Genomic DNA, 250,118 nt, shown 5'->3' on the forward strand with positions numbered 1-250,118 from the left:
TAACATTCAATATTATTTTATATTGGTTTCAGGTGTACAGCATAGTGGTTAGACATTTATATAATTTATGAAGTGACCCCCTCCGTAAGTCTAGTACCTACCCACCTGACACCATCCATAGGTATTACAATATTATTGACTATATTCCCTCTATTTCACATCCCCATGACTGTTTTGTGATTACCAATTTGTATTTAATCCCTTCACCTTTTTCACCCAGCCCTCCCAACCCCCCTCCCATCAAGCATCCATCAGTTTGTTCTATGTATCTATGAGTCTGTTTCTGTTTTGTTTATTTTGTTCTTTAGATTCCACACATAAATGAATTTATATGTTATTTGTCTTTCTCTGTCTGACTTATTTCACTTAGCCTAATACCATATAGGTCCATCCATGTTATTGCAAATGGTAAGATTTCATTATTTTTTATGGCTGAGTAATATTTCATTTATGTACCACCTCTTCTTTATCCAGTCATTTATTGATGGGCACTGAGGTTGCTTCCATATCTTGGCTATTGTAAATAATGCTGCAGTGAACATAATGGTGCATATATCTTTTTAAATTTCTTTGGATAAATACCCAGAAGTGGAATTGCTGGGTTATAAGGTAGTTCCATTTTTAACTTTTTGAGGAACCTCCACACTGTTTTCCATAATGGCTACACCAATTTGCAATCCCACCAACAGTGCACAAGAGTTCCTTTTTCTCTGCATCCTCACCAACACTTGTTTGTTGATTTATTGATGATAGCCATTGAGGTGATATCTCATTGTAGTTTTAATTTGCATTTCTCTGATGGTTAGTGATGTTGAGCATCTTTTCGTGTCTATTGGCCAGCTACATGTCCTATTTGGAGCGATGTCTATTCAGGTCCTCTGCCCATTTTTAAATTGGATTGCTTGTGTTTTGGGTGTTAAGTTGTATGAATTCTTTATACATTTTGCATATTAACCCCTTACCAGATGTATCATTGGCAAATATCTTCTCCCATTCCATAGGTTTCTTTTTGTTTTATTGGTGGTTTCCTTTGCTGTGCAAAAACTTTTTTTTAATTTAGTCCCGTTTATTTATTTTTTCTTTTTTCCCTTGCCTGAAGAGATATATCAGGGAAAAATACTACTAAGCAATGTCAGAGAGTTTACTGCCTATGTTTTCTTCTAGTATTATGGTTTTGCATGCTACAGTTACATCTTTAATCCATTTTGAATTTATTCTTTTATATGGTGTAAGATGGTGGTCCAGTTTCATTTTTTTGCACTTATCTGTCCAGTTTTCCCAACACCATTTATTGAAGAGACTGTCTTTATCCCACTGTATGTTCTTACCTCCTTTGTCATAGATTAATTGACCATGTAGGTATCGGTTTATTTCTGGGCTCTCTATTTTGTTCCATTGATCAACGTGTCTGTTTTTAAAGGTATTTGCTTTTTGACTACTTTCTTGTATAATTTCCAAGATACATCCAGCTTTTGACTACTTTCAGCACGCCAGGAATTGAGCTCCCTAATTAGCCTATGAATTCTTCAGAAGTGGGTCTCTTCCGTCCTTGAGTTTCCTGAAAGTCCTGCATAGTATTGGGTACACTGCAGGTACACCTCATAGCTCTATACAATTATTATATCCTTGAAAAATGAATAAAATAAACTTTTTGGGGGGGCAAATTTTCCATTTGGTTGTTGAACTGGCTATTGAGTGAAGTCTATTATAAATCGCTTTGTAAAGTGCAGAATTATTTTGCAAAGCGAAGGATCTCTCCCTTCTTGATGTATGGCATGACTGAAAAGTGAATTTATTAGATGGCGTTAGCTCACTATCCCTACACTCGTTTTCGTTTTCTGACGTCACAGTTTGGCGACCTTTCAGTGAGCCAGTCTCACGCTAGAGGGCGCGCGACTGCCCATGTGGCTGCCACCTGCACCGCGCAGCCTCCGTTCAGGGGTAGGCGGGAATCGCCGTGCAGACGCGCGTGACGTCACCAGAGGGCGCGGCCCGTGGGCGGGGCGGCCCGTGGGCGGGGCAACCCGGAGCAGCGCTCCCACGGCTAAAATAGGCTGCGAAAGGGAGGCGGCGGCTGCTCCTCCGCTGTGTTGGGGAAGATGGCGCCGCCGGTGACGGAAAGGGGGCTGAAGAGCGTCGTGTGGCAGAGTGAGTGCGGTGGGGCAGGGGCTGAGAGAGAGAAGGCCTGGCGGCCGCCGCGCCGGGCCTTGCTTTCCTGCCCCAGACCAGCGGTCTCTCGGGGAGACGCCGCGGGCACTTGTCGCTTCGGGACCCACGTCCCACTTAGGACTTCTTCCTTCCCTTCCCAGCCCTGTTTCTTGCCAGCGCCAGGGATGGGCGGGGTCGGGAGCACTCGGCCTTCTCGCTCCCGTCTACTCCTGCGCCTGGGCCCGCTCCGGCCCGAACCCCCGCCCTGGGTGAGCGGCACCCCCTGCCGGCGTTTCCCGGCCGCTGCGCGTATCCTCGGTCGGGCTCCCCACGCTCCTCCGCGGCCGCACCGGTCGGTGATGTCTCCACCCGAGACAATCTGAGCACTGTTTCTATATCCCGCGCCTCTCCTTCTCCCCCCACTTGTTTCCGAAGACTGCTTATTCTGCTTATTTGTGTTAGTACCAAGGACGATTTTACAACCATACTTTTCAATGTCTGTCCTTAAAAAAAACAAAAGCAAACCTCGCTGTTAAAAACATCCTCTTCCTCTATTCCTAGAGGAGCCTACTTTCTAAAGAGTTCTTGAGACGGGACCACTGGAATGATTAAATCTCGGGAGCGACCTGCATCTTTCCCTCTCCCTTTACACTCCCCGGGCCACTTCCCGCTGTTAGGACTCTTACTTACTGGTTACTGATGTTCTGCCATTCTGTTATTTCATCTGACTTTCATAAAAGTCTCTCCAAACTTAGATCTGCCAGGTTAGAGAAGGAATGAAATCACCAAACAGGAAGAACCATCATTGTTTGGCATTGCTCGCTTCAAAGTAATTATGGTCTAGTAGTGGAAAAGGGAGTAACATCTAATTAGTATTTCTGACTCCAGTATGTTGAGCAAAGAACAGAAGTGACTTGAGTTAAAATTCTGCGAGTTACAGAGCTCCTTGTGTAAAATTAAAACTCCAGATCAGTAACTGGCATATTGCTTAACATACCAGGTACTAAAAACAAGTGTATAAATAGAAGGGAAAAGAAAAAATTGCAAAAACATCTTTTAAAAAATTGACTAATTATAAGGTTGGCATTTTGTTTTTCAAGATTTACATGGGTGACTTCTAAGACATGGTAATGTTTTAAAATCACAATGGCATTTAAATACATTTATATGAAAATGGGTAACGAATTATATTTATAATTTCGAAGATACATATATATACGTATACGTATATATACATATACGTATATGTATACATATATATATATATATATATACACACACACACACATGGCATAAGCATTTATCAGAAAAAAAGGTTAATAGTAATGTCAGTCTTGATAGCATGGAAACTAGGCAACAGAGGGAGAGTTTAGTGATAACAAAATTTCCATTTTGTGCTGTTAACTTGAGGTAGCACCAGGATATCCAGTAAGATAAAGAAGACAGGAGACTGAACGGAAGGAAAGAGATATAAGGGTTAAAAAATAGTTCTTTGAATCTTTGTGTAAATAGAAACATAACCAAAAGACAAGATGATATTCATTCAACATTTAGTGAGTAAAGTGGAGAGGGAGAGAGAGTGGGAGGAGCCTCTGAGATCTGTTAGCAAAAGATGACAGTGAAAGAAATGATGAAGCAATCTCCTGAGAGGTAGGAAAATCATACATTTAACTGGGAAAAGGTTTTGCTAGGTTGAAGATGGTATAGTTCGGTCACGGTAGAAAACTAAATAACCTTCAATTTCCCCACAGAGTAGGGAGAAGGGAACTAATATTTTTTGAACATTTACTCTGTGCCAGGCACTCTTTACATATATTAAAACTTAATGAGAATTATCTCTATTTCACAGATATTAAAAGTGATACAGCTATTATCATAGCTGCATTATTCAAAATATCAAAAAGTCAAAACAACCCAATGACCATGAAAAAATAACATGTGGTGTGTCCACACAATGGAATATTATTAGGCAACGAAAAGGAATGGTATACTGATACATGCTATAAAATTGATGAAGCTTGAGGAAATTATGCCAAATGAAAGAAGCCAGTTAGAAAGAACCACATATTATGTGACTCCATTTATATTAAATATCCAGAATGGACAAATCTATAGAGACAGAAATAAACTAGTGATTACCTACATGGCAAGGGCAGGGTGAGATGGGGAGATTTGGGGATGTTGGCTAAAGGGAACAGTTTCCTTTTGGAGTAATGAAAATGTTCTAAAGTTGATTATGTTGATGGATGTACAACTCTGAATATACTGAAAGCCATTTAATTGTGCACAATTGGGTCAATTACAATTAACCCTTGAACAACATGAGTTTGAACTGCCTGGGTCTACTTATACATGGATTTTTTTCAATAAATACCTGTACTTTTTTTAAAGGAGGACACAGCTCACAGTGCCCCATACAGGGATCGAACAAGCAACCTTGGTGTTATTAGCACCACGCTCTAACCAACTGAGCTAACCAGCACCCCAGTACCTGTACTGTTTTTGATCTGGGGTTGAGAATCTGTGGATACAGAAAGCTGACTGTATCCATTTATCTACCCCATTTTATATACGGGACCTGAACTCTGGCTTTTGGTATCCATATGTGGGGTGGGGTCATCCTGGAACCAATCCCCCACGGGTACTGGGGACAACTGTAGTAGTTTAGTTTTGGGAGAGTCAAAAGTTAATGTAGCTTTTCGACTGAGTGGAGTGGTGACCCTAACCCCCCCACGTTTTTCAAGGGTCAACTGTATATGGTATGCAAATTATATCTTAAGCTATTTTTAAAAAACCTGATACAGTTATTAAATATGGACTTAGTATTCAGACCCAGGTCTTTTGGCTGCAGAGTTAATGTGTGACTTATCTGTGACTCTATAATGTTTAAACCTTAACTCAGAACCTTATTTTATGCCCAGTCTGTTGCAGTAGCCTCCTAATAACTGAGCCTCCAAGCCATTGTTTTTTCTCCAGTCCACCTGGCCAATAACTGCTAGAATAATTTTCCTGTAACAGTACTGTGCTATGATCGGGCTGATCTGCTTGAAGACTTGCAGAGACCCCCCCCCCCCCCCCCCCGCCCAGTTGCCTGAAGACCATTTCAAACAGTCTGCTTTTGAAGATTTATATGCTGGCCCCAACCTACCTTGTTATCTCCTATTCCCTCATGTAATCTTAATGTTCAGCTAGTCTGTACTGTTCTCGAAATCTTCTGTCTCCCATTTGGATGCCAATTCCTCCATCTGAAATGCTCTCCTTACCCCTGTTCTTCATCTATTCAAAGGTTAGCCAGCCTTCACGTCTCTGCTCAAATGGGGCTACTACCTCCATAGTGGCCTCTCATTTTAACCCAGCCTCTTGTATTTCTGTAGCATTTAGTTTATCCTTCTCAAATGGCACTTCTCACTACTGCCTAATGTGAGTCTCTGGGTAAGCTTCTTGAACGTAGGTCCACTATTGTGTCTTCTGGAGCTTTAAATTCAGAACAGGCCCTAGCAGAATGCAGTGGATAGCAATCTTGTTAAAAGTGAACAGATCAGTTTTATAATTTTCTCCCATGTTTTGCTACCTAAAGTTCCCCATTTATTCAATAAATATTATTGAATTTCCTATAGGAATACAGCTATAGAAGGCAGACAAGTTTCCAGCCTTTGGAATCTTGCATTCAGTGTGGAAAAATAACAAATATGGAAACAAAGAATAAGCATAATTTCAGTTTATGATGTGTGTATATAGAGAGGGGCTACTCTGGGTGCATTTGAGCTGAAACCTAAAACATGAGAAAGAGACAGCTTTTAGGGACTACCTTAAAACTCTTTTTAAAACAAATTTAATATTTTGAGTGCAAAAGGCTACATTTATTTACAAAACTAATACCCATACTTAAAATCAGTGAAAATTTCTAGTGCTTGGTATTGCTCATTGGCCACTTTTTACTACAGGGATGTAGTAGCAAAAAATATCATTGATAAAATGTTTTAAATAAACATTTGATGACATTTATTTAAAAAATAAACACAACGAAACAACAGTACTTAAATCAACCACAAAGCAAGTTTAACCCAACATGCTTTTTTCCCCTTACTCAGTCTATTTTCTTTCTTGTCTATTGTCTGTAATTCATAGCATATATTTTAGAGGAAGTTAGGGGAAATGAACATAGAAAAATTGCGAATAAAAGTAATCATAATATATTTATTTGAGCCAATTCTTTGCTTATTAAATCATAAGCTTTTACCCTTTTTCACATTTTCCTCTAGTCCTTACATAACTCCAGATAATTTTTATTTTGTCATTCCATGACTTCTTTTTTTTAAAACACCTAACATTGACATATTTTCCATGCTCCTTCATAATCTTTGTAGTTAACATTTTTAATCATTATTAAATACCCATGTGGAAAAAATTTTTGAAAGCATAAAAGATTGTAAAATAAAATTACTCTTGCTCTCAACCCAGACCCCCAGCCTCCCTCTCCACAGCAACCACTCTGAGGTTTTTTTTTAATCAATTCTTCCAGTTTTCTATGCAAATATACGCATGTATAAAATACATTTTTGTTTTTGTTTTAATCAGTTATTTTTCTTTTATGTCTTTTTTCATTCTGGTCACTTGTTTTAAGTTTATTTTGTTGAGCAAAATTTTCTTTTAATGTCTGGATATTTGCACAGTCATGTATTCATTTAAAATCAATATTTATTGATTATGTACTCGTACCTTGTGCTGCACACTATTCTAGGTGCATATTTTTTGACCTAGAATTCACAGACAGTGGGAGAAGAACTACACAAGTACCAAGTACTGTGTTATGAAAAAGTTTTATGGGAGGAGAGAAGAAAAAGGAATTATTTTCGCTCTGGGAGTGAATCAGAGAAGACGCCAAAGAGGTGACATTGACAGGTGGTAGGATTTTGCAGAAATCTGTGTACAGAAATCTGAGCCAAGGCCCAAAGCTGAGAAACTGCGTGGTTATTTATGAGAGGGGGTACAATTCCTTTTGTTTGAGTACAAGAAATAGGGAGACGAAGACTAAAAGGGGTAGGTTGGAGCTACGTGGTTTAGACGTTCTCTAGGCAGTGGGGAACCATTAATGATGAAAGTTTTTCCCTTCTGGGCAAAAAGCAGACACAAGCGTTTTGGGGACTCTTATTAAAACAATGCTGAAAGGAAGTCATTTTCTTGTTTTGAAGGGAAACGACTCTTAAGATTTCATTAAGTAATGGTAGTGTAAACTGCACTAACGCTAAGTGTACATACAGCTTGATGAATTTTGATCCATGTAACTACCACCTAGATCAAGATAGAGAACGTTTCCAAGCGCTCCAATACCATTCACAGTCCAAATCCCACCCTTTCCCCCAGAGTATTCTGACTTACACTGCCATCAAATAATTTTATAATGGTGTCTTTTTACCTTCAGACCCTTAAGTTTAAGAGAGAAACCCTCTAGACCTTTTATTGTATTTTCTTTAAGAATAAATATAGGGTTTACTAAATTTCTACCTAGAAAAAACTTCTTTAATATTTGCCTTTGTGTATATGTGATTAGTCCTATAGTAGTCCTCAGTTTTCATGTTCTACTTTCATACTTTTTTTTGTAATCAGTGCCTATCACATGCTTTGTAATTAACATAATCAAACATTCTTTATTATAGTGAGAATATGGTGATTTCAAAATGTTACCTGAGCTATACTCAAACAATTTTTAAACAGTGTACGTACCTGAAAGCCCTAAATCGTCTTTCCCACAAACTATTCAGTCTGTTTTTACTCAACTGACTGAGTATTGCTTTTGTGTCTGCCCCCCAGCCCTGGGTTTATGTTTCTTACCTGTTCAGTAAACAACTTGGACCCCAGGTAGGCAGAATCTGTTTAACTCATAATCAGGAATGTTTTAGTTTTCTGAGAATGTAAATTTCTTTATGACCTACAAGTCTGTCTTTTTTTTTTTCTTCACTTTTGGCTATTTGATTTTCAAACACATTGTCATTATATATTACTTATAAAAACCAGGTTTATTATTTTTCCTCATTTGACTAAGAGTTGGAAGACTGGGTTTGCAGTCCACTCATACGTCTCTTTCCTAACCTAAACAATGAGTTTTCTTTAAGTTTTTCTAGCTTGAATTCTCCATGATTCCATTTTTTGGGTCTTCATTTTGTTATATTTTCTTTATTTCTGCTTTCATTCCTGGTAGTTCTCTCTTATGCAATAGTTTTATGTTTTATTTAGGCCATAAATATTTAATATTACGTTTTCATTGTTTAATGACATTATACAGTTTTTTTTCTGTCTCAAGGCTTTTCCCCCCGTTTTCCAGACAAATTAGTTTCTCTTGCATTTTATTACCAGGTTTGTTAATTGTTTCTCTGTGATTTAAGGTAGTTGTGCAAGTCTCCCGTCAGCATTGCTGATACCGGGCTGGACTTTGCAGTTCTGCTCTCATTTTCCCTTCAGTGTTTTCACCTAGTCTTTGGCGGTACAGTTTTAGATACATTTCCTTTTCCTTTTGCCTTTAGGAGAAACAATGAGGTCGTTAGTATTAACTGGTCATAATTTGGGTGACATCTGGATTGGTGGAAGATCAGTTTACAGATTAGATCGAGGCCAGTTGGTGGAGGATGTTGGATAGTAGGGTCTAGGTTTTATTCTGTAGGCAAGAGGGAGCATTTGAGGGAATTCTGAGGTGGGTGTTGATATAAACAAAGGGTTGTGTTTCAGGAAGATAACTGACAGCAGTGTGAAAAATGGATTGAAAAGGCAAAGGGGTTGGAGGTGGAAAGCAGGAAATTCAGATAGGAGACTGTGTCCTGCAGGAGTTCAGTGAGAGACAGTGAGAATCAAGGCAGTGCTGGTGGTAACAAGTCACCAGCAAGAACAACCAATCCTGCCTGATGACTGGATGTGGGGGAAGGAGGAAATAGCCTGACTGTGACTAAGAAAATGACAGTAACTCATAAACGGAGAAGTCTAGAGCAGTTTTTAGGGAACTGTAATCTCAGTTTGAGGCATGGAGCTGCTTAAACCTGCATTGTGTAACTGTGTAATTGAATGAAGTCCAAGGAGAGTTGGGTTGTAAGATTTGTGGAAAATTGAAAGACTGTTGGGGGTTAGGGAAATGGGGAGAAGTTGGTCGAACTTCCAGTCAGAAGGTGAGTAAGTTCTAGGGATCTAATGCACAGCATTGTGATGGTAGATAATAGTACTGTACTATGTGTTAAAGACTTGAAAGTTGCTAAGAGAGTAGCTCGGCAATGCTGTCACCTCCCGCCCCAAATGGTAATTATGTGTGGTGATGGAGGTGTTAACTAACACTACAGTGGTCATTATATTGCAATATATGTGTATCATATCTACACACTGTGAACTTTAAAGTGACACAATTCAATTATATCTTAATAAAGTTGGGGAAAAGAAATTGAAGGACTGATGCCATAGATGAAACTCGGATGATGAATATGGTCTCCGAGGAAGCGTGTAGAGCAAGCAGAGCAAAACTAAGAGAATTGAGTCTTGGGATATATCCATATTTAGGATGATAGAGAAATGACTATAAGGTCAAATATTTTCATTAGTATTTAGAGGAAATACCTTTTTTGCTCTGTAATGTTAGTTGATGTAGTTTTCTTTGACTCCTCTCCAAACATACCTGTGACCATATCACTTTTCATGGATGCTCCTAATCTCTGTCCACAAAACAGTTTACTTCTTTATCGTTTATTTTTAAGATGCTTACACTGACTGTCCAGATAGCCTCACATTCTAAGGCAGCACTATCCAGTAGGACTATAAGGCAAGCCACATATGTAATATAAACTTTTTAAAAAGTAAAAAGAAACAGGTGAAATTAGTTTTAATAATGTATTTTATTTAACCTAATATATTCAAAATTATCATTTGAACATGTAATCAATAGAAAAAATATTTTACCTTCCTTTTTTTGTACGAAGTCATTGTCATCTGGTGTGTATTTTGTACTTGCCGGACATCCCAGTCAGGCTGGCCACATTTCAAGTGCTCATTAGCCACCTGTGACTAGTTTCTCCTGTACAGGACAGTGCAGTTTCTAGGGTTTTAAAGACTAAGGAGATGGGCTCTGCCCAGGGAACGCTTCAGTCTACTCCATCATGAATTCCATGAGCATTCATTTCTTAAGAGAAGGACACAAATCCAGTAAAAACAAGCAAAATGCTTTTGATTTTCGGCTTGTTTGAGGTGTACAGGACTAAAGAAAACTTAAGAAAGGAAGGTAGCATCATATTTCAGTGTCTGAGCTCTGCCTGAGAAAATGAGTCATCTTTTCCTGCCAGTACCAGTGCTTTAGGCTTAAATTATGGTTAAATACTTCAGGCTTTTGCCATAATTCTTGTATAACATTATAATCTTCCTAGCAAACATATATAAGCACCTTAATTAATATTTATTAAAAATTTCAAACCTTCCCAGTCATAATTCTTTTTTTTCCCTTTCTCCCACCTCTCCCCCTCCCCACGGTTCAAGCCGTTGTTTCTCAGTCTAGTTGTGCAGGACACAGCTCCCTGGCCCATGCTGGTGTTATGAGCCTTGCGCTCCCCCGGCTGAGGCAGTTGGTCACCGGTCGTTGGTCGGCCACTCACAGCAGCTCATGGCAGCTCTTGCCGGCTGCCGGCCACTCAATGTTTGCCACCGGCCGTTCATGGCAGCACATTGTAGTCCATGGCAGCACTCAGCAGCTCATGCCAACCTTCAGCTACTCACGGCAGCCCAGCTCCAGGGAGAGCTGTTGCTCTCAATCTTAGCTGTGGAGGGTACAGCTCACTAATCCATGTGGAAATCGAACCAGCGACCTCAGCGTTAGGAGCATGGCACTCCAACCACCTGAGCCACTGGGCTGGCCCCCAGTCATAATTCTTACGATAAGTGTTAGTAACCCTTATTAAATATACCCCCTGCTTAAACATGTCATTCTTTAGTATGATGCCAAAAAACTTGATAGTAAATTCCAAAAGCACTAACTCAAAGCAGTTATAAAATAAGAAATAGAAAATTTTAAATGAATTATATACACATTTCATTACCAAGAATTAAAGACAGTTACTATAATTTGCATTTGAATTCTATTTATTTATTACATATGCACAGTACTACAGTTTTCAAAATAAACTGAAAATTAATAAAACCTAGTAAGCGGAGAAAGTTATTACAAAGGAGAATAGCTATTTGTGTGATTTGCCTATGTGTATTTTTTTTATTTAATACAGAAGAAAAAAAGCTTTTGCAAATCAGCGAACTTATTTAAATTTAGATTTAGATTAGTTCTGAAAAGCATTGCAAGGAACATATTATTATTACAAATCAAGAATGACTTGTATATTTGCATCGTAGTGCTGTAATATGTATTGTTGACAATTATAATGTAGTAAATCAGGAAGAAAAGTACTTAGCCAGTTTTGATTGTCAGGTATAATTTGGCTATGGGCTAGTTAGGGATTTTCCTATGGGTTTTTGTTTTCATCATCTTTACTTGGGATTTAAGTAGAATAGGGAGAAACAAATCAGATAATACTTTCAGAAACATTTCCAGATATGTTTATGTACTTAAATATACTAGCCTTTTTTATTATACTTATTCTCAAAAGTTTAAAAATATTACAGTTTAAATGTACCATGTAGGTTAGATAATAAAGAGAACTAGATTTTTATGTAGAGTTTTACAAGTAGCTTAGCAGAACTTCAAATTGGATATTTCTCCAGCCATCTTGGGTCTTTTGAGTAGTTACCCTATTACTGTATTTCTAACTATTGATTAAGTTCCTAAATCTTTTTTTTTTTTCAGAGATAAAATCAACAGTGTTTGATGACTGCAAGAAAGAAGATGAATGGAAGGTAAAGTTTGCATATTTTGCCATTGTATTGAGAACTTTAATATATTATCCTTATTATACAAAGTATGATAAAAAAAAACACAGTGAATGTTTAAATTTAAAAAAATTTATTACAGTAAAAGACACATTGCCATTAATCCCCCTCAAAATACTCCCCCTCGCTTCAGACACACTTATCCCATCATTCTTGCAACTTTCTGAAGCAGTTCTGGAAGTCCTCTTTCGTGAGTGTCTTTACTTCATCCTTCATCATGACAACGCTCCGTGTCACACATGGCTTCTGGTACGGCAATTTCTGTCAAGTAAAAACATTGCAGTGTGTCCTCATCTACCTTAGTCACTGGATCTGGCACCCTGCCAGATCCCCAAAGATTCTTCCCTAATGTGAAAATGACCATGAAAGGAAAACGTTTTGAATTGATTCAGGACATCGAGGCAGCCACAATAGCACAACTAAAGACACTCATGAAAGAGGACTTCTAGACTGCTTCAGAAAGTGGCAAGAATCGTGGGAATAAGTGTGTTTGAAGCGAGGGGGAGTATTTTGAGCAAATTAATGGCAATGTGTCTTTTACTGTAATAATTTTTTTTAATTTAGACATTCACCATATTTTTTTATCACACCTTTTACTTCTGTAACAGTATAGGATCTGGAATCATACTGCTTATGTTCAAGTCCTAGCCTCACCACTTAATAGCTGTGGCTTCTTAGCTAAATTATGTGACCTCTGTGTCTCTGTTTCCTTGTCTATAAAATGGGGGTAGTTGTAAATATTAAATGAATTATTAATTCATGTAAAATGCTTAAAACAGTGCCTGGAACACTTTTTATTCTACAAGTGACACTACAATTTTAAGAAAATTTGATGTTAAGCATAACATACATTTACAATGAATAGTTCTCAGCTTCAGAATGGAAATAGTTCTATTTGCTCACTTATGTATAGTAATTATGTACATATATTGAAAAAATAAATCTCTAGGTCATGCAAGTTAAAAGAAGAATTGAGATGATTTTGCCTACTGTCCAGATATTTTAATTTTATGTTATAAAAGGTTCATAAGTTTGGTAGGTTTAATGGATTAAATTGTCTTTTGTGAATTCTTAGCAGTCAAATGCTTATACTATTTCTTAATTTATGTTTATTTTAAGATAATGCTTTTAGATGAATTTACCACTAAGCTTTTGGCATCGTGTTGCAAAATGACAGATCTGCTAGCAGAGGGTATAACTGGTAAGTGTTATTACCAATATTCATCATTAAAACATTTACTGTGATGGGGAAAGTTTGAAGTATTAATTAATTTTAGTTCGTAATTGTGTTTCTGAGGGGGTTATGTTTTTTGTTTTTTGTTTTCTAACTCTAGCCATAATAATTATACTGGACATTCTTCTTTTCTTTGTGAGTCTTCAGAATAACCTCTGTAACTCAGGTTTTCTTTTTTTTTTCTCAGCTGAGACATATAATTAAGTTTCCCTAACCAAGATTAATTCAGCTGCCTTGTTGAGTTTGTTCTCCAAATATTTTATATACTTGTTACGATTTTGTGTGTTGATGCACAAGGTTTATGTTAGCACTTTAATTAATATTCATGATTTACATGTATTGCTTTTAAATGGATAGTAAGATTTATGTCATAAAGTCAACTTTTATACGTATTTACAAGTGTATAATATTGACTTTGTAAATGTTTCTTTATTACTTAGACATGAGGCAGTGAATTATAAGTTTAAATCAGCTTTATGGAATTACGAAAAAAATCATGCTGCTACAAGTTATCTTCTACTAGGCAGGATTGTGTTAATGAGATTTTCATCTCCTTTTTGGGGAAAATGCCAATATCATAACATTCATAATCATGTTATCATCCTTAACTCCTCATTCTTTAACTCATTTATTTAAATTTGATCTTCATAACAACCCTTGAAAGACAGATACTAAATATCCCATTCGTAATGAGGAAACTGGTACTCAGTCAAACATAATTCTTTTGTATTTTGGATCCTAATGTAGTATATGTACCTTCTATCACTCCTAACTTGTGAAGTTCAAAAGTACACCCAGTATTTTCAAGAAAGCCTGAGCAATGTATACAATGAGAGGATTACCATGTTTCCCTGAATATAAGACCTAGCCGGACCATCAGCTCTAATGTGTCTTTTGGAGCAAAAATTATATAAGACCTGGTCTTATTTTACTATAATATAAGACCGGGTGTAATGTAATGTAATGTAATATAATGTAATATAATGTAATATAACGTAATATAATATACTATAATATACTATAATATGATATAATGTGATACCAGGTCTTACTTTAAGTTTTGCTCCAAAAGACGCATTAGAGCTGATTGTCCAGCTAGGTCTTATTTTCAGGGAAACGGCATCTAAAAAAAAATTTTAAGTAATATTTACTTTTTGATATTTACATGTAAAATAATTTTTTATTGTTAATTACATATTCAATTTGTGGTGTTTATGACCTTCAGTGGAAAAAGCTCTAAACTAGAAATTGGAGGATTAAAGCTTTGGTTTTTCTATTGGATAAGTGGAATACTGGTTAAGGCACTTAAATTTTTTAAGTTCCCAGAGGTCATTCTGATGTGCAGCTAGAGTAAGAGCCATTTGATAGCATGTGTGAAAGTACTATGAAACTACAGAACCATTTGCACTGTAAGGAGATTTACTGAATTTTTGTAGACCATTGTTTCTTACGTGTCTTCCGTGTTCACAGATATTTTTCAAGGAAAGGATTCTGTGGCCAACTAAGCTTGAGCAACAGCATTAAATAAAGCTAAACATGTTTCTTTAGGACTTTTCAGAGTTTTTTTATATGTCAGCATATATGTGGATCCCCTGGGGATAGGGATAGTATTCAGTTTTCTAAACTTATTTGACCACAGAAAGCTTTTTTGAGAGGCATGTCATAGGACTGTATATTGTGGAATACATTGCTGTGGATTATTCGCAATATCTCCCAGAGTCACCTAGGTTTGCTGTGGTTTAATCATAATCATATCTACTAATTTGAACTTGTCACAGTCTTCTTGAGTTCCACATGAGTTCTCCTGAGAACCCCTTTATTAGACTTGGCATTGGCAGGTTGCGTGATCAGACTTTCTATTGTCATTCAGGTCATTTGTGAAAATATTCAGTAGTGTCTTGGATTTTTAAACAGTAGATAAGAAAAAATGCACATATGATGCTACTTCAATAGAATAAAATCAGGTCAAAACCTTTAAAAACTAGACTGGGAATTAAATGATTTCTTTGTCATTATTATAGGAATAATCATGAAAACCTTTCTTTTTTACATCATTTAATAGATGTCCACTTTTCAGTGAATTGAAGGGTTGGCACTTTCTGCTATTGCTTACCAGACATTTCAGAATATTTTCAATGTCTATGTTCTAAATCATTATCACAGTATTTTCACAATTTAACATTATTTACCAAACATAATAATATATGTAGCATAAGATGACTGTAAGACACTTCATTTTGAATATTAAGCAATAAAAGAAAGTTAACACAGACTTAACCTTAGTTTTTTAAAGGTAAAATTACAATTGTTGGGAATGGAGATAAAATATTTCCTTGGAAATCTTATTTGATATTCTATCTAATAGAAATTATGATAAACCTATACTGTACTAATATAAATTTAGGAATGAGAAAATGTATCATCATATTTAAAAGAAAAGTCCAACAGTGTCTTCTCTTACTCATCAGATTAAAGTTTTTAATTCTATCGAGGCCCTTTGCCAACATGAGTTTTAAAAGATGGCTCTGGGGTCATTATGAGGTTTAACAGATAATTCCTGTAAAGTGCTTAGCCTTGTATCTGTTCTGTGTTTGCTATTATAGTAGGATATTTTTAAAAAGAAATACATATTTTAATTTTTAATGCATTTTTTTGGTTTATTCATTGCATGTCGATTGCTTATGCATGCAATGAATATAGACCTAACTATGAAATAACTGCTTTATCTTTTTTTTCATGATGAGCACTTCGCCCAGAGTTTAGCGTTAGGGAAGACACATTTTCAGTTTTTTTTAATTTATCATATGAAGGCAAAGAAAATGTTAAACCCAAGATATGTAAATGTGTTTTCCTATTATTATAAATAAGTACAGTAGTTTATTTAAAATGATTTCAAGTGTATAAACATTTGGTTATATAAAATGACTTTTTTTTGTAGTTGTGGAGAATATTTATAAGAATCGAGAACCTGTCAGACAAATGAAAGCTCTTTATTTTATCTCTCCAACATCAAAGGTGAGTATTTTGAATCTTTAAAAAAGTATGTTCTCCAACATTTTCACTATTGATACGATTTTCTCACAGAAAACTAAAAGCAATAGAATAACCTTTATTAGAAAAATAGTGCCATACACTAGTTTGCTTAGGAAAGTTTTCTGTGTTAGAAGATTGTTTGATTTGCACACTTTAAGAAAAATAGTGTGTTTAATTGTATAAAATGTTAAAGTTTGAATAATTTGTTACTCATGCAGTTCCTATTCAACCATGATTTTTGAAACGATGGAAATGTACTTAAATAGTCTTGGGTTAATCCTTTATTTAGCCCTATAACATACATATGTGTATGTGTGTATACATGTATATACGTATATATGCATACATGTATATATGTATTTTATATCAAATGAATTTTTTTAGTTTATAATCTAACTATGATTTAACTCATACTTAAAGCCAAACACGTTTAGAGCCAAATAAAGTATAAAATTCCTTTATTCTGTACAATATTTGAAAATGCATTTTCCAGCACATTCTTTGGCTTATTCTCACCTGGAATGTTAATTTGGAAATCCCAGTTTCATTTTTTTCTAACTTTGGCAGACAGTAGGAAAGAACCCAGATATTCACTAGTTAGTCTCTACATGTTGGCTGTGGGTGGGTTTTTTTGTATCTTATTCATGATATCATTTCATAAGATAAAATTCATGATTGGAAAAAATGTGAGCTAAAAACACCATTTTTTAGCTACTAAATTGGCAGAAGGATTTTTATAAAAAATATATACCGTGTGTTTCCCTGAAAATAAGACCTAGCTGGGCAATCAGCTCTAATGCGTCTTTTGGAGCAAAAATTAATATAAGACCCGGGCTTATGTTATATTATATAATACAATATAAGACTGGGTCTAATATAATATAATGTAATGTAATATAATACCGGGTCTAATATATTATAATATAATACCGGGTCTTATATTAATTTTTGCTCCAAAAGATGCATTAGAGCTGATGGTCCTCTAGGTCTTATTTACAGGGAAAACACAGTATGTGTATATATAGATACAGATATATATAGCTATATCTTATCTATCATTTTCATATTCTAGCTATCAATGGGTAATGGAGCAGAAACTATACTGCTAGTGGGAGTATAGATTGATACTGCCTTTTTGAAAAATTATTTGCCATTCTTTATCAAGAACTTTAAAATGGTCTGTATCTTCAAGTTTATTGTAAAGAAATAATCAAATAAATGGTTGAATTAAATCCCTAGCAATAAATAAATGCTAAATTTTTAACATTAACAAATAATGGTATGAAAGACCATGTGGCTATTGAAAATGAGGTTTCTAGGAAATTTTAATGGTCTAGGTAAAAGTTTCTTTTTAATGATTAGTGACAAAAGCAGGCTACAAAATTGTATATTCAATAAAGGAGCAAAGAATTCAGAGAAAATGGCACCTGAATGTGATGCCTTTTTCTGCCACAACCAAATACAGTTTCTCTTCCTTTCCTTAACAATTACCTATTTAGTCCTACATGCCTTAGGGTATAAGTGAGGCCTTGGGCTCCTTGGGCACTGGGAGAGAATCCTGGTGTGAGACTTCCTTCCTAGGGCTGGGCTGGCACCTGGAGACCAGGTCAGATAATTCCGAGGCAAGAACCACAAAATTACAGATTTCAGGATGAGTTGGGCTCCAAGAGATCTGTGAATCCCAGGGGAAAGGTCAGTTGGGTGTCTCAGGAAAGCCCTGGGAGTTTGTTTGCTTTTATTACCTATAGCCCTCCAGAGGAGCAACCACTTTGCTTTCCTCCTCTTGTGGAACTGCCTCTACTTAGGATACTCCCAACAACTAAACCTAAGCCTCAATTGAGCTAACAAAGAAAAGCAGCCACACTTCTAAGTGGGTCAAGCTGCTTGGAGAGCAAGTTCAATAAGAATAAAGAAAAGACACATCTAGCAAAACATAGCTGCTTGGAGAAAAGGATGACAACCTGAACAGAAAAATAGTACACATAAGGAGCGTCTAGGACAGCATAAAAAAAACTCTCTGAAGCTCAAAAGTGTTATTTCTCAGTTAACTAAAGAAGAGGATAATCCCTGTTGAGATTTGAATTGGTAGCCTAGAATAACAAAATGGAGTACCTCAAAGCAAAAAAAAAAAAAGTCCTGGAAATCATGGGGGGAAAAGAGACTTGAGGATAAATCCATGAGATCTAACAGACATACAGTTCTAGGAGTTCGAGAAGGAAAAAAAGGAACAGACGAAGGAGAGATAATTCTTTGTTCTCATTTTTTGCTTCTAGATCATTGTGTCTTTAAAACTGGCAGCATTGAGTCATATACTATCAGACTGTATTACCTGTTGTTCCTCCTCTTGCAGTCATCTACCATCCTCTGGGTGTTTCATTGTAATCCCCTGACAGTTTCACCTCCCAGCTCACTGTCACTCTATGCAACACTTCTCCAGTCACAGTCTTGCTGGTTTCACTATCTGTGTACATAATACTTCCAGTATGTTCAGTGACTTGTCAGTTCCTTGATCTGTTGTCTTCCAATAGTCTTGTCTTCTCTTTTGCTGCAGCTTCCCAGTTCCTTTATCATTTCTACATTTCCTCATTGCCAAAACAGCACTCTGTTCATATTACCTTACTATTTATTATGTTTCTAGCTATCACTGGCTAGACTACATAGCATCTTAAAAAACAAATTTTTATAAACTTTGAGACAGATTTTATTTCATCATCAAAGTAAAATAATCTGTTATTTCAAAAGCTAGCATTTTTAAATTAATATTTGATAAAATGTATATTAACATCTACCCTTTTTTAAGTCTGTAGATTGTTTTTTACGTGATTTTGGGAGTAAATCGGAGAACAAATATAAAGCAGCATATATATACTTCACTGACTGTAAGTAGCTTTGTAAAAGTCATTGCTTCATCGTTTAAAATACTATTAATCATAAAGTATTTATTTCTTGTAATACTATTTCAATACTACTGACTTTCTATCCTGATTAGGTTAGAAAGAATCTAAAAATATAAGATCACATGTTTCCTAATTCACGTTAATGTGATAGAAAATTAAAAGAAATCATTCCAAGCCAGTTTCAAGACAGTCATTTTTTTCTGAGATTCCGGGGTGTGTTGGTGGAGAGGGCTATCGCTCAAATTCGGTGCTGATAACAGGAAGAATTCTTTTTTAAATCAGTTTCAACTGGGGATTTGATTATATAATAAAAAATAAGACCCTTGGAGGGCACTGAAGAAACTGCCATTTGTTTGGCAAATATTAAGGGAGAAAATCATTTCTCTTACTGTGGCATATGTTCAAATAGAAATCAGCTACACAAAAGAATCATAGAGGAGTCCAGACACACATATAATTTAGTTTTATGTTATAACTTACATAATTATACTGCAAAATAAAAATGCCTTTGATCTAAGTTAGGTCTTGGTCTCTGCTGTTAGAGATTCATCATTTTAAGTAGTGTATTATTTTTCTTGTTAATATTTATGTCATGCCTAGTAGTATGCATTTTTTAAAATGTCATATCGTAAGTATTTGTCATTCAGGTAACCTTATTATACAGAAATTTATGTCTATGGAATTGATAGAATTTAATTAATGTGAAGCCTTTTTTAACTTAAGGAATCTTGAGGCTAAAGAATTTCATGTTAAAAGACACTAGAGCCAATTGTTGATATTCTAACTTATATTTAATGGAATTATAAACAGGTAATGGGGGAAAGAAAAAAAAAGGGCTCTAAGGTCCACAACTTACTAGTTTAGAATCTTAGAATTTCCTGACATTAGAGAAAAATTAACAATATGTGTGGTATGATTGCACTTAATGGCCGAATTAGAAAAGTAGTATAAATTCCTAAGGCGTTCTGAAAGTCCTACAAAATGTTATTAAGTCATGAGTTTGTACCTGATTTTCCTTTGTAACAATTTTAGTTTGCTGTGTTAGCAGCTCTCTAAGGAAATATATCTTAGATTATTGTAGCTAAGAATGGGGGAAATGGAATTTCTAATACAGCGCTCTTAGCTAGAATACATATATGCTCTATAAAGTAAGGAACAATATTTATACATTATCTTTGTCCTCATAGTAAATTACTTTGTGAAAATCAGTAATTATATATAAAAAGTAAATATTCTTGGATGTTGAAATGATTTATCCAAAAGTACAAAAATTTAGATGGAGTTATATGCCTTTTTTCCTTTTTGTCTTTTCAGTTTGCCCTGATAGTCTCTTTAACAAAATTAAGGCTTGCTCCAAGTCAGTAAGAAGATGTAAAGAAATAAATATTTCCTTTATTCCACTTGAATCTCAGGTACTTTCTATTTTAATTTTTAATTTTAGTTCATAATGGATTTTAATTTTTGGTTTTATGAGCTTATTTGTTAATAAGGTATATCCTAAAGATGTTTTATATATTATGTATTTGGTGAATTTTGAGTAATCCACAAATAAACATTTCCTATGATGAAGGGAAGAACATGAGCACTTAGTTGGAATACAACATTAATAATGAAAGTGGAGCTTAAATTTCACATCTGCCACTAAGTCCTATGTATGTCAAGTTTTACGGTACTATTAGATTATAAAATTAAATGATTTGGCGAACAATCTCTGTTAGATGATTCCACAAAAAAATATTTTTAGCTTCTCTAATTTGTGATACTAAAATAAGTGTTCTTTGATAAACTTTTTATATAACATTATATAAATTATCATTTTATAAAATTTATAAAACAAAAGGTTTTTGTTGATTTGTTTTGCCTTTGGAATAGTTAATGAGCCTTCAATTAATAATAATAATAACAGTGCTCTGTTCTTTGTTTGGATTCTAGTATTTTATAGAATTGAAATTATTATTGTTTGGAACTGTAAGATCAATATTTTAAGAAATAGGAAGGTCCTAGATAACGAATTTCTCTTTTAAGCTATTGCTGTTCTTGACAAAGAAAGATTATAATCCAAATTATAAAATTTTAAGATTATCTGTTTGACATTAAACTGTTTTCCAAATGTTAACCTTTAGACCTGTTCCTTTTAGTATGATACGTAAGTTTAGTTTAGAGTGAAAATGGGCTTCCTAACATCCCATGGGATATGAACAATAGTGTGATAAATATTGCAAACATATCCAAAGCATCTTGTTGCACAAAAGATATAGTTTAACCCTCAGAATTTATTGAAATTGTGGAATTGCTATATTGTAAGGAGAGGTTTGTGTAGATATCTGGCCAATTTGATGGCTGAGGGAAATAACTTGTCTTTGTATGTGTAGAGAAATCTCATAAAAACCTTCTACTTACCAGTCTTTTCAAAATGTTCTTATTTTAGGTCCTTTCTGTCTGCTATGTTTCTCCCTTGTTTTTCCTTTTAATTTACTTCCTTGGTAAACATCTTAAGAGGGTTTACTTAATAAACTTAACTGTTAGGGAGAAATTACAGTGAAAATTTTTGAGCTTTTGTTTGTTTGCAAGTGAAGATATAAATTAAATACTACTGTTTTAAGCTATGAACAAAGATCATGTGCAATGCACATTGTCTGCAAGATGCAAAACAGTCTGCTGTGAAAAGATGAACATCAAGATGTATGTCCTACCGTCATCTGAATACTGTAAAAAAAAAAGTGTTACACATCTTCAAAATGTTATCAGTTAAGGTTAGGTTCAACTGCACATAACAAAAATTTAAACTTTCAGTGGCTTCAACAAGATGGAAACTTACTTCTTGCTAATATAAAATAAGTCAGGAAATAGGTGATGTAAGTTTGGTATGCTGGCTCTACAAAATTGTCAGGGGCCTGGTATCCGGGACATGGCCTGCATGATCTCAGATCACTGTCGATTTATTACATCCTCATTTGAGGAAGCAGGATGAAGGAGAGAAAGAAAGAAGTACATGGTTTTCATTTATATCTTATTACCTAAAATTTAGTCACACGGTTATACCTAAGTGCATGGGAAACAGAAATGTAGTGTTTTAGCTGGGCATATGGCTGCTTCCTCCCAAAGAATTGGTATGTTACTCAAAAGTAAGGGAAGAATGGTTTGGTGAGAGGCAGCTCGCAGTCTGCCACAAGAGGAGAGAGATTATTCCTTACTAGGAGAATGGGAAAACATTGGAAGAAAGAATAGAATTTCATAAGGTAGTAGAAGACGAGGGAAAGAATATTCTAGAAAATAAGAATAGCCTGGTTGCTAAGATACAGAAGCAGTAAAGTGCAGGGGAGCATCAGGAAAAGTGGATTATGAGGGGTGAAGTTATGATAGATAAGGCTGTCTCTATAGGTAGGTTGGGACCATGTTGTAGGAGGCTCCCGGTCCCACCAAGAATGATCGCAGAAAATGGGAAGGTACAGAAAACTGTGGGACTGGTCCTAAAGTCTTTAAGGAAAAGTAGAAGTCAGGAGATCATTGCTGAGACTGGTAAAGTCAGATATCACTGTGTTCCCAAGAAGGAAAGTTGGACATTCAACATTAGACGTTGCATGGGGAGGAAGGAATTTGACTCACTCCTCCTAAATCCCTTTCAGAGGGCTTAAGGTAGTAAAGGCAATTAGATAGAAAGCACTCAAGAGTGTAGAGGAGTTTGTTTACAGTGGGCCTGAGGGAGTACAAAGAGCCTGGTATAGTTAGTGGAGAGGGTGCTAGACAGAGTCTAGGTAGAAATTGAGCAGTTAGCTAGAGATTAGCAAAAAAAGAAGTTGCAAGGATCTCTAAGGAGTGATTGTGAGGCATAAAGATGAATAAAACATTTGGTTATAGTCTAAAGGAACATGTAATGGAGGTAATGGGGAAAGTGGGGCAGAGGGGGAGAAGGAGGGAAAGGGAAGAGATGTGAGTATAGAATGAAAATCTGCTCCAAAATTCTGTTTGGTTCATTGGAGTATTATTATAGATAGCTTAGAGTAATTTCAACTGTGTGGTAGGAATTCCCCAAATCTCAGTGCATTACAACCACGGTGTATTTCTCGTTCATGTTACTGTGGTTTGCCCAGGGCTTTCCTCCTTATTCTCTTCATTTTGCGACTGAGGCCGAAGGAGTAGCCCCTGTCTGGGATGTAGCCGAGGGAAAAAGAGAAATGGTGGAGCCACAGAGGCTTTTAAAGCTTCTGTGGGGAAGTGGCATGTGTCACTTCTAGTCAGATTCCAATGACCAGAGACAAGCCCAACATCAGTGAGTGGGACTATTCTCCTATAGAAAGAGGCCCCATAGGGAGGGGCAGTACATATTTTTGAACAGATAATACTATCTACTGCAGTAGGATAGTATATTATCAGAAAACCACCATCAAGCTGTAGGATGCTTGTTGGCAGGTAATACAGCAACCAAGACTTTGAGCAGCACGGACGTAAGTGGATTCGCTACAGCCAAATCTCAGTCCATGTTCAAGCTGTTGCTCTTGGTGATGGATTATGTTCAAAGAAATGAATGGCTTTGTGTGAAAGGAAATGCAGGGAAGTTTATTCATAATTCATTAGTTAACCTATAATGTTTATTACATGCCTGCTTTTACACTCAGTACATTATCCTAGGCTAAGAGGGATTACTATCATTGTTTAAAAAAACAAACATTACATAGTTTAATGGGGGAACACTCAACTCCAATTAGAGAGCTTCTTCATTTGTATTATTCATATGACAATAATATTAAATCTCTAATCCGATTCTTTGCACATACAAGTAAGTAAATGCTTTTGTTAGTTGAATAAATGTGTCTGTGAGGTTTTACTATATATGTGGTAAGACCAGTACCGTGTCTGGCACAATACTGTGCCTTAGGAAGTATATCTTTATTTTAAGGACACGAAGAGTATAAGCTGAAAAATTGAAGCTATGTATCAACTATGGAAAATTTTTAGGTTATTCTCTAGAAGGTTTTTAGTGGATGTCAAATATATAGACCTGTTTTGGCTTTGTTGTATTTCTGTGTGGTTGGCATTAGAGTTGTATTTTGGTTTGACTACTTCAGATTCCTCCATCTGTTGCAAACAGTACTATCTGTATATGAAACAAGAACTGAAGGAGAGAGGTAGGCTAAGCAGGAAAGGAGAGTGAGGAAAAAAAGGATGAAATCAAGATGACAGAGAAAATGAAATTTGATTAAGGTAAAGACACAGTTGTTTCAGAAAACAGCATGGTTACTACAAGTATTTTTTTAATGTCCCAAACAATAGCCTCATTTTTCTTGATGTGTATTTTTAACAAGTCTACACAATTGACAGTATAACTCTTTTTTGGCCTGCCTTAGGTATATACTCTTGATGTACCAGATGCATTCTATTACTGTTACAGTCCAGACCCCAGTAATGCCAGCGGAAAAGACGCCGTCATGGAAGCGATGGCTGAGCAGATAGTTACGGTCTGTGCTACTCTGGATGAAAATCCCGGAGTAAGATATAAAAGGTGAGACACTCGGTAGTGTCTATGGTATGCTTTCTATTTGCTGTCCAGTGTAGAGGTAAGAAATGTCTCTGTGCTTATGTGTATTGGTTTGCAAAATTTATTTTCCTTGTAAAAAATATGCTGTATATACAGGAGATTTAAAGTGTAAGGTTTAAATTTCAGAGTAACTAATAGCCTGTTACTGAGTGTCAGAGCTTAAATTTGTATGATTTATTGGCACATTTTTTCATGAGGTTAGGAATGTTTAGAGTAAATGTCTTTGTTGTCATATAGGGGCTACTACAGTCTTACATTTAATCTTTTATTAAGTTTCCACCAAATTTAAGCGGCCATATTATCTAGATACAGGTTAGAGTGTCTAAGTGTCTATAGTATCTAATCCCAATGGCCATTTAAAATAGACTTTTGGGATTTTTTAAGAGGTAAAGTTTGACTTTAGTAGTATGTATCGTTATTTATTTGCCTCTTTTTAAAAATGAAGTTTACTGTTAAGTGCTTAAATTATATATATATGTATAGCTTGATACATCATTCCAAAGTGGACATACCCATCTAACCCCCAAGGTCAAGAAAGGGAGCATTAACAGCATCTCAGAGGCCCCCCTCCTGATCCCTTCGAGTTACTGTCCTCTTTCTCCTCCCCAAGGTAACTACTCTCCTGATTTTTAACACATATTTTAGGGTTGCCTGATTTTGAACTTGGTATAAATGGAATCATACGATATGCTGTGTTTCTGGCTTCTTTGTTCAACATTATGTTCTGCGAGTCACCCATGTTGTTGTGTGTAGCCAGACAGCTTGGACTTTAATCTTTACTAGCTCTGTGACCCTTCTTTTCTTAGTTTCCTTATCTATGACATCGGAACGACAATAGAACTCACCTTATAAGGTGTTGTTAAATGAGTTTAATACCTGTAAAGCACTAAGAGTGTACGGCACTAATAAAATGGTAGTAGTGAATATACTATACTACTACTACTAAAGATTATTACTCATTTTTCTTTAAAAAGGTTCTTTAAATATTAACATTTTTCAGGTTGGTTGAATTGTTTAATTTGAAATTTCGTGTAGTGCTTTATATTTAAGTTACATTACTCTTAAACCATTTTTAAAAATCTGTTAGTTACTTAGAAAAAAATATAGTAAATCTCCTTAATTCGGGTGTTACCAAACAAGCTCTGTACTCATAGCTTAGGTGTTGGAAACATTCTTTTTCTTATAGGTGATGTTCTGATTACGTTCTGAACCCAGTGGGGCAGAGAGCTAATTGGCTTATCTTCTGCCAGAGTTCAATCTCCATTCAAGCTTCTGCTCTTGGTGATTGGCTCTGTTCAAGGACATGAGTAAATATAACCAATTTATAATTTAATATCTCACCTATGGACCTGTTTTGAGTTACTGTGATAGTTAAATAATCCAGGCTTTCAGAATCCTACTTGTTCTTTTACAAAGTATTCTTTTATGCCTTATGGACTTTTAAAGTGTAATTCTAACATGAAATTGTTACCTTTTGAAATAGTTTAAAACCAAATGTGTAATAAATTATTCTTTATAGTTGCTGCTTTATTTTTAATGTATAAAACCTAAAGATTCTTTAAAACTTTGAAGCCCTCACAATGAGACCATTTTTGACGTCGGTGTGCTAATTGAAGAACCTTTTCCAACATCTTTCTTGTAAATTTGGAAGTTATACTCATGCCACTGATCATGAAGATACAATTTAGAGTATGATTTTTATCATTTTAGAAGACAGTGATATATTAGATTTTATGCAAAAGACTATATTGGAAAGTGACTAAATGTTAGAGAGCATGTGAGGAAATCTCACACTTCTAGTGGGTGGGATAATTGGTCAGCTGATTTGGAGAATATATGGTAATATCTAGAAAAATTGAAAACATACATACTCTATGACCCAGCCATTATACTTCTAGATGTAATATATGTAGAGAAACATGTGTATGGAGATGTATGTACAAAAATATTTGTTTCAACGTTGTTTGCAATAGGGTAAAATTGAGAATGACTTAAATGTCCATCTTGAGGGGAATTAATACATAGAATCTGGTATAATCATGATGGAATACTGTATCAAACTAAAATGAATAAATTTGATATATGTGTCAATATATATAGATCTCAAATATATATATAAAGCAGTAAAAAACATACACTGTTAAAACATATAAAACAGTGTATACATATATAGAGTATATATATGCATATATATGTGTGTGTGTGTGTATATATACACACACATAACAGTAATGGTACGAAACATACAAACTATATTCATGATAGTGGTTGTCTTGGGGATGGGGGAGTAGAAGAAGGGAAGAAGACCAGGAATTGGGGGGGAATAAAGGGAACCAAAATTTTATTTATCATATTTTATTCCCTTTATATTAAAAATATCTGAAGCGTATATGATAATGTTTACATTGATAAAATCCAGATAAATTAGTATAATATATTTATATAAAATCTTTCAATAAATTACATGGTTTAATTTTAGAATTCAACCTTATGATATTGTAAAGTATGTTGTGAAAGAAAGATAATTGAACATTTTTTCTGTTTCTAGTAAACCTCTAGATAATGCCAATAAGCTTGCCCAGCTTGTTGAAAAAAAACTTGAAAACTACTACAAGACTGATGAAAAGAGCCTAATAAAGGTAAAGTATAAAAGGCAAATAGTGGTTATGCATAGTCTGACTTATTTCTTTATAAACCAAAAAACTATTGTTCATTCATTTTCCAGTACTGATTTGGGAATCATTAGCATAGATTCCCAATACTGATTTGGGAATTATTAATATAGATGGTAGTGGAAACCTCAGTAGACAGGGTGGTTTAGCGGGGAAGGTATGTGTTTTGAAATTAAGCACTGTGTCCAAATCCTGGCTCTGTCATTTAATTTATAGATATGTTAATTTAGGCAAATTGTGTAACTTCCCCTGTGCCTAAGTTTTCTTATCTATAAAATGGGGGTAATGAGAGAATACCTATTTTATAAAGCAGTGGAAGTATTGAAAGAGTTAATGCATGTAAAAGTTCTTAGAATAATGCTTGCCACTGAGCAAACATTTAGTAAATACAATTATTCCTATTATTACTAACTCTGTGACCTTGGATAAATTATTTACTCTGAGTTGTATTTTCTTCTATAAAATGGATGAGATAACATACCTTGCTTGGTTGATAAGAAGATTAGGTGAATTAACATGTGTTTGGCACATACAAGATTTTAATAAATGGCAGCTGTTACTGTCTTATGAAGATAGTCTAAAGTAACCAAAGACTAAGGTTGGAACCTGAGGAATTACCAGAATTTAGACTTGGGCTGGGGAATGAAGAACGTGAGGAGACTGACAGGTGTGTCAGAGGGCTAGGAAGCCATATTACAGTAGCTAAAGAATGAAGGGAAGAAACTGTTGATTGTTTAAAAGGAGATGGGCAAAGAAACCACCAGTTACAGTGCTAAGTGATAAGTGGAATGAGAGAAAACATAGAATGTAATGGGAATGTAGGCTGGGGCTTAATTGTATTCTAACTGGAGTCCTAGGAGCCGTCCTAGAGGAACAGGCCCTTGAGCTTGAAGAATGAGTATGACATGATAGAAGAGGGATTTTATTGCTTGGATAACAGTATTTTGGGGGTAGATGTACAGAGAAAAAGGCCCAGTCCACAACCAAACAACTTGGCTAGAATGGAGGGTATAAGCTTAGTTACAATATTAGTTTAGAGCTTTATTACTGGTTTTTGGTTTGGATGCCTAGTGAAAGCTGCTGATAGTAGTTATGAGGACAGTGGCTCAGTACACAGAGCAGGGTAGATAGTCAATAAATGTCAAATAAGGGGAGAGATAGACAATGAGTATATTAGTAAATATCCCTTTAGTCCTTCATGATTTCTGTGAAAAAAAGGCAAAATCCACAGAAATAAAACATCCTTTCCATTCTTTCTGCCTGGGAAATTATACATTCTTTCAAATGGTTGATACCTTTCTTTCATTCAAGGACCTGATAAAATGTCACCTCCTTTTTGAAGCCTTTCCTTCAGGTCAAGTGATACTTCCTCCCACATATTGTCAGAATCCCAAGCCCTGATCTAGTATTACGTATATTGTACTTTTTCCTATTCAAATTTCTGAAGACTCATAACTTACATGTATTGAGGGCTTACTAAGTGCCACACTGTGCTAAGTATTTCCCTGTATTATTATGTTTAAGCTTTACAATAGTCTTATAAGCAGAGGTTTTGATTATATTCTGTTTTATAAAGGAGAACGCAGAGATATTAACAAGTTAAGCAATTTGTCCAAAATTGTACAGCAAGGAAGTGGTCAAGGCTGGACTCAAACCCAGATCTGTCTGATTCCAAAGGCTGTGCTCTTAACCATATTGTCTCAAGATTTATTTAAATGAATGAATGGTTAATTTAAAAATATTTCAAAGATCTATCCTATGTAGTTTACCTCTACTGTATGTAAGTAAATAGGAAATGTTTGTCTAATGAGTTGTAGTTATCTCTTACTGCTTTGAATAAAAATCCAAAGAATTTATTACTTTTAAAAATGAAATATGAAAGATTGATATTAACAATTATTTTTCCCAGCAGTATTATTCACTGTTTAATAATTAGTACTGTTTGTGAATTAATGATAGCAAGGCTTTCATTGTGATTTATCACCTAGCTGGCAACAATATAATGTTTTTTTGTTTATTTATTTTTAGCAATATAATATTTTTAAATAGTATAATGGTTAAGAGCACAGGCCATGGAGTGAAGCTGACCTGAATTTGAGTCTCTTACTACCTATGTGATTTGGGCAAGTTAACTTTTTAAAATTTTTCAATTATAGTTGACATTCCGATATTATATTCACTTCAGGTATATAGCATAGTGCTTAGACATTTATATGACTTATGAAGTGATCCTCCCTGATTTGGACAAGTTACTTTTAAGGCTTAATGCCCTCATTGTCAAATGGAGAGAAGAATACCTGTCTCAGAGGGTTGCTGTAAGAATTAACTAATATATGTACTTCTTGCTTAGCACAATGTGTAGTAGCATCAGGTTATAATTTATATCGGTTTTAGTGTTTATGGAGCTGAATTCCTAAGAAAATAGATTTAGTGCAAACCAAATGTTACTTTTTAAAAGGAATTTTCACAATACTGTATTATTGAATATAGATATTCTTAATCTAATTATGAAAGCTTTTGCTTTTGTAGTCTTGTTTTTCCCATTGTGCCACTCAGATTTTTCTGTCTTAATATAACTTCACAATCTTAAGAATGTGATAAAACTTAGGAAAAGTCTGTTTTTGTTTTCTAAGATATTGAATATGTGTTCAAACAAGGAAATTGAAGTTTAAGATAATTTTGTCTTATCATTCCAGGGTAAAACTCACTCCCAGCTCATAATAATTGATCGTGGTTTTGATCCTGTGTCCACTGTCCTGCATGAACTGACGTTTCAGGCAATGGCATATGATCTACTGCCGATTGAGAATGACACATACAAGCAAGTATAATTTGAAGGGCATGTAAAGGGCATATAGAAACGGGAGAGGATCTGAGCATTTAGTAATTTGTGCAGGCACCAGAGAGCTAACTCTGACCTTTTTTATTTTTTATTCAGAGACTATATCCTTCTCTTTTCCCAATAACCATAATCTATTACACATATCTTGACCTTGTAAGTTAATGGGTATGTTGACTGCTTTGAAGCCTTTTTTGGTATATTTGCTTCTTTAACTGTCTACAACAAAGCTACATTTAAACCAGTGGAATTTGGACTTTTCACTTAGGTTAAGAGTAAATGCCATACCTACTACTATATTTATTGAAGTAGTAACCATATTCAAACTGGTCATTCTGTAATTATTTTGAAATACACACCCAGAAGTCTCTGTATGTGTGTCTTGTCAGTGTAACGTATTTAAAGAGATTAGAAGACTGGAAAACTAAATAGGATGGCAATTGGGATAGACAGTTTTACCAGTTTGGCACCTAGTATTGACTTAACCCTGATATAAGCATATTTACTTCAAAAGTAATGTGAAATAGAAAGCTACATGAAAAATAAAATAGATTTTCTATCAAGGACCCATTTTATTCTTTGTGTATCATTTATGTGTGTATAGATGCATGTGCATATATATATAACATGTTATTTGATATAATCTCTAAATCCAAATAGGCATTTTTCAGTTGAGATTTACTGTTTGAGCATCGTAGTAAAAATGAAAATTAGTTTTCTGAAATTTCATAATTAATTTAGTAATTTTAATAGATTAAAAAGATTGAAATACTTGTGATAATTACAATACTTAATATTTTTCTTAAACCAAATATTGTTAAACTAATTTAGTATTTTCTGTTGTTTTTTAATTTGAATTCTGGTCAAATCCTGGTTTCTTGAGTTTATGTTGTTTGTGTTAATGTTAGATGACATAGAGAAATCAACATAGCTTTCTTCTAGTATAAAAGTAGTTTCAAGCAGTTTATTCAGAATTTTCAGAAGGCATATTATTACCTCTCTTATACTTTAGGTCTCTAAACCTGCATTGCACAAAAAAATTGAACTGATGGACTCTAAAGGATTTGTTTTCAATTTAGACCTTCATTTCAGACATTTCTAACCTAGTATTTAAAATATTTACCGCTCTAGGTTTGCTAGCAAGCAAAGCAAGTTTTAATTTTTAAGAGTAAGGGAGCAACTTTCTTTTTTTTTTAAAGCCATCCATACTTTTTTTTTTTTTTTTTTTAACGAATCAAAGCACTCCAGGGATAAGACTAGATAGATGAACTCCCTGCGGTTTGTGCTTCATCACAATTTTTAATGGAAGTAGAATACAAAGCAGGAAATTGTTACAAAGCAGGAAATTGTTAAGTACCCAGAATCTATTTTTCATCTTGGTGACTTCTTTAAATGTACTCTCGAAGTGGAATTGTCATCTTTTAGTATTGTCAGGATTGTTATCTTAATCTTTGTTTATAAATCAAAGATTAAAGACATTGTATGAGTACAAAGTGACATTTTAAATGACAAAAGGGCCTCTATCCTTAGTGCAGTCTTGTAATTAAGCACAGTCTTTCTACCCTTGGGCATCTGTAATTAAGACCACATATAGGTAGATGGTTTTATAGGTGGGACCGGTAATTTTGGGGGCTAATACAAATTCATACAGCAGAAATCTACATTTATTGTCTGCAGTCCAGAGCTAGGAAAGCTCAGTGCCATTCTTCCTAATCTTGGCTCATGAAATTGACAGTCCCCTGAATGATTGAATCTCCTTAGTTTCCCAAATGGAAGGAGGCTATCTGCATAAAAAAGAGATGAGAGAAATTAATTTGGGCAAGCAGTCAGGAAGTCCATTTTAAGTTTTTTTCATGAACCCCTTGAATTGCTGCTTAACTTCATTAGGACTCATTAAAGCAATCACAATTTTTTTTATGGCTACATTAGTTTTTCTCTCATTTTCTTTCTCATTCTTAAAGGAGATGTGCTTATAGGGTTAGGGAAGAATGTGGAAACAGATGATATATGCTTGTGAATTTTGTACTAATTCCGAACATCTTCGATATTTAATAGGCTACATTGGGGCTGATGTTTCTCGTTTTTACTTAATAGAAGTTTGGTAGTTGTGCTGATGGTTACTAGTACATTAAAAGCGTGTTTTTAAGCAATTAACACAAATTGTTAGTATACTTGGTCTTGTTCTTAAAGTTGATTGTGGAATGTTGAATTTTTGTTTCATAAAATACCATTTTGTTAACCTAAAACTATAATAATGACAACTAAATCTAACATTTGAAAGTAAGAATGTCTTGGTAGGCATAGTACTTTGATTTTTAATGTAAGGATAGCAATATGCCTTAGTTTTGAGTAGGTCTTCATTATCCTCCTAAAATAGTGGATATGTACTCTTCAGTTCTTGAGCTTTGTTTTACAATTTTTGTTTGTAAAAGTGTTTCTTCCACTTTTTTTGGGGAAAAAATAATCCAAAAGTTTTATACTTATGTCTACTTGTAGATATAAAACAGATGGGAAAGAAAAGGAGGCAATCCTTGAAGAAGACGATGACCTCTGGGTCAGAATTCGACATCGGCATATTGCGGTTGTATTAGAGTATGTGAACCCATTTTAATTTTTATTCCATATTTTTTGGATCCTGAATACATGATAATACATTTTGTAATCTTAAAATGTTTCTATAAAGAAGTACACCTTAGGAATTTAAAAAATTCTCTCAATTTGACAGGGAAATTCCAAAGCTTATGAAGGAAATTTCGTCAACAAAGAAAGCAACAGAAGGAAAGGTAAGAAGAGTCTTATTTAACTTTCAAAGTAATAATGAAGGTGAATTTTAAAATTTGTTTAAAATTTTTATTTAACTTTTCATTTTGGGAAATTTCCAACACACAAAAGTAGAGAAAATGAATTCCCACGTACCTATAACCTAGCCTCAACAGTTAGCAACATTTTGCTAACTGTCTTGCTTCATTAAAGTTCATTTTTAAAAGCCTATTTAGCTAATTTCACCAGTGCATTCTTGCTAAGTTTTTAATATTGAGGTATAATTTACACACACATCAGAACCACAACCTAAATCAAGATATAGAATATTTCCATCATTCCAGAAGGTTACACAATGATACCATCTATGAATAAAGAAAGTTTAGCTTGATCCTTTTCAATCTTATTTTAAGTTAGTTTTATTAGTAGTTAATACCTCATAGCTATATAATGTAGAAAAGAACTGGTGATAGAGGCTATTATTGTCTTAGTCCTAACCTTAGGAGAAACATGTTTGATATTTTATCATTGAGTATTATGTTAGTTTTAGGTTGTTTAGGTGTACCCTTTTTCAGATTAAGGAAGTTCCCCTCTATTCTTAATTTGCCAAAAGGTTGTTTTTAAATCAAGAATGAGTATTGGACTTCATCAGATACTTTCTCAGCATCTATTGAAATTATTCTTTTCTCCTTTATTCTGTTAATGTGATAAATTACATTCATTGATTCTCTAACATTAAACCAACCATGCATTCCTGGAATAAGCTCACTTGGTCATGATACATTATTCTTTTCCTCTATCACTGGGTTCTATTTGCTAACATTTTGCTTAGCATGTTTGCTTCAAGGTTTATGAGAAATATTTCCCTGTATTATTCCTTTTTTTGTAATGTTCTTGTCAGGTTTTGGTAGCAAGATTATATTGGTCTTTAAATGAGTTGTAATGCTTTCCACTCATTTTATTCTCTGAAGCTGTTTGTATAAGATTGTTATTAGTCCAATTATTGCTTGAAAGAATTCACCAATTAAGTAGTCTGGGCATGGAGTTTTCTTTGTGGGAAAGTCTTTAATTACAAGTTCTTTACTAGATATAAAGCTGTTCAGATTTTTAAGTTTTTCTTGTATCAGTTTTGAGATCTTGCATTTTTCAAGGAATTTGTCTATTACACCTATGTTTTCAAATATCCTCTTATCCTTGTAGGGTCTGTAGAATTGGTAGTTGTGTTCTATTAATTTAATCCTAATATTGTTAATTTGTGTTTTATCCCCTATACTATTACTATCCCCTATATATATTAGTAATATTTGAAAGAATCCACTTTTGGCTTTGTTGATTTCTTTTTTCGTATGTTACTATTGTATTTAATTGATTTCTACTTTTTTATTTCCTTCCTTTAACTTTCTTTGGCTTAATTTGTTTTTCTAGCTTATTGAATTGGATGTCTAGAGCATTGATTTTTCAACCTTTTCTCTTTCCTTCTCAACATTGCTGTCGCTGTATCCCACAAATTTTGGAATAACTTACTTTAATTCAGCTCAAATATTTTCTAACTTTCATTGTGATTTCTTCTTTGACTCGTGTTACATAGGAATATGTTTTTTAATTTCGAAGAGTTTGGGAATTTTCTACTTATCTTTCTGTTGCTGAGTTGAAATGTAGTTATAATAGTGGCCAGAGCATGTGCACTGTATGATTTCACTCCTTTGCAATTTGTTCAGACTTGATTTGTGACCCACTATATGAACCAGTGTGGTCAGTGCCCTATGTGTACTTAAAAAGAATATAAATTCTATGTGTCAATTAAATTAAGTTGGTTTATCATGTTATTCAAATCTATTTACTGATTTTTTTTGTCTTTTTCTGTCAGTTACTGAGAGTAGTATATTAAAATCTTTGATTATGAATTAATCTGATTTTCTTTATAATCATGTCAACTTTTGAAGCTGTATCAACTGATAAGTCCACGTTAATGAGAATCATTATAAATTTAAGATAGTTATCTTTGTTGAATTTATTCTTTTATCATCATAAAATGTCATTTTCTTATCATTTGCAATATTTCTTGCCTTGAAGCCTACTTCACCTGATATTAGTAATATAGTCATTCCTGCTTTATTTTGGTTAGTGTTTACATAGTATATCTTTTTCCCATCCTTTGCTTAGAACTGTCTGTGTTGATATTTAAAATGTGCTTATTATAAAGAACTGTAGTTGGTTTTTGTTTGTTTGTTCAATCTGACAATCTTTGTATTTTAATTGGAATGTTCAGTCTGTATATATTTCATATAATTATTGATGTAGTTGAATTTTTTATCCATTACCTGAAAGCTGTTGTCTTAATTTTGTCAGTTTTTTTTTTGTTTATGGAGGGAGAGTAATCTTGATATCATCTATACTATCGTGGCTGAAACTAGAAATTTCTTGAATTTGTTGTCTTAAAATTTGTCAAATATTTAATAAATTAACGAATATTTAAAACTACAGGATTTTAAAGTTGGTACATAGAATAACTGAATCATAAGTTTGATTTTAAAATGTTTGATTTTTCCTAGACATCGCTTAGTGCTCTTGCCCAACTGATGAAAAAGATGCCCCATTTCCGTAAACAGATTACTAAGGTAAGCATGTGACATACCTTATCATTTTTCATTTATTTGTCCATCTAGTTCTATAGTCAATCTTAGCAGTGGATGTCATGGAACTTGGTGTTAGCTGTCCTCTAAAACCTTACGGTAGGCCTGAGAAATATCCCAAGTATTTAAGCTTTCCAATAGTATTCTATTTAGAATCTAGGTTTAGCCATATCCGACTTAAACTTTGTCTTTGTCTTGAACAGCCAAACAGAGAAAGTTTAGCATATATCAACTTACTAAGAAAATTCAACATTGGATTAACTAGTGGTTGTTTTTCCTTACTCGTAAACCCAATACAAATTCAACCCTTTCATTGTATTTTTTGCTGTCTGTTGATTGTCCCCTGTAGGTCATGTTAGTTCTCACTTTTTTCCTTTTCTTGCTTTACATGGTACCTCCTTTCCACCCAAGCCCATACTTACCTTCAGGCCAATCTCAAAAGTTTAATATCGGTTGCACAAAAAGAAATTAAAATGCTTTAAATGACTTATTTTGCTTTAAATGATTTCTAAATGCTTTAAAAATTTTTAAATGATTTCTTCTGCTTTTCAGCAAGTTGTTCATCTTAACTTAGCAGAAGACTGCATGAATAAATTCAAGCTTAATATAGAAAAGCTCTGCAAAACTGAACAGGTATGTGCAGAGTCAGAAATACCTATGTTCATAATGGATTTCTTGAGTGAACTTTCTAAGGTAAAACATAACTTTGCTCAATCAATGCAGTGCAGAGAGTCACAGAGTCTCTGTTAGAAGAGGACTCACCTAGGCCGTATTTACTACATCTTTCCCCACTGACATTAACAAGTAGATAAAAAGTATCATAGTAAGCAAGTCCCTCCTGACCTGTGATTATGCATTTTTGGTTGAATGGGATGATTTAAGTGCTCGGAGCATTATTTCAGGGTACCATTGTTGGCAGGCTTTTCTCAGTGGCTGCAGCATTTAATGTAGCATCCTGCAGAGTACTGCATAGGCACTTTTAACTTGTTTTAAGAGGCTCCTCTATAATGCAAAACGGTTTAGATCAGTGCTCTCTAATAGAAATAGAATGCAAGTCATGTGTAATTTTAAATATTCTTAAAAAGGTAAGAAACAAGGGTAGTTAATTTTTTTTTTTTTTAATTGAACTGGCAACCTTGTGGTTGAGAGCCTGCGCTCCAACCAACTGAGCCATCTAAGAGGCAGCTCAGCTCAAGGTACTGTGTTCAATCTTAGTTGCAGGGGGCACTGCCCACCATCCCTTGCGGGACTCGAGGAGTTGAACTGGCAACCTTGTGGTTGAGAGCCCACTGGCCCATGTGGGAATCGAACCGGCAGCCTTTGGAGTTAGGAGCACGGAGCTCCAACCACCTGAGCCACCGGGCTGGCCCCGGTAGTTAATTTTAATAGTATATTTGACTTAACCCAATATATCCAAAATATTATTTCAACATGTAGTCAATACCAAAAAATTATTAGTCAAATATTTTATATATTTTTATACCAAGTCTTCAAAATCTGGTGTTTTCATTTATAGCACATCTTAATTTAGCCAAGCCACATTTCATGTGCTCAGTAGCCACATGTGGCCCATGTCTACCATATCAGTACAGGTTTAGGTTAATGATTCTCTTCTCTAAATTATTTTTTGACTTTTTACATTTTCTTCAATCAGTAGTTCACAAGTGATGCCCACTTTTTCCTGTGAAATGTCATCAGTATTCCATTAAAACTTGGCAAGATTTAATAATAGGTATTTTTAACTGAAGATGAATTTGGGTTATAGACCACTGACTATTTCATTTTCAATAAGGATCTGGCACTTGGAACTGATGCAGAAGGACAGAAGGTGAAAGATTCTATGCGAGTGCTCCTTCCAGTTCTACTCAACAAAAGTCATGATAATTATGATAAAATAAGAGCAATCCTGCTCTATATCTTCAGTATTAATGGTAATGGAGACTTTGTTCATTTTCATGAATGTATTAGAATACCCAGCTCTAAAATCACTTTATAATAAGTGATTTAACTAAAGATCTTAAGAGAATCTTAGAAAATTCAAAGGTAATAGCTGAAGTTGGTTCAGATACAGTGGTACCTTGGTTTTCGAACGTAATCCATTCCGGCAGACCGTTCAAGTTATGAAACATTCGAAAACAGGCACGGTTTCCCCATAGAAAGTAATGCAAAATGGATTAATCCATTCCAGACCTTTAAAATCAACCCCTAAAACTGAAAATTTAGCGTGAATTTTGCTATCTGATGATACCATAGATCCATAAAATTTACGGCGTTCATAAACCGAACTGTTGATCAATGGAGACATTCGAAAACTGAGGTACTATTGTAAATAAAAGGAAAAATATGAAATTGGGAGAAGACTGGAGGGTATGTAATTTAAATGTTTACTTTTTATTTAAAAACCTTTATCCATGGGTATACCTATAACCTAGAAATGATTGTGGTAGCAATTTTGTGACTCATATTTTTACTTATCTAAGGAACTACAGAAGAAAATTTGGACAGGTTGATCCAGAATGTAAAGATAGAAAATGAGAGTGACATGATTCGTAACTGGAGTTACCTTGGTGTTCCCATTGTCCCTCCGGTAAGAAATCTTACATTTTGTATATACTGACATATATATATGCATGTGTAGTTGTTTGCATTAAATATGTTGTGTTATGTGGGAATCCATGTGAGCAGTCTTCTTAATTTCACTCAATAGATTTGGTAACTAAAAAATTAAAATTTTGTTTTCTTTTCCATATATGAGTAATTTGGAAAGATACATCTTTCTAGTGAATTTATGTCTTAATGGCTTCATTTATAATTTGCTATTCATGCTTTTCTCTTTATGATTCATTTATAGCAAATTTTGAAAGAACTATTTAGGATCTCACTCTTTCCCATCAAGTTTTATAGCACTTTTGAGTAAACATACATTCTGATGGTATTTTATCATTAAAGCACAAAATACTGTGAAGTTACGTAATCACACTTATTCAGGTTATTTGAGTAGGCATTTCTTAGTTTTAAGTCAAATACAACATAGTATTTGCTGTAAATTAAATATCTTTGTTAGAAAACTCAGTAAGAGAATATCACTAAATAAATTACTGGTTTTAAATTTTTTTCTCTAATTATATTAGTCTCAACAAAGCAAACCATTAAGAAAGGATCGGTCTGCAGAAGAAACTTTTCAACTCTCTCGATGGACACCTTTTATCAAAGATATTTTGGAGGTAAAAGTCATTAAATTTTACTTATACCCTAAGTGCCCTTCTGTATTCTTTACTCTTTGTATGTTTATCTGTCACTCTGAACATATCCATGGGTCAGGAATTTTCTGCAGTACTGGGAGGGTTCACAAAAGAAGACTGTGTCTGGGATCAAGGGAGGAGCGGAAACTCTTGGAAGATTCTTTCCTAAAGACCTCATACAAACTCACACCACTGACTGCCTCAAAATAAAAAAGTAAAGCACACACGTTTTATGGAAAAGCTGCTGTTTTTTAAATAACTATATGTAGCAGAAATATAAATAATTTATTTGAATGAAGGTTCAAAACAAAATAACATTTGTATATGACCACTATTAGGAAATGTTAGAATCCAGTATTCTTGGAAATATATTTGTGATTAAAATGTGAACCTCACTATAGTTTGCTGTTATATCCAACAGATAGTTGATGCCTCTAGTACTATCTGCTTTTAGAAAATAATATTCTAAATCTATAATAATACTATGAGAAATTATAAAATGGACTAATAAAAATTGCATTATAAGCTCAATAAAATAACATCGATTTTTCAGTCATAATCATTTATTCCAATTTTCCTTTGACTTAAACCCCAGTTTCTACTTTCCTTTGGAATCTAATTGGATACAATATATTACTAGGATTTTTCTGTTTTGCTTGGCTAATTTTGTCATTCACACATATTTAATCATATATGAAAAATTTAAAGAATTTAGACTTTATTTTCTGCAACATAAGATTTTCTTTCTCTGACCCATAACAAGGATGTAGATCTAAGTAGTTTTTCTTGGCTGGTATTTTTAGAATAAGAATTGACTTTCTCAGACCCTTCCACAAAGATTTGCATGTTAAATTCAGAAAATCCACTTTGAGCTCAATGGCAATCTAAGACCTTCAGAATTTCTCCTGAAACTCCATTTCTTTGTTTCCTGCAGTCTTATTGAAATATTCTTGGATACTGAGTACCTGGTGCCCACTCCTGTGTCCACTTATTAATACCATTTGTACTACCATGCTGTAAAGCAGTGGTCCCAACCTTTTTTGATCATTCACACTTAACCATAAAAAATGTGAACATGAGCGTATAGCATAAGATTATTTATAAACTATATTACTATACTAACAAAACATAATCTATGTATACAATATATCCATACACATAAGTATATCCAATGTAACCCTTAAAAAAGGAAAATTTTTTAAATGAAATGGAAAGGAGAATTTCCCCCATCCCCATGTATTGTCTTGTGTAGCGCTAGCCAGGGGTCACATCCTGTTTTAGAGCCACTGCTGAAGGGCAGGGCTTGGACACTGGTAGCCTAAGAGACATGTCAGGACCAGGATGGTATTTAGAATTCCCTAGCACTCTAGACATAAAGGTCCTGATAAGATACCTGGAGTCTTCACACCAATGTGGGGACCCTCCAAATGAAGAAATACAGGTATGCAATAAATACTGGTTTAATAAGTAAGTGATTGCATTAATATTTGAAGCGAGTAAGTTTTGTGAGTTTCAAAGAAAGGACTAACCTTATTTTATTGAATATTTATATATCCTAAAAATATATATATAAAATATATATGTATATATAGTGTGTATATATATATATATATATATATATATATATATATATATATATATATATCCTTATGGTCCTTAATTATAAATACAAGTTATGAGTTTTATGCAAAACAAACAAAAATATCCTAGAGTTTACAACATTTTCTTGATGGTGTTAACTCTTTTCTTCCCTAGGATGCCACTGATAATAGATTAGATTCAAAGGAATGGCCATATTGTTCCCAGTGTCCAGCAGTGTGGAATGGCTCAGGAGCTGTAAGGTAAAACCTGTAAATGAGAGTCAGTGACATTTTCAGTGTGATATTACAGACTAACAATTGAAATGGTACACAGTACTCTTACATTGGCAACTCTCCTAGAACTCTAATCTGTTTTAAATGAGTCCAGGTAAACTGTGTGAAAATTTACTTTATTACGAAAAATATTTTCATGAAATTAAAACAGAGTTTTTCCTCTCTTTTTTTTTTTCTTCACATAGCAGAGGACATACCTGTTTTGATAATTTTTTTGGTGGTGAGATATTTGAAACATTCAGAAAGCTCTAGAGAAGATTATAACTCAGTGTCCAACTTAACAAATGAATCATAAATACAGTTCAATCATAAATACAAATCACTCTGATTTTGTTATTCTCCCTTTCTTCCCTATCCAGAATTTGGTGTTTATCATTCACCTATATATCTTTTACACATTTTCTACATATATTTGTATTATAAACAATGTATAGAGTTGTGTTTTGCAGGATATTTCTTTTGGTCTTTGGCTTTTAGCTATTTAACTGTGATGTGTCTAGGTGGAGTTCTCTGTGTTTATTCTACCTGCAGTTCTTTGAGTTTCTTGAATCTACAAGTTAATACTTTTCATCAGATTTGGGAAACTTGCAGTCATTATTTCTTCAAATTTTTTTCTGCCCGTTTCTCTTTCCCTCTTCTCTTTTTGAAACTCCATTGCACGTATGTTGGAAGGTTGACATTGTGTCTTGGGTCACTGAGGCTGTGTTTACTTTTCTTTCATCTTTTTTCTTTCTGTTCTTCAAATACAGTATCTATTGATCCATCTTCAAGTTCTCCGATTCTTTCTTTTGATATCTCAAATGTGCTGTTGAGCCACCTAGTTATTGTTTTTTTTTCATTTCAGTTTTGTACTTCTCACATTTAGAATTTCCTTTTGGTTCTTTTTTAGTTTCCATTTCTCTTTTGAGATTTTCTATGGTTAAGTTGTTAGCGTAATTTTGTTTAATTCATTTATCATATTTATAATACCTGCTTTGAAATTTGCTATATCTAACCACTCAGGTTTCTGTTGACTGCATTTTTCCAAAGTGTGGGTCATAGTTTACTGTTTCTTTACATACAAGGTCGGACAGTTAAGTTCGCGAACTCATCCTAGAAAAACTGCTACATACCTCATTGCTGAATATCACTACCTTCACCTTCAAAGTACTTCCCTTGGGAAGCTATGCACTGACTCTAGCTCCTAGTCCACCCTGCAAAGCAATTTTGGAACTCTTTTTCTGGAATGGCTATCAGAGCTGTCCTTGTATTACCCTTGATGTCCTGAATGTCATCAAAATGTCTTTCTTTCAATATTTCCTTTATCTTTGGGTAAAGAAAGAAGTCGTTGAGGCCAGATCAGGTGAGTAGGGAGGGTGTTCCAATACAGTTACTCGTTTACTGGCTAAAAACTCCCTCACAGACAGTGCCGTGTGAGCTGGTGCGTTGTTGTGATGCAAGAGCCATGAATTGTTGGCGAAAAGTTCAGGTCATCTAACTTTTCCATGCAGCCTTTTCAGCACTTCCAAATAGTAACCTTGGTTAACTGTCCAGTTGGTACAAATTCATAATGAATATTCCCTCTGATATCGAAAAAGGTTTGCAACATCATTGCAACAAATTCGCAAACTTAATTGTCAGACCTTGTATCTACTAATTTTTGGTTGAAAACTAGACCTTTTAGATAATGTATTGTGGCAACTCTAAATTATGTTTTGTCTATACCTGTTTTCTTGGAGGGGAATCTCCTGACCACCTATTCTACCATGACCACAAGTTTTCTCTATAGTTGTGTTTTTAAACAGTGTAAATGGTGTCATATTGTATGTGTCCTCCTGCATCTAGCTTTTTTTGTTTCCCTCAATATTCTGTTTGTGAAGTTTATCCCACACTGATACATGTATAAATGTTCACTCCTGGTTGGCATATGCTTATATGAGTATCACAGTTTATTCATCTGTTTTCCACACAGTGGAAATTTAGGCTGCGTCAAAACTGGCGCCACATGCAGTGAGCACTCTTGTACATTTACATGTATTTGAGTGTTTCTCTAGGACTGAGGACTTTTTCTTTAGTTTTATTTTTTCCTTTTCTACTGGTTTGGAAGTTACATATTCTATTTGTATATTTGTAGCAGTTATCCTTAGAATTTTTGTACACTTTGACTCAACAAAGTTGAGATTACTTAATATCTCTGCCCTCCTCTTGAACAATACAAGAACCTCAGAACAATTTAGTTCAAGCCACACCTTTTTAAATGTTACCTTAACGCTTTATTTTTGCTCACCTTACATCTTTTTTACTTCTCAAATTAATGATCAGCATTAATATCTTTTTTTAGTTGTCTGTTATGTTAACCACCACTCATTGCTCACCACTCCTTCTTACATCCCCTTTTTGGAGCTCAGTTACCTTCTTTTTTTATTTCAGGTGTACAAAACAATGTAATACACATTTATACCCCTCACAAGGTGATAACCCCTGTCCCCCATTCTACTAACCTCTGATATCGTATATCGCTGTTACAGTTTCACTGACTCTATTCCTTATGCTGTACTCCTTCCTGTGAATACACACACACACACACACACACACACACACACACACACACACACAGTTGACATTCAGTATTATTCAGCTTCAGCTTCAGGTGTACAGTGCAGTGGTCTTGCACCTACACCGTCCATGAAGTGGTCTCCCTAATGAGACAAGTGTCCATCGGACACCCTACAAAATCTTTACAACATTATTGATTATGTTCCCCAAACTGTATTTTATATCCCCGTGGCAATCTTGTGGTTCCCAATTGTGCCTTCTAATCCCCTCACCTTCCCCCTCATCCCCACCCCCCTCCCAACTAGCAACCCTCAGTTTTTTTTCTATATCTCTGAGATTGTTTCTGATTAGTTTGTTCATGTATTCTGTTCTTTAGATTCCACATATAGGTGAGATCATATGGTATTTGTCTTTCTCCTCTGACTTATTTCACTTAGCATAATATTCTCTAGGTCCATCCATATTGTTAAGATATCATTCTTCTTTATGGCTCAGTAATACTCCATTGTATTACAATGTATCACATTGTATATACATCTGGTCATCTACCACTGGGCATTTCGGTTATTTCCAGTTCTTGGCTATTGTGAATAGCTCTGCAATAAGCGTGAACTTTTTCAAATTAGCGTTTTGGATTTCTCTGGATACAGTTACGTTCTTTTCTGAAGCATACCCTTTAGAAATTTCTTTCGTGTGGGTCTGTTGGTGGTAAAGACTTTATGGTTTTCTCTGTCTGAAAATATCTTCATTTTTCTTACATGATATTCTTATATGATGGCTATAAATTTCTAGGTTCACGGTAATTTTCACTCAACACTTTGAGATGTTATTCTGCTGTTTCTTGGTTTCTATTTTAAACTTTTGGGAGGGTATGTGTATGGGTGCAGGTTGTTTCTGTCAGTTTTGTCATGGGTATTTTTCCTTTTCTTTTTGGTTGCTTTTTGTCTTTAGTATTCTGTACTCCCTATGTTATGTCTACCTGAGGATTTATTTTTATGTCTTTCCTTGGGAAATACACTGAATCTGAGGTTTCATATCTTTCACAAATTCTTCAAATATTGCCACTTTGGCAGTCTTGGTTTTGTTCAGATACCTCATTCTATCTTCATGTCTTGTAATTTCTCAGCTTTAACATTTCTTTTACTTTTTGTGTTTCATTCTGGAAATTTTTCTTCAGATTTGGTTTTCAATTCTTTAGCTCTCTCTTAAGTTTGTGTCCAACCTGCTGAGTGAGCTATTTTTTAAATGTCTGTGTTCAGTGACTATTTTGAAATTTTAAAAGTTCTGTTTCTTTTTCAAATATGCTTGGAATTTTTTGTTATTATTTTATCATATTTTCTGTATTTTTTCATTTTTCCATTTGTCATTTATATTAAACAAAAATTTTAACTTCCACAGCTGAAAGCCTGTTTTGCTAGCAAAAGAGGCCGGTCTTGGGGCATGAGTCTAAACCAGCCTCAGCGTGGCTAGGTAGGATAGACAGCCATGTCCATTGTCTTGGAGTTTTGCAAGCTCCGAGGAGTTTTTATACATCAAGTAGGGGGCAGAAAGATGTAAGCCATTCCGGAAGGATTCTGGGATGGGCTCAGCAGAGTCCACAGCGGAGTCCCTGAAGCTCATGTGTCAACAAGAAGCAGAGGCTCCCAGGGTTCAACTGCTCCTGACTAGTCTCTCTTTTAGGATAATCTTGGAAATGGCCACTTGGCAGTTAATGTAATAATTTAACATACACAAAGGAGTGTGGGCAGTCTTTTGTTGGTTTTGTGCTGCAGATGTTAACTGACTCCTTTGTGTCTCTTCCTTTCAGCCTCTGGCCTGCTGTAATTTAATTTAGGACATCTCAGAATTTTCTCCTTGTTATTTGTCATTTTAAACACACTTAATTTTAGTCTTATTTTTAATAATTTTAATATGTGGCATTCTTTGGAGTCTAATTCTGCTGCTTTTTATTTCTGCAGACACTTAAGGTTGCATTTTTCCTCATGGGTTTAATAATTGTGGATTCTGATTTATTTCAGTAGCTGGGGTTGAAAGTGGGTGTCTTCAGAGAGGTTTTGCATTTACTTCTGCCAGGATTAGAGACATTTTTATGTGTTAATTTCTCAGTTGGGCTTCTCCAGGCCCTGAAGGTAGTGGAAATTAGAACTTGCGAGAGAAAGGCCTGGGTTGGAATTATCATCTTCTTGGTCATCTCCCCTTGCTTTTGAGGGTGTCCTGCGCTTATGGAGGGCTGTCAACTCCCAGTCGCTACTTTGCACAGCACCTCAGGTATTGTCTCCTTTGTTCATTAAACAGATAAGCACCCAAGCCCCTTGTTTGCTAAGATTAGACTAACATTCCACAAGGCAGACCAAGCCTCCCGACAGTTTACCACTCTAGTTTTTAGCTCCCTTTTTACTGCTGACTCCTGGAGGTTTCTTTTACTTGTTTACTTTCAGCTGTGCTTTCAAAAGATGTTTGCTCTTATTTTAACCAACACATCTGGGTGCTTTTTTAGAGTGAGATGTTCAGGATCTAGCATTTTAACTATTAGTGTTGTATCTATCATAGTGTAAAATACTAGCAGAGTTTTTACACGTGTGTGTGAAACAAGTAGAATCACATTGTCCTAAAATTGCTATTCAGAAGTTTAAAAATTGCTAGAATCACATAATTGTTTTGAGCAGTATATCTCCTTTACTTTTGTTTTCTCACTCTGTTTCTTTCTCTTTTGAAAAAGTTTTTAAACCTAAGTTGTACTTTTAGTATATCCTTGATTTATTTCCTGTGGGAACCAAGACTGTATCTTGTTCCTGTTCCATATTTCAAAACTAGCAGTTAATTCCCTTTTCCTGTTATACCTCATCATTCCTTAAGATGGCAGATGGAAGTTGTCATCTCAAAGGCTAGACTAAGAACATTTACTGTGGGGTCCTACATGGCAGGGTCTTAGGGGTCATCTAGAACATGGTTTCCGAAGTAGGTAGCAAGATGATCTATTGAGTACTTATTTTTACTTTAAAAAGGGAGAAATTAAGCTTTATTGATAATAATATATTACCAGTATATACATACTAGTACACATATATAATTTATAAACTAATGTACATTTTAACATGTACATAAATGTTAATTTTGAAATATTTATTTACTTTTCAAATAAAAGTTCAAAATTTTTACCCGTGGTTAGGGGAACAATAAAGGTGACCCTTATGCTCTATATCAGTGCCACCCAATAGAATTTTCTTGCAGTGATGGAATGTCTTGTATCTGCAGTGTCTGTTATGATAGCCACCAGCCACATGTAGCTACTGAGCACTTGATATGTGGCTGGTGTGACTGAGGAACTGAATCTTAAATTTCATTTAATTTCAATTAATTTAAATTTAAGTAGCCTCATGTGGCTAGTGGCTACTGTATTGGACAGTGCGGATATAGAGCAATCAGGGAGGAAATCGCAGAAATAATGGCTACTATTTATTGAGTGCTTTGCTGGTACGAGATTCCATACTTAATGTTTTCCATACATTATGTCATCTAATCTTGAAAACAACCCTTGAAGTTTAGAGAGAGGTTAAGTAACTTGCTGGAAGTCATATTGAACTAGAAAGACGCAGAATCAGAGTTGAAACCCAGGTCTAACTCTTTTTAACAGCTTTACTGAGGTATAATTGACTTAATAACATTGCATGTGTGTAAGGTATACAACTTGATATTTTGATATGTATGCATTATGAAATGATCACCACAAGCTAATTAATATATCCTTCATTCCTCACAGTTAATTTTTTGTGGGTTTTTTTTTCTGGTGAAAAGACTGAATTTAAGATCTACCCTTTGTTAACTACAGTCACCGCGCTGTACATTAGATCTCTAGAACTTACTCATCTTGCAGAACCGAAACTGTGCCCTTAACCAACGTCACCTCATTTCCCTGTAGCTGCTGGCAGCTAACATTCTGTTCTCTGCACCTATGAGTTTGACTGTTTTCGATTCCACATATAGATGAGATCATGCAGTATTCGTCTTTGTAAGTCTGGCTTATTTCACTTAGCACAATGTCTTCCAGGTCCATCCACGTTGTTGCAAGTGGCAGAATTTCCTTTTTTTAAAAAAAGCTGAATAATATTCCATTGTATATACACACATCACATTTTCTTTATCCGTTTGTCCATCAAAGGACGTTTAGTTGTTTCCATATCTTGGCTATTGTGACTGATGCTGCAGTGAACACGGGGTGCAGAGATGTCTTCAATATCCAGTGTCTTCTGCCATGATACATTACTGAGGTCCAGCAATGGACATCCCAATACCACATCAGCTCCAAACCAGTCCTGTGACCGCCACCGCCTCCCCATGTCTTTAAAACCCTATTGTTTCTATGCTACTCCCCCCATTTTTTATTTTTATTTTTTTTTACTTCAAGAAGTCACATACTTTTCAGGTATATTATTTCTTTTAAGTAAGAGAAGGTATTAGTTCTGTTTTATAGGTAAAAATGCTGAGCTAGATTTTGAGTGATTTGTCTACTCTATCAGATCGAAATTAAACTTGAAGTGGGGCTGTCCTGCCTAATTCTTGATACTGTAGTTAAGTTGTTTCCTTAAAATCAGTATAATTGGTGCCAAATTTGAGTTGGCTTGAGTTAGGCTTTTTTAAAAGTCTATATGCAGCATGGCTTTGGAAATTTTTTTTAACGTTTGTGTTTTTTTTATTTTTTAGTGCTCGCCAGAAACCCAGAGCTAATTATTTAGAGGACCGAAAAAATGGGTCAAAGCTGATTGTTTTTGTAATTGGAGGAATTACATACTCTGAAATGCGTTGTGCTTACGAAGTTTCTCAGGCACATAAATCCTGTGAAGTTATTATTGGTAAGACTTGTTTTCCTCTTTTCTGTTTGTTTAAACAAACTCTAAATTACAAAATATATATGTAAAATTTTATCTTGTATTTTACTTTTAGAACTAAATTGTTGAATGCATTAAAACTGTTTAATCATAGTATGTTTTAGCTCTGTTCTAAATAGAGCTTTTTCCTGATTGACCTTCTTGATAATTTTCTTTTTTAAAACTGCCTGCCTTTGAGGGAATGAGCTTCAAAATACTATATTCTTTAAATATTATTGAATATGTCCTTTAAAATATTATGTTCTATACTTTTCTTGCTTTCATCATTAAATAATTTTTGAGACATTTCTACTACAGAAACATTTTCAATTATTTTGTGGGTGTGAACTGATATTGGCAAGGCCTGTATGGAATTGGCCTTAAAACTCCTATATGGAGTTTTAAGAATTTCAGTCAAAACCACTGATACATAAACTCTCCTGAGCCAAGCCTCTATCTGCAATATTGCTTAATGGTTCTCTGTGATTAAACAGTGACGGTTCTGTCATGAGGGTAGAGTAACTTCCAATTTTGCTTTTCAGTATATCAATATATAGCACAAAGTAGACAAAGCACTAGTAGGGAGCGGTATTTCTAAAGGTTTACTGAGCATGCTCACAAAGGAGGAGGACTGAAATACTATATAGTATATAGTATAGGCAGATTTCAGGAAGGTGTCTTACAGAAATTTTGTTGTATTACCCCAAGCTACTGCACTTTGCATATTTGAAGGATGTGATGATATAATTAGCCAAGGAAAATCGATTTAACTGCTGGCCTCTGAAAATTTATCTTTTCCCCTACCAGGTTCCACGCATATTTTAACACCCAGAAAGCTGTTGGATGATGTAAAGATGCTGAATAAATCCAAGGATAAAGTCTCCCTTATTAAGGATGAATAGTTTTTTTTGAGGGGAGGGAGTTGGAGATTCTTGTTAATATGTTCAACTAAAGTAGATTAAGACAACGTTGCTCTCATGTAATTTAAACAATGTAAATATTTTATAGAATAATGACTTTTCAAATCTATTTCTTAAAGGACTGTTTATGATTACATATAATTGAATTTGACACTTAATAATTTAAGTATTGTTGATGCTTCATAGATGATGAGAAAAAATGTTAAAATGCTTTCTAAAAGGAAATTTTTTCACCTTTGGAACAGAATATATTAGAGTTATGCGTAATTTTTCACAGCTACCTCTGTACATACTTACTACTTGTTAGATAATTAACCTGTCTTATGATGAAGTATAGTTTTTTGGGAAAGAATGACTTTAAATGGAAAGGTTATAAATGTAAAAACTGTAAATGTGTACGTGTGATAGAATTATTTCCTACGAGTGCAGTTTTTCTTTCAGCTGCAATTCATAATTTCTTTCATGTGTAAAATAATTCAGTCATTACAGAATGATTTCACAGTGTATACTGTCTTATTAGATACTTCTAAAGAACACAATTTTATATAACTTTGAAATTATGTATGTTTAAATTGGAAAACCAAAAAGAATCATGAACATTCTAAGAGAAAATAAATATATAGTTACAAAAATTATCTTGGTTTTTTTGGGGGGAAGTCAGGGAAGTTAGGAAGTTTAAAAGTTCTAAGTCAGGGAGTTACAAAGAAGAAAAAGAATGGACCAGCAATCTTCCCACCAAGATAACCCCTGTTGGCTCTTAAAAAAAATAACATAAGGTTGGACAATACTTAACAACAGTGATATGTTCTGAGAAATGTGTCGTTAGGTGATTTTGTCCTTGTGCAGACATCAAGTGCACTTACACACACCTAGATGGTACAGCCTCCTGCACACCCAGGCTGTGGGGTACAGCCCATTGCTCCTAGGCTACAAACCTGTACAACATGTTACTGCATGAAACAACATGAGACTAAATCAGTCACAAGAGAAAATGATGCAATCAAGAGACATAATAAACACGATGTATGAGGCTGCTGCTTGTGTAACATTGTATACTGTTTTACAGCAAACTTTTTTATAAGTAGTATGCTCTAAAATAATAATAAAAAGCATAGTATAGTAAATACATAAACCAGTAACAGTCATTTATTACCATTACCAAGCATTACATACTGTACATAATTACATGTGCTGTACTTTGTATGACTGGCAGTGCAGTAGGTTTGTTTACACCAGCATGACCACAAACATGTGAGTAATGCCTTCTGCTATGACATTGTGACAGCTGTGATGTCACTAGGTGAGGGAATTTTTCAGCTCCAGTATAATCTTATGGGACCACTGTCATGTATGTGGTCCATTGTTGACCGAAACGCTGTTATGCAATTCATGACTATATAAGGATGTCTGCACACACGTTACACAAAGGGAGCATGTGTTACACAAGGGGGACATCATTTCAAACCTGTCCTTTTACCTGCCCTTAGTGTACTGTCATATGATAGGCCATAATTTTAAATATCACTCGTCTTCAGAGTTTTGCTCTTGCAAATAATGCTGCATTGTTTGGGTACATTTGCAAACTTACACAAATATTTCTATAATATAAATTTCTAGCAATGATATAGCTGTTCAAAGTATTTGTGCATTTAAAATACTGACAGATACACATTTTTTAATTTTTTGCAGATAAATCCATCACTGTTCCTTTATGGCTTCTGAATTTTATGTTGTACTTAGAAATACCTTTTGTACCCAAGGTTATTAATTCACCCATTGTTTCTTCTAGAACATTTTGATAGTTTCATTTTCTTTTTTACAGGTAACTCATCCGTCTGGAATTGAGTTTAGAGTGAGAGTGTATGTTAGATATTTTCTCTTAGCACTTGGGATTATGCCCTATGCCTCCCTTTCCCATACCACAGGGGATGAAAGGCTGAAAATTAAGTTTTTCAGATAAGTAGGGTTCTGAAGGTTAAATTCTGCAAATGATTTGCATTTGGTCAAGATTTGGGAGGTAAGAGGCAGAGGCCATGTACCGTGGCTATGCCAATGACACGTAAGCACCTGTCAACAGGAGCTGTTTGTAGCAATCAGACTCCTCATTTTAGTGTCTGTCACCTGCTTCATGGATATGAGGCAATGCTGGTGGCTGCAGCAGCACTCACGTCCTGTTTCCTGAATGACAAATGGTGATAAGACCTTCAGTCTAAAGGCATGGTGGCCCCCAGTTCCTGCCCCTACAGCTTTTTCCATGATTTTTTAAGGACCTAATTCTGTGTATGAAATCCCATTCTCCTTGAAGTATGTAGAGGAGTTTCTGTTCCTACAAAGAACCCAGACTGATACAGTATTTAACCAGGATCCAGCTTTATTTCTGTTTAAACATCCAGATATTATACCAGGTTTTATTGGTATCCCCTCTTTCCCCAGATAATCTGAAATACTACCTTTATCATAGACTAAATTTATATTTGTACTTTGGTTTATTTCTGGATTCTGTTTTATGGCCCTATAGTATTTCTTACAGTATTTATTTTAATTCATTGTATGTTTTAATATATGATGGCTGTAATCTCTACTCCACCGGCACCTAAATTAGTTATTTTTCAGAAATTTTCTGGCTATTACATTTGTCTAAGTGAACTTCAATGTCATTTTGTTAATCCCAAAAAGTTATTTTGGTATTTTCATTAAGTTTTCAGTAAATTTATAGGTTAACTTAGGAAAAATCCTGACAGCCTGATAATGTTGAAACTCGATATTCAGTAATCTAGAATGTTTTTCCATTTACCTAAATCTTTATGACCTTCAGGATCTTCATTTTCTTGACGCAGGTACTGCATGTTGCCGTATCTGATCTGTCATGGTTCCATGTGAATTGGATCTCCTGTTATTCTTTTCAAACAGATTTTTATATATAGAAGAGTTACTGTTTTTGATAATAAATTTCATAACTTGCTATTTGACTAAGTGATGATTATAAAATAATATGCATGTGCTTTCTTAGTGCTCTATACAGGTATGTGTCAAAAAGCATTTTTTCTTTTTTCTTTTTTTAAGATTTTATTGGGGAAGGGGAACAGGACTTTATTGGGGAACAGTGTGTACTTCCAGGACTTTTTCCACGTCAAGTTGTCCTTTCAGTCTTAGTTGTGGAGGGCGCAGTTCAGCTCCAGGTCCAGTTGCCGTTGTTAGTTTCAGGGGGCGCAGCCTACCATCCCTTGTGGGAGTCAAACCAGCAACCTTGTGGTTGAGAGGACGCGCTCCAACCAACTGAGCCATCCGGGAGCTCAGCGGCAGCTCAGCTCAAGGTGCCATTTTCAATCTTAGTTGCAGGGGGTGCTGCCCACCATCCCTTGTGGGACTCGAGGAATCGAACTGGCAACCTTGTGGTTGAGCCCACTGGCCCATGTGGGAATCGAACCCACAGCCTTCAGCGTTAGGGGCACGGAGCTCCAAATGCCTGAGCCACTGGGCGGCCCAAACAGCATTTTTAAGTGCTTATATTACCTCATTTGATCTTGTCATTTACTCTTGTGAAGGTAGGTACTGTTATTATCATCTCTATTTTAAAGCTGAGGAGACTAAAGCACAAAGAAGTTGTGTAATTCAACCTGAATGTGTACATGGAGAGCAAGGCTTGACATGAATAAACAGCTCTCTTCACATACTGAGCTTGAGAACAGTCATTGCCAGTGAGAGGGTTAATTTTTGGTGTCTGCTTTTATCTGAGATCCTTGAATGCCTTGGTAACTATCTGTCAAGGGTTGGTACCTGTGTGGAACAGAGATTCAGACTAATCCAGTACCTGTGACAGCAGAACTCGAGTGTGATGACAGCAAACATTGGCCCATTTCATCAGTCACCACCTCAGTGATCACTTTGCCCATTCACACTGATGTGGGATCCTTTGCTGCCTATATTTCACTTATATTTTAGGCTTAAAATCGGAGAGACCCTTTGTTTCCCAAATCTGTTACTGAATTTGAAGATACAGACATGAAAGGTCTCACATAAATTCCTTAGTATAAGCTGTTCCTCACCCTCCAGAATTAGCAATTAAACATTCTTAAATCTAGACCCAAGGAAAGACTTTTGTTGCAACTAACTGAAACCATTTATTCACTATCTCTGAAGCAGTTTTGCTTCCTGTAGAAATGTGCTTGGTCCACAACATATCGTGGATTCCCATTGTTCAGCCATATTCACAAAATTAAGTATGAAAAATATCAGCAGTTCACAAGATGCAAACATTTTTGGATTCATGCCCTAAGGGCCCAGATCCTGGCAGTCGACGTAAGATGTGATCCCTTTGTAAGGCAGTTCTGCTACAAGTATTGGATCCCCTTTGTGAAGCCCATCAGGATGCGGGCAGATTTCTTTTAAAATTAAGGGAGCAAGAAATGCCTTCCTCCACAGTAAAATTTCTACTACCAAGCAATTTGGGTATTAAATATAAATATATTCATAGTATGAATTAGGTCTATTTTAAGTAATTCATTAACAGTAAGATTACAATAGAAAGGAATGATAAAAAGATGAGTTTTTGTTTGTATAATCTAATAGTTAACTAAAGTGGATGGCTTGAATGTTCTCTTAAAGAGAGAAAAGCGTTCTACAGCCCCAGCTCCTGCTGTCTTGGACCCGACAGCCTCCAGCAGAGGCCTGTGCGCTGTGGAAACTGCCGGGCGTTTCTTTACAGCACCTCTGCCTTCAGCTCTCGGGAGCCTCTTGACTCGGTATTAGAGATGCAATCATTTAACAAGCTTGTTTTCCTGGTTTAGCACTGCGGCCGAATTAGAAGAGAGGTCTGCCGGCACTGACACGAAGTTGCGTGAGGGAGGAGACAGTCAAAGCTATTGAGTCAATAAATATAAAATTATCCTTGTAAATCAGAGCCTCCCTAGCACTGTTTCAGAACACCTGACGGACATTGCCCTGTTTCTCTTTCTTGGATGAGTCGTGGCAGTGATTGTTCACAGTGATCATCAAAGAAGTGTAAAATTACATTTAGAATATAACTTAAAGTAGAGATGGATCATATTTCTAAATCAAAAATGATTACAATAGTAAGTTTCTCTAAAGGTTAGTTTGAGGAATTAGAACATTCATTTATGGGAGTCCTTTCTAACCTGGCTTCCACGGAGTTGCTTCAGGTGTCCGTGAACTTGAAAAATTGTGTGTAAAATCAGGCGTGTGCACATACCCCTTTTCAGATTCTCAAAGACCATGGAACCCCCCAAAAGTTAAGAACTCGTGAATCGTTTAAGAATACTTCAACCATCCAGGAAAAGGATGTAATTTTAAACTTGGAGACAGGATAGTGATGCTTGGTGCACACGACAGATTCTCAAGTTGTGATTCAATTTAGGTAAAGGATGAATCTAGAAGCCTCTTTCGCACGTACACAGTTTGAGCTCCTTTTTTCCTCTTAAAACTACTGCTTCCAGTGTTCACTATCTTCCTCGTAATGCCACTGCTTAAAGTAAACTTAGCTACAAAATCAGAGGTCTCTTGAGATTGGCCTCTGCTTTGTCTCTTCCGAGGCACCCCAAGCAATTTCCAAGCCCCAAAGTTAAAAACAGCCCGTTCTTCGTCCATCTAGACAAATAGCAGCTGCCTTGGTCACAAAAATACTCAAAGTGGGAATAGATTCAATTCTCTCCTTCCCACTGAGCAAAGTTCTGGGGGTTGGGAAACAATTTGTTAAACGTTTGGAGTGAATGGTTCCCTCAGGAAAGAGGGAAAGAACCAATAATTTGCTGCTCTGTCATTAAGAAGGTTAGAAAAGTCTTAAAGAAGCAAATCCAAATCTTGGCATTACTCTGACATTATACATGAAATGTTATAAATTTACTAAATCCCAGGTTCACAGTTGTAATGAATTGTCTTCGCTTTTGTTCCAAGTTTCATTAATCTAGGATTATCGTTTTTGCATATTTCTGACTCCAGAAGATCTTTAATCAAATAATTTTATAAGCACATCATAAGAATTTCATACAGTACAGCCAATGGAAAGGAACGATCCTTCCCTTCCCCACAAAAACTCCCAGTTCCATTTCCTACAGGTCCACTGCTTATTTTTGTGTACTTTCCAGAAAGTATATATGCCTTTTGGAACACACGAAAGGTCACACTGTATATATTATTAGGTAGCTTCCTTTTGTCCCCCTATCTCGCAGGTAATCCACCTCATTCTTTTCAGTGGCTGCAGAGTATTAATTGTATAACTGTTCTTATATATGAATCATCACATAGGGTATTAGATTAGTTCCACTTGGGGCTGTTCCCATCGGGGCTCTGGTGGCCATCCTCGTCCGCGTACCAGGGCCTACCCATGAAGTAAATTGCTAGTGGTGGGATTGCTGCTTGCAGGGGAGGTGCTTTTAGAATTTGTAGAATTTAATACTATCAAGTCGCCTTCCAACAAAGCTGTATCAATTTATACTTTCACCAGCTGTGTGTGAGAGTACCTGTCATCCCCATCCTCACTAACACTGGGGTTTTTCTAACTTTTTGGGGGGCACCATACTAATAGGTAAAAGTATATTTTATTATTTTGATAGGAATACAGATTTATTTTAAAATAAATACTTGTTGATTTGATTTTAAGAATCAGATCTCTGTTTTTTTTTTCTCTTAAGCACTTTGTGTCTCCCCCTTTCTTACAATTCTGTTTTGCTCTAGAAATTCACCTTCCTAAATTGTGCAATAAGTAAAATATGTGGGGAGGAGATCAAGTTTTCTTTACATTTTTTTAATCCTTGGTTGCCTGGGGTCAAACTAGTATTTCAGTCGACTCCTCCATCTCTGTAATTTGGCAAGATCTTCTGCAATAGTTCTAATCATTTGATCAGTAGTTTCTTTCAAAATGGTTGCTGTCTTTAGGGCATGATCCAAAGATGAGTTTAAAACCTACAGAGGAAAAGTCCACACATTTTAGTTACATAAATTTACTACTGTTTTTGTTAACTGGATTCCCTCATTATTAAACATTGCAAGGTGGAATTTTGGACTATTCTATTTTTCCACCCGGTCTGTTTCTGTTTTTGAGGGTTGGTTTCCTAGGAAACCAGTCTGACATGGAATATATTTTTTAGGGCAAGGGACAGAAAAAAAGACCAACACATGACTGATGAGCATGAATCAGAGAGTTAGGTCAGGAACCTGCTGGGCTATTTTCCTGCTGTGGAGAAAGATCTGTGAGAAAGAAGAAAAGCTCTTGGGGTGGGGGTGGGGGGTCATTGAAAGGGACTTAGGGACGTAACCACTGAGAGGGCGATGGACACAGTGCACAGGCGAGTGGGAGCATTTGAAAGGGGCCTGGGATTAGAGTTTCTGGTTTGAAAATAGGAAATGGCTGGCAGCCTTAACCCAGTGTCACTGGAACAGACTGGTGAGCGGCCAGAACAGTCTCCAGTGCTTTCACACCTGGGCCAGGGGAATCCTGGAGCTGAGGCACCACACACAAAAAACTTTCTCCAGGAAATTTCCCTGGGAACCAATTTAGGAGTAATACAAACCACATGGCTATTCAGGATGTGTGTCTATGTTAGTGCTGAGCACAAACTGTTTTTAGTAGAGCATTTTCAGATGCTCTCATACTGTAATAATTTAAAAGCCATCAGTTGTGTGGTCAAGACCACACTTACAAGCTCCAAGGATTCTAGAACGTTTTTTCCCTATGTCCTCACCTCAGATTCCATTTCTTCGACACTGCTGAAGTTTCTCAAGGACGGGCTGCCAGAAATCCTGCAGGAGTGAAAATGGGGTGAGGGTGTAGCAAGGTCTGAACTGTAGGTCGGGAAAGGCTTAAGATTTTTTCTGGAAGGCACAAGCACAGTGCTACTCGTGTAAAGCGCTACCCTTAGCGCTGGGGTTCGTATGCGCTGTGTGTGCGTGTTGGCCATGAGGAGTCTGCAAGGAGGACCCTCTGCCTGTATAGCTCTCAGTCCCTTTTCGGCTGACCACAGCTGAGCTTCAGACAGAAGTAGTTCCCATGGCCATGAAGGGCGTTTCCTCCCAGAATCTGTCTCCTTTTCTGTTGCCAGAGAAAGATGCAAGACTCCAAAGAGATTTTTATTCAGTTTTCATTGTTTGGGGGTCAACCTTCTACCTGCATATTTATAAAACAAATACAAATCTGGCAATTACAGGCACTTTTAGTTGAGGTAATTCTAGCTTACGCAGCAAGGAGGCAGCAGCACTAGAAAAATAAAAGCAGCACCTCTTTAAGTAAACAGGCTCCCCTGGACTAGGACACTGTAACTACAACTCTGTCCCTTAGTCTGTAGTGGGTGAATGAGGGCCAGGGCCACCACGTACAGTTGTTCAGGTTGAGCACTGCATAGTTCAAGGGCGTTTCATTTTCATTCACAAAGTCCACATGAAGGACACTGCCTGGAGTCAGACACTACTCACAGCCATGAGTAGTGGCGCTAGGAGGCGCCACAGAACTTTGCCTGACAGGTTGGCCATGGAATCATCCTCACATCTTCCCCTGGCTTGAGATTCCTTCTATTAAACATGTCTTCGTTGGTACGTAACCGCTTGTGAGCAGTATCACTTCAGATACTTGCAACTCAAAGCTTCCGTTCGCCCTCTCTTCCTACCGCATTAATGTCAGTTGGTTCTGCAGGTTAGTTTAACACACTGGATCTGCCCTCCTGTCGAAAGACGTGATTCAGCGGCTTTCAGTGTCGAAAAAGTGCTTACTGTGTATCAGGTACCTTCCTAAGTGCTTTATGTGTTGACTCAATCCTCAATGAGTTCGGCACTATTTTTATTCCCGTTTGGGGAATAATGAAGAAATATAATTGGGGAAAGGGAGGCACAGAGAGGTCAAGCAACCTGCCCAAGGACACAGAGCGAAGACGCAAAGCCAAGAGGTCTCCAGAGACCACATGCTTAAACAGCACACCGCGCTATGGTAGAGGGCAGTGGGTTCAGACGGAGTGAGTGAGTTGAGAGCCTCGAATCTTCACCACCCCGCTACACTATTGATTCTGCCTCTTAAGCAGCTCCTGAATACTAGTCTCTTCCCATTGCTGCCAACCTTGGCCAAACTACCATCATCTTACCTGGATTTTTACTCTAGCCTCTTACGGCATTTGGCCTCTGCTCCGACCTTTGACTCCTCTAACCCATTCCCCCTCACTTAGTAGTTAGAGTGATCTTTTAAAACACTGGAAAAAACAACAACAAAAAACCTTTCAAAACACCCTGGTTAAAAAACTTACGTTGACCTCCCTCCCATTGTGCCTAAGAGTCTGAAATCCTGGGACTGACAAGTCCCTGCACAGTCTGGCCCCGCCCATCCCCCCTGCCTTCCCTCACCAGCTCCATCTGTCCCATCGCCACTCCCGTTTTTCGGCTCCAGCCATACCATTCCTGAACTTGCCAAGGGTCTTCCCACATCAGGAAGATCTCTTAGACGGGAGCGTTCTTCACTCTTACCTCTACATCCCCTTGTTCATCTGTTCAGATGTATCCTTTGGAGCTCAGCTTCCCTGAACCCCAAACTAGGTAATAGCCCTCTATATGTCCCCTTCTTGGCACTTACACAGACTGGCTTCTCTACCAAAAATACGCTCCCCGAGGGCGGGACAGTAGTGGACTTTGTCCTCAGCACTGTGTCCTCAGCACCTAGCACAGCACCATGCTATTGACACTCAAATATTTGTTGAAAGAATAAATGAATGATTGAAGTATTAGCCAGACTTCGGTTTGAATCCTGGGCCCACCTGCGTGTAATCTAGATGATCTTGGGCAGGTAATTTAATGCACTGAGCACACAATATACACCCAACCAATGGGTAGACATTTTTGTTATCACTAATAATAGGAAAATAAATACTTACTTTCCTGGTATGAGCTCATGTTCTTCTCGAGAGGATTTTGAATTTGCTGTCTCGGAACAGATCCATTTTGGTTTTGAACAAGCTGAAAAATGTTAGTTATAATTAAATTCAGGGCAGCAAAAATGATCCCCAAATGGTGGATATGTGGGTATCATTTCATGAACTTTTCTGTGTGAATGAAATCTTTCATTAAAATTCAATAAATAAGAAAATTGGGGAACAGAAAACAACTTTCTATCAAGTATTTTACATTCAATGAATTCAGGAAAAGAAATTCAACTTTTAAAAGGAGTTTTATTAGCAGACAAGAGGCCAGGAGTCTATGTTTTCTGGGTGCTAACTGTGTGACCTGGGCATGCTGTCTTAACTTTTCTGGGCTCAACTATTTCATCTGAAAATGGAGGGATAACACCTTCCAAGAGGTTGAACCATTGGATTCCTGAAGTCCTTTCTAACTTTAGGAGCAAGGATTCCAGGACTTAGAAATTAACAAGTTAGTCACTACAACAATTCTAGAAAGTAGAGACTAAACAGAAAAGATAAATGTAGGAAAGTCACCCCTCTCTCTCCTCCTCTTGCCTCTATCTTCTGCTTTCTCCTTCCAGGTCTCCTGTCTTAATTCACTGGTCTCTGGTAGCAGTAACCAGAAAGTCCAACTCTAGTCATGCTGACCACCCAGGCTTGCGTTGTGATAAAAGAGGCACTAATGAGCTCAGTCTTTATCCTTTGGTAGTCTCCAAATACAATTTTGGATTTTATTTGAAACATAGAAACTCAGAGTTAGAAAGGACCATAGCGCCATCTGGTCCAGTTCCATTTAGTCTAGTCTCCATATCTACAACGTCCTAACAAAGCACATTGTCCTCCAGTCTACAGGTGGGGCTCACGACCTCCCATGACAGTCTGCTCCATTTCCCGTTCATTCCAATTTCTGGAAGGTTCTTATTTAACATTGAGCAGATGATGCCTCCCTGTGACTTCCGTCCTCTTGGCCACTGAATGTTTACTAATGGAGTTCAAGATCACATTTCAGATGACTCAGTTGCTTGCCTCATCCATATATTGGAATAACAGGTCTCATGAGCTGTAGACCCAAAGACCAAAGAGATAGTAAAGAAACCTGCCCTGTTGCTTCTGCAGAGTCACGACTGTCACCTTGACAATACATTCAACTGGAGGATTTGGCAGCTGGGGTATGAACTCGTCCTCAAGAAAAGAGTAAGTCAGAGAATCAGGTAGGACTGTCTACGGGCAAAATGGGCAGCATTACCTTCCCTCCTCTGTGTTCTCTTAGCGCTTACCACATTTTGCTACGAACTTTTCCTTATTTGGGTGAGTTCCTTTCTCACAATAGATTATAAACTCCTTGGGGGGGACGAACCATGTCTTACTCATTTTTATTAACAAATGTTTGTGGGATTTTAATTTTTTCCTAAGACCACAAAATTTTCCATTGAGATTAGCAATAATGTGCTCGCTTTGGCAGCACATATACTAAAATTGGAACGATACAGAGATTAGCAATAATGTTTAAGGGGTGTAAAAAAAAGTCTATTTCTTTATATGCTGACTGTCAGTAGGGATATAGTTAAAGCTTTTGCCACTCCTGAATAATAATAACAGTGGCAATTATTCAGTCATTTGTTCAGCAAATACTTACGATTTGTTACCAAATTGCACTGATAAAGCACCTAATAATTTTCAAAGTCCTTTATTGCTAGGATTTCATATCTCCCAGCCTCAGCCCAGGCTCTTGCCATCCAAGAGTAGAGCCAGATATGGAAGTGTCAGAGGAGTGCTAGACACCTGGGCAGCAGACCGGAGAGGGCAGGGGGCTTCCCCAAGTGGAAGCAGTGGCCAGTGTGATGTGGGTCTCCCATACCTGGGAGACTAAGTAGTTTACAAAGATGGGATCATGCAGGAGATGTACTTACAAGGTGAGAAAAGTTTATTTTCATCTGAAAAGCTGAGCTCGACAAAGACACAACTTTCGCTGTGATTTAAGTAATTCTGTCCCGGGGTGTTGTATCTATAATGAAATTCTAAAGAAGAAAAGATTGAAAATATGAGTCATTGCCTGGGAACAACAGTTGTCCCCACTCCCACCTTCTTTTCGAGCCCCCCCCCCCCCCCGTCTCCCTCACCTTTAAGTGGTTCTTTATGGCAGACTCTTGGGGAGTTATGAATCTTAGTGCCACAGGTCTCACATTTACTACTCTGCAGTCCAGTGCCAGAAGCTGAATAGCAGCTGTGTCCTGTACCAGGACCTGAAAAAGTCCAAATGACACAAAGGAAGTGTGAATTTCTTGATTATAGTTGTAAATTTTGTGGCAAGTAGAGCCCTAACCATGCAAGGTATGCATTACACACCAGTGTTGTCTTCCCCAGCTGTGCTACCAAGGGGAGTTGCCTGCCTAGCGGATGACATTTGGGATCCCAGTCTGACAACTGCGAGATGTTTTGATAAGTAACAGTTCTGACTCAGGATGAAAGTCTCAAGATTTGCCTCACATGTGTGGATGCTTAGTAAAGATCTGCTGAATGGATGGATCTCTGAGAAAGTGGCCCTCTGAATTACCAGACAGTCTTGCATTGGTAATTCTTTTTCCAGTTTTGCTCTGATACCTCCACATTCTCTTCTCAGACCCTGCTGTGGCTGAGAGCTTATTTTTATCACCAAGCAGTAGGAAAGATGGTTTTCCCCATGTCAAATTCATAAGCCCATATAGGAACCAGAATCATAGCTTTGCCGTCGTCAGTGCCACGGAGAGGCTAGTAGTAGAGAGCGCGCATGTCTGGTGCAGGTGTAGAAGTTGTTCTGCAGGCTGGGCAGCGGAGCTCTCGAGGTAAGGCCAGAGCGTGGGAGCCTGCGCCAGGCAGGTGAGCATGTCATGCTTGGGTGTCCAAGCAACATCTCAGCTCCAGGACGGATGAGTCCCGGGGACAAAGCCTCTGCCGATGATAAAAGTCTTGTTGCAATCCTGATCACACGCATTCGTAACATTATCTTTGAAAGTGTAAGTCACAAATGGAAGGAGCTTTAGGAAAGCTTTTTTCTTCCCCAAACCTCACTCAGTCCATAGTCATTGAATGCCTTCTTGATCCAGAGCCCAAGAAAATCACAAATAGAAGACGGGCATATATGCTGGGACGGTTGTGTAGTAGAGTTGAAAGCACAAGAGGTTCAGATAGGCCTGAGTTTGACCTGGCTCTGCCGTCTATTAGCTGTGATTGTGGGAACTATGGTCCACAAATTCTTTGACATGCTGTTCAAAAAGTAGAGCCTAGGGGCCGGCCTGGTGGCTCAGGCGGTTAGAGCTCCATGCTCCTAACTCCGAAGGCTGCTGGTTCAATTCCCACATGGGCCAGTGGGCTCTCAACCACAAGGTTGCCAGTTCAATTCCTTGACTCCTGCAAGGGATGGTGGGCAGCGCCCCCTGCAACTAAAATTGAACATGGCACCTTGAGCTGAGCTGCCATTGAGCTCCCGGATGGCTCAGTTGGTTGGAGCGTGTCCTCTCAACCACAAGGTTGCCAGTTCGACTCCCACAAGGGATGGTGGGCTGCGCCCCCTACAACTAGCAATGGCAACTGGACCTGGAGCTGAGCTGCGCCCTCCACAACTAAGATTGAAAGGACAACAACTTGACTTGGAAAAAAAAGGCCTGGAAGTACACACTGTTCCCCAATAAAGTCCTGTTCCCCTTCCTCAATAAAAAAGTAGAGCCTAATTCCTCTCTCCCTAAGTGTGGGCTGGATTTAGTGGCTACTTCTAACGATGAGAATAAAGCAGTAGTGATGGTGTATAACTTCCAAAACGAGGTCATAAAGGACGTAGAAGTTTCCATTCTTGGTCTTTCTCTTGGATCACTTGCTCTGGAGGAAGCTGGCTACCATGTCTTAATGATGCCCAAGCAGCCAGTGGCCATGTGAGTGACCATCTTGGAAGCAGATTCTCTGCCCCAGTCAAGCCTTCAGATGACATCTGTACTAGCCGACATCCTGACTGCAGCCTCATAAAAGATGGTGAGCCTACATCACCCAAGTAAGTTACTCCCAAATTCCTGGCCCATAGAAACTGTGCATAGTCAATGGTTCTTTTCAGCCATTTGAGTTTTGGGATCATTTGTTACCTAACAGTAGATAACTAATATGCCACCTTTTTGACACTGGCAAGTCACTTAATTTCTCTGAGTCTTGGTTTCCTTATCTATAAAAAAAGATAAGAATTCCTACCTTACAGGGGTGTTGTGATAGTTAAATGATGTACACTATAGCAACAATGGTGAAACTTTTGATTTCAGAATCCTTTTATTTACACCCTTAAAATTGAGGACCCTAAAGAGCTTCTGTTTAGTTTTTATCTATCATATATCATAACATATGCCATTTTATATACCTGTGCTGAAAATATTCAGTCAGCTGAAGATGGATTGTTAGAGAAATATCTATATGTAAATTTCAAATTGTTTTTGTTTCTACAGACCTGAATGGGCAGTCCTGAGGCTTTAAAAAAGTTTTTTTAAAGTGAGGTATTTTTTAAATATTTTACTTATATCGTTTAAAAACAATCCATTTCATATTAACAAAATAATATTTTTAATTTTTTTCAATTGCAGTTGACAATATTATGCTAGTTTCAGGTGTGCAGCATAGTGGTTAGACGTTTCTATAACTTACAAAGTTATCCCCCTGATTAGTCTAATACCCATCTGATACCATAGCATAGTTATTACAATATTATTGTAAATTGTACTTGACAGCCCTGTGACTATTTTGTAACTGCCAGTTTGTACTTCTTAATCCCTTCACCTTTTTCAGCCCAACAAAATAACATTTTTTAAATGAAAACTAACTTTTTGAAAATAAAAAAAAATAGAACAATGGCAGTTTTCGTGTTTCCGCAGGTAGCTTGAATATCTGGCTTAATAGAAGGCAGCTGGATTCCATAGCTGCATCTCCATTCAATCTGTTGCAATACTGGCCTCGCAATACCAGAAAAGAGCAGACCTCATGGCCCCCCGAAAGGGTCTTAGGGACCCCAAGAGGCCTTGTGGCCACACTTGGAAAAGCTCCACTCTGTTACAGCATCTGGTATGTTCAATCAGCAAAACCTATTATTACTATTATTAGAAAATGTATCATCTACAGAAAAGAAATAGAACTAAAGGTGACATCGAAAGAACAGTGAGTTGAAGGAAAGGTTCTTGGCTGACAGGCTATATGAACCTAAGCCAGCCTTGTTAGCTCCTTGGCCCTCGGTTTCCTCGTATAAACTGGGTAAATCAGGCCCAGGTGGTGATTTTCATGCTCGGAAGCTGCCTGAGCAGGAAGGCCTTGGCCCCACCTCGTCCCCACCCAGGGAAGTTCTGCCAAGGGGTGTTTTTCTGCTTAAATTATTTTTGGAGAAAGGCTCCAGTGACTAAAAATCACTGAATTCCATGCCCTGGTGTTCTCTGGGTCTCCTCTCAGCTCTAACGTTCTTTGCTTCTGTGAACTGTGTCTGGACAAGTCGGCAGCAACTCTCTGTGGTGGGTAAGCTTACAGGTGCACAATATGGGTCACGTTGGAAGAATGGGGACACACAGAATTGAGGCCACCCAAAGACTGAGACAGTGCAGTCTTGTGATTTCAGCCAGAGACAGGTGTTGGCATTTTTCACCCTACTTCACCACATCTTATGTAAATCTATTCAATTTTTAATTCTTTACATTTTGGGAGGAAATAAAATACCCATCATGAAACACCCTACTCTAGGGCAATTCCATTTGGAGTAGCAGATGGTAAGCTGGAGCTCACCATGAGCAGACCCCTTAGCGAGGGACCTTGCAGACAGAGCACCCATGTCCCCAGGCCCCTTGACTTACTGAGAATTGAATCTGGGTGCAGTCCCGTTTCTTGAAGGGCAATGGGAAACCTTCCACGGTTGATCCTTCTATGACCTTTTTTCTCCGTTTTTTGCTTCCTGAAAAAGACCCCATGAGACTCCATGAACTTCCAAGTACACTGCTAGTAGAGATAGTGAAAGCGTTGGTAAAGCTGAAATGTTAAGTTTCCTCTATCAGAGCCTGGAACAATGTAGGACTGGCATGCTATCCTCAACCCCTGCCTGTCTGTTTGAGTTTCCCTGTGAGAAATTATACCCAGCAGTTTGGCCTGATTAAAATATAGTTACCAAACATTAAAAGTAAATCTGTTTTTATCCACAGAGGATAATATCTAATCATATATATATATATATATCATCGAAATTTGAAGCATGGAATTATAAAATTTGCAGTTTTCTTCGTATTCATGTTTCAAAATCAGTTTTTATCTGGGGAAGAAGCTGTGCTATATATGTATGTCAGTACTGGGTCACAGTGCTTTGGCTCTATACGTACAAGCTGAATGTATCCAAAAACTCCAGCAAGGTGGATTTTGTCCAGTGTCTGTGGGACTAGAGGCTAGGGGGCATCTGGGCTTCATTTAGCTGTACAAGGCCACAAGGGGGCATCAAAACGATGCCCTACAGTTATTTACCAGAGGCTTTCTCCGACCTGTCTGTACCTTTTGCCTTCCTCGTTCACAGAAAGTCTTAACTCCTCCAAAGGACTTCTACCTAATAACAATTCTTAAGGTTGTTGCTCAGCCCTTGGGATTCATTAATAGCCCCCAGGGAAAGCTGCTCATTCTTAGTGTCAGGGGCACGGTGCCCAAGATATCCTGACTGAGACTGTGAGCAGGAATGAGACTGACCCAGGATGGGGTGTGAGCAAATGCACGCAGGTCTAACTGTGCCCGGGCCTGCTGCTCGCAGAGAAAGGCTTCATGCTCAGAGTTTGTGGAGTTGGGGGCTGCAAAGCCAAGTTCTTCTCCTCTTGGAAAAACATGCTCTCCTCCTGAGTCACATATTTTCTCATACTTCATTTTCTGTCTCCACCCTCCTTCTCTGGGGCATTTGAACATCTGCTCTCCAAAGTGGAAAGCTTGGATCTCACTCAAGTGAGTTCAGTCCAACACATGACTTTCTTTTTCTCCTTCTTTTAAACTTTTTTGTGCACTACAGTCTTCTTGCCAAATATAACAGCAAAGGGCAATTCTACCTGAGAAGACAGTTTTAGTAGCTTAAATCCAAAGTTCTGCATTAGAAATAACACAAAAGCATAATAAGCCTTTGACACGTAGCATATGTGTTATTTATCTGCACGTAAATAGCACTTTACAAATACTGTGCAAACAGTATGACCATCAGCAAGCTTCCTAAAGAACATGTCCCATCTGAGAGAGCTAATCTTCAAGAAGAGTAAAGGGCCTATAGCCCTCCGTTCAATTAATTCCTCAGGGATTCTGTTGTTCAACGAGATTTCAATTTATAAATCGTGTGTATCCCGTTACTGCCCAGCAGTTGATTCACTGTTAGGTTTGATTTTACACTTGGTTGTGCTTTTCTTTGCATCTTGTCCATCTTGAAAGAATCAATTTAGTCTGGGACATTGTTCCCTATCTTGGTATGTAAGTGGTTCTGTATGGTCTAGACTGGGAATTTGGAAGAGAAACATTCAGTAGTTTGAAAGCTTAATGAAAATGTTTTTTAAATGTCAATTTTTTATTATACTTAATAAAACCTTTAAAAATCCAAAATCTAGATTTTAGCTCAATAAATAAAAATGGTAGGCCTGGGATGACTCAGGGACTAAGCCCCTCGTATTTAGATTCAAAGCTGCTGACTGACATGTTGGTTTAAAGTATTGGTCCCCACCAGATGACACCCGGTGATTTTTAGCACCAACACCATGCTGTTTCTTTTTCAGGGGGTGGAAACTCAATGGAACACTTATGACGAGTGGCCATTCCTGTGGTAGAATGCTTTCTAACAGGAAACTTCAGTCTTCCAGACCTTCTCATCTGCTTCTATTAGAGTCCATCACGCACAGGTAACAGTGGTTGCTAAACAGCTCCTCCTTCCGTGACTCTTGAACTTTGGCCTTTCAACGGTAAATTAGCTTTGGCACAAGTCCAGGTGCCCCCTGCGCTTAGAGGTGCCACTCTAGCTAACTGACAGAAGCTTCACATAAATGATTTCAAATCCACGTGGACTAACAGTGAGTGTTTCTAAAACATTAAGGCTTTCTCCTTAGGATTTTACACTTACAGCTTTGTACACGATTTACAACTTGTTACGTCGAAGATTTCTTTCTGAGGACCAGGGAGGAGTAAGCCCTGAGATGCGGGATTAGGTTTATTTCTGGGACGACCAGGGGGCAGAGGAGGTCCACGACAGGGAAGATTTTCCCTCATCTCAAGCAGAGAGTAGTGAGGGTGGGAGCTGGTATGCAGTGGTGTACAGTAATATTCCATCTGGGCTGTGTTCAAAGCGAGCCTGCAGGACAGACCACCCTGCACGTGCTCTAGTCAGGGTTCTTAACCAAGGGGGCTTATCAGAATCGCCACGGGAGATTTAAAACAAAACTTCCCACCAGTGCTCCACCCCTGGCAAGGCTAATATAAGAGGTGGGGCTGAGGCATTTGCATTATTTAAACATCTCCCTGGCGACTTTGGTGTTGTCCCCAGTGGAGAACCACTGTTAGAGGTATTTGTAAGTTGGAAGGAAGGCTGGGCTAAGTGCCCAGCCCTGAGATCCGTGATTCTATAACTCAGCCAGTGGCTTCTGGCACCAGGTTACTTAGTTGACGCCCACTCTCACTGGAGTTATTATCCCAGTACTGGCTCCCACCCACCCACTCTGGGAGTTTAGCAGCAAGAAGCCCTCACCATTCAAGGACCCGATGGCAGAAGGCACAGCTCCGACTGGTTGTCTCTGCACGTTCCTGCCTTCCGGAGGTGCTGTCGGGGTCCCCCTGCACAAAGCACACACAGATGTGACTGTGACCGAGGAAGTGACTCATCCCTTGGCTGTTCACACACAGCCCAGCAAGCAGCTCAGGCTCAGCTGAACTCACCATTTCCGGGCAGCAGTGTTTCTGACCCCCTCCATCAGGGGTCTGTGCTGTGATGGGCTGGGGCTTGGGAAAAGAACCTCCAACACTGGCTTGACTTCTCTCCTTCTCCAAACAGATTTTCAAAGCTAGTTTACAAATGAGAGGATACTTTCCCTTTTTTTTTTCTTTCCTTTAGTTTCAAATTACCCAACGCTCCCCCAGTAGATGGGCAGATTTTAGAAGATGATTTTTAAATCTATTGATCTGGCCACTGGTTAGTAGAGCTCTGAAATGCATTTCAAAAGAAATGCATTAAACTATTAATTAAAACAAAGCTTAGGGACTGTCTTGAGGCCTCAGTTATTGCTTATTATGTTCTTTTATAACACACAAAAAAATGACACTACTGATCCGAAAGGGCTGCTACCACCCAGAATGTATTTGTTATGATAGTTTTACCCTTTACATAAACAGAAAATAAAACACTTTTCTCACTATAATAAACAATGTTGGCATAAGTATCATTGTATAGATAGCTTTTTCCATATCTGAATTACTTCCTTAGGAAATGTCTGGGTCAAAGTTTGTGAACATGTTTGTGTGATGATACAAATTGCCAAATGCTTTCCACAAAAGTTGTGTGAATTACACAGCCACCAACAATGTGGGCGACTCGGTTTGGCCACACTTTCCTCTGCATTGGGAATTATCACTGGAAAATGTTTTTGTTCGTTTTAAAGGGGGGTGGTGGTGGCACCTTGTATTAATTAGCGTTTCCTTTGTTATTAAAGGAGATAAATGTTTTCCCATATGCTTATTTATTAGTTGTGTTTCCTACTTGTGACTTTTTCCTTCACATCTTTGGTTCACTAATTTTTTTGGAGGGTTTCAGTGTTTCCTTATTAATAAAAACAACCATTTGCTGATTGCGTATCATGCCAGGTGCTTCTCACGTGGCTTCCTTTATTCCTTCCCACCATCCTGGCACTTTGTCCCCATGTTAATGGCGAGTAATCTGAGGCTCAGAGAATGTAAGCAACTTGGCAAGGTCACACAGAGACTAAGGGGCCGGGCTGGGATTTGCCCCTTTACCGGTACGCTTGTGTTCTTAGCCACAATTCTGCTCCTTAGTTCACTTGTCAGAGCACTTTGTATAATAAAAATCTCAACATTGAACTTGATTTCCTTTTAATATTTTCCCAGTTGTCTGCTGTTTGTTTTTTTTTAAGTTGATTGTGGTTTCAGTTTTGCAAACATAAGTTTAAAGTGTTGATGTTTTCAAAGAGGTGGAAATGGCCAAGAAACATAGGAAAATGGGTTAGATTTCACAAATAGTCAAAGAAATACAGATTAGATCAATGAGATGCCAGTTTTCACTTGTTACTTTAATAAAAATTAGAAAGAAACAAATACCTAGGTGGGATCAGGTTAGAAGCACCTACCTTCCCCTGCACCACTGTGGGCATGAAAACTGGCACCACCTTTCTAAGGCCAGTTGATCAGAATGTTCAGTGTGTACTTTCTGAACCACTAGCTGCACTCTTAGGTTTTTATTCAGAGGAAATAATCAACTATGGGGAAAGTTTGCATATGAAATGATGTTACCTGAGGCAGTGTGTATAATATCAAAGAACTGGAAAAAATTAAATGTCCTTCAGTAACAGATTAGTTAAGCAAATCAGGGTATATCCATATAATGAAATATAATGCAGTCCTTAAAAATGAGGCTGTAGGTTTATTCTAAGTGATGTGTTGAGATCCCCACAATATAATGTTAAATCAAAAAAGCAGATCATAAAACAGTATATATAGTAGGATCCCATTTTGGCAAAAACATGTTATATGTGTGCAGAGAAAAAAAGACTGGATAGATATATACTAACCTATGAGTAATATTCTCTCAGTGAACTATGCTTTATACTTTTCTCTATTTTCTGATTTTTTTTTTCTTTTTGGCCATAAATTATATCGCTTTTGTAATTTAAAAAGTAAAGTCCCCCCCTTTATTTCCCCCCTGTGCTTTCTTTTATCACTTCTAGGCCTACAGGGGTACCCCTGCCCCACATTTAAGGTAGATTTACATTAGCAGAATGTAGGAGGTGCCACCTGAGTTGGGAGACCTGGTATCCAGTGTCTCTTGTCATTTGCCCTGGGCAAGTCTCCTCACCTTTCTAAGCTTCCAAGTCCTGCAAAAAGTCTTTGCATGATAACGCTCTGAACCAACAGAATTATTAGTGCTTACTGCATTGTATAATTTTGTCATCATTTTAGAACCAGGGGTTTTGAATCCCAGTGTTTCCAATTCATTCGTAATGAAATCATCTCCAAGTGTGCCCTCCCCCGCCCCACCACCGACAGCAGTGTTGGCATCACCTGGGAGCGGGTTAGAAATGCAGAATTGCAGGCTCACCTTGGACCTACCGAATCAAAGCCTGAGTTTCGGTAAGGCCCGCAGGTGACGCCTAGGCCCCCTGCAGTTGGAGAAGCCCTGCCCTAGAACCGCTAGCTTCGCAAGTTGGTGCAGAGAGTGGGGAATGTTAGCGATACCGCAGCTCTCGCCAGCACCACAGCCAGGCTGCCAGTTAGTTAGTAAAGGGCCAGGTGATCTTAAGTATGTCGATTTCGGAGTCGCAACACGTTCCGGGTGACGCGTCAACCGCAGGAAGGGAACAGAGGACCGCGCTGCGGGACATTATCCTGGAATCGGAAGACGACCTCGAGGCCCTTTGATCTGGTTTTTAAAAAGGGAGTCGGGGACAGTTTGATTTTTGGAATCAGTTCTGGAGCCCCTGTGGGGGCAGAGCCCCAAAAAGTAGTTTCCAGGCTCTCGGCCTCACATAGAAAGGTGTTGGCTCAGGTAGTAAATGGCCAACTGTGATTGCATGGCCATCAGCTGTGGCTAGTTGGCCGTCAGCTGTAACCAGTGAGCCATTAGCCACTAATATAACTGCTGTGGCTACGCTAGGAGAAGGAGGGAGAGAGAGAGAATGGGGACTAGCAAGAAGATGGCGGCTGGGCTGGCAAGTGTGGATGGCGGTTTGGGGACAGTGTGGATCCAGCCTCCAGTGAGAGTATAGTGCCGCCAGAGAGAATACAGTGGTATGACTCCCCCATCTATGGCTCCGTGGGTGTTCCTTTTTGGCCTCACCATGTCCTGCGTTCTTGTATGGGGAGCGGGAGCAGAGACCCCGCAGGTCTCCCCGCATGACACCCCAATCTGGGGGTTTATTTGATTTTCCTTTGATCTGGTGAAGACTCGTAAGGAATTTAAATTCAGCATTCCTGGGACAGTGGGAAGGAGCAACTTGAGGAAGAGGGCGGTGGGGATATCATGTGGCCACTCGCCTTTTTCCTGCCCTCCCTCCGGCAGGGGGTTACCGGGGCGCCGCTGGGGAGCCCGGTAACTTTCCGTGCAGGTCCGCTTCTCCGTGGAGCCTCTCGGACCCTCCCGGGCGGGACCGCGCAGGACAGGGCCTGTCTCTGCCCTCCTGGCCAGGGACTGCGGGGGGGCCGGGGCCTCAGGTCCTACGAGGAGGCCTCCTGCGGCCTTGCGGGGGCGCCCTGTCCCCCACGCCCACATGGGCCGAGGGCCCCGAAGGACACCCGGCTGCTCCATGGGAATCTGGGGGCCGCACACAGGGTCTTGCCGTTAAGGCTGCAGACCCACGGGGGGCGGGGGGGAGGGGGTGACTCAAAATCATTTCCCCATTCCCGCCACCCCTAAGGCACCCTCACATCCTGCCTGCAGTCCCTTTTCCAGTCTTGTCCCCTAGTTGCCTCCTCCTTGTCCCCCAGAACTCGGTTCAAATCTGACCTCCTCTGAAAAACCTGCCCCCACCATCTCTCCCGAGTGACCCTCCCCTCCCACACTTGGTTACGTTTGGTCACATATCACAGTACTTAATAGTCAGGGTAGTTAACATCCGAGCCCTGTTTTATTAAGTACTTTGCCTCTATCAACCCATTTGAACCTCATAACCATTTCTAACAAGCTCCCAGGTGATGCCCCTGCTGCTGGTCTGAGGAAAGCGCTTGGGAGTGTATTTCATTACAATGGGAAATACTGGGTCTAAAATGATAACGACAAAATTATAAGCAGTGAACAGTAACTCTGTTGGTTCAGAGCCTTCCAGTTTGCAAAGACTTTTTGCAGAAGAGGAGTTGGAAGGTTAGGCAGGAATTATCCTCATTTTACAGAAGAGGAAACTGAGGCACAGAGAGGCTACGTAACTTTCCCAAGGTCACAAAGCTGATAAGTGACAGAGCCAGTATTTGGGCCCAGGCAGTCTGGCTTCAAAATCATAAGGAATGTGTTATTACTTCCTGCATCGCCCTTTTAACAATCTCTAATTACATGTTAATTGTATTTGTTCATTGTATGCTGTATGCGTCCCTCACAGGATGGAAGCATCTTGAGGGTACGTGATTGTTATGTTTATTTTCCCCAATACCTAGAAAAGTGCCTAGCACTTAGCAATAAATATTTGCTGAATGTTTTAAACTTGAGACTATAAAATTTGCATAGCAAAGAAGAGCAAACCCAGACCTGAGGGAGCTGCTGGGCGGAAAGCTAGGCTGACTCATTGGGCTCCCTCACACCACCTTGAAGCTTATTTTGGTTCTTGACTAGAGGCCAGAGCAAAGAATTCTGCCTGGTGTGTGGGGGATGGGGATGGGGATGGGGGCTGAGGGTGACGGTTATATGAATGGTGTAACTCTGAAGCTGGGCTTCGAATGATGAGATTTTGCCAGGCAGGTAAGTGTTTTGAGGAGGCAAACACACTTCTTTGGAAATGCTAACATTTATGTAATCTTCAACATCTTGTATTTAACTCTGACGAAAACCTATTCAAGTTTTGAATATCAGACACAGGCTGTGTCTTCCAATACTGCCTGAAACAAAAGAATCAATTTAAGGCAATTATCCAGATGATTCCATTTCTCAGAATTTTAATTCAGTCTGAAATGTTCTGATGGTGGAGGCTACAAAAACACAAATGTAAGACAGTGGTGATTGACTTGAATTCCTAATCTTGCATACGTAAACAATCCAAAAGAATTTAACTTGAGAGAAAGAAAACGCAGAAGTGGATTAATGGAAATAGTTTTTCACTGAGTGTGTCATTCTTTATTTAGAAGAGGGCGTAGAAAACCATTAAGAGGAAAAATTATTTCTTCCAGGCACAATTCACAAAAATGTTACTATTTATCCAGAAGAAATAGCCCTTCGGCAGTTCATCAGTTTAAACTGTATTGCTACAGCCTAAACTAATAAGATATTTCAAAAACCAACACTTGAAATAGCTTCTAATTTTCAAAAGCTGGTTCCATTTTAAATAATATGATTCATGGGACTTTGGAAACTTAAATTTCCTGAAATATTAAAATAGACCTCAGTTATTCCATGAATTAGAATTCTATAAATGCACAAAACCCACTTTTCCTGGCATGAAAGTAGGCTGCCGGTGGCTGTATTACCTCATTTGCGGGTGGAGAGGGTGGAGATGCCAAGTCATTCAGGATGGTTGGAGAACTGACAGGAAGAGAGCTCACTGAAGTTAGTTTGCCTTCATCAATTTTCTCTTTAACGTCTTCAAGCAGCATCTCCACCTTGAAGAGTTCACCTTCCACTTTTCTAAGTAAACATAAACAGACAGGCATCATATAGGGTATGAAGTCAACATTGTAATTAGTAACAACAGTTCTTGAATATACCATTGATCTATATTATGAAGGTGGTCTGTCTTCAGATGGAAAGGATAATGGAGCCCCTCCCTGACAGGCATCCTGTTTATAGTTTTACTCCATAGGCCTGCGCTCTAATCTTTATTTTGTGTTTCATTAGCTGTGTGTCCTTGGATAAATCACTTAATCTTTCTATACTTCCAATGTCTTAACTATAACAGGGGAAAACAATACTTTGCTTATGTGGGTCTGATTATTTTGAGGTCCTTTCCAGTCCTAAGAGCTACGATTCTATGGAAATAATTTTTCATATCAATTGAAAAAGAGAAAGAATATAAAAATATCAGAATAATTTAATTAAGAAGCTTGAGCTATAGGAATATGAACGTATGTGTATATGTGTATAAACATGTATATATGTGTATATAAATATATATATTACGCAGCAAAGAGAATCTGTCTTCCTCGAATCATTACATTTACATAAATTTACCTTGTATTAATTCACAAAGAAAAATTTCAACAAATTCCAAAATATTAAAAATTATACCACTGCTTTCCCATTAAGGTCAAGAACAAGTCAAGGAGGTCCCTTTTCACCACTCCTTTTCAACACTGTAATGGAAGTCCTAGCTAATACAGTAAGACAGGAAAGGGAAATAAAAGATATAGCAACTGGAAAGGAAAAGAGTAAAACTATCTTTGTTCACAGATGACATGATCATCTATAGAAAATCCTAAAGGATTGACCACAAGAAACTCCTGGAACTATTAAGCAATTAAAGTGAGGTTGCAGGATACAAAGTTCATATACAAAAGTCAGTTGCTTTCCTGTATACCAGCAATGAACAAGCAAAATTTAAAATTAAAAACAGAATACCCTTTATATTAGGATCTCCCCAAAATTAAATAGGTAGAATATAATAAAATATGTATAAGATCTGTATGAGGAAAGCAACAAAACTCTGATGTATGAAATCAAAGAACTAAATAAATGGAGAGATATTCCATGTTCATGGATAGGAAAACTCAATATTGTCAAAATGTCAGTTCTTTCCAACTTGATCTAAAGACTCAATGCAATTCCCATCAAAATCCCAGCCAGTGTTTTTTGTGGATATTGACAAACTGATTTTAAAGTTTAAATAGAACCTGAATAATAATAATAATAATTTCAATGGAGAGACAAAAGACCCAGCATAGCCAACATAATATTGAAGCACAAGAACAAATTTGGAGGACTGACTCTACCCAACTTCAGGACTTACTATACAGCTATAGTTATCATGGCAGTGTGGTATTGGTTAAAGACTAGACAAATAAATCAATGGAACAAAATAGAGAGCCCCGAAATAGACTCACATAAATATAGTCAACTGGTGTTTGATAAAGGAGCAAAGCCAGTACAATGGAGCAAAAATAATCTTTTCAACAAATGGTGCTGAAACAACTGGACAGCCACATGCAGAAAAATAAATCTAGACATAGAATTATACCCGTCACAAAAATTAACTCAAAATGGATCATAGACCTAATATAAAATGCAAAACTGTAAACCTCCTAGAAGATTACATAGGAAAATATCTAGATGACCTTGGGAATGGTGTAGACTTTTTAAATACAACATCAATAGCACCATCCATGAAAGAAATAATTGATAAACTAGAGTTCGTTAAAATTAAAAACTTCTCTGCAAAAGACAATGTCAAGAGAATAAGAAGACAAGCTATAGACTGGGAGAAAATATTGGCAAACAATACATCTGATATACAAGAATTCTTAAAACTTAAAAATAAAAACAAACAACCAAATTTTAAAAATGTGCTAAAGACCTTATCAGATACCTCACCAAAGAGGAAATACAGATGGCAAAAAAGCATATGAAAAGATGCTTCACATAATATGTCAATCAGGGAAATGAAAATTAAAACAAGGAGACACCACTACACACTTGTAGAATGGCCACAATCTGGAACACTAACAACACCAAATGCTGGCAAAGACGTGGAGAAATAGAAACTCTCATTCACTGTTGATTGGAATGCAAAATGGTACATCCACGTTGGAAGACAATTCAACAGATTTTACAAAACTAAACATACTTTTACCATGTGATCCAGCAGTCATGCTCTTTGGTATTTACCCAAAGGAGTTGAAAACTTATGTCCACTCAAAACCTGCACGTGGATGTTTATAGCAGCTTTACTTATACCGTGTTTCCCGAAAATAAGACCGGGTCTTGTATTACTTTTTGCTCCAAAAGATGCATTAGAGCTTATGTTCAGGGGATGTCATCCTGATAATCATGCTAGGGCTTATTTTCCAGTTAGGTCTTATTTTCAGGGAAAACGGTAATTGCCAGAACTTGGAAACAACCAAGATATCCTTCAGTAGGTGAATGCATAAATGAACTGTATTATATCCAGGCAATGGAATATTATTCAGCATTACAAAGAAATTAGCTATGAAGCCATGAACAGACATGGAGGAAACTTAAATGCATATTGCTAAGTGAAAGAAGTGAATTTGAAAAGACTACATATGAGCTCTGACAATTAAGTTCACGAACGCATCCTAGAAAAAATGCCACATATCCCATTGCTGAATATCACTACCATCAACTTCAAAGTACTTCCCTTGGGAAGCTATGCACCAATGCCAGTGCCTAGTCTACCCTTCAAAGCAATTTTGGAACTCATTTTCTGGAATGGCCATCAGAGCTGTCGTCCTATTACCCTTGAGGTCCTGAATGTCATCAAAATGTCTTCCTTTCAATATTTCCTTTATCTTTGGGTAAAGAAAGAAGTCATTGGGGGCCAGATCAGGTGAGTAGGGAGGGTGTTCCAATACAGTGATTTGTTTACTGGCTAAAATCTCCCTCACAGACAGTGCCGAGTGAGCTGGTGCATTGTCGTGATGCAAGAGCCACGAATTGTTGGTGAAAAGTTCAGGTCATCTAACTTTTTCATGCAGCCTTTTCAGCACTTCCAAACAGCTTGGTTAACTGTCTGTCCAGTGGTACAAATTCATAATGAATAATCCCTCTAATATCAAAAAAGGTTAGCAACATCGTTGCAACAAGTTTGTGAACTTAATTGGCAGACCTCGTATATTGTATGATTCCAACTGTGACATTCTGGAAAAGGAAAAACTATGGTGATTTTAAAAAGGTCAGTGGTTGCCAGGGTTTGGTGTGCAGGGAGGGATGAATAGTCAGAATACAGAGGATTTTCAGGGCAATGAAAATTATCTGTATGATACTATAAAGATGGATGCATGCCGTTATACATTTGTCTAAACTCATAGAATGTACAATACCAAGAGTGAATCGTAATATAACCTGGACTTTGGGTGATGTGTCATTGTATGTTCATCAGTTGTAACTAGGGTTCCTGGGCAGGAATTCCCGCCTGTTCTCAGGAATTTTTTTTGCTTTCCAGTTCCCGAATCTCAAAATATAAACTGTTTTCTGTTCTCCACGATGAATCATTTCCACAATGTGACGTCCAATACTACCAACCACCTGGGTTCAAGGAGCTGATTTTCCCGATTTCCCGACCAACCTTTCTTGGAATTCGGGAACGGAAAAGCAAAAAGAATTCCTGAGAACCGGTGGGAATTCCCGCCCGGAAATCCTAGCGATAAACAGGAAAAATGTCTAAGAGATACATTGTGAATAGTACGTTTATTTCCCATTGTAGGTATTACTGGGTTAAAGGAACCGATTTTCCCGATTTCCCGACCAACTTTTCTCGGGATTCGGGAACGAGAAAGTGAAAAAAAATCATGAGAACGGGGAGGAATTCCTGTCCAGAAACCCTAGTTGTAACATCCAGTGGGGGATGTCGATAATGGGGGAAATTATGCATGTGAGGGGGGCAAGGGGTATATGGGAAGTCTCCAGATCTTCCTCTCAATTTTGCAGTGAACCTAAAACTGTTCTTAAAAATACAGTCTTAAAAAAATTACATCAGAGGTGGCCGGATGGCTCAGTTTGGTTAGAGTGCGAGCTCTGAACAACAGGGTTGCTGGTTCGATTCACATGGGCCAGTGAGCTAAGCCCTGTAAAACTAGATTGAAGACAACGAGCTGCCACTGAGCTTCTGGAGGGGCAGCCGGATGGCTCAGTTGGTTAGAGAGCGAGCTTTCAACAACAAGGTTGCCAGTTCAATTCCCACATGGGATGGTGGGCTGTACCCCCTGCAACTAAAGATTGAAAACGACAACTGGACTTGGAGCTGAGCTGCGCCCTCCACAACTAGATTGAAGGACAGCGACTTGGAGCTGATGGGCCCTGGAGAAACACACTGTTCCCCAATATCCCCCACTGAAATTCATTTTTTTTAAAAGACTGATTTCTTTTTTTTTTTTTAATTACACCATTTACAATCTCTGATCACTAAAACTTAATAACAAAAAGATAGCAAGAAAAACCATGATCTAATGGAAAATTTTAAGACTCATCTAAGGTTTGGGTTAAATAGGAAATGAAAAGGGGAATTAAGGATAATTTCCAAGTGGATAATGAGAGAACAATATATGAAAATAAGTATAATGCAGCTAAAGTAGTACTTTCAGGAAAAGTTACAGTCTTAAAATGTATTCTTTTAAGGGGAAAAAATTCAAACTTAATAAACTAAGTATTCAAAACAGAGGCAGAGAAAGAACAACAAATTAAACTCCCCAAAAGGAAGAGATTTATAAAAGGAGTAATAAAATTTGATCAATTAAATCAAACCTTTTCTTTGAAAATAGCAATAAAATAAACTGCAAAAATCTGAGAAGCATAAATAATATCAAGGATGAGAAGTGCAATATACTAAAAGAAAAAGTTTAGATCAAATGGAATCAAACTACTTCATATCAACACAGTTTAAAATCTAGGTGAAATGGATAAGTTTCTAGGAAAGTATAGAGGATTGAAATCTACACAAAAAGAGGTAGGAAATCTGAGAAGACTAATAACCAGAGAAAAATAGAAAAGATTGTCAAAAATCTACCCTTTAAAAGGCACCCAATCCAAATGGGATTATGGGTGAGTTTTACCAAGACTTTAAGTAACTCTTATGGAACATAAATAGGAAAAAATTCCCAACTTATTCTATAGTTAAAATTAGGATATTTATTCATGTATTTCATTACATTAATAGATGAAAGCAGATAAACTAGATTTCTAAATCTCATTTCATCAAACATTTTTATAAATTAAAAAAGAAAAACCCTAATTAAGCTTATGTACTGGAACCTACAGCAATCATCACACTTGGAAGCATTTCTCATTACTACTAGGGATGTGACAAGAATACTTATTTTCATTAGTATTTTCAATATTGTTCTAGAAAACCTAACAAACAAAATAATACAAAGAAATGTGCTATATAAGAAATGGAGGGAAGAAAGGATATAAAGTACAAATATTTAGGGGGAAATTGGGAATGGGGGGACCCTACAATTCTCTTCAGATGCTATGACTGTTATACCTAAAAACTAAGACAATTAACTGAAAATCAATGAAATACTAAGAACAGAATTGCATAAGGTAGCCCAGTACAAGTTAATTAGGGAAAACATTAACAATACTCAGAAAAACTATCAAAGAGCTAGGAAAAAATTTAACAAAAAAATGTGTAAAATCTACGTGAAGAAAACATACTCCTCAAGGGGAATACTCATTGCAAAGATTTTAACTCTTCCCAAACTAATCTGCAAATTCAACATAATCCTGAACAACATTCAAATGGAATTTTATTAAGGAAATTTAGTGAGCTGATTATAAAGTTTTAGTAAGAAGAGCTAAAGAAAGTTTAAAAAAGAAGAAATGTTTCAAAATATATACTAAGCTATAATAATTTAAAACTGTGTGGTTAATGTAGAAATACATCGATGGGATGGAATAGAACCAGTCCCATATGTATGTGGAGGTTTTGTATATGATAAAAGTGGCTTTTTCAACCAGTGGGGGAAAGGCTGGCCTATTCAGTAAGTGGTGGGACAAAGATCTAAGCATGAAAAACCATATTGATATTCAAATAAAATATAAGAAAATGTGTTCTACTCTAACAGGCAGAAGAGAATTAAACAAGGGACAAGGAGAGAGTGAAAATTCAAAGGAAGAGAAACGATGAAGCAAGGCCTCCAGGTCGTGGGGAGACATGGACTCAAGGACCACAGCTGAAGAGGATGGAAACTGAGTGAAGGAAGAAAGGGAAGGTGAAAACATGTAGATTTGGAGATGGAGAAAAGACATTTTTGAGGGAATTTGTGAGCAGAAGACAAGATTATGTGCTGATAATTTCAGGAAAAGGGATTGATGGAGGTGGAACCCCAATTCTTGACTCCTTGGCTTTGGGGGTTGGTGTGTGAAAGAAGCAAATGACTATCAGACTACAGTCTGACAAAAAAGATGCATGAAATCCGATTATTTTTGCATCTTTTAAGGCCAATAAGAAGGTTTGATATGAACACAACAGCTGACTTCAACAAGTGTTTACACAATGAATTGGCAGAATTATTTCCCCTACAGAAAGCCATCTGCAGTGGCTTTTGGACCCAACGCTTAGAAGGTTCTCACCATACCAAGACCTCAAGGGTTGTATGGAGTTCTGCTCACTGACCCATGTCCGTGTGGAGAACAAGAGGACCAATCTAGAACTGAGAAGCTTTGCTTAACTGAGGTGACTTTTGCTGAGACGTGGGAGAAGCTGGGTCCTTGCTTTGCCCCCACGCGGGGAGCTTCTCCTGTAATTGCAGTTGAAACTTTGGTTTACACTGGGGCCAGGCACAGTGGGTGTAACTGGATATGAAAAGCATTGCATAACTTTGATCTTAATGTACACAGAGACATGGCTTTAAAAGGACTGCCAAAACAAGTGGGATTCCTTGGAAAAGAAATATCCTTACTCTGTTCATTTTTAAACAAATAGGGAAAGCATGTGGAGATCCTTTAATTTCCCCCAGAAAAATAAGCCTCTGGGGGGGGGGACTCAATATTCACATCCCCCTCCAGTAATTAGCTGTCTAATTACTCAGTATTGAAATAATAGTAGAGATTTCCTTCATTTTGAAAAAGTAAAACTATACTTTTGGGAAAATGCCTCAAGATGCTAGTGCTAAAATATAAACCATTAAAATATTTTTTGGCATGAAGAATGATTCTGTGTCAAAAATGCTGTGAGCAGAAAGAGCTGAACTTATAAATATTAAGCCCACTAAATGGATTCTTTTAATTCATACCAGGAAATTAAATGGAAACAATCCTAGCTTTGAGTCCTGGAATACATCTTAAAATTATTTGGATTGGATAGAGGAGCGTGGTGCCATAAAAAGAGCCAGCTGGAAACTTCCATGACTGTGCCTCCAAGTTTCTAATGGGCATTAACTCAGGGATCGTTTGACTTTAAGTTTGAATGCTTTCTCTTTATCAGGATTTGTGAGTCCCTCACCCCAACATTAACTAACCCCACATTGATCCTGTCTTGCCCATGACCCTTTGGAATTGTCTGTTGGATGAGAAAGAAAAGTGGAGAAAAGAGGGCCAGAAGAGAAGAACGAGGCAGGAGAAATAAAGCCAGGAGTGAGGTGAAGGACAGGACTGAGGTGCTTAGAGAGGAGAAAACCCTTTGGGGTTAGCATGTAAGCCTTTCTAGGGTGTTCTGGTGCTCTTCTGAGTCTCAAACCAGTTATCATGACATGTGACAAAATGTAAGATGGTGGCCCAATATCCCCCAGGACACAGTTGTTCTTTTGGGCGCTCCATCTGGTTCAGCACATAGAGTAGCACAGGACCTTATGCTTAAGCAGGAATTCCTTACTACCGTATTTTGCCGTGTATAATGCGTACTTTTCTGCCTAAATTTGTGAGGGAAAAATAAGGATGCACATTATACATGGGTAGTACTAATTCCGTATCTAAATAAATGTTTTTGATTCTTTTTATTTATGCTTAGGAATTAAAAGTGTAACTCTAGAAATCAATAACTATATCCGTATGCAAAATAATACCCTGGAATACCATCATTGGTTTTGTTGAACTTTGGACAAACTTGCAATAACAAAGAGTTCTTGGCCTTCTGTGATGCATAAATATTATAACTTTGTTACTGGTACGTAAAATTTCTTATACCTTGTATCTGTTCTTGTAGTTTGTAATTATTTGTTACATAAAATTTCTTGTACCATAATATGTTAAAAATAAATGCTAAAATTCCTTTATAATACAAAAACCAAATACCAAAATGTAAACAAATACAAATTTGAATTAAAACATCAAAACGAAAGATTTTTTTCCCTGAAAGTTTGGGCCAAAAACGTGGGTGTGCATTATACACGGGGGACTACATTATACACGGCAAAATATGGTACTTGTTGCATGGGGTGACACTTATTCATTGGGGGCACAATTTTTACTGACCCTAGACCAGTGGCTCTCCAAGCAAAAAATCGGCAGCCACATCAGAATCCCAGCTGATGGGGCCGCTCCTCTGAACCTCCACCTCATAAAGTTTAAATCTGACCTTTCTGGATCAAAGTCACTGACAGCTGGAAATTCATGCCTGAGGACTTGCTGCTTCAAAGTCAAGTGCTTCTCCTTGTTGGCCAGAAACTCCTGCTCCAGCAATTCAAGATGTCCCTGCAGCTTCTCCAGGACCTGTATGTAGCAGAGAAGTCACTGGAATCTTTTCCATGTAAACCCATGCATGTCATTGTTTTTCTAAAAACCAGTGAGGCTGTATGTACCCTACGGTAGTGTCAAAACGAAGCCACCGTCCTTTTCCTGGTGATTGTTTTCTTTCAAAGTCTGACCTCTAAAATACAGACAAGCGCCATCTCGACGTTCACATCACCCTCATATCAGAAAGCTGAAAAGTACAGTTTCTCTGATTTCTTTAATGGGACATTAATAATCCTACATATTTGTACATTATAGAGTACCTTCCCCAGTTGTTATCTGATTTAGTCTACACATCAGTGTTGTAGATGTTGCAAAGTAGATTTTATTATCTCAGTGTATAGAGGAGGAAATTGGAGCTCTAGGAAGTATGTGTGATGCCACATAGCTCTTAAAACGGAATTGAAGTTAGAGGACCTGGGTTTGAGTCTGTGGCACTTAGAGGGTGAGATGGGGAAGAAACAGCAGGAAGTTTAGCCAAAAGCCGTGAATGGGCCATCCAGACATCACCACGTATTTATACCGAGCAGGTCAGGGTCTTGTCTTAGAGGATCGAGATTTTAGTCCCACAGCCCCAGTCTCTAAACATTCCCTGAGTGCTGCCTCTGTCTGGCCCTGGGCTAAAAGTGTGACAGATTCAAAAATTGTATCAGCCATGGGCGCTGGTTCCAGAGAATTTAGTCCAGCTGAGGAAAGAGACCTTGGATCAGAGTACTTTGCCGTGGTTCCATGGAAAAAGTGAAACTTAAGTCAGGCTTGAAGGAAGTTCAGGAGGGCCTGGACCAGGTAGTATCCATGAAAATGGAGAGGAAAGGATGAAGTGGAGAGAGATTGCCAAGGGCAGGAATACAGCATAGTGAGGTTACAGGATCAGACACACCAAGGTGCAAATTCAAACTCTGTCACCTACTAACTGTATGATTTTAGTGAACTTGAATTCTAAGCTTCAGTTTTCTCATCTGAGATAATACCGTGTTTCCCCGAAAATAAGACCTAACCGGAAAATAAGCCCTAGCATGATTTTTCAGGATGACATCCCCTGAACATAAGCCCTAATGAGTCTTGTGGAGCAAAACTTAATATAAGACCCAGTCTTATTTTCGGGGAAACACGGTATTAGTTGGTGCAAAAGTAATTGCGGTTTTTGCAGTTATTTTTAACCAGCCTAGCCCTTACTTCATGTTGTGAAAATTAAATGAGATAATGCTTAGTGCCAGGAGCATAGTACATACTCAATAGATGGTAGCTATCTATCATCATTATTAATTCTTATTATCACAAATGAATAAACAAGTTTGGAAACATATTGGCTATTGGGTATAAAAAATAGCAAGTGTGGTAGATATTTTCCATTTCCCTCCCCCACCAGATCTGTCCTCCACCTTTCTCTGTGCCCCAGCCAGGAGGCTGATCTTCAATGGACTGCATCAGTGGGCTCCCTTGCCCCGGCTTTGGTTGTTTTCAGCCAATGGAAGGCAACAGCAGGAGAGAGGAACTGAAGAAGGCTGAGGTAGGGGTCTTTACTTCCCTAATTTCCTCCTGACTGTGTCATCATGGATTGGCTCCGTCTCTGCCGAAATTTGCAGAGCTTGTCAGCTACTCTGACAGCTACAGCTGCTCTCCTTGGCTCCAGTATCCGTTCTTCCTCTGTCCCTTCTGCGCCACTGTTCCTTCCATGAGATGCTTTCCATCATTTGTTGGTTTCCCTTAACTTGGCCCACACTGTGCTTAAATAATGCTTTATTAAACTCTCCTTGGTTACTCCATGGGAGTAAGCCATCGAGTTCCTGCCAGGCCCCTGACGGATACTGTAAATCTCACAGACAATTCTCAGGTGTCTAGCTTGGGAGATGGGAAGAACATGAAAGCCCTGACTAAAATGAAGAATTTGGAGGGGTGGCCGGATGGCTCAGTTGGTTTGAGTGCGAGCTCTGAACAGTAGGGGTGCTGGTTAGATTCCCACATGGGCCAGTGAGCTGAGCCTTCCACAACTAGATGGAAGACCAGCTGCCGCTGAGCTCCCTTCCAGAGGGGTGGCTGGATGGCTCAGTTGGTTAGAGAGCAAGCTCTCAACAACAAGGTTGCCTGAAAAATGGCGACTGGACTTGGAGCTGAGCTGTTCCCTCCACAACTAGATTGAAGGACAACAACCTGGAACTGATGGGCCCTGGAGAAACACACTTCCCCAATGTTCCCCAGTGAAACTGAAAAAACAAAATAAAATGAGGAATTTGGAAAGGCTCATGCTTGAATGAAGATATCAATAGCAACAAAGTCTACAACTCTGGATGAGGTAGAATTTTCAGTGAGAATGGGATATTGAGATGAAGATACACACAAACACTTGGAGACAATAGATGACAAGTTAGGACTGGTAATTTATGACTTGGTAGTATAAACATGACAGTTAAAGCCACAAGAAAGAATGAGGTGTTCAAAGGAAAGAGAAAAGAAAAAGCCAATGATAAATTATAATTTGGGACCTTGGAATTTGAATTGTGTTACATCTCAGAAGAGAGGGCACAGTTTTCTAGCCAAAAATGTACCTCATTTAATTCTCATAATAACTCTGATCAGAGAAGATACGCTGCATGTCTAAGATCATATAACCAATACGTAGAACTAGGATCTCTGCTCCAAAACCCAAATGCTTTCTACTATGCGCTACTGCTCCTGCCAAGAAGGTTGGTGTTAGCCTCGTCTGGCCTTCCTCCGACACTGAACCAAGTGGGCCTGGGACTCTCAGAGCAAGGGTGACACTTTCAGGAGTCACCTTTAGGCGCCGCTCAGCCCCAACATGAATCCCCACATAGCCTGTAACATCAGGAAGAAACGCCCTGAATCAAGGCCTCAGAAGGCTCGTGCCTTGAACCAGCTCCCTCTGCTTTGCTCGGCCCTTTAAAATTCTGTGTTGCCCCATTTCCCGAAAGTCTAGGTGTTGGGAGATCTCCTTTATCATTCACTCCTTAACTCCTGCAATCTGGCTTCCAGAGAGCCACCACTTCACTGAAACTGGGCTTGCCAAGGTCCCTCTTGACATCTTGGTTCCCAAATCCATTGCACATTTTCCTTTCCTTCCTTCCTTGAACATTTGATGGTGTGGTCCACATCCCTCTTAAAACACTCCGTTCTCTTGGCTTCTGGAGCACAGCCCCTTCCAGGTCTGCCGTGACCTTTCAGGTCTCTTCATGGGTCTCCTTTAGGACCCCTCTTCTTTCACCTGCCCTTGGTTGCTGTTTCCCAGGATTCTAACCTTGGACTTCACTGCTTACTCTGGATGCTTGCCCAGGCAACCTCCGATACCCCATAGCTTCAACCCACAACTAAACCGAAATTTACATTTCTGGCACAAACAACTCTTGAGGTCCAGATCCATTGTGCTGATTGTCTACTGGACCCATCCACTTGGATGTCCTATTGGGACCTCCAAATGCCCCCAGCTGGACTTGACACCTTGCCTCCTGCCTGCCTCCCACACCCATTCTGCACTGGGTCCTCCACTTTAATTCCTGACTTTGGCTATCCAAGCTAGAAGTCTGGATTTCATTCAAGCCTCCTCTTGCTTTCTCCACCCCTTTCAGCATGCCACCACTTCCTTAAACCCTGAGATTTGTCCCCCTCTCATCCTCATTGCCAGCCTTGGCTCAGGCCCTCATAACTTGTCTGTCCCTACGGTGTTGCCTCCATGGTGCTCACTACTTCTCAGTTTTAAATCCTCCCGTGTTGCCCATCACTCACCCTCAGGATGAAATCTCTGCTCCTCAGAATGGTTGAAAGGCCTTTCATGATGCAGCCCCTGTCTACCTCTCTAGTCTGGTCCCTTCTTCTTCACCACATGTACCCTGAGCTCCATCTGGTCAATTGCAGTGCCATGCAGTTCTCACACCATCAGCTCTTTCTTGCCCCTGGGCCATCGCACCTGCTGGTTCCTTTTCCTGGAACACACTTTTGTCCACTACTCTGCCAAGTTTACCCAGATTCCTCCTACAATACCCAGCTCAGACATCACTTCCGAAGCCTTCCAAAGTACCTTGCTCTAACTGGCAAGGGCGGGGGGCGGGCGTCTCTTCTAGGCTGTCATTAACATCATCTGTTACGTTTCTCAAGCTGCATGTCACCTGTCTATTTACCAATCTGTTATTCCTAGGAGACTACAAACCTCTTGAAAAAGAAATTATTTCTTCATCTCCAAGTCCTTAGTGCCTGGTATAGAGTCTGGGACATAGGAAGTAACTGATAAGTGTTTATTGAATGAATGAATTAGTTATTTAATTAGTATGACAAATGAATGAATAAAGAAGAATGTCTCCTAACATTTGGGTCCTCCAGTTTTTGTCTGTGCTGTCTGGTTTCTGAAGCACAGCCTGCCCTGAGCTTTGCTTTTGTCCTTTACATCTGCTGACCAGGTGGCCTAAACTACACCTTCAACTTTTCTGGCTCTAGCAGTCTCAGCTTTTTGAGTTGCCAGATACTGGCAATTTTTATAAGCTATATTCCCCAGGACCTATCAACTTTGAATGAGCTTGTCCTTTGTAACAGCTGATTTGCTATTCTGTTGAACCTACCATGACCTCAGATTTATTATGGGGTGTCTGGTGAGGGATAACAGTGATAGATTCCCCTGAGAAAGAAAGGGCTGAATACATATAGAAATTGAAGTCTAAGCTCTTTTAGCCTTTGTAACACTCAGCCCTTGAACCTCAAATAATCAGTGAGATTCCGAGTCTCAGCATGTTGGGAAGTTGGGTGGGGGGGATGGGAAGATGAGGTGAAGGGAAAAGGGGACATAGCATAAATTAAACATTAACACACTTTCGTACTAAATAATTACCAATGTAACAGGCTTGAAATATGTTATTAAAGATCGTAATTCAACTCAATTTAGCATTAATAACTAAGGGCGTAATATATGTACAACATGAGGCCAGGCCTCTGGGGGACGTTAGGCAAGAGATAAAGACAAGATTGCTGCTTTAATCTTCAGCAAAACATTTCCACTCCCGCCAATGTAGAGAAGACATGGTGCTATAAAGCCATTTGTATTTACCCATGTCAAATTCCCTAAGAAAGATTTAAAAAACTGCATAAAATTTGTTACCAGTCTCTTGTCTTGCAAATGATAGGGAGAGTCCTGTGTTATACTTTTGGAAAATTCTTGTACCTGCAGTGAAAACATGCAATATTTCGTTAATGGCATGGTGTCTTATATTTGAATTTGGTTACTTCTATTGTTCATTATAAGCTTTAAAAGTATTACTTTCATCTTCAGTTGATCAGTCTGTTCTTTTAACTTCTGACACATCTTTTCCCCTTGGCATATCTTTTGAAATATGTAAGAACTTGATGAAGGGTCTTTCTGAGAGTTTGATGCCAACTTAAAAAGACTTGTCTCAGATTCTATTCCTATATAAGAAAAAATAAATTTTGGCTCCCATTGATCTCAAGTTCATTGCAGATTTATTAAGTACTGAAAACAGAAGTCTGTGGCAATCACTACCATTTGCTACCATGTTTCCCTGAAAATAAGACCTAGCCAGACCTTCAGCTCTAATGTGTCTTTTGGAGCAAAAATCAATATAAGACCCGGTCTTATTTTACTATAATATAAGACCGGGTCTTATGTAATATGATACGATATGATATGATATGATATGATATGATATAATATAATATAATATAATATAATATAATACCAGGTCTTATATTAATTTTTGCTCCAAAAGGTGCATTAGAGCTGATTGTCTGGCTAGCTCTTATTTTCCGGGAAACACGGTATTAAAAAAAGATTTCAAAATGTGTATCTAAATCAAAGAGATTTAAAAATGCTAGTACCTGCAGGATGTTCTTCATGGGGATGGGTTGTGGGCTCCATCTGCATAATTAAAGGTAAGAATACACTACTGTTACTGATCAATGACGCCATCATTCAGAATGACCTGATGTGTTCTGGTCGACCTCCATACCTCCACCCTCATGGAGACAGCCCAGTGTTGTGTCAAGAGCTGGGGCTCTGAGGCCAGGATTGAATTCTACTCTGACACTTACCTGCCAGGTGACACAGGGCATTACTTCATCACTGTAAACTCCAAATTCCTCAGCAGTAATGGGAGCAGTAATAGAACCTACCTCATAGGGTTGTTATGAGGATTAAATGTTAAGTATAACACTTGCCATCATATCAGGCATGTGATAAGCATTCAGTACATGTTAGCTGTTACTACTATCATGTGTGACACTTTTATATGGAATATTCAAGAATTTCTCCTAAAACTCGACCATGAGCTCCAGGAGAGCAGGACCATGGTTGGACTTGTCACCAGCTTTGTTGTTGTTGCTGTCACGAATACCAAACACGTGGTAGCCACACTCTAGGGAACAATATGAAACAGTGTGCATTAAGCTCCACGATGTGTGTCAAGACAGTGATGGATGACACAGGACATGCCCTTTTCCTCTCAACCCAGGCTAACTGCCTAAGACAATTTAAACTTAAAATTCCAGAGTGACTCACCTTAAGGGTCTTCCCACTGTTCTCAACACATAAAGCTCAGAAACATGCTAGTGCCAGGGAACGAAACGGCAGTGCTCAAGTCAGACTATAGTTATTATGCATATCTCAATTATATGGTGGATTTGGAACATATAGAGTTCAGTTCACCACCCTGAATTGAAAGGACTAGAGACAACGCGACACCTGACTTGAGACTCCCGCTGACAGAAAGAGAGAAGCCTGCTATCCGTTCTGTTCCTGATAACCGTGGGGCACTGAGACCTGTGCACCCCCAAGCGTGCTCTCCTACAAGCAGAATGAGGAACATGAGACTTCCCAATGTCATAGGGGTGCACATTTCTCCAAGATCTAGAGAAGCATTCCAGTCAAGGCCAGATGGGCTGCTGGCTCCAGGGTTGTGTGTGTGGTGGTGGTGGTGATGGGTTGGGGGGGCTCTGATCAAACTACCCAGAGCATTCAGTTGAAAGAGAAGGGAGTTGAAGCATGAAAAGGTGAAAACGGAAATAGGCAGAAGGTTCAGTCCAGGTGCTTTTCATATTAAGGTTAAAAGAAAGATCACACAGTCCTAGCAAAGTGCCAGAAAACTAAAATGTTTACTTTGATCATTAATGTGAATTTACCTAACTACTGAATTTCAAATAATCCATGAGATCCTGCGCCTGAACATGTTGGGGAATCAGGTGGGAGGATGGGAAGATGGGTTAAGGAAACAGTATAAATTAAACATTAACACAGTTTTGTACTAGTTACCAGTATAACAATCTTGAAGCTATTAAAGATTTTAATTCGATTTAATTTAGCATTAATAACTAGGGGTGTAATGTATGTAAGATACAGGGCCAGACCTCTGGGGGAAGTTAGGCAATGGAGAGATGAAAACAAGGGTGCTGCCCTCTAGAGACTTCAAATCTACTGTAATAAACAGATTTCCAAATTATTATGATTCAAAGCAGACGGAGATCAACGTTTTAACACAATACTAAACAAACAAGGATGGGAAAGATTGTGACTGGGGGTTCTGAAAAGTGCTGTGGCCCATGGGGAATTGAAGGAGGCTGTTAAAAAGAGCAGGTCTTGTTCCATGTAAGGTAGGAGCTCAGAGTACAGAGCCTGAGGAGAGGTTGGGTCCAGCCAGGTAACTGAGGATGACTCTGGGGGACGGAAGCTAAGTTTAGAAGGGTAGGATAAAGTAAAAAAAGATGGGGGGACTCAAATTCCAGGTGGAAGAATTGTGATTTTATTCTGTGATGTGTTATTAGTCCAGCCCGATTCTTCTCATGGAGACACCCACTGAGCTTCTGCAAGATCAAGGTACTTGGTCAGAACTAGAACTCAGTGGCAATCACCAACCAAAAACCCACACTGATAATAGATGAGCAGAGGCCTTAATGATGTATTCCCTGGAGACTACTTTCACATACCTCTCTCTACCTATTGTGAAGGTTCAGTAGTTTTCCTTTTCTGCTCTTTATCTCAACACAATTTGATCTAGACAGGTGAAATAGCTTGCACAATAGCTAACTTATCTCTCAGTTTAGGAGAAAAGCTGACTTGTTTAGATAATGGTAAGTAGTTTATCAATTAGGTTATTTTTAGGGATTTTCACTTTGGGACCAACCTTAGAGAAATCAGAGAACAGGTAATGAACTTGCCCTTGACCATATATGAACCCACTGTCTGATCTTGCTTTTTCAGTCTGCTGTTTCAGGGGTGTCTGCTTTTGGCAACGTTTTTGTTTATCTCTTGGACTCTTGGTTTTAGTTAGAAAATTTGAATTTTCTGGATGGCTGCTGTCTCCAGCAGCCACTGGCTCTTCTAAATCAGAGGTATTTTCTTCTGTTGCAGTTGAAGGACGACTATTCTTATTGCTGTTTTCACCATCCCTTTTGGGGTTGAGTTGGTCAGTGAGTTCTGGGATTGGTTCTTTTGTCCAAGAATTCTTAACGTAATGCAAACTAATGTTTTTAACAATAGCTTCATCAAAACTGTCAGCATTAGAACTCTCTGGGAGAGTTTCACAACTGATGCCTTGACCTTGTAAAAATTCCTCTTTGGAAAAATGATGCAGTAAAATACCAGAAACGTTTGACTTTGAAAGTTCTCCTTTATTAGCTGGAATGTGAAGATTTGTGTCATATTTTTTCTTGACTGCATTTTCAGGCATTTTATCCAGCGTCAGGGCCGTATCGACATTTCTGCAAGTCTCTTTATGTGTAGCCTTTTCTTGAGGGTTATCTACTGTTGAAATAGTTTGATCTGACATACCAAGGATGTCATTTTTTGAGGTAAAATTGTAGTCATTGTGTAGCTTCATTTGGGAGAAATTCCCATCATACGGCAAATCCTCCTGTCGCTTCAAAGTTGTATCTTCTGGGAAATCGGCTTCATCCATGTATGTGCAGTCTGACCTTTGTCTTTTGTACCTGACCTTGATGTTCTCAGTTGTAACAATGGGTATTCTGGCTTTCATTGATTGTCTTCATTGTGTGTCCTGTTCTGTGTAAAACAAGAACAGCCTTGTTGTAAATATATTAGGATAATGTATGAAACAGTGCTTATCCTGGAGTCTATGCCAGACAAAATGGATGCTTTTCATTTAGAGAAATTCAGTTATAAACATGAAGGCAGAAAGCTCAGCTGAGAGCTAACCCATCCTAAATGCTGCACTAAGATAATCAATGGTCTATAAGCAAGGAATTTTTTAAAAGGAGGGAGTGGTATTAAATTTTCATTCATTAGATTTTGAGGGAGACATTGGTCTCTTATGGTTAAGGACCAAATATTTATCAAGCTCTCTTAGGAAATGCTATATGGAATTGCTTCTCCCAAAATAGGAGCTTGGGATGGAAGTAAAGGATTGATTTTTTTAAAGTACCATGGCCGTCACTTGTCCACACATCACTGACAGGCCTCTGAGTTGTGTGGTTGAAAGCTGGCTCAGCTAACACGAAACCATCAATCTTCTCTGTTCTGGTGCTTTGTCATCTGTCCCCGCAGACATTCTGGTCCCCTTCTCCTGATATTTCCTTGAGTGTTGGGGAAAGGTAGATAAGGACTGACAGAAATACGACCAAGGAACAAAAAGCCCTTCTGGACACCTGGAGGCTGGCCTGCTACCTCCCTCTTCTGATTAGATCCCAGGCAGGACCCGGTCAGAGAGGCTGCCTTGCTCTGAGCAGGTCCTACAGGCAGCCACGGTCTGGGGGCAGCAGCGTATCTTGGGGATACTCGTGACAGTGGTAAGAACAAAACAAACTGCCATTTAATATGAGTCTTTTTTTTCTTTTAAATATAATTTAAAATATCCATTTAGATATCTCTTTTTGATTTGTGAACTTGCAGGATAACTCCTTAGAAGCAGTAAAATTTCCTCCAGTTTTAGGTGGAGTAACTGAGGCTCTGACTCAACCAGGGGAACTCGGCAACCGGCCAGCCTCCTTTGCTCTTAAAATGACAGAGTTGGATGACTGGATCGCATTGGTTTTCTCCTCATCAAAATTTTTATGAGTCTATAAATTACTGATTTATTAGGTGACCTAATATGTTTGACAAAAAAAAAAAAAAAAAAAGAACTCTCCAAGAAATAAGTACAAACTGAATGTGGTAAAGACATCTATTAAACACTGTACAAAAATCTTAATTTATAGAATGTTAGAGAACTCAAAAGATATTTTGTTTAGAGAGAGAGAGAGAGAGAGAGAGAGAATGAGGGAGGGAGGGAGGGAGGGAGGGAGGGAGGGAGGGAGGGAGGGAGGGAGGGAAAAGAAAGAAAAAAGAGGCAGGGGAGGAGGAGGAGGAGGAATCTCTGTAGGATCTCTTTAAATGATTTACAGGGTCCAATATTTACTGTAAAATGAGGTATATCTTTGTGAACAGAATTACAGGCCACTCCAACTCAAGTTGAAGAACAAGGAAAAGTGCTTCCCAGGAATGTCAGAAGCACAGTGGGAAAGCAGGGGCTGAAAGACCTGGATTTGAATGCCGGCCTCTTCACTCTTTAGCTAGATGACGTAGGGCAACTTATTTAACTTTTCTGAGTCTTAGCTTCCTTTTCTGAAAACTAGCAACAATAACACCTAGTTCACAGGATAGCTAGATGAACATGAGGTGATGTATGTAAAGCTCTTAGCATAGTGCTCAGTACAGAGTGAGCATTCAATGAGTGGTAGTTGAAAAATGAAAAACAAAACCCACCACAGTGTGGAATGCTGAAGGATGCCAGGTGCAGAAGGCTAGGTACTCTTTATCTGCAGGGATATTTAAAGGATAAAGAAATGGCACACATGAGACATGATCTCTAGAAGAGCCTTGAAACTATTTTTTAAATCTACCTGTAAAATGAATACACTGTTTGATGGTGAAAACTATCACTAAATAATTTTAAGTAAAACATTGTCTAAGACATCCAAATGGCCAAGTACTTATAAAGATGTTCAATATCACTAATCATCAGGGAAATGCAAATCAAAACCACAATGAGACCTCACACCTGTCAAGACAAGCGATAGCAAGTGTTGGCGAAGATGTGGAGAAAAGAGAACGCTTTATACACTGTTGGTGGGGATGTAAATTTGTTCAGCCACTATGGAAAACAGTATGGAGAAGCCTCAAAAAATTAAAAATAGAACTACCATACCATCCAGCAATTCTACTTCTGGGTATATACCCAAAGGAAATGAAAACAGGGTATCAAAAAGATATATGCACGCCCATGTTTATTCACATTATTCACAATAGCCAAGCTGTGAAAATAAACTAAGTGTCCATCAATGGATGAATGGGTAAAGAAGATTATATATATATATATATATTCAGCCATGAGGAAGAAGGACATCCTGCCATTTGTGACAACATGGATGGACCTTGAGAGTATTATGCTAAGAGAGATAAGTCAGACAGAGAAACACAAGTACTGTATGATATCACTTTTATGTGGAATCTGAAAAAACAGCATAGAATAGTGGGTATCAGGGCCTGGGGGGTGAGGGGATAGGACAGACGTAAGGGTTCAAATTTGCAATGAGCAGTAAATAAGCCCTAGAGATCTAATGTACAGTATAGTGAATATAGACAATATTATAATATTCAAATTTGCTAAGAGACTAGCTCTTAATTCTTCCAACCACTAAAAAGAAATGATCATCATATAATGTCATAGAAGTGCTAATTATCCCTATAATGACAATCATAATATATAAATATATCAACATATTCTACCCCTTAAAATTACACAATGTTATATGTCAAATGTATTTCAATTTTTTAAAAAAGTTGTCTAAGTTTTGAGGGAAAAAAGAGTATCTTTAAATGCCTATAAAGCAAGGAGATAAAAGAAAGATGAATTCTAGTTTTGCAAGACTTTTAATGACCCACACTACAGCCCCAAACTCATCCTCATGCTTGTTTGTGTCTTAAGGTGCTCATTACAGAGCTCCAAGCCCTTCTTACCAAGGAAGAAAGATCCTTTGCTACCATGTTTCCCCAAAAATAAAACCTAGCCGGACCATCAGCTCTAATGAGTCTTTTGGAGCAAAAATTAATATAAGACCCAGTATTACATTATATTATATTAGACCGGGTCTTATATAATATTATATTATATTATATAAAACCCAGTCTTACAGTAAAATAAGGCCAGGTTTTATATTAATTTTTGCTCCAAAAGACGCATTAGAGCTGATGGTCCCGCTAGGTCTTATTTTTAGGGAAACACAGTAGCCAGAATCTAGCTTCTAAAATACCATTCCATTTAAACTGATAAAATTTAATTTTTGCTGTGACTCTTAAGAAAGAAGAGACCACCAAGATAAGCCGGAAGCCTGAGGAACTCTCTCATTACATACAGGAAAACAGCTTCTATAATTATTATTGTTGTTATTTTTCTCTGTGCATGCAAAATATCAAATGGTTTTTCCCCGTTTCAGGACAGTCTACATCTTAGCATGGTAATGGGCTCTTACAAGTAGCTGCTGGAAGGAGCTGGAACATCCACACTAATATCCAGCTCAGTCTTGGAATCCAAAGCCTTGTTCAAAGAGTCTGACCAGAACCCACCAGCACCTTTCTGTAGAACACAACTGGATGTACTGAGTTCAGGTGAACACATTTAGGGCTCTGACTGCTCCTGCATTATGTGCTCAGCAATAGCTCACAATTCCCCTTGAGCTGAACACTTTGGGCGGTGAGGCCAGCACATGCCCACTGACCCCGGCTCATGAAAACGTGCAGGCTGGGCCCCAAGCAGGGATAAACAACAGCGTGCTCACCGTGCTGATGGCTACTCCCTGTGTGGTTTCCTTTATTATGAAGTCTGAGTTTGGTGCTGAAATGCTGGCTTAAGTCCACTCATTTGCCAAGTCTGAGAAGAAGCTAACCACGCCTGGGGTGACTGGGAACCTGGTGGAGTCAATTAAGAATATCAACAGTGGGAAAAGCAAGACTCCACAGTGGACCGAGGCTGAAGATGGTCAGAGAATCATTGCTTCTGGCTGGTAGGTGATGTTTGTTCTAGTCACTAAGTCCATGTAGTGGTGATGCAAATGTCATATCAGAGCACTGTTTCCGTCTTCAAAGGAAAACTGTGGGGCCGTGTGCCTGTGACAGTCTCTTAACCCCAATACCCTCTTTTCTGTGTTTAGACCTCTAGCCTCCAGACAGAATGTGTATGACCCATAGGTAGAGGAGAAAGCAGATATTGTTTCTACCAACCCTTCCCTGCCTCCCTCCACTAAAGTACCAGCCACTTAACACTCTCAGGTCCCGAACCTCACTCTTCTAAGATCAACCCTATTGACTGTAATGAAAATAGGAGTTGACTTTTGGAGGCAATGATTCAACACTCCTTTGTACGTGTGTCATTAGAATCTGAATAGACTACTGTTAGGAGCTGTAAGGGCATGATCCAATGATATTTTGTACTGCATAAAGCAATATGCTGCTCTAATAAGACCAGCATATGCTGCAGTCATCACAAACTGGTAAGACAACAGCAGTAGCAATAGAAACTCACCTCCGTCTTGGGGTCTCTGGACGTCATGGCGTGAACCGGTTGAAGGGCCTTGCAATACGGATGAGCAGTCCTTTAATTCTAACACATTTCTTTTTTTCAATAGTTGGAAGCTGGCTGCAACTGAACAACAGAACAAAAACTAAGCTCCGAAATCATGGTGTGCCTGCTTCTTCGGGGTTCCTTCAGCTGCAAGAAGTCAGCTTCAAAGATTACGTAGGGAGCTTCGGAAGGGATCTAAGTGTCTTTTGGGCGGGGCGTGTCTTTTAAGAGCATTCAGAAATACTTAGTTTGACTCTGTTTTAATTTTCAAATTCTCTCCCTCTACTCCTCGCTCAAGATTTCTATTTACCCATGAAGGCAAACAGGAGATGGCTCAGACCAGTCTGTGGTAGGCCACGCCCAGGGGTCAGGTGTTGATGGATTTTGTATCCAGTGTATGGTGTTGCCAGATTAAAATATTTTCAACGGTAAAGTGATACAGGCTCCCTCTGCAATGACTGCATTTGATGACACTCTGGTAATCCTATCAGCTAACTTTATCTCAGAAACATGGGGTGCCCACAAATGCAGGGTCTGTAACTGTAACCACATACCATTCAGTGTGGCTTCAGCCTGTTATTGTTGAGTGGCAGATGGGAGACACTGTGATGGCACAACACATCAATCCAATGCTCCTTGGAGAGCCGGATGGATCTATTATTTATTGTCAGTCAGAGATGTGGGCCTTCTGTGAGTGTGGGCCTTCAGCTGGTTTGACAACCAGCTGTTATAAATGATTTGTCCTAAAACTGTTTTAAAAGAACAATCAAAAACGTCTTTTGAAACTGTAAGCAAGGCAGTATTTGGAGAAGCTTCCTTTTGGCACTTTACAAGCAGCCTTTGCTTGTTTTCTTGCCCTTTGGGGACCAGCGCTGTCTTTTTATCCAGTTTTCCCATTGACATAACCACATAGTCGTCACAGATGGTCTAATTTGTACTGTAAACCCTGGACCTCTGCTGTGCTGTGGGAACATTGAGAAAACTCTTGCCCACTGATTTTCGAAGAATACTTCTAATGACAAATTTTAAAGCATACTAATATAAAGAAGTGTAATTTTTTTTAAAAAAAGGTAACTTGTTCCTACCCTAAGTTTCCAGGATTATAGCTTAAGTTGGGCAACCTCTGTCTAGAAATAAGAAGGCCCAGAATATTTTAGGAAAATTCTTTTTTATTTAAAGACTTACCTTTCTCTCTCCTGCCTTCCACCCCCTGACTAAAGGAAGAACGTTGACTTAAAATTATAAATTAACACAAAAAAATGAATAAAATGTCAAACATATTGTACATAGATGCCTTATCTATGTTCCTCAAAGTGATTTTTTAAAATTATGATTTTGATAAAAAGTCCATCTTTGCATTAGGAAAAAAAATCTACAGGATGAATTCCCCAAGTATGTGGATGGATTACAGGTAAATTTTATTTTCTTATTAGAGCTGTTCATTCATTTATTAAAAAAAATATTTATTGAACATACCTATTAGTTGCAAGACACTATACTAGGTCCTGAAATGAAAAGGAAACATAGAACATGGTTAGGAGTGTGGATTTTGGTACCAGATTGAGTTTGTACTTAGGCTGTATCACCCACTAGCTGTGCCACCTTGACACGTTGCTTAACGTCTCTGTTCCCCAGTTTGCCAATTTAAGAAATGGGGGGATTAATAGCACTGCCATACGGGGTTATGAGGATAATGGGAGCTGATTTATTTATTTGTTTATTTATTTATTGTTTTCTCTCTTTTTAAATTTTCATTTTGTTTTCTTAGTTTGGGGAGGGAGCTGAATTCAGTAATTGCATGCAAAGGATTCAGAATATTGTTTATTATAAATGGTGGTAAGTGCTGTGAAGGACAGGAAATGAATAGAAGAAAGGAAGGGAAAACTTTCTTGAGATAGGATAAGCAAGAAAGGGCTCTCTGAGGATGTGCTTTTCGAGCTGGAGCCTGAAGGATACAAACCCAGCCAGGCAGAATCAGACAGAATATTCCGGGTTGAGGGGACACGTGTACAAAGACCTGAGGACGACAAAGAACTTTGTGTACTGGGGAAGCTGAAAGGAGCTAGCGTGGGTGGTGACAGTGAAGATGAAAGAAATGGGTGTCTTCAAGATACAGGACGTATTTTGGAGAGAAAATCAACAGAAATTGGCAGTGTGCTTGTAAAGGTAAAGGACGGTGAGGGGGGAATTAATCATGACTCCTTTGTCATGTTTTCTAGTATTTTCCAAATACTTTATAATAAAGATCCGTTGCATCAACAAGAAAACGACCCCAGACAGCAAAGGAAATGAATCAGCACAAAAGGAAATATGCACGGCATTAAAAATTTTGAAAAGATGATGATCTAAATACATGACAAGCTGATTACCTTCATTAGAGCGCTTTGTTCTTTGGTTTAGACTTGTCTGTAGCCAACTAACATTTGCTGAGTGAACCGCTTACCATAGTTGTCTACACCACAAACAGGCACCTCCAGCTCTGGGGACAGCAGGACAAGAGTTTGAATCCCGGTTCTGCCACTTTCTCGTTTCACAATCTGGGGCAATTTACCTAACTTCTCTGAGTCTTATTTTCCTACTTTGCAAAATGATGCTGACAACTCTACCTCAAAGGGTTAATGTACGAATAAACTAAGATAATGCATTTACTTAGTCCAGTGTCCATCATGCAGTAAGTCCACGAAGTGGTAGCCGTTTTCTAGGGGACCCCATATGATCCTCCACCCTCATCCTCACCCTGATAAATCGGTTAGTTATATATTTGGAAATTTATGCAGCTAGTGATGCTCTCTAAATAAATGTGTGTTGGAGGTGGGTTATGCCTATTTTAGCTTTCATGCATGCGTAGGGTTTAGAACAGTGTGGCATATAATGTCTGACAAACACTAGCTTTAAAAAATTATTAACTATTATATAAAATGTATCAGTACTTCAAAATTTTAGCTTTTTTAGTCAACCTGTGTTGTTTCATATAAGAGAGAGGATTTGAAATGTAAATCTGTTATAAATTATGCTCTTGTAGAAAAATACTAGCTCTCACTATTTCTCTAAACCCTTTCTTGTAAAAAGCATGAAGCTCTTTAAATAGTAATCAATTAGAGCCCCCTACAGTGATTATGAAGTAAATATTACCTAATCCATTGCTGAAATGCCAACTTTTATTGGACAGTATTGGCTGCTATATTAAAATACCGGAAGTGACAACCATAGGAAAGATAAATAATACTCAACACTTCGGCTTTTATGATGGGCTTGTGTAGGCTTAATAAACATTAGTTAATTAAGACTCACAACAACAAGGTGAGGTATTTCTTCACCCTCTTCAACAATATCATCATCTCAGAGATGGAACCTCAGTACAGCGCTAAGCAATTTAGGACAGGAAATAATTACCTGCTGAAAAGATAACAGCACTTTGCATCTAAATGACATTTATTAACCAAGAGGATCCAGCCACATTACAAACTCTAAACACTCTCAGAGGCTTAATGAGCATCTCCCTTTAACCTTGTGGAACAGATTAAAGGAGAGGAAGCAACTAAGCCAAAATCACACAGCAGGTCACTAGCAATGAGGATTTATTCTCTTGGGTTCACGTATTAGGTGGGAAGTGAAGAAAGTGAATAGTTATGGAGGGCCTACTATGTGCTAGGCCCTTTGTGTACATCATCTCATCCGTACTTTCCACAGCCCCTCAAGATAAACACCACATCATCCCTCCATTAAGATGCGGAAATGAGCTTATAGTAGCAGGGTAGGTCAGCTGAGTCCAAAGCCAGCTTGCTTCTGCTCCTATTAGACCATGTATCACAACGTGGAAGGAAATATAGAAGTGGACAGACTCACCGGTTTGTCTTTTCCCTTCCTTCCCTCTTTCTTTCCCTCCTTCCTTCCCACCTTCCTTCCTTCCTTCCTTTCTCCCTTCCTTCCTCCCTCCCTCTTCCTCTCTCTCTCTCTCTCTCTCTCTCTCTCTCTCTCTCTCTCTCTCTCTCTCTCCTCCTCTCTCTTTCTTTTGTGATTGTATTAGTTTCCTATTGCTGCTGTAACAAGTTATCACAAACTTAGTGGCTCAAAACAACACACATGTATTATTATTTGGTTCTGGAGGTCAGAAATCCAAAAATGGGTCTCACTGGGCTAAAAAATCAAGGTGTCAGCAGGGCTGCCTTACTTCTAGAGTCTGTAGGGGAGAATTCCCTCACCGTTTCCAGCTTCTGAAGACCGTTTCCTGACCTATGTCCCCTTCTTCCCTCTTCAAAGCCAACATCACAGCATCTTCAAATCTCTTTTTGACTCTGACCCTCCTGTCTCCCTCTTTTACTTATAAGGATTGCTGAGATTACAAAATTGAAACCACTCAGATTATTCAGGATCGTGTCCCCATCTCAAGTCCCCTAATTTAATCTCACCTGCAAAGTCCCTTTTGGCATGTAAAGTAATATATTCACGGGTTCTAGGGATTAGGATGTGGACAGCTTTGGAGGCCATTGTTTTGCTTACCACAGTATTCATTTTATATTTTGGAGAATTCTTAGAAAACTAGGATCTATGCCTCATCATTTGGTCCCCAAGCAGTAGCTCTTGTACTTCCAGGGGGTCTCTTACCCCCAAAGCCCCGTCTAATGTGGAGCTTTATCATCCCATGGAATAAATTTGTTGAGATACAGTAAATACTGTAGGAAGGCATACCTCACATGTGGAAAGTTTTAAAAAATGAAAACTATTGATATATGCAACTACACGGCTGAATCTCAAAATAACGATGCTATTTGAAAGAAGCAAGACCAAAAAGAAAGAAAGAACACATATTGTATGATTCCATTTAATTAAAATTCTGCAAACTGCAAACTAACATATAGTGACAGTTGCCTGCAGTTGGGGTGGAGGTTGAGGGAGGGATTCCTAAGGGCACGAGGAAATTTTCAGGGGTGATGTACATGTTGTTTGTGTTGATGGTTTTCACAGGTGTATACACATGTCATACCAATGTCAGAACTTGTGCACTTTACATATGCGCTGTTTATTATATGTCAGTTACAGCTCAATAAAGCTGTTAAAAATTAACAATACATGAAAAGAAATTGAAAATACTCCCAAGGCACACAGGAACCATAAATGAGGTTATAGAGCCAGAGAGAAACTGACTCACACGGCAGTAATCTTATCTATATAGCTCTTCAGAAAATTCTTAAACGTTCATTCAGATATTATCATTTCAGGATGATTGAAGATTTGCAAGTATAACACATTTGGGAGTTTATTTTGCATATCATCTAAGCTCCTTAGCATATGGCATATGAGGCCCTTTGTGAACAGCAGCTGCCAACCTCTCCAACCTGTCTTCCCACTGCACCTTGACTTGAAATTCATCCTTCAAAAGTGCTAAGGTATTTATAGGGGCCAAGCTCACCTGGAGTTTAATGTCTCCATGTCTTTGAATGCGCTGCTGTCCTCTCTGCCTGGGATGCCCTTCCTCCCTGGCCTCCTTGGCCAGGAGAGGTCAGCACTTCCTCCTCTGCCACCTCTGCCCCCTGTGCAACAAGCTTCCTCAGTTGACTTTCCCCACCGCATTGTAATTAATTGTCTTACATCTGTCTCTGTCACTCGTCTACCTGCCATTGCAGAGACTCAACAGGTATGGCGTGGAATTAGAAATGCGCCTGGTATGTCATAGAGACAAACGTCAGAGCCGTTAGGGCGTCTGTAGGGAAGGATGTCCATCAAAAGAGGAGGTCGATGTCGACAGGTGAGGGGATAAAGCATGGCCAGGAAGTCGGTGGCAATGACACTCCTCCAGCCCAAACTAGAGCAAGATCACGCCAGAGATGACACACACGTGTGACATGTTTTTGGTTATTACAGCACCTGAACTGGGGGTGGGGGTGGGGGGAAAGTGCTGCTGGCCCTTAGTTCCTGGAGACCAGGGTGGAAGCTGGGTAAAGAGCAGCCCCGTAGAAGAATGATCACATCCAAAGTGCCACTGGGGCTTTCATTAAGAAATACTACTCTAAAGATAAGAAGTATTTTCTCTGAAAAGACCCAAAATGGTCCTTTTCCTTAGTGTTTCAGCTGAGTGCGAGGCACATTCAGTAAAGGACCAGGGTCCTCCCTCACTACAAACACTCATTCTTCTTGAGACCTGCCTGCGTCTCCAGCCAAGTGTCACTCTGCCCTCTTCCTCCCTGTACTTTATTTCTTTTGTTCCTCAAATACCCTGTCTCCAGCCCACCTTGGGGCCCTCCCTTCATGCTGTTCACTCTGCCTCATCTTCCTTCTTTCTACCCTAACTCATCCCTTAGCAAGTTACTTCTTCCAGAACCTTCCCTCATCTCCTATACTAGGCCTGGTTCCTCTAATATAAGCCCTCAAAGCACTTTATCTCTTTAATAGCATTTATCACAATTATAAAATATTGGTGGAAGGAAGGCGGGAGGAGGGATAGGAAGGGAGGAAAGAAGTGAGGAAGACCCATTTGGCTGCTTGAGGAGAGTGGAAAGAGGATACATTTTTAAAAACCAGACTCTTCTTAGCTCTGTTCCTCATTAGTTGAGGACCTTGAGTAAGTTATCTAAGTGATTTGAATTTCAGTTTCTTCAGTCACAAAATGGGGGTGTTTGTGCAGATCAAAGGAGATAAGTATATAGAGTACCTTGCTCAGTGTCTGACACATGGTGGGTGCTGAAGAAATGTCAAATCTCCCCCACCCCACCCTACCCCACGGAAGGGCAGGTAAGTGTAGAAATTTAATTGAGAAAGATGGACTGAAAAAGTCTTTATATCTAGCTTGAGAGAAAGGAGAACAGCTATAAACCTTTTATGTGGGCTGAAGGGGTTCTGAGAACTCACAGATGTCCTAAAGAAAGCCTGTGGTCAGCAGGTGGGCAGTCGTAACGAGCTGTGAGTAGAAGCAATGAAGTGAGTTCATAGACACTGACGTGAGAGTGTTGCTCAATTTTCTTCAAAGATCTACTCTTTTCTGCACGGTCCCTCCAGCGTGCTTGCAAGTACCTGTGCGATGACTACACCTGGCTTCTCAGAAGGAGCTTGAGCTAACTAGGAAGTGAGGCACCTCTAAAGTACTTACATAGTCCTTTATGTCTCCAAGATCAGGGTCCTAATGAGGTGTTACTGATGAAACAAAAGATAGTTAGGGGAGGGTCAGTGACAGCTTTCTGAGGTAGAACCTAGCCACTGAGGTAGAAAGGGTTCTAAGTGACTAGTTTTGATTTGTAGGATTTGCCTCTCAAAGGGAACCTCTGGGTACATTTGCAAGCCCATAATTAAGACTGATGATAGCGTCATAAAACAGTGGGTATTTATTATCTTCAGAAGAGAATATCTGAGTACTCGTGCTATCCTAAAGGCTTAGAAGTTAGATACACGGAAGATTGCTAGGGCAATCCTAAGAGAGAGTCTCACTTCCTTTCCAAGCAAACCATCCCACTATGTGATCCTTGGAATAACAGGGTAGTAAACAAGTTTCATTGGGCAACTTCTTTCGCACAGGACACCATGTGAATTCAGAGCCCTTGATTGCTGCTAACAGGCTGCTCCAGATCTGCTGTTAAGCAGCCAGATTGCGCACCTCAACTTTAGAGAGCCCCGAAAAGAACACAGGGCTGTTTCCTGTTAAGCCGTGAACTACTTGCTTCTCTTTTTCAGACAGCCTTCTTCCTTCCTAAAAAGTTGCCAGGCTCACCTGCCTTTCCCAACTCCTGTCCTGGGACCTCCTCAGTTCAGAAACGGTGAGTCATCCTTGCGTGGGACACATTCCCTCTCCCCCCACCAAACTCCTAACCTCTCTGTTCTCCCCTCTCCCGTAAGCACTCAATCCTGTTTCATACCTAAGTATTTTATTTTTCGAAAGGAAATGACAGAGAGACACACTTATGGGGAATAGACAAAGCCACGGTAATTTATTCTTCTTTAAACTTTTTTGTTGCTTTAAGTTATTCCGCTTAGTGTAGAAAATGTGAAAAGTAGAGAAAAGCGTAAAGAGTCAGAATGCTTCAGTATAATTTTTTCTAGTGTTTATTAAACATGTTTTACATAGTTGGGGTTATAATGTGTAAGCAATTTTGTATACCATGATTTTTTTCATTTAATATCAAGAACTTCCCCCATGTTATTAAAACCTTTTAAATAAATACCTATTTTTTAATAGTTATAGCCACTACATGGCTATACTGTAATTAATCACTTATTTCCCTAATGACAGACATTTAGGTTATATCTAGTTTTTCAATATTTTAAAATAATATAAGAGTAAACATCTTTTCCTGTATTTTAAATTATTTCCTCGAGGTAGATTATTATGTGGGAAAGTATTAGGACAGAGTGTAAATATTTTAATGCTCTCAAACTATATACCAAATTGATTTCAAAAAGTCATATAGTCTCACCAGCAACATGGGAGTGACATATTGATATACTCTGCAACACTGAACATTAACATTTAAAGAATCTTTGCCAATTTAAAAAAAAGGTATTCCAATATTGTTTTAATTTGTAATACTTTGATAACTGATATGGTTGAACATTTTTCTTATGTTTATTGGCCATTTTTATGCTTTTTTTTATTATTATTGGGGAACAGTGTGTTTCTCCAGGGCCCATCAGCTCCAAGTCGTTGTCCTTCAATCTAGTTGTGGAGGGTGCAGCTCAGTTCCAAGTCCAGTCGCCTTTTTCAATCTTTAGTTGCAGGGGGCGCAGCCCACCATCCCATGTGGGAATTGAACTGGCAACCTTGTTGTTGAGAGCTCACGCTCTAACCAACTGAGCCATCCGGCTGCCCCTCAGGAAGCTCAGCATCAGCTTGTCTTCAGTTTAGTTGTGGAGGGCGCAGCTCACTGGCCCATGTGGGAATTGAAACGGCAACCCTGTTGTTAAGAGCTCCAGCTCTAACCAACTGAACCATCTGGCTGTCCCGAGGCCATTTTTACTCTTCATTTGCAAATTATCTCAGTCCTTTGCTCATTTATCTATTATCCACAATATAACTAGTTGTTTTTTTTATTATAAAATGTAATACATGTGCATTGTAAAAGATGTTAATACTTATAGTGTTTTATAACCTACTCCTTAAAGAACTCAGTCTAATACATTGTATCTTTCTATTTCCACCAGTATACATCTAAGCCTTCATTTTCTTTTTCTAAGCCTCTGTTTTTAATGGCTATGTCATATTCCACTGTATGGATGAACAAGATCTGTTTTCACCAATCCTCTGGACATATAAATTGTGTCTTCTCTTTCCATATGAAAAATGATTGCATGATGAATGTCTGGTACGTTTATTTTGTACACTTGTCTGGTCATTTATATAGGTAAAGTCCTAAAAAATAGAATTATTTGCTTAATAGGTACTGAAGCTTTTGGTATTTATTGGAAAATTTCCCTTCAAAATGGTTATACCAGGGCTGGCCCGGTGGCTCAGATGGTTGGAGCTCTGTGCTTCTAACGCTGAAGGCTGCCGGTTCTATTCCCACATGGGCCAGTGGACTCTCAACCACAAGTTTGGCGGTTCCACTCCTTGATTCCTGCAAGGGATGGTGGGCTCCGCCCCCTGCAACCAAGATTGAACACGGCACCTTGAGCTCAGCTGCCGCTGAGCTCCCAGATGGCTCAGTTGGTTGGAGCGCATCCTCTCAACCACAAGGTTGCCGGAAGGACTCCCGCAAGAGACGCAAGAGACGGTGGACTGTGCCCCCCTGCAACTAACAATGGTAACTGGACCTGGAGTTGAACTGCGCCCTCCACAACTATGATTGAAAGGACAACAACCTGACTTGGAAAAAATCCTGGAAGTATACTCTGTTCCCCAATAGAGTCCTGTAAAAAAAAAAAGAAATATTAAAAAAAAAATGGTTATACCAGTTTCTTGGCCTACTAGCAGCATGTGAGAGGACAAATTGCATCGTATCCTCACCAACAGTGAGTAACACCATGCTTTTTTAATCTGTAATCTAATAGGCATAAAGGTGTCCCGTTGTGTCAATGTGCATGTATTTAAACACTACTGAGGCTGAAGTTAATTTGTGGGCTCATTGTGGTCCTTTGAATTTCCAATATCCTTGTCTTTTGTCTTTCTATTGGCTTGTTGCCTTTTTTTTGGTTGGATTGTTTCATTGAAAGAGCTCTTTAACTATTAATATTAAGTATTTAGTATTAACCCTTTGCCCTTCACATATATCTCCATTTATCAATTTCCTTTTGACTTTAGAAGAGGCAGTACAGGGAGAGTTTAAAGCATGGGCCCTGAGACAGACTGGCTCTGCCATTTACCAGGTGTGGTAAAGGTACCCTATTCAGATGTCCTTTACAGCCATCTCCCAGCTGTTGTGGGGCTGGCTACTAAAGATTACAGCTGCCTCCCTTTCTGAAGAGTTTGCACTAGAGGGACGTGCCATATCTGGGGAAGTTACACCCCACCCCACCCCAATACAGTGATTCAAAAAAAAACAGTACCCTCAGATGACAGTTTAGTGGTTACCAGAGAGTAAGGGGGAAGGAGGTGGTAGAAGAGAAAAAAAGGGGGTCAAATATGAGTATATGGTAATGGAGGGAGAACTGACTCTGGGTGGTGAACACACGATGCAATATATAGATGATGTATTATAGATTTGTACACTTGAAACCTATATAATTTTACTAACCAAAGTCACCCAATAAATTTAATTAAAACACACACACACACGTAGTACCCTTCTGAAAGTGAGGGCTAATTCTATGGTGAGGTTTATCTCTAGACTCTGGAGCCCTCCCTCTATGAATCAGACCAAGGTCAAGATTTCCTAAGATCCGTTCTTACTTGGCTCTTTTCTGTTCCCTATCCTGTCTCACTCTCTTCCTTACAGGTTCCTTCTGAAGAGCCTTCCTTCAATAAGTCACATGGATCTAAGTCCCTCTCTCAGGGTCTGCTTCTAGGGAAACTGACCCAAGATTCTGCAAAATGGGGATAATATTAGTACCTACTTCATAGGGTTGTTGTGAAGATGAAATAGTGATTAAAATCATAGTAATGGCAAAAATTATCCCGCACTTATTAGGTAGTAGGCATTGTCCCGAGCACTTTCCATGTATTCATTTAGTCCATGTATCAGTCAGGATCCAGCTATGAGCCTCAAACATGTAAAACGCTAAGAACAGTGCCTGATGCATATTTAACAACAATAAATCTTAGCTATCATTCTGACTGATTCACTCTACATTTCAAATGAAAGATTAGGCCTGTTAGTAGTCTGTTCCCCCTGCATTTTGAGGTCTCCTTCCTATGTCCCTTTTCTTAGGTATTCCTTTGGAAAGCTCCTTATTTTTCCCTCTTATTCCAAAAGGTGGAGCTACCAAGTCCACATTTTTGCTGAGCAAGCTCCACACCCAATATGCTGACTTCCTTTCAGTCGAGGGAGCACTGTTATTCTTTGATAGACTTTGTTGGAAAAGGAAACAATATGTGTTATCTACCTGGTTATAAAATTTGCCTTGACTCAAGGGGGTCATTTATAACTCAGAGAAAAGTCCAGCCACCCTAGCTTTACAAAAAAAAAAAAAAAAAAAAAAGAAAAAGAAAAGCTAAGCCTATCCTAACAATCCTGCATGTTATAAAGCAAGGGGGTCCAAACTGCGACCTGCGTGCCAACTGTGGCCCGCAATCCATTTTTAATTGGCCCGCAGCAAATTCCAAAAATATATGTAGTTTACTTAAATAAACCAGGTGAGGCAATACGTACTTCACCTCGAGTGAGTGGCCTGGCTGTTTGTGTATTTTACCTCATATGGCCCTTGGTAAAAAAAGGTTGAAAAAAGTTTGGACACCCCTGTTATAAACTATGCACACACTCTGTTCTCTCCCTTCTCCAAGGCACTGAGAAATGGTCGAGAAAGCTTGTCATCAGTGTCAATACCAGGGAGTTTCATCTAGTGATGTGGGAATGATACAATAAGACCCTCATTGTTGTGTCCCTAGCACCCAGCAAAGTGTTTGGCACATAACAGGCATTTAAATATATGTGATATTGAACAAATGAATGAGTGAATTTGCAAGGTCAGAGAGAGCAATGACATCAGTTAATAGTTGTTTGTATTTACCCACTAATATGGTATCGTTTCCTTCCTGCATCTTTAATCATCCATCTGAGATCATTTTTTCTTCTTGAGAAAGAACATTTATAACTTTAGTGAGTGAGTGAGGGTCTGTGATGGCAAAATCAGTTTTTGTTTACCTGAAAATGCCTTTATTTTACTCTCATTTTTGGAAGATATTTCCACTGGTTAAATAATTCTAGGTTGACAGTCATTTTTTCTGAGCACATCAGAAATATTCTTCTAGCTTATATTTTTGCAGTTGCAAAGTCACCTATCAGCCTAATTATTCTTCTATTGGAGGTAATCAGCCCTTTCACTCTCACTCGTTTTAAGGTTGCTTCTTTGTTTGCAGCACTCTGCCTTGTCATTACCTATGTCTAGGTGTAAATGTCTTTTTTCCTTCTTTCTAAAAGTTCCTGCTTAAAGTATTGTCCATTTCTTTTGTCATCTTAGAATTTTGATTGGACGCATGTTAGATCTATCCTCCATGTTTCTTTTTTATATGAAAAAAATAGTTCAGGTCTAGCTTCCATTTTGCTAATTGTCTCTTCAGCATGTCCAATCTGCTGTTTAACCTGTTCATTGAAGTTTAAATTCTAATTATTATGTATTTTTAAATCTAGAACTTTGTTGGGTTCTTTTTTAAACCTTCCTGTTCATTTTTTTACCCCAGAACTTTGTTCTTTATTTATGTTTTCTATTTTTGACTTTCTTTCTTTCTTTTATGTTTTTTTTTTTTTAATTAAAGTTTATTGGGGTGACATTTGTTAGTAAAGTTACGTAAGTTTCAGGTGTTCAATTCTGTAATACATCATCTATATATCACATTGTGTATTCACCACCCAGAGTCAGTTCTCTTTGACTTTATTTCTTAAAATATATTAAACATACTTATTTAGAACCTATGACTGGTAACTCCAGTTTCTAAGTCTTTATGAGTTTGATTCTGTTAATCTCTTTTTCCCCTGCTAATTCTTATACAAGATGCCTTATTTCCTTGTATGATTTCTGATTTGATTGAGAGTTCACATTTCTTGGAACTATTTCTGGGGAAATTTTGGGGTCTCGGTTAAATTGGTGTCTTAGCCAACTTGGGCTGACAAAGTACCATAAATTGAATTGCTTAAACGAAAATTTATTCCACACAGTTCTGGAAGCTGGGAAGTCCAAGATCAAGTTGCCGGCAGATTCAGTGTCTGGTGAGGACACTTGCGTGTTCATAGAGGGCTGTCATCTTGCTGTGTCCTCACATGATAGAGGGGGTAAGGTTGTTCTCTGGGGTCTTTATTTTTAAAGATTTTTTTAAAAAGATTTTTTTATTGGGGAAGGGGAACAGGACTTTATTGGGGAATAGCGTGTACTTCCAGGACTTTTTCCAAGTCAAGTTGTTGTCCTTTCAATCTTAGTTGTAGAGGGCGCAGTTCAGCTCCAGGTCCAGTTGCCATTGTTAGTTGCAGGGGGGCACAGTCCACCATCTCTTGCGGGAGTCCAGCCGGCAACCTTGTGGTTGAAAGGACGCGCTCCAACCAACTGAGCCATCTGGGAGCTCAGCGGCAGCCATGTTCAATCTTGGTTGCAGTCCACCATCCCTTATGGGAGTCGAGGAATCGAACCGGTAACCTTGTGGTTGAGAGCCCACTGGCCCACGTGGGAATTGAACCGACAGCCTTCAGTGTTAGGAACACGGAGCTCCAACCACCTGAGCCACCAGGCCGGCCCTCTGGGGTCTCTTTTATAAGGGTGCTAATCTCATTTATGAGGACTCCACCTTTATAAGCACCCCAAAGGCCCTACCTCCAAATACCATCACATTGGGGATTAGGTTTAAACATGAATTTGGAGGGGAGGGGACATAAACGTAGTTTATACCGTAGTGGTTGGGTTTCTCTACAGGTGATTTGATTTACCTTTGCCAGTTGCTAGGGGACACTACTTTGAATTAAATGATGTGCTTGAATTTTTCAGAAAACTCAGGTAGAACAGATTATTGCCCTTGGTTAAAAAAATCTTAGAGAAGATATTTCCCCTTCCATTCTATATGTTAAGACTAATTACAGGCAGTTTCCTCTTGTAATCTTCTGGGAAACAGTTGGGGAAGTCTTTGGGGAATCCTGGCTTTATAAGATTGCTCATCTTGGAAGAAACTGGCCTTTGTCTCTTTTTCTATGTCCCATCAGACCATGACAAAACTCAGATTCATCTAGTTTAGTCAAGATGAATCTCGGCTTCAGTGATCTACTTATCTCTTTTCCTAGTTCTTAGCTTAAGTAATCCTTATTTTATGCTAATTCGTTGACAAATTTTCTATTTTTAAAAAAATATTTAAAAGTATTTTAAGTTGTTCTCAGTGGGAGAGTTGGACAGAGTATCTAATTCATGACTGTCAGAAAGGGAAGTCCACAGAGTGATTTTCTTCACTACTTTTTGTTCTGAAAAAAAAAATCCAAATTTCCATAAAAGGCAAAGGAATAACACATGAATAGTATAGTATAAGAATAGTGCATGTGTGCACAGGCGTGTGTGTGTGTGTGTGTGTGTGTGTGTCCCCATATATCTTCAACTAGACTCAATTGTTAATATTTGGTTTGTATTTCTCTCTTTCTCTGTCTCTTCTGCTGAACCACTTGAATATAAGTTACAGAAATCATGGTGCTTTAAATGAAATGTTTCAGCTTGCATCTCCTAAAAATTAAGAAATTCTCCTATATAACCACAATTCCTTGTCACATGTAAGAAAATTAACCATAATTCCATAATATCATCTATTAATAATATACAGCCTATATTCAAATTGCCTCATTTGTTTCTTAAATGTCTTTTAATAGTCTCTTTCTCTCTCTCTCATTCTGGACTCCATCAAGATTCATGTATACTTTTGGTTTCTTTTTCATGACAAAGATGTTTATGAAAAGTCTTGTAGAGAATCTCAAATTCTGGATTTGTTTCAGAGTGCTCTTTTAAAAATATATACAAATGAATTTATTCCCAAGCTTAAAATCTTTCATGGTCTATTATAACATTTAGGAAATAAAGCCCAAACTCATTACCCTGGCTTAAAAGGCCTGCATGATCTGATGTGACTTCATCTTGTATGTTCTCCTCCCCCTCACTTCACTAAGCCACAGTGGCCTTCTTCCAATTTCTCAACCCACAAAGCTTGTCCTCACAGGACTTTGCATTAGCTGTTCCCTTTGCCTAATGTGTTCTTCCCTGAACTTTGCTTGAAAGTTGGCTCCTTGTAATTCAAATCTCAGTTTGAATACCATCTTCTCAGTAACCTTTCTTACCTTGCCTCAGTGTAAACTAGTCATTCAGGCACTCACTCTCACATCACCGTACTTGGACTTCTCTGCATGGTACCTGTCACATCCGGATATTTTTCTTGTTTTTTATTTTTATTGAACTCCAGAAGAGCAGAGGCTGTGTTCGGTCTTGCTCAGGACTATGTTCCCAGCACCTAGAACAGTGCCTGACACATAGCAGAAATTTATTGAATAGTTGCTGAGTACTGTAATGAATAAGCTAAAAGCTGAGGGCTGAAAAGAAGCCAGCTATTGGAAGAACCTGTGGGGGAAATCCAGGCAGAGGGAATGGCCAGGGAGAAGGCCTCGAGAGAACCCAGAAATGGTGTATTCAAGGGCATGAGGAATGTCCTGGAGGACAGTGTGCCAGGAGGAGAAGGAAATGCAGGAGAGTAGAGAGGTGGGTAGGACAAGATGACTTAGGGCTTTGTGGGCCATGGTAGGGAATTGAGATTTTATTTTAAATCAAATGTGAAATCACTAAAGGTTTTCAAAGTAGAAGAGTGACATAATCTGATTTATACCTTTTAAAAGAGAATTGAAAAGATAATTGAACTTGGGTAAGATAGAGATAACTAACATGAGTGATAGAAAGTCACATGTGTAAGAGATTTGGGAGGGGAAAATAATGATTCATTTGGACATGTTGAACTTGATATATTGTACGTCCTTTGTGGCTTTCATATCAACACCCCAAAGAAGAATTTATGAGTAAGAAGGAATTATAATACTTACCTCTGAGATAGTACAGCTAACTAATTTAGTTGTTATTTATAAGTACCTGATATTAAAGGTAGTTGTTGATAATGATAATAGGGACCATTTATTGAGCAGGTAGGCATTATGGTAACCACTTAACAAAACTTACCTCACTGAAGCATCACAACCACGCTTGTGAAAAGGGGATTTATTATCTGTGTCTTACAGTTGAGGAAAATGAGGCTAACGAGGATAAGTAACTCACTCGTTCAAGATCATTTAGCCAGTGAGTGGCAGAGGTGGAGCTCAAATGTAAGTCTAGTTTGATGCCAAATGATGCTATTATTTTAACCAATTTCCCATAATACTTTCCCGTAAGAGAAATGGTGTTTGGATCACTTGGTTATGACCATCATTCAGAGGTATTGAAACTGGGGTTTTCTTTAACATATCCTTAAGCCCGTAGAAACATTTAAGTTTCATTTCAGCGGAGAAATATCTGAGAAATAATCGAATTAAACCAATCAGATTCTTTAGCCCAGAGAGACTACAGTCTTGTTATTTTTGTGGAGAACAAATTGAGACCTATTTTTTTTTTTTTTTTTTTTTTTTTTTTTAGTTAACTTGATAAGGAGAGGAAGTGAATGGAAATAAAGTTTATTCTTCCCAGTGTATTTGGAATGTAGCTGCCTGAAACTGAGTGAAACTGCCACCCAGTTTTCCTGGGAACCAGCGATTCTGCAGTCAACACAAGTGTGCTTTTTTAACAGCTGGAAACGCCAGAGTTGTGACAGAGCCTCCAGAACTGAGGCTGCCTTGTTCACTTTCACACGGTCCCTCTGTTCCTTTCACAGAGCCCTCTTTTTCTTAGACAACCCGCAAATGCCGCTGGGGATATTCATTCTCTAGGCCCGGACGAGCCTTAAGCGCAGGAGGCACGCGTTTGGGGCTCCCGTCTTTTAAAAGGGTCTAGGCTAGTCCCTCGCTGAAGCACTTTTTCTGGACGATATTTATCGCTCCGCCCGTTAGTGTCTGAGGAAGAAACAAGAGGGCAGGAAAGCAACTTCAATTCGGTGGTCGAGGAGAGGTCCGGGAGGAGCGCAACACCGAGCACCCCCAGACCCCGCTCAGACTGACACGCAGTGCCCCGCCCCCCCAGGACGGGCCGCCCCGCCCCGCCCAGCCCAGCCCCGCCCCCCGCGCCCGGCCATTGGTGGGTCCGAAAGACGCGGGGCGTTGTCGGTTTGAATGGGAGCTACCGGCGCTGCAGCGCAGGCGCAGAGGAGGGGAGCGGGAGCGAGAGGGCGGTGCTGCGGGACCCTTGGGTGGCGGTGGGACAACGGGGCAGCGGAGGAGGGACCTGGGAGCTCTGGCTCAAGTAACCAGCCGGCAGTGGGGGCGGGGGGCGCGCGCCTGCCTCCTGCGGTGCCCCTGCCTGGCCAGGCGCCCGCGGCGCGCAGACCCGCCGGGGGGTGGGGACGCCGCCACCTTCCAGTCGCCCGAGGCGGCCGCAGCTTCGCCGCGTCCACCGCGCTCTCTGGACTCGCCGACCCGCGGGAGGTGAGTTCTGAGGGGCGTCTGAGTGCTCCCCGCGGAGGGAGGTGACAGGGAGTGTGTGGCGTGAGGGGGGCGCGTCCTGTGCTCAGGGTCTGAGGCCACCGCCTTTGTTCCGGGAGGGAGGAGGCCGCGGTGGTCGGCGGCGACCCGCGCGGCGGGTGCGCGGCGTGGAGAAACCAGAAACTCGGGGTGAGGAGCAGCTCGACGCTCAGCTGCTTTCTTGTTGGAGGTTTTTAAATGCGAGTGAAGCTTAAGAGCTTCGTTCGCTAAAAAGTGTAATAAGGACCCAGTGACTTTTCACGTATTCGCAGTGTAACAAACGGTTGACTAAAAACCCGAAACTCCGTGGAATTAAATCCGAGGCTGATTGCATCCACCTGTAGTCGTGAGTTGACTCTCTCTACCCGGCAGTTCCTGGTTTGGTTAAGCACCTGCGTTTCCCACCTTCAAATTCAGGACCTTTTGGGCACCAACCTGTCGATTTGCCACAGAAATTGATAGTCGCTGCAGAAAAGTTTCAGTAAGCATCGAATGTTACGAAAGCCTTTTCCTAAAAGCTGTAGAGAATCTTCGACTAGTAAAAAGTGGAGAATCAGTCACCAATTAGATCCTTTTAAGTAGTATCATTGGAACTCAAAGAAAACGAGTAAGGATGGAAATTGTATTTGCCTTAATGCATAATTTAACCCTAGCGTAGAATTAAATGAAGTAGGTTCTTGGCTTTCCTTTCTGTCGGCTTGTCGTAGAGTCTCTAGTGGTGTGTGCGGGAAGTAACACAGCAACTGAGCTGAGTTTTCAAGCGGCCACTGTAGAAGGGTGCAAGGAAGATTTCCGGCCTGATAATAACCAACGTGATCACCTCTGATAAATACCGCTCTTGCTGGGGTTGTCACTATTGGAGAAGCAGCTTTGGTTGATTGTTTGGACGTGAGTAAGCAACATGAAGAAGGGAGGATCACTGCTGGTGACACCAGTGTGTGTGAGGAGAGTGGGGCTGGGGTGAGGGACAGTCTCCTACCTACTCTTCTTTACACCTTACAAGGATACGTTCTAGCAAGCTTTCTCTGGCTGCTATTTATAGAATAAGGAGTGGAGCAGATACAAAGTAAAACATTGTGTGAAGTTGTAGAGGCATTTCCCCCAAATCTTCTTTGGCTAGATAAGCAATTGTTCTTAAATCAGACATTCAGTGTTACAAATATTATATTTTTATATAAATCTCAGACTTGGTACTAGGCTAATTACAACAAAGATAGGATATAGTGCTTTTAAAATGGCCTTGTTCTTAAGCATAAAGTATTTCTGAGATTTACCCTAAAGATAGAATTTTGTAATTAGTTCTCTGGAATTAAAAATTGAAAACCTAACATAGATTTAGATTATTCTAAATTTATTCTAATTAAGATGTTCTTTTTTATAACAATAACAGTAGCTATTATCATTATTGCTACTATAATTTGTGGAGTACTTTTGTTAAGTACCAGAGCCAAGCACTGGGTTAGGTGCTTTATAAATCATCACAACATTGTTCATTATGCCCAGACCAACTCAGAGAGTTTAACTAGCTCAAGATCATATAACTAATACCATGTTTCCCCGAAAATAAGACCTAACTGGAGAATCAGCTCTAATGCGTCTTTTGGAGCAAAAATTAATATAAGACCCAGTCTCATTTTACTATAGTATAAAACCGGGTCTTTAACATAATATAATAATATAATCTAACATAACATAACATAATATCGGCTCTTCTATAAGACCGGGTCTTATATTTTTGCTCCAAAAGACGCATTAGAGCTGATTGTCTGGCTAGGTCTTATTTTCAGGGAAACAGGGTAAGTCACTGTGCTGGTATTCAAACCAGGGCCTGTTCCCAAAGCTCGTGCTGTATTGCTTCTATGCGTTTGTTTGAATCTCCTCCAGGTCTCTGGATTCCATTTGGAGGGACATAATCCTACTTTTAAGATGCTTTTGTGTAGGTTTTGTGTTTTGTTGTTAATTACAAAGAAATATTTCAGTCTTTATTTTAGGACAACTGTCTTCCTTTCAGTACCTTATAAGGCACATAACAATTTCAATATCCTTTTTATTCATCTTTATAGGAACGGTAAAAAAGAGTAAAACTTTCCTGAGTTATTTACATGAATATGAATGTACTCTTTACTGCGGAGGAGCAATGTACTCAAGTACGGTTTTCTCAACATTATAGGATTCTTTGCTGCTTCATAGCTTTGTTCTTCCCAGGCAAGAACTCAAAAAAGTTTGTTAAGTGCAAAGCAATTTGCTCGGTGTTACGAGATGGAGAGAAAGCTTCTTGTCAACTCTAGTTGCTTTTGAAGTTTTTGCAGTATCTTCTGTCTCCCTGTCCTGTCTGTTGCTGCCAATTTATTTTCCTGACACAGATCCAACTTTGCTATTCCTTTGTTGAAAAAATTACAAGGTTCTCCATTACGTAAATACAAGGCCAAATATGTGCTTCAGCCACATACAGATTCAGAGTCCCTCATAGTTTAGTACCTACTTAGACTTGTCTTTCTCTATTCTTACTTAACCCAGTCCTGGCACACATTCTGTGCGTTCCCAGCTTCTTTTGCTCGAGTCATTGCCTTCATTTGCCTAATAAGGTCTACTTATTTCAAGGTGCAATACAGATTTCCTTGCTTCCAAAAAACTTTTGTTGGCCCTTTTTTTTTCACCTGGAATTATTCTTCTTATATCATCTAGTAACATTATTGAATTGAATAGAATTATTTTTCCACAGAATAATAATAACTTTTGGAAGAAGACAGTTATATTTTCTCATGAAGAATTCAAAATTCAAACTCTCTAGGGATCATTTTTAGGCATTTATAATCCTTTTGCATTTGGAATTTATTTCTGTTTAAAAATGTATTTGAAAGCAATTTTGCCGTTTAAAAGTCTTGTTACGAGAACTGATTTATTGTCATTTACTAACTCAAGAACAATGCTCAGTAGAAAGGATCACTTCTTTTCTACTTCACTGTTGAGTTTTTCATATATGAGTTAATTGATTTAAGCTGATGGCTGATCAACATTGGTAGTCATAAATGGCTGTGGGTCATATTCTCTGGTGAGTTGGTAACCAGTTTTTCTCATTGTTTCCTAATAAGTATTTCTCTATTGTTTTCTAATAAGTATTTCTCTTTTTTTTGGCATAGTAATATTTTCATAAGACTATATTTTGAATTTACTTCTTTGAGCACCTATTAATTGCATCATGTTGGTCCAATAATTTGTATAGTCCCTAAAAAGATAAAAACAAACAAATATGAATACTTACATTTATTAACAAACAATTACAGACCAGAAAGGGCAAAGACGAATACATATTTAGGACTATTATTGTTATTGTTTTTAAAGAAATTGGGCTTAGTGTGAATGGTCAGTGTTTTCTTGTGATCTCCTGGTCTTATAACCTGAGTAGTTGTTTGGGAAGCATTAAAAGTATAATTGGGGTTGGTTAAAATTTAGAATGTCTTTTTTGTGTGTATGTGTCCTTCTGTCACCTTGATATATGTAGTATGTCTATGTATTCAGAATTTTGTGTTTATAATACTTAACTAGAAATTATTTTTCTTATGCAAATGTCTAATCGAAACCTTCAAAAGGTTATTAATTTTACTTACGGATTGAAAGGGCCATCTCTATTTAAAATTGCTTTATAGGAGGGAAAATTAACATTTATGTATTTGTAAATTCTGGGCTTCAGTTTGATGAGGAATAAAACCAACTAATAGGGATAAAAGTGATACATAATATATCTAATAAACATACATAAGACCTTTTTCCTTTAGTTGAGCATATTTATATTCTCAAATGTAAATAAGTAATTTTGTTGGAGCAGGACTTTTGATTCAATAGCTGCTTCCCAGGGAAAAAGGTAACCAAGATTAGGGATTTTACATAAAAATAATCTTTCTTTTGTCCTTGAAATTTTTAAGCAGCTGCTTCATCCTCGATTGAATTACACATATGATCACTGAAGACAATAATTGCAAAACAGCAGTTTTAATGATTGATTCAGATGAACTCAATGTATATAATTTGAAAAATAGAGCCCCGTTCTAGTTTACCACCCCCAGAAAAGCATTCTATGTTCAGCTCCTTCCTGACTTATCACGGGCTGCCAAACCCTAAGACACTAAGGCTGCTCATGCAGTCATTGTATCTACAGTGTTTGTGTAGAGCTGTTGGGAAACTACTGTGAACTACAAATATTCAGCATTTCTCATACAGATACTTACACACTTGCCCTTTCTCACTGTTTAGTAACAATCCTAAGATGAAGGCTTGAAGCATTCAAATCTCTGTCTTCTGGGTTACATTTTGTTTTAGTATTTATCTAATTGAAATTTCCTATATGGCTTTTATTAGTGTTTTGGTTATCCAGGGAGCATAATTCTTTGGTGTCCTTTTAGCTTTATGTGATGGATAAAAATATAAATATTTCTCACCAAAAAAGGAAGTTTTACGTATACATCGCCCCCCGCCTTATTCGTGGAGGATATGTTCCAAGACCCCCAGTGGATGCCTGAAACCATGGATGGTACTGAACCTTGTATATAATATGTGTTTTCCTATATGAACATACCTTTTCACTTAAAAGAAGCACTTTAAAGCTTCTCTTTGGCATATCTGAATTGCTAGCATCACTAATGCTTGCACTTTGGGGCCATTCTTAAGTAAAATAAGAGTCACTTGAACGCAGCTATTGCTGTCAATCTGATAACAGAGGCGGTTGCTAAGTGACTTAAGAGGTGGGAAGCATATGCTGAATTAAGGGGATGATTCACACCCTTGGCCGGATGGAGCAGGTTGGCCCAACATTTCATTACTCTACCCAGAACTGCATGAATTTTAAAACTTATGAATTGTTTATTTCTGGAATTTTCCATTTAATATTTTCATACCGTCGTGGACCGCAGGTTAACTGAAACTACAGAAAGCAAAACCTCCGATAAGGAGGACTGCTATAGTTTAGTTGTTTAGAATGGTGAGTTTTTAGGTATAAACATTTGAAAACATGAAAAGGAATTCATATATTACTGAAATTGTTTTTGGATTATACTATGAAACACTTACATTCATTGTTTTGCATTTTACATGTCCACAGCTCTGGACCTGATTTATTTTAATCTGCCAAGAATAAAAATGAGTTTGAAATTAATAGTGCCTTTACTTTGCATGTATTTGATATCTTTCAGAATGACCCATGAGAATTTCATATACACTTGGGAATCCTTCCAACTGGTGGTACGCCTCTAAAATATAGATTTATTTGGAATCTAACCATTCTAATCTAGTAATCTAAGTTTACTAGAAAAAGATTGTAATAAAATGTGTGTTTAATTAGCAGTGGCACCGTTAGTTACCCTAGGCATAACATCTAAACTAACTTGGCCTAACATCTCATGGACTAACATTGATTGCTGTAATCTTAAAGATTAGAAAAAATAAATTAAGATTTAAACTTAATTGAAATACATACTTTAGGATTATATATTTGCTCAAAGAAAACTTTAGCAATAGTTTTTACACCATAAGCTAGTAAATTCTCCTATCTGCAAAATGACAGAGGATAGAATGATCTGTGAACTGAGTACTATGATTGTTTATTACTTTGAGGTTTTAATTTACATTTGATATGTAAGACAATTACCAGTTAACACTAAAATCATGTTCAGCAAGATAGACAGGTATACACACACACATAATCTTGCGTTATCTTTAGTTCACAGTATTATGCAACTGTTTGATTATATTATTGGTTTACAGATTGAATATGTTGAATAAAGAATCAGGACTGTTATGCTTTGCTTTAATTTGTTTCTCCTATTGCAATTTCTCTTTAATTTGGCAGTATATTGTTAAGATTTTTTTTTTTTAATTGGGGAAGGGGAACAGGACTTCATTGGGAAACAGTGTGTACTTCCAGGATATTTTCTAAGTCAAGTTGTTGTCCTTTCAGTCATAGTTGTGGAGGGCACAGTTCAGGTCCAGGTCCAGTTACCGTTGTTAGTTGCAGGGGGCGCAGCCCACCATCCTTTGCGGGAGTTGAACTGGCAACCTTGTGGTTGAGAGGATGCGCTCCAACCAACTGAGCCATCTGGCCTTCCGGGAACTCAGCAGCAGCTCATTGGCTTCATTCTAGTTGCAGAGTGCACAGCTCTCTGGCCCATGCGGGAATCGAACCAGCAGCCCTGTTGCCCAGAGCTCGCGCTCTAACCAACTGAGCCACCCGTCCGCCCCTGGTCCAGGACTTTTGTTCGGAGTTTTTTGATTACTGTTTCTTTTTCATTAGTAGTTATCAGTCTTTTCAGATTTTTCTGTTTTTTTCCTGATTCAGTCTTGGAAAATTGTATGTTTCTAGGAATTTATCCATTGCTTCCAAGTTGTCCAATTTGTTGATATATAATTGCCTGTAGTATTTTCTTATAATTCTTTGTATTTTTGTTTGTGTTGGTTGTCATGTCTCTTATTTTTTATTTTATTTATTTGGGCTCTCCCTTTTTCTTGATGAATCTGGCTAAAGATTTGTCAATTTTGTTTATGTTTTCAAAGAGCCAGCTCTTGGTTTCATTAGTCTTTTTTTTTTTTTTTTTTTAATGGATACATTGTTTAATATATAGAAACCACATCACTTCCTTTGTCACAGTGACTAATAAATGGGAGGCGGTCATCCCGGAGGGCCGCAGAAAGCTTTTTCATTGGCCAAGCAACAATAGAGTAGCACCTTCACCACCCAAGCCTTTGGTTAACTTTTTCCTTTGATCTATGTTTTCCCACCCACATCAGCCTGCAGCATCCAGGATGGAACTCTGCCTTCAGATGTTAATCTAGTTGGGAGGCTAGTCTATTAGCTTTCCTTTCTAATGGAAGGGGGGGTCCTAACTTAGCTGAGGAACCTGGACAAGTCTTTGATCTCAGACACATCCCAAGGCCGATGAATGTTTTCTTTAAAAAGCTGCAGGCTAATGAGGTAGAAAGGGCAGAGACAGGAGATGGATACCAGCAGAAGGGCAAAGAGGAGGGCGCCCACCAAGCTGATGGACAGCAGGCCTCCCAGGGCCGACAATGCAAAGAGCAGTGTGACTCCCGCGTAGCTGCAGGGAGTGTGCGCCTTCAGTTTCTTCTGCAGCGTGGGCCACAGCAAAAATCTGGATGGCACACGTCACCATGATGAAGGCGTGCAGGGACCGGGGCAGGCGTGGGGCGAGGCAGACAGACGCACAGATGGCCATGTTCAAGGACAGAGTGCTGGACACAGTGGCCGCATTGGCGCTGTAATCGAAGAAGACCAGGTGGCCTAACGGCATGAAGACGGACATGGCGTAGATGGTGTCGGTGCTGACAGACTCTGGCAGGTGAGTCTTCAGGATCGGCGATCGTAATGAAGACCAGTGCGCTCCTCACGTCGGCCCGCGCTTCCTCCGTCCTTCACCTTGTCCTTCACCTCCATCGATAAGATGAAGCAAAATACAGCCAACCAGAGAAGAAGCCAGGTCCGTCCCAAAAAGCCAGTGGGACGCCAGAAGACCCTCATCCCTATACCGCCAGATGGCCACAGAAACACAAACACTGCACTGCTGCTGCACGGCCCCAATGGACTCAAACACCACAGCCCAGGACCAGTGCTGGGGTCCTAGATGTTTTTCCCGAGCTCTTCCAGGAACCGCCGGTCCATGGAGTTGTTGGGAGAGGGCTCTCGCTCAGACAAGTCCTTCTGCCACCTGATCTGCATGTTAGTTCTAGGTTGGACACACATTGTCCTTCCCCTGGAACTCAAGCCACTTCTGTTTCCTGTGCAGAAGTCCACGTGGTTCGCCTTCTGTATAGAGTTCTGAAATAAGACCTCTCTGGTCATTCCATGCTGTGTTCTGATTGATAACTGTGCCAGCTTTCCTTTGTTTTCAAAGGCAGCAACCTATAGGCTAGGCCTGCAGTCTATGAGTTTCTTCTCTGAGGTCGGACAACACAGCCAAGGTCCTGCCTGCCAGTTTGTAAGGGCACAGCTGTGACAGGGCAGCCTTCTGCATTCTTCCCCATCCCGGGTGCTGGGGGCTCATTAGTCTTTTCTGTTGTTAATTTAGACTCTTTATTTCTGCTCTTTATTATTTCCTTTTTTCTACTCACTTTGGACTTTGTTCTTCCTTTTCTAGTTCTTATAGTTATAAATTTAGATTGTTTACTTGAGATTTTTGTTGTTTCTTGAGGTAGGCTTATACTACTATAAATTTCCTTCTTAGAATTGCTTTGGTTGTGTTCTATTGATTTTGGTCATTGTGTTTTCATTTTCAGTTGTCTCACAGTATCGTTTGATTTTGTCCTTGATTTTGTTTTTACCCTTCATTGTTTAGTAGCGTGTTATTTAGCCTCTATGTGTTTCTGCCTTTTTCAGTGTCTTGTAATTGATTTCTAGTTTCAGATCATTGTGGTCAGAGAAGATGCTTGACATGATTTCAGTCTCCTTAAATTTATTGAGACTTGTTTTGTGGCCTAACATGTGGTCTATTTTGGAATATGTTCCATGTGCACTTGAAAAGAATGTATATTCTGCTACTTTTGGGTGAAATGTCCTAAAAATATTTTTTAAAAGTCCTAAAAATTAAGGCCATCTGATCTGTGTCATTTAAGGCCACTGACTGTTTCCTTGTTGATTTTCTGTCTGGATGATCTAGCCACTGATGTCAATTGGGTGTTAAAGTCCCCTAGTATTACTGTATTACTGTTGCTCTCTTCCTTTATGTCCTCCAATATTTGCTTTATATATTTAGGTGCTCCTTCATTAGGTAAGTAGGTGTTTATTATGAGAATTATATCTTCTCATTGAATTGATCCCTTTATCATTATGAAATGCCCTCTTTGTCTCTTGTTACAGTCCTTGTTTTAAAGTCTGTTTTGTCTGATATAAGTATTGCTACTCCAGCTGTCTGATACAAATATTGCTACTCTGATTTGTGTTTCCATTTGCGTGAAATATCTTTCCATCCCTTTACTTTTAGTCTGTGCGTGTATTTCCATCTGGAGCGGGTCTCTTGCAGGCACTGTATGTACGGGTCTTGTTTTATACACTCAGCCACTCTGTCTTTTGATTGGAGCATTTCGTACATTTACACTTAAAGTAATTATTGGTAAAAATGTAGTTATTGCCATTTTATTGTTTTCTAATTGTTTTTGTAGTTCTTCTCTGTTCTTTGCTATTCTCCTGCTCTCTTCTCTTGTATGTTGACTTTCTACAGTGCTGTGTTTGGATTCCTTTCTCCCTCTTTCTTGTATATCTTTTGTAGATTTTTGGTTTGTGGTTACCATGTGCTTCATATATACCAAGCTGTTTTTATAGCAGTCTATTTTAAGTTGATGGTTGCTTAAGTTTCAATACCGTGTTTCCCCGAAAATAAGATCTAACTGGAAAATAAGCCCTAGCATGATTTTTCAGGATGCTCGTCATATAAAATAAGCCCTACCGTATTTCCCCCAAAATAAGACCAGGTCTTATATTTTTGCTCCAAAGAATACATTAGGGCTTATTTTATATGACGGGCATCCTGAAAAATCATGCTAGGGCTTATTTTCCAGTTAGATCTTATTTTCCAGGAAATGCGGTACATTCTAAAATCACTATAATTTTTATTCAACCCCCTCCATGTTTATAGTTTGTCATTATTTTTTACCTCTTTGTGCGTGTTTGTGTGTTTACCCCTTAATTTATTGTTGTATAATAATTACACATGATTTTCCTATTTTTTCCTTTTAACCTTTGTACTAGCATTATAGTTGGTTGATCCATTGCTTTTACTGTTGGCCTTTGTCAGTGAGAATTTTTTTCTCTCTTAATTTTCTTAACATTTTGATCATTTCTTCTTTAAAAAGTCCCTTTAACATTTCTTGTAATAGTGGTTTAGTGGTGATGAAATCCTTTAGTTTTTTCTTGTCTGTGATCAAATGGAAATCTTGTAAACATTGTTGCTGCTTGACCTTTGCCTCTCTCATCTAGTCAATGGGCATTGTTTTCATTTTTTTCTAGGTACTCGTACCCAAATTGCGGAGTGAAATACCCAGCCATTTTTGAACTTGTCTTCCCTTGCTTTAGGCACTAATTTCCTGTACATTAGACCTGTATTCTGATGTCAAAATAATTTTTCTTGATTTTAATTGTCTCTTCATCCCCTGCCATGCTAAAATCAAGTTTTAAAATTTGTCTGTTGGACTCTGTTTACTATGTCCTTTGCTTTTTCTTATATTCTTTTACATAAACTTCCTAATTTTACCTTCTTACTCTTGATTTGTATTGTTCCTTATATTTGCCATCTTTTTTCCACTTTTTTCTTGTTTGTTTTTTTGTTCCATTTTTCTGATTTTTGGTTTTTATTTATTTATGTCTTTCCCACTATATCTTTCAGATAAAATGTAATTAGATATAGGAGTTTGAATTCGGTGTAAGCCATAGTTAGTCAGTTTAAAGTAAATTACTGTCTACTTACAGGTACATAATTTGACAGAAAATAACCAGTTTACCTAGGGTAGTTACTTGAGTTTATTTTGAGGTGGAGGGTGGTTATTTTGGCATCATGTTTTATTACCCCCATTATTACTATGATGTGTATTTGTTACTATAACCTGTATTATGAATTCTAATATAAAAGAACTTCATGTTAAATACATTCTTGATTCTTCCTCAATATTTATCCCTACTCACATTGATAAAGGAATCTCTGACTGAATCTGACTTGAAACATTACAACTGAAAGGGATTTGGAGAATTTGAGTATTGTACCTTAGAGGGAATTATTAGGATGAGAAGTTTGAAGAATTTTGATTATCTAACATGGAGGCAAGACAAGTAAGTTATATTTATTGCCCGAAGGGTGTTACCAGTTTATTGAGATACGTAAGTGAAAGAATAAGACCAAAAGTTATTGGCATTTGAGTTGCAGTGTGGAGTAGTTTAGATAAATTGATAGAAGATCAAAAGACATATATGTATCTGTCCATCCCCTATTTTTCCCTAAAACCTAGTTTGTAAATACTTTTACTGCCAGTGGAGTAAAGCTGGGCTAAGATTTGTTTCATCTGATTGCATACGTTGGACAGTATGCATAAATTTCACTTATAATGGGAGTCGGCCTTTTTGACTTCCTAATCAGGTAATTAAACATGAGGCAATCAGAGTTATGTACTTAGTTCATCTTTCTGTATGCTTCTGTCAGTTTCTAGGATATGGAAAGAAATTATTGCTTTCTCTTTATTTTTCTATGGTCAGAGCAAAAGATTCTGTGAGCTACGTTTTGTTAGCAGTGAGGTTTTGGAGCATTGTTTTTTAAAACCTTGGAGATGCTATTAAGGACATATGTGTCCTTTGCAAATTACTAGTTACAAGTCTTAATGGAGGTTGGAGGCTAAACTTGGTGACTTAATAGTTTTTCAAACCTATAATTTCCATTCCATTTCCTGATCATGTCATTAAATTTTCTTACCCTAATGAACAATTTGTAATATATGTGTTGCAAATTTTATTAGTGTTACACTAGCAAGATACAAAATGTGTTAAATATGAAGTGGGTTTATTAACTCCATATAGTTTGGAGCATGAAGGAACACAGTGTTACTAAATTGGTGAGAGAGTTCTGTAACATGAATCATTGAATCAAGAATTGCTTGTTTGGAGGTTGCCAGTTCAATTCCTCGAGTCCCTCAAGGGATGGTGGGCTCCGCCCTCTGGAACTGAGATTGAACACGGCACCTTGAGCTGAGCTGCTGCTGAGCTCCAGGATGGCTCAGTTGGTTGGAGCGCATCCTGTCAACCTCAAGGTTGCCGGTTCGACTCCTGCAAGGGATGGTGGGCTGCACCCCTGCAACTAGCAACGGGCAACTGGACCTGGAGCTGAGCTGCACCCTCCACAACTAAGACTGAAAGCACAACAACTTGAAGCTGAATGGCACCCTCCACAACTAAAATTGAAAGGACAACAACTTGACTTGGAAAAAAAGTCCTGGAAGTACACACTGTTCCCTAATAAAGTCCTGTTCCCCTCCCCCAATAAAATCTTAAAAAAAAATAAAAAATAGAATTGCTTGTTTGGGCAGCTGGTTGGCTCAGTTGGTTAGAGCGCAGTGCTCTTAACACCAAGGTCACCGGTTTGATTCCCACATGGGCCAGTGAGCTGCGCTCTCCACAACTAGATTGAAAACGACAACTTCACTTGGAGCTGATGGGTCCTGGAAAATCATACTGTTCCCCAATAAAAAATAAAATAAAAGAGAATTGCTTGTTTGTTCAGTAAATAATTGTAAGATAAGAACTGCTGCCTTGTTATGGAGATGGTAATGTAAGAGTGACTTTTTTGAGGATACTCTTCTTTTAAGAATAGTAAAACCATATTATAAATTGTCCTTAGTAAAATGGTGAATAGCATTTTCTCTGTCTTCTTGCTTGTTTTAATTATTTTAAAAATGGTTCTCTATGCAGTCTTTTAAAAAATTATTTTTATTTTTTTATTGCCATCTTCCCACCCCCTCTTTCTTTGGCAGTCATCAGCTTGTTCTCTGTGTCTGTTTCTGTTTTGTTTTTTTCATTTATTTTGTTTTTTTAGATTCCACATATATGAGATCATGGAGTATTTGTGTTTCTCTGTCTGACTTATTTCATTTAGCATCATACCCTCTAGTTCCATCCATGTTGTTGCAAATGCCAAGACTTCATTCTTTTTTATTGCTGAATAATATTCCATTGTATGTATATACCAGGGTGCCAAAAAATGTATACACATAACGTGTATTAATCTTTTGTTATCCGTATATATTTTTACAATTTTAATACAGTATTTTCCTTTTTAAAATGTGTATACATTTTTTTGGCACCCTCTGTTGTGTGTGTGTTTGTGTGTGTGTGTATGTGTATACCACATCTTTATCCATTCATCTATTAATGGACATCTAGGTTGCTTTCATATTTTGGCTGTTAGTAGGAATGCTGCAATGAGCATAGGGGTACATATATCTTTTCAAATTAGTGTTTTGTTTTGTTTTTTTCTCTAAATAAATACCCAGAAGTAGAATTGCTGGATCCTATGGCAGCTCTATTTTTAATTTTTTGAGGAATCTCTATACTGTTTTCTATAGTGGGTGCACTAATTTACAATCCTGTTAAGAGTGTATGAGGGTTCCTTTTTCTCCACATCCTCGCCAACATTTGTTATTTGTTGATTTATTGATGATGGCCATTCTGACAGGTGTGAGATGATATCTCATTGTGGTTTTAATTTGCATTTCCCTGATGATTAATAATGTTGAGCATCTTTTCATATGTCTATTGTCCATCTATTATGTCCTCCTAGGAGAAATGTCTATTCAGGTCCTCTGCCCATTTTGTAATTGGATTGTTTTGGGGTTTTATTGTTGTTGTTTTTGGTATTAAATTGTCTGACTTCTTTATATATTTTGGATATTAACCCCTTATCAAAAATATCATTGGCAAATATCTTCTCTCATTCAGTAGGTTGTCTTTTTCTTGTATTGATAGTTTCCTTTGCTGTATGAAAACTTTTTAGTTTGATGTAGTTTCATTTGTTTATTTTTCTTTTGTTTCCCTTGCCTGAGAAGATACATCAGAAAAAAATATTACTAAGAGCAATGTAAGCGAGTTTACTGCCTATGTTTTTCTCTAGGAATTTTATGACTTCGGGTCTTACATTTAAGTCTTTAATCCAGTTTAAGTTTATTCTTGTATGAGGTGTGATCAGAAGATATGGTGAGTGTTTAAATAAAAAGAATTTATTACAGTAAAAGACACATTATCATTAATCCCCCTCAAAATACTCCCCCTCGCTTCAAATACACTTATCCCATCGTGCTTGCCACTTTCTGAAGCAGTTCTGGAAGTCCTGTTTCATTGAGTGTCTTCATCCTCCATCATGACAACGCTGTGTGTTACACATCACTTCTGGAATGGCAATTTCTGTCAAATAAAAACATTACGGTATGTTCTCATCCACCTTATTTACTGGAGCTGGCACCGTGCAACTTCTGGCTCTTGCTCAAAGTCAAAATGACCATGAAAGGTAAATGTTTTGAATTGATTCAGGACATCGAGGCAGCCGCCACAGCACAACTAAAGACATGAAAGAAAACTTCCGTAACTGCTTCAGAAAGTGGCAAGAATGATGGGATAAGTGTGTTCAAAGTGAGGGGGAGTATTTTGAGGGGGATTAATGGCAATGTATCTTTTACTGTAATAAATACTTTTTAATTTAAACATTCACTGTTGTTTTTGATCATACCTCGTATGTGGTGTAGGAAAGCAGTCACTCTCATTCTTTTGCATGTATCTGTCCAGTTTTCCCAACACCATTTATTGAAGAGACTTTTTTATCTGAGATTTATCTATTGTTTTTGCCCCACTGTATATTCTGACCTCCTCATAGATTAATTGATCATATAGGTGTGTGTTTATTTCTGGGTTCTGTGTTCTGTTTCATTGATCTATGTGTCTGTTTCTATGCCGGTACCATGCTGTTTTGGTTACTATAGCCTATAGTAAATATAGTTTGGTATTTGATATCATGATGCCTCCAACTTTGTTCTTCTTTCTCAAGATTTGTTTGGCTATTTGGGGGTCTGTTGTGGTTCCGTCTAACTTTTAGCATTATTCTAGTTCTGTGAAAAATGCCATTCACATTTTGATAGGGATTGCATTGAATCTGTATATTGCTTTCAAAGTACAGGTATTTCATCTCTGGTTAAATTTATACCTAAGTATTTTATACTTTTTGATGCAATTATAAATGGGATTGTTTTCTTAATTTCTTATGATCGTTTGTTATTGGTGTATAGAAACAACATATTTCTGTATATTGATTCTGTATCCTGCAACTTGACTGAACTAAGGTATTTTGCAAGTCCATTTATATATGTTTATTAATTTGACCACATATGTACATTTTAATAATTATGAAGTTAATCTATTTTTAAATGGTTAGTAAAATTTGGGATTTCATTGTGATCTCATGGATGAAAATATATTTCATTTAAATTATGATTTAATTATAATTTAAATTAATTCTAATATTTCACCTTTTGCTCCATTTTATAATTAACAGCCTAAACCTCAAAGTGGCTAGTGGAAGACAGTTTGGTTGACAGTTTAGCTGTTGTGTAGCCTAGATGCAAATTGGAGCTATTATTATGAATATCTACACTAATTCTCTGTAATAGTGTTTTATATTAAGGGAAAAAAAGGAACAATGGAATTCTGAACAAAAGGCAAAGAGATTTGTTGAATTAATAGATGCTACCTATCTTTTCATCCTTTCTAAGATACTTTCTTAAGATAATGCTTCTTTGTTGGCCATGAGAAGGGATAAGAGAAATACTATTTTGTGTTTCTTATGTGCCAAACTGGTTATTAATATGAAAACCTCGTTTCCTCTAGGAAGCTTGTCAGTATTCCCAAGGGTGATCCTTTCCACCTTCTTACTATTCTGTGTCCTACTAACCTCGCTCTAACTGCTTAATTAACAAAGCAGTGGGTGTATATTATTTAGAGTCTAGTTCATGTTATAGCTGCAATACTTAAAAGGATGTTATGTGAAAGAGGAATTGAGCGTTACTGGATGGCAGCAAAAGGAAGAAATGGGTATAAATGGCAAGATTGCTCAAGTATGTAACAATTTCCTAAAAGGACAATTCAAAATTAGGATTAGCTGCTTTCTGACCTTCCTGGACTAAATGTTGGACTAAGTGACCTTTAGGGTTTCCTTCCTGGGTAAAATGTTGGACTAAGTGACCTGTAGGGTTATTTATAACACTGAAATTTCAGGACTTCATCATCGTATCTATTAATTTATATATTTATTAATAGTGTCTATTAATTTATTTACACACACATATCTTAAGCTTACTTTGTCTCTCTCAACTGTTACCTTAAAGGTTATATCCGATGATCTGTAGTTTCTTTATGACATACAGATATGGGAATGGATTCATTTTTATTTATCCTAATTAGATTTTGTGTGCTTCTTCAATCTGCTAATTCATGTCTGCAATTCCGAAAAATTGTCAGTCTTTTATTACTGAAGATTTTGCCTTTACTCCTCTTTGTTTTTCCTTCTAGTACTCAAATTAGACCTGTGTTAGTGCCTCTCATTTTGTCTTCCTTTTCTCTGAACTGCTCTTTAGTATTTTTCATCTCTTTTTCTGTTTGTGTATGTCTGCATTATTTCTTCACATATTCTTATAGTTCACTCATTCTCTCTTTAGCTTATCTTCTGTTCTGTTTAACCAAGTACATTGAGTTATTAATTTCAGTGTTCACAGCAAATACTTTCGATAGTAGCCAAAAAATAAAAATTCAAAACACTGCAATCCAAATGCACATGAACAACAGAATGAGAAATACATTTGGTATTCAATGGAATATGATACAGCAATAAAAATATGCAGACTGTAGCTATGTGTTACAGTAAGTGAGATAAATCTCAGAAACATAATGTGGAGCATAAAACCATACAAAACGAAACGATAAATTATTTAGGCCTATACAGATATTTGAGGCAAAGTTACAAAGACAAGGGAATAATGAGCAAAATTCAGTTTAGAGATCACCTTAGAGGGGAAAGAAAGGTTATGGGTTAGGGTGAGGCACGCACCCAGCAGACTTCAAAGGCAGTGGTAATGTTTTTTTATCTTAAACCTGGGTGGTTTTATATAAATATTTGTTGTCATTCTACCATACACATATTTTCTAAATTTATTTTGTATCAATTAAGTATTAAGAAAAACATTTTAAAGACCTGAAAGAATTTAAATAGAATATACTTTGAGAGCAAGTGAATACAAGTCTGACCTAATTACCAGCACGAATATCTTCTTGGAAGAAATGAATATATAGAGTTTAAAATCGACTTGTTCAAATAATTATTGACTTTTCACTTTACTTGTTAGCAGTTTTCAAAAGCTTAGAGTGTCATAATTTTGTTTTTAGATACTAATATACATATTTTGCATTTGTTTATAATAGAAAATATTACATAAAATTATTGTATTTCAAACCAATTTTAAAAATTAAACTTAAGTGTAGGTCTCAAACAAATCTCATATATTCACATCCTTATTTAGAAGCTTCATGGTGACAGCTAAGCCCTTTGCTGTTTTTCTCCTGTGATTGACATGACAGCAGTCTGGATTTAGCTGTGTGATTGTGTGCAGCTTTGGGTTACTTTAGGTTATTCTTTGAAAATAGGACTTCAAGCAAAGCATCTTGTATTCCTTTTGCAGAAATGTTGCTGAAGTGCTGCTGAAAGGGCCAGAGATGCCAGGATTTGGGACACATTTTGAACCTTTAAGCTGTCTGACATTGACCTCCTTTCATTATTAATAAAGAAGAAGCAGGAGCTTAGGATGTATTAACACCAACTCATTAATGTACTAACCGGACAATGTTCTGCAACAATTCTACATTGTAAAGAACTGGACTGGCACAAAATAAAGTAATTTCATATTATACTCAGCTTATAATATGACTCGATGGAGGAAAATTTGATAAGCATGAGGGAAGACCATTCTTTTCATGTTCGTTACAGGTAAGACTGATGCTTTCTTAGTGGGTGATTTTTAATCCTTATTTAAACATGTATTTAACTCTGTATTTACATGATCATTTAACTCTGATCATTTCAGATTTAAACTTGAAAATATTCAAAATACACCAGCCGTAGTTAGTGTCTCCTATAAACAAGCTTTTCTTTTTGTTGTGGTAGTTCTAAGTTTTTATATCATTTCTTTAGGAAAATGGTAGTAGAGACCAATTATGTACTATATTTTGTTTATTACTGTTCTGGGAAGAGTTTATGAATAGTTACCTTTCATTTTTTAACTTTATATAATGCAAATATAAAATTGAAATCTACTTCTAAATCTTTGGGGGTAAAGGATGGATTTTTGTAATGTCGTCAGCTGAATGACCTAATTTTTGTGGTATAATTTGTAAGTGGTAATCTTTCTGTGTGAGCTTTTTAAAAAATTGGGAGAAAAAATGGGTATTAATATTGGAGTGGGGGGGTATTTTCTAAACATGATAAACTAATAGCCAGTTTAATAGTTACTGATAAAATATTAATGATATTTCTCATACAAAGCAAGGATATCTGCTCATTATTATTTAACACATTCTGGAAGTTCTGGTCATTGCCCTAACTCCTAAATGAAACACAAATATAAATATTAGAATGGAAGAAATGTAATTTTTAGTAAGGTGATTAGATACTAATTCTTATCAGAATTCTTACAAGTTAATAATAAACATGAGAACTTACAGCAATGAATATTTGAAATCTCTAATGAGTGAAGGTATTTAAATCTTAGATGTCCTAACATGTTTAGGAAATAGTGAGACTTACTGTCCTTTGGAGCAGGTGGTTCATCTTAGGGCATGGTGCCAAGGAAGTTTATATAGGTCAGGTGAGTGCATTTTTATTAAATATAAAAAAGTTTCAAGTGAAAAATTGGAAGACATTCAGCATAATTAAAATGAGCTTGTAATATATGAAATGCCCTCAGTCTACCTTTTTGGGCATGGTTCCAGAAACTTACGTACCTTCTAACCTTCTCACTCTGTTTCCCGCGTGAAGCCTTGATAGTTTTACCTCCGAAATGGTGCTTGGATTCATCTACTCACCTGGCTCCCCCCCCCCCCCCATAGTTCAGGCCCCCATGGGCTTCCCTGTAGACTCCATTCTCCATTCTTATTCTCCTGGAATTCATCTTTTTAATTTGCCACTAGAGGGCTCAGTCTAAATACACAGAGCTAACCATTTAACCATTCAACCTCTGCTTCATCCCTGTGGTGGCTGCTGGCCCCCTGTCGGGCAGAGCCAAGCTTAGCAGTGCACAGGAGTTTCCATTGTCTGGCCTTTGCCTGTCCCTCCATCGTTGCTTCCCGTCCTCACCTTTCGCCTTGAGCTCTGGTTCCCTGTACAGGCCCAGTTTTCTGGGTTACAGTGCCTTTGCTCCTGCTACATCCTATGACTGCAATGCCCGTCCCACTTTCTTTGTTTTGCTAATTCTACTCAATATCTAAGGTTCAGCTTGAATTACCTCCCCCTGGAAACCATTTCTAAATGCCGTAGTTTGGCTGTATGCCCCCCCTGTGTTCACATAACATCCTGGGCATAGCTTTCTTAGCACCCACCATATTAAAATCCATTTATGTTTGTGCCCTCCTCCCTGGCCACTCCCTTCTGTGACCGTTAGCTCCCTTGGGGCAGCCACGATGCCTAGCACGTTGTCTGGCTCAGAGTCCACATTGGATGGAATGTCCGTTGACCTTCATCGGATACAACCATAAGATGAACCTAATAAGATGTTTATCTGCCGTGCTAAATGTTTTCAAGAGTGGTGTACGTATACTGTCAGAGCAGTAGGGACGGATGAGTGGATTGTACTTCTGCCTGTAGCAAGGTCTTAGATTTGTCCTTTTCCCATGATACCCCACAGGTCAGATGTGGTTATACACTGGCAGAGGACTTCACTAAAAGAAACTTAAACCTCTTTATTTTTAGTAAGAATGTATGAAATAAATCTCGGGCTTCATCAGCGCTCTATGATCAACATTCTGTGCATTGTTGTGTAATTGCAGATAATAGTTTCTATCCCTTGTGGTAGGAGTCGGCCTAGTGTAAGTTGTTATTCTGCTGTAATTAACACTTAGCATGTAATCTTTTATCCATCTTTCATTGTGGAGGGTCTCATCTATCCCACAGAGCTTCTGTGGCACAATGAGTTTGCTAGTTTTAAATGTAATAATTCTTTGGACCCTAAGGCACCTCCTGAGCGAGAATCAGAATGCTTTATGACAGATTTTGCAACATAATGGTGAAGGTAGAGAGAAATGGAGATTGATAGTAAAATGGAATTAGTTTCTAAACTTGAAAAAAGTATCTGGTTTAGTTTAAGTAATTTAATCTTTTTAGGTATGATAACAGTATTATGATATATTTTTTGAAAATGACTCCTTTTAGAGATACATACGAAAATATTTAGAAATGAAATCATATGCTTTCTAGAGTGTCCTTCAAAAGAATGGGGTTGGAGAGTGAGGATGGAAGTAGAGATGAAACATATTGATAATATATCAGGTATTGGTAATTGTTGATGTTGAAAGATGGATATATCAGGTTTGTTATACTGGTTTCTCTAGTTTTGTATTTCTTTGAGAAATTTTCTTGTTCGTACTTGTTACTATGAATAATCAACATTTTAATACTTTATAATATTGTAAAAATTAGACTATTGCACATAAGTTGTAAAGGAATACAATTTGGGTGTTGAATTGTTCATAGAGTGTTATTTTGAGAATTAAATTTAATATAGGATAAAATCATTTTTAAAATTAAGTTACCAATCACTATTTAAGTTTAAATCAAGATAATTTTCTTCTGCTTTCCATATAACAAAGGACACTAGAATGACTAGATATATGAGGGAGATTGAATGGATGAAAATTGTTTATGGGGCTAGGACTGGTAATGGGAAAGGTCGATGCCCAATGAGAACACGCAGAAGGTGGCGCTACGGTCTGTGAAGGATATTTGACAGCCACAGGAGACAGTAAGCCGCATGCAGAAGATGCAGAGCAGTCTGGTTTTGAATCCTGAGTCCCATCATTTATTCTTAAATAGTGTGTAAGCATTTGAAGGGAGAGTCCGATTTGTACATAATCAGTATTAAGTCTTTTAAAATGATGTAGCATCAAGGTTTTAAGCCTCTTTTGCTCATTGATACACTGTTGTCACGGAGGCTCACGGGGTTGTCCACGAGAGGACTCAACCCGGAGCAGCGGTGACTGGGCTCTTGTCTCTGCAGAAGAAAGAATTCAACAGTGACACAGATGCAGGAAAGCAAAATTGATTGATTGAAAATGAAAGTAGACACTTGAAAGTGTAAGCAAACTCAAAGAACGAGTCTCCCTGAGGAATTCACGATCGGAGGTTTTTATCCCTTCCTGGTGGGAATTGGTGATGTCCTATTGATGTGATTCATTCATCTCCCCGTACTGGGCAGGACCCTCCGTTTCCCCACCTTTTCTTCCTTATTTGGTTCCTCTGGAATTGTCATGGCATCAGATGCATGATGGGAGTCGTAATAACTGCAATGTAAATGAGATTATAATGACATTATAATTAGCTAAAGGGCCAGTTCCAGTCATACCGATCAGCCTAACTGGATGAAACTGGTTCTTGATTTTGTCCAGCTGCGGTACTGGATGCAGTCAATTGGTACTTGTGTGACCAGTGAGGCACCTCCCATTGCACCCTGGAGGGGGTGGTCAATTTCCTAGGCCACCTAACCTGACTCATTGTGAACACAAACCAAAATTGAGGTAAAGAAAACAAATCTAGTGTGGAAGAAAAGTTAAAATTAATAAGAAAATATAAAAAGCTAAAAAAAAAAAAAAAGGGTTTGCAGAAAATGAGGAATTACAGCCATGATAGTCAGTCAATTAGCAAAAATGAAAACATTTCGGTCAAGGATAGTAGTAATGTAATTATTTATAGTTGTTAGAAATGTACTTTTTTTGATTATACAACTAGATAGGCCATTTAGAAGAATAAAAGAAACTTTTATGTGGGATGTATTTTAATGAAGAGGAATTTCCCTGGTTTGTCTTCTGTTCTGGGTATGTTCTTTGTTTTCAAACCAGCTGGTAAACAAATGAAGTAATTCTATTCTCTCATAGAGACAGAGAGGATATGAAATTACTTTCTCTGTTACTATTTAATGATCTTCTAAAAAATTTATAAACCAACCTGCCTTGACTATTTTGCAGATATATTTGATTGAGGGGTCAGAGATTTTGCCAGAAGATTGACTTCTTTTTAATACAATATACCCAAGTCATAATATATCTCAGAATTAATCATAAAGTAGAGAGTTTGGGACTTTATTTCAAGCATCAGTTACTGAAATAATTTTTCTAAGGTATTTTAGGGCAGTCTCACTGTAGGGCAGTCTCACCTCATGGACTTCAAGGGCAGCTGTATAACATTTGCCATCACTGTTAATGAGAATGATATAAAATGCCTTTTAAAAATTTGTAGCGCATATGACACCATTCAGCCTCTAGCCAAATTTTGTTAGATGCAACATCATTTGAATTGATAGTTCCAGTATAATGTTGTATAAGTTTAAATCCCGAAGGTCAAATATTTGTGGTGAAGATATTTATTTGAAGAAGACACTTCTCTGTTCTGTATGGACATAGACAAACACTTGTCAACTTCCATTTTTCATGTGTCTTACACATGAAGCTAGTCCTACCTAATCCCTAATTTCCTGGCCCTGAAGTGATGGTGCTGCTCTGTGTGACCATTTCTCTCCCTCCCTTCAGTGAAATCATGTGCCATCACTGATATTCCCTTGTATGGTGGCATGTAATTTTTTTAACCAATATTCTATCAATGGACATTTAAGTTGTTTGTGGTCCTTTTGCTGCTGCTAACATCGTTTTATATATATCTTTTGAAATTTGTATACATATAGCTATTATGTATATATTTCCTAGCAGTGAAATGGCTCAGTATGTAATTTTTTTTACATAATTGGAATCATGATTAAATTTAAAATTTTTAATAGAAAAAATGATTTTATATGTAAAAATACCTTTTCCAATTTTTTCCCTATGATAATTCTTAGATATTCAATGGTTTCAGTATTTAGACAAAGACAACTAGTTAAGGTACCTCATCTAGCAAAAGAACCCTTTAATAAAATCACACTTTTATATGTTAATCTTTTGCTGACTCATTTCTCACCATACACAGAATACTATACCAGTAACCTCATAAAATCCTTAAACAAAAATACTCTAATTTTTTTCTTTTATGAAATCTTTCAGTTTCAAAAATATAGTTCTAGGGGACAATTTTCACTTGTGAAAAACAAAAACTGACTTTTTAAATTTGAAGTGACATAAAGAAATATAAATATAACAATTTAAGGTTTCTGATTTAACTGACTTTTCCATGTGCTTTAGATCTTCCCTCCTATATCTAATTAACTTAGTCTAATGTTGAAGCAAAATGTTAAATAGAGTTTACTTGCATTATTTAGCCTCGATCTATAAAGTGAGGGTGAAATCACTACTCTAACTGAACAAACAGTAGCCTTTGGCGAAATCACTTGAATTATAAAAAAGACACCTGGATATAAAACTTAAAAATTACCTGTAAGAGATGACTACATAAATCTACTATTCTGATCCAGAAGTTGGCTTTGAGCTTTTGTAATTCGCTCTGTTAACCTTAGTTCAGACTTTTCTTTTAGCTTCTTCAGATTTATTCATTTTAATGTATGGCTCTAAGGAACCTTGAAGTTTTATAGGCTGAAAAACAGCACCTGAAGAAACATGTTAACCTACTAGAAATATAAAAGTATAATCATATTTAAATGAATTTAGGCCGAGTAGATGGTTGTTTAATTCACATTTCCTGTTGAAGTAGTGATTCTCAACCTTGGCTTATACATTGGAATTACCTGGGGGCTTTTAAAAAATACTGAGGGCCAGACCTCACCCCCAGAGTGGAACCCAGCATTGAGAGTTTTAAAAAGCACTCCATATAAACTGCTGTTGTGCAGCCAGGATTAAGAACCACTGCTTTGTTAGAGTTTGCTCAAAGCTAATTCTAGTAAGGAGTAATTTAGTGCTGCTCTGAAAATGAAAATGTTTAATGAGCTAAAGCAGAGGTTTCCAAAGGGTGATAGGCATACCACTGGTGGTACATAAGGGGATTTTATTTGCCTTTTATTTTGATGCATATTTGTTTTAATGTGCATTAGAAAATTAAAGTATCGCATCAAATTCACAGTTTCACAGATACTGCTTTGGATGAAGCTAGACTTTTTTGATGTGTGCCAAATTATAGAAGCACATTTAAGTGAATGATTAGGTGGTACGTAGACATGGCAGAAGTCACGAAAATGTCGAAGAAACACAATAGCAACTTTGGTGAAGGGCACCTATTAAAGTTTAAGGTTAGAACCCAAAGGATTGGTGCTTTTTCTCCCTAGATATATTTACAGTAACTTAATTCTGGCGTTTAGAATTCTGTGACAGACTTTGGAAATTAGAATTTCTGTAAATCTTGAAGTCATTGCTTTCTATCGTAGTTTCTTGACACTTAGTTCTCATATGGAAGTGTGCCTTGTAGATCAAGATATTTTGTTCCTTTATTTTTCTAAGGTACAGGTGATCGTGTGGTGGTAAGAAAAGGAAGGAAAGTGTGAGAAACACAGAGAGAGAGAGAGTCTGTGTGTATGTCTGTGTGTGTGTCTGTCTGTCTATGAGAAAGAGAGAGAGAGAGAGATGGATGGTAGGATGGATTCATAGACAGGTGATAAATTACCTGGATACCTGGATAGAGAAGAGTATTAAATGATAGGACTTCACCTTTCTCCCCAAACTCTCAGGAAATCCAGTAAGTCTGCCACAACTCAGCCGTTTAGGAAACACTATTTTAGGTTCTCATTGGTAAAGTGGATTGCTCTGGGTGAGCCAATTAAAATGGTCTCCATATAGAGATATTTAGCTATTGTCTATGAAAGACCTCTGAAACTCAAGAAACATCTGATTAGACAAATTAGCTCTTGCTATAAATAATGGTTTACTGTTTTATCAGTAACGTATACTTGTATATACTTCAATTATAGAGGCAGCTGTTCTGAGCCAGGGTAGCCACAGTCCATATTTAAATTACATTACTGGAAGTTAAAAACACTGTGGTGCAATTATAATGTAATGTTGTAAATGTCTGTCCTATATAATTTTATAGAATGGAAGCTTCTTGCCTAGAACTGGCCTTGGAAGGGGAACGTCTGTGTAAATCAGGAGACTGCCGTGCTGGTGTGTCATTCTTTGAAGCTGCAGTTCAAGTTGGAACTGAAGACCTAAAAACACTTAGTGCTATTTACAGCCAGCTGGGCAATGCTTATTTCTATTTGCATGATTATGCTAAAGCATTAGAATATCATCATCACGATTTAACTCTTGCAAGGTAATTAATTTAAGCTTTTTAACATTCTTTAAATTAACTGTCAGTTTTTAAATATTTGTATTCAATTTAAAAAACTAACACATTTAGTGAGTTCTAATTTAATAGCTTTGCATTTTAAAATCTTTAGGCTGAGCAGAGTTTAATTAAATGAATGAATAGTAGTGAAATGACCCTAGAGTTTAATTAATTAAAATTAATTAAATTTAAATACAGAAATGTAACTTTTAATTTTTTTTTAAAGTAGGTTTCAAGGCTAATGGGTCCTTCTTAAACATGTCAGTTGTCCAGTAGGGAAAACTGTACTCTGGTCTCATTATATTTTTAACACCACTTGTTTTTTTTCTTCCAGGACTATTGGAGACCAGTTGGGGGAAGCCAAAGCTAGTGGTAATCTGGGCAACACCTTAAAAGTTCTTGGAAATTTTGATGAAGCAATAGTTTGTTGTCAGCGACACCTAGGCATTTCTAGAGAGCTTAATGACAAGGTAATAAGGAAACATCAGATAGTAGGCCAGATGTTCTCACGAAAATTGCTTTGTGTTTTAATTCTATTTAATTATTCTGTATCTAAAAGATAGTACCAAAAAAAGAAAATATCCATAGAAGAATAGAAGAAAAAGAGAAACATACAAATTTTTAAATAGAGGGAAAAAGTAAAATAATGAGAGGTCCTTTTTTCATAAGTAATCATTTGTTTGGTTTTGTTTGGATTGCCAGTGTAAACCTTTCTTTCTCTTGACCATAATATCAAGGATATGACCAATACGTATATGTGATAGGCATTATAATATCTGACCTCTGATTTCAGAATGTAAACTGTGCTGATATCTTTATCTAGGTGGGAGAAGCAAGAGCACTTTACAATCTTGGAAATGTGTATCACGCCAAAGGGAAAAGTTTTGGCTGCCCTGGTCCTCAGGACACAGGAGACTTTCCAGAAGAAGTGAGAAGCGCTTTGCAGGCAGCTGTGGATTATTATGAGTGAGTAGCACTGAGGCAGTCACGTGGCCCACCTAAGTGGATCCACCATACATTCTTTATCTGGTAGTAAGTTTCTACGTTTGGCAAAGATTTTTAAATTTGGGACTAGCAAGTAAAAATAAACCATCAAATTGTTACCGAAATGTCACATTGATGTATTAGTAATAATTCCCTCCCTTGGAAAGCTTTCATTTAAACTGCAGACCAGTGCCACTTAGTGGCAAAAACAAATGGTTAGGCTAAGTTATCTGGAGTAAATTTAGTCTTAGATCAATAGAATTTCATAGAACTTCTTATCTATAGAGGCTCCAAGAATAACTCTGTCCTTGACTCTGGGCAGAAACCTGCCTGAATGGTTCAGTAAAATGTTCCTAGCTATTTCCTATAATCACCCTCCATCTCAGACACATCTTTAAAATGTGGCACATTATGGCTGTAGGCTTAAGTTTGTTTTTTTTTTAATAAAAAGATTTGTAAATCAAATCAATAAATTCTTTTTCTCAAACTTATTTTTTCACAACTTTTTGTTATCTCTTAGGGAAAACCTATCACTAGTGACTGCTTTGGGAGACCGAGCAGCCCAAGGACGTGCCTTTGGAAATCTCGGAAACACACATTACCTCCTGGGCAACTTCAGGGACGCAGTTATAGCTCATGAGCAGGTACAGCGCAAGGCTTTGGAGCCAAGTCATTTTCTCCATCAGTGTTTTGCACTGTGATTATATTATCCTTTTCTTATGGCTATATCTAATTAAAATTTTCTGTTTCAGCGTCTCCTTATAGCAAAAGAATTTGGAGATAAAGCAGCTGAAAGAAGAGCATATAGCAACCTTGGAAATGCATATATATTTCTTGGTGAATTTGAAACTGCCTCTGAATACTACAAGTTAGTCTGATATTTCTGTAGATAAATGTAAATTGAGTAGTTATGCTGTCATATGAAATCATAGGCTTTGGGTTTAAAACCTGCTTTTTGCTACATACTAGCAGCAGGAACTTGGGTTTCTAAGCCTCCTCGGTTTCTCATCTGTAACAGAGGCCATCAAGACTTTGCTTTGGGGATTGTTGTGAGGATTCAAAGGAAGAACATATTAAACACTCACTCAGCATAATACCTGGTACACAGTGCTCAATAAATATTATTGTACCTAAGACTTAATAGCAGCAGTATGACCCCTTTATATTTTTACGAGTTTTTAATCTTCAAAACTGTTTTTAAATGAAATTCTTTTAAAGTTTTTAAAACCTGTTTAGCATGTGTACTGTGTATATTAACGTACTTTTTTTCACCCAATTATGGGTTTGCAGAAAGACCGCAAGAAAGCCTGGTAACAAAAATATGCCCCCATTTCCACCAGTGATCACTGAGTTTTTTCCCTTTTTGAGCAGTTCTCTTCCCACTCTCTCTGCCCATCTTTGATCCTCACTATAAGCTGAGGCCCTGCCCCATTCACTGACCTGAGAAGTTGGCAATCCCAGCTTCTTCTGTGGCAAGTCTTTCTAATCTGTCAGTAGGCTTGGAATATAGATGATAGCAGAGTTTAGACTGCCTAAGGCTGTCTGGTCTGTGCTTTCCAGATTGTTTGGAGTTTTCCCTGATTAGTGGGGATTGAAGGCCCATGCAGACAGACTTTGGCAGGAGCCAGTGTGAGTGAACCAAGGGCACTTGGTTGGTTTGTATTTATTGTTAAAGAATGTGAGAGGGTTCTGAATATTTTGTCATCTAAAGAAAAAAGGTAAAATTGCTTTAGGTCCATCTAAAAAACTAGAATGTTACCTTACCCTACTTTAAACATCGATTAATGGTATTTGTTGATTAGTTAGATATGAAATATCCTGCCAAATAAAATAGATCACTATATAAGTAGTATATATTCTAATTTAAAAAATAGGTTGCTTATATTTTAAAGCTAAAAGACACAGAAAAGTTTTAATTAATAAATGATGTACTTGTATTAAGTACTGAAAAGTTCTGTAGTAAAGTGGATGTTGGCTATTTAACTTAAAGAAGCATGAGTCTAAAGTAATGAAATTTACCCCCATCCCCTATAAGCAGCTAGAACTCAGAGCTTTACACATATTTTTAACCAATATTTTTGGAAATCACCTTTGGAATTATTTTCAGGGCCACTTAAGAAGACTATTTTAACATTATAGATCTATATCCTTCAGGAAGAAAGCAGTAGTTTGGTAAGCTTACTTTAGTAATTGAATTTGGTTTCAGAAAGATTTCTGATCATTTACAAATGAACTATACCCTCAAAGAATAATGGTGTGCCAGAAAGGGTCATGCCAGAGCATCTGAGGGCAACTGCAGAAATCTTCCAAAAATGTTTGAGCGGCTAGACACCGTTAACGTACGTGTGTAGCCTCCCAAGGTGACAGCTTTGAAGGTATCATCATTACATAGATAATTTCAGGTTTGTTTGCTTTTTAAAAAAAAGCCCATTATCATATACTTATTTTCATATAGTTATAATTGACATGAAGTATCATACTATTTAGCAGAAATTGTAGGAGTCATATGAATTATTGGATCCGAAAGCATCTATACGTTTAAGCACTGATGATAACAACAAAACAGAAGTAATATTTATTAGCATGTACTGTGAGCAAGATGCTATTCTTAGCACTTTGTACTAATTCATTTAATCCTCACAAACCCTGTGAGGTATCTCCCCATTTACTTACGAGGAAACTAGTGCATACAGAGGTTGAGTGACTTCCCCCAATTACAGAGCTGGAACCGTAACAGGCAAAGTTGGGATTTGAACCCAGACAGTCTGGCTCTAGGATCCCTGCTCTTAACTGCTTCCCTAGCTTCTCATTGATGATTTCGTATGTATTGGGTAGAATTTGGTTAATGTTTAAATGTAGTATTTAATATTTTTCATGAATTGGTGACTAATGGCCTACACATAAGAATTTAAGTATTTTAAGTTTTGACAAAATGTAAAGGCAACAGTATGATTGGAAAGAGAGGTTATGTGAACAAAAGTCTCTTTAAGTTATTGCCACTATAACAGGAAAAGGTTTTTCAAAAGTTAAAAATACTATGTTAATATTTAGAGGCACTTGATCTCATGTGTCACTACTCCTTTTCTCTGGAAAATTAATAGGGCTCTTATTATAAATGTCTGGATTTGTCTTTTTGTGGTTCCAAGTCATCTTTCTATTTCGTCTAAAAATAGTGCAGAAAATATGGGCTATTAGGCTTTAAAACAGATTTGCTTTAAAGGCAGGTTGGAAAAGTGAGAGTCTTATGATTATAGCCAAAAATAAAAATGATCATTATGTAAGAATTAATCTCTTCTTTTAGAAAGACACTACTATTGGCTCGACAGCTTAAAGACAGAGCTGTGGAAGCACAGTCTTGTTACAGTCTTGGAAACACATATACTTTGCTACAAGACTATGAAAAGGCCATTGATTATCATCTGAAGCACTTAGCAATCGCTCAGGAGCTAAAGGACAGGTATGTTGTATCCCTTTTACTATAGCTGTGGTAACACACAGGTATGCATTGTTCAAACCCTAGAATTTTTCCTTTAAATTTCTTTGTTTCCTTTTTAATTCCTTAAGGAATTTCCTCTATTTCAGTAACATTTTCTGCATATTATTGTTTGAAGGGCTAGCTTGTGGTAAGAGGATTAGACTGGTTCCTACAGCCTTGAACCAAGATCAGTCAATAGGTTGTCGACTGAAAAATAGTATCGACTAAGTGTTTAGTCACCAGAAAGGATTTATTCAGGAAAAAGAAAGGGTGGCAACCCAGTGCAGGCAGACATGGCAAGCCACGTGCATGCTCTGGCCTGCGTGCCAAGATGAGGGGCATTTATAGAAGGGAAAGGAAGTTAATGGAAGGGGAAGTTAGAACCACAGAGCTTTATTATAACAGAGTTCTTCCTGTAGGGTTCTCATGTATAGGGTTCTCACGATTATGTGAGTGCGAGAACTTCCATAAGGCCTAGCTCCTCCTGTAGATCCTCCCAACTGATTATATTTGCTTGGAGTTCCATTCATCTATCAAGGTCACAAACTCCATTGCCTACAAATGTCCTCCTGACTAGATGAGTGCATGAATTGTGGTGAACTTGGAGATAGTAAGGCCCAATGTAAAGGGGACACCTGCCCCAAAACTCCAGCTAATTGTTGCCAGGCAGAAACACGGGTCCATTATGTCTAGATTCTCCTCTTTTTAAAGAGAAGCTAGATGTCCTGAGTTTTATATGTGATCTTCTATTTTTAGTGTTAATGGCTAATTTTTTCTCTCTACTGAATGACAAACAGCGTATCTGTGCAGGCCTTTAGTCTGTGATGTTTACTTTAGGAAGACAGATTTTTACCTCAGTATGAAGAACTTTTCTGTACAGTTGTTCAAAATGAAGTGTGCTACCTCAAGAGGTATTGGGTTCTCTCCCCCGATGGTGTTCAGACAGACTGAATGATTACCTAGTAAGGCTGTCATAGAAAGAAAATGGGGTAGTGAGACCGATCCCTGAGATTTGGTGATACGTTGCATGTTTTGAAAAGATGCTTTAATACTTTGAGTTCAGTATTATCTGGGTATTCTAATATGTCTCGAGTATTATGATAGTATGTTCTTTATATGAAAGATCAAATACATCCAAAGCACTGTTTATACCTTTAATTACTGGTAGATAGCTTTTATTCTCTGTACAGACCTCCTTTCAGATAACTGCATGTTAGCTTTGAATTATTTTGTAGAATTGGTGAAGGAAGAGCATGTTGGAGCTTAGGAAATGCATACACTGCTCTAGGAAATCATGATCAAGCAATGCATTTTGCTGAAAAGCACTTGGAAATTTCAAGAGAGGTATGAAACTAAAAAATTGCTATCTATGCTATTGTGATTCACTTAATAGCATGTACAGTGAGCAAGATGCTTTCTTAGCACTTTATACTAATTTATTTAATCCTCACAAACCCTGTGAGCTATCTCCCCATTTTACACATGAGGAAACTAGTGCATGGAGAGGTTGAGTGACTTTCCCCAGTTACAGAGCTAGTAACTGGCAAAATTGGGATTTGAACCCCAACGGTCTGGGAAAGTCCTATTCTCTAGATTGTTCCTATATGGCTCAGTAATAAATTTAATTATATATTCTGTTGGCATCAAAAGTGCAGAAAGCATTTTGATACACAGATCCGAGGTATGTTTGCCCTGTGCTTCATGTAGGAAGACAGGAAGATAAGGCTGGGCACAGGGGAATAGAAAGATCACCAAAGTAGGCCTCCATCATACCCCCATTTCTACATGGAAAAGTAGCATAGTTTGGAAGGGAAACATGGTTTTTTGCATCAAGGACTGGTTCCTGTTACAGCTCTGCCACTTGTTGGCTATTTGAGCTTGGAAACCTCTCAGGCTCATTTCTCTCATCTCTAAAATGGGAATAATATCCACCTTGCAAAGTATTATAAGGATTAGAGATAATGTATATATAATGTGTCAGCTTAACAAATAAATGTTAACTATTAGTACAGTATGGATATAAAATATTCTAAGGAAATTTTATTCATGGGATACCAAGTTAATGTGTCACAGAATAACCACATTATTTAATATGATCACAGAGATTAAGAGCAATCTAATATTTAGAGAGCTAAAGAATTGATAGACTGTAATTAGCTGTCCTGTTGTCATATTTTAGAAACTTTCCTTCTTTATACTTTAAAAAAGCTACTAATGAAAAAACCCACTTTCTTCATAGTCTCATAGTTCTAATACAACTATTTTCATTTCTCTCTATTTTCTTCCAGTTTTAGATTCACAGCATTTTTCAACTGATTTTCACCGTTCTTTGTCTTTAAGTATTACTCTAAAATGTAAATGCTTGTGGTTGTAGGTTGGGGATAGAAGTGGTGAACTAACAGCACGACTGAATCTCTCAGATCTTCAAATGGTTCTTGGTCTGAGCTACAGCACAAACAATTCAGTAATGTCTGAAAATATTGAAATTGATAACAGTTTGGATGGTAAGTAATTGGTCTGCAAAACCCAACTTCTTTACCTTAAGATTTATATTTATCGCATGTTTACCATATTCAGAGAGAATATAGAACGTAAGAAGCTCAACTTTTTACTAACAGAAGTTAATGAAATTGAAACAAAATTCAGGAGAGAGAATAAAAAACACACAAATCTGTTTCTTTAAAAAGACTGACAAATCTACAGCAAGGTTATCCAAGAAAAAAAAAAGAGAAGGGGGACATAATATAGATGCAGCAGAGGTTAAAAAGGTAAAGAGATTATCCTGAATAATTTTATAAAAATATATTTGAAAACCTAGGAGAGATGGACACTTTCTAGAAAAACAACTTACCAAAACTGAATCAAGAAAAAAATAGAAAAATCTAATTGTAGAATGCAGTGTGAATGGCATCGCTAATTCCTAAAACCATGAAGAAATGATCAGTAATTTTAAAGCTTCCCACTAAGAAAATACATGGCCAAGATGATTCTACAAGTGAGATCTACCAAACATTCAAGAAAATTGATTCCAACCTTCCACAAAATTTTGTAGATAACTAGAAAAAGGGGAACACTTTATCAGCCTTTCTGAAACCAGTACAACGTTGATATCCAAACTAGATACAAGTAACGTAAATTATTGGTCAGTCTTTTCTCATGAACATAGATGCAAAAATTCTAAACAAAATATTAGCAAACCAAATCCAGCAATGTATTTAAAATAAACAGGCATGTAAGTGGATTGAACACTGGTAAATCGATTAATATAATTCACCAATAAACATAGTAAAGGAGAAAACAGTCCAAATATCCAAATATATCATTAATATTATTAAATGTAAATGTTCCATTTAAAGGACAGAAGTGTCAGATTAGAAAAAGAGTAAAATCCAAGTTAATGCAAGAGAAATATCTAAAATGTAAGGATATTATAAGCCAGAAAGTAAAAGGATAGAAAAAGATACATTATGGAAAAACAAATCAAAAGAAATCTCATATAGTGTATTAATATCAGATAAAATATGCTTGAGGGCAAAAGATCTTGTTAGAAATGAAGAGGGTCTCTTCACAGTGGTGCTTCATAATGGTTAACAGTTCGATTCACCAGGAAGATAAAAGCCTTAAGTTTGTATGTTCCTAATAAGCCTAATAACAAAGCTTCAGAGTACGTAAAGCAAAATTGACCAAACTGAAAGGAGAAATGGGGAAATCCAGAATCATAATGGGAAATTTTAACACATTTCTTTCTGTAATTGCTCACATCAGAAAACTAAAGATGTCAATTCTCCCCAAACTGATACAAATCAATGCACTGCCAAGCAATTCACAACAAGTCTTTGTGGAACTTGGTGAGGTCATTTTGGTCTGAGAACTCTTAAAGCCAAAACATTCCTGATGAAAACCAAGAAATGAGAAGTGCTTTATCTACAGATATAAAGATTATAAAGCTACAGTAAGTAAGGCTGTGTGCTACTGGCACTGAGACAGACAAACCAGTGGAATGGAATATAGAGCCTGTGTTTATATTCATTGCATATATGGAAACTAATATCTTAAAAGAATAAATTCTTGCTATATTAAAGGTTTAATTAGGGAAGACAGATTGACAACAATAATGATAATGCTGGCCAACACTTCATGAATGCTTACTGCTTACCAAGCATTGTACTGACCCCTTTACAGATAATGATGAGTTTATCATCACACAATGTTAAGAGGTAGATATTGTTCTTTACATATGAGGAAACCAAATCACAGAGAGGTAATTGCCCAAGGTCATCCCACGAGTGAATAGTCTGCCTTTAGAGTCCATGCTCAATCAGTATGCTGTAATACCTCTGAAAATAAAGGAGAATATCTTCGTGATATCAGAGGGGAAGGACTTCTCAAGACACGAAAACAAAACCATTAAGGAAAAAGTGACATTGAAATTAAGAACTTCATTTCATTAAAAGAAACCATAAAGAGATAACAAAAACTGAGAGGACATTTGCCACACATATGATTAAAAAGGGATTTGTATACTCAATGTATAACAACTCCTATGAATTAAAAACAAGACAAATAACCCAACTTAAAAATGGACAGAAGTGAAGAACAGAAGAAACACAGATAGCCCATAAGTATATGAAAAAATATTTAACTTCATTTAATCAGGGAAATCCACAGTGAGGTAATACTGAAAGCCTATGAGGTGGACAAAAATTAAAAAGTCTGATAATAACTGGTGTTGAAATGATGTGGGGAATGGACTCTCTTATGCAATATTGATGGAAATAGAAACTGGTATGTTTTAAAGAACAGTCTGGCAACATTCTGGTAAAGTTGAAGATGTACCAAGCTTATGATCCATCAAGTCCACTTCCAGTGTAAACTAAGATTTCCAAGAATTTCTGGAGTAGTATTGCTTATAACAAAAAATTGGAAGCAACCTAAATATCTGTCACCAGTAGAATGGATAAATAATTTCCTAGTCCTAAAATGGCAATGAAAATTAAACTACACGAATGAACTTGAATGACTCACAAAGGTAAGGTTGCTCAAAGGAAACAAGATAGAGGATATATATAGTATGAGACCATTTATATAACGTTATGTATGTAATAAACTTTATTGCTTAGAGATATACACATACGAATAAAAATATGAAAAATCACAGGAAGAGAGGGAAGTTATGGGGGGAATTACACAAGGGGGAATTTAATGTGTTGGGGATGGTTTATTTTTTAAGCTGGGTATTAGATATGTATTCCTTATGTCTTTCAAAATATTGCTTAATCTTTACAAGATTGGATATGAAAGGTTTTTAATGCTAATTTTATTGAAAATAAATTTTAAGGACCTTTTTATTTAACGTTTCCTGACTGGCAGTAAATCTGTCATCTAATGAGATCTTTTTTCTTTTTTTTGAATCTAATGAGATCTTAAAATGGAAATGGGTAACTCAGAAAAAAATAGCACTGGGATATTATTTTGATTCTTATCTCAAAATTGACAGCCTAAAGCCTTTTCCTTATGTTTTTACTTAGATCACTATGGTTTGTTTGGTTGTGTTTTTTGTTCTGTTTTGTTTTTTAAGCTAGATAGTATAAAACCAATTATAAAATGCCTTTTCTAAATTAAGGGGTAATGTTAGAAACCAAAGTTAATTTCCAATCAAAATTTAACTTCCTTACATCAGAGCATTTTAGATCGAGTATATGTTCTATTTTTATGCAGTTGGTATGGAAAATTATTCTTAAAGGAATACATTTGTACATGTTTCCTCCTTTCATATGGGTTTGTGTAACAAACTTTAAAATTGAATAATGAATAACATAGTGATGCTGAATTTGTAGTCTTAAGGGCTCTCTGGTTTATTTTTTTTTTTTTACAAAGGTGCACGCCCCAAGTTAGGACGCCGACACAGTATGGAAAACATGGAACTTATGAAGTTAACACCAGAAAAGGTTGACAGTTTTTATGTTTCAAATTTATTGAACTATTATAATAAAATATTTTAGTAATGTTTAATTTAAATGAAAGTTTATATTTTTATAAAATTACAAAATTATTTTTTTAATGTATAGTTCATTCACATTATTCATGGATTCCATATTTACAAATTTGGCTACTTGCTAAAACTTTTATTTATTTATTTATTTTATTGGGGAATATTGGGGAGCAGTGTGTTTCTCCAGGGCTCATCAGCTCCAAGTCATCCTTCCATCTAGTTGTGGAGGGCGCAGCTCACTGGCCTATGTGGGAATCGAACCTGTTCAGAGCTCTCGTACCCTGTTCAGAGCTCGCACTCTAACCAACTGAGCCTACTGCCACACTAAGATTTATTTGTAATTTCCAAATAAATATTTGTGGTGCTTCCCCCCACCATGTATGATCTCCTGTTTTTTTGTTTTTTGAGGTGTCATTGAGGTAAATGTAATGTTATATTAGTTACAACATAATGATTTGAGGTATAAATGTAATATGTTAGTTTCAAGTGTACAGCATAATGATTTGCTATTTCTATATATTGAAATGATCACCACAAAAAGTCTACTTAACATCCGTCACCATACATAGTTACAGAATTTTGTCTTATCATGAGAACTGATTTACTCTTAGCAACTTTCAAATATACAGTACAGTATTAGTAACTGTGGTCGCCATGCTGTACATTATATCTTCATAACTTGTTTTATAACTGGAAGTTTGTACCTTTTGACTCCCTTCAACCATTTCATCTACCTCCCACCTCCCATCTCTGGCAACCACCAATCTGTTCCCTTCATCACTGAGCTTGGTTTATTTTTGCTTTGGTTTTTTTTTTTTTCTTTTTTTTTTTATTCCACATATAAATGAGATCATAGGTATCCGACTTTCTCTGACTGAATTATTTCACTTAGCATAATGCCCTGAAGGTCCATCCATGTTGTCACGAATGGCAAGATTTCGTTCATTTTATGGCTGCATAATATCCCACTGTACATATGGTCATGTGCTGCTCAGCGACAGGGATGCCTTCTAAGAAATGCGTCATTAGGCAATTTTGTCATTGTATGAACTACGTAGAGAGCACTTACACAAACCTAGTTGATATAGCCTGTTACATACGTAGGCGATATGCTATAGCCTGTTGTTCCTAACAAGCCTGTATAGCACGTTACTGTACAAAACAACACAAGATTAAACCAAGCACAAGAGAAAATGATGAAATCAAGGGATGTAGTAAGCAGATGTATAAGGCTGCTGCCGGTGTAACACAGCATAGTGTTTTACAGCAAATTTTTATAAGTAGAAAGAGTACACTCTAAAATAATAAAAAGAATAGTATACTAAATACCTAAACCAGCAACATAGTCATTTATTATCAAGTATCATGTACTGTACATAATTGTACTTGCTGTACTTTTATATGATTGGCAACTCAGTAGCTCTGTTTACAGCAGCAGCACCACAGACACGTGAGGATGCATTGCACTACGACGTCACTAAAGCTATGGGAAATTTTCAACTCTGTTATAATCTTAAGGTACCACCATCATACACGCTGTCTGTCAGTGACCAAAACATTGTTATTCAGTGCATGACTATATACCGTAATTTCTTTATCCACTCAGCCGTCAGTGGACACTCAGGTTGCTTCTAGGCTGTTGTAAATGGTGCTGCAGTGAACACAGGGGTGCTATGTCTTTGCAAATTAGTGTTTTCATTTTCTTCAGATAAATACCCATAAGGGGAATTTCTGGGTTGTATGTTAGCTCAATTTTTAATTTTTTGAGGAATTTCTATACTTTTTCCATAGCAGCTGCGCCAATTTGCAGTCCCACCAACAGTGCACGAGGGTTCCCTTTTCTCCACGTCCTCACTATTACTTCTTATTTGTTGATTTACTGATGATAGCCATTCTGACAGGTGTGAATTGGTATCTCATTTTGGTTTTGATTTACATTTACCTGATGATTCATGATGGTGAGCATCTTTTCATATCTGTTGGCCATCTGTATGTCCTCTCGGGAGGAATGTCTGTTCAAGTCCTCTGCCTATTTTTTAATTGTACAGGTTTTTTTATTTGGTGTTACACTGTATGAGTTCCCTATAAATTTTGGATATTAACCCCTTATTGGATTTGTGAATATCTTCTCCCATTCAGTAGGTTGTCTTTTCGTTGTGTTGAGTTTCCTTGGTTGTATAGAAACTTTTTAGTTTGATGTAGTCCTGTTTGTTTCTTTTTGCTTTTGTGGCCCTTGCCCGAGGAGACACATCCAAAAAGATATTAAGACTGATGTCAACTCAAGAACAAAAAGACAAACAGTCCAATTAAAAAATGGGCAGAGGACCGGAATAGACATTTCTCCAAAGAGGTCATACAGATGGCCAACAGACATATGAAAACATGCTGAACATCACTAATCATCAGAGAAATGCAAATAAAAACCACAATGAGATATCACCTCACACCAGTTAGAATGGCTATCATCAACAAGACAACTAATAACAAGTGTTGGAGAGGCTGTGGAGAAAAAGGAACTTTCATACACTGTTGGTGGGAATGCAGGTTGGTCCAGCCGCTGTGGAAGGCAGTGTGGAGGTTCCTCAAAAAATTAAGAATAGAATTACCATATGACCCAGCAATCCCTCTTCAGGGTATATACCCCAAAAATCTGAAAACATTGATCCATAAAGATATATGTACTCTGATGTTCACTGCAGCTTTATCTATGGTGGCCAAGAAATGGAAACAACCAAAGTATCCTTCAATAATTGGGTAAAGATGTGGTATATATACACAATGGAATACTATTCTGCCATAAGAAAAGATGAAATAGTGCCATTTGGGACATCATGAATGGATCTTGATATTGTTATGCTAAGCAAAATAAGTCAAGACATAAAAAGTCAAGAATCATCACTTCACTGATATGTGGGATATAAAACTGAAAGCAACAAAGGAACAAGACAAACAAACAAAAACTCATAGACACAACCATTTAGTGGTTAACAGAGGGTAAGGGGGAAGGGAGGATAGTAGAAGAGGGTAAAGGAAGCCAAATATATGGTGATGGAAGAACTGACTCTGGGTGGTGAACACACAATATGATATATTAGTTGGTGTATTACAGAATTGTATACTTGAAACCTATGCAATTTTACTAACCATTGTCACCCCAATAAATTTTAATTAAAAAAAAAAAGACTGATGTCAAAGAGTTTACTGCCTGTTTTCTTCTAGAATTTTTATGGTTTCAGGTCTTACATTTAAGTCTTTAATCCATTTTGAGTTTATTTTTGTATGTGATGTAAGAAGGGTCCAGTTTCATTTTTTTACATGTATCTGTCCAGTTTTCCCAGCACCACTTATTGAACACTGTCTTTACTCCATTGTACGTATATCCTTACCACCTGTCATAAATTAATTGACCATAAAATTAAGGCTTTATTTTTGGGCTTTCTATTCTATTACATTGATCTATACATAGCTGTTTTTATTCCAGTACCATACTGTTTTGATTATTGTAGCTTTGTAATTTAGTTTTGAAATCAGGGAGTCTGGTACCTTCCACTTTTGTTCTTTCTCAAGGTTTGAAAATACTTTTTTCCTACTCTCACATTTGATTGGTAATTTTGCTGACTGTGGAATTACTGGTTAGAAATGGTTTTCATTCATAATTTTAAAGACACTGTTCCATTCTGTATTCTTCAGTGTTTTTGTTGAGATGTCCAAATAACTATATAGGAAACATTTAAAATTTTTTACATTTCCTCTTGGGATTCAGGTGCAGTTTTATGTTCTAACATCAAGGGCCATTTATTTTTTCTCTGATCAGTAGATCCTGAAATCCATTCTAGCAAATAATTTCCCCTTATAACCTGTGTGAGAAAAGGAATAAAAAATGAAGCTCCACTGTGACTGCAGATAGCTGGTTTGGTTCACTTACTAGCTATGTGTCTCACTTAAGTCATTAGCCTTGGCAGGAGCTATTCTAATTTGTGCCCCATGGGGGAATATTCTGGGTTGATGGAAATGTTCTGTTCTGGTTGGGGTAGAGGTTATATATCTTTCGACTACACACTTAAAATCTGTGCATTTAACTATATGTGTACCTATGACAAGTGCCCCATCAAATCATCAACTACTACATAACATGGACATTAGTTACTTGCAAATACTTAAGACAATGTTAAAGCTGCAGATGTCACATATATGTACTCTATATTTGTCCTTTAGACTCAATATTTGTTATTTTTACTCTGTTATTTAAATATTGTGCAAAACAGAAACACATTCAGATACAGACAACAAATTAATGGCTGTAAGGTGGGAGTGGGGCTTGGGGGCTGGGGTGAAAAAAGCAAAGGGAATAAGAGGTACAAATTGGTAGTTGCAAAATAGTCACGGGTATGTAAAGTACAGCACAGGGAATATAGTCAATAATATTGTAATAACTATGTGCAGTGCCAGGTCGGTACTAGTCAGGGGGATTACTTTGTAAAGTCTATAAATATCTAATCACTGCTGTACACCTGAAACTAATATGTCAACTCTAATTGAAAAATATTTTTTAACTAAAAAGTTCAAATCTATGTTACCATTCTAAAAAGCTTGTTATGTATTAGGTTGGGGCAAAAGTAATTGCAGTTCAAAAGGTTAAAAAAAAAAATGCAAAATCCACAATTACTTTTGCACCAACCTAATATATTTAAACCAAATCTAGACCTATATAAATTGCTGATTATGTTTTGCCTATTGAGAATTTATGACAAAAGAGAATTTAGTGACAAATAATTTTAGTACTCAAAACTACAATTCTATTGACAAAAAATTACTGCTATGTATTAGATGTTAAATTTTACAGTTAAAATTCTACATATATGCAAAATTTTCAGTTGTTAACAGATTTTTAAGTAACTTACATCCAGAATAAAAGTTTGGCTCCTCTGACCATCGAGATTTCATTTTTATCGGATTTTGGGAAACTTTCTTATTCTTAGCTTCTTAAAAAGAATCATTTTAATGTTTTGATAGTAAGAAATCCGCAGTATATATTTGGTATGAGCTATTGAAAACAGTGAAATATACTGGCAAAAAGGAATTGATTAAAAGATCCAAGCTCCCCTTCCTCCAATACTAAATGAGTGCAGATGTAAGTGAATATTACAGAAAAACAGAGATAGCTTTGGTGTTTTCGTCATGCTTGTTTTATTTATGTTTAAAATTTTGTAGGTACAGAACTGGAACAGTGAAATTCTTGCTAAACAAAAACCTCTTCTTGCCAAACCTTCTGCAAAGCTACTCTTTGTCAACAGATTGAAAGGGAAAAAATACAAAACTGGTTCCTCCACTAAAGTTCTCCAAGATGCCAGTAATTCCATTGATCACCGGATTCTGAATTCTCAGAGGGTATGTTTGAAATAAATTTTAAGTACAGTAGCCTCCTCCCCCCCCACCTACGTTTTGCTAAAGTTTCAATTCCCTGTGGTCAGCTGCAGTCCAAAAATATTAAATGGAAAATTCCAGAATAAACAATCCATGTTTTAAATTTTGTACCATTCTGATGAAAATTTTGCACTGTCCTGCCCTGGACGTGAACCATCCCTTTGTCCAGCGTGTCCACACTGTATACGTGACCCACCTGTTAGTAATTTAGTAGCCGTCTCAGTTATCAGATCAACTGTCGAGGTATTGCAGTGCTTGTGTTCAGTGACCCTGATTTTACTTAATGGCCCCAAAGCGCTAGACTAGTGATGCTGGCAATTCTGATATGACAAAAGAAGCTATAAACTTTGAGCCTGGGCCTGTATCACTAATATTTGCGTAATTCCTTATATGAAGTGTATTTCTTTAGCCTTAAAAATACAAGGATTAAAAACTAAAATAACTAGAAATGCTTTTTGTCAGTTTGATTGAAATAACTTTATTAACAATGTTGTCATCTTGTATTATTTTTACAAAAAATGTCAGTTTTTATTTTAAATCTTCATCTTGACCTTTTGCATTTCATGTGTCAAGATACTGTTCCATTCATGATCTAAGGATAATGCTGGCATATTTAGATTTTCTCTCAATATTTCAGAAAATCAGTGCAGATACTATTGGAGATGAAGGGTTTTTTGACCTATTAAGCCGATTTCAAAGCAATCGGATGGATGATCAGCGGTGCTGCTTACAGGAAAAGAACTGCACGACAGCTGCAACCGCAGCTGCTTCCACTCCCCCTAGAATGGTGCTAAAAAGTAAGTTATGCTTCTCCCCTGGTTTTAATAGTTCCCTTTGATATTCTTGTGATTTATTTCTGAGAATTTAGTTCTCATCATAGGAGGAACAATAGATGAGGCTGAATCCAGGTATATCTGAAATTCTGGTATTTGTGCAGTTCAAAAAAAGGTTATGTTTCAGTTTCCCTAAGTTTAACTATATCACACTGCGCCACCACCACCACCCCTACTTTCTTTAGGGCTGGGAAAAAAAATCTAAACTTTAACAAGTAAAAATGAGGAAAAAATTATCCGTACTTTATAAATTATACGTAAAATGCAAATGCTTCATAGCCAGATTAAGAAAGAAAAGCCAAGACAGACTGAAGAGGAACCTGTGGCAAAGGCTGAGGCTGGGCCTGCCTGAGCCTTAGAAAGGTCTAAAATAGGCGACAAGTTTTTCTGTTTCAGCTGCCAAATGACTTCATTTGGCTTTGCCAGCAGCACTTAAGTTTAGTAAGCTAAATGGTTCCTATCCAGGGCATGGAATGAAAACAGTCCCATTCATCGTGGTCTGAGATACTGTGTAAAACAATTTACCTTCCAGAATCTAGCCCTGTATCTTATAAAGAACATGTTGGGTGGGCATTAGATAAGGAAATGTAGTTGAGTCATAATAACCAGCAAGTGGGTCATTTCAAGTATTCTGGGATTCACTCTTCTCCCCATGTAGTGACAGGCCCCAGACGGTCAGTGACTCAGTGACAGCTCAGGCAGGGCAGGGCAGGCAGGTGTTGGGACTGAACAAAGCAGAAAGGAATTGTATGTGTATAATATGCTTCAGTGTTTCTGTAACATTTGGGTTTTGTCCTGTTCATAGCGCCATCTGTTCCCGTGGTGTCTCCCAACACGGATGAGTTTTTAGATCTTCTTGCCAGTTCACAGAGCCGCCGCCTGGATGACCAGAGGGCCAGTTTCAGTAATTTGCCGGGGCTCCGCCTGACACAGAACCACAATCAGTCTGTGCTTGGCCACCTGATGACCAGTGACATCAAAGAACCTGATGAAGACTTCTTTGACATCCTTGTAAAATGTCAGGTGTGTCTGCATGTTTTCATCACCCAGAGGCTGTTGAGAGCTTTGGCAGAATGTTCGTTCTAATGTGGGAGGCAGGCTGTTCTTCAGGGGCCCGTCAGATGCAGCACAGCCGTGTGACAGCTTGTTTTGTGTTCCTTTTGGCTGCGGAGGTGAGATGCTGCTGACGTGGAGAGGAGGCTATAAAGGCTGTGGGACAAAACCTGAAGAGAGCCCCCGTTTCCCAAATTTTAGGAGAAGCATCAGCAACAAGCAGTGATGAGCATGGGGGTCTAGCTGGGCCCCGTCTAGACAGTTTACCATCTGGGAGAAATGTACAGATTGAGACAGATTTCATACTTTAACGAAAGTAATTAAGGAATCTCTCAAATGGCTTGGACAGGCTCATGAGAAAAATAAGCATTATTTTCACTAAAAAGAGATATTTCCTCTGCCTGGCCTTAGTTGAACCTGCATTTCAAGTTTTCTTTCATTCATTCAGCAAAATTATTGATCACCTCTTATGTTCTGAGTGCTATTCCACACATTGGAGATACACTTGCTTTTTAAAGGATCCTACATTTTAGTTAGAGAGTAAGTGTGTATATATGTAGATAAATAGTATCTATTTATCAGGTACAATAAACTGCTGTAAAGAAAATCAAAGCAAGATAAAGGTTGTGGGTATCCAGGGAGGGTGGTTGGGGAAGACAGTTGAACAGAGACCACAATGAGGAGCAGCCAGCCATGTGAATAGTGAAGCCGCACAGAGACAAAGTCCCCAAAAGCTTAACAGGTTCAGGGGTGGCAGTGACTGGCGTGCAGCACGGCTCGGGGAGAGGGGTACGAGACGAGGAGGAAGCAAGCAGGGCCTACGCCTTGGTGAGGTCGTGTTGCCGATGTGGCAGGAGACATTGGAGGCTTCTGTTCTATAAGATCATCTGGCTATTCTTGAAAGACTCGAGGGGCAAAGGGTAGAGGGTCTTGTTAGTAAGAAAACCAGCGAGGAAACTAATTTAGACAAGTTACTGGTGAGTTTGACTAGAGTGGTGGGAGTAGTCAGATTAGGGACATATTTTGAAGTTATGATTGATTGGCAAAACCTGTTAATAAATTGGATGGTGGGTATGAGAGTCAAGAATGACTCCTATATTTTTTGGTGGGAATGAATGGTGCCCTTTAATGAAATGGAGAAGATTAGAGGAGAAAAAGCAAGAGTTGTACTTTAGAGATGTTGAGGCAATTGGATATAAAAATCTGGAGTCCAAGGGAGAAGTAGCTGGGGGAGTCACCAGCAGATAGCTGGTATTAACTAAAGCCCTGGGTGCTCCAAAATCTCACTGGACAGAGGAGATAAACAAGTGTTTTAAGGAAAGTTCAACTGTGTCAAATGCTAAGAAACCCCGAATTGGCAACATTGAGGTTAGAGATTTTGAATGATAATGTTCTAGGGATATGATAGGGACAAAAGATTGGGTTGAGTAAATGCGAAGTAAACAAAATTTTCAAGGTGTTTTGCTTATAAAGGAAAGCAAATAAATGATTCATTAGTTAGAGGGGGATAGAGATGGATTTTTTCTTTTTGGAGGAGATAACATAGCATGTCTGCTGATGGAAATGATCTGATCAAGTAGAGAGGGGAACCGGTGATATAGAAGAATATGGAACAATTGAAGAACATAGTTTTTGTATAGAGGAGACAGGAAAGCAGAGTGTACAGATTTGGAGTTGGGAGCAAGTAGGAATTGTCTCTGATGGCAAAGAAAGAAGGAGGACCATCAGCTGAGATTGGAGCGTTGTAATTTTGAAAAGAGGAAGGGGAACGCAGTTGATTTTGAGAACCTGAAACTCGTAGGATTGCTGATCTGTGCTGAGCACTGCCTTGAAGTTCATGGTCACTGAATGAAGGCCATTCAGTACAATTGTGTATTTTTTCAAGTCATAACCAGCTGCTTAAGGAGAGAGAGATTTAATCAAGGTTGGTACTTTGCCTGAAGAATATAGGATGGAGGAGAGAAGCACATGCCAGGGAGTGATTTTAGTAATGGAGTTTGGAATCTAAGAAGGGAAGTAAGGAAATGAAAGGTTTGAAAGTGAAAAGTGGCTGTGATCTCAGTGAATTCAAGAAATACTGAAGACACATACCTAGTAACAGACCGTCAACATCTATGAAGCAAAAAATTGACAATTGAAGGGAGAAATGGACATTTCTAAAGTGCACATGGGACATTCTCCAGGATAAACCGTATGTTAGGCCACAAATTAAGTCTCAACAAACTATCTTCTCCAAGCAATAACAAAGTAAATTGGAAAATTCACAAATTTGTGGAAATTATAAACAATACCTACAGAGCAATGAAAACGCTAAAACTCATGGGAGGCCACGCTTGGGGAAATTTATAGCTATAAATGCTTATGTTAAAAAGAAGAAAGACCTCAAAATAAAAACCTAGCTTTACAACTTAAGGAACTATAAAAAGAAAAGAATATAATGGAAGGAAATAAAATAGCAAACAGAAAAAGACTGCCAAAACCTTTTAGCTAGACTAAGAAAAAAGACAAGGCTTAAATTAGAAATGAAAATAGGGACATTACTCCTGATTCTACAGAAATAAAAATTATAGGAGAATCCTATGAATGATTACATGCCAACAAATTGGATAATCTAGTTGAATAATTAGAAACACAAAACCAAGAAAAGAAATAGAAAATAGACCCACAATTTGTAAGCAGATCCTATTAGTAATCAAAAACCTCCTCACCAAAAAAACACACAAAAAACCTTGGACCTGAATCTTGCCAAATATTTAAAGAATACAAATCCTTCTCAAACTCTTCGAAAAAACTGAAGGGAAGGAACAGTTCCTATAACTTAGGAGTCATTCTGTGGGGCCAGTATATTGCCGTGATGATACTACAAGAACACTACAGACCAATATCCTTTTTGAATATAGATGCAGAAATATCAAAATACTAGCAAACAGAATTTAGCAACAGGATACACGATGACCAGGTATGATTTATTCCTGGAACGCAAGGATGAGTCAACATATGGAAATCAATGTAATTACATCACATTAAACAGAATGAAAGAAGCAAAACCACATCATCCAGTTGATGCATAAAAAGCACTTGACAAAATGATAAAAAAACACTCAAACAAGGAATAGTAGGAAACTACTAGAAACTACAAAAAAAAATAAAAGTAATTTATGAACTACCTGTAGTTATCATCACACTCAATGGTAAAAGGCGGAAAGCTTTTCTCTAACATCAGGAACAAGACAAGGATGTAAAATTATCTTTGTTTCAAGATGACAGGATCTTAAATGTAAAAAACACTCAAGAGTTCACACAAAAACCTGTTAGAACTAAAACAAATTCAGCAAAGTAACAGGATATAAAAATCAATATCCAAAAATCAGTTGTTTCTACACACTAACAATGAACAGCCCAAAATGGAAATCAAGACAATAGTTCTACTTAAAATAGCATCAAAAAGAATAAAATACTTAGGAATTAACCCTGGAGGTAAAGACTTATACAATGTAAACTATAAACTATTTCTCAAAGAAATTAAGAACAACATGAATAAATGGAAAGCATGTTCATGGATTGGAAGACTTAATCTTGTTAAAAATGTTAATACCACCCAGTGTGTGATCTACAGATTCAACGCAATCCCTATCAAAATTTCAATGACTTTTTTACAGAAATAGGAAAATCGGCCCTAAAATTCATGTGGAATCTCAAGGGAACCCAAACAGGCTAAATAATCGAGTAAGAAGAACAAAGAAAACTCAAACTTCCTGATTTCAAAATTTACTACAAAGCTACCATAATCAAAACAGTGCACAACTAGCATGACAGACATACAGACCAAGGGAATAAAACAAAAATTAAGCCCTCACATTTAGGGTCAAATGATTTCAACAAAGGTGCCAAGACCATTCAATGGGGAAAGGAGTCTTATCAACAAATGATGAAAAATTGAATATCCACATTCAAAAGCTGGACCCTACCCAAACAAAACAAGTGAAAAGTAGGGACAGAACAGTTATTGGTACCCCCATGTTCATAGCAGCATTATTCACAACAGCCAAAAGGTGAAAGCAACCCAAGTTTCCACTGACAGATGAATGGATAAACAAAATGTATATATACATAATGGAATATTTTTCAGCCTTAAAAATGAAGGAAATTCTGATATCTGCTACAAGACGGATGAACCTTGAAGACATTATGCTGAGAAATAAGCAGTCACACAAAGACAAATACTGTGTGGTTCCACTCCTAAGAGGTACCTGGAACAGTAAAATTCATAGACAGAAAGAATGGTGGTTGCAGGGGCAGGAGGGAATGGAGAATGGGAGTCACTATTTAATAGGTTTAGAGTTTCAGTTTTGCAAGATGAAAGCGTTCTGGAGATGATTGTGGTGGTGATGATGCACAATACGAATGTGCTCAATGCCACTGAACTGCACAACATAAAAATGGTTATAAGTGGTAAATTTTATGTTATGCTCATTTATCACAATTTAAAAAAAAGATTTCCTGGAGGAGGACTAGACAGCAGGATCTGGAAAAACAGGGAGGCCGTGGTCAGCATGGGATGTTTGTTTTGAAATAATTTTAAAGATGGTGCAGTTATCTTTAAACTGGAGAGGCTAACCGATGACCATGGGAGCTAATGGATAAGGCAGAAGCAAAGAATGAAAGCCACAGAGGGGAGAGGTCTAGGAACTGTAGTGCCCGAGTGTTGGAGGACAGTGAAATTACCAAGACATATGACAGGTGAGCCGGGCGTGTGGAGGGCGGGGGTGGCCCTGACTAGGCCAGTCAGCAGCCCACCCTCACAGGGTTAAATGTTGAAGGCATTTCCGAGGATTTGTAAGTTGTATTTGTTGATGCTTATCATGGCAAGATTATAACCTTTGACTTTCATGCTTGGACACAGGTGACCTTTTGTCTTAATCTTACCAGAAGCTCTAGTTATATTCTACACAACACTTGTTATACTCTGTTTGATTTCTGAGAAGAGGCAAAAATGAAATGTTTAAAGCTACATTTTCTTGTTGTGAATGACAGACATGCCATAGCTTGGTGCTCCTTCCCTGCAGTATTTGTGTTTTAATCTCTTTATTGTAAATTTTTAGGGGTCAAGATTAGATGATCAAAGATGTGCTCCACCACCTGCTGCCACAAAGGGACCGACAGTACCCGATGAGGACTTTTTTAGCCTTATTTTACGGTCTCAGGCGAAAAGAATGGATGAACAGCGAGTTCTTTTACAAAGAGATCAAAACAGAGACACTGAATTTGGTGTAAAGGACTGTTTGCAAAATAATGCTTTGTTGGAATTTAAAAATTCAGGAAAGAAATAAGCAAACCACTAGTTAGTATGGATGTATTTTTTACAAGTGACTATTTCCTTTCACTGCAAGGAAATGCAATCTATTTCTTTTTTCCTTAAAAGGAGAAATTATAGCACTGTAATACAGCTTGAAATGTTTTAGAATGATGTAAATATTTAACCTTTAATAGTATGGCATAAATTAACATTCCTCTGGACACTCGTTTCAGGGTGGAGGTGTCTTATAGGTACTTCATCAACTTTTGTGATTTCTGCTTGGGACTCTGTTCTTTGGCACTTGTTAGGTTCCTTTACCTATGTTTGTGAAGTAGGTTAAATGAATCCCAGACAATTTAGTTCTCTGGCTGAGATCATTTTTTAAAATCTTAATTGACAATGGCTTTTTTTATACATTTAACCATTGATGTAGTGAGAAATTATGCTGTCTAGTAAAAATAATGTACTTGACCAACATGTAAAAGAGTTATATAAAGTAGTCTTATATCTTATAAAAAAATTAGTTTTTTCCCCAAGAAAATCTATTTTCAGTATATTAGGCCAAAGCCATTATAAAAGAAACTCTTAAGAAATAAACTTCTTTTAGCATGTTTTGGACTCTGTTTAAAGATACAGTCATGCGCCGCTTAATGGATGGGGGTAGGTTCTGAGAAATGCCTTGTTATGAAGTACGAACACCATAGAATATATTTAACAAATCTAGACAGTACAGCCTACTACTACAATATAATCGTAGGTGCTGTACTTCTACTATACGACTGGCAGTGCAGTAGGTTACACCAGTGTCACCACACAGGAGGAATTGTGCTACAAAGGCTAAGATGTCCCTAGGTGAAGGGAATTTTTTCATCTCCATTAGAATTGTATGAGACCACCACTGTATGTGTGTTCTGCAGATTGACCAAAACATTGTTACGTGGTACATGACTATATATATACATGTGTCCACATATACATAGTTTTAAAATGTATCCTTTGTTGCAAAATACTGCTGTAAAACTTTTTAGGCCCTAATGTTAAAAAAAACAAACTCATGTGGTTAGGTCAAGAATGTAGGCCACGAAAATAGAATATAGATGAAAAGGCATAAAATTTAAGTATGAAAGATGTAGGCGAGAAGAGAACCTCAGTTGTCATTAAGCCTCGGCCTCCTCTTCCCAGAAACTGAAGGTGGTTTACAGGGATACATAACAGGACATGACACAGAGTTCAGCAAAAGCAAGACGACAAGGACAGAGCAGGGCCGGGACGCTGCGGCTGACCTGCATAATGCAAACCCGCACCAGGAACAAGATCCAACCTCTGGTTGCTTCTGACTGCACATCTGGGCTGGGATCTGGGGAGCTCATTCTAAAAATTCTTCAGGTGATTTTGATCAGCAGTGAGAACAACTTCTCCAAATGACCAATGTTTAAAAAAATAAAAAAGAAGAAAGTTACACAATCTGGAATAACGTTAAGGGCTCAGGGAAAAAATATATATTCATGGTTCTAAGATCATACAGAAATTGTCACGAGTACCGAATACTTGGATTATATTATGTTTTACATATTATGTATGGCATATAATGTCCTGGAGATAGAATCCTTTAAAAACTGCACATAAGTTTTGCTTTTTCTTATAAGAATATTCAACTAACAAAGACCGCATATCAACCACAGTAATGTAAAAAATAAGTGTTTATTTTGTGTATATGGTAGTTCTTAGACCCTGTAAACATTCAACATTATTCCATTTAAAACCTGTCTACCATGTTCTGATTTTCCAAAAAGCTTGTCACTATAAACTTTGATTTTAGTGATAAATATTGGATATACAATAAACAGGCCTATCTCTTCTAGTTATAAACTGGCCTTGATGTGTTCAATTTGCTTTAATTAGTTTTCCCTGAATTGCTGTCATCATTCAACAGTAGCATGTTGCTTTGCTAGCTGTCAAAGTAGATTTCATCCCCAAATGGTTATCTGTAATGAAAGAATACAAAGATGAAATTTTACTTCAATTTTTTAAAAAGATTCATTTTTGGACTGACAAAAAGCAGTCTGGTGTGCAAAATGCATTCACTTACTCTCGTAGTTAGAGTCTACCACTTGAGGCATTCATTTCTGTTCAGAATCAAAATCACAGCTCAGATGACAGCTGCCACATTGGGAGCAGTCACCAGTGTGACCATGTCTAGCCCCCACAGAAGACTATTTTATATGCATTAATGTTCACAAATCTATTCCAAACTGCAGGCATCCTTTCATTATTCATTTGTTATATGCCTGTTACAAATTTTTATATAAAATTAATTTTTGTATTTCTTGGAAAAAATTACTACCTCTGATAAAATACTAAAAGATGTTTGCAATATTAAACTAGAAAATAATATTAACATGTAAAATTAAATTGTTACAAGCATCTAAGTGATGCTTTTAGGAGCCCAAAAAAGGGATAGTCTACATTTCATGTGAAAAACTTAACAGAAAGCAAATGCTTTGAATATGTTTTTTCTCATAAAAGTACCTGAATGAAAAATTTAAGACTATTCCTACTGGTATCATTCTTAGTAAGCAGCTGAACATAACTTTTAGTGTGAAGGTTAAAACAAAGAATACTAAACAAAGTATGTGAAACTGCTCTGTAGGTCGGTACCAGCAAAATTAATTACTTAAAAAAAGAAAAAGTTTAAAACAGTCTCAACTGCTGGGATTCTGAGTTGCCAGGGAAATAGATCTTATGAAGCCTGTGCACTTCGTCTGGTGGGGGAAGAACAAAGCCATTCTCTAAAGTCTAAAGTCTATTCACCATATGAAACTGACTTAACAAGCTATGACATATCTAAATTACCCTGGCAATCTTCAGTTCGTCTTAGCTAAGAATAAAGTAAAAAGGGTGATGTGGAAGCAGGCAAGAATTGAGAGACGAAGGTAGGACGTGAAACTACAAAGCCACTTTGATCTGTGAGCAGCCTACACAGACACAGGTGGATGGGTGGCGATACTGCAGACCCCTGGCTGCATTAAGATGCTTAAGTACAGGGAGAGAGTAAATTTGACAGCAGTGGACTTTCCTTAAACATAGATCGTCGGTACGTAACATTTTTGGAATCCAGTGCACAACTAACAAATTATCCTGTTAACTAAAGTAGGTATTACAGGACTTCCAACAGGCAACACACACTTTGGTTAGTTGGTTCCTATATGTGCTTGGAAATAATAAAACTTCTTTTTCAATGTCCTTAATTTAAACCAGTCTCCTTAATTATTCAGTTAGTGATACGTGCCATATGTTCACTTATGAGATGCTGTTTCAAAGTTAACACTTCAAAACTTTGTAGGATGTATCTTAACATCAGAGAGAAGAGAACATTAAACAGATGAAAAAAGAAATCAAATTAAATAGAAATACATGCTTGTTCATTGTAGTTGTCAGTAAAAATAACAATGTTTAAGTTGGCACCTGTGTGATAAACATCAGAAAACTTGTAGTAAATAGTTGTGAAGGGGATACTTTACAAAACCCAAGCCGCGGTCCGAGTCTGTCCTCTAGCCAGATGGGCCGCCCTCGGGATCCCCTCCGCCAGCTGCAGCAGTGCTCGCTGGGCTGCCTGCGCCATCAGTCCTGGGCGGGGCCTTTCCTGCCTCAGGAGAACTGTCCACATTCCCTGACAGCTCTTGGGAGACAGGCATGGGAGGCTGGCTGCTTTCAGGAATGCTTTCTCCTGGGATTCCACCAGTCTCTCTGGGCTTTGTATCCACAACAGGTGACTTAGGCTATAAGGCAGACAATTACATTTTGTTTGAATTAAGCAACATAATGTGAAGGTTTAGTAATCAAACATGTTTAACAAGTTTCTATGCAAATCTGTTGTAACAAACTGAATTCTTTCAAATCCCGGTTTCAGGCTGGACTGTAATTATATAAATGTTATTAAGCCTCACAGAACTGTACATGGAGGAGTGGGACACTTGGGACATCCTAGGTGTCAAGTGACCAAGTTCAGGAAGGGTTGAGAGGACTGGTGGCTGGTATTGCCAACTCCTCTTGCCTCCTGAGAACAATTCATTTGACAAACGTTTACTGAGCATATATTAAGTTCTAGATGCTGGGGATATAGCAGGAACGAAACACAAAATCCCCGCCCTCTCTGCAACTCACATTTAGTTTGGGGAGAGAATTAGGGAAAAAGAAATTAATAAAGTATCATGCTGGAAGTGGGTGGGGGTGGCAGGATTGGACTGCTGTTTAAATTAGGGTGGTCTGAAAGGTCATCTATCAGCAAAGGCCTGAAGAGGTGAAAAAAACGAACCATATGAATATGTGAGGGAACAGAATTCCAGCTCATGAACAACAAGCACAAAGGCTGAATTCAAGGAACAGTCTGGAGGTCCTTGTGGCTGAAGCAGAATGAGGGGGGTCAAAACCCTCACTCTAGGTGGGGTGTGGGCAGATCAAGGAAGCCATAGGCCACCCAGGTAACTGCGGCTTCAAGTGAGATGGGAAGTCCCTGGAGCCTTCTTGAGATGAGTGACAGATAAGCATTAACTTTTAAAGCTGAAAGGAACATCTTCCGTTTTCCAGAGGCAGGCAGATGTTTCTGCTTGTACGGAACTCCACGGGAAGAAGGAATTCTGTCACTTCCTCGTAGTTATTTTTAAAAGGTTTACAGCTGTAATTTAAACTTTGCAAATGACAATATGAATTCCTCTCTTAAACAGAAATAGAAATGTCCCTTTAAATGACCAATAAAGGTGGAAAGAAGGCCTCACCATTCGCAGGTCAAAAGTATAGTGTCGCCAGCCAAAGAGGTACAAGATTTGGGAAGGGGAGGTTCTCGCTCCCCCTGGCCCACTCCCGCTAAGACTCCAGGCTCTCCCGGGGGCTCCCTCAGGCCTCCGGGCCTTCAAAGGTAGATACTTCAGTCCTGCTCACCTGCTGGTTTCCTATGACATTTCACATAAATGACCACCTGTGCTAGCAAACCACTGGGAAAGAGTCCTGAACATAAAAAATAAATCTCATTTCTTCTAAGGAGGCTGCACTAACTTTTGACCGGAAAGGGGAAGAGAGAGAGAGAATGTGAATAATTAGCGACATAAGTAACAGTGCAGGGGAGAAGAGTACAAACACTTAACCGAAAGCTCTACAGGAAGCACTGAGGCCGTCAGAAGGGGCAGCAGAAGGAACAAGTGCTGACTTACAGTGGGCACCACCTGGGGATGCTCTCGCGCCTCTTTGTCTGGTAAATCAAATGCCCGGAGCACTTCCGGGCTCCTGTTGCCAGTCTGCAGTCTCAAGTGAACATCTCTCTCTCTGAAAACATCTCTTCTACCCTCATACGTTTTGTCATAAGGGCCTTGCTCAGAGGGGCCAGTCTGGCCCCTATAATAAAAGTCTGCATCACCTGCTCCAGCCTGGGGTCTATAATCAATTTCCTGCGGCCGCCGCCTGTCCCCTGGCTGAAGGGCCGGGGGCTGTTCTCTTCCAGGACCACCTAAAGGTCTCAGCATGTGAACAGATTTTCCAGCACCATAGCAGAAACTCTAGAAGGAAAAGAAATACATATTGCTGAGTACCTAAGGGCTGCCTTACAATGAAATTAGGAGGTTCTTTTTATTCAGTGTGTTAACAAAATTATGTAACATGAACAACTCAACTGCACTTTTTTTCATTAGAGACCTCTTCTTTAATACAGGGCCAGAACAGCCAATTAAATTTGAGAAATCACTGAGTATTCAGTAGACATCTTAATCAGCTGGACACATTCTAATACTAATTGTCTGATAATTGCTCATACGTTGTCTATATTCACACCCATCATATAAGGTAAATGCTGATTATTCAAAAGTTGTACATCATTATGTAAACATTCTCCTGCAGGTTAATTTTTTTTACCAATACAAACTTGGCTGTAGCTACAGCTACAATTCAACAGACTTTTTGAGTCACACAGTGCATGGGAAAAACTAGGCAGCATTTCTCCAAGTGTGGCCCCCGGAGCCCAGGAAGGACCCCTGAGACTCTCTCAGGGGATCTGTGAGGTCCAAACTTTTCGTAATGCAGACATTAGTCTTTCTCACTCTCCTCTCGTGAGTGTGCAGCAGTCTTCTGGCGCTGAAGTGACTGCCTCACTCTCACGGCTCATGGTCTGTGTGCTCATGTATACTGGTATTTTTAAATTTTCTCAGTTTTAGTTCCTAATATGGTAAATACAAAAAAAACAAACTCCCATAAACAAGAGCTCTTTGTGGTCTTCAATTCTTAAGAATGCAAAGTGTCTTGAGAACAAAATGTTTAAAAATCACTGTACCAGAGACACTATTTGAAAACAAACAGCAAAAGGTCTTTCCTTCGGTAAAGCAACGTGAGATGATGGGGTTTTGCTTACAATTTCAGTTTCACAGATTAAACTACTACTACACAACTAATGTCACCTAACAAAACCAGACCCCTAAACCACTGAATCCTATAATCACAAGCCAAAAAACAAAAGCAAAACAGGAACAAAGTGATTGGAGAACAGTGAATTTTGTGTTCTTAGGGAGGACAAGCCTTTAATGCTTTCCGTGACACAGCTGAGTTCTTTACGTTTTCTTTTCATATGACAACCGCTTTATTGGATAGGGCTGAAAACCACCAACAACAAAGCTAAAGGGATCATGGATGAATGACAAGTAATATTTCTTGTTAATAAACGTCTGCTCCTGATGACAAGCTGTTCACACTCACCTGCTTCCACATCCCTTCCTGATTCTGTTAGACGCTGCGACCTTCCCTTCTCAGTGCTACAAACACTCAGACTGAAAGAAGAAGGCCCCCTTTCTCAAAGAGGACGTAAACGACTGATTTCTGATTTCATGTGTATTAACTCACCATTGAGGGACACATTTTAAAAGAAAGTATTACTGTAAATCACTGCCGTGACATCTGTAACGCTAGCACCACTTCCTCGCTTAGAGGAATATACATGGAGGTATAAATAAAGCTGCGTCACGTAAAAACCACCTTCATACACCATTAAGCGTGACTTAACCTGACTATTAGGCGTCAAAGAAGCCTAATGGCCTTTCTTCTGTAAATCCTGTTAACCGTCAGCGAAGTGACGAAGTGACGCTCTATACGCACCAGGACCGCTAACGCCATAATTATCAGCACTGGCACGTGAAGTAACACGGGGATCTCCTTCAGCAGCGCTCTAATGAATTCCCCAGTTCCTTTTCCAATGTACTTCAATGGCTCCGTGATGAAGTTGGTGAACGTAACCGCCAGGGCCTAAAACAAACGGTAAAGCAACTTAATTACTTCCCTCACAGGATTTTGAGGCACATAGAATGAGCCAAAATTCACTGGGAACTGTGGCTGGAATTATGTTATAGCAATTAAAATGCTGTCACATGCTTTTCAAAATGTGAAAATCACTATGTAATGGAAGCATTCTTTTCTAGAACAAAGGTTTATTATTAGTAAAATGACTTAAAAAACACAAAAATTTTTTAATAAATACAAGGGATTTTTGACTTACTTTGTATGAGTAATTTTTACAAAATATCCCATACCTTTGTTGGTGGGACCAACCAAATAGGGTTGACTAATAAGAGCTCATAGTATTTTTGGCATGGGTCATCCTTGTAGGTCCATGAAATTCTTAACCATTCTATTTAGAGAGAGACAGAACACTGAGTCATTAAAAAAAAAGTTGCATTTCATTCCCAAATAAAACAATATTTTGGTTTTACCTCTGCCACCGCCACCACCAATCAATTTTAAAATTGTTTTACAAATAGACTTCCTGCAATGCCGATTTAAAATTTTTTCATCTTATGTCCAAAATATTTATTTTAAAAATCCATTCAAAGTTTACAAGTGCTATGCAGATAAAATATTATATATGATCAAGATTTCTAAAAGGTAACTATTTGAAATTTGTTCTGTACACACATAAATCAACCCAAGTAAAACGGGAAACCTGAGTAAGATTGGTGGGTATGATACCCGTCTATCCCGGCTGGGATACTGTACTAGCACAGCTGTGCGAGACGGTACCACAGGGGGAAATGGGTAAAGGGTACGCAGGATCTCTCTGTATTATTTCTTACGACACCCGTGACTATACAATCATCACAGTAAAATTTCAATTTAAAAAGTCAGTTCTTACCTTATTTTATCAACTAAATTAGAATATTAGTTCTCCCTGTATTTCTAAATCAGGCTTACATCACACACTAGCCTGAGCTAACGGGGGCATTTTAGTTGCCCCTGCAGCAGGCTGGGTTGGTTTAGTCGCCATAGCTTTGTAAGAAGCATTAATTTGGGACACCCTAATGTGTACAATCTGCTGAGATTCTATCCTGATCAGTCATCATGGACTCGCATTTATGTATAAGGTGCTTTGAACACTAAACCATTCCCACTGCTACGTAACTAAAGGCGGTCAATGTTAGCGAGAATGTTTAAAATCTGTAAGAAAAAAAGTAAAATAATTTTACCTTTAATAAAAAACGAGTAAAGCTACAATATACGATTTCATAAATCAGTATAAGGACATTAAATCTAAGGTGGATACATTGATTCGCTTCATTAATAAACTTTGGTTGAGGACCTAGATAGAATGTGCTAGACACTAGTAAGGACTAGATGAACAGTGAGCACAGGATCCCTCCAGTCTAATGGAGGAAGGCAGATAGTATCAGAGCCAGTACACACTTGCAATTCCTTCCTGTGACATTACACGAACACAAAAGTCACTAGTCTGAAACCTAAGACTCTTCTTGCATGTTCTTTTGATATTAAAGGTTCAGTCAAGGAAAGCCTCCTTGTGGCATTTTATCATTGTAATTATTCATATGTTTTCTCATTCTCAGAAATTCTATTCAAAAATCAGGCCAAGTGAAGCAACACCTTACCCCAGAGACTTCCACTCCAGTCCATCTTCTCAGCACACACCTTGTTAAACGGCTCCATCTTGGCGACTTCGGCCTGATGCTGTGCGAACGCTACCTGACAAACACCGAAAGGGAACCATGAACCACTGCTAACAACGAAGGCTGCACCTCACACCCAAAACACCTTTGTTCAAAGCATGTCTTCACCAGATACCAGATTGTTTACAATTTTTTAATAGAAAAAGTGTATCTATTTTTTCTAAAGAGTAGCTCTTTTGGCAAAGTACAGTCTTAACACAATCAGTAAGGATAAATTACCTTCTTTGTAAGTAATTATGATGAGGAAGGAAAACCTTTTCACTACAAAGATTTTTTAAAAATTAGTTCAAAAATACAGTTTATATACCATGCCCCAAAATATAGCTATAAGTGACTACTTCTCATTTCATGATGAAATAGTGTTTTGCTTCATATGGCTTCCACCACAAATGGCCTATATGAAGATAACATATCTTTTATAAATCAAAGGGGAAATCATTGGATAACTGTATTCACCACGTAACCTCCTTTCCTTCCATTTGTAAATAATTACTAGTTCTAGAAGCTATGGAACTTAGAGCAAAAGGTTAAAAAAAAATCACAACAATTTAATCAGATGAATTCATTGAAAATATCTGGCTACTTGACTAGGCTGGCTAAAAAGGTCTAAAATGTTTCTTCAATGATTATGCTGTTTTGACAGGCACAGTAGTGCTTCTTTCAAATATACAGCATGATCTCAATTTTGAAAGAATTAAAATTTAGAAAAAAGATTGGAAAGAAATTATCTCAAAATATTAACAGGGAATAGTTCTTCAACATCTCTAGGTGATAACATTAGAGATGATTTTTAAAAATTAAGTTTCTCTGTATCTTTCTTTTCTAAATTCTCTACCATGAACGTACCACTTTTATATTAAGAAAATAACCTTAACTTTTAAAAATGAATATTTTGATATCATTTCTAGCAAAGAATAAAAGGATATGTCCAAAACCACTTAAATAAGAATTGGAAAGATGTGTCTACCTAGCTCTATTCTGATTTAGCTGTCCCGATGCCTCCCATCAGGAACTGGGTTATGAAAATTAGAACCGAGCTTTTTTCAAGGGCCCAAGAAAACCGAGTACAGTCGAGCAGTGGCCAATTGCCTGCCATCTCCAATCACTGCCTCCAACCCTCATGTGAGGCAAGGTTACGAGCATATACTAGCTATAAATGGATTATCGTCTTCCTTTATTATGAAATAACATTTAAAAATGTTTAAAGTGCCCACCGACTTAATACCTTATATAAATACATCCAATTCCATCCCAAACTGAAGAGAAAACTGATGACTAAAACACGCCTCAGCTGGGTGTACCAGTGGATGTACGTCCACAGCTCGGTGGCCACTAACATCACGATGCACAGCAGACACAGAAGCACCTCAAAAACAGAAAGAAGCAGAAAGCAGAGTCACTGCCAAGCTGTTCTCCCCACCCCAAACAAAAACAGTCACCAGAAAAAAAAGAACTGGACTCAAACACACAAACTCATTTGTACTATTTTGCTTTCAAGTTCATCACCACAGTCTGAGTGACTTAACAGAATCATGGTGGAGTTCTAAAAGTATTTTAAAAAGAAACTGTTACTCATGCCCCCGTATCCCAGCTTACCATAAACACATTATATGGATCCACTCCAAATGAATCTTCAAATCGCCACACCCACGTTTCAAAATCATGCAACTTAAAATTAATTAAAATATCACTTAATGCATCATCCAAGGCTCCTGGCTTCCAGTCTTCTCCACTGAGAAACTTCTGTATTTCTAACAAGGTTTGTCTTTTAATGATAATCTCGGCATCATAATGCATATCACCTTTATTTTCTTCAGGCTGAATTAAATTTGCCAAGAAACAAATAGAAAAGAGAATTTTATTATTATATTACTCAGTGAAACATTTCAAGACAAAAGCCAATCTGTAACTAAATACATAATTAATTTACAATATTTCACATGTGTAAAATAAGAATAAAAATATCTACCTGTGTCTCACAGGCCAACATAACCAAAGACAATACATGTGAAAAACATTTCAAAACATAAAAGTCTAGGCAAGTAAGTAACGTATATTTTACTAAAATACAGTTAATTCTTGCTATTCGCTGTAGTTATGTTCTATCAGTATTTGCCGATTAGTCGCTCATTAATTAGCAAATACTGAACCATGGCTCCTACAAGAAAATACAGGGTTAGGCTCCTGCAACACATTTTCATCTGCCAGTCAATACATACCCTTTCTATGTGTGTTTCTATTTAAAGACACCATATTTAATATATACTGTTGATTCATTAACACCGAACTCACAGCCAACAACCCTGTAGCTCATGCCTGAAGGAAGCTCACCTAACACATGTATTTTCTCTGTAAGGCACCTCCCAGCCTTCTTGCACGAGGAACACTAGACACATTACACTTGGGAACTACTTTAAACAGTGAAATAACCACATACACCAAAAACAGCGTAAAAAATTTAGCCATATATCGACCACAAAAAAATACTTTTATAGTCAGGGCTGAAACCAGAAGGCAGGACCTCGGCAGCGAATGCGCACAGCAGGCAGCTCTTGTCCGAGTGACCACAAAAGGACCCTAGGTATTGACTCTGGGGTTCCAGAGAAGCTTTAGTGAGTGGGCAAATGTGCAAATATGGAATCCACAATAACAAGGATCGACTATGCACCTTTATCTGATGATTCGGGTTATGACTTTCCATTTGCTGAGTTTTCAGATAGTTTCAAATTTGCAGTGGCACAAGTAAGAAAAAGAAAAATCTTTTGTTCTTTTATAAGAGTAAATACAGATAGTTAAACAATAAAAACATAAAATGAGAAAAACCAAAGTGTCATGGCAAAGCACAAATCATCAGCAAGCATTAAAAAGCAGTTAATATATTTTTCTAAAACCAGGAACTATGTCAACATTTCCTAGTATCTCCACCTTCAGTATTTTCTGGCTCCGCCTTATTTCCTCATCTATAAAACAGACTGTTCTACGTCGCACACAGTTGTAAGACTTGAATTAAAGGGTGCACACAGATAACACCTGCCTTTACACTTCCATTTTCCAAAGTAAAGTGGTGTTATTAAATTATTCATCTAACAATTCCTTTTCCTTGATATTCTGATTGCCCAAAGTGAAAAACAGACTAAAAAATGAAATCTTAACATTAATTATGAACAATGTGGGCATGATATGCAAGTTTGCAAAGCAGCACGTGCCACAGGACAGTTGGGAAACTGCTTAAAACACATTTTTCTTTTTCTCAATCTATATGCTCTTGCATCATCTCAATAAGAAAGCACACAGTAGAAAACAAGCGAGGGCCAGGACAGAATTTCCTTACCAAGTCAGGAGTTTATTACGTTTCCAATTGTTTAGTAAAGTTCAAATAACAAACTTAAAACAAACCCTCACCCCCAAACTCAATTAAATGGTCAGCAGTGCACACAGCTGAGTAGGTAAGTAAATCCCTGTGAACTAGAGGCAAAGGAGTGTGGTCTGCACCGCCCGCTTTCTCCCTCTACACCACCGCCCAGCCGGTTGCTACCTTTCACCTGCACGAACAGGTTTGGCAAAAGGGTGAGTCAGGTAGTCTCTGTTCAAGTATAATGATGCTTTATCACTACTTTATATAATTTGAAAATATCCACTATACTGACTGGTTTCACACCATCCACCACCAATACTCACAAGTCCAAGCTTTCTGGTTTCAATTAAAATTTTATTTAAATATCTCCTAAAAACGGGATTGCTTTGACTTTCATAGTCTTTCCTCGTCTTCTTTTCACACTGATCAATCTGTAAGCACAAAAATAAAAACAACAGTTAGCATCAAGTTTAATGTAAGGGTCAAGTTTCTAACCTATGGCCTGATCAAGGTAAAGAGCCATTTTCCTCAAGCTTGCTGTCTCTGGGTTCTCTCTGCAAGGGGCAAGGAGGCAACCTTGACCCAGTGAGGGCCACACGTCCAGCACTGAGCCCTGACTGGCAGTTTTTCTGCTGCCTGTCAGTAAGTTTAAAGCTGAAGATCATGAAGCAAGATGTAGAGAAGCAGAGCATCTGGACCAATCTGTCTTTTCCTAATTCCAAAGTAATGACTAGAAGGAAGAGTGGGTGGGAAGGAAGGAGGGAGGAAGGGAGGAAAGAAGGAAGAATATATAAAAAGACAGAAAGAGACAAAGACAGGATGAAGTCAGAAGAAATGAAGAACACGGCAAAGAATTTCTTGAATGTGCATGTTGCTTTTGGCCTTTTATGAACTTTTCCTGTCAACAACGGATCATTCCCTCCTAAGTATATGGGACGCTGCTTCTGGAAGGCAGGAACCATGGCTTCTCCAGAGTATCCTCCACATGGTAACCCCTCTGCCCATAATTCTTCATCAGAACAGACTTCCTCTGACGTAGCTCAACTCTGAACAAGTCACTGAGTGAGGGTAACGTGTATCTTATAGACATTACAGCTGTGAGAGCAGCTTTTCTTTTTTAATTGAGTGTGGACCACAAGTTGAGTTGAGCTTGAAAATGGGCCTTAGATGATGAACAAGATCATAATGAGCATCGAACACAAATACAGGACAAGAGGACACTTGACAGAAGAACACCTGGCAGTTTACACATCTACAAAATTTTTTAATTTCTCTTTAAGAGAAATAATGTTTCTTAAAGCAAGGACTCAAGACTCCATTTTACCAATCATGTTTTTACAATGTTTGAACCAAAGTCACACATAATGGAATGAAAAATTTCTATAAAAAGGCATTTCTGCATTTCCTACTGTGCAGCCAAACTAGCTCACGACACCACAAAACGCAGTGAAGTGGAGGCGAATGCAGTCCAAGCATTTCTTTGCTAGCACTCGGGTGAGGCCACATTCACATTTGGTACGAAGCACAAGCAGGTCTGCGTCTCAGGTAACAAGCTCTCCCAGCCTCTCAGCCGGAAGCCTCCTCACTCACCAGCTCTTCCTAGTTTGACCTCCTCCCTCAGCTACAAAACTTGCCTCCTCTACCTTGGAAAAGTCAAAACAGTTTCCTCTTCTCTCTTTAACCCTTGTCACTGCCTGGACCTCTGCCACCCCATCTCCATCCCAGGCCCCCTCCATACTGCCACCAGCTCAGCCTCCACAAGCAACAGAGGGTGGCTACCAAAGCACAGCATATGTTCAAACCCCTGCACAATCCTGACTTGTTTCTTTCCTCATAAACTCTACTTCAGCCACATAAAAGGACTGAATAAATGACGAAGGAACAGCTACCACACATATTATAATAATCCCTTATATTTGTAAGAGTAACTCTTATCCTTATAAGCTGGTTATAGGCCCATTTCTTCATTTGCCACATTTTTCATGAGTCTGATGCCCCAACACTGTGACAGGTAATATAGAATCAAGAATGAATAAAACAGGGGCCGGCCCGGTGGCTCAGACGGTTAGAGCTCCATGCTCCTAACTCAGAAGGCTTCCGGTTTGATTCCCACATGGGCCAGTGGGCTCTCAACCACAAGGTTGCCAGTTCGATTCCTCGAGTCCCACAAGGGATGGTGGGCTCCGCCCCCTGCAACTAAGACTGAACACGGCACCTTGAGCTGAACTGCCGCTGAGCTCCCGGATGGTTCAGTTGGTTGGAGCGCATCCTCTCAACCACAAGGTTGCCGGTTCGACTCCCGCAAGGGATGGTGGGCTGCGCCCCCTGCAACTAGCAATGGCAACTGGACCTGGAGCTGAGCTGCACCCTCCACAACTAAGACTGAAAGGACAACAACTTGACTTGGAAAAAAGTCCTGGAAGTACACACTGTTCCCCAATAAAGTCCTGTTCCCCTTCCCCAATAAAATCTTAAAAAAAAAAAGAATGAATAAAACATATTTCTAGTCCCAAGAAATTTTCAGTCTGGTAAAGAAATAATTACAACATAGTAAGATAAATGTTATTACAGGAAAATAAAAGTTACTATTTAAAAGAAAAACCAGAGTAACTAAATAAAAAATAATATACAGTTGACCCTTGAATAACACGGGTTTGAACTGCGCAGGTCCACTTATACCATTTGTTTCAATAAATACATACAGTACTGTAAATGTATTTTCTCTTCCTTATGATTTTCTTCATAACATTTTCTTTTCCCTAGCTTACTTTCTTGTAATAAAATACTATATAATACACAAAATATATGTTAATTGACTGTTTATGTTATCGGTAAGGGCTCTGGTCAACAGTAGGCTATTAGTAGTTAAGTTGTTGGGGAGTCAAAAATTATAGGCGGATTTTCAACTGTGCAGGAGGCTGGCACCCCTAACTCTCGTTGTTCAAGGGTCAATTGTATATATAAATTGTACAGTACACAGAAACACAAATAATGTTTTCAAATACAGGAAAACAAACAGCAATTAACATACCATAAATATAAAATTCATGAATGGAAAAATCTAACCTTATGAGTTAAAGAATCAAGTTGGCTGTAACATTCTGACAATTCGTCAGCATCTGGCAAGTCAGGACTGGCCTCTTTTTTATCTGATGTACCATATTTCACCTAGAGTAAAGCAGAGAGGTTTTATATCGTTATAGTTGAGCTGCAAAAATAATCTCTGGCTAATTTGACTACTTCATTTTGTGACTTTGCTTGTTATATTCTTCAACTGTATTGAACCATTAAAAAAGTAAGACTCTCACATTTATATACTAGTTAAGAACTAAAATCAAATTAATTTGCTGCTTGATGGGCTTTACATTCAATTTCGAAATAGAAACAACCAGGTGGGGTTGAAATAACCTTAGACTAAAAGAGTCACGAGAGATATTCAGCATGATTGCTAATCATTAATACATGACTTTCATAGCTCTGTGTAAACAACAACAATAATAAATAGACTATTTCCATCACAGGACTGGGAAGGTCTTACACACACACACACACACACACACACACACACACACGCCTTTCTCTAATACCTGCGATTTTCTCATTGTTCCTGAAGCAGCGTCATAGTTCAGCATGTCTGTGGGGTCAATCCACTCGTCGTCATGCGCGTAACCAGTTATCAGCCACAGACATTCACAGAGGAGCAGAGAACACAGCATCCTGCATGAAGGGCTAAAGAACAGTTTTTTGCCTTTTTTTTAAAGAACAATTTTTAATAGATATAATAAAATAGAATTATTTTTAGAAGAAATTGATTTGTAATAAAAACTACTTCCTCCTAGTGCTAAGACAGTGCTTTCTTTCTGAACAACAAATAAAACTCAGTAAAATGGCATTCACATATAAATATATATACACACGCGCACATTCTCATTGACACAAAAAGAAAACAGGTATTTTCCATATGACTTAGCAATTCCATTCCTAGGTATGGACCCAGGAGAAATGAAAATATGTATATATCCACACTAACACTTGTACATAAATGTTTATAGCCAAGTTATTCACAATAGTCACAATGTAGAAACAACTCAAACATCCATCAATTGATGAATGGACAAATAAAATTGTGTGATATATTCACACAATGGAATATTACTAGGTCATGAAGACAAATGAAGTATTATCATATACTACAGTACGGATGAAGCTGGAAAATATTATGCTATGTGAAAGAAGTCAGTCACCACAAACCATGTATTATATGATACTATTTATATGAAATGGCCAAAATAGGCAAATCTATAGAGACAAAGTAGATTAGTAGGTGCTTAGGGCTGGGGATATAATAAGGGACAGAAGAGTGGCCGTAAATCTGTACAGGATTTCTTTTTGAGATGATGAAAAAATGATCTAAAATTGATTGTGGTAATAATGGTTGCGCATAACTGTGAACATACTAAAAACCACTGAATTTAAATGGGTGAATTGTATTAGCATGTGACTCATTTCACAGTAAGACTACTTAACAAAAATACAGGTGTTTTAAACAAATCGCCCCCCCCAATTTTTTTTTTTTAACAAATGGGAAATAATAAAGGTGCAAAATTAAGATTCAGACTTCCGGTCAAGATAGCAGAGTAAACACTGTGCTCTCCTCCACCCACCACCACATCAAAATTACAACTAAAATGCAGAACAACCACCTCTGAGAGCCACCTGAAGTCTAGCTGAGCAGAAGTCCTGTTAACTAAGGACGCAGAGAAGGAGCCAGGTTGAGACTGGTAGTGGGAAGGCGGAGATGTGGAATCAGCAGGTGCCACACTGACGGTGTGGTTTTTACGAATGGGGAGGTATCTCAGCTTCGGAGGTTCCCCCCTGAGGAGCAAGAGGTCCCAGTCCCACACCAGCTCCCCAGCCCAAAGCACCAGTGCCAGGAGGAGGAGTCCCCATAACATCTGGCTGGGAAAATCAGTGGGGATTGCGTCCAAGTGAGATGCAGGGCTGCTGGAATCCCAGGCATCCTCTTGAGGGGCTCATGCATGGACTTGTTCACTCACAGACTCACTTGCTCTGGGCTCTAGTACAGGGGTGGCAGCTCGAAGAGCAACAGGGACATATGGGGAAGAACTGAACTGACTGGCTTGGAGGGGGCAATGGAGGGGCAGGGGTCAGGGCAACTCTCTCTGGGGACTGAAACACTGGCAGCTACCATTGCTCCTTTGTTGAGCCCACCCTCCTCCCAGCATGTATATCTGAGTCTCCATCAACCAGGCTCACACCATCCTAGGGCCCTGGTGATTTCCTGAGACCACAACCAACTCACACACCTGCCTAAGCTGCTTCCAGCAGCTTTTCCACACAAGTGGCCTACCTTGGTTCATGCTGCAGACTTTCCTAAAATCTCTCAAAGGTCCACAAACCTCAAACAAGCAGCAGCTGGTCTCTGTATGCCCTGTACATCTTGCTAAGTGGCCCCAACCTGGCACAAGTAGCGACAGGTCTCAATGTGCATTTTAATTCCCATCAGGTGGCCCCAAGCCTTGCATAAGCAAGTGGCTAATGTTGGCCTGGAACATAACTCCAACTAAGCAGCCACATACCTGGCACAAGTGGCAGATGACCTCAGCTCACATTGTGGTGCCCATCAAAGGGTACCAAGCCCAGCACTAGTGGTTCACAGCACAGCCTCTCCCAATGCCTGCAAGCCAAGCACAAGTGGCAACCAACCACAGATCACTTTGTAGTTCCCTCTAGGCAGCCCCCAAGTTGGGCACAAATAATGGCTGACCTTGGACAGCACCAGAAACCCCACAAGAGCCTCAATAACCAAAACACCCAGTGGTGGGCTTCAAACCCCACCGAGTTCCAACCAGCTCTACAAATGACACACCCGAAGGACAGACTCAGTTGACACCAGAACCCTGCAAAAGCTACTCTACTCTGTAGGGCAAGGAACCACACAACAACTTGTCCGCTGTAGTCACGGCCACCCCTCACAGCCTGAGGATCAATCCCACCCACTGACATGCCAACAGCACTCCAGGCTCACCTACAATAGAAGGGCACACACAACCCACACAAGGGACATTCCTGGAGCACCTGGCTGTGAACAGGGAGACCGTGCCACTGGGCCTCACAAGACACCTACTATACATAAAGCCACTCTGCAAAGATGGAAGACATAGCAGACCTACCTAATACATATAAACAAACACAGGGAGTCAGCCAAAATGAGGAGACAAACATGTCCCAAATGAAAGAATAGGACAAAACTCCATAAAATGAACTAAATGAAATGGAGACAAGCAATCTACCAGATACAGAGCTCAAAACACTGGTTATAAGGATGCTCAATGAACTTAGGGGAAGAATAGATGAACTCAGTGAGAACCTCAATAAAGAAATAGAAAACATAAAAAAGAACCAGTAAAAAAAAAAAAAGAATACAGTAACTGAAATGAAAACTGCAGATTAGATGAAGCAGAGGATTAAATCAGCAATCTGGAAGACAATATAGCAGAAAATACCCAATAAACAGCAAAAAGAAAACAAGAATTTAAAAAGTGAACATAGTTTAAGTGACCTGTGGGAAAACATCAAGTATACCAACATTCGCATCATTGGGGTACCAAAGGAGAAGAGAGAGAACAAGAGATTGAAGAAATAATGACTGAAAACTTCCCTAACCTGGTGAAGGAATACACATACAAGTACAGAAAGCACAGAAAGTCCCAAACAAGATGAACCCAAAGAGGCCCACACCAAGACACATCATTATTAAAATGCCAAAGATTAAAGACAAAGAGAGAATCTTATGAGTAGCAAGAGAAAAGCAGATAGTTACCTACAACGGAGCTCCCATAAAACAGTTGATTTTTCAACAGAAACTTTGCAAGCGAGAAGGGATTGGCATGAAATATTCAAAGTAATAAAAAGCAAAGACCTACAACTAAGATTACTCTCCCCAGCAAGGATGTCATTTAGAATTGAAGGAGATAAAGACTTTCCAAGACAAGGAAAACCACTAAACGAGTATTGTAAGAAATGTTAAAGGTATATTTTTAAGTAAAATAAAAAATATGAATAAGAAAATATAGGGAAAAAAATTCTCCCTGACAAACAGTAAAAGCAATGCACCAAAACTATAAAGCCAGTACAAAGGTTGAAAGGCAAAAGTAGAAGATCATGTGTAATTACAACAATAAATTAAGGGATGCACACAAAGAAAATAAAAAATCATGACAAAATAAATGTGGAAGGAGTGAATAAAAATTGTAGTGATTTTAGAATGTGCTCAAACTTAAGGGACCATCAACTTTAAAAACTACTATAAACATAGCTTGGTAAACCACATGGTAACTACCTCTACAAGAGACATACAAGAAATAAAGAGACAGAAATCCAGACAACATACAAGTAATCAACATACAAGAGAGCAAGAAGACAAAAAAAAAAGCAACACAGAACTACCAAAACAATGAGAAAGTAATTAATAAAATGGTAATACCTACATACTTATCAATAATTATTTTAAACATAAATAGACTAATGTTCCAATCAAAAGGTATAGGAGGGGCTGAATGGATTAAAAAAATCAAGACCTGTACATATGCAGGTCTTGTACAAGACCTGTACAAGAGATCTACTTCAGATTGAAAGACACACAGACTGAAAGTAAAGGGATGGAAAAAGGTATTTCATGCAAATGGAAATGAAAACAGAGCTGGGGTAGCAATACTTAGACAAAACAGACTTTAAAACAAGGGCTGTAACAAGAGACAAAGGGCATTTCATAATGATAAAAGGATAGATTCAACAAGAAGAGATAACCTGTAAACATTTATATACTCAACGTAGGAGGACCTAAATGTATAAAGCAAATACTAATGGTTATAAAGGAAGAGATCGACAGTAGTACAGTGAAAGTGGGGGACTTTAACACCCTACTGACATCAGTGGATAGATCATCCAGACAGAAAATCAACAAAGAAACAGTGGCCTTAAATGACACATTCGACCAGATGGATTTAATTGATAGGGTATTTCAACCAAAAGCAGAACATACATTCTTTTCAAGTGCACATGAAATATTTTCCAAAACAGACCACATGTTAGGCCACAAAACAAATCTCAACAAATTTAAGAAGACTAAAATCATTTCAAGTGTCTTCTCTGAGCACAACGGTATGAAACTAGAAATCATTTACAAGAACACTGATAAACACACAAACTCCTGGAGGCTACAATGAATGGGTTAACAATGAGATCAAGAAGAAATCAAAAGATTCCTTAGACAAATGAAAATGAAAACACAAAGACCCAAAATCTATGGAACACCACCAAAGAAGTTCTAAAAGGGAAATTTATAGCAATGCCCCAAAAAACAACAAAAATTTCAAAATAAAAAGCTAACCTACAGAAACTAGAAAAAGAAAGAACATAAGCCAAAGTGAGAAGGAAATAATAAAAAAAGAGCAGAGATAAATTAAATGGTGTCTAAACAAAAATTAGAAAAGACAAATGAAACCAAGAGCTAGTTCTTTGAAAACATAAAACTGACAAACCTTTAACCAGACTCATGAAGAAAAAGAGGGCCCAAATAAATAAAATCAGAAAGGAAATAGAAGTATCAACCGACACCACAGACAAAGGATTATAAGAAAATAAAGACTACAAGAAATTATGTCAACAAACTGAAAACTTGGAAGAAATGTATAAATTCCTAGAAAAATACAGTCTTCCAAGACTGAATCAGGAAGAAACAGAATAATCTGAACAGATCAATAATCACTAACAAAAAAGAATCAGTAATCAAAAAACTCCAAACATATAAATAAAAGTCCTGGAGCAGATGGCTTCACAGATGAATTTTACCAAACATTCAAAGAATTAATACCTATTCTTTTCAAACTATTCCAAAAAATTGAAGAGGAGGGAAGAGTCTCAAACTCATTTTACGAAGCCAGCAGCACCATGATACCAGAACCGAACAGACGTTACAAAAAAAAAATTATAGGCCAATATCCGTGATGAACACAGAGGCAAACTCTTCAACAGGGCAGCCAGGTGGCTCAGTTGCTTAGGGAAGCTCAGTTGGTTAGAGCGCGAGCTCGTAACAACAGAGTTGCCGGTTCAATTCCCACATGGCCCAGTGAGCTGCGCCCTCCACAACTAGACTGAAGACGAGCTGCCACTGAGCTGCTAGAGGGGCGGCCGGATGGCTCAGGTGGTTAGAGCGTGAGCGCTTAACAACAAGGTTGCTGGTTCAATTCCTGCATGGGATGGTGGGCTGCGCCCCCTGCAACTAAGATAGAAAACAGCGACTAGGCTTGGAGCTGAGCTGCGCCCTCCACAACTAGATTGAAGGACAACGACTTGGAGCTGATGGGCCCTGGAGAAACACACTGTTCCCCAACATTCCCCAATAAAAATAAAAATAAACTAAAAAAAATCCTCAACAAAATATTAGCAAACCGAATTCAGCAATACATTACAAAGATCATACACTATCATCAAGTGGGATCTATTCCCGGGATACAAGGCTGGTTTAACATCTGCAAATCAATTACCGTGATACACCACATAAAAATCATATGATATCAACAGATGCAGAAAAAACATTTGACAAAATCCACCATCAATTTAATGATAAAAAACTCTCAGCAAGTGGAAAAGAGGGAACATACCTCAGTATACTAAAGGCCATATATGACACCCGCCACTAACATCATACTCAATAGGGAAAAGCTGAAAGTTATTCCTTTAAGATAGGGGACAAGACAAGGACATCCTCTTTCACCACTTTTATTCAACACATTATTGGAAGTCCTAGACACAGGAATCAGACAAGCAAAAGAAATAAAAGGCATCTAATCGGAAAGAAAGAAGGAACACTATTATTATTCACAGATACATGATACTAGGTACAGAAAAACCTAAAGATTCCACCAAAAAAACTATGAGAACTAATAAATGAATTCAGTAAAATAGCAGGATACGAAATTATTATTCAGTAATTGGTTACCATTTTATAGACCAATAACAAATGATCAGAAAGAGAAATTAAGAAAACAATTCTATTTACAGTTGCATCAAAAAGAATACCTGGGAATAAATTTTAAAAAGGAGGTACAAACCTATACTTGGAAAAGTATAAGACATTGAAAAAAGTATAAGAAAGAAATTGAAGAAGATACGAATAAATGGAAAACTATGCTATGCTCATGAATAGGAAGAATCGTTAAAATGTCCATACTACCCAAAGCAATCTAGATTCAATGCAATCCCTATCAAAATACGAAAGGCATTTTTCACAGAACTAGAATAATGCTAAAAGTTATATGGAACCACAACAGACCCCAAATAGCCAAACAAATCTTGAGAAAGAAGAACAAAGTTGGAGGTATCATGATACGTGATATCAAGCTATACGACAAGGCTATAGTAATCAAAACAGCATGGTACTGGCATAGAAGCAGACACATAGATCAATGGAACAGAACTGAGAACCCAGAAATAAACACACGCCTATATGATGAATTAATCTATGACAAAGGAGGTAAGAATATACAGTGGTGTAAAAAAAAAAACAGTCTCTTCAATAAATGGTGTTGGGAAAACTGAACAGATACCTGTGAAAGAATGAGAGTAGACCACTTTCTTACACCATACACAAGAAACTCAAAATGGATTAAAGACTTAAAGTCTTAAGGTAAGACCTGAGGGCATAAAACTCCTAGAGGAAAACATAGGCAGTAAACTCTTTGACATTATCACTCTTAGCAGTATCTTTTTTGATATATCTCCTTAAGCAAAGGAAACAATAGAAAAATAAACAAATGGGACTACATCAAACTAAACATTTTTTACACAGCTAAGGAAACCATCAACGAAACAAAAAGGCAACCAACCGAATGGGAGAAGTTATTTGCAAACACTACTTCCGATAAGGGGTTAATATCCAAAATATATAAAGAACTCATACAACTCAACAACAAAGAAACCTGATTTTAAAATGGGCAGAGGACCTGAATAGACATTTCTGCAAAGAGGACATATAGATAGCCAATAGACATATGAAAAGATATTGAACATCAGGGAAATGCCAATTAAAATCACAATGAAATATCACCTTACAGCTGTCAGAATGGCCAGCAACAATAAAACAAGTGTTGACAAGGACGTGGAGAAAAGGGAACCCTCATGCACCGCTGATGGAATTATAAATTGGTGTAGCCACTATGGAAAACAGTATGGAGGTTCCTCGAAAAATTGTAAATAGAACTGCCATGTGACCCAGCAATTCCACTTCTGGGTACTTATCTGAAGAAATCCAAACACCAATTTAAAAAGATATATGTTCACTGCAGCATTATTTACAACAGTCGAGATACAGAAGCAACCTAAGTGCCCATCGATAGACAAATGGATAAGATGTGGTGTGTGCGTGTATAAATAAGTAAATAAATAAATAAAATGACTACTACTCAGCCATAAAAAAAATAAGGAAATCTTGCCATTTGTGACAACATGGATAGATCTAGAGGGTATTATGCTACCTGAAGTAAGTCAGAGAAAGACAAATACCATATGAGTTCATGTATATGTGGAATCTACAAAAGAAAATAAATGAACAAATAAAACAGAAACAAATTCCTATAGAGAACAAATTTATGGTTGCCAGATGGGAGTTGGGGGAAATGAGTGACAAAGGGGAAAGGATTAAGAAGTACAAACTGCCAGTTATAAAAACAGTCACAGGGCTATAAAGTACAGCCTAGGGAATATAGTCAATAATATTGTAATAACTATGTATGGTGTTAGATGGGTACTAGATTTATCAGGGTGATCATTTTGTAAGTTATATAAATGTCTAATCCCTATGTTGTACAACTGAAACTAATATAATGTTGTATGTCAACTGTGACTGAAAACTAAAAGACATTTTTTTTAAGATTCAAATAAGGTGATGAAACTCTCAAACCATCGGAGAAAATAACCCACTGCATCTAAGCCTCTGCATAAATACTGCCATTTCAACACTTAATACCTTTGTTCAACACTGTCCAATACAGTAACCAGCAGCCCCATGTGGCTATTTAAATTTAACTAAATGTAAGTAAAAAAACACTCTGTTCCTCATTCACACTAGCAACCTTTCAACTGCTCAACAGCCACAGGTGGCTAGTGGCTGCCACATTGGACAGTGCAGACATAGAAGGCTCCATCATCGCAGCAAGGCCTGTCTTTTACCTACTACGGGTATGGATCGGCTACAGGAATTCGAAGGCAAGAAAGCCCTGGGCCCTGCCCATAAATGGCTTACAGTCTAATTGTAAGAATGAAAGTAATTTCAGGCTAAATAAAACACTCCCTCTCTGCACTCAGTGTACTGCTTATTCTTCTACCACAACACAATGAAATTAGCCACTTATGGTCTGTGTCTTCCATTAATTAGCACAGTGGCTCTCAAGCGTGGCTGTGCTTGAAAATCACCTGGGGAGCTTCTAACACTCCCAATCTTCTGGCCACGTCCCAGGCCAATTACATAAGAATCTTTAGGGGCGGAAACTCAGGCCCTGGGATTTTTAAAGCTCCCACCTGGTTCCAATATGCAGTTAAGGTAGAAAACTGCTGCCCGGGAGAAAGAACTTTTGCAGGGGAAGGTGACAACTTACTCAAATCTGAATTCACCTTCCTGATGAACTCTCCCTCTTGTCCCCTGCATTCTCTGAGCCCAGCACCTACCCAGTGGCTGGCACATGAAAAACATTCAGTAAATGTTTGTTAAGCAGCAAATGATCAAAGCCATAGCAGGGATTCAAAGGGCTTAACAGGTTCCAAGGATGAAGGCGGCACAACTCACTGGGTGAAATTGGAAAGATTTCATGGAGAAAGGGACATGGGAAATGGATTTTGAAGTGTGGGTAACATTCTAAGAGCGCAAGATAAGGGAGGCACAGCAATGTGTATGCTTCAGAAATTGGGAGGGTGGACGCAACGGAGAAGGGCTGGGATGACACTGCTGAAGTGAAAAGCTTATGACTAACTTCATCTGCGTTCAAGGGTGATGGCAGCTAGATTTGGGGAACATGAAACTAGCATTACATGTACAGGACACAAAGCTTGGAAAAAACGTGGATTCACACTGTCCAACAGGTGACTGAAGCAGAAAAAGGGTATTGGTCTGAAAGAGTGGGGGCAGTGAGAACAGAAAGAACACACCTGACACATTTTGAAGATTAATTCTACAGACCTCAGCAACCGAGTGCAGGGAGAAGAAAAGGAAATGAATGATGGCAAACGTGACTCCAAGATTTCAAGGCCTCCTGACAAAAAAATGGTGATATCGTTAACTTCAAAAGCAACTAAGAATGAGAACATGGTTTGGGGGGAAAGTTCAGCACTCATTTGCACCACATTTACTAAACACCTACTGGATTGGGCACTGTCTTCGTGACAGGGATGCCAGGAAACTAGACCAGCCAGATCTTCTAAGCAGTTAAGATCTAAGTAGGTGACAAAGAGAATATCTGAACTGAGCAGAGGCTCCGAGAAGATAGCAGAGTATGAAATCAAGTCTGCAGGAAACGAGGCATTACACTACTTCATAAATAGAAATGAATGTGGAGGGATGGAAATCAACCTTCTAAAGCAAAGAAGAGCAGCTGACAGAGTTATTATTGTTATTGTCTGTCATCAAAAGGATGGTGAAACAGTCCACTAGAAAGCCAGGAGTGTCACTGTGTGCGGGATGGAAGGTTGGAGATTTGGAAACAATAGCACTAAGAGCATTATACAAGGGAGGTGACTCAAAAGCCTGTCAAGCAGCTGACTTTTTACTATGACCCCCCCCCCCCATCCAAAGTCATGCTGTTCACAACCATGTTACTTTCTCCAATAACCATCACCAGATGAAGAGCTTGATCCAGGGCTAGGGATTAGCAATGTGAAAATGATGGAGAACAGGAGGTAACTGGATTTAGCTGCAAATTCAAGCCCTCCTGCCAAATCCCCATGGTCACTGACTTAAGGCTGGAACTCCTTAAGAAATCTTACAATTGATTTCATGCTTCCTCCAAATAATGCTGCATCTAAACGTGCTAGGGATCTTGTTAAACAAACAGGTTCTGATCAAGTCAGAAGTGGGTCTGCGAATCTGCATTCCTAACAAGCTCCTCCTGATGGCAGAGATGTTGGCCCACAAACAGTAGCAGTGTTAAGGGAAAGTAACCATCCCGAGCTGGTGTAGTTTAATGGTGGCACCTGTGATTCTACTTATTTGTGAATAATAGTCTCTCTCCCCCCAATTCCTATTCTTTATCATTTTTTCATCTGCATCGAGCTTTAACATTAATATCAAAATTATACTACATAATAGTAGCTAGTATTTTTTTTTTGATTACCCTGTTCCAAATACCGCTACTCTGCCAGCTACTGAGTGCAAATCAGCACAGACGAATAGTATCTGATTTCAATTAATTTACACGTTTAATGAGAAAGACAAGGCTAACTTAGAGAGGGTAGAGTCCAATTCCGTATTAACCTAGAGGTAGCATGGCATAGAAGCCAGGGGTTTGCAGGTTAGCTCCCGTGCATGCGTGCAGCAGCCTGAGGACGTGCCTGTCAAACTTGAGGATGTGCGTTTCTAATAAGCTCCGAGGTGATGGTGATGAGGAATGTGGGGACCACACTTTCATCCCCACTGTCAGAGAGAAAACCTGAATCGCTTTTCACCACCCACTCATATCTATGCATCCCTAATTTCTTACATTCAAATTAGAGTTGGAGTTTTTAAAAATGAACTCCAACCAAATCCGAGCTCTCCTGCTGACGGTATTTGTTCAAATGATGCTTGAAGTTTTCACGGTTAACTGAAACCAACAACATTGAACGTTTGCTCGGGTCCGCTTCGCACTTGCGTTGCCTCTCTTCCCTAGGCCGCTCTCGGATCCGTGCAACACAACAGCCGCGCAGCAAACGCGATAAGGGTCGCTCGCCCGCCCATCCGGGGAAACGCCGCGCTCCGAGGTTCCCCGCAGGCCCGGGGGAGAGCGGCCCCCGCCCCCGGCAACGTCCGCGGCCTCCCCGCCGCCCAGGGGACCCGCCGGGGCGGACCCAGCAGCCCCGCCTACCGCACAAGCCCACCGACACACGTCCAGGGTGGCCCGCCGGCTTCTCCAGGAAGACACACACCTGCCAGGGACCGCGGGACAAAGTGGAGACCGCCAGCCACGGCCGCCGCGCGCTTCAGCGGACGCCGAGCCTCTCGCGAGTCCTCATCGACGCGCTCGGCCCGCAGCTGTGTATCCCTCCCGGGCGCGCAGCTGATTGGCCGGCCGAGGGGGCGGGGCCGGCTTCTGTACGCTGGTTATAGGCCAGGGTGTGTTTTGTGTCTGCAGAACTCTTCTGCAATGAAACTGAACACGGAAGCTAAATACGTAAAATGGATATGAAGCGTATTTTTCAGTCTTGATTTATAAGTTTGAATGTGTGACATTTTTAATAAAACCCGGAAATCTATTTTTGAGCAAAATATTTTAAATAGGGTATAATGAATGAAAATGATAGTCCTGGGGCGGGGCCAAGAGTTGTTTAGTTTTTGTCTTAAACTGCTGGCCTTGCAATCTCAGCAAACTCGCCAAAGAAAAAATGCTGAGTGTTACACACTAGGAGAAAATGAGAGATGTGCACAAGTTATTGGCAACACATTTTAAAGCGTTTTAAAATTTGGTAGTATATAATGTACTTGTGTGCATGTTGCGTATCACAATTTTAAAAATTAAAATATGCCTGACATAAAATTTATCATCTTAACCATTTTTAAGTGTACAGTTCAGTGTCGTTAAGTATATTCGCATTATTGTGCGAACTGAAGCTGTACGTATTGATTCATTTCCCCTGTACCCCCAGACCCTGGCAAGCACTTTGTATCTATGAATTTGACTACTCTAGGAACCTCATATAAGTGGAATTATACAGTATTTGTGTTTTTGTGGTCTGGCTTATTTTACTCAGCATAATATCCTCATGGATCACCCATGTTCTAACATGTCAAAATTTTGTTTTAAAGGCTGAATAATATTTCATTGCATTATATACCAAAGTTTGTCCATTTATTTATTGATGGATTCTGGGGTATCCTGTACCTTTTGTCTATTTTGAGTAATGCTGCTATGCATATGAGTGTACAAATACTTTTCCAGACCCTGCTTTCAACTCTTTTTGTTATATACCCAGAAGTGGGGCTGCTGGATCACACGGTAGTTCTATTTTTAATTTTTTTGAGGAACCACCATACTGTTTTCCACAGTGGCTGTACCATTTTACATCCCCCCCAACAGTGCACGAGTTCCAATATTCTCCACATCCTTACAAACACTTTAATTTTTTTGGTAATGGCCATCCTAATGGATGTAAAGTGTTATCTCGTTGTGGTTTTCACTCACATTTCCCTAATGATTAGTGCTGTAGAACATCTTTTCATGTGCTTATTAGCCATTTGCATATTTTCTTTGGAGAAATGCCTATTCAAGTCCTCTGTCATTTTTTAATCAGGTTGTTTGGGGTGAGTTTTTTTTGGGGGGGTACTGTTGAGTTGTAGGAATTTGTCACGTCCAGCGCAACACGGGCAGTGAGGGTGCGAGAAGGGGCAGTTTGGGTTAAGTTTTTTAGAAAGAAACAGAGACTTAATGCAGTTAAATCTCTCCGAAGGCCAGGCGTCTCTCAGTCTCAGAGGACTGGAGCCCAGAATATGGCTGACTGGGGGTTTTTATTGAATAGGTATGCAAAAACAAGAGAAAACAACATTGTTTTGTACACGGTCTCTGAAACTCACACATCATAACAGAAAAATATTTATCTCAATCACCCTTTGTCAGTCAACAGCTGAAGCATGTCCTAATTAAGGTACGTACCTTCTCAGAGTCAGAACGGTCAAGTCTCTTATTTTGTAAGTTCCCTTGAGCTAAGTGGAGAGAACTGATCTTTATTGTTTTTGTAACTTCTCTCACAAACAGGTGCCAGGGAAAAGGCAGAACCGGCAACAGCTTTTCCCAGGCAGGGGGAAGAGGAGGCAAGGCCTCTTCCCATATCCTTCTAAGGCAGCTCATTGGTGTCCCCACTCGGTTCCGCCTGGCTTAGGTTGTATCTCCCGTGAGATATCTTACCCGTCTTTGGCTGCAAACCATCTTTTGGGGACCAGACAGAGAGACATAAGGTGTAAACATAAGGATGGAACAAAGACCCAGAAAGGCACAGTCTCACAGACTCTTCTTTCCTTAAGGAAAGACATGGGGGGACAGTTGGCTAGGTTGTTGTGTGACTACAGGAATTCTTTATATATTCTGGATATTAATCCTTTATCAGATATATGATTTGCAAATGTTTGATCCCATTTCATGGGTTGCCTTTTCAGTTGATTGTATCATTTGGCTTATTACAATTTTTGAAAAATAATTAAAACATTTAAAAAATAAATTTTGAATCAGACCTCTAAAGCTTTTGCCGAGGAGTTAAGAATTTCAGCTGCACAACCCTCCCATCCCCACTCTCCTTCCCTGTACCCCCAACTGAGAATGCAGGTCCTTCAGTTTTCTCTTTTTTTCTTTCACATGAACTTCCCAGAATCTAGTCACCTCCATGAAAAAGTGTGGAGGCACAGGAAAAAGGACATATGAAACCAGATAACTTACTGAAGATCATTTCTAGTGCTTATTACCGTGTTTCCCTGAAAATAAGACCTAGCCGGACCATCAGCTCTAATGCATTTTTTGGAGTAAAAATATAAGACCCGGTCTTATTTTACTATAAATTAATATAAGACCCAGTCGTATTTTATATATATTCTTGCTCCAAAAGACACATTAGAGCTGATGGTCCGGCTAGGTCTTATTTTCGGGGAAATGCAGTATCTAATGCATTGCAAAATGAATTCCACATCCCATATGATATAGGAGGGTCTTAAAGTTTACTCCCTGTCGTGCGGGAGACCCTGCTCGCCACGCCATTTTTCAGGCGGGGCGGCCTGCGGGGTCTCAGCTCCCGCTCCCCACACAAGAACGCAGGATATGGTGAGGCCAAAAAGGAACACCCACGGAGCCATAGGTAGGGGAGTCATACCACTACGGTCTCACTGGAGGCTGGGCCCACTGGACGTGTGACCTGCCGTCCACCTTTCCGCCGACCGACCCTCCTCCACTCTCCTCGACTCTGTTCCTCTCCTCTCTTCCACTCTCCTCGGCTCTCCTCTTCCGCTCTCCTTGGCTCTGCTCGGCTCCTCGGCAATCGTCGGCAGTCCTTGGCTCTCCTCCGGAGCCGCAGCAGTTATACCAGTGGCCAATCGGCTAACCGGCCACAGCCGACGGCCATCCACCACCCGAGCCACGTGAGGCCGAGAGCCTGTAAACTACTTTCTGAGGCTCTGTCCCCACACTCCCTGATAGTGATTAAGGTAGAATACAAAATTTTATGCACATTTTTTACCATGAAGTTGAGCTGGTCTGTATCAAGAAATTGTCCTTTTTCCTAGTTTTAAACTTAACACTAATAACCTCCTATCATATCTGAAATGTGTGAAATTAAGCATAAAAGTAAACTAGAGAGGAAATTACAGTCTATCTTTAGCAAAGTTCCCCTCTGTTTGCCTGAGAAGTAGGAAAACTGGGTGCCCACGGAATATCCATAGCCAATTAGACTTTATTTCTTCCTAAAGCACTCAATTCAACATATTTTTAGTCTAAGTTAGAATTAATACATTTTGCCAGGCTTTTATTAATCAACTTCCACAATATATTCAAGACAGAAAGTTCTCTAGATCTTGAATAAAAGAGGTAGAAGGCACACAAAGTTAGGCAGTTGCCACGGGTTAAAAAGTCAGTCAGTAGCAGAACTTTAAAAAGAAACTTAAGAAATTGATTGTAGGGTTCATCCACTGGACCAACCTACCTCCAAGTACACTGGAAAGAATACCACTCTAAATTGAAAGCCACAGACACTGAGGAACAAGAATAGTTTTAGGTGTCAAGAGGTCTTTATTGAAATAATAGCACAGTTACACTTCTAATAACCCTTTCCACTTGTATACAATAGCTTAAAAATGCTTGCTACATACAGTGCACAGACAGTTCAATAATTAGAACCAACTCAACTGCATTTGAAATAAATAAAATAGCCTATTTAATAATTTAAAGTAAAATTACTGTACAATATGAAAATAAAGATACATGAATGTTAGAATCTACAGTGTTGTAGAAATAAAATCATTATTTTGCATTACACAAAACAGTGCAAGAAAAAAAAATCCAAATAAGCTTTTGGAGTGCAAAGTTTAAATTTCTTATGTTAAAATTATCATGCAGACATAGCATTTCAAGCCATGCTATAGTCTATGGCAAAGTTCTCATTTTTTAGAGGAAAAATGCTAGCCAGTAAATTTACTGTACCATCAAGTGTATCACGTAACGCTGCTGCTCTGCTTCTACAGTACAATTTAGAAGGGAGGTATCTTGTTGCATTCAAAAAATTGAAATTAACAAGTTTCTGAAGCAAACACATTTACCTATTAAGCCCGAAACAAAATAATGTGACAAAGTAGTAATTATATCCCTGGGTTTAAGAAAAAAGAAAAGGCCTATACCACATAATGAATGAAGAAGCAGTTTCCCACCCATCTTTAAACTCCATAATGATCCTTAATGAAAACAACCATTTAACTTTTGAGAGACCTAAAATTCTGACCTCTAGCTGACAAGTGATACAATATCATGGGATTGTGAGAAAAGCAAACTTTCTGAACACCTATACTTAATCTGTGTAGAACTTGGTTGCGTTACATGTAATAATATGCTTAAAGTATAGTTAAATTTCCATGTGTATATAAAACTGTTATTTAGGCAAAGACCAAGGAATGCATTTAATACTAAACCGTAAACACATCGTCCACCTTGACTTGGAGTGCACAATGACAACGTAAGAGCTCTTCCGCAGACTTTGGCAACAAGACTACATACAGCAGGTCACAGCAGCACGAGCTCACATGGAAGACGGAAAGAACTGCAGAATAACACCACCCAACAGCTCCTACCAAAGGGGTACATGGTATAAGCGGCCTCCTCGTGCTACCACACTCCTGGTCAGTCTATGTTCTTCACACTGGGAATTTTCACAACTCAGTAGTCTTAGGTCTCCGTGCCTTCACTGCATAGATGCCGCCAGGTGTACTCTACCCATTGTAAGTCCAGAGGGTTACAGTTCTGTCCGCAGAGGACGACAGGAAGGAAAGATCCTGGGTGTGCCATCTGCACTGAATCACTTTATCCTTGTGCTCTCCCACCACCATGATGGGAAGCTGTTTAGTGAGGTCTCCTAAATCAACAAAGGAAAGAGATACTGATTTACAATACAAAATAAGCATATGAAAAGAGTTCACAAACTTTCTGTTACTTTAAAACATGACAGTATAAACAATCCTAAACTACAGTGATACATTGAAAGATTTAAACAGGGATAAGTTACTGAATACCTAATCATGTCAGTTGAATTTGGTAACATATACACAGCAACACTGACACAGCTGCCACCTGCTCCTTGAAACTCACTAAACGTGATCTCTCCCTGACTTTCATGCCACTACATCTCGGTCTCCTTTACTGATTTCCTGTCTCTTCCTGACTTCATGTTTGATGAATCCCAGGAGTCAAACCAGATTTCTTGTTCCCTTTATCCTTCACTTCCTAGGAAATTTCATCTAGTATCATGGCTCCATGACCATTATACACTTATGAGTCACACACACTTCATCTCCAACCTTGACTTCTCACCTGAACTCCAGACTAGGAGCCAAACAGCTATTCGACATCTCATTGATTGCCTGACAGCATCTTAAATTTAACTTGTTTAAAACAAACTCTTGACTTTCTTGCCTAACCCTGTTCCCCCCTTACCTGTCTTCCTCATCTCAGTTAATAGCACCATCCGCTCATGCCAAAAACCTAGGAATCAGCATTGATTCCTTTTTTCCCTCACTTCCCAAATTTAATTCAAACAAATTAAAATACCCAAATTCAGACACTTCTTACCACCTCCACCTCTTCCACCCTAGTCCAAGCCACCATCTTCCCTCACTTGAACTTTTGCAGTAGCCTCCTCACTGACACTTGTCCTTATAATCCATTCTCCCTACAAAACTCAAAATTGTCTTTTAAATGTAATTTAGATCTTATTACACTGTTTTAAATCTTCCAAGGGATTCCCATTATGTTTTTTAAAATGCCTATAAAACCCTGCCTCTGATTTATTCTCCTGCCTCTCCCTCCTTTGGTTCCCCGGCTTCTTGCAGGGTCACAAACATGCCCCAGCACCTTTACACTTGCTGTGGTCTTCGCCTACGGTCCTCAGAGGCCTTGTTCCTTCTTATCACTCAGGTCTCTGTGCAAATGGACCTTCCCTGGAGAGACCTACTCTATCCTATTGAAATTAGCCTTCTTCTATCCACCCGTCACTCTCTCCTACCTTGCAAATTTTTTTTAGTAGCACTTGCCAACACCTAAAATTACATTATTTACTGATTTACTTCTTACTGACCTCTAAAATGAGAGCTCGATCAAGGAGCATGTTACCCATTTTATTAATCTTTCTGTCTGTCCCTAGTTGGTACACAATAAATATTTACTTAATGAATATTTAAAAATACTAGATACTGAAGATATAATTACACAGATTACACACCAAGATTTTTAAAGTAGAAGCAAATGGGAGCACATAAATGTATATTTTAACATCCATTGTCACTGAACTCAAAATGATTAAGTGCAATAAATGTTGATTCTTTTAAATTTTTAAAACTATTTCACAATAAAAATAAGACTATTCACTAGATTTATTTAATAATTTCCTATAATTCATCTCAATACAGTACTAGTAATTTGAGCAGTAAATACTATAAAACTAAAAATTTTAAATGTCATATAGTCAATCTCACCAGATTAACAAAAAAGATCCCAGAAAGAAAAGGAGAGACTAAAAAAAACAAGAAATAAGTCAATCTCCATCACCTTGTAGGTCTGTCACCTTTATTTTCATATCATAGGATCCGGTTAGCAAGTAGTGAGCTCCAGGAGAGAATCGAACAGAGCGAACGTCACTGGAATGAGGGTGGTAACTTTGTACCATTCTTCCTCCTCTTATGTCATACAACATGCAGCTAGAATCTTCTTGTCCTGTAGCTAAGAGACGGCCGCTGGGATCTACAGCTACAGATGCCACTGCACTGCCTGGAAAGCAGGAGGAACGGAAGTTTCAATGTGGAAAAATCAATATAGAAAATGGCAACAGCCCATTATGCTCACTGAACCACACACTGAAAACTTAATGTAGCTTACCAATACTGCTCGGTTATGGGAAAAATCCAAATCAACAGTCAACCAATAAACACTTGTGTTCTTTTTAGGGGCAAAGCATGAAGCAAGATTCTGTGAAAAATGAGAAAGTCCATCTTTTTGTCACCTGGGAGAACCTCCTGGACACCGTTACCTACAGTGCAATAGATGAATCACTTTTCCTAATGCAGCGTTTTTTCACTGACAGGTAAGTGTCCAGAAATAGCCCCATACCCAGCTCAGCGTCTAGCTGGGAGAACAAGAAATTAAATTTAAAAAAATATGTTTTTGGACGCCGTGTAGAAAATGTCTCTAAGTAACACATGATTAACCACCAATGGGAACTAAACAAAAAAATAAGCTCTAAGACCACAGGCTGGAGCCCTAACTCTGGACCACGCATCTGTCTTCAGTGGGAGCAATAGTGTTCCCAACGGGGTGCAAAATGGTGCTCAGGGTACAAAAAATCTTAACCATTAACAATGGTTTGTAGCTCCCCAAAGCTCAACCGCACCCAACAAAATCTTACCTAGTATTTAAGTTCTCTTGTTAGGAAAAAAATTAATTTACTTTTCCCCCTTAGCCGGGGCAATAATAAAAACAAGGCTGAAGAACAACTGTTCTAGACCAAAGTGGCCGGGGAGGACTTCACAGAAAAAAGGGACCTAACTCAGATCTCAAAGGATGGCAAACAGCATAAATAAGTGTGTGTGTTTATATGTATTACACACACATGTAATTAAAATAATCTTTGCGTGAAATTTTGAGAGAGAAGAGGGCTATATGACCAGGAAGAATTACATGAGAAACTGTTTCCAGGGAACGTGTAACACTGGGTAAGGATAGAGAGCTTAGTGCGGCTGGAGTTACTAGGTTTAACCAGTTAACATAACAGGTAGCCTGTAGCTGAGCCATAGAAGGCAGGTGAGGCCCGACTGCCAGGCATCTTGAATCCCACACTGCAGAGTGTGCACTCACTCCTGTGCACAGTGAGCCATCACTGCAGGTTTCTGAGGAAGAGAATTACATGATCCAAGCAGTACTTTGGGAAGATTAACTCAGGAGAAAATGGGTATCAAATTAAAATGCACAGACTATAGAGAAGGGAAGCCACTGGAACACAAGATAGCATGAAGTAACAAGAGAAGAAGGGCTTAAACGATAGACAGATTTCAGACAAAAATATAAATAAAGAATCAACAGTCTTGGCAATTAACTGCCTGGATGGTGGCAAAAAAAGGAGTGAAAAATGAGTCCCAGATTTCAAATCTAGTTGCGTGAGGAAATAAGAGACCCATTATCAAAAACAGGGAAAACGGGAAGAAGAGCTGATATGCAGGGGAAACATATTTTTATTAGTTTCACAAACGCATAGTTCATGGTACAAACAGAAATCCGGGTTCATTTATTCAACAGTTATTAGATCATTACTCCCTCGCCCCAGCACTATCGAGAGGAGGGCCTAGCGTTAGAAGACACGTGGAAGAACGCTGAAGGCCAAGGAGACGGCGCGTGACTTCACTGCAGGTGGGAGGAGTTTGGCATGTTCCAGGAACTTAAAGGAAAGAAGCAAGTGATCTGAGATGAGACTAGAAGGGCACACGAGGCCAGATCCAGCAGGGTCTCGTAGGCCGTGCCAGAATCTGCACTTTAACCTAAGAGCAACGTGACGTCATCGAGGTGTTGTAAGCAAGGTGTAATGTGCTCCGGCTGCCGCGTGGCCACAGAATGGAGGGGGCCGGTAGAAGCGCAGAGCAGAGGAAGGAAGCTCCCGTGGTGGCTACATTGAGAGATGGTGGTTTATCCTATAGTGGTGGCAGTAAGATGAAAAGTAGTAGGTGGGCTTAAGATAGATTTTGGAGGCAAAAACACAGGATTTGCTTTTAGATTGGATTCTGGAGGAAAGAGAGATGGGGGAGAGTGGGTCCAGGGAGACTCCAGGGTTTCTGGCATGAACAATGGCTGGCTGGGACCATGTAGGTGAGGAGGTCTGGGGCAGTTACATTTGAGGGGAGAGGTCACGATTCAATAGTTTTGTTTGGCACATGGAAAGTTAGAGATGTCCTGTGAGATATCCAAAAGGAGAGGTCAAGTAGGTGGGTTACAAATACGAGCCTGCACGCAGCAGTTTGGGCTAGAGGATGAAAATTTAAGTATAACTTGTATCAGCATACAAGTTATACTTAAAGCTGGGGGAATCGATGTACTCACCTAGAGAAAGAAAGCAGACAAAGGTCCTGCGCCCTGGGACTTTAGTCCCTGCCAAAATTTCAAGGTTGAGCAGAGGAGGAAGAGCAGCAAAGGAGTAGTCCTCCAGAAAGGTAAAAGAAGAGTAGAACGCCCAGAAGAAAGGGGAAGAGGTCAGCTCTTATACGCCCCTGAGAGCTGAAGTCAAATGAGGATTTAAAAACGTTTTGACAACATGAAGGTTAATGGTGATCTTGGAAAGGCAGCTCTTGTTAGAGGGGTGGCAGCAGGAGACAGACTGGGGTAGGCTGAAGACTGAGGGCGAGGAAATGAAAACAGTGTATGTAGGCGAGATTTTTGTTGAGACATCTGGGTAAGAAAGGGAGCAAAATATTAGGGGCAGAACTGGGAGGGGGAATAGGAGGTCAACAAAGAAACTTTGGGGCATTGCCAATTCTATAAAATGTTTGTATATATGTATATATGGGAGAGAAACACAGAAGGAGAGATCTGGTAGACAAAGAGACATTAACGTTGCAAGAGAGAGAAGATGACCAAAAAATTGAAGTCTCTGAAAGGAGAGAAAAGGGGCCAAAAATAATTTCGGACAAGGGGACAGTTGAGAGATAAATTCAAGATAAGTGCATAGAAACTAAGCAAACAAAACAAAATATATTAACACCAAGGTCTAAATGGCCCTGCTAACAGGATAATTAGGGCATGATATTAAACTCCCTGGGCCTCGGTTTCCTAAGCTGAATACTATTTTTACAAATAAAGTAATAGATAAAAGCATTTTTGGAAGAACTTAAAGTACTCCATGAAAATACCAAGTATTTATTTTACTATTGTTCTTTTTCTTTTTTTTAACATATATGTTGCAGGGGAGAAGATGTAGGTGAGTGCAGTTTATAAAGTTTCTTCCTCATCAAAATTCATTTAAATTCTAGAAAAACCTACCAGTTCCATGGAATGTTGTGCCAACAACACGAACACAGCTTGGTACTCGAAGATCCCAGAATCTAACAGTCTTATCTTGGGAACCAGATGCAATCATCCAGCCACTCCAGGTATAAAGTGCTAAAATATGGCCTATTAAAGATCAGATACTCAGTTATTAACGTGGAATGGTACTTTTCTAAAACACATTCAAAGCTAAGTACTCCTTATTACTGTGCATGCCATGGTCTGGTTAATCAAATGTACTATGTGGTAGAGATGTTCCACATATGTACATTGGTGATTCAGTGTTTTAGGACCTCATATTAGTACTTAAAAAACATTTTCACTTGAAATTATGGTAAATTTTCCACAGAGGAAACACAGGACTGTGGGGTTAGGTCACCAGCTTTGGACGAGACAGACCTAGGGTTATATCTCAGTTCTGCCACATTTAGCCATAAGATATTAGCCAAGTCATTTTGCTTTTTCAAGTTTCGCTTTCTTCATGGATAAGATGGAGATAAAACATTCTGCCTCATAAAGTCGTTGTGAGGATTAAATTAAGGAATTATGTGTATAAGTAAAGGATTTAACACAGCGAAATGTTACCTATCATTACTGTGTTGTCAACTAAAGTTCACAATTTAAATTTCTGACAGAAAAATTTCCTGTCTTGAAGAAATCTGGTTTGATGAAATATATCCCATTAATGAAATGCAGAAGGGGAAAAGCACAGGTTGAATCAACAGGAAAGACAGCCTCTGAGACTGATGGCACATACCTGTATGTCCACTCAGAGCATGCAGCCCCTGGCCTCGTTGACAATCGGTTGTATAAATATTACAGTCCCCTGCGCCAGCACTTATCAAAATAGCTCCACCACTTTCCGGGCCTTCCATAAATGCCAAGTCTCTAATTGTCCCATCATGCATGCTAAATTCCAGATCTGGTCCTGAAACAGCAATAAGAATTAAAACAAAAAGATGCTGCTCAACTTACTGCGATAATTTGAGATTGCTAAACTGCCTCAGAATTGACCAAGAATAAGGTAGAGTGGTATGGCGTATATTTTCATTTAGGGATTGGTATTATAACCAATTTCACTTTACTGAGCAAAGAAAGAACTTCAAGAAATCAAAATACTGATTCAGATCTCATCATCTCTAAAACAGAGCTATACGTAGTTCATCTCTTTTACCCCACAGAAAGTGAAAGAGAAGACAGATACTCTCTAGAAAACATACACTAATAAAATTCTGGTAGTTGTTTAAAAGTTATTTTTCTGGTAACAGTCATTTCCCCAGGATTAGACACAACCTGGCGACCTGTAAGAACTTACTAAAAAAGAATAATGCCTCATGAATGCAACTAAGCAATTAGAATGTAAAAAAATTCTTCTTAAGGCTGTATTCCTAGATGTTATTAAAAACAGTACAGACGTATATCAGAAATACAACATGGGGAAACATCAACATACACTGGTGAGCTATTGCTTGCACACTTGGGCCCTACCTGTTGCATTACAAGTCTCTGCATTGAAGGGCAGCACTTTGACGTATTTGTCATTTGATCCTGTTGCTAATAACTGTCCGCAAGGACTCCATGCCACGCAGTAAATGGATCCTTTATGATGTTTATTCCTTTTAAAACGCACCACTGGCTGCTTAGGGGTGTCGTGTGTACTAAAAAGAAAAATTACAGAAAAACACTTCAATTTTGTGCTTGCTAAAGTTAATGAACAGAAGTTCTCTATGATGGTTGTTCTTGAGGGAGGGAGCAAAGAGAGCATCAGACAAGATGTTAATAACAATTTTCAACATCTCAGATGAAATAAATTTAAAGTATTTTTAAAATCCAAAAGTAAAATTATAAATCATTATTATACTAATCTGACTCTTATTTCAGACCACATAGGGAACACGGTATTTTTCTTAAAACCTCCATTTCACATATTTTTCAGGGATTTTAACTCAGAAACACAAAAGAATTTTAAAAGAGTTAAAAATGCTTGCAGGGGAGGCCGGATGGCTCAAAGGTTAGAGCGTGAGCTCTTGGTTGCTGGTTCAATTCTGGCAAGGGATGGTGAGCTGCGCCCCCTGCAATTAAGATTGAAAATGGCGACTGGACTTGGAGCTGAGCTGCGCCCTGCACAACTAGACTGACAGACAATGACTTGACTTGGAGCTGACGGGTCCTGGAAAAACACACTGTTCCCTAATATTCCCCAATAAAAATTTAAAAAAAAAGAATGTTTGCAAACTCAAAAAGTTCAATAAACATTCTATTAAACATATAATATGAGCAGTTGCCTGGCGTTGAGGGATGGATAAAAAATAAAGGAGGCAAGAGCTTGATCCAGAGTTTAAAGTCTGGCAGGGGCACATGTTGTCATGACAACCCACTTACAGTAAGGTATAATAATATCAAGCCTATGTAAGAAATTGTACATGTTTTTGAAGATTCATCCTAAAAGGTGAAAGGATTTACCTTAAACTACTTAAGCAAACAAGAAGGACAGAGCAAATATGACAGAAACTTTGACGACTACTGCATTTTAGTGTTCTAGTCTCTACTTTCGTGTATCCTTTAAATTTTTCATAATTAAGAAATTTTTAAAACCAAGAAAAAAGATGGCTAAATCTCCAATGCCCAGAAGGTGCTTAATATTGATCTAGAAAATAGATGAGATCGAAAGATTCTCTTTTCAGTTGTATATCCAATTCACCGCTAAGGCCCACTGATTCTTTCTTTAAATGGATTTTCCCTCCATCCATTGTGCTCCATCTCTATGGCCATTACGCTAGCCGTCAATGACAACTGCCTCCTTCCTTTTCTCCTAACATCCACTCTTACTGCCATCTGACCCATAGCCAGAGTGAGCGTCTCAAAATATACTTAGCTCACAACACTGCTCTGCTCAAAACTTTCAGCGGCTTCCCCCTGCACCCAGGATAAAACACAAAATGACTACAAAGCTCTGCATGTCTATCTCTATAGCCTCATCACAATCCAACTCATTACTCCAGGCAAATCTGAACTTATTTTGGTTCCTCAAAAAGCCAAGCTCCTTCTCACTTCATGCGCCCTTTGGTTTACTATCTTCTCCCTTCTCTTCACCTGGTGAGGTTCTCCTCATCCTCAGAACTCAGCTTTAATACGTCTTCCTCAGAAAGGCCTTTCTCTGACTCCCCAGTCCTCCAAATCCCCGCTTTACTTAACAGCACCTTGTACTTTTTCTTCACACCTAACACAACGTATAATTACATTTGTTTGTGTGTTTATTTGCATAATGTTCATCTTCCCCACTAAACTAGAAATTCCATAAAGTCAAAGAATGTGTTCCTTTAATCACAACTGTCCCCAAACCCTAGAATAGTACCTAGCACATAGGAGCTCAAAATCTATTAATTAAATAAATTTATTTTCATAAAAATCACTTTTTTCATGAAGTTTATGAAACATCTATGCCAGCATAAGAAATACAAAAAGGAGAAACAGTTAACTTAAGGTCAGGTTAACCCTAAACATACAAGTCTTTGACTCTGTCTCCATAATTACTGCTATTTTCCATTCCTTGATCTGGAATTCTGCCTATGTTCGCTCATGTATTCCTATTTAACTAACATTAATGAGCACCAATAAATTATATTACTATCATCTAGCATGAGGCCTATTCCCTTTCCCAACATTTAAATGCTACTTCAGTGCAAAAGCCTAAATTTCTGCTTTCAGATACAGATACCCCAAAAAAATGCAAATAAATATTGTCACCCCTCTGTTCTCCAAACTAGGATTATAATAAAAATGACTTAAGAGTTGTAAAAAATTTCCAATGGTATGAATGGTATGAAAACTATTCCATTTGTGCAATTCATTTCTCTAATCACAAAATCTGCCAAATACCTCATGGTCTTTATTATGCTGATTTATTCTGATAGTAAAAGCCTTAACAAATAAATTGACAAAAAGAGTACCTAATCAAAGAGTAAGGCGTTCAAATTCAGTTTTCTGTGAGGTTATATACATAAACTATGTGCTTTCTCAGTAACTTTAAAGAATTAGTCATATGCCTAATAAGGTCATATGTCCATTTTTAGTGCCATATGCCCTTAAAGACATATGCATTATTTTCAAATCCTGTTAAAAAGGAGGTAAAATCAGGTTGACCAACCGCAAATGGAATTTTTGTATGTCAAAATGGTCAAATATCAGCAATTTCATATAATGCAACCTAATACTTCTTTGAAGCTATTATTATAAGAATTTTTTTTATTTTCTCAAAGAATATAACTAGCATTACTTTATCTTATATAATTTAACTGGAATATAGGAATTTTTAATATTAAAGAAACAAAATACAAAAGCCAAGGAAATAAGGAAAATTAGAGCTAAATAAACAATGGCCTAACTGAAAACATTTTAATCAATAATTCTTATGTATATTTCCTAAGCACTGAAAATAAAAATTAAAAAGCTTAATAAACAGACATAGAAATTAAACACTGCTGAATGGCAATTCTGAGAAAGCAACAAAGATAACTAAATTAAAAACTAAAGCAAGAATGCCAGTACAAACCATTTATCCTTACCTTGGATCAATTACTTCTGGATAGGCACATACTCTCAGTGTTTTTGAATTTGAACCGACAGCATATAAACCACCACCTGGATGAAAAGCCACTGCTCTAACAGCCTGTGTGTCTTCTAGGGTATTAATACAAACAAACTGCTTTTTTGATTTGTCATCCTATGGAAAGAATGAACATGAAAGTCATCCAATGCAAAAAATGAATTTGAAATAATTCATCTTTACCCCATTTTAAATTAATTTGAACCTGTATTATTCACTTTATCACTTTCTGTTTGTGACCTACAATCATATATTCTTTTAAATGGCAAACCCAATTAACTCCGATTTTTCCATTTTTTACTCCTCATCGCTAAACTAAGCTCAGACAGGTTACAGAAATTCAAGTTTTTCTTCACTATGACAAAGTATAATACACATTCCCATACCAAGTTCTCTTTAACTGTCAATGAAAAAGAAATAGCCCACATATATAGTTCTTACAAAAACAACATTATTTGTGTTTCTAAAAGTAGGAAGTATAAAGGACTGTTCTTTAGTACACGTAGGGTAAAAAAAAAAAAGTTGACATTATCTCCAGCAATCAATACTTTAATATTTCAAACTGAAATTGTAAAATACCCTTTTGAAAATTGTAAAAATTATTTTAATCAGAACATTTAATTTGAACCTCATTTTTATTTTAAACTGTCAACCTGTCTGTCTGCCCACAGCCCTCTTCTGAGGAAGGCAAGTTGAAGCAGTTCTGCATAAAAGCTTTGGTGTCTCTTGCTACGGGTGTCATTTGAACCCACTCTGCTATCCTGACCAGGAATAACTGGCCCTGGAAGAAGGACATCCAGACTGAGAGTAGTCAACAGACCGACCAAACCCTGTCTTTGTGAAGTATGAGTGTCAAGTGCATACACAAAGGTAAGCCACTTTACCTCTGGTTGTATCCTGAGAGCTCTAGGACCCATAGTATTATAACTGTGTATCAGTGACGAGATTATGCCTCTCCCTACCCAAACTTTTATGTATTCCTGCAACACATCCTTAAGGGGGAGGAGGGAGTCAACCTGATATGCCACATCATGTTTGTCTTGTATAATTGATTTAAATTATATTATTCATATGAATTTATTTGACTAGAAATGCTACATTTTTCTAATAATCCACATAAAGAAATATGACCGTTTGCCAAACGAATGGCATGGGTAGATAAGAATGGGCTATAGCATATTAATAATAATTACTACTAATAATTGCTTTATAGCAGAAGTGGCAGAGCAACAAATAAACTTTATTGCTCTTCTCCAGTGGGTTTTTTAATTTGTTGTCATTTTAAAAATAGTGTTCACATAAAAATCTACAGTTCCAGCTTCTCTTAGAAATCAAAAGAACTGGAAACACTAGGCAACCATGTTTCTTTGTGCAAGGGACAAATATTCCTATGTGCTTATCACAAAAATAGTCAAGTTATTCATTTATGTTAGCTGGTTGACCCCATAAGCCTCTGAAATAATAACTATGTCTATGGGGTTAAATCTGAAACTAGAGAAAATAAGAGTGAAGCTGTATACTAGTTAGGGAAGGATGTCTGATTCCAAAGCAAAAAGCAGGCACACTGATGAGAAGCCCACAGGAGGTATCAATAATAACTGAACAGTCAATCACAGGGTTTAGAGAGTAGTGCACAGCCCCAAGTCACGCACCAAGACCTCCACTGGGCCACTGATATGAATACTCTTAAATGTGCTTTCTGAGGCAACCTCTTCACGTAGTCTAGTGAAAGCTCAACTACCTTGAGATAAATACCGGCATTAACAATAATGACTATTTCCAACATTGGTCCTTTCTTTGAATTGAGAATTCCTTAGCAAACTTTGCAAGTATATATAAAAACACTGAAACCTTCTTCCCCAAAGTATTACCTCTTCCCCTCTTGACCTTGATAGATTGCCTGGAGAATCTCCAAAAGGTGGCTTAATGACCAAATGTTCTGATGAGCTGTGTGAGTAGAAATTCAAATAAAGTTCATTCCGAATATCAAAACAGAAACTCAATTAATTTATCCTTTCAATCTTTAATACTATTTTTTTTTTTTTTTTTTTTGGCAAATGACCTTATTTCCAGTCAAAGTACTCTCTGGAGCCATTTATTAAGAGGCTTTGGATTCAGTAACACCAAGCATAGTTGTAAGGAAGGAGTGAGAAGCCATTCTGGAAAGGAAAATAAGTCAAAGTCCAGAAGTTTTACAGTGAGATGTCAAGTACCGCAAGCCTGGTTGCTACGTTTAAATCCCACTCCAGCCATGAACTTAGATTGGTGTTCAGGAAAATTATCTGGCCCAAGAGAAAAGGCTAACAGAAACTGACAGTTGAGGGCCCCACCATAAAACAATGTTTCTACTTTATCACTTTTTTGAGAGACCAACAGATAGACAGATCCATCCATATATATAGACCTTCCTTCCAGTCAGCATTTTTTTAATGCCTGACTCTTCACAGATAGTAAAAGATTTCCAGATACTTGAAGAAAGCCTCCTAGATAAAACTCAGAGACTAAAACAAACAAACAAAAAAAGAATTTGCAAGAAGACAGGCAATTCAGGAAACAAATGCTACAATGATATAATTAAAATTCTTAGAGATATAAGAGGAAATAATACAGGAAACAAGAAAAAGATCTATAAAAAAACTTTAAGGGAAATTAGAGAATAAGAAAGAGCTCAAACAATTAAAATACAGTAGCAAAAAAAAATTAATCAATAGAAAATGGAGGTGAGGAAATTGCTAAATAACATGTTTTTCAATTTCCCAGAACTTAAGTTTCCAGTTTAAAAGGGCCCCAAAAGTACCCAGCAAAATGAAGGAAAATAGACACACTCTGATATATATCATAGTGAAGTTCTGGAACATCAGGGAAGAAAAGTCTAAAAAATTCCAAAGTTGAAAAATTATCCCACCTCATACAACAAAGGACCAGGTGAAAATGGCATCAGACTTCTTAACAAGAACACGAAACATGGAGCAATGCCTTTGAAACTCTCCTCAGAGTTTATGATTTCCATCCTAGAATTCTATACTCAGCTATGCTAACAAATCAAATTTGAAATAGTTAGACATGCAAAATCTCAGAAACCTCACTTCTGTCGTACCTTTTCAGAAAACTACATGAGACCCTGAAAACAGGGATCCAATCGAGGGAAGAGGCAAAGGAAATTCCCAAGAGAATGGTGAAGTAAAGTCCCAGGATTCTCTAGGCCTGTACAAAATGGCCTAGAAACAATGGATATAAACTGAAGCAGGAGTGATACTGGAGAGATGTCTCCCGAGGGGAAAAAAAATGGAAAAGAGCAAGTAGCTGATGTTTTTTACTAACTGGGTTGAAAATGGCAGCCAACTGGAAGCAGAAATCATGGGCAAAGATGGGTAAGATGAGGGATTCCATGTTATTTTGTTTTGTTATTTTGTCCACAATGCATAATAATATACTGGAACGCTTCCTACTCTACCATCTTGACCGGAAATCCGGGGATTCTGTTTTATATCGAGCCTTGAAGTGCTATTTGTCTTTTTAAACCATGTGTGTATATTATTTTGATAAAGATAAAAATTTAATTTTAAAATTTGAGTTCTTTTGGGGGTACACAAAACAAATGTTATAGGAACTGTAATAAATAAGCAAATATTAAATAAAATTATGCTCTTAAGTATAAAACTAGTTTTTGATACTAAATTTACAAAGCTGATTTCCTATAGGCATCCCAAATGCCAAAAGCAAGTTATGCATTTTCAAATGAACCACTCTCAAAGGTGTTTAATGTGAAGAGTAGATGAAGAAAATGCTCCTTCGCTATTCCCACTGCATAAATTAACACTTGTTTACTAATGATAGCAAGATAAAAAAATTTTCCTGACTAGTGAAAACATAAATATGCAAGAAGTCTCCAACTGCTGTAACTGCCAGCACTGCCAACACTATCGTGCTGCAATCATTCCATCCTGGGCCCTGGAAGTCTGCGAATCAAAAGATTATTTGTTGAAAGGTACCAATGGCAAGAAAAAAAAAAAATCAGGGAGAAGATAAAGCCTAAAATTATATGATCTCTGAGTAAGATGGTTTATTAAAAACTAGATTGTCTTGGAAAACAAAAAGAAAAATAGGGGAGTAAAGACTATGAAAAGACTTACAAGCTAGTAGAAGGGAATATAGCTAAATGAAGGCAGATTAGAAAAAAAAAAACTTGGCAGGTAAAGAGCTCCAAACTATTTGTAAGGCTCCAAAGAGAAGTTCGTATGTCTATACTTCTGTTCATTAATAGGAAGTTACTATTTCCAAGTTTTACAAAGTGAAGCACTTACATTTGGTTTCCACTAGAAGGTGATTCCTCAAGAAAAGGTATGTGGTTTGTTGCTCCAGGATTACGAGGAGTGCTTGTGTGGATATTTGAAGCATCATGTGTTAATCTCGGACTAGAATCTTGGGGTGGTGTAGCAAAGCTAATTGCAGAACAATTATTAGATCCATTGCCTTTGCTCCCATTACATTGCTGGTTGAGCACTGAGACCTCATTGCCAAGGCTATCCATTCCAATATTTAATTCACCAAGCTTTTGAATGGACCTAAAAACAATGTAATTATATTAAAATAAAAACTTAATCACATTCCTAACATATATAAGATTAAAAGTTTTAGAAGCTAAATAAATAAATGCACATATAATATAGAATCTCTGGCTAGTTTAGTACTAAAACATTACCATCTTCAGCTTAAGACATAACCAAGATCCTGAAAGAAGATCCACATTTTCCTACAGTATACCACTGTAAAGGAAATAGGCATAACGGGTATCACCAACTTTTTAAATACCTTTTACCTTAAAAATAGAAAAAAAACCCTGTTTCTTCTCTGATATAACTTTGGTTTCATTTTTATTTTAAAACTTAATTTCCCAAAATAGTCAATAAAAATATCACCACTACCAAAATTTTTCACCAACAAAACGAAACAAGCCTTTTTCACTTCATCTGTCTAGTAATACCATGTCAACTAGGAAATAAATGACTAGAGCGGGCCATGATGGGACAAAGTCAAGGGGCATACCCATGAGTCACACATTCATTCATTCTACAAAGACTATTTGCCAGACTCTGATCCAGACACTAGGGAGATAACACAGGGAGCAAAACAAGTTAGTCTCATCGCCCTTCCCTCTATATCACAGTAGCCTGATTCCTTCTGTTGGATTCAGGGCTCCAAAGGACACAAAGAGGAAGCTGCCAGGTTTTCTTAAGATTTAGACCCAGAACGGGCCCAGCATCACTCTCTCCAGCCTGGATTCAATACTACGAGACAGGACTACACAAGGGGTATGATTACCAAGAGGTGTTGTGTTTCACTCTATTTTCTAACATTATTTTGTGTGTGTGTGTGTGTGTGTGTGTTTAAGGCTTTAAAAAGACTTTAAAAGAGTAGTTGAATAGTACTAAAGAAATGGGCAGCCATTACTAAATATCAGTTAAAAATTTTAAATAGGCAGCATTTCCAAAATATTGTTCTATGAAACACTAACCCTGTGAAATGCTCCCTATAAAAAAAAGTATGAGGTCAAATAAATTTGGTAGATGCTAAACATAGTCTAAAATGCTGACATATCATTTTGACTCTCAAAGGGGAAGAGGATGAGGAAGGGGCAGAATACGCCTATAATAAGTGCCAAATCAGTGGTGCCAATTACTAGTACTGATAGAAACAAAATATCAAGAGGTATAAAGTAGTGATACAGTACTGTTAATAAAAATCCTATCATGCTTCAGTTGATTTTTTTCAATAAGATCTATATAACACAACTCTTATTTCTCTTCCTCTTTCTATTCCTCTTGGAAGGAGAAGCAGAATTTAAATCTGGAAAGTAGCTCTGCTGCTAGAACGATTTGGAAGAATAAAACAATAAGGGCAAAAAGCATATTTTAATTTATAGATTCTATCTCTATTCAGTTGGTCCTTGGTATTAGTCAAGTACGTTAAAGTCCCCATACAGGCTCAGGTATATAAAACTTAAGGGCCTAGAAAAAAAACTGAATAAAAGTATATTAAATGGTTAAAAAACAAAATACATTAGAAAAAGTTAAGAGAACAACAGACAATTTATGTGAAACTAACTTACAAAAGTTTAGGATAAACATCCATTCATACTTATAATAGACCTGGTTATCGGACGGATTTTTATAACATACTTACCTTTTAATGTAATTTTAAATTCTGATCTCTAATGAAATGGAGAGTAGCTGTTAAACAATAACTATGCTCTAAACAGAACCCAAATTCCAAGAAATAATTTTAATCCTATTTATAATTGTCTTTAAAGGAAGAAAAAACAGTTTAACTTGTTTTCTGAGGAGTACATCCCTGCCCCTACTGGCATCACAGAACCTTCCCACTTCATCTTCTGCCTTCATGCTAGATATCCGCTTTCACTTAAAAATGGTCAGGGAGTCAACTGCAACTATGACACTTATGGATAAGAAGAAGAGATCCAAGGACTAGAAGTGGCAATTCATCAAATTAGGAAAATTCTGGTAAGCCATTGATTTAATCAGAGATGATGAGAAAACCATCTTCAAATTGAATACTCAGAGGCCTACTTAGACTCTTTAGATTACCATTATAAACATTCCTTGTGTGACGGTTTATAGGCAGGATAAACTTCAGGAGCACTGACTTGCACAAGCCTCAGTGTCAAGCAGATTACTTCCAATATCACTGAGCCAAGTAAAGAACTCACAGCTATCACTGCATTGCCTAATCGTAATTGTGATGAGAGCCAACAATTATGCCATACTTCTTCTATGTCGAGAATTATTCTAAGTAACTTTATATGTATTAACTCATTTAATCTTCCAATCCTTGTGCATTTAAATACACATATTCCAGTTTACTAATTTAAAAACCATGATATATATACCATATTATATATGTATTACACACACACCTCCTGTAATTCAAAACAAGTTCACGCTGTTTTGACAGTGTGAGTTTTGACAGAGATTATAAGAAAGAATCATTTTAGGGCCGGCCCGGTGGCTCAGGCATTTGGAGTGCCATGCTCCTAACACCAAGGTCGCTAGTTCGATTCCCACATGGGCCAGTGAGCTGCACCCTCTACAGCTAAGATTGTGAACAACAGCTCTCCCTGGAGCTGGGCTGCCGTGAGCAGCCGGAGTTTGGTGTAAGCGGCTGAGTGCTGCCTAGACTGAGAAACAACAGCTTGAACCGGAGTTGGGGGAGTGGAGGACATGGAAGAAGGGGAAAGAAAAAAACAGAATCATTTTAATACACTGAATTCAAAAGAATGTTGAAGTATCAGCACTCAAAATAATTAAAAAGAAACAGCTAACACTTAATATAGTGCTCACTATATGCCAGGTACTGTTCTTGGCGCTCTACATCTAGCAACTCATTTAACCTTCGTGGCAACCCTGTGAAGTACATGAGAACATGCAAAAGGAAGCTAAGCAACTTCCCACAGGTTCTCAGCTACCCTGGCACAGGGCTGGGTCCGCCTGGCCGTCTGCTTCCGCCACCCTTCTGCTCTCCTTGCTTAGATGTGAAAGGACAAAACGAGAGGAGGTCTCAGAATGCTGTGACTGGAAGATATTATGTGCTTCCACATTATTTGAAACACAAAGCCTTACAGTGTCAAACTATACATGGAAAGTAGCAGTTATTACATGCTTCTAATAGCTTTTAAATAACTCTTTGTATGTTAAAAAGTGACTGAAAGACTGACCTACTGAGGAATTGTTCAGTAAGATTCTGCTGTTGGTCAGGGCCGTCCTCCTGATTCACACCTCCTTCAAGCAGCATCTGCTGGTATATCTGTCGCTGCTGCTCCTTCTGTTCTAAATGCTGCTGGTAACGTAATCGTTGCCTATAATATTCTTGAAATTGTTCTGTTGAATCTCGAAGCTTAAAAAGGTTAGAAAAATATATTTGAACAGACCATTTGAATATATCCCCACTCAACAGTAACTTGTATAAATGCTGAATAAAATATACACATAGCTATGTTTAACAATTAGAAAATATATAATATATGGCTCTTTGAAAAATAACATAGTATCTATGAGTCTTAATAATCAAGTGGATCAGTTAATTTGCTTTATTCCATAGCAAGAGACTGGCCAAAATGAATGGTCATCCTGGATGCTTGACTTACCCCAAATAAAAATACATATTATAGTGGTCACAAGGGGGACATGGTTAAAGAAAATAATGTAGATAAAGACTAATACAAACCTTATCTATATTACTTGAAAAAAATACTGAAGGACTGTACTAATATTTAATAAGCACAATATTAACCTTATCCAACACACTTAATAGGGTAGGTTATGCTAGAGAGAAACTTACAAAATTTTCCTCAAAAACAAAACTTTCATTCGGGTTTTCAATGGCCTTTCACAATAAAGTGGAATATATGGCTGTTAAACTTAGCAGTCTCAACATTCCTACTTAACTCTTCTAAAAGAATCTATAGCACCCAAACTTATCGGACTTAAATATTTAAGTGAATTCCAATATTGGTAAAGAAACAGTCCTCTGCCAGGCCGGAGTCTGGTTACATTACACGGATCATGCGAACCAGGGCTACCCTGGAAGAACAAAATAATCATCTCTGAATTTGGCCAACACTACAAGCTTAATCAAGACCTTCATACAGCTAACTAAAGCTAAAGCTGTCTTCCTTTTCCAGGAAATAGTAATGATTCTCCTCTATTTCATAATGTATAGTAATGACAGGGACAAAATCATATGTCCTTTTAAAAAAACTTCATTGTCATAAAATATAAATTTGTCATTGTAACCATTCTAAGTGTACAATTCAGTGCCATTAATTATATTCACAACGTTGTGCAACCATCATCACTATTTATTTACAAACATTTTCATAACCCCAAACAGAAATCTGTAACCATTAAGCAATAACGCCCCATTCCCCCCCCCCCAAGCCCCATTCTACTTTGGTCTCTGAATTTGCCTATTTTAGTTTTTTCATATAAATAACATACTATACTTGTCCTTTTGTGTCTGGCTTATTGCATTTAACATGTTTTCAAGGTTCATCTTCGGTGTAGCATATGTCAGAATTTCATTCCCTTTTATGGCTGCATAACAGTCCAATGTATGGATAGACCACTTTTGTTTATCCATTCATCTGTGGGTGGATACTTGGGTTATTTCTACCTTTTAGCGACTGTGAATAATGCTACTATGAACACGGACGAACAGATATCTCTTGAGTCCTTGCTTTCAATGCTTTGGGGTATATACCTAGGAGTAGAATTTCTGGGTCATATGGTTAATTCTTGGTTTAGCTTTCTGAGGTACGGCCACATCACAGTGACTGCACCATTTTACATGCCAACCAGCAATGCTTGAAGGTTCAAATTTCTCCACTTCCTCACTAACACAAGGTTCAAATTTCTCCACTTCCTCACTAACACTTGTTATGTTCCACTGTTTTGATTTCAGTCATCCCAGTAGTTGCGAAGTTACATTTCATTATGGTTTTGATTTGCCATTTCCCTAATGACTATTGATGTTCAGCATCCGTTCATGTGGTTATTGGTCATTTGTACACATTCTTTGGAGAAATGTCTATTCAATTCCTTTTTTAAATTGGATTTTTTGTCTTTTTGTTGTTGGGTTGTAGTACAGGCAGACCTTGGAGATATCATGGGTTTGGTACCAGACCACTGAAATAAAGCGAATAGTGCAATAAAACAAATTACTGAAATTTTGCTTTCTCAATGCCTGTTTACACTATACTGTAGTCTATTAAGTGTGCAATAGCAGATATGTCTAAAAAAATGTATATACCTTAATTAAAAAATATTGCTAAAAATTGCTAACCATCATCTGAGCCTTTAGCAAGTTATAACCTTTTTGGTGCTGATGGACTTGCTTGACACAGAGTTGCCATAAACCTTTAATTTGTAAAAAAACACAGTATCTGTGAAGCGCCATAAAGTGAAGTGCAATAAAACAAGGTATGCCTGTGGTTCTTTATATAGTCTAGATATTAAACCCTTACCAGATATATGATTTGCAAGTATTTTTCCCATTTTGTAGGCTGTTTTTTTTTTTCCACTTTTTTGATAATACCCTTTGGTGCACAAAATTTTAAATTTTGATGAAATCCAATTTATTAATTTTTATGTTTGTTGCTCATGCTCTTGGTATCATATCTAAGAACACACTACATAATCCAATGTTACAAAGATTTTCGCCTATATTTTCTTCTAAGAGTTTTATACTTTTTGGAAGACTTTGAGAAGGATTAGTATTACCCTTCCTCAAATGTTTGGTAAAATTCACCAGCAAAGTTATCTTATCCTGGACTTTTCTTTATTCAGAAGCTTTTGATTACTGATTCAAACTCTTTACTTATTATAGGTCTATTGAGATTTTCTACTTATTCTTGAGTCCGTTTAGATAATTTGTGTGTTTCTAGAAATTTATCCATTTCATCTAGGTTATCAATTGGTCATAGTATTCTCTTATAATCCTGATTATTGTAAGGTTGATAGTAATGTCCCCAGTTTCATTTCTGATTTTAGTTACTTGTGTCTTTTTTCTTTTCTTTTTTTGTGTCAGTCTAACTAAGGGCTTGACATCTTTGTTGATCTTTTCAAAGAACCAACTTTTGGTTTTATTGATTCTATTGTTTTCCTGTTCTCTACTTTGTCTCCCTTCTAATCTTTCTTATGTTCTTCCTTCCTTCTGCTAGCTCTGGGTTTAGTTTGCTCTTCTTTTTATAGTTCCTCAAAGCATAAAGTTAGGTTACTGACTTGAGATCTTTCTTTTTTTTTAATGTAGGAATTTCAGCTATGAATTTCCCCCTTAATACTACTATTTTTGCTGCATCCCATAGGTTTGGAATGTTGTATGTTTTGGTATTTTTTTTCATTTTCGTTAGTCTCTAAGGATTTTCTAATTTCTCTTGATTTCTTCCTTGACCCATTGGTTAAGACTGTGTTATTTAATTTCCACAAATTTGTGAATTTTCCAATTTTCCTTGTTATTAATTTCCAGTTTCATTCCACTGTAATCAGAGAAGATATGATGCATGATTTCAATCTTTTAAAATTTTCTGAGATTTGTTTTATGTCCTAACATATGCTCTATCCTGAAGAACACTGCATGTGCACTTGAGAAGAATGGGTATTCTGCTATTGTTGGAGTGTTTCATAGATGTCTGTTAGGTCTACTTGTTTTACAGTGTTGTGCAAGTTCTCTATACCCTACTGATCTTTTGATTAGATGTTCTATCCATTTTGTAAGTGGGGTATTAAAATCTCCAACTATTATTGCATAACTATCTCTCCCTTCAATTCTGTCAATGTTTGCTTCATATACAGAGTGTGCCAAAAAAATGTTTTCAGAAAGGAAAACTGTATTAAAATTGTAATACTCAATATATACCAGTAACAAAAGATGAATACAAGTCACGTTTGACTTCTGCCAATTACAGGAGGTGCTCAAAGTGGTTACCATCAGCATCCAGACACTTCTGATTATGGCGAACTACTGCTTGAGCAACATTACCAATGTGTTCACTTGTATACATTTTTGTGGCACCCCTGGTGTTTTGGGGTTCTGTTCTCTTTGGTACAAATATGCATTTGTATTTTTAATAGTAATTTTTCTACTTCATTCTTAATATTTAATTGAAAACAAAAAAATTTATTCAACTTATTAAACTACCTTCTAATCACCCTTTCTCAGTAGCATATATATTTATATATATGATAAAATTTACATCCTACTTCACAATTTTCTTTCCAAAACACCACAGAAAAATAATCTGAAACTCTAAAAGCTTAGTTAAAAGTATTTTATATTTAAAATGCCATAATTTCTTGTTCATTAAACCTAATCAGTAAAATATAAAGCATATATCTTTAAAATACAAGCTATCCATGTTTAATGTGAGTTCAATTACTTGAATACTGAAATATGTAAGATTAATATCAACTGTGGTATTTTAGATTGCTAATAAATTCACCGTTTAAAAATATACCAAAATACACAATGACAACTAAAAATACCATATATTTCTTAAGGGAGAGGGGAGAAAATGAGCAAATTAATAAGAAAACCTAGATATTCTCTCTCCTACTCCCAAATACCAGAAAATTCTTTTTAAATTCTATCCAAGCAAATACTATTACTTCTTACAAAGAAAATAACTCTAAAAGACACTGGGCATAGTAAATATTACCTCATTTTTTTCTTGCTTAGGTGGTCCTGGATTCTGTGCTCCATTTGCCGGCTCTTTTTCCGAAACTGAATTCTGGCCCAGGATTTCACTGTTGATAGGTCGCTGGGCCTCAATAGGTGTATCACTTCTTCCAAAAAGGTGTAAAAAAAAACAAAAAGGAAGAGGTGAGGGTGAAGGAAAATGTATTTCAGTTAAGAGCAATTTTAATTTAAAACAGTTAACATTTAGCTTACATGTTTATCAAATGAACAAAAACAGATTTTCCTTACTTCTCTTAAGTACACTACGTAAGGAGTTTTTAAAAATAGAATGTATGTATAATGGATGAGCACTGGATTAATAAACAAGGAGGGTAGGGGCTCCCATCTAAAATAAGACGTGTGGCCTTGGGGAAATCACTGACATTCTCTGTGGCTCAGCTTCGTCTATATATTAAATAATAGGTTGGATGACCTAATGCCTAAATCTTTATGAACTCTTAACCTCTGATTTTGTTACCCAAACATTATTTATTTTTTGTCTCCAATATGTTTGAACAAAATTTTAAGAATTGTTGAGATTTTATTGGTTTCCTTGCATTTAACATAAAAGCTAAGCATACATCTTTCCAATATTTTTAATGTATACTAATTAGTAAGTTTGACATTTTACATCAGATTGTTCCTAATATCTTCTAAACAGTAACAATTTCTACTTTTCATAGTTATACACTGTTCAAAAATTTTAATGCCATCCAAAGATGAATACTACAGACATTTACACACATTATCTATATAGTACAAGGCACCATGGGAACAAATACAAAAGTAAAATGATCTTTGCCTTCAAGGAATTTGATTATGAGGTGGCCTCATAATGGCCTGTCTAGGCAGAAGTATATAAGACATATCAAAATATAGCTCTGGGGTCAAGGAAAGCAGAGCTAGAGAGTCATCTTCACACAGGCACCATTAGTTAGGAGTCTTGCACTCTATATGTGTAAGTACCTAAACACACATACATAAACGCACCCAGAGGAGGAAGCAGAAAGACGTGGGAGGAATTTTCAGCAATCAGACTGTGCTATAAGCAGCTAATGTCCGTAAGAAGCCCATAAAGGTCCATAAAGAATTTGTAAGGGTTATTAACTGTATAGGGATAGAATAAAAGGACCTTCATAAAGTAACATTTGATTTAATTTTGCAACTTTGATTTAACTTTTGCAACTTGATTTAATTTTGCTATCACTTCCATATGCATTCTCATTTAACTTGCATAATAACCTGTGAAATAGAGTATAACTCCCATTTCACAGATGAGGAAACATTCAAAAAACAAGTGATTTTCTAAAATTACATAGCTAGCAAATAAATAAAGCTAGGACCTGAATCCAGATCTTTAGAGTCCAAACCCAATGCTGGCCCATGCCTAAAGATATTTGGGGGTTTTGTTTGTTTGTTTTCCCGTTTAATTTCGAGATCATTACACTGAATAGCCAAAGTTTACATATTTCAACTGATTTTTCTAACTTTCTATTTTGAGTTTGTTTCTGTTTGAGTGAAAAGATATCTTTTAAAATACCATACATTCCCTTATAAACCCTTCTTTCGTGTTTTATTTTCTTGTTCACCATAGTAACTCCATCATTGAATCTCGGGGATGCAGCATGGTGCTGACACATAGTAGACAAATATTTTGAACTGAATACTGACTTCAAACACATATTATTACAAGTAGGAGTCCCTTCATGTGGCATCTTAACATAATTGATCTAATAGAGTTTCGCAATATTCTTTTCCTATTCAGCCACCTTGACCTTTTTTCCGAATATTTTTTTAATTACATCTAAAATGTTTTTTTAACACAAGGTAAACTTTTCCCAAACTAAATTTTTATACTTTTTCCACTTCACAGTAGCTCTCCCATAGCATGTTATAAGCAGCCCCTTTGATGCACTGTCCTTACCAAGGGTATGAACTCCAAAGGGGAGAAACTGGTACTTATTTAAGTACCAATCACATGCTTGCCACGCTGCCAGCTTTATTTCACTTTGCAAGTCAACACACTATTTTACAGAGAAGGTCATGAGGCTCAGAGAGAGTAAGTAACTGTCCCAAGGTCACACAGCTAGTAAATGGCAAAGGTATTGCTCAAACCCAAGTCTGACTCCAAAGACCCCTTCTACTCATCATTCTACGCTGCTTTGCCTCATAAGTTCCACTCTCAGAGGCATAACAGATGTCTTCTGGGTTATTGCTACTGCTCAGCTAGTGCCACATGCATTACTTTTTGACATGTCACATTTTACCTCTCTGCTTGCCCTATAATCATCTAATAACTTATACTCCACTTCTCTCCACCTTTATCCAGTCATCCCTCCATTTTTACCATCTTTACAAAGGCAACAGCACCTGCAGAGTCGTATTAGGCTGGATTTTTGTGCATCTTTTTTCTTTATAAAGACAGTCTCACTGGTGCACAAGTCCTAACATGCTGTTCATTAGACTGACCAAGAAGCTCCTGTCATATTATTCACTCAGAAGAGTATCAGCAGTTACTCCAGAACTGAAGCCCAGCATCCCACCTGATGAGAATTTTCTCTAAAGGGATTGGCAAGTCCAAGAAAAGTTTAAGATAGTCTCTACCAATGCTCAAGACTCTCTATTCCGTTGAGATTTAGACAATAGGATGCTCCTATATTAATTATACCCATCCATTTTCATCACTAGATATCATCTCTATCTAATATGAGATACAGAACAATAAGATGCCTTAAGAAGTCACCCCAAGCTTTAGGAAGTCCCCTCACTTAACTGATCCTAGAATTCCTCCTCTTTAAGGAACTTGAAAGAAAGTATCACACACACACACAACACACAAACTCACAACAACTTAATAGAAAACGCTTCTGTATATATTTATTCTGTATTTTTGTGCCTGGACTAAAGATCTCCTGCTTTAATCAGAAACAGAAACGTGAGTCCAGTGCTTCTTCCCCAATAAAGAATGCCTCCAACTATCCTCTGTGAACAGGAAAAGGTTTAGTTTTTGTGTTCCTTCAATAAACTTATTACAGGGGTGGATGGGTGGCTCAGTTGGTTAGAGAGTGAGCTCTGTGCAATGGGGCTGCCGATTTAATTCCCACATGGGCCAGTGAGCTGCGCCCTCCACAACTAGAATGAAGTCAATGAGCTGCCGCTCAGCTCCCGGGTGGCCAGATGGTTCAGTTGGTTGGAGCTCTGTCTCTCCACCACAAGGTGGCCGGTTCGACTCCCGCAAGGATGGTGGGCAACGGCAACTGGACCTGGAGCTGAGCTGCGCCCTCCACAACTAAGTCTGAAAGGATAACAACTTGACTTGGATGGAGCTGATTGAGTCCTAGAAAAAAAACACTACTGTTCCCCAATAAAAAAGTCCTGGAAATACACACTCTTCCCCAATAAAGTCCTGTTCCCCTTCCCCAATAAAATCTTTTAATAAATAAATAAACAAACAAACAAATTTATTGCAGTCAATAGTAATACTTCATAGTATCAACTCTGAGTATACGAAACCAGCCCTATGTCCCAATGGAAAAGCAAGGCAGGAAGTTTCCTAACTATTGAAATACATAACTGCTAATCATGAAATTATTATTTCATGCCAGTTTCGAAGGAAAAACTGAATGGTGGCTTTAACACTCATTTCCTTCATATATATAAGGAATTAATAAAAAAAAGATGAGTGGAAGCAATCAGATTTTTATATACACATGTTCAATACATTACTATCCACAGGAGAAAAAGTGTAAACTATCTGCTGTTCTACAATAAGGAATTAGGTAAAATTATGATAGTCATTAAATTATGATAGTCATTAAATTGTTACAGTCACTATATCTCAAAAAATGTTTAAGAATATGGGAAAGTATTCATAATCTATCAAGTGAAAAAAGCAAATTATATGAAAATATATATGGTACATTCACAATTAAAAAAAGGCTGGTCATCTAAGTGTGAGATTGTGTGGGATTTTAATTGTCATATTTATACTCTTCTGTATTTTCCAGAATTTCTTCAATGTACACGTACTGGCTTTACAGCCAGCAAAAGAATAAGGAATATAACAATAAAGATTTTACCTCAGAATTTCAATTATCAAAATTAAAAAAAAAAACCTTTGTAAAGTTTTAAGGAATAACTTTCAACTAAAGGGACTTAAACATCAAGACAGATACACACACACACACACACACACACACACACACACACACCAATTAGATTATCTCACAGCTGTGGAAATTTCCTAATATTTTATGAGCTAATATTTACCGTTCAGGGGATTCTTCATAGATACTGTGACATTCTGTATTCTCAAGCATGAGACTTCTACTGAGGTTTTGTACCCCTGGATAATGGAAGTTAGCAAAGGAGTGCGACATTGGAGAAGTTTTGTTCCCAAGGTCGGAGATTCTCTTATCATGACTGGTTAGTCCACAAGTGAGGCCGTCTAAAGCAGGATTCAGAGAGCGAGTCATATAGGCATCAGCTGATTGAGGCCTTCTCATTGGAGATGATGGATAAGGAGAAAGTTTGCTGATAAGAGGAGTCAAAAGATCAGCGTACGCGGCTTTTGTGGGTTTCAGAAGTTTGTCAACATGAATATTAAGCATTTTCTGTTCAAAAGCACAAGAGAAGACAGAAGATGGGAGATTCTGAAGCCATGACAATAAACTCAGATCCAAATCATCACAACCATTACCACATAAGAGGTCGATGCCAAGAAGTACTTCACTTTCTGTAATTTCTTCTCCAGTTGCTTTGCTTTGACAAAATTCTACACAGCATTCATAAAGCAGACCCTTCATTACAAGCTGAAATAAACGATTGTTACTTGCTTTAAAACCAGCCTCACTTAACTTCCTATCAGCAGGGATGAATTCTGCAACCATGACACAAGCCTCTTCAAAACAGTGAACTCGTGCAGTGCTGGGATTCCAGTCCTTAAATTCGGCGTGATTGGTCAGACGAGGCAAAGTCAAAAGCAAACAGAGCTTGCTGTAATCATCTTTAGAAGGACAGTACTCTTCCAGGGCATGTAAACACTGCACAGCTTCTTGCATTGTAAATTCCAGCTGTAAGAAAAACATTAAGTGATTGCCTCAAAGAGAGATGCTGTGAGGTACGAAAACAATGAGCGTGGTTCATTCAAATACAAAGATACTTTACAAACTTTCATCAACTATTAAATTGCAAGAGGATAAACTAGTGTCACAGAATACCCACATAATTTGTAGGATATTTAACCACCTTCAAGTCAGAAACAAAAATGTTTTCCACTACTAAAATAAAAAGATTAAATAATTCCATTAATTAGCACATTAAACTTTTATCTATGAAAACAGTGTTCTAATTCAGGCTTAACACCTGCATTTCCAAATGTATAATTTCTTTTAGGTTTATTTTTTATCAAATGTATAATTGCTAAGAGTAAGAATAATTGAGTTTTCTGAAATGAAAACTGAAGCACACCTATATTCAATTGTTTATATAGATTGCTATCACTTCAACTTACCCAAAAATCAAAAGCCATTCACAAACTTGCGAGAGGAAAATTTGTGTGGGGAAAGAAAGCAAATAAGAAAAAGGAACATCTACAGTTTGTTTACTACAAAAACAGTGCTGAGACAAAACAAAAGGAGGCTCAGCTGAGAGAATAATTACAAGAATTTGTATAGTGAATATCATCTTAGATTCATAAGCTTTTAATGATGTAATGAACCACAGAGCTTATGTAGTCTAGCTTCTATATCTTACAAAAGTCTAGCTTATCTTACGAAAAGTTAGGGTGCAGATTTAATCAAAGTAATTCAGTTAGTTAGTGACAAAGACAGAATAAAAATTAGGTCTGTTAACTTACATTCCAGTGTTCTTTCCACTTACAAACATCATTATCTGGCAAACATTTCTCTGTTATATATAAAAGTTCCCATTGTAATATCCTTTTGGTTTATTTCAATGAACATTTACTGGCACTTACTAAAAGTTTCATTGGTTTTAGATATAACAATACTAATAGTAAAACATTAGAAGTAACTCTCAAATCAAAAAGAATTGAATAATAAATTTAAACTGTCATAAAGACAAATGTTTTATAAAAAACCACCTGTGGATCAAAGGAAATAGACAGAAGGAAGAGGGAAACATAATTCACTTCTGGGATGAGAAAAGAAGCAATGATGTAAAGTCATCAAGTCAAACATGTATTGCTACCTAAATCACCTTAAACAAGTGAGAAGCACACACTCTCCAACCAACCAGCCATTCATTTATCATCTTTACCTAAATCACTGAACAAATTTAGACTCACTACAGACTGAAAACACTACGTCTACAAAAGAGCAGATCTTGCCCCATCCTGGCTCAAAAACTTCAAAAGTCATGATACTAATCTTTTGTTTTAGTGAATAAAATACTTATGACTGAAACAAGACTATGGCGCAAACCTTCAGGAATAAAAATCTTACATGCTGGGGCTCATCTTCTGCTGACATTGCATTGTTAACACATAAAGCTTCTAAAAACTTCTGCTTCAGGATAATATAACGAAACCTGTGAAAAATAAAATATGAAACATTAAAATGATTAAAAAGCTGAATTATAACAATGTCAAAGACTGGAAATGAAACTCAAGTTCCTGAAGCAAAACAGGCCAAGTGTGTCCTAAAGAGGTAATTATTTCTTTTAAAAAAGACTTAACAAAATTAATTTTCCAATGTCTCATAAATCAAATGTACTTATAAGTTAACATAAGTATCTTTGCTTTCAGGAAATTCTTAAAATATAAGGCTTATCACATTGAAGCCATAATCAAAATCATTTCAGTAGTAAGTAATCCCAATTTAATACTCAAAGGAAGGATTTCTATTTCCAATATTAATGCTAAACAAAAATCAAGTTTTTATGAAAGATGTCAAATGTCACCTAATATGAAATCAAAATCCTTTATATTCAACAAATGTTTGTTTTCCCAAAATATGACCTTTTTTCTTTCCATACATGAGAAAGTTCTAATAACAATAGGGCTGAAAGGGTAAGGAGAAATGCACATTTCTAAAAAGTCATAAAATAACTATAAACTTAAAAGTTTTTAACAGGGATTTTTCAGGGAGAATAAAGAAGAACAAAAAATCTACTTGATTTGTCTAAGAATCAAAAAATGTTGGCTGCCTCAAGCACTTTAAAGAAAAAGTGTTTCTAAGAACTTAAAGAAAATAATAATGAACCCTCAGTCATTTTTTGAACCATTGTTGTAGTAGCAAATATGTGTCCAACAAAACAAAATCCCTGCCTTCAAAAAGAGGGCCATCTAATAAATTGCATGAAACATGTATAGGTTTCAGCAGGATCCCAAGGGTGTGTGAAACCAATACTACCAGGAGGGGTGGAAAATAAAAGGAAAGCCTTATAAGAACTAACTCTTGGCAGACAATCAGGAGTGTGGTATGTAAAGGCAGGAGATGGTGAAAAGAGTAGTATTCCAATAAATGAAGAATGTACAAAAGCAAACAGATATCAATAACATGGTATGAATGCAGAATCAAAAAACAATATGAGGTTCCAGTTCTGTTAATGGTAGAGTACTGGGCTAACCTTTCTGCAGATAAATATGATAAACCCCAGATAAAATACAAAAAAGTTACTATTTGAAAGCACCAAAGGACAACAAAAAGCTAGCACAACTACCGTGTTTCCCCAAAAATAAGACCTAGCTGGACCATCAGCTCTAATGCGTCTTTTGGAGCAAAAGTTAATATAAGGCCCGGTCTTATATTAATATAAGACCAGATATAATATAATATAAAACAATATAATACAATACAATATAATATAATATCTGGTCTTATTTTAACATAAATTTTAAATTAATATAAGACCCAGTCTTATTTTAATGTAAGACCAGGTATAATATAATATTAATATAATACCAGGTATAATATAATACCAGGTCTTATATTAATTTTTGCTCCAAAAGACACATTAGAGCTGATAAACTGGCTATGTCTTATTTTCGGGGAAACATGGTAGAGGGACATCAATCTTCGACAAAAGGGAACTTTAGGGGGTGATATTCAAAGGTATAAGGCCTTCCAGCTAAAGGCATTCCCAGGTCCATACAGTGTGAGCTATAACTCAAGCAGAAAGCTGCAGTTTTACCAGCTTAAGATTTGAGCAAAAAGTTGGTTCTGCCAGAGCACCTAAAAAGCTGGAGAGAGGAGAGGGAATCCAAGAAAGGAGGAAGCCACAATGAGAAATACACCAAAATCTAAGGTGTAATCTCTGCCCAAATCCTTGGCTGTCTCTATCCCTGCTGAAAACCAATGATAAAAAGAAAATCTTGTGGTTGCCAAAGACAGGGGTCGTAGCGGGGGAAAGAGGGGCTGCATGACATGAATGAAGGGGGTCCAAAGATACCAACTTCCAATTATAAAGTAAGTAAGTCATGGGGATGTAATGTACAGTATGTAAACCCTAGATAAAATACAAAAAATAACTATTTCACTGCATGGTGACTATAGTTAATACTGTAATGCATATTTGAAAGTTGCTAAGTCCTCATCACAAGAAAAAAAAATTTTGTAACTACGTATGTATGGGGCTGGATGTTAACTAGACTTATTATGGTGATCATTTTGCAATATATACAAATATCGAATCACTATTCGATATTGTACACCTGAAACTAATATAATGTTATATACCTCAATCAAAAATAATCTTGAAGGCAGCCAGAAAAAAAAGAAACATTACACACAAGAGAATAAGGATACAAATACAGCCAATTTTTTGTCAGAAATAATGGAGGCCAGGAGACAATGGAATGACATCTTAAAAATCTTCATACTATTATGAAGAAACAACTGCTTCAGGTATGCCCCTATGACTTTTTGTATATTCTGGACATTGTTGACCAAGTAGGTTAGTATATCAGATTTTCAAATGATTGAAGTACATGCAACTTGTTCTCTGGAAGTGTTCAAAATCAATGGGATTGAGTGTACTATTTACCAGGAAAATTAATGGTCTTTTAAAAAAAAAATTTGTTTATTGTTTTATTTTGCTACGCTTCTACCAATGATAAGACACTAAAAACTGCAAATGAGATCTCACCTTTTTTTGTCAAATTTTTCCATACATTCTAGAGGCTGAATGAACTGAAGAACTTCATCCCATTGACCATCAAGGATTAGCTGCCTATATAAAGAAAAGCCCATGTATGTTATCACATTTGGGTTACACCAATTAAAAACAGAATAAATGACAAGACAGCATTAAAGCTTCCGTCTGAAGTCTGTAATAAGATTAACATTTTACTTGGTTCCTCAACCATTATAATAAATTTTTTCACAACTTATTTGTACAACATATGCTCTGAGAAGAACGTGCGAAACTTCAGCCACTCCTCATTCTAATATATATGTGTGTGTTTTTTCACCTATGTAAAAACAATGGACTAAGTCTAAAAATTCCTTTATTTCCCCAGTCATCTTCCAGTGTTAAAGCTATTCTGTGTTATTTATGGGCTCGTGTGTGGGAATGTTTCAGTCTCACTAAATCAGTGGTCCTCAACTGGGGGCAATTTTTGGTTCTCTCAAGTAGGGTGCTGCTGGCATCTACTGAGTATAGGTCAGAGATGCTGCTAAACATCCTACAAGGCACAGGACAACCCCCACACCCTCAAATACACACACTACAATAAATTATCTGGCCCAAAATATTAATAATGCCGTGGTTGAGAAACCCTGCTCTAACCTGTGTATTCTATATCTTTCAGGCATTTGATAATAAAGTTTACACTCTGAGATTGAAACCAGGAAGGAATAAGATCAGGTTTCATCCTACTTTAGTGGTTTATGGGAACTTCCAAAGGAAGTTACAAGGCATTCTTATTGCTGCTCTTCTTTTACAACAGTAATTTCCCTACTTTGGAATTTTTAGAACAAGAGGATCTACATAGAATTGCCAACTTTTGATTCTGCAAAAAAGGAATATTAATAAAAAAATCATAACATATATAATAATCATTTTATAAAGGGATATTGTAATACTTAAAAAGGTAGGAAGGACACAATTTCAAAGGCCAGCCTTTTAAGATGAATACATTTAGTTTAATGAAAACCTTACTATTTTATAATTCTTTGCATTTCACCTCAGACCAACAAAACGTTCTTCATCAGAAACCAACAGGTTCCTGGAGGGGCTATACAACAGCCACTGCTGAATTCCAGGCTAGCAATGTTTGAAAGGGCAGAAGAATACTGCCTCAGTACTGGCTCCTGATTACATCATTGACTAAGCTCTCTGGGCTCAGTGACATCTGTAACACCACATATAGGGAAGTCCAATGAGTTTAAATAAATTCCCCTCCTATAGTAAAGCTTTAAAAGAAAAGTTTCTTTTTCATGAGTTGGGAACACTTCATTTCTTAAGGCTTTCCAAGTCACAAAACACCACATGTCCAAGAAGCTGTACTCCTTGTCAATGATATTTGGTATCACATAAGCATAAAATATATTTCTGTCTAGAAATTTGGGGTGGGGGGCAGTTCTGTCCAATTCAAGTTAGGATATATTTAGCTTTCCATTTTGGCAAACATGCTAATTCCCTTTTGCCCTGCAACTCCACCTCCAAGAATTTCATTCTAAGGAAATACTCCAAGATACAGAAAAAGACATATGTACAAAAGATGCTCAGTAGAGCATTTATTTAAGAAAAACTGAAAACAATTTAATTGTCTAGAAATAGGGGAACCATTAGGAAATTAAGGAAACTGAAAAATTTTTAAGCATAAATTTGTAATCACACAGAGAATCCTTATGATGTTAATGGATAAAGCAAGATACTAAATTATAAACAACAGAATTGCTGTTATTTTTTAAATATGCATAGAAAATTTAATATGCATAGACAATACTGTATCTGGGTGGTGGGGTGATTTTTCTTCTTTATTTTTCTATGTTTTCTATAATGAATATGTTTATATAATGAGTATGTTTTATTTCTATGGGCCAAAAAAATGGTATTTCAGAAATATTTTATCTTTCTGGACTCTCCGCTTTCTTAATCATATATTTTTTTATGATGATGCCACACCACAATGTATTAAGTTGGTGCAAAAGTAACTGCAGTTTTTGCAATTATTTTTAACCTTTTAAACCGCAATTACTTTTGCACCAATCTTATAGTTGTAACTCCTGTTTTTTTAATGGACCTCTAGATTTTACTGAGAACATTCTACAGAAGACACTATTTTGTAAATGTTCCATTATAAAGACAACATTTTTAAAAATCATACTTACATAGCCTTTTCATAAGTATAAAGATCTACCTGTATTGTACATATTACCTTATTAATACTTATCATTTCTTTATAGGAGCTACCAACCTCATAGTACTAATGAAATCATACCTCAGGAAAAGCATATCATCTGAAAACAGGCCATTTATAACTCCACTTTCTTTCTCAAGAGCCAACATACTAATGTGAAGCTTCTTTGAATTCAAGAAGTCTAAAATTAACTTAATGATTTCGACCTCTTTTACATTCACTGTTTCTTCAGCCGTCATGTTGATAGCCTAAATATTAAACAGAACAAAACAAAAATTAGTCCTATCATTTTGTTTCTAAGTGTTTTTATTAACTGTGTTGAAGTTCCACATAACAGGTTTCTTGGAATTATTCAGTAAAGTCATTTCAAAGTGTAATTAATTTAATACTTATCAAAACCAAGTCATTCTTTAAGGTGTGATAAAGGTATGGCTATGATTTTTTCAGTTCCTTATCTTTGAGAGATACACGTTGGAATAATTCAGATTCAATGATATAAAGTCTGTGATTTGCTTCAAAATAATGCAAGAATTGGAGAGTGACACCAAGATGAAAGAAGACACAAAGATGAAACATGAATGATGACTATTGAAGCAGGGTAAGGGGTAAATGGAGGTTCATTATATTTGCTATGCTCTAAAAGTGTGTCCTCCCAAAATTCGTATGTGGAAATCCTAACTCCAGTGATGAAAGTGATGGTTTTAGGAAGTGGGGTCTACGGGAGGTGATTAGGTAATGAGGGCAGGGCTCTCATGATTGTGATTAGTGCCCTTATAAAAGGGACCCCAGAAAGCTAGCTCACCTTTCCACCTTGTAAGGAGACCATGAGAAGTCAGCAGTCAGCAACCAGAAAGAGGGCCTTCACCACAACCTGAACAGGCTGGTACCCTGATCTTGGACTTCCAGCCTCCACAACTGTGAGCAATACATTTCTGGTATTTATAAGCCACAAGTCTGATATTGTTACAGCATAACAATGGACTAAGACAATATTATTCTGTTTGCTCTAACACGTTTAAAATTTGCCATAATAAAGAATATTTTAAAAAGTCACTAATAAACAAACCATGTTTAGCTATGTCATACCCTGCCCTAGGTATGGCCTAATACCTGCATTCCATAAGCACTGTTGCTTTTACTCTGTGAGGTTCTGCACTCAGGAGACACCGGCCCTGTCCTTAGCAGCTTATAGTGTAACAGCAGCACATAAAGTGGTGGACCCTGTACTTTAGAGCCAAGCAAAACCAAGCTGATCAAAAGGCGCAACTTTAAATCATCTTGGTACTATCAACCTAACCATCAATGATACTGCAACGTATACAATCCCTTCTAACTCTCACCTATAAGACTGCAACTGGGAGCAATTTTGAAGATCATTAAGTCAACATTCTCATTTGACAGATGAAGCCACACAAGTTAAACAGCCTAAGTTGCTACAGTTTTCAAATGTTAAGGCTCAGAGCAACACGAAAGACTACCGACTACCGTGCCAAGGGGACTAGCTGTAAAGAAACATCAGATGAAAAAGACTGTAAGCATATCTTTCTCACAAGGCATTACTTTAATCAAGTTCACAGAAACATAAACACCTATGTGTATGCATGCAGGTTAATTTTTTCAACTTGTTAACTATTTTGTCAATTTATTTCTTCATAATGAGAAGTGCAAACGTCTAGCAACTGGAATGCTCACATCAGATGAGTACCTTTTCTTAGGAAGAGAAGATGGTAGGGTAAACAAGGGATAGTGCATGGGAAGGTAATTATATGCCTAAAATATTTAATGCTATCAGACTAAGCTAATCTGACACATCCATCTCCACTCTACAGACATGCCTGCCTCAGAAAACAGAGAAATCGCAAATCTCTCCCAACAGGCCAGCCGCCCAATTGCTCATGCTTTGGGTTTTCCTTTACTATCTTCTGAGTTTACAACCCTCCTGTTCATAGACTTTGTCCAAAAGAGGATACAGTAAAATTAACGCTATTTCCACTCACTAAACTCTAATCACTTTTCAGAATTGTCTCCCTGAGATTACTCCTGGAGCACAGTGATGAGCGATTTTAGCATTCCCCAAATCTTCAGATAATTCTTACTAGCAAAGGAATGGCTTTTACTAATTAAACTCACAGAAAAATAATTGTATTCCCCACTCCATCTCTAAGTTCTTTAGAGGGCACTTTCACTTATACCACGACGCACCAACCACACAACTTACTGCAGAATTGAGACTACAATTTTCTGATATCGCTCAATACACCCAATGAGATTAAATCTTCTATAGGCTTCATATCATTCAACAGTCAGTGTAAATATGCAGTAACTCTGGAGCTACTATGAATCTACACCAATAGTCCCACTTTAAATCATAACTACAAGTTGAATGCTGCCATCACTCCTAGTCAATAAAGCCTAAGATATACATTCTTACAAATACACATTTTACATTGACTTTATGTTTAAATTTTGAATAGATACAGAAAATGTATCCTCGTTAACCTAGAATTGGTCAGGGTTTTGTTTAAATTAATCTTAAAAAGACAGTTTTAATTCTATATTATGAAATTCCCAGTATTTTAATCATCCAACCCAGACTTTTAATTCTTATTAAGCTTCACTATTACTACATACAATATAAAACATAGGCACATGCTTAGGAGACCATATCTCAGAACTATTTTCTAACCACACTGTGAAACATCTTTAGAGGCTCCAAAATCCTAGCTGTAAAATTTAGAAGCTAGATACATCGTAATGCAGCAATCCTCCCTTATCCACAGGGGATCCGCTCCAACACCCCCAGGGGATGCCTGAAACCTCAAATAGTAGCGAACCCTAGATATACTAGGTTTTTTTCCCATACATACATACCTTTTCTCTTAAAGGAAGCACTTTACAGCTTCTATTTGCCATATCCGAATTGCCAGCATTACCACTCTTGCACTCTGGGGCCATTATTAGGTAAAATAAGGGTTACCTGAACACAAGCACTGCCATATCAGGACAGTGCTGACAACCAAGACAGCTACCAAGTGACTACGGGGCAAGTAGGGTAGAGTGTGCAGCGTGGATATGATGGAAAAAAGATGATTCATGTCTGGGTGGGATACAGGGGGACCATGAGAGATTTCATCACGCTACTCGGAATAATGAACCACGTAACACTTATGAATGGTTTATTTCTAGAAATTTCCACTTAGCATTTTCAGACTGTGATTGACTATGGGTAAGTGAAACCACAGAAAGCGAAACCACAGATAAGGGGGGCACTGTTGTACATATTTTTAAAGACAGCATTTAATTCATAAACATTTTTTAATCTCCTTAAACTATTATTCACTACAAAGCTAGAATTTTTTTATAATTTAGAGAAGTAGAATTCAATAATAAATGCTTTCCCCCCCCTCCTCAGGGAGACTATAAATCAGTAAGAGTTAACCAGCTTAGAAACAACTAAAATTATCTTTTAAAATGAGATGGATAATACAAAATGCCTCTTAGTTGAATTAACTTAAGGTGTAAAAATCAATGAAGAAATGTCTCTAAAAAAGTACAGATAATTTTGTTTCTAACTGTTCTAAATGCTAGTCAAAAGAATGGAGCTCTGGCCCTTCAATCTGACTCGTTTAGCCAAAATCAGCTCTAACAGCATCTTAAGTGGACCTGCCAGCCACTCATCGTACATATAAACAAACAATTACTCACCCGAAGAATTTATGTAGGGCCAAAAATAAAGTGTATTCCACTGAAAATAGAAAACAAAATGGAAAAAAAATCAGAATGTTTCAGTATTTCCCTATTAAATGACAGATGTATCCGTTAAAAAAAAAAATCACAAAAACATCTCTAAATTTTCCTTTAAGAAATAAAATTTTATTTGTATCAAATATCTGGACTAGGTGAGATAAGGAAACAAGAGTTTTCTTTAATAATAAGTACATCTGGAAACCAACTGGAAGGTGGTTAGTATTTTAGTACTTAGATAGCAATTACTACCCACAGAAACTGAATTTCAGATAAGGTATCTATGTGAAATTGTATTGATTCCTATTTTAGTGAAACAAGATTAGAAGAATGTATTAAGGGGCAAGAAATAAAATTTTTCGAAATCGAACACTAAAGGTAAAATGTTAACAATAAGAAAAAAGAAAATGGCAACAGAAATATATTGATTTCTATGTATATTTCCATATATAGATATGAAAAAGTTTCATGAAAAAAAAATATCAGTGGTAGCTTTCTAACCAAATATAAATAGATATGATTTAAATGTTCCTTTGCAATGAGGTTACTTTACTTACTTATAATATAGATTAGGAAGGAAGAAAAATGCACAAGGCTAGAATGATTCAGAAGTATAAGGTTAAGGGAATTGGGGTCCAAGTCATAAATTTTACAGCCAAGAAAAAAGTGCTTAAGAACAGCTCCATTAATCCCTAGCTCCGTCCTACACAATAAAAGCCACTCTCTTTAATCTTCCAAGTGCCTAATGCTGACTAAAGCGCTCTACAATTCCAGTCTACAGGCAAAAATGCAGATAAAGAAATGAAGTACTGTGAAGCCACTGAAGAAACTATCTGCAACACGGGACTACTACTGCACCATTTCCTTTTAAAAAGAAAAAGAAAGAAATTTGCTAGCTATCTTTTTAATAAAACAGCATTCTAAAAACGTATGCTGCCTCCAGGTCATTTAACTGTAAGCGCCTGGTCCTTCATGAATTATAAACGTGATGATAAATGCAAGTCACTTAATCTGTATGGGCCTCAATTTCTTCATACATAAAATAAGAGGGTTAGTTTGGGTAATTGCTATGATTTCCCTTCAAATTTTATAATTTGGTTTAACTCACATTTCAATAACATGAAGTATATGTTTTACAGGGAATGGGTGGGGAATGTCAAATCTGGGATAATCAGAAATACACAATCTATAAGTCAGTTTAATGAGAGAAAAAAATAGATTTGTTTCAGATCATTAAAGGAAACAAAAGAAAAGCCCTTCTACTCGCAAAGCTCTGTCATGTCTGCTAATCAGCTTCTGTCTATAACACGGATGCAGCACGCATGTGTCCTCACTACTGACAGCTGTTCTCTATTCATCAATTATTTTAATTTACCTTCTGGAACTGTGAATGATTTGGGGCCTAAAGAACAAATTAACATTTAAAGCAGGTGCAGCTTTATATGGCTATAAAAAGAAAAAATTCAATTAACATAAACTATATATTGCGTATGTTTATAAAATAGCTCTGGAAAAAGACACAAGAAATTAATTAAAATGGTGTCTCCAAGAAAGAAAACTAGATAATTAAAGAATAGGAATGGGATGAAGACTTTTCACTATATATGCCCTTTTATACTTTTTGAATTTTGTATCATGTACAAATATTACCTATTCAAATTTTTAAAATGATAAATATAAAACATAAGTAATAAATCTCCAATTGCAAATAACTGAAAGGAACTAGTGATATAATGAATATAATGTATTCATTATGTGTATAATGAATACTATGTTAGAGTGATTTGTATTTTTTCATAACCCAAGACCTCTTCTCAGATTTGATTCAAGTATTATTTAAATCTTTCTTTATAAGACTAAAGTATTTGTGTTCTTTCCATATTCAAACCCACAAATAAAATTAAACATATTTAATTACTTAAATATTAAAAATTTATAAGATAAGCAAAAACCATTTTTGACTCACACTGTGTGATTAAGTCACATAACCCAGAAAAGGTAAAGAAAAAAATTGTCAAATTTGGCACTAAAACTGTAAAATGCAAATCTACCATTTAACAGAAGTTGCCATAAACAAAGTTAAAAGACAGGGACAAACTAGGACTAAATGCAACACACATAAACAGTTAAAACGGTTACATCTAGAACATATAAACAGCATCTTCAAGTCAATGCTCTCTAAAAAATCTAGTAGAACAACGAGCAAAGAATACAAACAGACAAGTCCCAGAGCTCAAATGACCAATAAATTTATGAAAAGATGTTTAACCTCACCAGTGACATTAAGATACCATTTATGGCCTATCCCTTGTGCAAAAATTAGAAAGACCTGAAAATATCTAGTGTTGGAAGAGTGTGGTAAACGCCTTTTCATGCATTGTATTAAGAATGTAAATTGGGACAAACTTTTTAAGAGAGAGTCTGACAGTATGAAATTTTTATCTATGAAAATTTAAATGTATATACTCTAACTTACCAATTCCAGTTCTACTTCTAGGAACCTATCTTGCATAAATACTTGCAAATATACACAGATACATATACAAAGATGTTCCTTGAAGATCTGCTTGTAATACCTAGAGAAACACTAGAAATAAACTGAGCTCCCATCAGTAGCAAATTGTTAAAATTATAGTAAATTGATAGTACAGAACACTAATACAGTGACGTGCGTTTATACCATCTTAATGGAAAGGCACATCACAGAACAATACAGCTATCAAATGTTTGCCAAATAGATGAATATACATAGGCCCATTTTTTTAAAGGAGGGCATAATATCTGTCTAAATAAATAACAAAGAAAGGTCTGGAGAGATACATATTAAACTGTTCAGAGTGGTTACCTCTGAAGAAAGGTATAGAATTGGATGGAGAGCAGGAAACTAGGAAGGGGAAAGGGACTTGAAGGGAGACTTTTTCACTCTTTGCCATTGGTATTATCTGAATGGTTCACAATCAACATGTATTCATGCATTACTGTATATTTATACATACATTTCTTACACGAATACAATTTTTCATTTTAAAGAGAAAAAACTCTGAAAATGGGAAAAAATTACAGGATTATATCTCAAAGGTTTTCTTCTATATCAAGGTACCAAGTAGAGTAGAATCTCAAAGATAGAATTAACTGCTATGTTTACAATTTAAAAACTATTAGATACTGTTCTAGGATCTTGTATTGTTTAATCGATCCTTATAACAATCCAATGATTAGGCAATTTCATCCCACTTTACAGATAAAGGCACTGAGCTTTATAAGGTTAAGAAATTAGCCCAGCATTTATATTAAGGCTAAACATGTCTCACTAGCAGCTGAATACCTTTCAGAAGTGTGTCAGGACCTAAGTCCTGATATCAGCATCCATGTGAACGCCAACCAGGGTATCTTTAAAAAACACAAGAGGGAACCTATTTAACAGGGAAGCAAAACAAAAGGCAATATATATATATATATATATATATATATATATATATATATATATATGTATCTATATATAAAATTTAATTTTGGATCAATTTTTCATTAGTTCCTTAAACATCTGGGCTGCCTTATCTTGGTAACCAGACAAGAAATTGTCTCCTCCTCCCCAATTCATATCTTAAGCTTTGTAGCAATGAAAATTAGGATTTCTGATTGTAAAAGAGATACAGAAATGCACAAAGAGAACAAGCAAAGAGAGACAGAGAGAGATAAGATAAAAAGAGGAAAAAAAGGAGGAAAGGAAGGAAATACAGTAGCTGAAGGTTATAACCCTAGCGCAAAATTGGAACCATAAGTCTGCCAGATTCTAAAGCTCTTTCTACTGTATCACACTGATTCCCAAGAAAGGAAAGGGCAAAGATGCCTCACAAAAACAAGAAAAAACATAAAATGGTTACAATCACCTAAATATGCCAAAATGAAAAGGCTTCATAATACTGAAATAATTTTTTTTAATTATTCTAACAGAAGTTCCTAGTTCTGTGAGCTTTTACATTATTTTTCTATTAAACAATGTTAATAGGATAGGTACATAACCTACAAGTCTGAATTAATAACAATCTAACCAGACTTTTAAACATGCATTTTTAGCTAAAGAGACAAAGAACACTAGCTCAACTATGTAAGAAACTAAAATTAAAGATTACTTTTAATTTTAAACGATCTCTCCAAGTCTAATAAAATATACTTCCTAACCCTTACTTAATAAACCTGACTAAATTTTTAAATTATGTTATCTAAACGAATATTGCCATCTAAACATCAAAAATAAGCAGTGTTAAAACTGGTAGAAAGGAAGGGAACCTCCAAAAAAAGAACAGAAAAATTTAGATCTAAGAATTCTAGGGTGTAACAGGTTTAAAATGAACTTTAGTTTTTAAAGTATCTATGAAAAACCATATCAAATATGGGGAAATATAAATATAGATAAATTTTAACAATGTGGTGCTACAATGCTTTACTATTAAATATAATTTAGTTTTTGGAGCACAACCAAAAGCAAAATTCGGGTGTTAAGGCACAAGAATTTTAGATCTAAAAACAAAATGTGTAGAAATTTTTGCTTTATTCTTAAATAGTACACTCTTTCAGCTCACTTGCTTAGCGCATGGTCCATTGGGTCTGTTTAAGACCTATCAGACCTCTGCTGTGTTTCAGACCTCAGACTGAAATGAACACTTTTCGAGTCAGAAAGCTCACAAATTATGTCACTTATCCCAAGAGAAAGCCGGTAAGTAAGGATGGACAGACCTAAGCAAGTTCATTCTTTAAAACAATTCAAAATGTGAATCTGACTTACTACTAAGCAACAGTACACCACTTAATTACACAATTATTATTAGATATCAGGTGGCGCTAAGAAGTCAAGGTCTCCTGACTCTGAGCCAAAAGCTTTTAGGTATTAATCATGCAAAGAATTAAGAGTTTTAAACAGTTTCTTAAATCATTACAGCAACTCATGGTGAAAATTCAAACAGTTATTAAACAGCGTTTCAACTTACAAACATATGTAAATAAGAAATATAGAAAATTTTTAATCTTAATATTTGTAAAATTAAATTTAAACTAATCACAAATTAATGCTGTATCAAATTAATACTAGATCAAAGAAAATGTACAAATTCATACAGTATTCCTTATTTATTTGTGGTAAAAGGATGCTTTCTCAAAAAACAGTTTCACCTTTTATTAATTATATGAGACCTCCAGTATAGTTTTCTGTCAGACCTAAAGCTAAGGTACCTAAGGTTTGTAAAACAGAGCAAAACTGTCCTTCATGTTCTTTTTTTATTCACACTTACTTTTTGTTTTCAAAGAGAAAAGCAAAACTTAAGGTATTTGTGTATGCTTCAAAAACTGAACTACACAAAAAAATTGATTTTTTAAGACAGTAGGTCAACATTCAGAAACACATAAGGAAATGTAGTAAACCAAGTCACTAAAACTTGAAAATGTACTGAAAAGGCCAAAATTATACAAGCATTAGCCATTGAAATAAGTACAATGGAGTGTATACTATATAATTACCTCCTGAAGTTTTCCCTCCTTAGCTTTCGTACTTCCTTAGCATTTACACATTTATCACCGAATTGAGTTGGAAGGTACCTTACTCCACGCTCCTAGTTAGAACAGACTATCCAAATCCTTATCTCTGACAGATGGTCTGCCAACCTCTACATAAATGCCTCCAATGACTATACCCCCAGTGCACCTGTGAAAGGCAGTCTCGATGAGCCTCGATGCATAAAACAGTCAAAATATCAACTTTTTGTTTTTTGTGGATTTCCGACACACTTTGAAAAAAAAATCTTGAAAGGGTTTTGTAGTCCCTGGCCCCCGAGTGTGGGCTAGATTTAGTGACCCACTTCTACCCAAGAGTACAATAGAAATGTGGGCTGTCACTTCCAAGACTTACAGACTGCAGTATCCATCCTGAGCCCAGGCATGTGCCCTCTCTGACTACTCACATGGAGGAAGCCAGCTGCCACGTCATGAGGCAACCTTGTGGAAAGATCCAAGTGACACAACCAAGGGAAGACTCTAGTCAGCAGCCAGTGAAGAATGGAAGCCCTCAGTCCCACAGCCCACATCACTGAGACTGGAAGGAGACCATCCCCGAGTCAAGTTTTCAGGTGAGACCACAGCCCCTGCGGCAGCTTGATTGCAACCTTGAGACCATAACCATTTTGTCACGATGGTTGGATATATCCGAATGAATATTTCCATCTGCTGACTGCAGATGGAAACGTCCAGAAAGGAAGTTTAGGAAAGCAGATGTACATTTTTCCATATGCTTGTGCTTTTCAAGAATGAGTAATAATAGGAAATTTTTATACATAAAAATAATGTCATTTATATGTAAAGCAGCTCAAATTGTTATTAAATGCATTAAATAGTCAAAATATCAACTTTTTGTTTTTTGTGGATTTCTGACACATTTTGAAAAAAATATTGAAATCCATAAACACAGCAAAAGAGTTCAATCAGAGACCCCTAGCTGGGCCGTGCCCAGATGCCCGACCCTCATAAACAGTGCAATTTCTTCTTTTAGGCCACTAATTCTGGGGGTAATTTGTTACACAGAAACAGATAATATGGAATTTCAATTTTCTCATATGTATAAAAAGGTGTTTTTTTTCCTAATATTGAATGGAAATCTACTTTCTTATGACTTTCATCTAGTTATGTCTTCAGGGTCAGCATAACACAAGTCTGTTATGTTAAAAACTTTCACACATTTGAATCTTACAATAACCATGTCTATTCCTATACTTGCTTCAACTACTCTTCACATAGCTTTCAGATCCCCTATCATTCTGATCATTCCCCTCTTAAATTTGTTAATCTGCCTCTTAAAACATCCAAGATTTAACATAACATACCACATGTGGTCTGGTCAATACCATGTTTCCCCGAAAATAAGTCCGGGTCTTATATTAATTTTTTGCTCCAAAAGATGCATTAGGGCTTATGTTCAGGGGATGTCATCCTGAAAAATCATGCTAGGGCTTATTTTCCAGTTAGGTCTTATTTTCGGGGAAACACAGTAACTGTGTAACACTTCCCATGATGGGGGCACTATACAATGAATACACCTAAACACCTAAAATATAAAGAGTGTCATAAAAGAAGTATAAATAAAATGCCATGGAACTTCAGAGGAATAATGTGGTTTCCTGCTAAGAATGGGTTTGAAGAATTGTTAATATCATAATACACAGAGATGGGAAGTGAAAAGGCACTAACATTTATTGTGCGTCTACTATGTCAGGCTCTGTGCTAAATACTCCTGTATATTATCTATGTAATTCTTACAACTCTAGAATTTCATTTTACAGATGATTATACTAAGGCTCAGAGACATTTGGTACTTGTCTCAGGTCACATAGCAAAACGTGCAGGAGCAAGAATGGGATAACAGTATCTATCGGACTAAAATCCTGTGACCTTGCCCCAATAACATTCTGACACTTACATGGGTGAAACCAAGAGGGGATAATTAGGGTTCAAGTAATCTTGAGCCTAATGTCAGTCAAAGTTTTAGCAATTGGAATTCAACTTATTTCTTATGCTGTGTAGTGATTTCACCATTCATTGGCTGAGTCGAAGCCACAATGCTTCTTAAACTTTTTTCTCCATCAAGGCCGAAGAAACTGAATACATCCCCAGAGAGCGCTTAAGCATGAAATTTCTTTGAAGTCTTTGAATTTTACCATAGAAATTACTGTGAATATTACATTGTCTATATTATCTTTTTAATACAAAAACAGTATTTCTTTATCCAAGTCTTCATGTAAATTGATAGCATCTCCATAAGTGTGTGCCATGTTATGTGACCACAAATTTATCCCCTGGCAGATAGCAGCTTATCTCTAACACTGCAAATACTCCTATTTGAAAAGCATAGGTCAAAGAGGACAAAGTAAGCAATTTCTTTATAATTCAAGAACCAATGATCCACACTGAGGATTAATACCAAATGAAACTCAAGTCAGAGTTATTGGCTATAGCCTTATTTTCTAAATATGAGAACATCCTACTGAAAGCAAGAAAGCAACTCTGACCCACATATAGAGAGGAAACACCCGGTTCTCCATGTCACCACAGTAATAAAGAACCTCTCCCAAGGAGTGAAGACGCACCTTAATAGTTCCCATGAACCTTTTAAGGCCATTGTAAGAAATAAGGTACTGGACCTGAAAATGCTAAATAGATCATGCAGAAAATTTTAATTATCCTTGCCAATGCTCCACTCTATTAAAAGGTAATCAATAAATGCCTTAAATTTTTTCCAGAGTGCTTTCAAATACATTATTTTATTCAACTTCAGAGTCCATTCCCAGACTAAAACAATGACAGGTATTATCCCCATTTTACAGATCGAGAAATCAGAGCCAGTAGCTCTTCCAAGACTGTAATCAGTAGCAAAGGGAAACTTAAATCCAGGCAATCTGACTTCCAGCTTCCTGATCTAGTAAGGAAAATTGCATCTTTTCATACTTATTTTGAAGTGTTTTTCAAACTGTAGCATATATCAAGCATACACATGCTGTCCATTCAGCAAGTAACTGATAAACTCGATTTCACAAACAGAAGAGGCTGAATACAATTATGTAACTAGGAACATAAGATAGTACCCCTGTTCTCTTACAATACATTCCTATTACTGGCTTTAAAAAAAAAAAAAGAGAGAGAGAAAGGAAGTCAAGGGTGGGCAATAAACAGGTTAAAATCACTTCACAAAAACAATTACATATTTAGTATACTTGAAACGACTGTAATACTATGTCAACTGTAATTGAAAAAAATTTTAAATATATTATTTATAATGGCATCTAAATTCAAGTTTTTTCTAACCTGACAATATACTGTTATGGCTTAATTGCTTGTTTTTTCCATGACTGTATAATAATTTTTCTTCCCTGTGTGGCAGCAATCTATCCCCCAAAACCTAACGTAAAATTGTTCATTACATCTTCCTCCCAAATGAGTCCTCAAGATTATACCATATAAAGGAAAATGGGCTCTTAGGCGTTTCTCCTTTCCTTGTAAAATTTCAATGCAACACATGCCAACACTGAAGACAAAAAAAAAAAAAATCTACTTCGATTTACTGTGAAAACAGATTTCCAGCATATTAAAAACCTACGTGTTAATTTCTGTGCCATTAACTTCTTGAAGTATTCTATGAAGTCTACAACAAAGGGAGGGAAATAAGTGGTAGGATCACAACCTATGAATCTGGGTGGAACAAAGACTTCTCCTCTCATTATGCAGAGAAAACCAAGTTGCCAAAATCGCCCCGCTCGGATACCGTGCGTGGTTACTGACTGCAAGTCTGAGTACAGAGAAGAAAACCACAACTGCCTGCCCCTGCCCCTTTTGCCCAAGGCCTGGCCTCAGAGCTAGAGCCCCAATCTCTTTCTCCCCAATATAAGGAACCGGCTTAAACCTATGAGCTCGACAATCTCCCGCGCCTCCTATGCAAGCGCCCCCCGCGCGGGACCAACCCGCGTCCCCAATCCAGTCACCGCCCTTCCCCCGGACCTCCCGGCCCCAGACCCCAAAGGCTGCTTCTAATGACCACACACGTAAGAAAGGCCAAACCCGGCCCCGAGGGGCTGCCCCTCGCCGCCGCTCGCTCCCGACCTAGCAGCTCCCTCCCCTCCTCCGGCCAACGCCTGCCCACTTCTCGCACGGGCTCGGCGGAGGAGCCAGGAAGGAAGAATCAGAGCCGTTTGCCCCCCTCCGCCCCTCGGCAGCAGCGCGATGGGCACGACCCCTGCGGCCGCTTCTGCTCAGGGATGAGTAATGCCAGGTCGCGGGGCGTCGCTCTGCCCCCAAGAGCCGGGCTGGCAGTGAGGGGAAGGTGTGGTACAGGGACCGGGGCCTCACATCGGGCCGGGCAGTTCCCAAGTCCTCCTCCGGCGGAGCTGGGGCCTCACCCACGACCCAGTCCCACCTAAGCCTACTTAAGATCCGTCTCCAAGGGCCGCGAGCGCCGCCCTTGGGGTCTCCCGGGTCGGAGCCCCGTCTGGTGGTGACAGGTGGCGACGGGTGACCATGGCAACGCGAGGTGTGCAGCGCGGCGCGGCCCGACCCCGCCTCCGCCGCCTGGAGTCACGCACCTGAGGACGAGCCCCGAGAAGCGGCGGAGAAAGCAGCAGGGAGGCCGGCGGCCGGGGTCCCGAAGCGACCGGTTCCGGGTGGGGCGGGTGCTCGAGGGCGGCGATCTGGGCTTGGCGTCGGTCCTCCGGCCGCCCGTGCGTCAGTCCATCAGTTCGTCAGTCCGTCCTTCCTCCCGTGTGCCCCTCCCGGGTCGGCGGCCGCTCAGCCCAGCCTCTTGCAGACTGCAGTTGTCAAGCGGTGCCGGAGCCGAGCTCCAGCCCCAAGCCCAGCCAATCGCCGCGCTTCCCCGAGGCGCCTCAGGACCCCGCCGAGCGGGGCGGCCAGGCAGGTGCCTGCGCGGAAAGGAGAACCGGCTGGGCGGGCCCAGGCCTGGCGAGGTGGGGAGACACCTGGAATGACCCGCTCCGGCCCAGCGCTGCAAAGATCTACTGGACCGGGAGGAAGAGCCCGCAGCGGCGACTGTGTGAGAGACTGCAGCCGGGACGCAAACCCCTTACGGGCGGTGACCATGCGTCCCGAAATAGCGCGGCGGGGATTGTCGCCTCCCAATGTAGAGTCCTCTGCGCATTAGAATGGACTCTTAATACTCCTCGATAATTTATTAATAAAGGCTAAGGAAATAAATCTTGCCTCCTTCCTCTTCTCTCTCCAGTTTTGCAAGCAAACCCCAATTCCGTCCTGAAAGCTCCAGCAGCTTATTTGCCCCCTTCTTGAGTTCTCATTTTGTGATGCTGATCTGCCTAGAAGTATTTGTCAGTTACTTAATATTCAACGTGTTCACAGCTTTCTACTACCCCTTTGGGATCTACTAAGCAGCAAAGCCTACTTCCCACCTCTTTGGTGCAGTATGACATCCAAAATCCAGACCACCCACCTCTGGAAGATCATCTTCTCCAATCCAGAAGCTAAGAATGCAGACCTTTTTCTTCTCAAGAATGAACTTTTTATTATAAGAACTCTTAGCGTGTTCTTCTTCAGAACACGCTGGATATTGCCGAGTTGTGTTTCCGGTTTGCAAAGCCTAAGACCCCTGAATAAGTCTGTATCATTTATTTCTAGCCGAAGCCTCCTGATTCATTTACCCTCAGGTGTATAAATAGTATTGATAAGGGCTAAACGAGTTTCTTAGCTCCCTAGTTCTTGATCCTAATCACCTTTCAAATCAGCTTTTTAATCTTAGAAGATTGTTCCTGGCCTGAATCATAGGAAGTCCCCTGCCCCCTGTTCCAGGCCATTCCAGGCCCAGCTCCAAGGTGAACACCGCCACCTGAATGACCGGATTAACCAAGAGGAAAAGACCACAGACTCCACGAAGCTAAACAGAATTTCTGTCACACAGCCACCTTGCCTCAATGGCTTTGGGTCCTGCTTCTTGGGCCAACACTTTTAACTGTTTAACCAAAATCTATTTTTTTTCCTCATGCAGAGGACTTGGAGATACAGATGATACCCTAGCAAGATTACCAGTCCCAACCAAAGAAGCCAACAGTCTTCCAGGCGGATCTCAAGACCCTTTCCTCTCATATAAGATCTGATAGGGCGACAGTTCTGTGAATCCCCCAACAGGCAGGGACAGCTCTACGCCCCTGCACAACAGGAATCAGATACAGAAAAAAAGGGCTCCTGTCCCTCAACTTCCCATCGAGAGTTTATGGGGATCACATCTCTCAAGGGGAAAACAAGGCAGGCATTTCTGCACATCCAACACAACCCATAGAATGTGACCACCCAAAAGACCTCCCCTCTCCGCCCAAAACTTCCCCTTCTCACTATAATTATCTACCTCTATCAGGAAACAAATGGGTACAAAATAGCTAACTAGATTAAACCAGTCACTCACACCTGCACAGTAAAGGCCACAATAACCTTCATTTCACCTGGGCCTCATTATAATATCATACATATGCCCGGAAGTTCATTAATATTATAACAGACTGAATTCTGGGAAAGAACATGTGCAGTCTGAAGAGATGAGGTAATAGCCTATTGTCAATCACAGGCCTCAATCAAGTGGTCCGTCCCATGCCTGGAAAGGAACCGCCCATTCTAGAGGAAAAAAAGGATAAAAATTCCAAGTACTCACCAGTCAGTGCCTTTGAGCCTTTTGAGCCCATTTTTCTGCTCAGGCCAACTCCAATCCCTTTGGAGTGTACTTTCTCTTCTAATAATGGCCTTGAGCCACTGCTTTTGGCTCGGGCCTCTTCTACCTCTTTGAGGTGTACTTTTTTTTTCCAATGAAATGCTTTTTCACTACTTTACCTCAGTGTCTTGTTCAATTCTTTGCTCGAGATGCCAAGTACCTGGACATTACGCCAAGAAGGGCCCACTCTCCGGTAACAGTATCCTACAAATATACAGGACACTCATCGGGGCTGAATTAAGCATTTGAGGTCTAACCACATAGAACTAAGGAAGAATACAGTGACACCAGCCATCAAGAGCCTCATCCTCAATAAAGGCTAAAAGCCAAGAGTGAGCTGGGCCTCCCAAGCTGAGGAAATGTGGTAAAAAGAGATTGGTAATAAAACCAAAAACATTTTTGGAAAGGAAAAATCTGACCCAATTTAAGATAAAAGAGGCGATAGCTTGAGAAAAAGGTTTTAAGAAAAAATATTTACAAATTCAGGGAAAACAATTTGAGCACAAAAGTTGAACTGCAAAACTTCAACTGCCTAGTCCTGATAAACTTCTGGAAGAACGTCTTCATTAAGTACCCTCTCAGTGATAAGTGACAAATAAATATAAACAACTTAATATTACCCTGGGTCTTGATATATTTTTTAAAAACCCTTTACATGTTTAAGTCAAAAAAGAGTGCAGGTATATCCTAGAAATAGTATGTCAATTATTTGGCCCATATAGTTCACCTGAAAATCTGTTTCTCAATCTTGATTCTCAAACAACAGCAGCTCCAAGAACCAGAACCATTTAAATATTTAGAATATTCAATTGGACCTAGAAAGAGTTACTAATTAGGGACAATCTGACAAACAGTTGACCACCTATTAAAAGCAGAGTGCTATAAAAAATAAAGAACCTTACTGCTGGTTCTACATTGGTTTTGGCATTCATTTAAGCACAAAATGAAGTGTTTGCCTATGTTCTCATTTAAACCTCATAGTCTCCCTTAAGATGCCTGTTAATTATTCCCATTTAGAGATTAAGGGAAATAAATTGCCCAAGGTCAAACAGCTGATATGTAGCACAGCCAAAATTCTAACTGTTCTGACTCATACAACCTTCTTTTCCATTCTTCCTCACTGTGTAACTGGAAATTTTAGCTGAAAGAAAATGGACTTTATCCTGACAAGAGAATAAAATGTCTTACTCATGTTTATATCCCCCATGTCACTTGCATCTCAATTTTCAATAAATAGTAATCAGACTTGTTAGAAGCAAATACATAACCATTATAGTTCCAGAAAAGGCGGATGGGATGGGAAAAGAACCAGGGACTGAAATACAAAACATCTGGTACATCTTACCACTTATACACTGACAAATGCGTTGATTGTGTATTTGCTTCCTAATGTCACATCAGGTTTTACACTACAACCTTAATAGCTGTTAGCCTAAGGTATCACCTTTCCTTCTGTACTCAACCACACTGGTTAAGATTAGATCTTCTTGTCTTTCACTCTAGTTGCAGCAAAGCAGCGAATTGTTCAGAAAGGACAAGGCTTTCTTAGATGAAGGATTGTCCTTAGATCCCGAGGTACTGCCTCAATCATTCACCAAATATTTATTAAGTGTCTGTCTACTGTGGATCAGGAACTAGGTTGGGCATCATTTGAAAATGCAAGTTCTAACTTGACAGAATGACTCATGATGCCTTGTGACATAAATGCCTACAGGCTAAGGTGGACCCCTTTTAATATGCTTCTCAAATCTCACTTTTAAATAGGGGAATAATAGTTTTTGGTTGTCTCCAAATAGTAGAAAGGAGTCTGAGTACAAGCCTAAGTTAGGAAATCTTGCCCCAACCTGTTCAGGGGAAGTTCAGTGGGGATAAGGGAACTTGTTTTAAAAGCTCCACTCTTATTATTAGAACAGACACTCATAAATACACACACCAAAGAGCTGTATGCTTCAGAACCAGCAGTGCCCTGGCTCTGGGAGAACAAAGTACCACCACTAGCGCTTCTCTTTCAAACAGGTTCAAGGATTACGTAGATAGAATACCAGCGCTCCTGTCTAGACCCTAAAAAAAGCTTAAATTATAAGTGGATGGGTAGACCTAGCAAAGAAAAATACCTTCTTTTTCAACATAAAAGAGATGCACTTTTATTTATATTAATATCTGGATGTTATATTAAAAACAAAAACAAATTTTTAAAATATTTTGTTTTTTAAAAAAATAGCCCATTTTAATTAAGTCATTGAAATACTTCAACCCCTACCCCCAAGAGGAAACTATGTTAGGAAATGTTAATAATACATAAAGCACATTAATCATTATAATTTTGGATGGGTGTTAGGATAAGGTTAGTAAGTTTCTAGTAATAAGCTTGAGGCCATTTATTAGAACTTGCTATAAAGATGGAAGAAAATCACAGAAAGTCAGGTAGGTATCTTATTGTAAGTTCATGTGCCCCAAAAAAACTTACAAAAATCCTATTTCAGAAAAATTTAGTATTAGCATTTCTTTTGAGTTTTGTCAGTAACTAAGTAGGCTCTTTCCTAATAAATTTTCAGTTATTTATCTAAAATGGTCACGCAAAGGCAACGACAAAATGATATATATTTTAGCAACTGTTCTTCTTATCCTAAAAAAATACATCCAAGGACTTCAAGGCAGTTTAACAGGTTTTCGGTGTTAGTACAATAAAGTATGTGCACAGACTCTCAGTACTACAAATAATATATGAATTGAGATTTTGCACAAAAGTTCAAATTGAAACACTTATCAGTCTACTGGTAACATATAAGAAATTTGCTCCTTACTTTATAACTTTAGAATTCCATTTATCCAGATACCATGCAGCAAAATGGTATCTCTGCCATGCCTCAAATACAATAGGTGCTTAATAAATACTTGTCTGATATATCAAAATGTTGTCCTTGATCCTATTCCATAATATAACAGTCTGCCCAGCACATGTAATATTCACCAGTACCAACAACACATTTAACACCTTGCTCACTGGTCATCTACCCTTCAGCCTCTATTTGTGGTAAGAAGGGAAGCATAGGGACCCTAAGAAAATCAGGCCTAGAGAATTGGGAATGTTCTGGGATGCAGGTAGAGATCTTTAAAAGTTCTTGATTTTCAGACACAATGCGTAGTGTTGTCAGCTCTTAGGAGCAACTGAGGCTTTTCAGAAGAACGTGGAAGTAAAATTGTCCTCTTTGAATTACCTCTGAGATCAACATTTAAATAAATTAGAGTAGAAATATGCAGTCACCTTAAAGCCCACAAACAGATGAGGCTTGGGCGGGTCAGTGGAATTGAAAACTCCAGCCAAGTTTCCAGTGTGGGTAAAAATCTTGAAGGTAGCTCCCCAGGCAACACGCCCCGCAGCATTGCTTCAGGCTCTGGGAGCCATTTTTCCTGTTTCTGCATTAACTTTATCTGTATCTTACACGATGTTCAAAGGCAATTAATTTATCTAATTCCCCTCATTCTGATTCACCCTCAAAATTATGTTTCAGTTTCCCACACGTGTCTGGGAAGAATTTATAGGCCACACAGATGTTTTACATCTGTAAATTGGCATCTATTTTCATATACTGGTTTTATGAGCTTGGTTTCAGTGACCCACCCGAGATGGAGGTGGTCTCCAAATGCTGATGAAATCGATTTCTGAGCCTGCAATACTAGGAATCAAACTCTGGACTCTAGCACATTCTCCAGAGTAATGTAACTTCTTGAGGCCTCTTGGGAAGCGGCCAAATGACTCTCCAGGCAACACCTCTCTCCATTGATGAGACCAGTTGAACTATTTTCCCTGTTTTAAAATTTCTACACTTAGAATATTAGTTTTTACTTAAGAAAACCAATTTAAATACAACACAACAATTATGAATCGTAGATATATATTAGACACTCGGCTTAAGAATCTAACAAACATGCTAGCTGAAAAAACGAATGGTATGATTTATTTTAGAGAGAGCTTCACTCAAAACAAAGGAGGGGAGGGGAGCCATTAAAGATTTTTTTAAACATTTGGACATACCAACCAAATGGAATGGGTGACACCTTGTTTCGATCCTTTTGCAATCAAACTGTGCGAGGCAAAATAACAACCCCCCAAAAGATGTCCATGTCCTAAACCCCAGAACCTGTGACTATATTACTTTACATGGTAAAAAAGACTTTGCTAGTGTGATTAAGTTAAGGGCTTGAAATGGGGAGATCAGCCTGGGTTACCCAGGTGGGTCCATTATAATCACATAGGTCCTTAAAAGCACAGAACCTTTCCCAGCTGGGGTCAGAGAGATGCAACCTGGCTAGCTTTAAGGATAGAAGGGGACCATGAGCCGAGGAATCAACCCCTAGAAGCTAGAAAAGGCAAGTAAATAGATTTCTCCTAGAACATCCAAAAAGGGACGTAGCCCGGTCAGTACCTAGTTTTTTGCCCAGTGTGGCCTGTGTCAGACTTCTGACCTAGAGAACTGGTAAGATAATGAATTTGTGTTGCTTTAAGTCAGTAAATTTGCAGTAACTTGTTGCAACAGCAATACTGTGTTTCACTGAAAATAAGACCTAGCCGGACCATCAGCTCTAATGCGTCTTTTGGAGCAAAACTTAATATAAGACCCAGTATTATATTACACTATAAAACCCGGTCTTATATTAAAATAAGACCGGGTCTTATATTTAATTTTTGCTCCAAAAGATGCATTAGAGCTGATGGTACAGCTAGGTCTTATTTTCGGGGAAACACGGTGATACACAAACTCAAAAATGATACTTTGAGACAAATCAGAAGATATTTTTAAACAGAGATTGGATATTAAATGGAATGTTAAGGAATTACTGTTAATTTTTGTTAAGGCATACTATTATTTGCGCTACCTTTTTAAACTTTTTATTTGTTGAAGATACATACTGAAGTATTTATACATAAAATATCTGGGATTTGCTTTAAAATATACTGAAAAAGGTGGAATAGGTAAGATATTAAATTAGCAAAAAGATGGTTAATTGTTGAAGCTATGAGCTCATGACACTGTTCTATTATTGTGTGGGATTTTCCATAGTAAGGTTAAAAAAAAAAGTGAACTAACTTAGAAGAGAGCTCCTGAACACTGTATCAGCACTGTCAAAAAGAATTTTGTGATAATGGAAATGTTATCTATTAGCACTGAAGCCACTAGTCATGGGGCTGCTGAGCACTTGAAATATAACTAGTGCAGCTGAAAATGTTTCCTTTTATTTCATTTTAATTAAATAGCCGGATGTGGCGAGTGGCTACCATATTACACAGTGCAGCTCTAGATATTGGAAAAGAGCCACGCTGCCTGAATATTAGAATACAGTTCCTAAGTAAGCTCATGAAGCAAGTCAGTGCACGTCAGTTCTGTTCGCCTGCCCAGCCTCTTTCCCTTTCCTGCTAATAGTCATACCCAGCTCCCACCCCACTCCATGCCCTTCACCACAGAGGCAGGGCTTGAGAGCCAGGCTATGATACTTCTTCCTGGCCACAGGGATTGGTCCCAGAAGAATGACCAGAGCCAGGGAAATCATAATCCTTTCTTGGAACGTGAAGTAGCTCCCTCGATTAGGAGGTCTATGGATGGAACTCTAGAGCTCGTGGCCATCATGTTCCCTTGACACACTGAGGTTCCTGAGAGAGTAAATCCAAAATGAGGATAAAGATGGACAGTCTTGATTCTCCTCAAGTTCTCAAACCCAGTCAATGCTGGAGTCAACTCTAGCCCTTCTTTCCCTTGTTTCAGGTAGATAAGCCAATCAATTCCTCCTGTTTGTTTATGTTATTTTTGAGTTAAGTTCTATCAGTTACATCCTGGAAAAGTCTTAATACAAAATCCCAAAATTTCTTACGTGCCAGGGTCGTCAGCAAAATAGTAAGACTAATGGCACTGCTATCGACTGAACTGTTCCCCTAAAATTCTTATGTTGAAGCCCTAACCCCCCTCCATCCCACTGTACTCGAAATAAGAGCCTTTAAGGTGATTACGGTTAAATGAGGTCATAAGGGTGGAACCCTGATGCGACTCGACAGAAGTGGTGCCCTTTTAAGAAGAGACAACAGAGCGCTCTCAGCCATGTGAGGACACAGGGAGAAGGCAGCCATCTGCAATCCGGGAAAGTCCTCAGCAGCCCTGACCATGCTGGCTGGCTGACACCATCATCTCGGACTGCCAGCCTACAGAACTATGAGAAAACCAAGCTGTTGTTTAAGCTGCCCAGTCTGTTTTGTTATGGCAGCCCGAGCAGACTAACACAGGCTCTCAGCATAACTCCCCAAGTACCAGTTACTACTAGTTCCTTCTTCAGGGTGAGGCAGACCCTGATTAGCAAAAATAATGATAGATTAATCTTGTATTATTCTGTTCCCATTCCTGATTTCAGCTTAGACTGAAGTAGCTCTTCAACTGGTTTTTACTTCTTTAAAAATAACAAAAAGATAAGCCCAGCTATCTTTAATTTAACTATCAATTCAGGAGCATTATAAT

The 250,118-nt window shown here is 37.8% G+C and overlaps 5 protein-coding genes and 1 pseudogene across 17 annotated transcripts; 2 read left to right on the top strand and 4 right to left on the bottom strand.

Moving 5' to 3' along the window:
- Nucleotides 1–1,990: 1,990 nt before the first annotated feature.
- Nucleotides 1,991–49,720, top strand: STXBP3 (syntaxin binding protein 3). The gene is made up of 19 exons (XM_019746518.2): nt 1,991–2,148; nt 11,966–12,015; nt 13,168–13,249; nt 16,221–16,297; nt 19,116–19,194; nt 20,527–20,624; nt 24,558–24,712; nt 27,297–27,387; nt 30,117–30,241; nt 32,756–32,851; nt 32,985–33,042; nt 35,572–35,637; nt 36,205–36,285; nt 37,445–37,583; nt 38,133–38,239; nt 38,784–38,876; nt 40,650–40,735; nt 48,005–48,153; nt 48,976–49,720. Exons 1-19 carry the CDS (start codon nt 2,100–2,102, stop codon nt 49,068–49,070), a joined length of 1,776 nt encoding a protein of 591 aa, XP_019602077.1. The 5' UTR covers nt 1,991–2,099; the 3' UTR covers nt 49,071–49,720.
- A 1,716-nt stretch (nt 49,721–51,436) lies between these two features.
- On the bottom strand, nt 51,437–96,153 carry AKNAD1 (AKNA domain containing 1). Its single transcript, XM_074318549.1, is given in 15 exon segments — nt 51,437–56,006; nt 56,786–56,843; nt 58,952–59,033; nt 60,886–60,993; nt 61,096–61,218; nt 64,819–64,916; nt 67,707–67,792; nt 73,352–73,508; nt 82,072–82,205; nt 87,325–87,387; nt 87,484–87,629; nt 88,059–88,105; nt 90,170–90,297; nt 90,299–91,233; nt 95,747–96,153. Coding segments are annotated over 14 exon segments (2,271 nt in total). The 5' UTR covers nt 91,208–91,233; nt 95,747–96,153; the 3' UTR covers nt 51,437–55,874.
- Nucleotides 96,154–113,149: 16,996 nt separating this feature from the next.
- On the top strand, nt 113,150–162,174 carry GPSM2 (G protein signaling modulator 2). Of its 4 annotated transcripts, none has more exons than XM_019730541.2 (15): nt 113,151–113,430; nt 130,720–131,024; nt 138,270–138,491; nt 138,841–138,976; nt 139,330–139,472; nt 140,011–140,134; nt 140,243–140,358; nt 142,792–142,947; nt 144,201–144,309; nt 145,340–145,469; nt 148,843–148,913; nt 154,169–154,345; nt 155,019–155,178; nt 156,020–156,237; nt 161,370–162,174. In XM_019730541.2, exons 2-15 carry the CDS (start codon nt 130,969–130,971, stop codon nt 161,595–161,597), a joined length of 2,046 nt encoding a protein of 681 aa, XP_019586100.2. In that variant the 5' UTR covers nt 113,151–113,430; nt 130,720–130,968; the 3' UTR covers nt 161,598–162,174. The 4 variants fall into 4 exon arrangements, with proteins under 4 accessions (XP_074175131.1, XP_019586100.2, XP_074175132.1 ...); XM_019730544.2 differs by lacking the exon at nt 130,720–131,024 and adding an exon at nt 118,653–118,701 and having other exon boundaries at nt 113,177–113,430; XM_074319030.1 differs by lacking the exons at nt 130,720–131,024; nt 138,270–138,491 and adding an exon at nt 118,653–118,701 and having other exon boundaries at nt 113,150–113,430.
- LOC109446781 (phosphatidylinositol N-acetylglucosaminyltransferase subunit C) lies at nt 120,289–121,266 on the bottom strand (annotated as a pseudogene).
- A 1,071-nt stretch (nt 162,175–163,245) lies between the features above and the next one.
- CLCC1 (chloride channel CLIC like 1) lies at nt 163,246–189,224 on the bottom strand. 4 transcript variants are annotated; one of them, XM_019730548.2, is made up of 12 exons: nt 189,101–189,224; nt 177,493–177,634; nt 176,972–177,073; nt 174,229–174,336; nt 172,147–172,368; nt 171,776–171,916; nt 170,473–170,566; nt 169,126–169,223; nt 168,695–168,841; nt 166,771–167,112; nt 165,085–165,342; nt 163,246–163,548 (listed from the first exon to the last, which is right to left on the bottom strand). In XM_019730548.2, the coding sequence occupies exons 2-11, from the start codon at nt 177,619–177,621 to the stop codon at nt 165,115–165,117; spliced, it is 1,611 nt and encodes a 536-aa protein (XP_019586107.2). In that variant the 5' UTR covers nt 177,622–177,634; nt 189,101–189,224; the 3' UTR covers nt 163,246–163,548; nt 165,085–165,114. The 4 variants fall into 4 exon arrangements, with proteins under 4 accessions (XP_019586107.2, XP_074175135.1, XP_074175133.1 ...); XM_074319034.1 differs by having other exon boundaries at nt 189,040–189,198; XM_074319032.1 differs by having other exon boundaries at nt 163,246–165,342.
- Nucleotides 189,225–192,913: 3,689 nt separating this feature from the next.
- Nucleotides 192,914–241,720, bottom strand: WDR47 (WD repeat domain 47). Of its 7 annotated transcripts, none has more exons than XM_074318377.1 (16): nt 241,475–241,700; nt 231,321–231,360; nt 227,697–227,863; nt 225,398–225,481; nt 222,754–222,838; nt 220,559–221,361; nt 216,270–216,393; nt 211,773–211,951; nt 208,345–208,605; nt 205,912–205,987; nt 204,000–204,157; nt 200,923–201,092; nt 200,192–200,362; nt 199,429–199,560; nt 195,958–196,176; nt 192,914–194,269 (listed from the first exon to the last, which is right to left on the bottom strand). In XM_074318377.1, the coding sequence occupies exons 3-16, from the start codon at nt 227,852–227,854 to the stop codon at nt 194,127–194,129; spliced, it is 2,763 nt and encodes a 920-aa protein (XP_074174478.1). In that variant the 5' UTR covers nt 227,855–227,863; nt 231,321–231,360; nt 241,475–241,700; the 3' UTR covers nt 192,914–194,126. The 7 variants fall into 7 exon arrangements, with proteins under 7 accessions (XP_074174478.1, XP_074174477.1, XP_074174475.1 ...); XM_074318376.1 differs by having other exon boundaries at nt 216,270–216,396; nt 241,475–241,614; XM_074318374.1 differs by having other exon boundaries at nt 216,270–216,396; nt 222,733–222,838; nt 241,475–241,614.
- Between the last annotated feature and the right edge of the window lie 8,398 nt (nt 241,721–250,118).

The sequence above is a fragment of the Rhinolophus sinicus genome, linkage group LG14 (genome assembly GCF_036562045.2).
Source record: "Rhinolophus sinicus isolate RSC01 linkage group LG14, ASM3656204v1, whole genome shotgun sequence".
NCBI lineage: Eukaryota > Metazoa > Chordata > Mammalia > Chiroptera > Rhinolophidae > Rhinolophus > Rhinolophus sinicus.

Coding starts and splice junctions, on each gene's coding strand:
- STXBP3 (XM_019746518.2), top strand. CDS start 2,100: ATGGCGCCGCCGGTGACGGAAAGGGGGCTGAAGAGCGTCGTGTGGCAG. Junction 30,242..32,755: donor ATTGAGAATGACACATACAA/GCAAGTATAATT, acceptor GTCTACTTGTAG/ATATAAAACAGATGGGAAAG. Junction 36,286..37,444: donor AGCTCTGCAAAACTGAACAG/GTATGTGCAGAG, acceptor ATTTTCAATAAG/GATCTGGCACTTGGAACTGA.
- GPSM2 (XM_019730541.2), top strand. CDS start 130,969: ATGGAGGAAAATTTGATAAGCATGAGGGAAGACCATTCTTTTCATGTT. Junction 139,473..140,010: donor GCAGCTGTGGATTATTATGA/GTGAGTAGCACT, acceptor GTTATCTCTTAG/GGAAAACCTATCACTAGTGA. Junction 142,948..144,200: donor GCTCAGGAGCTAAAGGACAG/GTATGTTGTATC, acceptor ATTATTTTGTAG/AATTGGTGAAGGAAGAGCAT.
- CLCC1 (XM_019730548.2), bottom strand. CDS start 177,621: ATGCTGTGTTCTCTGCTCCTCTGTGAATGTCTGTGGCTGATAACTGGT. Junction 172,369..174,228: donor AAACCAGAAAGCTTGGACTT/GTGAGTATTGGT, acceptor AATTTAATTCAG/CCTGAAGAAAATAAAGGTGA. Junction 169,224..170,472: donor CTGGAGTGGAAGTCTCTGGG/GTAAGGTGTTGC, acceptor CTCTCTAAATAG/AATGGTTAAGAATTTCATGG.
- WDR47 (XM_019730535.2), bottom strand. CDS start 227,854: ATGACGGCTGAAGAAACAGTGAATGTAAAAGAGGTCGAAATCATTAAG. Junction 208,606..211,772: donor ACTGAACAATTCCTCAGTAG/GTCAGTCTTTCA, acceptor CATTGTTTTTAG/GTCCATTCAAAAGCTTGGTG. Junction 200,363..200,922: donor AGAGACTTGTAATGCAACAG/GTAGGGCCCAAG, acceptor TTGCTGTTTCAG/GACCAGATCTGGAATTTAGC.